This window comes from Sciurus carolinensis, chromosome 16, assembly GCF_902686445.1.
Source record: "Sciurus carolinensis chromosome 16, mSciCar1.2, whole genome shotgun sequence".
In the NCBI taxonomy this organism is placed as follows: domain Eukaryota; kingdom Metazoa; phylum Chordata; class Mammalia; order Rodentia; family Sciuridae; genus Sciurus; species Sciurus carolinensis.
In genome coordinates this window covers 10,106,567-10,394,924 of record NC_062228.1, presented here as the reverse complement: position 1 = coordinate 10,394,924, position 288,358 = coordinate 10,106,567, and the positions used below count along the sequence as shown (strand labels likewise).

The window sequence follows — 288,358 nt, the reverse complement described above, 5'->3', positions numbered from 1 at the left end:
ACTGATGAAAATGATAGCCTGGACCATCTCTATTTACAGGTAGAGCTGTACCCTTCAGGGGAATATTTATAAATTCATTTTTTCCACATAATTACAGTTGCCCTAGATTAGCTCATCAAATTCCAACTCAAGTTTTCTCAGAATAGATGATTTTCCTTTCTTGGGCACTTCTTTCAGACTTTCCACTTAGTTGGCTCCATGTGCCCCATCTTTATTTCTCTCTCTCTCTCTCCTTTTTCCTTTTTATCTCAAGTTTATTATTTAGCTCTACTTCATTTCCTACATTATTTTTGGAACAAGACAAATTATATGTTAACAAAGGACATCAAAGCAAAAATTGGCCTGGACAAACTTCAAGAGGGAAGGAAGACTTTGTGCAGGCTACCAAGGTGAGGCAAAGACTGAGCTCAGCTCCACCAAAACAAAGGTGGGGAATTTGCATTGAGTGGGTAAAAAAATACTGGGGGATGTCAAGGGGGAAGTGGATCAGTAGGTTGTGTGGAGTACATTAAGTTATTCCTGAGTTTGCCAATGCTTTCCTCTGATTATTCTCTGGTCATCAGTGTTTGTTAATTGGTGCTCATCGAAATTAGGCTCCTACTGTCCTACAGAGATTAGGAGTTTGGGCTGCCGTCTCCTTTGATGACGTTTACGTTTCAAAGAGATGTGGTGAATTACGTTTGATTTCCGGATGTTGAACCAACCTTGCATTCCTGGGATGAACCCCACTTGATCATGGTGCACTATCTTTTTAATATGTTCTTGTATGTGACTTGCTAAAATTTTGTTAAGAATTTTTGCATCTATGTTCAAGGGATACTGGTCTGAAATTTTCCTCCATATGTCTTTGTGTGGTTTTGGTATCAGGTTTTGGTATTAGCTTCATAAAATGAGTTTGGAAGGGTTCCCTCCTTTTCTATTTCATGGAATACTTTGAGGAGTATTGGAATGAGTTCTTCTTTGAAGGACTTGTAGAACTTGACTGAGAATCCATCTGGTCCTGGACTTTTCTTGGTTGGTAGGTTTTTGATGATTTTTTTTTCTATTTCATTGCTTGAAATTCATTTTTTAAATTGTGTATGTCCTCCAGATTCAGTTTGGGTGGATCATATGTCTCTAGAAACCTGTTGATGTCTTTGGGATTTTCTATTTTGTTGGAGTGTTGATTTTCAAAATAGCTTCTAATTATGTTTTGTATTTCAATAGTGTCTGTTGTAATATTTCCTTTTTCAACATGAATTTTAGTAATTTGAGTTTTCTCTCTCCTTCATTAGTGTGGCTAAGGGTTTATCAATTTTGTTTATTTTTTCAAAGAACCAACTTCTGTTTTGTCAATTTTTTTTCAAGAACCAAAGAAATATTGAGTACTAGTAGCTATATTGATTTGGGTAGTTTTTAAAAAATTTTACAGACTGAATTTTTATTCATTGTACACAAATGGGGTACATCTTTTTGTTTCTATGGTTTGCACAATATAGATTCACACCATTTGTGTAATCATACATGTACTGAGGGCAATGATGTCTGTCTCATTGTACCATCTTTCATATCCCTGCGCCCTCCTCCCTTTCATAATCTAAAGTTCCTCCATCCTTTGAATTGTTTCTTTGGTTTCAATTTCAATTTCATTGATTTTATCTCTGATTTTAATTATTTCCTATCTACTACTTTTGGTGTTGATCTTTTCTTCTTTTTCTAGGGCTTTGAGATGTAATGTTACATTGTTTATTTGTTGACTTTTCCTTCCTTTATTGAATGTGCTCCATGCAATGAAATTTCCTCTTAGTACTGCTTTCATAGTGTCCCAGAGATTTTGAAATGTTGTGTCATTGTACTTGTTTACCTCTAAGAATAAATGTGCTAAGGAAATGAGCACACTTCACAGAAGATCTATAAGCAATCAACAAATATATGAAAAAATGTTCAACATCTCTAGTAATAAAGAAATGCAAATCAAAACTACCTAAGATTTCATTTCACCCCAATTAGAACATCTATTATCAAGAATACAAGCAACAATAGGTATTGGCGAGGATGTGGGGAAAAAGGTACCCTCATATATTGCGGGTGGGATTGCAAATTGGTGCAGTCATTCTGGAAAGCAGTGTGGAGATTCCTTAGAAAATTCAGAATGGAACCACCATTTGAACCAGCTCCTTGGCCTATACCCAAAGGACTTAAAATCAGCATACTATAGTGACGCAGTCACATCAATGTATATAGCAGCTCAATTTACAATAGCTAGATTGTGGAACCAATCTAGATGCCCTTCAAGAGATGAATGGATAAAGAAACTGTGGTATATATACACAATGGAATATTATTCAGCCATAAAGAAGAATAAAATTATGGCATTTGCAAGTAAATGGGTGGAGTTGTAGAATATCATGCTTAGTGAGATAAGCCAATCTCAAAAAACCAAAGGTCGAATGATTTCTCTGATAAAGTGGTGATGATACATAAGGGGAGTGAGAGGGAGTCAAGAATAGAGGAAGGATGGATTGTATAGAGGAAAATGAGGGGTGGGGAGGGGTGGGAGGAAGGAAAAATAACAGAATGAGACAAACATCATTACCCTATGTACATGTATGATTATGCAAATGGTGTGACTCCACTTTGTATGCAACCAGAGAAACAATAGTTGTACCCCATTTGTGTACAATGAAACAAAAAAAAAAAAAAAAGAGAGAGAGAGAGAGAGAGAGAGAGAGATGATTCCCAGGTCCTTAAGAAAGACGTTTCTTTGGTTTTGAGAAACTGGCTACAGGCTGGGAGAAGATTTACATATATTTCAAAAGGGCAGAGAAAAAATGTACAATTACAAATTTTCAAGAGTGAAAGCTCTAAAAATAGGGAGATCAGGGGCATATGGTGAAGAAGAACCTAAAGTTTAGGTAAGTTGAGGGGAATTCTAAGGCCATCTTGACCAAGTGCATGTTAATTTTCATATATTAACATTTGCATCGATAATGTGTCAGTTGCATATTTGATATTCACACATCAGTTCTGCACACGAACGAGTAAGTACAAATATTTCACACCAACCTTACGTCTCCTGTGTTCTTAATTCCATTTCCTACTGTAAAATTTCATCATCACTATGGAGCCAAAATTAATTAGAGTGCTACTTGTACCAAACAGACAGTCCTTCTTTCCAGGGCCTTTCTCTGCTGACTACAAGAACTTCAGGCCTTTATCTTCTGAATTTCAAGCCTTTAAGTCCAGCCACTAAAGAGAAGAGTGGCCCAGTGTTGCTCACTGCAAGCTGGACAGATGTCCTGATAACATACAAAGCAGTCCTGTCTGCAGAAAGAACCCAGGGCAGAGGCATCAAAGGGACATTTATTTCTCTGGAACCAGGATGTGGTTTACATTCCACCAGTGGCAGAGGAGGTGGGAAATGCATGTGGCTCATCTGTATGATTCAGCTTGTTCCAGCTCCCCATAACCTGAGGATCTTTGTTCAACATGTGGATACTGCACTGTCCAATGCAGTAGCCAACAGACACAAGTGACCATTGGGCACTTGTAATTGATGGGCCAAATCAAGAAGGTTGCTAATTAAAATTAATTTCACCTGGTATTTTTTTACAATATGGCTACTAGAAAATTTAAATCCCACATGTGGTGTGTGTTGTACTGCTGTGGGTCAGTGAGAATCTAGAGAGTCAGATTTCTCCCGTTCCCAGGCCTTGGCATGTTTCTGGCCCTCATTTTGGTCCCTGTTGTAAGGATTATCCCTTCTATTTCTGCCACCTCTCTTGTTAAAATGCCAGCTGAAATGTCAACTCCTCCCTGTGGCACTAGGTTACTCAAGAGTAATTTATCATTTATAATGGCCATACGTGTATCATCTTTTTCCTCACGCTAAAACATGTTCCTTCTTGTGTTCGCCACCCCCATGGAGTTTATTATTAAACACATGGTAAAGCTCAATCACTATCGATTTAATGTTCTACATTCTGGCCAAACATTTAGCTGGAAACTCACTGTCTTCCATTTATCATCTCATTCATTGTTCCACCCGAGGCAGGAAAATGTAAAGAGGACCTGTACATAAGCTGCTGTTCCCAGTTTGAGAACTCCGCCACCTCACCTAGTCATTAGGTCACCGTCAAGAGGCCGGACGGGGTCTGGAGTTCTGCTTCTCTAATGGTGCTCATGGTGAATCCGAAGGCAGGTTGCATCTTGTGTATAAAGAAAGGCAATAATGATGAGAGCTGTTTTTTTTATTGATGCGTAAGTTCTTTTCCTTCACAAAGACTCTTACACAATATTATGATTGTTCCTTTCTTGTAAAAATGATTCCAAGGGCAGGATTCTATCTGTGTAAACTGTCAATAAGCGTTCTTGATAAATGAGTGAAAGAAATCAGAGTATTCGCTGGAAAGAATTTCAACCCCATGCTGACTTCAGGCTAGTGCAATTTAATGGAAACATCAATGACAAAATATTTCTATTGTCAATGTGCAGACCTATAAATTATTAAATTCTCCAAGGCTGTGAAGGAATGGTAAGAGTTGGTTTTCAAAGTGTTTTAGGTAAATAAGTTTTAAAGAGTTGCTGCTTGAGGCACACATGCAGCCTGTGCTTAGTTCTCATTGAGCATCATGAGTTGGTGGTCTCCCTGCTGAGTGGAGAGCACAGTTCCACTTATCACACCATCCATTCTAGAGACACAGGGAGCTGTACTCATTGCTGATGCTGAAGGCGCGCACACCCCCACATAAACATGGGGTGAGGGACAGAGGCAGGCTTCACAGTGGTCTTTGAGGTTAGGCATTCGTTCATGATCAAGCTGACCCCAGAGCTCTGGACGCTGGGTCTTCCCCAGTCTGCACATCATAGAGCCACCTGGGTCTTGGTGTGATGTGAGTGAAGGGCCCAACCCAGTGGCAAACAGAAGCTCACCCCACCTTCCTCCATCTGAAGGATGTCACCCAGCCTAAATGGGTCACAGCAGTTTGAAGGAGCTAAGCATTTCAGTTCTAACAAAAGGAAACAAAACATACCTGCTCTGAATAATGGTGTATGTCACACCTGTTAACTCAAAAATGCATCACACTATTTCTCTATTTAAAAATTTGAGGTCATGAGTGAAGACAGGATTACTTAATCTTGATACTATTAACATGTTGGACTGGATAATTCTGTTTTTGGATTGATGTCGCTGTCCTGTGCATTACAGAGATGTTTAGCAACTTCCTTGACCTCCACCCGCTAGAAGCTACTGCTCCTGTCCTCAGACCTGGTCAACCAAAAATGTCTCCAGATGTTGGCAAATATCCCCTGGGAGTGAGAACCACTGATTTAAATTAATATTTTATGGAGTTTACTTACATGTATGTGTATACCTCTGTTGTGTTTACACAAACACATGCACACTTGATTTTTTTGGTCAGGATGTACAGGTGCATATACTAATATAAAATCATAACTTGACAAAATACCTGAAACAAAACTTAGGTGCAATCAGTTTCTAGGCAAATTAAGCAGGACAATAATGGTTTTCTCAAATTATGTATTCATGCTCCAAGTATTTTTGAAAAGAATTGCCTCAAATATCATTATGTTAATTATAAAAACACTCGTCATTATAATTAAACAAAATAGTATTCTAAAAATGTATGTTGAACAACTTGAATGAGCCAGATGTGATCCCAAGGATTTGGGCTAGAATAGTGAAACAGAGGAATCTGTGTTCCCATGAAGTATAGGGGAGTCATATAATAGTTAAATAACCACATAAATAAATAACAATTGTGCTGTCAGCTCTGAAGACAAGTTTCATGGTAGGGACACTCCCTTATAGAAGCAAATTAGGATATATATCTATATATCTATCTATATCTATATCTATATATCTGTTGCTCTGGACTATAGTCATGGCAGAATATCATGGTGGAAGGGTGTGGTGGAGGAAAGTCACTGGGACCATCGCACCAGAAAGCAGAGAAAGAGACTCCACTCTCCAGGGACCTTAAGCCACACCCACCTCCTCCTGTCACACCCTACCTGCCTACAGCTACCACCAAGTTAATCCCTACTGGTGGATTAATGCAACGAATAGGTTAAGGCTCTCATAACCCAATCACTTTGCCTCTAAACCCTCTTGCCTTGTCTCACACATGAGCTTTTGGGGTCACCTCATATTTAACCCGTAATGTATATATATCTAGTTCATTTCAGTGATGCTCATATGTTCATTTAAACCAATGGTTGGTCTCATGAAATTCAATAGAATTTGGAATAGGTGGTTGGAATCAAGGGAGAAGTGGTCTTAGTTTTCCATGGAGGTGGACCCTCTCTTGGCTTCAGGTGACATGCCAAGAAGGAAAGGATGGTGATCAGGTTAAGGCATCAGTGCACAGAATGGAAAAAACAAGGCATGTATTTAGCAAAGGTAAAAAGAAAATCTAATGCATTGTAGGAAGTATGGTTGAAATTTATGTTAAAGTATGTTTATATGTTTATAATTTTTAATGTCATTAAATTGCTATTTTAAATATATTAATTCATATTAATGCTTATATATTACTAACAATTTATATCTATTTATCTATCTATACATAGAGATATAGATATATTAATTTACTTTAAGTTCCGGACATAAATTTTTCCCATGTAAGGGGAGATGATTTACCTAGTTGTTCATAAATCTACCTTCATGGGGTGCATAATATGGGGCCACAATTATATTTACAAACTGCCTGCCAAGTGAATATTTAAAACCTATGGAACAAATGTCATGAAAAAGGCTAAAACTTTTCTTGAGAACTCACAAGTTGCTTCTCACCCCTGCTAGGAATCAGTGCAGGTTCAGGTCAGGTGATTGAGGGAAGCTTCTGGTTCCCATAGCCAGGCAGATGGAAAGTCCATAATCTGGTAGCTGGACTTTCTGGAATGTTCATGCTCCTGTGTCACCATGGGAGGGCAGGAAAGCCAAGGAGCTCAAGCCAAGGAGCTCAATGAAATGCACTGGTCATTTCATTGAACACAATGATCACATGCTCCTACCTACCCACGGAGGGAAGAAAGCTTAGCATTTGGAGAGTAATACTTGGTCTCTTCTACATATGCCAAGATATATGTTTATAGAAGGATTTGCAATCTTTATGACAGCATTTTAATATAGGACTATAATGTCATAGCAACCATGAAGGTCCTACGTGGTCATCAGAGTGGTCGTGTTAAATGCAACCAAAGGATGGACTGCCGAGGAAGAGCCTTCTGTGCTAAAAGATGTGTAATCAAGGACGAAATAAGACACAGAGAAACATCTATGAGCAAAACCTCTGCTAGTGAGATTGGAGATGGGGGGTGGTAAAGAGGCTGCATATTGTCTTTCATTCAATAGCCTTCTGTACCATTTGGATCACTTGTTTTTTTGAATTTGTCATTTTTACATATGCATTTAAGTGCTAGTGAATTAATATTTTCAGAAAAAAATGGTGCATTTTTGACTATTCAGAAGAAAGACTTGAATGTATAACAATGTCACTAGAGCCCATTCAGAACTCATCGTGCATAATACAAGGAAAGTCTTTAGAAGCAATGCAAGCTTCGAGCAATTTTAAATTGTTTTCTTTCTTGAGCCTAAAATTGTTCAATGAGCTCAAACCCCGACTGGCATTCTGACCATCAATTATCACTGTATATTTATAGTTAATGTTCTTTCCCAGCAATTTCAGAAGGTTAAAGCAAATGTCTGCAATCAGTCTATTATTTGCCAAAAGATAAAGTGCCATCGAGGCTTGTGTGATCAAAGGAAATGGTTCCAAAGATAAATTTGGCCCTGGCTGGTGTTAAAATGTTCAAGACAGAGCTTTTCAGATATAAGATAAATGCATATTTTTACTTTCAAATCTAACCAGATTGGGGCTTAAAAAATACAGCCCTGCATGACGAATATGATTTTATTGATATGCCATTATAGGACTGCAATATTGGAATTATGTTTTGTGGGAGTGATGGATTTGTCCTGAGTTTGTCTTGTGCTGTCTGGCCTACTCGAGTAATTCTTTTTTTTTTTTTTTAATTTATTTTTATTGTAAACAAATGGGATACATGTTGTTTTTGTTTATACATAGAGTAACAGCATACCATTTGCGTAATCATACATTTACATAGGGTAATGATGTTTGATTCATTCTGTTATTTTCCCCCCCTACCCCTCCCACCCCTCCCACCCCTCTTTTCCCTCTATACAGTCCCTCCTTCCTCCATTCTTGCTCCCTCCCCCCATTATGTGTCATCATCTGCTTATCAGTGAGATCATTCGTCCTTTGGATTTTTGAGATTGGCTTATCTCACTTAGCATGATAGTCTCCAATTTCATCCATTTGCCTGCAAATGCCATAATTTTATTATTCTTTATAGCTGAGTAATATTCCATTGTATATATATATACCACAGTTACTTTATCCATTCATCAATTGAAGGACATCTAGGTTGGTTCCACAATCTGGCTATTGTGAATTGAGCAGCTATGAACATTGATGTGGCTGTATCTCTGTAGTATGCTGATTTTAAGTCCTTTGGGTATAGGCTGAGGAGTGGGATAGCTAGGTCAAATGGTGGGTCCATTCCAAGTTTTCTGAGGAATCTCCACACTGCTTTCCAGAGTGGTTGCACTAATTTGCAGCTCCACCAGCAATGTATGAGTGTACCTTTTCCCCCACATCCTCTCCAACACCTATTGTTGTATTCTTGATAATCGCCATTATAATTGGGGTGAGATGGAATCTTAGTGTAGTTTTGATTTGCATTTCTCTTATTACTAGAGATGTTGAACATTTTTTCATATGTTTGTTGATTGCTTGTAGATCTTCTTCTGTGAAGCGTCTGTTCATATCCTTAGCCCATTTGTTGATTGGGTTATTTGTATTCTTCGTGTAGAGTTTTTTCAGTTCTTTATATATTCTGGAAATTAGTGCTCCATCTGAAGTATGAGTGGCAAAGATTTTCTCCCGCTCTGTAGGCTCTCTCTTCGCATTGCTGATAGTTTCCTTTGCTGAGCTACTCGAGCAATTCTAAGCCCTAAGAGAAGCTTTCTCAGTTCAAGTTTTCCTCTTTCACCCAATCAATACTTATGCTTCAGATAGAAGCCCAGAGCCACTTCCTTAGGGACACCTTCTCTGACCTCAAGACTGGGTTAGGTCCTCCAAGTGGGCGATTTTAATATGCTTCACAGTTCTCCTTTACTATGCTTACTACACCTTCTACTTAAAGAGTCCTGTTTGACGTGGCATGTCGCCTTATGGGACTGAACTGCAAGTCTGCTTTTCTCACACGTCTCTGATCACAATGACTGAAGTCTAGAGAGTCTCTGGAAGCAAGGGTGTGTGTGTGTGTGTGTGCGTGCATGTGTACATATGTACATATGTGTGCATGTGTGTGTCCTGGCCAGAGTAGCCCACAAGAAGAGACTGGCAACATTACAGGAAAAATAGTCCTGTGTTTCCCCTTTCACATGCAAAAAGAACTCCAACATGTATGTTGGGAATCTGTTCTGGACCTTCCTGAAGGACTTTGCCCAACTGTGGTGCAGCTTTTGAAATAACATTCTAGGCCTTTGAACATTCGCTCTTACTGAGCTATTGTGTCCACCAGGCTGTCCTGGTGAGGATGGAGATGGGGAAAGATCCTGGGGTTAACTTCTGACAGAGTCACAGTTTTTTTCTAAAGAAGAATGAAGGTATGGAACTTTGGGCCTTCAAAACCATGGTTTTAATCTAAGGTACAGGGGATGGTGAATAACAGGGAGAGAGACCATGAGAGCTCGCAATGGCATGTCCGGTGGACACTGTAGGAAAAACATGGTCTTTTTTTTTTTTTTTTTTTTTTTTCTTCTGAAACTCTCTAAACAGTCACTTAAGATAGATTTGAAGTTTGAGTTTCTGTTTTATAATTTCTTTTACACTTCCCTAAATCGTCCATAAAGTCTCTTCCTGGCACCCAGTCTTCCTCCCAGTGGTGGACTGAGGTTGAGGACAAGGTTATAAAGCAGGGCTGCCAGGCTGCCCTCAGGAAGATCTGTGATCCCAGGGCTCCAGCTGGACCGAGTGGAGGTCCTCAGAGCCGCAAGGCAGACCTGTAGACAGATGGCCTCCAGGTGGGAGCTGGCGGAAGCTGATCCCTGGTGAGGGCAGAGCAGGGTAGACAACAGAAAGCCCTGGGATTCCAGGGATACAGAGCAATGAGTAGAGGCTGTGGAATTTCATGGTGAGAGGGGAGGACCTACTACACTCAGACTGTGTCCTTGGTAAGGGGTTTGAGTTTCATTTTGTAATGAAAAGGGGATCATCTGTCCTTGCCAACCAGCTTCAAATTCAAATCTATGCATGTTCAGAGAGATAACTAAGACTCGGTGTAGAGAGAGGGCAAGCCCAGTACTGAAGTCGTGAAAATGTATGTGCAAGAAAATCTAGTTTCTAAAAAAAAAGGAAGAGTCTGCTTTCTTACTTGGGATTTTTTTTTTTTTTTGTGGGGTTGGTGCAGGGGATTGAACTCAGGTTCTCACATGTGCTTGGCAAGTGCTCCCCACTGAGCTACCTCACCAGCCGTGTCTGACTCCTTATATTTCATTTTTAAAGTTCTTAGAGGTTGTTTGCTTTACTGTTGGAAAAAAAAATGTGAAAATCATCAACTTAGAAGACACGTCAGGGTTGGGAAGGGTTATCTGACATATATCTAGATTTTACTAAAGGATACCTGTTTTGTGACATTAAAACACAGAAAAATAGAAAAACGATCTATATAAACTTTGGGCTGATGGGAAAGAAGTAGTCCTGCCTTCGTCCATCAGTCAACACTGAAGTGTATTTGGGTCAGCTGTGATTGTAAACAGAGCTCGGCCACTGTTTTTAAATAAGGAGGTTTTACTGTACGACCTGAGTGGAATGTATGTGTATTTCATCAACCTTCACCAAATTCATCTTAGGAGATTTTTAAAAAGCTAAATATTGTAGCAATGTTAATTTTATTATCTGACAGAACTTCTTTTCCCAATAATTGCTTTGCGAGAGTTAAATGCTAGGTCAGCAAACTTCTGGAGGATTCAGTCGATCTGCTATTATGCAAGATTATGCAATTTCTGTTAAGTGGTTCCCAGAGGCTTACAAAACAGGTTAACTTTGTCCTCAATGTGGATTAATTTCTTTACTATTTCCCAGCCTCATTTAGCCTCTTTAGTGTGTAACACGATTAGTTCACCTAATACTTTTATTTGATTTAAATATTAAGAAAATTAACTCTCGGAAAATGCTAATTCACTTGATTTATTTTAGAGACTATAGCCATAGGGGTTTCCGTATTGATGTTTATCAAGGTATTTGGGTTAGTTTATTTTAAAATACATTTTCCTGCACACATACCTATTTGTATAGTTGCTGAGGACATTTAGGAAAGATGATTTCATCTTGCTATGGAAGAGTTGCTCCCGTCGATGAGGGATATTTGTTGAAGGAAATAAAATGGCTATGAATCCGGCAGGGACTTCCATTTCGTGTTCCCCGTTAAGTGATATATGTGCTTTATTTGGGCTGAGCTTTCTTGGCATATAGTTCCCTGAGAATAGGCGAAAATAGCAACTTCAGCTAGCCCAGAAGCAATGCTATTATCCTCTCTAGTCAGGGCAGTGGTAGACATTTGTGCAGCAGAGAATCAGTTAGTGGATATTTCTGAAGGGAGAAGGTGCCAAGTGAGTACCTGGGAGTCCCACAACCCAAGTGGACAGCCCCGTGGCTCCTCCACAAGCCCAAAGTCTCTGTCTCTGAGTTATCTCCTTGTCTGGCTCTGTGTACTTTTGTTCCTCCTGTGCCACGTTACTGTGGTCCACTGTTAATTTAGTAAATACATTACTTAAAAAGTGACCAAATTTAACTATAGCATAGAACATGTTTTCAAATTCACAGAAGACAAATGTGTTTAATTTTAAATATATGTTACCTTCATAATTTCTACCGAAGTAAGGTTAGTTTTTATAACATGGTAATGCAGGTTTTTTTTTATTACTTATATAACATTTTATAGTTTTATTTTTTAATATAAGATACCCAAATAAGTAATGGCTTTAAACCTTACCATCTCCACAAATCTGGGAATTGATCACCCTTTCTGGGTGGCATGACTTTAGACTTCCAGGATGTTATAAAACATTTTCAGAAGTACTTTCTGAAGACTGAAAATGGTGCTTCATTGTTCTTTTAATTTGTGTCAGTTTAATCGATCTTCTCCATTATTATATATTGGCCATGTTCAAAAGTACTTGTTTTATTTAACTCGTGGTACCTATATATTACATGCAACTCCCACAATATGGGATTAGCTGCATATATGTACAACAATTAAACTTTCCTGGCTTTTTCTTGAAAATAATTGGTAAAATCTGAGGGAAAACCTAAACCTTATTGGTCATGTGAATTATTCATCAACATGGTTTTAGATTTCCTTTTCAAGCAGGATGACACAGCAAATAGCCTGTCGGTCTATTACACCATAGACTAATGGTTATCAAGTGGAGACCCCAGACCTGGTGGGAGGCCCCACCCAAACTTCAGATCAGAACTTGAGGGCGGGGTCCAGAAATCTGTGCTGTAACAAACCCTACATGTGATTTAATGAACCGTGCTGAATTTTGACAAAACAGTGCTTGACCAACAACGAGAACCCTCATGGGAGAAGCTGCTTGAGTTTGTCCTCATCTGCCTAGCAGGTCACCAGGCACATTTTCTGATAAACCTCTCCCTTTCCTCCTCTTCTCTTTCCTCCTCTATTTCCTTTCTTATTCTTCTCCTCTTCTCTTTCTCTTTCCTTCCCTCTCTCCCTCCCTCCCTCTTGCACAAGTTCTGTGTATTTGTGTCTTTATTCTTGAATCTCTCCCAGATAATAGCTTCACTAATGCATTGCTCCATGTGGAGAATCTATTAACTTTTAAGATAAAAAGTTCATTTGCTAAAATTTCCCCATATGTTCAAACTCATAAAGTGCTTGTTCTGATTGCTATGATGCAAACAAGAAACTTATTACTCAGTTTGGTATAACTTTAGAAATACAACTGTCCTGCATTAGCACAGATTTTTGAGTATGCTTTATTAAAACCTAAAACCTTCCTTACTAGATGTCATCATAGCAGCCATAGTCTATACAAGTTTTTTAGATCAAAAACCTTAAAGCATATTTATTCTTAGTTAGAAAGAGGATTAAAAACATTACTACTATGACTACTACAATTCAATATATTTACATGCTATTATTATTAAAATTGTGCGTGTTCGTATCTTTACATGCATAACCTCCCTTAATAGGGACTGCTGTTATTTCTTTTTGAAACATAAGAAATTCACACTATAAAAAGGATTGGAGAAAACCCTTAAAATTTATTAAATGGTAACTGTTTAATTAAATTCTATTTATCATAACAGATTGTAAGTAGACTATTTGAACCTAAAGTCTTTTAGTGAAGGAAGCTATTCTTTAATTTTTGTGTTTTATATAAAACTCATATGCAATCTCATTATGCCATTTAAAATAAAGTTTCTTTAATAGGAATTTTTAACTTTTAAATGTTCTAAAAGGCTTATTTTCTATCTATTTAGATAATTATTTGGAAGTATTATTTGTGTCCTAATGAATTCTAACAAGGGTGTTGGGAATTTGGGCGTCTTATAGGGTTAGGGTGTTTATGGAGAGTTCATAAACATTTTCTTTTTTTAGTGCATTCTAGCCTAACTCATCATTTTCTAAATGTTGAGAAGCTATAAATTTATAGCTTCAAAGAACAGTACTATACTGAAAGTGCGTGAAGAATAAGAAACTGGAGCCCATATGTCTGAAAATTAATTCACTCGGTCCCATTAAAGCTAATCAGAATTTCAGAATAACGTAGGAGCATAGCGCCTACTTATTAAGTATTACTTATGAGCTACACTTTTAGAACTAAACTTATAAAGAACCATGGTTACTTTTGCTGTGAACACTCAACTATTGAAAAGCAATGTAAGAAAAATTAGAAGTACACATTTTCTCATTTTCAAAAAGGTAAACCAAATGTAATTTTTACAAGAAGACATATTTAGCAAAAACAATTTAGGAAATTGGTATTTTTATGGAATTTAAAAAATTAAGATAGTCTAAACACAAATAATCTAAGAAATCCAGGTTCCAGTAAGCAGTTATAAAAGAGGAAAAGTGAGTCTGTGATTTCATCCCTTATGGAAAATTTAATTTGTAGACTTTAGTAGCATTTTAATGACATAGACGTAGAGGAGATAGGACTCGAGCCAATGGACTTGATCCAGTCATCCTAGACTGATGAGACCTTGCTGTTCCTGGAGGAGAGAGATGTACAATTTTGTTCATAAGAAATACATTGCATTATATTCAGAGGAGCATTCTTTATAAGAAATGTATTGTGGGATAAGGTATGTGTGAGGTTAATGGACAAATTTATGATTTTATGCCCACTCAAAATTTACCCCCACCCTGGTTGGGGTGCATTCTCTGATGAGAAGCAGTGGGTTTCTACCCATAAGACAGCCAGGGCGTGAGGGACATACTTCTTTCCTTGGCTTTCTGACAGCATATGAGCCTGCAGTCTGATATTTCGTCAGTTGCTTGCTTCCCTCTCAGCCCTGGTGGTATGTAGGCAGAGAGGAGGGCACTCCGGAGTTCTGGCTCTTGCCTCCCTCAGGGCTGCCTTGAATTCTGTGCATTTCCTAACCTAATTCTTTGAAATTCCTGTGGAGTTGGCATTATCCATATTTCTTTATTGTGTATGGTGACCAGCATCAGTTTCTTTTATTTGCAACCAACATCTCTTATTTTGAAAAATATTTGCATATATTTCTTGAGGGTTTACTATGGTTTTAGTAATGTGCAGATGTTGCAGTTTTATTTACTAAGGAAAATCATAGTTTATGCCTCCAAAAATTTACAACCTACAGCAGGAGGTGAATCAGTATGGAAAGTGCTACATACATAGTAATAAAATAATCTGAGTGTTAATATGCACATTAAGAAACTAAAAGATTATGCAGAATTTTGAAGCATCTCAGTCAAGTACCAAAGAATTTTTCACATAGTGTGGCTTTATTCTTACTGGGAAAATTTGCAAAACAATTGCCTATGTGTGTGAATAGACATACATTTTTAAGCTTAGACCTGTCTTTCTCAAAGCAACCTAATTCAGAAACTAAAACAAACAAACATAAGCTACTATCTCCAGAGCACAACTGTAACTTGAAAAGAAGCTTTAAGATTAGGATTCAATGACCGATTTCTCTAATAAAAATAAAAATAAAAATCCATCTACTTTTTGTACTGACTTTCATGTATGTAAAAGAGCTTCTCATTTTAAATACTGACAATTCAAGTCTTTGAAGCTGCTGAAATACTGGGAAGTTAATTTTCCAAATGTGTCAATGACCGAGCACAAAGTTAGTCTCCATAATCTATGTTCCTGCTAGAAAAAGTGTAACCTCCTAATGGATAAAAAAAAACAAATAAATAAATAAAGGGCATATTTAAGGAATTTTCTTGTTTTGTAAATTCTGAACTTAAGCCAGGTCCTATGCAGATATAAAAGGAAAACAATTGCTTGTTTCTGCAAACTTCATGTAAAATAGATATTTTAACTTCCAACTTTGAATCCAGGTTCCATAGTGATACCTGTTACCTGTTTACAAGCATGAAGATTTCTGGCATCAAACCTTTCAAAGGGACAACTATTTCACAGTTTCCTGGGGAGCTGAGGAGGAGGAATAATGAAATTTTTCAAATTTGGTAGCATTTAACCTACGACTAAATCTGGAAATATATTGTGGTTGGCCAGAATAACATACCACATCTTATTCTTTAATAGGAATAAAAAAAATCTTAGTCTTAAAAAGTGTTATCTTGGAATAAGTGGATTTAGATCAAGTGGATATAGATGTAAACTATTTTTTTATAATGCCAAAAAAATTGCTGAACTATTGATTGATAAAACTCAAGTTCAAAACTGTTCACCACTGCCAATCACCTGGAATTAATACTTGGTATAAAATTTGTAGTGCAGCCTTGACTGGGGAGGGATGGTGCTCAGGTGAACATTAGGATGTCCTGAACATTAGGTATCTGGGCAGGCAATCAAGTCTAGTGAGATCAAAAATGCACAGCCCAGACTTGGGTACAGATGAAGAATGACTGGGTATCATCTAACAGTAGTGCATCCTTCGTGTGTGAGATAGACCTGGGATTCTCCACCTTTACTCCTCACTTTCCCAAGATTTCCAGGTTTCAGAATCCACCCTGGGCTTCCTGTTGAAATGTTGCATCAATGACTCTGACTTAGTTCCTTCCTCAAACTCCACTACCGTAGTAGAAATGGAATTTTAAAAATCATCAACTCGGGGCTGGGGAGATAGCTCAGTTGGTAGAGTGCTCGCCTCGCAAGCACAAGGCCCTGGTTCAATAAAAAAAAAAAAAAAAAAATCATCAACTCGCAGAGAAAGAAAAAAATTCTGACAGTCCATCACTGATTAAAGACCAGTGAAAACTTTACTGGGAAGGAAAGGTGACCCAGGAATGATAACTAATTTAGAAGGCAGAGTAATTCTGAATCCAGTACCTGATACAGAGGAGCAATAAAACCAATGGCCCTAGAGGAGTCTTGAAAATCCCAGGGCTCAAGATTTCCAACACTCTCGGCGGTAAGGCATCGGGAGGAAAGGTGGCTGAAGGTCTGTCGACAGAGCACTTGTTCAAAGGGAAACTTTCTCCCTGCTGCATGGTCAGGGCGTCTGCTGGTGGTGGAGGGCGTAGACTCTGGAACTCACTCAAGGCTGTGCTTGGAGTCACCCTTTGTTCTGTGTCTTCCTTCCCAGGATGTGGTATATTTGTGAAGCAGGATTTTCAGTGGTTGATATGATTAAAAAAGTACCACATGGATATCCAGGTGGGATAGGAAATGAGGACATTGGTGCTTAATCTGATTTTAAAATTGGAGACCGCAGCGCCCAACAGGCACACATTTCCTTTCATTAAGTAATTGTGGATATTTAAAAATGATTTTTTAACCATTTACGCATAGCATTTAGTTAAATGGCTACTAACTTGTCAGGGATATAAATACATGCTACATTCTTTGGTCCCAGCTACTTATAAAAAGGGGATTGTTTGATATTTCTTTTGCCTAGGGCACAGTGAAAATAATCATGAAAACCCCAGTGGAGCTGTGAACTGAGAAAGTTTGGAACTTTCTGGTCTAAGCCAATTAGGGCAATGTCATTGTTTTGTGTAATATTCTCAAAGCCGCAGCCTGAAGTGGCGTTAGGAGCCGCCATAGGATGCAGTGTTGGTAAATGAGATGCAGGAGAAATTGTACCTGGTAACTTCTTAGAGAGTTATTTTTCCTCCTAATAAGAACAGTCCATAGGAGATGAAAGGATTTTGCCACCCTGGCTGGCCCCTGCTTCCTGCTTTTGAAGGTGGTCCTGTTGCCTGGAGCTACGTCAGCCATCAGACAATGTGATTTGACAGCTGTAAGAATAAAAGGCAAAATACCCGAGAACAGTGGGGAAGAACAGCAACCATCTACCTCCAAAATTCTTGTTAGATAAAAACAAAGCCTCTGCTGGTCTCAGTGACTGTTGCTGGCTTTACTATCACTTGTCTCTGAAATTTGTAATTGATGGAAAGAAAATGTAAAAACCAATGATTCTTGATTTAACCCAAGCTATAAACTAGCAACCTTAAGTTTGTAGATTGAGAGACACTGGAAAGTTGTGCAGATGTACAAAGTCAACATCTATAGGAGGCAAAAGCAAATAAATAATGTGAAAAAGTCGTATATTCTTTTTTTCTTTATTTCCTCTTTTTTTAAATTGGTGCATTATAGTTGGACGTATTGATGGGATTTGTTACTACATATTTGTACGTGCACACAGTATAACAACATAATTTGGCCAATATCACTCTCAGCACTTCCCCCTCCCTCTGTACCTCCTGCCCTTTGGTCCCTTTTCTCTACTGAACTCCCTTTGATTTTTTAGGAGATCCACCTGCACCTTTCTTTTCCTTTTTCCTCTCTAGCTTCCACATATAAGAGAAAATACATGACCCTTGATCTTCTGAGTTTGACTTATTTTACTTAACATGATGTTCTCTAGTTCCATTTTCCTGCAAATGACATAATTTATTTTTTTCTTTATGGCTGAATAAAATTCCATCCTTCCTGTCTGTCTGTCTATCTGTCTCACGTTTTCTTGATACATTCATCCATTGATGGATACCTAGGCCGGGGCCATAGTTTGGCTATTGTGAGTTGTGCTGCTATAAACATGGGTGTGCATGTATCACTGTAGTGTAGCCTTTAATTCTTCAGGATAAACACCAAGAAGTGGTATATACCTGGGTCATATGGTGTTTCCATGCCTAGTCTTTTGATGACCCTCCATACTGATTTCTATAGCAGTTGTGCTAAAATACAGTCCCACCAACAGTGTAAAAGTGTTCATTTTTCTTCATATCCTTTCCAGCATTTATTTTTATTTGTATTCTTGATGACTGCCATTCTGACTGATATAAGGTGAAATCTCAGTGTAGTTTTTTTTTTATTTGTGCAGGAACAAAAATATTTCCATTTATTGTTATGCTTTTATTTATTTATTTATTTATTTATTTTTTTTGCTTTTTTTAATTGGTTCTTTTTAGTTATACATGAGAGTAAGTTTCATTTTGATATAATTATACAAGCATGGAATGTGTCTTATTCTAATTAAGACCACATTCTTGTGGATGCACATGATAGTGAGAGTCACGGTGGTGTATTCATAAATGTACATAGGAAGGTTATGTCAGATTCATTCCACCATCTTTTCTTTTTCCTATCTCCCCTCCCTTCCCTTTAGTAGTAAAGCCTTTTCAAAAAATATGTATGTGAATGCAGATAGTGATTAACCATCATGGGGATCAGGACAAGGAAGGTGGGGCTTATAATACTAAGCATTAACATTTATTTTGTACTTGCTGTGTACAGTCATTAAGCACATCACTTTATACATACCTGTTCATTTGGTTTTCACAATGTTGTAGGGTTATCTCCCTTTCAGAGGTGAAGAAAGTGGAGCAGAAATTTATCAGTTACACAGGTACCAAACAGAGGAGAGGAATGAAGTAGGATACTGCTCTTGTAAACTTTTTAATGAAATTCAACTTTTTCAGTAAGTATCTTTGGTAATGTAATGCATATAAAATCATCTCAAAATTCCACTAAATATTTATACACTTCTATTTTTTGAAAAAAATTTCCTGAATTAATATCCTTGAACAGTTGCATCATAATCTTATGTTCCTGAATTTAACGGTGAGGACGTTATGTCTGAAAGACCTGTGTGGTGCTTGGCACTGATGTGCTCATCATGCCAGGCCATACCTTTGCCCCTTGGAATTGGTCAGAACTCCTGTTGGTGAACACTGTCCAGAAGTGTCAGGCATATTGGCAGAGAATCATGGTGGGGCTTTTGGCAACTCTTTCAGTTAAACATGATTTAGGTAATCGTTTCTATTTAATTGAGTACCACATATCTAAATAGTCCAAAGTAATTTTAAATTAAAGTCAGATCAGATAAAACTGGGAACAATGCAAAATAAATTAACTTCATTTTAACTTTTACCCCAGAGAAATCAATATTATTTCCTATAAGATAATTTATCATCATTTTCTTCAAATGTCATCAAGAACATATATGCTGATGAAGATAAACTTTTATTTTTGTCATAGACCCTTGGATCTGAGTGAGGCTTTAACAATTATTTAGGGTCACTTAGATTAAATCGACAAACCCCCAGAAAATGAATAGATGGTTCCTATAAAATATATCCACTGACAAGGAAATCAAACCTCTGAGGTGATCCTCCACCTATCCAGTGATATGCTGTGGACTCTCACTTTAATGGAATTACCTTTAAGAATTCATATTCTTGATGAATAAAACTCGAAATAACAAGCATCCATTGAACTCACTATGCAAAAATAATTACATAAAAGGTAAAAAAGTCTTTTCTCAGGCTTTTTCTTTTATACTGCAGTTGACTGGAGTCAAAGTGGTTACTAGTCTTCACCAAAAAACAACCCCAAACTAACAAAAATCAACAAAACCAAACCACAGCAAAAATCTGTCTTGGGGGATGGGAAAGAAGCAGTAAACACTCTATTTTTGTTGGTGTTTTCATGTAGGGAAGAAAGTAAATAGATGATCTCTGCCTTTATGGGAATATAAATCTTGATGATTTGTTTTATCTATGGCAACAAACTTCGTTTTTCACCCTTGAAAATTCTGATTACAGAGTCAGCAATGTCTTCTAAATTAGCAATTATTACTCACACTTCCTGTGTGAAGTACTGCATAATTCATAGTATTTTCTTGAAACATAAAATATCTTTCAAAATCATGAAGCTGTCACATCATAACTTTTTTTTTTTTTTGGTGAAACTGGTCATTGAACCCAGGGTCTCGTACATGCCAAGTAAGCACTCTACCACCGAGCTATACCCCAGCTCCTGATTTTGATTCTTGAATATTTCTTTTGCTGTTACTGACTATGTGATATGTGATTATTTAATTTACATTCTACTAATCTAAGTGCAGAGAAGGGAGAAAAGATTATAATTTTTAAAGTTGTATATGGAATGAAAATCCTATCATAGACTTTTGAAAATAGATGTTTATACATAGGAAAGAGTACTCCATTAGTGACTTACATGGACATGTATTTTTTAGAAAATCATGAACTCTGTTGGTTAGAATGAAAATTTAGGAATAGGGGGAAAGACAAAATTTGAATATAAGGATGTCATTCTACATTCATGTTTATTTTTCAAACAATTATTCTTGTCCAATGTAGTCTGATGGTATTTCACTACCATTAAAATATATTTTTAATTTTTCATGTGACGTTTTATTTATTAAGAGTTGTATTTATTTTCATCCCAGAAACAACTCTTACTTGAGGATGGAGATTGGAAATGATCATAGAAATGAGTCAACAGGAAAAAAAAAAAAAAAAGAAATGAGTCAACAGTGAAAAATGAATTTAGTAAGTTGGATTTTTTTTTTTACTGGTTTTTCTTTAAGTAGTTCATTTGATGATTACTTTATGAAAGAAGTAGCAGGCAAAAGACACTGGGTAGTCAGAGGTAGAGATTGCCTCTTATGCATGTGCATCAACAATTTCAGAAGAAGGCATCATTCCAAGCTTACTGAAGCAAGGCCATCCTCAGAAGGGGTCATTCATGTTCTTTTATAAAAATTATTTTTAAACATTTTTTATGTAGTGCAGAGGATTGAACCCAGTGTCTCACGCTTGCTAGGCAAGTGCTCTACCACTGAGCTACCACCCAGTCACATTCATGTTCTTTATTGTGAGTGTTTTCACACAGCTTAGAGAGCATTAGGACTTTATGCACAAATATTGAAAAAGCTTCCTAAGTGTGTACCTTAAAGCATAGTGAGTCATAATCAGTATTTCAATATACTGGATTTTAATAGTATGAACAGCATTTAATCTCAAAATCTTTTTTCTTTCAAGTTGAGATGTGAAATTGTTCTATCACAAATTGGTATTCAAAGTTTGACTATGTTACGTTTTTACACATGAGACTGTGCAAGGTGGACGTACTCATGCCAGTGAACTTCACCATAAACTGCTGTTATCCCCCAGAGCTGGGGAGAGAGGCTGGATAAACCTGTGAGTCAGTGTGTAAAACCATGCATATGTTATTCCTCATTTAATTCTGGACCCGAGGAGTCTTACATTTATCATGGATGAGAGGATGAGAAAAAGGGAAGAACAGGTGGGAGAGAGGGAGAAAATAAGAAATGAAGAAAGGAAGGAAAAATAAAAAGAGATGATGAAGGGAGAAGGGAAATCTTATGGGTCCAAGATAGACCAGGAAATTTAGGTTTTACCAAATACAATGGAGCAGTAGTCAAAAGTCTGAAATAATTCATCATTGATTTTTTTTCCTAAAATGAAATAAGCCTAAACCATCTTATTGTATTCTATTTTTTTATATAAGATATTTAACAATGAGTAAGTCATTCCATTGTGACTGCAGTTCTTAAATATGTCCTCTGTTTTCCTGGCTTGAAAATAAATGTCACGCAACCATATACTTTGTATTTCACTAACCCAATAGTGTCCAATGTTTATGCAACCAGTATGCAAAAATACAACAAAAAAATCAAGGTATTGGTAAAACAAAAAAATTAGATTTAATTCTCTATCACCTTCTCTCTGTATCCCTCTCTCTTATTTTCTATCTTCTTAACAAAGGAAGGGAATGGGATGTGACATTTAGTACATGACTACAAAAATGTTGTGTGTCATCAGTGATTATTTTCTTATTTCATCTCCATAACAACCATGTGTAACAGGTGTTTTGTAGATGGAGATGTTGTGGCTCATGTAAGAGCTTAACAGTGAGGTTGGGCACTGGATCAATATATGAAGTGAATAGTTTTCCATATACCATCAACAGACAATTGAAGACACACATAAAAATGTGTCCATGTATATTTTAAGTATATAATTTACAACTAAAATCAGAATGGATCCAGAAATAACACATTTTGCAAGCTCTGTGCATGGATATTTAACAACTTGGCTGGAATGCTTTAAACAAGATTTTAATACATGGAGATGTATCCTATACCCAGGATAGAAACACTTTTGGAATGCGTCCATTCTCCCTAAATTGAGTTTTAGGCTTGATATTTCTCCAATAAAAATCTGACAGTGTCCCACAAAACTTAACAAGGTGATTCTAAAGTTTATATGGAAGTTCAGTGGTCTTAAGAGACCACTAAATAAAAGGATGGATAGTGATGGGAAACTTGTTGTATTTAGAGATCAAGATTTTAAGAACCATGATAACTAATAGTGTCATTAGTATAATGGTGTATCCATTGACCAGTAGAATTACATAGAAAGTTCAGACATGGTACCTATAAAATTATGGGTAAAATTTGAACTGGTGTTTCTCTGAAAAGAAACCCTATGGAAGCAGTAAACATTTGAAGAAAAGCTCACACTAGTCATCAGAAGCATGCAGAATGACCTACATCCTGCACACACTCCTCTGGCAGAAAGTAAGGAAGAAAATACATAGTGTTGGAGAGGCTGCAGATCAGTGGAATTCATTATTCGTTACTGGCGGCAGTTTAAATCAGCCTAATCATGTTGAAAACTGGTTTCACATTAGCTTATAAATTTGAACATTTACACACCCTTCAATTTCATTCCTGGTTATAGATCTAGTCAAAATTTTACACCTTGCATTAAGAGACGTAAAGAAGACAATTCCTAGCAGCAATTTTTTTTAATTTTAAAAATTCAGAGATGACCTAATTGATTTCAAACTCATCGTAGTATATTCACACCAAAGCCGACAATGAAATAGAATGACCTATATTGCCAAGGGCAACAGGACAACACAGATAAGTAACATTCCATTCAGTGAATAAAGAAAAAAGCCAGGCTAGATGAAGAATGGCTTGTTTTATAACTTCAAGAACAAGCAAAAAATAAATAAATAAAAAAGGAACATGACTGTTCTTACATTCATTATCTTTTTTTTTTTAAATTGAGAAGTAGACTAAAAATAAAAATGAAATTAAAAATATATGCTTCCGGGGATAAGAAACTGTGAACCAAAAATTGTGACTAATGTAATTTCATATATCTGATAAAAAGGGGATTAAAATAAATTAATTTGTGTCCAGTGTCATATAAATACCAAGGTGCAGAGTCTGAATTTAGTCAGTGAGTTTTCTACCCAGCATCCCTCCAACGTGTGAGCATGCTGCAAAGAACAGGCGCAGAAGACAGTCACTCCTCAGGTTTAGTTTTTCACCCGCATTCTAAATTAGAGAAGGTGTTGGTTCCTGGCAACTGTTTAGCATCACAGTTCTCTAAGATCCATAAGTCTAATTTATGGAATAATATCATAGAGCCCCTAATGTTTTTATAGCTTCCATTTGAAAATAATGTAATAAGTAAACAGATATTCCAAAATGCAGAGGCAAGTACTGACATTTTAAATATAATAAACTGAAAGCAAATTTTCTAATGCATTCTCCAATGCACTTCGACTCAAACATCTTTTAAAGCTTTTCCATAATATTTTACCCTTATCAGGGTTGCAAGGAACAGTGGTGATCATCTATTCAAATCTTCTTATTTTACAGATAAAGTTCCCAAGGTTACAGTGTTCATAGCCAACCCTGGGCTCAAGGTCACCTCTCCTGGTATTTAAATCCCATGGTGGTTTCTAGCTCTGATCCAGTGACCTGAGGGATTTCCGTCATTCTGGATAGAATAATGCTTTTAGAAGCAATTTGAGAAAGAGAAAGTGAATGCCAAATATTCTAGCGTATTCCTCACAGGCGAGAGAGCCCTACCACAGATTTATTATGTTTCCACAAAGTGCCATCTCAGTGGAATTTAGCAGCTGCTTCCCATGGAGCCAATCCCCTGATGCTTCAGGTAAACTTGCTTAAAGCTTAGGAGGGAAGTGGGAGGCAAATTAGTGACCACTTAGAGTGTAAAGGGATGAATCTGATAGGGTGACCTGGGGAAATAAGGCTTGGTTCTTGCCTATCCTTAAACAGAGAAAGCTTTGAAATGCTTTGTTGATACACTTTTCCAGAAACCCGAATTCAATTAATCTTCAATCTCTTGCCAGAAAATTCTTGTTTCTCTTAATAAATAGCCCTTCAAATGCTATCCAAGTCAAGAAATAACCCACTTGGGCCTTATCCTAGATCTCACTGCAAGAGAACTGGCTTGAGAGCTCTTTGGACACACGGTCACCCTTGCCTGTGACCCCCAGGGAGGCAGGCCCTGCCTGTTCACTGTGTGTGTTGAGTCGCATTCTTGTCTCGGTGCTCTTCAGTATGTTGAGTTGGGGATCCAGAGACTGCATTTCCTGACCCCTACAGTCTCTCTTTCTGTTTGGTTCAGCTAATGAGAGATAGAAAAGGGGGAGAAGCTCCTCCTTTCTTAGACTTTGTGGTAGGACCGTGGTAAGGCAGAGGCACAGCAGACACAGGTGTGCTGAGCCCCTGCTCCCACCGTGCATCCCGGAGCACAAGCTCTGGGTAACATATAGACCTCTGTGCTTCTCCAAACCCAGGGTGGTCGTGCTTTCTTGCAGTTACTAATCTGTGTGCAATCCTATCTTCTTTTCCTGTGGCCCTTTTCCATCTATGAAAATTCTGTATTAAACTCCCCGTGTTTGAAATTCATGTGATGTTTTTATTTATTCATATTTGGACCTGGGATAAGAGGGCAATGTCGAACACAAATTAAGGGGCAGAAACAAGGATGAGGGAGTGTCCTTACTAACTACATGTGATTTCAGGTCTGCAATTAGAGACTTTGTAGAACACAAATTTTTTCACAGCAAAATAGTCATTAATAAATTGTTTGTTATAAACAGTATAATCAGGTCCCTCTCAGTTGTCATTCTTGTTTAACACTAGCATAGACACCCTCACTCCTAAATGATCTAAATGTGTTAGGTCATTTCTAGATAGGTCGGTCAATCTATTTGTCTGCCTTTATGTATGTATGTATGTACATATGTATGTGTGTATCTATCATCTGTCAATTACTCATCTGTCTGGGCTATGGATTGAACCTAGGGTTTTGCACATATTAAACATGCACTCTACCACTGACCTACACTTCCAGCCCCCAAAGTGAGTTCATTTTTGGTGATGAGATGCTGTCAAAATCATTATATACACAGAAAATTAAATGCAAGTTTATCTCAAACTTTATAAGATAATGATTTGAATGTCAAAATATTAAGAAAAGATCTTGGAAAAATTGATGAAGACAACAAACAGTTATTAAAAAGTTTATCTTTTGTATTTATATGATTAAAACCAGAGGGACAGAGTGTCTTACTCTGCTGTCAAAATTTTTGTTAGTAAACTCATACAAAGATAAAAAGATAGTTTTGTGGCTACAAATTCTTCCATTATAGCCCTCTGGTTGTGAGGTGGCACTGCCACTCTTCCTGTACTGAGGTGGAATCTGCTCTCCACCTTGAGTCTGGGCTGGACTTGTGACTTCCTATGATAAGAATGTGGTGGCATGGTGTGACCTCAGTGATTAGACCTCAAGAACTTGCAATTTACATCTCATCCTCCTTTGATCACTGCCTGAGAATCTCTAGGCAAAGCAGACAATGCAGCTCTGTGCAGGAGAACTAAGCATCCATTGGGCACCCACAACTAACCGTGAAAAAGAAGCCTTCTTGGATTTCTAGCCCAGTTCGCCATTAGAAGTATGAGAAATGAGAAATCACTGTTGTCTTCAGAGGCTAAGCTTTGAAATAGTTTTTATATAGCAAAGTTTGATTGAAACATAACATTGGCTTCATTTTATGATTTTTTATTAACTAGTAAGGAGTTGACATTTTCATAATCATTAACTTAATAGTTTTAAAGATGATGTCATCTCCCTTATAAAACAGCAAATCATTGACTATTATGGGAATCTAAAATAATTTTATAACCAATATTATATGTTGAATGATATTTCATGAATGAATATATCTTTGCCATTTTTGTAAACCTTACTTTCTGAAAGGCAAGAAAATAGGCAGGTTTTCATAAGTTTTTTCATGGGTTCATATCTGTAAGAAAAAATAATCGTTTCATAAGCAGACCAATAATTTTGACAATGTATGAGGCCGTGAGGTGGTTTCAAGAGAATCTTTTGGTTTTTAAATTTTCCCTTATATGTTTTATAAAATTAATAGGGTTTTTGGTTAAAGGTACAATTTTTTTAAGAATGTGAAGCTTTATAATTTATATATATATATCCTTTTGAGGGAAATCTCATATGTTGGAATTTTCTTGAACTAATTCAAGTAAAGAGAATAAAGAGAAGGTCCTATAAAGCTGCATACCTAAGATCTGACATCACTGAAATATTGCTAAATATGTAATTATACATATACATATAGTACATAGATTTAGATATAACACATACATCATAAGCTATGCTTCACAATTTGTAAGAATCAAGAAGCTAAGAAAAAGCACTACCACATAAAAAAGAATTATAAAATCCTAATCTGACAATGGGTCTGAATTCAGGGGCATTTAAATGGAGTTTCTCATGCAAGAAAATTTGACTTTCTTAATTTAACCAGGGCATTCAATGGAGTAAGAGAATTTTGCAAGGACTTTGAACTGAAAGAGGTTCACATCATTTTGTAGGTAATTTTTCCAGAAAAGAGAGCATGAATATATGAACTTCATAAGCTGTAATTTTTTTTCTTAGTGCAAAATGGACATGGGGTAACATCAACCAAGAAGTATAACAGACACCCTACAGGAACTCAGAGGAGCCAAATCTATTGTTCCATCACACTACTCTACCAAGTATCATTCCTGTGATATGTATTCTAAAATCTAACATGTGGTACATTAAACCTTTTGTTTGGCCTAAATACTTGGTGAAAGAAGATATAATTATTAGTGTATCTGAAAATTTTTTAAATGTTTCTTTGTTTATTTCATGTTAATATCTGTGGGATCCATATATCAAACCCTTACTATGTTATAGGAACTGGATTAGATACTTGGCATTAATTAATATCAAACAATATTTATAACCAATCTGGAAGGGAGGTCTGAATACCCAAGCTTAGAACAGAGGACCGGCTCTCATGGATGAAAAGGGATGAAATTCAAAGCTCTTGGCCTCATTTTCTTCTATTTTCTGCAGTATTCTCTAACTCTCACCTATAATCACTTTTGTTCTACTTTTTAAGGCCCTATTTAATTAACATTTTGTGTTTTTCTTTTTTCTTAGGTATGGTTTATCTCTTACATCTAAGTCAGTTTATTTTAAGATTTGAACCAGAGTATATACCCTAATTTGTTTTTTCTCATTTATTTATTTAAATTGACAAATAAAAATCGTATAAATTTTAACACGATGGCTTAAAATATGTGTACATCGTGAAAAGGGTTACTGTAATACATCATATACTTTGTTGTGGTAAGAGCATTTAAAATCTACTCTCAGCAATTTTCAAGAATATAATACATTATTATTAATTATAGTTACAATGATGTGTAACTCATCTCTTAAATTTATTCCTCTTATATAGGTGAAATTTTGTAGGCTTTGACCAACATCTCTCCAACTCCTCATCTCTCCAGTCTCTGGTATCTACCATTCTATTCGCTTCTGTGAATTCAACTCTTAGATTTCACATGTAAGTGAGATCATGTGATGCTTATCTTCTGTGTTTGATTTATTTCTCTTAATATGTCCTCTGGTTCATTCATGTTGTCACAAATGACAGGATTTCCTTCTTCAAGATTGATCTGTCCTCCATCGTCTGTATATACTACATTTTCTTCATCCATTCATCTTTTGACAGGTGTTTAGGTTGATTCTATTTCTTGGCTATTGTACGTTATGCTGCAATTAATACGGAAGTATGTACACTAAGTTGTATTAGAAAACTTTTTATTCTTTTAGCAAGTTAACTCACATGTAATCTTTCACTTTTGCTTATCACCTTGGGAGGTGATAAATACTACTGGTGAGTAGTCTAGAAGGGTTATTTCAATCAAATGATTTCATTCTTTGTTCCAAAAGAGTGAGAACTTTTATTTTGAGACTTGATAATCTAAAATTTTAATGTACACAATTTCAATAAAATTGGAAGGAAAAATTGCTGTTAAATACTTTTCATGGAAAAATTGTATACTGAAATACTGGCATATTAGAAACAATTTTTTTCCACTTTGCAAACATCTAATGTTTGCACTTTCTGCTTTGATGGAGATGTTCAGTATCTGCTTTGTCCTGTATGGTAGTCATTAGACATGGACTATTGAGCACTTGAAATATGGTTAGTAACTGTGTCTATTTTTGACATGGCTAGTGGCTACCATATTGGATAGTGTGTCCAAACAACTTCATGCATTTATCTACCTCATAGGACTGACTTCCAAGTATTGCTCAGACAGCACACAGAAAGTGAGCTCATCTCCTTAAGAAAGCAAGTGAGCCCTGTGGCTACCTTCTTCTTTTTTTTTTTTTTTTGCCACTGTGAAGATGGCACCATTACTGTGTTTGCAAAAGTAATGACCAATTTTATTTGTAGGAGATTAACCCCAGCTATCTTCAGTCTTCTGTAACAGTAGTCTTCTACCTGAGAGTTGGAGAATTGCTCCCTTAAGGCACGTCACTGCTGGGCACAATGCTTGCTCTGTGTTGTGGATCTGAAGATCTAGGTGGTGGGTGGATTTGATTTCCCTGGACCTGCCTGAGGCCAAAACTGTTTCTGCTTCATTATTCTGAGAAATGAAAACCTTTTCATGAAGCAGTCTCAAGTTCTAAAACATAAATGCTGGTAGATACAAAAAATTTTCAAAGTCCTTATCTGTTGAATTCTTTGTTTTGTACAGTAACTGCTCTCTTATGCTTAAAATCAGTTCACTATAAAGACATCACAAACCTAAGTATGATATTTTCAAACACCGCATTCCTACTGGGATAAACTTTTTCTATCAGAGAAGAGAAACTCAATGTTGTAGTCTTAGGTTTGCAATGACTCAGAAACATACGGGAGGAAAACCCATCTGTGACCCCCTTACCAACCTTTGTTGCACAGTCCTCTTTCTTTATTCCCCTTTTTATGTGCCTCTTATATCCAGCCCTCTAGAATCAGGTAGTCTTTCCCCTTCCAAACATCATGATCAGTTCCTAGGAAAATGGCCCAAATTCATGATGATCAGATGAGGGTGACCTAAGACAATGCTAATGAGCTATTTAGTATACTTGAATTTCAAGCATAAGGAATTAAGAGCTTTGATTTATGCTAAATATGTTTTAAACAAGTTTTTAAAATTTATTTATTTTTTCTAATTAACTATACATGACAGTAGAATGCACATGGACAGATCATACATAAATAGAGTATAACTTCTCATTCTTCTGGTTGTACATGATGTAGAATCACACCAGCTGTGTTATACATACCCCTAGGGTAATAATGTCTGATTAATTCTACTATCCTTCCTACTCCCCTCCTCTTTCCCCTCCCTTCACTCCCCTCTGCCTAATCCAAAGTAACTGTTCTTCCCTAGCTCCCCCTGCCCCTTATTGTGAATAAGCATCCACAAATCAGAGAAAACATTCAGGCTTTGGTTTTGTGGGATTGGCTTATTTCACTTAGCATAATATTCTCCAGCTCCATCCATTTACTGGCAAATGCCATCATTCCATTCTTAAGACTGAGTAATATTCCATCCTGTATATATACCACATTTTCTTTATTCATTCATTTATTGAACACAGCTAAGTTGGTTCCATAATTTAGCTATTGTGAATTGAGCTGCTATAAACATTGATGTGGCTGCATTACTGCAGTATGCTGATTTTAAGTCCTTTGGGTATAGGCCAAGGAGTGGGATAGCTGGGTCAAATGGTGGTTCCATTTCAAGTTTTCTGAGGAATTTCCATAGCGCTCTTCATTAAGGTTGCACCAATTTGCAGTCCCACCAGCAATGTATGAGAGTACCTTTTTCTCCACATCCTTGCCAATATTTATTGTTATTTGAATTCTTGATAAGTGCCATTCTGACTGGGGTGAGATGAAATCTTAGAGTAGTTTTGATTTGAATTTCTCCATTTCTAAAGATGTTGAACATATTTTCATATATCTGTTGAGTGTATATTTTCTTCTGTGAAGTGTCCGTTCAGTTCCTCAGCCATTTACTGATTGGGTTATTTGTTTTTTTAGTGTTAAGTTTTTTTGAGTTCTTTATATATCCTGGAGATTAATGCTCTATCTGAGGTGCATGTGGTAAAGATTTTCTCCCATTCTGTAAGCCCTCTCTTCATATTACTGATTGTTTCTTTTACTGAGAGGAAACTTTTCAGTTTGAATTCATCCCATTTATTGATTGATTTTACTTCTTGTGCTTTAGGAATCTTGTTAGGGAAGTTGGATCCTAAGCTGACATGGTGAAGATTTGGGTCTACTTTTTCTTCTGTTAGGCACAGGGTCTCCGTTCCAGTGCCTAAGTCTTTGATCCACTTTGAACTGAGTTTCACACTGGGTGAGAGATAGGGGTTTAATTTCATTTTGTTACATATGAATTTTCAACTTTCCTAACACCATTTGTTGAAGAGGCTATCTTTTCTCCAATGTATGTTTTTGGCATCTTTGTCTAGTATGAGATAACTGTATTTACGGGGTTTGTCTCTGTGTCTTCTATTTTCTATTGTTGTTCTACATGTCTATTTTGTGCCAATACTATGCCATATTTGTTACCATTGCTCTGTAGTATAGTCGAAGGTCTGGTATCGTCATGCCTCTTGCTTCATTCTTCTTGCTAAGGAAGAATGGCTATTCTGGGTCTCTTATTTTTCCAAATGAATTTCATAATTGCCTTTTCTATTTCTGTGAAAAAAATCATTGGACTTTTAATTGGAATTGCATTGAATCTGTATAGCACTTTTGGTAGTATGGCCATTTTGACAATATTAATTCTACCTATCCAAGAACATGGGAAATCTTTCCATCTTCTAAGGTTTTCTTTAATTTCTTTCTTTAGTGTTCTGTAGTTTTCATTGTAGAGGTCTTTCACCTCTTTTGTTAGATTGATTCCCAAGTATTTTATTTTTTGAGGTTATTGAGAATGGTTTAGTTTTCCTAATTTCTCTTTCAGTAGATTCATCACTGATGTATAGGAACATGTTTGATTTATGGTTGTTGATTTTATATCCTGCTACTTTGCTGAATTCAATTATTAGTTCTAGAAGTTTTCATGTGAAAATTTTTTGGATCTTCTAAATATAGAATCACATCATTGGCAAATAGTGATAGTTTGAGTTTCTCTTTTTCTATTCATATCCATTTAATTTCCTTTTCCTCTCTAACTTCTCTGGCTAGAGTTTCAAGGATGATGTAGAATAGAAGTGGTAAAAGAGGGCATCCTTGTCTTGTTCCAGTTTTTAGAGAGAATGCTTTCAATTTTTCTTCATTTAAAATCACGTTGGCCTTGGATTTAGGATATATGACTTTTACAATGTTCAGGTATATTCCTACTATCCCTAGTTTTTCCAGTGTTTTGAACATGAAGGGGTGCTGTATTTTGTCAAATGCTTTTTCTGCATCTATTGAGACGATCATCTGATTCTTATTTTTAAGTCTATTAATGTGATGAATTACGTCGATTTCTTTATGTTGAACCAAACTTTCATCCCTGGGATGGACCCCACTTGATTGTGATGCACTATCTTATAAATATGTTTCTGTATGTGATTTGCCAGAATTTCATTGAGAATTTTTGCATCTGTGTTCATCAGGGATATTGATCTGAAGTTTTCTTTCCTTGATATGCCTTTGTCTGGTTTTGCTATCAGGGTGATATTAGCCTCATAGAATGAGTTTGGAAGGTTTCCCTCCTTTTCTATTTCATGGAATAATTTGAGGAATATTGGTGTTAAATCTTCTTTGAAGGTCTTGTAGAACTCAACTGAGAATCCATCTGGTCCTTGACTTTTCTCGATTGGTAGGCTTTTAATGGCATCTTCAACTTCATTGTGTGAAATTGATCAAGGATTTATTTTATTGTACATGAAACTTCACACTAAATCTATGAAACTTTTGTTATACATAAACTTACCCTTGATTTTTAGAGCTGGACTTATCTTTCTATATCAAAGATGTCTAAGTCAAAAATAGTAACAGTATAAGGTAATTTATCTATCACTGAATGTTAGTATCAGGATACCTTATGATATTAGAGATGAGAGCATTCGCATAGTGGTTTCCTTGAAGAAACATGCATGAAAATATTTTAGGACAGGGATTTTTTAAACACTGTTTCTCTGTTAACCACTCAACTCTTCATAGATAAACTAAGTTTTGTTCAAGAACATAGTTTAGAACAAAGATTCTAATAGTTTTCATGGATAACAGAAATAAGTAACACCACTATTAAAAAACTCTCCATTCGTCAAAATGGTCATACTACCAAAAGTGCTATACAGATTCAATGCAATTCCAATTAAAATCCCAATGATGTACCTTACAGAAATAGAGCAAGCAATTATGAAATTCATCTGGAAGAATAAAAAACCCAGAATAGCTAAAGCAATCCTCAGTAGAAAGAGTGAAGCAGGGGGTATCGCAATACCAGATCTTCAACTCTACTACAAAGCAATAGTAACAAAAACGGCATGGTATTGGTACCAAAATAGAAAGGTGGATCAATGGTACAGAATAGAGGACATGGACACAAACCCAAATAAATACAGTTTTCTCATACTAGACAAAGGGGCCAAAAATATGCAATGGAGAAAAGATAGCCTCTTCAACAAATGGTGCTGGGAGAATTGGAAATCCATATGCAACAGAATGAAACTAAACCCATATCTCTCACCATGCACGAAACTAAACTCAAAATGAATTAAGGATCTCGGAATCAGACCAGAGACCTTGCATCTTATAGAAGAAAAAAGTAGGTCCAGAGCTTCAACATGTCAACTTAGGACCAGACTTCTTCAACAGGACTCCCATAGCACAAGAAATAAAAGCAAGAATCAATAACTGGGATAGAGTCAAACTAAAAAGCTTTCTCTCAGCAAAGGAAACTATCAGCAATGCAAAGAAAGAGCCTACAGAGTGGGAGAAAAATCTTTGCCAATCATACTTCAGATAGAGCACTAATCTCCAGAATCTATAAAGAACTCAAAAAACTCTACACCAAGAATGCAAATAATCCAATCGACAAATGGGCTAAGGAAATGAATAGACACTTCATAGAAGAAGATGTACAAGCAATCAACAAACATATGGAAAAATGTTCAACATCTCTAGTAATAAGAGAATTACCACCCTAAGATTCCATCTCACCCCAATTAGAATGGCGATTATCAAGAATACAAGCAACAACAGGTGTTGGCGAGGATGTGGGGAGAAAGGTACACTCATACATTGCTGGTGGGGCTGCAAATTAGTGCAGCCACTCTGGAAAGCAGTGTGGAGATTCCTTAGAAAACTTGGAATGGAACCACCATTTGACCCAGCTATCCCACTCCTTGGCCTATACCCAAGGGACTTAAAATCAGCATATTACAGAGATACAGCCACATCAATGTTCATTGCTGCTCAATTCACAATAGCCAGATTGTGGAACCAACCTAGATGTCCTTCAATTGATGAATGGATAAAGAAACTGTGGTATATATATACAATGGAATATTACTCAGCCATAAAGAATGATAAATTTATGGCATTTGCAGGCAAATGGATGAAATTGGAGAATATCATGCTAAGTGAAATAAGCCAATCTCAAAAAAACAAAGGACGAATGATATCGCTAATAAGTGGATGATGACACATAATGGGGGGTGGGAGGTGTTAGTGTTAGGGTTAGAGTTAAGGTTAGGGAGGGGGGCAAGGAAGGATTGTATAGAGGGAAAAGAGGGGTGGGAGGGGTGGGGGGAAGGGAAAAAATAACAGAATGAATCAAACAGCATTACTCTATGTAAATTTATGATTACACAAATGGTATGCCTTTACGCCATGTACAAACAGAGAAACAACATGTATCCCATTTGTTTACAATAAAATAAAATAAAAAAAAAAAGAAATACCAAATGTAAAAAAAAAAAAAAACTCTCCACTCAATATAGAGAAATGGGTGTCAGATTTAGTTTCTTAATTGGAACAGTTAAAATAAACAGGAATAATACATAAAATTATGTGGACTTTTTTGGTACTGGGGGTTGAACCCAGACATGCTTTACCACTGAGTTATATTCCCAGTCCTTTTTGTTTTGAGATAGGATCTCACTAAGTCACTGAAGGTTTTGCTGTGCTGCTGAGGCTGACCTTGAACTTACATCTGTCTTGGTTTCCTGAGTCATTGAGATTGTGTGTACCACTGCACCTGACCTCAGATAATGGGTTTTAAGATACCAGATGTGAAGTGACAAAGGACACTGATCCCTGAAAGGTGAGAATCAAGGAAATCACTGTGACTGTCTTAGTTTACTGCTTGTAGAAAGTTTCCAGGCCATAGTAGAAGAAGGGGAACCCACACTGAGTTGGTAGGTTCCCTGAGTTGAGGAAATCCAACTATGAGTTTGGAAAGACAAAGTTACTTATAATTCATAGGATAAAGTGCTACAGAGAAGGGAAGTGTACAGAGAACCACGGGCACTTGTGGAGGATTCCTGTTGAGTGCTCATAGGAATAGTAATCAGCCCACATGAATGAAGACACTATCTGGGAGTGGGAACAAATATTAAAAACTATTATAGGCATTTGTCACTCAGGGCTGGGAATGTTGCTTATGCTTAACAGTCAGTCAAGAACACTCATAATTCACAGGGCATTGGATGGACCACTAAGGACAGTCTTGTCTCAGTAGTGGGGAATAATTAACTCTAAATTAAGAACTACTCTATAGCCACCTAACAAAATCAGGAAAGTAAGACTTGAATGGATCAAATTATTTCCATGTACTTAACTGCATCCTTAAAACAAGAAGATTTAGAGAAGATTTAGAGCTACATAAGAATATACAACAACCAACAATGTAAAATTTGTGCAGTTGTGTGGTGTCCAAAGATTAGTAGACATGCAAAGATATGGGAAATAATAAGCTTTTCATAATGAGAAAACTCATTAATAGTATAATTATTGTTATACAAAATATAGGAATATTGGAATATAAATCAATAAGATAAAATAAAAATCTCTTAGTCCATATTATCTGGTATATATTTGAGAACACACAAATCTGCCATGCAGAAGTTCCATATGATTTATATAACTATATACACTCTCAAATAGGCAGAGTATAATTTCCCATTCTTTAAGAGTGGACTTTGCAAAGTGACTTCCTTTCAAAGAGGAGGTAAGAAAGGAAGAAAAAAGAACTTTGCAGTGGAAAAGCTGACAAACACTACTTCCATCAACTGATCAAGGTCAACATCATCCTTGGTAAGTCATGTTATTAAGTATGTACCCTTGATATGATGTGGTAGAAAGCCACATTCTCCTCCATGAAACTCATAATCTCCATCTAATCATAAGAAAAACAACAACTTCCATTAGGGAAATAACTTACCAGTGTATCTTTAAAGTGTCAAAATAATCCAAAATAAAAGAAGTTGAGAAATTGTCATAGTCAAGGTAATTCTAAGGAGATATGAATATAATGTGAATACTTGAATGGGATCCCAGAGCAGGAAATCTACACGAGGTAAAAATGAAGGGTATCTGAATATGGTATGAACTTTAGTCAATGATAATATACCAATATTGGTTCATTAGTCATAGCAAACAGCAAATTATTATAAAATGTTAATAACAAGAGAAACTGGATGTGGGGCTAAAAAGGAACCTTCTTTACTATCTTTGTAAATTTTCAGCAAATCTAAAACTTTAAAAATTAAGGTTATGTAAAAGTGATGAATTTTAAATGTCATCAGAAACACATTCACTATCTAATTTAAAACATTTAAATCAGAATGATATCTAAAACCTAAATACCCTACAATCTATTAAAATCTGAATATTTCAAATATTGTTGAATTTTGCAAATTGTTTATGCACACAATATGTGCATATGTATAGTAAGTGTACATATTACATATGTCTAATTTCATTAAGCAAGAATTCCAAAATTCTTGTTTTATTGTTGCAATACAACATAAGAAACATGGATTTCTGTTATTATTATTTTGTTTCTGAAGAAAGCATCCAATGTTGCCTATAATTTTTATCTCAATTTGCCAATGAAGTGGAAATTATCATGGAAGGGTTATGTCAGGTGAGATGTTAATAGGAAATGTATACTTCTAGAGCTTTAGGTATTTGTAAAGTTGTAAAACTCAGTATATATGTTATTATTAAGGTCTTCATTTGTACTATTTAACATACTGATTAAAAGAGAAGAAAAACAGTAGCACTTTGGGCAATAAAAAATTGCCAATGAAAAATGCATTTGTGTTACAGAACAAGTCTCTTAATTAAAAATGTGACGAATACCTTTAATAAAATATTAAGCCTATACAAGGTTAATTAAACCCTAGAATGGCAACAACTACTATTTTTGTATATTTGCTGATTATAGCCTAGAAAACATTGTTTATATTTAGTAGAAATATTAGGCAAGAGGGATTCTGGCAAAAATTTTGTTGCCTGTGCTATATTTTAGTTATAAAAGCTATCAATTTCGAAAACTGACATCAGCGAGAAGACAGATTAGAAAGCCTCAGACCCTCCTGCTTCCACAGAGATATCAACTTAACAATAGTACATGCCCAATCATTTTGGTGTGAACTCTAAAAACCAGATAAGAGGTTTGTGCACCCCAGGCCACTGTGAAACCAACCAATGGAAGACTGGTAGGAAAATCATGCTACTCATTCACCAAAGCCCTTCTCCAAGTTCAGTGCATTATGATCAGGAGAAAAATATCAATTTTCAACTTTTCCCTGGGGAGGGAAAAAGGAAAATGAAATGTATGTTCACCGTTCTGACTCTTCATAGGACTGACTGCCTGAGAGACTGGTTTCTGTCTTTCCTGAATCTACGTACTGCCACTGAATCCAACCACTGCCAGGTTAGAGCTCATGATCACAAAGGAGATCAGTTTACCAGAGTGGCAATGTCTCCATGCAGTACTCCATGCAGACACCAGGGGGAACTCCCAAGTAGAAACTAGCAAACTTCTTCAATGAGGTGATATATACAAGCCCAGAAAGGAGGCACTACCAGAAAAGGTTTAATAGGTCTTCAGAATATGAGCCCAGCTGACATGTTAAGGTCTACTTTGTATAAAATCAAATTTCAAAGACTGGGAGAGGTGGTTCATTGTCAAATATTTAAGTCTCAATAGAAGATAATGCATACAAAGAAATATGGAACATGGCCAAATTGAAGGAACACATTAAATCTCCAGAACCAACCCTAAAGAAATGACAATATATGACTTACCAGACAAATAATTCAAACCTCATAAGGATGCTCAGTGAATTAAAATAGTACAGACAACAAAATGAAATCAGGAAATGAACAGATGAACTGATGAGAATGTCAACAAAGAGAGAAACTGCAAAGAAACAAACAGAAGTTCTGAAGTTGAAGAATATGAAAACTGAATTAGAAAATTCACTATAGGGAACATCAGACTTGACCAGGTAGAAGAAAGAATCAGTGAACTTGAAGATGGTATATTCAAAGTTATCAGGTCAGAGGGCCAAAAAGAAAGAAAGAAAAAGAGAATGAAGAAAAGTAAAGATAGTTGAAGGAACATATGGAACATCATCAAGCAGAACAACATGTACATTATGGGAGTTCCAGAAAGAAAAGAAAGAAAGGACTGAAAGTCTATTTACAGAGAGAAGGGCCAAAAAATTCCTCAAATCCAAGGTAAGCAATGGGCACACAAGAAACTCAAAGAACTTCAACTAGTACAACCTAAGGAAACACTATCAAAGGTGTATCATAATCAAACAGTCAAAAGCCACAGGAATAATTTTGAAAGCAGCAAGAGAAAAATAACAAATATGTAAGGAACTCCTATGAGATGACCAACAGAAACTTTGCAGGTTAGAAGGGAATAGAGTGATACAAACAAAGTGCTGAAAGATGAAAACTGACCACCAAGACTACGATATCTAGCTAAACTATCTTTCAAAAATGAAGGTGAAGTGAAGGCTTCCCCAGATAAACAACAACTAAGGGAATTGATCACCACTGGACTTGTCTTTTAAGAAATGCTTCAAGGAGGCCTTCAAGTTGAAGTAAATGGATGATAAATCATAACATGAAAACATACAAAAACATAAAACAACACAGTAAGGGTAAAAATATAGCCAAATAGAATCCTGTAGTATCAGACACAGAAGCATAAAAACAAATATGTTAATAGACACACAACCTAAAGAGGTAATTTGCATCACCTCTAAACTGAGGGAGGCAGAGATGTAAATGAATAAATTTTTATATGTCATTGAAGGTAAGTTGTGATCAGTTTAAAAATGGATTGTCATTTTTCAGATGTTTTCTGTAATCCCAATGAAAAATATCTATACAATGTACACAAAGGGGACTGAGAAGGATATCAAAACGTAGCACTAGAAAAAAAATCAAGTCAATGAAACATAAAAGAAGGCAGCAAGAGAGGCAGGGAGAGCTGGCAAAACTTCAGACATATAGGGAACTATGAACATGATGGGAATAGTGAGTTATTCCCTATCAGTAATTTCTTTAGATGTAACTGGATTAAATTGTCCCCAATTCAAAAACATAGACTGGTTGAATGAAAAAAAATCAAAACAAAATAAAACAAGATCCAACATATGTTGTCTGCAATGCACTCTATTTATTTTAAACAATAGGCATTCCCTTCTTACCGTTTGAGGGACTGGGAAATAACAAGATCAAGGTGCCAGCATATTTGATTCTTCATAAGATCCCTTTCCTGACTTGCAGATGACCACATTCCAGCTGTGTCCTAACATGGCAAAGAGAAGGATCTCTTTCTCACTTCCTCCCCTTGGAAAATCACTGATCTCCTTATAAGGTCCCCACCACAAAATACGTACTTTATTTAGATCCAAGGACCTGCATCACTTGCAAGTGAAAGGATAGAAAAATGCATTTCATGAACAGGAACTTAAGAGAGCAGAGGGGACTGTACTTACATCAAACAGAGTAAACTCTAAGAAAAATTGTTATCAGAGACAAAGGAAATGACAAAAGGGTCCATTCACCTGAAAGTTGCAATACTTAAGAATATATGTACCTAATGTTAGAGCTCCCTCCACGAAGCAGATGTGGCTGTAACTACAGGGAGAAAAAGACAAACTGCACAATAATGGGAGACTTCAATACTGTACTTTCAGTGAAGTTATTCTTTGAGTAGGGGTCTTGCTACCTTCCCAGGCTGACCTTGATTTCCTGGGGTCACGCCAATTCCTGCCTCAGCCTCCTAAGTGCCACTGAGCCAGGCAACCTTCAATTGTTGTTAGAACTAAACTAGGTAGAAGCTCAGGGAGAGAACAGGAAGACCAGAACACTACCACATGGCACTCACACCTAACAAACACACCCACAACCCAAACCAACCAGAGCAGAATACATAGTTTCCTCAAGAGCACACAGAACATTGAAGATGGACCCCAAGTGAGGCCACGAAAATCATGCAGAGACCAAAATCATGCAGAGTAATTTCTCTGATCACAGTGAAATGTAAGTAGCAGAGATAAACAAGCAAAAAAATTCACACATAGGTGGAAATGAACTCGCTTTTTCATAACCAAAGAGTTATAGAAGAATTCACAAGGGAATCTGGAAACTATCTAGAGACAAATGACAACATAAAACGTTGCATACCCCAACTTGTGCAAGACAGTGAAGTAGGACTAAGAAGGGAGAGACAGTGGTAAATGCTACTTTAACATTCAAGTTAACAACTGAATCTCACACCCCAGTGAACTGAAAAGAGAAGAAGAAACTAAAGCAAAAGCTAGATGAAGAAAGGAAATAACTGAGGCTAGAGAAAATGACAAGGAGGAAAGACAACAAACTAATGAAACAAATGTTGTGTTGAAAAATATAAACTATTTTGACAAATGAGAAAAAACGGGAAGAGATTCAAAGGAGTGCAATTAGAAATGAAAGAGGGGATATTGCAACTAATGTCACAGAAGTTAAGAGGGATGAGAGAGCACTGCTCTGAACACCTACCTACCAACACAACTGGATAACCAAGAAGAAGAGGCCTCATGAACTCCTGCCACTCGAGAGCGAGACAACGACCAACCTCAAGAACAAACGAGAAACCACCATTAAAAATGGGCAAAATCATAGTTCTCCAAAGAAGATGCAACTGGCAAACACAAAAAGAGCTTCAGTGTCACTAATGATAAGAGAAAGGCAAATAAAGGCCATAATGCCAGCTTAGTTTATACCCATTAGCACAGCCACTATCAAAGGAACAGAAAATAATAAGTTCTGGCAAAGACGAAAAAAAAACAATTGGAATCCTTGTTCACTGTTGGTGAGAATGTAAAGTGGTGCAGCTGCTATAAAAACCTATGTGAACATTCCTTTAAAAATTAAAAATAGATTGCTGCATGATCCAGCAGTCCTTCTGGGTAATTACCCCAAAGAATTGAAGGCAGAATCTCAGAGACATTTGTACATCCATACTTATTGCAGCATTATAGCCACGAGGTAGAAGTACCCCAAATACCAAATATCCACTGACACATGAATGAATATAGAAAATACATATATACAATGGAATATTATGCAGACCACAAAAAGAAGTAACTCCTGTCACATGCTATAAACATGTATGAACTTTGAGGACATTATGTTATGTGAAGTATTCCTGTCATGACAGATATTTATGATTCCACTCATGTGGAGTATCTAAAATGATCAGAATCATAGGAACAGTAGAAAGGTGTTTGCCAAGGGCTGCTATGTGACAGGGTTAGTATTTAATGGGTACAGTCTTTCCATTTTACAGAATGACAAATTTCTAGAGATCTGTCCCATAATAATGTACATTTACTTAATGCTACTGAGCTGTATACTTCAAAACTGATTAAGATGGTAAGTTTAATGTATACATTGTTTTTAAACCACCACAACAAAAATGACAGTAAAAATAGTATGTCCAAAAATTTAATTTCATTTTGGGGATATAAATATAAATCAAACTTTAGGATACAAAATAAAAGTGATTACTGGTGTTTGAAAGGAAAACATGTTATAATAGAAATATAGGTTGAACAATTATTAGATGCATAATGGAAACAAAGGAGTTGCATTTTAATCTTTCTAGTGTTTTGATGTGACATTGTGCTACTATGCCTAATGGTCCTTTTCTAATCTAGACTACAGTACAGAATTTTCCACAAACCACAATGGTGGGACCTATCGTTCTCTAGTAAATGATACCAAGGGGATGTGGAAAGTCTGAGTTTCAAATTACAAAACTTTGCTATGAGTTACAGTACTTTCTCAGGTAAGACCCGATCCATACCAGAATATACATACACCAGACCCTCAGTCTCCCTGGGGGTGTTTTTTCTTCATTGGTGGAAAATACAAAGTGAGACGTGAATCAAGGAGTCTGAATCAGCAGTGCAAAATCAGAGCTCTAACTTTTCTAATTTTCCCCCTTATTTTTTCTGACATCGGCCACCATCCAGGTGGGGATGGAGAGATGAAGCACAGGTCGGTAGGTCTTAGTCACATCCTACTGACAAGCCATAAATCCTCTGCTCACCAGCGGTCTGTTCAGAGTGAGGTGTGGCAACGCTGATCAGGTGCTCCTGGGGACCTTTGTGTCACAGCTCATCATCTCGGTCATGGCATGGGTGCTGTACCTACCCCTGGTGCACAGAGGAGGCCACCCAGTTTCTGGCTGATAAGCAACTTGCCCCAGTGCAGGCAGCTGGTAGGTGGGGCCCGCGTAAGCCAGGGACAGCTACCAGCTCTGACCCTTTCTGCTGAAGCCACTACCCTGTGCAGTTATTAGGCAGAGATCTAGTGCAGGGAAGTAACTGAGGGCCCCCTCAGTGCTGGCCCTCAGCAGATGGTCCAGTGTTATGTCACCAACGACCAGTGTCATTGAGTCACTTAAAACAACAAGGACAGCGGAATCCATATCTAGGTCTTTCTGTATACCTATCTAAGCTGTCCTCCCCTCTGTGGTCACGGGGCAGGGGCAGATCTGTCAGGCAGGGCTAGCTTTTAACTCCTTCTCTTCGCACGGATCACCCATATGACAATTCCCTTCTTAATGGCTGCTAGGATCTCTTATGATCATTGATACTTTGTCCTAAGTTTTGATTGTCATGAAACATTCAGGGTATCTTTTCATTTTTGTTCTATGTGCTGATCTTTTCAAAATATGTTCTCTCATTGGTTCTCTGGGAAAAATAATACAGTTTGAATAGGAAGATAACACTTTTCTTCTGAAGAGCCCAGCAGTCTGTTCTCACTATGGAGTTATCAAGAGTAACAGTTACACGATGTACCCCATTTGCGTACAGTAAATCAAAATGCAGGCTGTAAAAATAAAAAAAAAATAATTAAAAAAAAAAGGAATAACAGCTTCAGAACTCTATAGACCAGAAAGCCAAGTGCAGGTTCCTCTTCTACCCATGATGGCATGCCGGATGTACTGCTCAATTTCATGGAGGTCTAGTTTCTTGGTCCATTCTGTAGGCACAATGATATTTTCCTCAAAGGATGCCTGGAATAATTAGACAACAGGTGGCAGAGAGTATGTGTTCAATAAATTTAGCCCTCTTCAATAATTATGTAACAAAGTGTCCACTTAACACAGTATGATTTAAAGATTTAACTCAGGAATGTAGGTCTCGGAATGCAGAGCAAACCCATAAGCACTGCTTCTCTTCTCTTCTGTTGTTTTTCTAGGCCTCAGGTTTTTGCTGCCCCTGACTGGAGGCAGGGAGGTGGAGAACACCTGAACTCAGATCTCAGGACAAGTCCTCGGGTGAGACCAGTAAAACCGGAGTCAGAAAAATGAAGTCCAACTTCAGTGCTTACTCACGCTGTGATCTTTTCAAGTCATTTATGTTCTGCGTTCTTGTTTTCTCATTGGCAACACAGGAAAAGCAAAAATCACCACTCTGCTTTGTTTTGCAGCCCAGAGGTAAACACATATGCTTAGCTTTTGTGGATGCTGCTGTCGACCCCCTGGCTTTAATTCATTCCCTAGCAAGCGTGCGGGTGCTAACTTAGGTCTGCTCCAATCTGCAATCACCAAGAGGTGTAAGGACTCCAAGACTCCCATCCTGATAAAATCCAGCACAGTACCAGTGAAACATCTTGACACTTATTTTAAAGAGATTATTTATTTTTTCTGATACCATCAGAAACATGCTCCTCATTATATGATCTTAACTTCCTTGTTTAAATATTTGAATATTCTGTTTAAGAAGTACTATTCATAAAGTAGCCATTAGAAGAGTAATTTCTCTGTAGTCATTGATCTTCTGAAGTCAACTCTAGTCTTCTCTCTTTTAAACCACCTGAGTTACATCTTTGCATTGTTCAGTGTTGGGGTGTGTGTGTTTGTGGGGGTGTCCCTTATTCACTGTTCCATCATGTGCCATTTGGGGCCTCCTGGGAATTGCTGCTAAAGAATCGGATTGTGAGTGTGACTGTGCATTCACAGCAAGATGCTCATATCAAAATAAATCTACCCAGTGCATTTCATTGGTAGATTTGTATTCCTGAAGCACTAACTAAAATAAGAAATGTTAATTTCTTGTAGACTATTACCAGATGATTTGAAATATCTGCCAAGCAGGAGTGTTTGTTCCCATGTGAGGAATTTCCATAATAAATTCCTGGCACCAAAACCGAAGAGGATAGTTTTATAGAAACAGAGAGAAACAAAAGCAAGTATTTTCCCCAAGGACAGTTTTAGCTACAACTTCCCAAGGTTGCTTAGTTATTTCTGCCTTATTTTATGCTTTTGTTTTGAAACATAATGCAGTTTTTACCTGGATGCACTCCCGGATAATCAGGAATAGCTCAGTAGGTTGGCTGGCACCTGTCAAATAGGAGACCTCCAGAAAATCAGAAGGCTCCACCGCCTGGCCTCCTCCTCCACCCCCACCGCCAGTAGGGAAAAAAGGGTTAAGGATTATTGGAGAATAGAGGGGAGGGGAGGGAGCCCCCGAGGAGGCCCACGAGCAGGAGGCCTCTGGGTCCGCTTTCATCACCCGCAGCGCGTGGCTGAGCTCTGAGCGCTGCTGGGTTCCAGGAGGGATGGGAGGAAGGACGCTGCTGCCAATTTCAGGGACCGCTGCTGCCAGGAGTGGGCGTGGCTTCGTTGGTGTGGATGCGTGTTAGAAAAGATGCTGGGTGCTTTTCAGTGAGGAGTCAGGGCTGTGTGTGTGAGGGAGGGAGGCAGGCAGAGAGAGAGAGAGAGAGAGAGAGAGAGAGAGAGGGAGAGAGAGAGAGAGAGAGAGAGAGAGAGAGAGAGAGGAGAAAAGAGGGAGGGAGATAAGAGAGAAGGGAGGGAGGGAGGAGAGAGAGGGAGAGACAGAAAGCGAGACCTGGAGATACGAAGATCCAGTCAGAGCCGGGAGAGGGACTGAGAGCTGGACTCAAGCGCTGGTGGAACCACTCAGGATCTTTTGGGGGAGCTCAGTCAATATGAACATGGGGTCTGCCCCTGGAGCCGTCCTCAAGATGCTGCTTCTGTTATCTACTCACAATTGGAGCAGAGTGGAAGCTGGGAATTCTTGTAAGTAACAGCAAATGATTTAAAACTTGCAGGGGGGCTCCCTGCAAAACTTTGATTCTATTGTTTTTATGACTATGATTTGCTCCTGAGATTGCTGCAGAGCATATTGCTCTCAATGATGAAGCATCATTTAAAAATCCTGCAAATATGACTGGGTTTATGCTCATCTTTCCTCTTGATCTGGTCAGAATATGCAAAGTGTGATCTTTCTTTTTGTCTACGAGCAGGATCTTACTCTCTTGTCTTTGAATATTCATTGAGAATGCTCAAGTTCTAGTAAAACATTAAATTAGCATCTTAACCAGGGAATCGCCTGCGAATGTCTTCATTTCTTCCTTTCTTTAGGATTACTAAATTTTATTGGAATTATGTCTAACATGAAACAACTGGCAGACTTTGCGTTATGCTGCATTAGCTTAGATTTCTGAAGTTTGCAATTTGGCAGACTAGTAGCTGGCTGCATCTTTAAAATGATGCAGGCTAATAACTGAAATGTACTGCAGACTTCGGGAGCAGGCAGGACTGGCGAAGGCAAACCTTGGTATAAGAGCTGTGTCCTCGCTGCTTAGACAAGGAGACTTGGAGCACTCCTGAGACAGGGCTGATCCCTACATTCGGCTGAAAGAAAAAGCATTCAGGTGATTTTTTCAAAAGTAGTGTTCTTTAGTGGTTGGATTTTCTACTTCATAAATTTGTGATTGAATATTCTGATTCTGAGTTAATTGATTCAGGGAAGATTTGTGACAACCTTGTTTCTAATTTAAAATATCACCCCAAATAATTTGGCAGACTCCCTTCATGCATGTGTTATTAGAGATTTAAAAAAAAAGTTTTTAAAAAGTTATATTTGGTTTAAATTCTCGAAATGGGAGGATCTCCCCCTCCACAATGAATGAAAAACAAGTTCAAGAAATTCAACTTTTTATTTCTTGAATTTTAAAGGAAAAGCCCATTTACTGATTTGCTTTTCAATAAAGGGCTATGAGGCCTCTTAAGGAATTTATGGTGCTCCTGTGCCACTACCAATACAGGGTTGGGGTGCTGAAGCCAGCAAGCTGACATTTGGTGGCATGTCATTTGACTTCACTCAGGGCTCTCCTGTGAGGAAAACATTACAAACTCACCATCCCTAGTCAACTGTCCATCTCCACGGCATGGCGACTGTGATCTTGTGTTTCCATTCGTAGAAGCTCATTTAACCTCATGGTGCATCTGTCACTCTCTAAGGAGAGAACTTCACTCCAGGTGCTGCCCTGTGTTCCAGATTCAGTTTTAAATGGGGTTTGCAGGAATCCCATGAAGCCAAGGAAATTCCCATCACTTCTCCTCATCAAAATCTTGGAATCCTGCAATGGTACAGCTGTTGATAAACGTTGCAACCCACCCACCAACAGACAACACAGACACTCACACACAAGTGAAGTTCTGTGGAAAAGGCATGCTGAAGTTCAACCAAAAAGGAAGCACTAGAGGTCACTCTTACAATATGCAGCACATTGCAAGGATCATTCCCTCAAAAGGAGCAGAGCTTAATGCTGGCCTAACACAGCATGCTTTTCCAACATGCTGCCTCTAGTTGGGTTTGCAGTATATTAAGAGGATTAATTGGGTTGCTGGTTGTTTGTTTGTGTTCTAGAAGCCTGTGAAAAGTATAAGGAGCAGATCAGCATTGAAGAGCTTTCTTTTGTAGTGTATCTTCTCAGTAAAGGAAAGGTGGGGTGCTGAGATCTGAGAGCTCAATGTTCCAGTCTGCGTGGCTCTGGCTGGGCCTCTTGCTGACACTTAAAATCTCAATCCTGGTTCTGTATTCATTCAGCCTTGGTTTCTTCAGGCTCTCCTTAACATTGGCTGAACTTAGAGAACCTATACAATTTAAATTCCCAGGAACATTCAAACAATAAAGTTGGAGTTCTTGGTTGGCATATCTGTCAAGAGTTGACTGGACTGTTCTTCAAGTGTCAAAAATGTCATTAAATGCCTTCATGTAATTTTTAAGTTGCATTTTGTAATTTCTTGTTACTATGTGGGTAATGTGATTTGCAGCTGCATATAAAAGAAAATATTTCATTTCCTAATTTCTATTTTATTAATTCAGTATTTGGGAAGGATTTGTTTTGTGGAAGAAGCAAGATCCACTTGTTGCCAGGTCACAGTGGAAAGTAGACCATGTGTTTTATCCTTCTTGGAAGAATAAGTCTGTATGTTTATGAGCAAGTTGGAAGTTGGTGAAAGAATGAGCAACCATCAACTAGCATGTGTTTAAAAATGTTCTAATAGCTCTAATCATTCTTCTGGACCAGACCACGTATTAGTAAAAAGTGAATCCATCATGAACACTAATATTAAAGACAGGACTGAATATAAATAAAGAAAATAAAAGGTCTGTCTCTTAGGCAAATACAGACCTTTTCCTCTTTATTTACAGTTGATTTACCAGGAGAAAAAAATCTGTCATCCACTGAGTCAGGCCAATATGAATGCTTTCACAAGGGACTCTGTAAACATAGGATTAGGTGTACTTTAATTTGAATATTAATTGATCCAATTAATCATCTGGGAAACTTTATATTAGAAAGATTCTATGTAAACACACACCATAATATGCTCTTGTGAGTATATGTAGATCTAAATATGTATAAACTTAGACCCATGTGCTTGTATACTTTTGGTGGCCCTGATAAGTACTCTCATGCGTAAGGATGAAACACAGTGAATGGATCATATTCTTTGCCAACTGGTGTCCCACCAAACATTTCAAAAGCAGTTGAATGAGCCCCAAGATTTTTCTCTCTGTTTGTTTTTATATGAGGTGTCCCTTCCATGATAGGGTAAAGTCAGATCCTGGTAGAAAGGTTTGATCTGTGAGAAGCTACACTGTCTCTAATTTTCTTCACTTCGTACTAAGAGACACACATGAAGAAAGGGAGGCTATCTCTTTATTTTATACTCGCTCTTAAGGATCTGCTGTCTCTGAATATCAAGACTGTGTTGGGGAAGGCGACCCCTCACCATAAAAGAAAGAGCAGGTATAGGTAGTATGGCTAACAGGAGTCCCGCTTTTAGTTTTACCCTTGTAGATTATGTAATGACGGCTCTTTGGCTTTACCTGAGAAGAATTGATGTTCATCAAGTGGCTTACCAATGACTTAATTAGAAGTTAGCTTCTCACTGTGTTCTTTCTTCTAATTGGAATAAAGGATAGAGTTGCTATCTACTCTGAAGGAAGTACTAAAAATGTAATAAAATCAGTAATTGATGAAGGTGATCACCTGAGTAGATCTCTCCTGGGCTTTCTCATGAACCCACATACAACAGGATGGATCCTCAAAGCTAAAACTCAACCTTGAAACTTTCCCTTTCTTCCTCTCCCCCAAATTCATTTCTATGGCCAAAAAATAGCTAGAAAACGATAATGAAGTATGGGCAAAATATAATTCTACGATGCAGTGCCTAAATGGCTAACCTTGGATATAAATGACTAGTGTGCACTGTGGCTCAGTTTTCTACTAGCAATGGTGCTTTATTTTCATCCACGTGGTGTGTTCTCTGCATTTACTGCATCCATCCCAACTTGTGTTTGTTAAAGGCGACTTTTAACTCTGAGGTGACATAGCTCATAAACTAACCCAGGGATCAGACATGACTTCCAATGCTACCTAGTGCTTAAAGTAATAACCATTATGGTTTTCTTCTGAAATTATTTTTTGGAATTTATATCATATACAAACAATTCTTCTCTTGGAGCCAATCTGTATATCCAGATTAAATTGACTTCTTCAATGAAAGCAAATTATTAGAATTATATAACATCAGCTGTAAGTTAATGTGATATTTGGCTCAGACATGGGTAAACTATGGTCCAGGAATCAAATCTGCTCTGATGCCTGTTTTTGTATTGTCTATGAACTAAGAATTTTTCTTTTTACATTTTTAGCCAAATAAATAAATAAATAAATAAATAAATAATAAATGAGAATTGTTCATGGTATAAAATACTATGCACAATTCAAATTTTCATCATCTCTTGATTTGTAGACATGCATGAGAAAAATTTGCATTGGAATATTATTATATTTTGAATTTTATAAATAAAATTTTGTTAAAATTGTTTTAACTCTTGTTCTGTAAGTACCTATGTGATATTCTTTACTATCTGGGCCTTTATAGAAAGTATTCATTGACCTCTGACTTAAATATTACATAATGTAATTTATACATTACACTATGATAACATTTAGTCAATCATTTAGCACAAAAATGCCTTCCACAGAGTTGTGGTCCTGAAGGTAATGATAATATTTCTAGGAGTTATAATAGAAGAAACCTTCAAGCTAATATTTTCCTCATGGTTCTCCTTAAATACTTGGTTGTTCAAAAATCTTGTTTTTCAATGAATATGCATTATTTATATTTATTTGTAAAATATTAGCAGTTTTGGTTGGTCATGGGGCTTTTTAAGTAATCCTTAAAAAGGATTATAGTATAGGATGTTTCAAATAGCATATGAACATTTGCCTCTTAGATATCTAGAATGAAAATTCTATAAATTTACATTTTCATGAGTGTAAAATATTCCACATTATATTAATCAGGAACTTAACTTTTGGAATCAAATAATTCAATGAGGGAAATGTTCGTGTTTGAAGAGTGTTTGTGCTTCTATGATTTTTAAAGGGGTAGCTTCCTAAGAACACTGAAATTGGCAAGATTTCTAGAACAAATTGAAAAATAGATTTTCATTTAAGCACTACCTACTGAGAATTCACAATAATTAAGCAAGTGTCTCTCACCTTCTCATGCTAGTATAATTAATTTGTATGTAAATACCTTATCCATTTGGAGTTGTATTTACTTTTTAAAATGTTTCTATCGATACACTGTATTTAAACATAACAGTAGATTCATTTTGACATACTAATACATGCATGGAATATAATTTGCTCCATTTCAGACCCTGGAACTTCTACTTTATCTCCCTCCCCCTCCCTCTGTGCCCCTTTCTCTACTTTATTGGTCTTCCTTCTACTTATTCATTATTTTTTAAATTGGAGACTTATGTATTTATTTTTGATATCTAAAACCTGATCATTGAATTCATTTTATTTACATTACACTATGTTTTTTTTTTTTAATGTAAGTTAAAATGTGATAGGTTATACTATTGTTAGGGTATTCATTGAAATATCATCTTAGCATTCTTTTCAAAACAAATGGCCATATGTTAAAAGTTTATTTTTTATTATAATACTTCAACAGTTCAGCTCCAAATAAAGATTTCTAAGTCTCATAAAAAGACCAATTTCCAAATCAAAGAAAATCGCAGCCTCATGAAATGTACTAAAATGTGCCTTAGTCTGTGTGTCAATAAGAATCATGATGTGAACAGAGAATTAGGGATAGTGACATAGGCATTGCATGACTTTGAACTTATTTTCCTCTTACAATATCAGTCTGACTTTACAATACCTATTTCTCAATTTGATACTATGCTTAGAATTCAAATCTCTTTTACTTCAGATTAATGAACATTGGGCACTGACTATTGTCAACTAATGTATCACTTGACCTATAGTTTGCCAATTAGTCCTAAGTTATCTAAGAAATCCTTCACTGTCCTTTTAAACACCTTTTCCTTTCCTCCTTACTGATTGAAAGTTTACAGAATGATCCAGCCTCTGAAAACAATGGGAAGAACAAGAAATACGTATCCAACTTTGTTACATAAACCTCAGGTATTTCTGCTACCACATTTATTCTGGTAGCAGAACATTTTTGATGAAATATTAAATAATGCAGACTTCAATTTGATATTTTCCAATGGCTTACAATTACAGTGATTGCTTATGGCTTACTTTTTTTTATTTCATTCTTATTGATTCAAAAATTTTGGCCTCATTAACTTGTTTAGTATTTATCTGGAATATGGCTAGTTTTCAAGTTAACTAATATGATAGAGAAGGGCTGACCCATTATAGAATACATACTTAAAATAGGAGTTTCCTGAATTAACACATTTATGAGGTGAAATGAGCTGAGTGTGTATTGTTGCTGCTGATTGAGGGAACTTGGAACATATGAGTGATTGTTTTAATGGATATGTCAGTTAGAAACCTGTAGAAACTCTTTAGCAAACAGATTTTCAAAAACAGGTTTTGAATTGAAATATCAAACTCTAAGATTAGCTGGATTTTTCTCATTTTAAAAAGAAAAATCTTAGAAATGCCTCAAACTATATGCAGATAAAAATTATGGGATGTTAAGAGATGATATGTTGGTTACTGAAAGTTTTCTTCTAGGAAGAATGAACTTCCCAGTGAACTGAATATTTTGACATGAGAGAATTTACCCTTAAGATGAACAGTGTATTAAGTAGATTTTGAAGGATTTTAAGATCTAAATTTCTTGAGGAATAATAGTTTACCTACAGCTCTAAGTTATGATAAATTGCATTTCTGAATAAAAAGGATGGTTGTTATTTGTTGGATTGGCTTCTTAATAGTTTGGGGGAGAATCTTTGTCAGATTTCATCGTTCAAATTGCTTCAGTGAATTGTAAGAATACCACTGACTATGTGTTTTAACTAAGTATGAATGCATGAACACATGCCCACATATATGTGTTTATATGCACTTGATGTCTGGAACCTGCCTTCCTTGTTCTTAACCTAAGATCTTAGTCTCTGCGAAGTGCTCATCAGTCCAGGGGCTGGTGGCTCTGTGCTGGTTAAGACTGCTTCCAATGTGTTATTGCACCAGGAAAGATACAGTATGTATTTCCCAGTTGACTTTTAAGGACAAAGTTTTTGCCCCAAATTCTTTTATCAAGGTATTCATGTACATGGTACCTACCACTACGAAGTCACGTAATGATAATAAGAATGTACATGCAAACTCCATTGCAAGTTACCATCCATGATTACTTCTGTTGGTATTTGGAAAAGGAAGAATTTGTTTTTCCCCCACTTTCAAAATGCATTTTTGTCATGGTTCATGGGAAAGTGGTACTCTGGTAATAAAATTGGGGAAATAGCATAACAGGAGGTAAAAATGAGCCTGTTTATATTACAGTTAATGAGTCATTCCAATGTAATCATTGGAAAAGTGAGTGAAGCCTGAAGACGTTTGACATTTTAAGTAGTTCAAAATTAGTAACTATAAAATTTTTTAATGCCGTAAGTATTTAATAGAGTAGTGATGAAATCCATCTCTAAGGTTTTTAAATCACAAAGGAAAAATGGTATGATATGTATCATAGCTATAGCTCTAATTACTTTTTTTTTATTAAGTACCTCTCATTACTTAGCAGGGCTCTAAAATAAGGTATTATGTGCTTCTAAATCATAAAAGACATATTTGTTTCTGTAACCATTTCTTCCCTACTGGCAATTATGGTACTTACAAATGGGGTCATAGGTTGATATTAGTTTGGAAGCAGTATTTAAATATATAAATTCACCTGCTTTCCTAAATCACATTTATCATGTAATTTTTAGACAAACTATAACCTGTAATATTATTTCTTGTCTTACTCTACAGGCATAACCTAAAGAGATTGTTTTAAATGTCCTTTGTTAAAGTCAGCTTTTTCCCTGCTGTGACTATAAGACCTGACAAGAACAATTTTAAGGAGGAAAACTTTATTTGGGGGCTCACGGTTTCAGAGGTCTCAGTCCATAGACAGCCATATTTGTTCCTTGGGGCTTGAGGAGAGGCAGAACATCATGGAGGAGGGGTGTGGTGAAGGGAAGTGGCTCACATGATGATCACAAAGCAGAGAGAGAGAGATTCCATGGGCCAGGTACAAAATATATACCCTGAAGTCATGCCCCCAGGGACCCACCTCCTCTAGCCTCACCCTACCCACCTCAGTTACCACTCAGTTAATCCCATCAGGGGATTAATTCAGGGATGGGTTAAGGCTCTCATAATTCAAAATTTCTCCTCTAAACCTTCTTGCACTATCTTATACGTGAGCTGTTGGGGGACATCTCACATCCAAACTCAACATGTTGATAAATTCTTCTAGGAATTGATAATAGCTTTGGAGTTCATTGCCTGGCTGAACTTGAATAGACATTTGAATCTCTTGACCCACAACAGAGAACCCCGTATTTTCCTGTCAGTAGGAACCAATCATCTACTCTATTCAATGGAAGAATTCTTGAAGAATTTGAGAAAGTTAAAATTTTAAGCTTATGACTTTGCTTTAAGGGATTACATATATATATATATACACACACATACACATGCACACATATACATACATATGCATATATACATATACCCATATAGGTGTGTATATGTATATATGCATATGTATGTACATGTATATATAAACATGTAATATATACAAAAATGTATATTTTCTATATTTATTGGATCTTCAAGACTTATCTTTTAAAATCTGTTGATCAGCAGATGACCAGGAAGAAGAAAGAATTAAACCAAAAGTAATCTTTAAGAGAATTGAGTTGCTGTGTATGTGTGTGTGTTCAACATATATCAGAAGCTGTTGGGGGTAAGAATTGGTAGGGGAAATGGGAAAGAGTGTTCCTATGTTGTATACTTTGAATTAAGTAGTGTTGGGATATAGAAGGTTGTTTCCTATTTACCGTTCATACCACAGTTGTCTCTAGTAAGCTTTTACAATGGAGTATGGAGATAGATATGTTTCCCTTGATGTGAGCAACACACAATTCGCACGATTGAAACATCACATGTTACCCATAAACACATACAACTTTTACGTGTAATGTAAAAAAAATAAATATCATAACCCCTCTCCAAACAACAACAGCAAAAAATAATGTGTAGGATTAACAATCAACAAACTGTCCTTTTAGATTCAGTGTAAATTCATCTCAAACACAAGAAATAATATTGCCATTTTGTGATCTCTAAGTTCTTTGTTTGCCAGGGTATAATACGAAGACTGTAGGATCCCTGGTGTTTAACTCAACTCCTTGTCAGTCCCTGAGTGCTGGTCTCTGACCAGATGACTGTAGGCAGAAAATGGTAGCAGAGATATGGGCTTAGAAGCCACTGGGCAACTTGGAACATGATTCAACTCTCCAGGACAATGTGACAAAGTGATGCTGGTACCTAGAGAAGGGCATCATAAACGGAGTTGAACATTTTTCACATCATTCACTTTTATCTCTTAATTTTGACTGATTTTAAACAAAGGGAATCTATCTCCAAGGCAGAAAGTGGCATGAGTGCTTAGTGATCCTCATAATTAAGGATTTATAATACATATTTACATTTACCACGTTTTAGATGTTTAGGACTTAATTAAGAGAACATTGCTAAAATAAAAGCAATTTGATCTAAATTGGTGGTGAGGGAATTCTGTGCAAGGTTATAAAGCTGCTCAATTAGGTGACTCTGGTTCCACAGTGTGTATGATTTCTGTTTTTATTTTAACTGTTGTACTTTAGCACATAGACTGTATTACAATCCTTTTAAGAAAGCTTCATGCACCTCTAAAACGTCATTACGCCACCCTGTAAGTATCACGAGATGTGTAGCCTTTCCCCAAACAAACAAAAAACAGAGATGATTTGGGAAAAGACCTCGGATACAGTTAAGAAGGCAAAGAGTAAATACTGGAGATAGCATTGGGTTTCTTAAACTTGGAGTATTCTTTATCACAAAATGGAATATGATAAGAATAAAAGACTTCATGACCAAAAACAGTATCTGTTAAAGGAGTGGAAAAAGTAGGCTAATAAAAAGATGATGTAGGTTTTTAGGTGCTAAAAATAAAATTACGCTCACAATAATTTGCTCTGTGTAACATGTAAAACTGAGATTAAATTCATTTTTTACTGGTTCCCCTGTAAATGACCACATCCATTTCTCAGGAGCCTTGTTATATGCTTGCCTTTTATGTGTGTGTGTGTGTGTGTGTGTGTGTGTGTGTATAATTGCAACATAAAGTAGATTAGCATGAAGGCAATGTATGTAGCATCCTTAATCGCTGAAAGGTTCTCTGAAGAAGAGGCCAGGAAGTTCTCTGTTTTTCTGAGTTAGCAAAATCGAGCCTCCTGTGATCATTTTCCTCTTTCATTTTCCTGGATATGAGGACGATCTGGCTGTGACATCTGTCACGTTAGCGATTGCCAGGGTTGATTTGGCTCCTACGGCTGGCGAGGCAGCTGTCCCGCCTCCTACCTCGCCACTCCCTGCGATTCCGTTCACTTCATTCCACATCATGCGATATTCTAAAATACTACACCTATTAATGTGTTTTTAGATAAGCCTGACGCAATGCATTGATACGTTTAATCAGTCGGAAGGTTTTAATTTTTATTTTAAAAAGGCTAGCCTTGCCTCGTGCTCTGTTGCGTCGTTGGGCTTTCCGATGTTGAGTTTGGATGTATGAGCACAGCAACCACATCTTGCTGTTCTGTGTATACTCATCTTTCTACTTGGGTCCTTTGTCTCCGATTCCTCTCTTTCATTCCTGGAGTTCCCCATCCTCTGGCCTCCATCTCTTGGCCTTTGCGTCTGTTGCTCTCTTTGCCTGGGTTGTTCTCAGTCACCTCCCTACAAGTCCTCCTGGAACCTGTGAAAGCAGAAATCCACAGCTCCTGAGTGCTCCCCTGTTCCCTCCCCGATATCAAAACGGATTTTATATGTAAAAAGTCTTCTTTACAGAACTGTAAGATCTCTTATCTGTACCACCTAGCCCAGTACCTGGAATAGAGAGGATGATCAGTAAGTATGGAAAAAAAATACGTCCGTGGATGGTTGGTATTCTGATTTTCAGATTGAAGCAACAAAATCCGAGGAGATGAACAGATAGTTTTATTTAGAGGACCATTCGCTTTCGCTCTCCTTTTATTTGACTGTTTTTACCTGTGTTACCTTTCATTTTGTTAGGTCGAGTTCTTCATCCTACTGGTCTGTGAGAACGCTTGTTCTCTGACGGACTCACGGTTCGTCTCTCTCCCCTCCCCTGACAGCAAATGTAATAGGCCACTAGATCAAATCGTTTCAGATTGAGGACTCTCAGTGGATGGGGAGACAACCCTACACCATGAGCCTAAAGTAAAGGCAGAGCAGCCCGCCCCTTCCAAGCCACCCGCAGCGTCTCCATCTCCGTAGTCTCCTGCTGGTGACTTGCAATTCGGGAGGATTCTGCAAAGCACCTGATGTTCTGGGAGGAAGTATTCAGCTCTTCCATCCACCCTGGCTTTCACCTCCTCTGTGTTGGCCTTTACTTTGCATTTTCTGATTTGAAAACCTTTCTCCTTTGTAGAGGGTAGGAAAAACTTTTCTCCTCTGTTTTTTCTTTTCATCACCAGCTTTAAGGAGAGTGCACCACAGCTGCCTCACTCTTGTCTATAAACATATGCAAGGCGTTTCTTTTCATTGCCTTGAGCAAACTTTTGCAGCATGAATGAGTCATGGACTTTTATTTTCCTCTTTTAATTGCACACGTGCCCTTTCTAATGATTTTCCTGTAAAACGCCATCCTTTCTGTTTAGATTGCTCTCATGTTTCTTTCTCCTCATGGTCCACATTTGCGATTTTTACTGCCAGAATATTACATTCCGCAGCCTTCCACGCGCGTGGACCTATGCTGTCATTAATAATGATGGACATTCCTGTTGCGATGGCTCTGTGAACTCTAAGGTGGTGCAGGGTGCATTTTTTTTTTTTTCATTTTATCCTCACACAGACCTGAACATGCTGCAGATGTTGTTCTGACTCGTTTACAAACTGGGAAACAAAGGTAAAAGTTACATCCAGAGGCACCGAGCAAGGAATAACAGGGTTGAGATTTGAACCCAAGTCCAGTGACTCCAAACCCCTGGCTCTTTGAAGCAGAATCTGCCCTCTCCTCTAGGAACATGTCCCTGAATATTAAAGTCATGTCCCTGAATATTAAAACACACATATTTCCATTCTCAGGTTTCCCTCTTTGCCATGATTACATTTTAAAAAACATACTTTAAAAAAATTCTAATCGCCACAATAATTGTACATATTTGTGGGATACAGTGTGACATTTCGACCCATGAATACAATGCACAGTGACCAGATCTGGGAAGTCAATGTCTCTATTTCCTCAAACATTTATCATTTCTTGGTGCTGGGAACATTCACAATCCTTTCTACTATTTAATTTGAAATGTGCAGTCAGTTGTTGTCAGCGATAGTTATCCTACAGTACTAGAGAACACTAGGATTATTCCTCCTATCCAACTCACCCCTGAACCCATCAACTGTCCTCTGTCCATCCCTGAGGCCCATTCCTGACTCTGGTAATGACTATTTTATTCTCTGCCTCTATAAGATCAACTTTTTCCGCTTTCACAGGTATGTGAGAATGTGCGATATTTGTCTTTCGGTCACATGAGAAATTCTAGGATGGTGCTTCTGCTTTCTTCCCAGGATCCCGTCACTTGTATTTTGGTCAGGATGAGGTGCCAGGCACTTGCTCAGGGTAGATAGTTAAAAAATTTTCTCCTATTAAAAATGTCTCTACCAACTCTCCATTCCCATCCCTTCTTTGAGTCAGTGCCTTCTAGAATAGAGGGCATGAAGGCTGAAACAGTCTGAGTAGAAAGTAAGCTGCTTTGTGCCCTGCCTGACCAAGGTGCTCAACTGGTTTTGTTTCTTCCCTCTATTGAAGCCCTTCTCCTTCTGGTGCTCAGGGACACATACCTTTGTTTGCTGTATTGGTTAGTGAGAGCAGCGATAACAAAATACCACAGGTTGAGTGACGCAAAGATATTCACAGTTCTGGAGGCTGGAAGTCCAAGATTGAGGTAGCATCAGGGTTGGTTTCTGGTGAGTTCTTTCTCCCTGACTTACAGATGGCCACCTTCTTACTCGCGTGGCCTTTCTCCTATGTACCTGGGCAGTGGGGAGGGAGAGAGACATGAGTGTCCGGTGTCTCCTCCTCTTACCTGGATGTCATTCCTATCCGATTAGGGTCCTGCCCTTAGAACATTATGAACCATAATTACCTCTTTAAAGGTCCTCTTTCTAAATGCTTTACACTGAGGATTAGAGCATTTGGTGGTGGGGGGGGGGCATCATTCAGTCCATAACAGATATTCTCCTGTGGCAATTGCCTATATAAAGTGACTTTTCTCTTGGTATTTGGGAGACTATTTTGCAAGTTCAGCCAATATGTTGCTTATACTGATTGAAATGTGATGGATGGATAAAGTCATCCTCCTGCTGGACCCTCCTTGGTGGCCTCGCTGGGATCATTCCCTGTGTGCTCATCCATTAGCTGGCTGTCACCATGGATGTCACCACCGCCCTGTCCCTTCTCTTTCTCTTGCCTTTTATCTGCCCTCTCTAGCTGCCTCTACCCAGGAGTTCTGACATCCCTTAGAGGTGGGTCTCTCTATGATACCAAAACTGCCTTTCCATCATTTCACAACAGTTTTATGTCTGCGAAGCAAGTAATTTCCTTTGAGCACATTATTCTATTTCAAATACTCCTTCCAACAGTCTTAGAGATTCATAGGATGATAATTTACTGCCCTTTGTTAAAATCATCTCTTTATTTATCACTAACATTCCCATAGCTGTTATCACAAGTATTATTTTATCCCCTTCAAATTACTTCCTCCTTTATGTTACTGAGCTCCAGTTGGGGTGTGATTTGCTCTGTGTGTTTCTTCCAGGCCCTCCCCAAAAGTTGATCTTGCAGTTTGTTATCTCTGGCACGTTCCCACTTCCTAATCCATAAATCTCAGAGTACATATCTTTTCCTCCTTCTATCTGGGATCCATTCTATGCCCAGGCCCCAAATACACAAAACTTAAATAGAACAAATCAATAATCTTTATTTGGATAACTTTTTAGAAGTCAATTTAAAATCAGCCTGATTTTACATTTGGAAAATGGCCTCCAAAGAGGGGGGGCCGGGACAGATGTTTGCCATACATTATTTCCGTCAGTCTCAACCCAGCATCTGTTCCTACCCAGGCTTCTCCCACATGTGTGTTTTCCTATCCTCTCCAGCGCATTTCTCTTGTGGCTAAATAGTCTTTGTGTTTGTCTTTTTGAAGGGTTTGTAGTAACTCAACCAGTGGATATGCTCTTGTTTAAACATCCCTGTATTTTGAACCAGTTCATTTGGTTCATTGATTTATTTTTTGATTCTCTCCATTACCTGTATCTGCTTGTAGTAGTACCTGGCTCCCTTAGGACTCTTGTACTTCTCTAGTATTGCAGTGTCTTAAGCCATTTACAAATGTCAGTGTCATGAACTGTTCAATGTCATTGTCTCACTCTGTCTTGCAAAAAAATCCAGATTTCTTTTGGAAGGATAAATTTCAGAGCTGGGCGATCTCCTTCCACCCCTCCCGTCTCCACTCCAGAATTTATAACACTTAAAGGTAGTTCTGTGTCTCTTCCAGCGCTATCGTTTGTTCAAACATGAATCAGGGATGGTGGGTAGAGTGTCATGTTTGACAGATCTCAGAAGCGCATCTGTCACCCTCCAGGAAACCCCCACACTCATCAGTTGGTCTTGTCAGTTGCATGGACAGCCATCTCTGCAGCCCCCAGCAGTAACACCAATCTTCTGAGCGTGCGTGTCCTTCTCCAGAGCTGGCGCCTGCGCCCTGGGAGCCTGCCGCGGAGCCTGCTGCAGATGCAGGTGTCCGTCAGCCCAGTCACCACCAGCCATCCCGCAGGCACGAGTGAACTATTTATGGGAAGAACCTCCTCATGGCCGTATTACTCCTCTCTGGGTACTGATTTTGATTTTCTTCTGGCATCTTAGGGTTTTCATCTTCCTTTTTGTAAAAACCAATAGCTTTTATTTTTATTTTATTTTATTTTTTTTGAGAAATATTCCAGTGTTTCAAGAAAACAGACGAGAACCGCTCAGGGAAAACAATGTATATTTAATGAACATCAAACTGAGAAAGAAAACACTTCAGATTAACAATTTTGAAGGAGAACCCTGTTCCATTGCTCACCTGCCACCAGTGCTACTTGGCCGGTCTGTGGGACAGCAGAGATGCAGCTGTGTGACATCTGATGCGTCTCTGAGTGCTGTTCCTCGTTAATTCTAACCCCCTTCTGAAACAGAAAATATCAGAGCCTTTCAGGGCCCTTCGTGCTGCACACTTCCTTTGACTGTCGGCCTCTGTGCTTTTAGCCCTGCTCTTCCCAGCTGTGCCTGAGGCTCTAGGTATCTCTTCCTACCACACTCAAACCATATGCTGCACCCTTAAATATTTGCTTTAGCAAACAATGCAATGAGATTACCATTTTAATAATATTTTCTTTAACAATATTTATGAGCTGCTTCCTGGTTTCCTTCCTATCTTCCTATCTTACTCGTGTACTTACTACATAAGTAAAAAGAAAAAAATTGAGGAGACATGATTACACAGCGAAGTAATGAGCTGGTTCTAAAATGAATTTGTTCATAATTTGTAGAATTGTTTTTCAAGATAGACTCCTAGGACTCTGCACTTAAGGAATTCCTTTACAGAGCATCCCTTCATAGTTCAATAGCTGTTTTTTTTTTTTTTTTCCTGAGATATTGTTGAAAATAAATGTATTTAATCACACATTTCAAATGCTAGGCAAAATACCAGGTGGAACAGTTCAGCAAATGGCTAATCCTAGAGTGGAAAACATTGCATCCTTTAGAAATAACTATATATTTTTTAAACTAAAAGATGCAGTCGATGCCCTGAACCAATGTAGTGTTTTTGGTGGAGTGATTTGAATAGAGAAGTGTGTTTAGTTTTTTTTTTTTTGTGTGTGTGTGTGTCCTGTGGTTATTTCCTGAACCATCCATCCTTCTAGAATCAGGAGATGTGAACAGGGTTAAGTCCAGTTGTGTCTAGCTGGCTGTTATTGCTGGGGATGTTTTATTTTCTCAGTGAGTTTCTGGTGTGATGTACAGAAAAACAAATACTGTATCAGAGGTTTTGGAGAGGGAGCTGGGTGGGTAAAGAAACCATCTATCCATCCATTCAGTCTCCAATGCAGCCACATTTAAGTTTCTTGTTCCAGTCAAGGGAGTGGGGTGAAATCATAAATGTATCCCAGTCCCTGCCACTCAGGGACCCAAACTGGATGAAGAAGACAGGAAGACATACCTTAAAGTAGCTCCAATAAAAGGCAGACTGTGGTGTGCACTACATTTCAGTGTGGACACCTAGGCAATAGTATTCTGATTTATTTGGTAACCTGTGTTTCTTCTCATTTCCCTTAAAAAAACAATAAATGACCAGTAATATCAATAGAGTGGATAGCAGATGAGCTTTTATATTTTTCATCTGACTGTGAAAAGTCTGAAAATTTATCCCCAAGAATTACCCTGGTTGAATATATTCCATGTTAAATGAACCCTGTAATTGCGTGCTTTGGGACTCTGGTTATTTTTCAGTTGGCACTGATAATTCAGAGAATTATACCTAAGAAAGAAAGAAATACTAGCTAAATGTGTTAAAAAAAATTCTTCATGATTTTTTTTTAAACATGTTCTGAATGTATTTGATTTCGTGCAATTATTCCTCACAGGTTTGGCCTACATTGTTTCTTCAGTCTGTTAACGTGTTCCTATCTCTTTTAATTTCTGAGGCTTCTTGGGTTTCACCTTACTCTGCTCATGTTATTCATTTATTCATTCAACAAATATTTAGCAAGACTCCACTGCGGTGCCTATCATTACACATGTCTTCAGCCTCAGTAACTTCTTGATAATAATTGAGAGTGGAAGTTTTGAGTCTTAGATGCATAATGCTGTTGTGATCATATTTTATGCCTCAGGTTTTGTTTTCTTTTAAAACAAAATGTTTGGTATCGCACAAGATGCTGATGGGGTGCTGATAGGGGTCCATTGTAATACAGGCAGTGTGCTCAGTGACTGTGGGAGCTGACTCTCACCCAGCTCATCCTGGGCTCAGGGCTCAGCTTTGCCACTTCCTGATTCTGCAGGAAAACACAGCACAGTGAGAGAGGTGTGAGGAGAGAGAGGAATGCAAAGCGTTTGGGGTGGCCACAGGCAGAGAGCATCAGGTGTGAGACATGGGAGTCCAGGAAACTATTTCTTGAAGGATGAATAAGAAAGCCAGCAGGGGAGGAAAGGGGGAAGACATGCCAATCAGAACAAAGTCCACACAAGCCTGGAGCCTCTGAATGCACCAGGACAGGCCTCAGGTGAGGAAGAGCAGATAGAATTTGCCAGGAGTGGGCCAGGTCATGAGGATGCATATACATAATGCCAAGGACTGAGTATTTTATCCAGATCTCAGGGGGTCATTTTATATTTTAAGTGTTATATGCATTCATGTGTGTGATATCAATTAGATCTGCCTCTCTGAAATGGTAACACTCTTGGCAACGTGAAGAAGGAGAGGGAGGAGGGAAGGGGAGGGGAGTCTAGCGCAGGACCATGGAGTAGTGAGATTGTAGCTTAACTCAAGAAGTAATACCAACCATTGAATACAAGACAGTGACAGTGGCTACAGAGAGTAGGCAATAGATTTGTTCCATATGAACACACAGGACTGACCAAATGTCAGAATTCTGTCAGATTGACAGAAGAGATAGTGGAGAACAAGGAGTGGTCAATTCCAGTTAGTTTTGTTTTTCTTTTTCTTTTTGTTTTATTATAAATGTGCTTTGATCTTCCAAAATATGTAATTTACTTTTGTAGATAGTGGCTTTCCTTCTGAGTAGGGGATTTTAAGTGCATTCATCTCTAAAAATTTTTATTTGAGTTTGTGAGTGATACATATAAATGCAATATTTTAGGGAAAAGTCATTCCATGGTGATGATGAGTAAAATCTTTCAGAAATAAGGCTCACACAAAATATTATCTGGCATCTCATGTTGCATTTTAATTATATCTCTTGCTTTGGGCAGGAACAAGAACTTACTCTGAATTGATAGTTTGATGGAGAATACTTCCCTGTCACAGAGCACTGTGATATTTTTTTGTCTCCTGCTCACCTATCCCATTCGTTTGGTTTAGGTAGTAAAGATTAAATCCTTACCCCTTAGGACAAAATGCGGAATTCCTACTATTGGGTGGTTTAAATGTTTCAGTCCGAATATATTTAGGGTTTGAGAATTGATTACTGGATGCGTACAAACAAGAGACCTTGATGAAAAGGAAAGTAAATGTCAATCATAATTTTACAATGGACTCTTCAAGTTGTATTCAATTTACTTAAACGCACATTTACCAAGTGCCTGCCATGATGAAGTATGTTCTAGAAAGCAGGTCCATAAAGAAGGACAGGCCTGGCTCTCAAAATGGAAAAGGAAGAGGGTGAGGAGAAAGAAATGGTGCAGTATGTCATGATGGTAGTAATCGAAGCATTTTGGGAAATATCTTGTTGGATCAGTTTCTGTTGCTGCGTCTGGGGATTCAACAGCCATTGGTGAATGCTCCTGAATTATTGACCATAACTGATACCCCGAGCATTGAGGAGAGCCGAGGTAATTGCCCCTCCAGAGAGCTTTAATTCTCCAGTGTGCTCTGTAGCATCACATAATCTTTTGAGAGTTAAAACTGTGGCAGAAACATTTGAGACTTCTAGTCACTCTCCAGTGGCAACTGTTACATTTTTAAAGTCTGCCCCTGGACATATCCAGCTGTGGAGAAAAACCTGGAAGGTTTTTTTTTTTTTTCCTTCATCAAAGTTGTAAAGAAATAACCTTTATTGATTTATAAATGAATTCAGAGAATGTATGAAAAATAAGAGGGAAAGCTCCTTTTTTAGTGTTTTAGCATTTTGAATGTCAGAATTTCAAGCATGGAGAATAAAATCAGCAACTGGTCTTTAGAAAGTTATTTTAATTGATAGTGCTATTTTGCTAACTCTTAATGGCCATTTGAATTTTAGTATTTGTAAAACACTCTTATTTAAATTATACACAAACCTGGCAAAAAGTTTACTAAAAATTCTGTTAGCTAGCAATTTGAACCCTAGCAATATAAATTCTCTGTATTCCAAGTATCATGAAGTATTTGAGGTGTCGAATGAATGAAAATAAAAGACAATTACTTACATTTCATTTTATTCAATTATACTATGTCTAACTTATGTTGCTGCACTAAAATATACAGAAGGAGCTATTCTATCAGGTGAGTATATCTGTAAGTCGATTTACAGTGAAAATTAGATGCTTGGTACTGAAGAATGAGTAATTTTGTTTGATTTACTTGATTTCACTTGATTCCAATCTATCTCCTAAATTTCTCCCAAGCTTATTGAAATATGTATTCCCAGGCTATGAAATCACCTGTTATTTTTTAAATTTGTCAACATTCACTATATAAAAAGAAGCCTAAGAGTTTATGATAGGTGATAGCTAGATGACAGATACATGATAGACGAGCTCACTTTGTTACGGGTTGTATGTAAATCTTCCAGCATTCCGTCTTCAGAAGGTTTTATTCAAGAACCTCAAATAACTTACCCTTTTTGATTTTGTTCAACATCTCCAAGACAGAGAAATGTCTTTTAAAAACTTTCCAAAAATATCATCCATACACTAAGACCCTATAAACCAGGTAGGAAGCTTGACTCCAGAGGTCATCTCTGCTCTTCTGACCCCTCCTCCACACCTTTCTGTCAAACGTGGGATCTTTTTTCTGATCAGCCATAGTTAGAAGCCCCAGGAGACTCTTTTATTTCTCTGTAGACTTCACCTATCTAAACGTGTAGTCACAGATCCCTAGTGCTGCTTTTCTCTGAGTCCTACATTTATTCTCCCCTTAGATTTTACTGCCACAGATTTTTGGGTTTGTTTTTTTTGAGACAGAGTCTCACTGTTGCCTGGGCTGGTCTTGAACTCCTGGGTTCAAGTGATCCTCCTGCCTCAGCCTCCCGTGTAGCTGGGACTGTAAGCTGCTGTAGCCTTTTTAACTACACTGTGGGACCGAGAAGCATATGAACACAGTATTTTAATGTACTATTTTAATTACCATGCAGGAATCTCACACAGGATGCTATAAAGACAAGGAGCACACTTAAACCCAAGGAGGTCAGCCAGTGGGTCTTTGTCTGGAGGCTGTTCCAAGCTGATGTTCTCAGCAGTGGTGCAGTGTAATGAACCTGAAGGCGACTGTTAGTTTAATCAGAATGTAATAGTCAAGCTTAAGCAAAATGTAATAATCAGAATGTAATTGTCCTGGAGCATCCATACCAGGGTTGATGGGGTGGGAGGAAGTAGAATTGAGATAGGTGTATAATTAATGCTCCAGATTTTATGGGTGGCACTTAGATTGTTTAGATTAGTTCATTCCTGTGCATGTGAGGTGGAAATGGTACTGGAAAGCAGCCAGAGCCTCAGTTCTAGGGTCCAGACAAATGGATAAATTCAACAGAGTCAGAAGCGAGGGCAGAAAGCCAGTAAGGGGCGTGACCACATTCTGCAGGTAAAGGGGGCCGGGAGCTGCGACCATATAAAGATCCCAAGGGCTCATCTGCCTTAGGAAGGTTAGCCAACAGGACTTTAAGTCATCTCCAGACCACAATCCCACCAAGGGGGACGTTTCTGGAGACCCTCAGTTTCTCCCTCATCAAAATACTATGTGGTGGTGGGGAGGGTAGGTTGTGAAGGGAAGGTAGGACAGTGGTTTGTACCCTAACAATTCCTCTTTACTGATTGTGACTTGTTCTCTAGAACCTGGTAGAGATTTTTGATTTCATTTATTACAATGTCTTGTCTTCAAAGTTGAATCAACTTTTTGTGAGTGATGCCTGTCTTGGAATATCGTTGATGCACATTTAAAGCAATGTCTCTACAGAACTCAGATTTCATTGTTGCCGATGCTGTAGGGCACCTTGCTGATCCCACTCCACGTCCACATGGGACGTGCTCAAATGCTGGCTCAAATAACTCAGTAAGAGTTCAGACAATAAAGTGAGAAAGTTGAGCTGGCAGCATCACTGTCATTAGGGGTGGAGATGTGAAATGAAAAGAAACCTAAAACCTTCAGTAAGAAATTCAAATTCTCTGATTTCTATATCCCAACTGGGATATGGAGATGCCTCCTTCATAGGATTGATGTAAGGATTTAGCTGACTCGGACATAACACGAATACATGTAACTGTCATTGTTATTAGCGTTTTTCTCTAGAAGGCTATAGTTAAAATGTCATTGGGACATTGGCATGGATCAGTTCACCCTATTAATGCCTTCGCTGCTGAACGTGAAGTCACTTTCTGGTATATTAGACACTGTGATGTCTGTCAGGGAAGTTCATGAGTGGTAGGTCAATGGTGGGTAGAAGAGGGGATGTCATTTATAAGGGGGAGCCTGTGGGATGAACAAGTGAACTGCACTTTGTAGGTGTTAACATGGCAACGGTAATGTATAGACATGAAAACGAAGTAAAAAACTATATAACATTCTTTCTAAATTCAGTGAAGTATGAATATGAAAAACAGCAAAAACTCAAAAAGATTTTTGACTGGGACTGTCTTTTCTATGAGAATTTTCTATGAGAGCCTTTTCTGTAAAAATTATCACTTTTTAAACAGTGTCTTGGAAAACTGTAGTACCATTATTATATTAAAGCTCCAAAGTTCATTTTAAATGAATAATTTTAAGTTTTAAAGTTGAATGACAAATATTCAAAGATTTGTGTCTATAAAATTGTGCTTTGAGGCTAATAGTGGATTATGGTGGTTGTGTTAGTCAGTTTTTTTGTTGCTGTGACCAAAAATCCTTGACAAGAACAAATTAGAGGAGGAAAGGTTTATTTGGGGCTAACAGTGTCGGGTTCAGTGTTGGACTGATTCCATTTCTGGGTGTGAGATGAGACAGAACATCATGGTGGAAGGGCATGGAGGAGGAAAGCTATCAGCTCATGGCGCGTGCGTGCGCACACACACACACACACACACACACAGACGAGAATTGGGGAGAGGGAAGGGGAAGGGATAAAAAAGGAGAGAGAAGAGAGGGAAGCCAGGGATAAAACAAGGGCGTGTCCCCAGTGATCCCAGCCATGCCCCACATACCATTCAATAGTCCATTCAGCTATCAGTGGATTAATTCACCAGTGAAGCAGAGCCCTAATCATTCTCTAAAAGCCCCACCCCTGAACATTACTGCATCAGGGATCAGAGTTTCAAAACATGACCTTCTGGGGGGACATTGCACATCTAAACCATAACAGTGGGACAAACAGAATAGAAACACGTGTGTTCTAATTAATCACTTATGATTTAAAAATTCAAGACCTGGTACCAACGGCTAAGATAATATTAGCTATTAATATAGTGGCATTTGCCAATAATTTCAGAACTCATATATACTGGAAGAACTAAAAGTGAATGAGTTACCAGTTACCATTTGGTTTAGTTATAAAAGGATATTAGGATATTAGGAGGGTTTCAAGTTTTAAGAAGAGACGAAGGACCTAGACACATGAAGGGTACGCCCTGTGGTCTCATCTGAGGCTTGGGGTCCTCTCAAGCTTACGTGTTTGTTAGCAGAATTCGCTTTCTGACAGCTGAGACTCTTGTTGCTTGACTGCTATCAGCTGGGGACCTTTCTCAGGTCCTAGAGGAAACCACCCTTTCTTGTCACATGGCCTTCTCCACCGTGTGACAGTTAGCAACTTCAATGCCAGTAGGAGAAATTTCTTTCATGCTTCCTATCTCATGGACTTCTTTGTCTCTGACCTTTAGTCTTTTTGAAGGACTCGCATGATGAAATCAGATTCACCCAGGATGATCTCACTTTTCAATACTCAGAAGTCAACTAAATGAAGGATTTTAATAAGTTAATTCCATCTCCAAAATCACTTTTGCATCTAATACGATAATCATAGGAGTGATAATACATAGAAGTTCTGCACTCAAAGGGAGGGGACTATACACAATATGCAGCTCAAACAGATGGGGGCTTAGAGGTCATTTTAGAATTCTTCCTACTGAGTGGCTCACATACCTGCCTGTCTTTCTAGCAGAACGGAGTTCAGGCCACAATACCACCTATGCTTAGGGAGATCAGGTGTTGGGAAAATCCAAGCACCCTTGAGATAGCAGTGGTTCCCTGGTAGGGGGCATGGACTTATTGGAAGGAGAGTGTTTCAGAGGCCAGAACGGTTCCAGAGCTCTCTGTTCTGTCATTGAGCTAATGTGCCCCCGCTCAGTTGGCCTTTAGCTAAGCTGCCAAAACAGTGGAAATGAAACCTCAAAGCAAGCCATGCTCATACCTTGCTTGATTATGAAATCAAACCCAATAATCTTAGCCAATGAAATGGAAATGACCTCCATCTGATCTCATAGGTTATTGCTCAGAGAAACGTATTTTTCCTAGTTGGCCTGATTCTTTCCTCCTTAGTGAGAAGTAGCTGTTTATTAAAATAGCTTTATGGACTCCCTTATTAAAATATATTTATTTGCAGAAAAAATTCCTTATTGCTGCAAAGCATTTCAGCCTTCATCTTTAAATGTGATATTTGAAGATACAAATAATAACTCTCAAAATAATTTAGTAATAAAATGGAGTTTTTGTTCAGTGATGTCAAAATATCATCTAATATGACTACAATAAGAATTGAATTGAAGCTTACCCAATTTTCTCTCCAGGAATCAAAGTCTAAAACATGGCAATTTCAGGTTGAAAATATCAGTTAATGGAAATAGCACATAGTTAGGAGGACATTGTTGCTGTAGCTTCAAATGCATGAGGTACCGTCGCACAGCGTGAATGCTCAAGATATTCTCACTACATCATCAAAGGTATACAAATAAGAGATACTCATGTTCTCTGAATTTCTTTCCACTTTCCTTATGAATTGAGGTCTCTCCATTTCTGCATCAGATGCAGTCTTAAATTCTGTTTTTCTGGATTAAATGAAACAAATACCTTTAAAGCTCAAGAGGTATGAAGAAAGACACGACCTCTTGGAACATTAAAAATTGTTCCTTAATATGAAAACAATGCATCGTAAGGACAGCTTCACTTGATTTTTAAGTTAATGATTCCGTAAAAACCCTCTGTGAAGAGAAGGATAACAATGCAGTTAGGAACGTTGAACGTGGCCCTCTTCTCCTCAAGGAATTATTCTTATAACATGTTGTAAGAAATACTAGCTAAATTTAATTCAGTTCCATCTCTTGAACTTTTTGAGTTGATAATAATGAGCATTTAAAGTAGCAACTAGGAACACTTATGTACTCCTCACTGTTCCCCAGGTGCCAAGGGCTCCTTCTGCTGACTCATTGAATTTTCAGAAGTCCCTGTGTACCTTAGTGTGGTCATGCTCTGAGCACCATTGAGAGATGGGGGAATTAGTTAAAACAAAATGTCTCAACTCAGGTCATAATTGGCAGAGGTAGGACTTGAACCGAGGGAGGAGGGCTCTAGAAGTGACCCTTGGAATCACTGTATTCTGGCTTTTGTGCAAGGTGTGAGGTAACATGATATGGACCTTCCAGACACTTTCCTCCCAGCAGGCAGAGACTCAGACCACCAGAGAGGTGCTGTAGTAGAAGCCTGCTCAAGTTAAGAATTTGTAGAGGGATGGGAGGAGTGGACGCTCAGGCGAGGTGTCAGAGAAGTGGGTACTAGGACTGAGCTGGGAGCATCCCCAGGTGCTCATAAAAGAGGAAAGAGCATTTCTCAGCTTTGTGTTGAGGAGGGATCAGGATGATCCTCCAAGTGGCCCTGTGAGTGATACCATTGTATCTGTCTCAATATAAAATTTTACATGTGGATTTCATTGCTAACTCCAAAGGCTCACTCAAAATAGATCTTATTATTAAAGCAATACATGTGCACTATGTCTGTCTTCCAAACTATATTTTTTTAACCAATCAGTGGGTAGTATTTTAAGCCACAAGATCTGAGGAAAAATTAATTGCTAGGTCTACACCTGTAGATGGGCAACTGGTAGGCAGAATGATGGACAGCCTCCAAAGAGGCCTACAGCTTCTTCCCTGGGATCTTTGATCATGTTATTGTACAAAGCAGAAGGGACTCTGCATTGTGGCTAAATTAAGAATTTGGGTACGGGGAAATGATGATGGATTATGCAGGTTGGCCCGATGTAATTACAAGAATTGTTGAAGAGTGACAGGAGAATTGGAAAGAAGCTATGATCAGACTGGTGGGGGGCCCTGAGTTGAGGGGTCAGGCAGCCTCTACCTGCTAGACAGGGAAAGAAAGGGATTCTCCCCAGAGCCTCCTGAAGGAATGTTACCCTCCCGACACCTTGATGTTAGCCCATCCACTGATTTTGGACTTCTGACATTCAGGACTATAAGAAAATAAATTTTCTGTGTTTTTAAGATCCTAAGTTTATGGTAACTTGTTATAGAAGCAATAGCAAAGGAATACTATAGCCATTTACATTTTTCTTCTGCCACTGTCTCTGGACTGTGAAAAACAAGAAATTGTAGTAATTTACTCAAGAGTCTTTACATAAACCTACTAAAAAGAAAAATGCTGTGTTTTCTCTCTGGGATGATTTCCTACTTTAAAACTTTTTATCTTTGTACTTTCTCCATTATAACATATAAGTTGGGTTTCTGTTGACATTTTTATAGGATTGATTGCTTTGGCCAGAAAATAACCAGATCTTAGATGTATTTATGTTGTTGTTATTCTGTTTTCTAGTTGACTAGTTTTCATTTTTACTAATTTTTTCCCTTGTGCTTTCTATATGTTCCTTTCATTGTTTTTTTTCTAAGTTGAGTGCTCAGTCATTTGTTTCCATTGCTTATTTTTTAATAAAGAAAGTATTTAAGGCTTTTGAATTTAAGCCTTAGTTGAGCATTATTACTAATTACTAAGGACTGCGGCAGAGCTGACCAATGAAAGCAGTTTCATGTGGCTTAGCAGCGGAATCTGAATGATGGATGTTTGCAGACTGGCAGGCAGGCAAGCCTCACCCTTCTTGACGTGGTTATAGACTTTCATTTTGAAGCAGTTCATCATTTTCTCTCCTTTTGCTGAGGATCTAGGGTTTTTCTTTTAAACCATTTTTTTTAACAATTTTTTTTTGCGCTGAACATCAAAAGTGGGCCCTTAAGTTCCACTCTAGAACTCTGACCCTCCTGCTCTTCAAGAAACAAGCAAACAAAATCCTATACTAACTCAATAAAACATGATGGGCTTCCATGAACTGATATTATGAAGTCTTGAAATGGTAATAGAAGGCATGTGCTGAAAGTATAAAGTTAAGAAATCTAAGTGGGTTCCAGACAAAGGTTTTGAATGTTGAGATGTCAGAGGGCAGATGTCAAGATGACTCTCAGAACTCCAGTGGTAGCATAGCACTCCATGTGAATGCTTTGTTTCCACAAAAAACAAATCCATTTATCACACTAATTTTCAAGGTGGTGCATAAGAGGCAAGCATATTAATAACCCCTCAAGAGAACACATTTTTCTTTACTCACTAGCATTGGGAAGTAGAGGAAAGGAGAGGAATTATTTTGAGTACCTATTCCGAACTTTTCAAATCTTGGGTATTTTAAGTCATGAAATTCTCACAGTTCTACTGTGTAGGGGATATTTTTACTCACATTACAGGTAGTGGTGCATCAAGTTGGAACAGTACATAAACAGACCCTGGAAGAACCCCAGAAGCTGTTTTTATACCGTGTACTGTTTCCAATGCCATTTCTGCTTAAGTAGATCACTTACAAAGAGACAAGTGTTTGATTGTAATAGGTAAGCAAGCCTAACGGAAATGACAAAAATATTTCATTGAGTAATAAGAAAACCTAAACGGAAGTAAAGATGGACATGGCACCAGAAAAAAAGCATTTAAAGTGAGCATGTTTGATCAACAATATATAAAATATTATAATTACTTCAGATTACGTTTCTAAGTGGCAAAATAGAGGATAATGACAGGCAATTTTCATAAATCAAGAACAGACGACAATGTATAAAAACGTTGCTTGACCACTTTAACCAAAGCAGCGATTTCATTCGCCTGTCAAATGAGCAAATCTGACCCAGGCATCGGTGATGGAATGAAGAGTGTATTAATATAATCATTGTGGGAGGAAAACTGTAATATGTTTTGGCATCTTCAGATGCCAAACATATATTTTAAAAAATTAACTTTTGATCCACTAATTCTCCTAAGCATTTATCTTAAATGCATATATATACCACACTACAGAAATGTTTGCTGCAAAATACTGTCCTTTTCACTATTCCTGCTATCAGTTAGATGACATGGAGTTACATGTGGTCAAATTATCTGTCAATAAAGGTCTGTGATGTGTAGAGATTCCTAGAGTTCTCTTGACTTTTAAAAATTATTTCTTCTAACTCTTCACCTTTGGTTGGCTTTGCCTGGTGGATTTGTGGGTCTCTTTGTCCTAATATGTAGAATTTAAATAGTTGCTATTAAAACTAAAATCAATCAGCCTCTGGCTGTGCTGTCATTAAAAGTTAACTGCCTTCCCATTAATCCATTAATTTGTGAAGATTAATTGGGAAAGCTATTTAAAGTAAAGCTATAACTTGGGGCATGTAAGCCAGTGTTTGCCTCCAAATGAAAGCTTACCCCATGAACATCAGAGAGTGTTAACAATTATATATACAATTTGCCCATGGCATATATAAGAGAAAATCCTGGAAACTTACAGGCTGCTGCCTCAAGAATGACTTGAAAACCCTCCCTGTCTTTAGCTTAGCTCTGGGAAAACATGCTGATAAATATTTACTTGTTTGGATTGCAGCAATATGTTACCTTTTCGATTTAAGTCACTGATGGACAGAGTGAGATACTCATGTTTATCTTATTCAATATGTCTAAAACTAGCATCCTCGAGTGAATATTAATTTTCATGTCAAAGTCAAATTAATACCCAAAGAAGCTCAAGAATTTGTAGCAGTCTCCTCTCCGTGGTATTTAAGTGAGTCTAAATGTTATTTTTTTAGGTACTGATGAGCTGAAGCGAGGCTAGCCTCCTATTTTGCTACATGCTCTTAGAGAAATTCTATTTTCTTCAAGCCCACTTTCCCCGAAACCTTACTCTTTTTCTCACTAGAATGTCACTGTGTACCAGCCGCCTCCTGGTGCCATCCGTCCACATGGCTTCACAGGGAGAAAGGGGTGGGGTGTGAGATCCTGACGCTTCTGCAGTCTCAAACAGCCCGGCAGAAGGGAATGAAGAGCAGGAAGACATTTGTGCAAAGAACAAAACTCTCCATTGGAGGAGAATTCATTTGCAAGTCTATTTTAGCGGTTCCCAAGCCAGCCCGGTGCTGGCTGCTGGGTGCTGTCCTAGGAAGTTTTAAATCTCCCTGTGTGATGCCGCCCCACAGCTGGGATGAGACAAGCTGGAGCTGATCCAGAATGTATATGCTTTTTAATTAGGAGGCTGATTGCTTTTCAAACGTACCTGGGTCTTTCATGAGTTTTCAGGACGGACTTTGGTGCCGGGTTTGAGTGTGCAGAGTGACTACCACTGGGACGGCAGAGCAGGGAGGGGCTCCGTGGAGTGGAAATAATGAAGACCTCGCCAGTGGGAACCAGCACAGTCGGATTATTCAGAGTTTGCTCCAGCAAGCAAATTAGCTGCCATCCTTTGAGTCTGGAGAGACTGGGTAGCAGGCAGAGGAGAGGAAAGGTTGACGTGGGGCGGACAGGGGAGTTTCAGTCCTGATTGGAGGTTGTTGGGCGGGGAAGTCTCCTCAAGCTAAGCAGATGCAGGGTCTGCAGTGGGTCAGGAGCAGATGTTTGACTTTCTCTTAGCCACTACTAAATTGGGCATAGGGCCCCAAATTAGGGAAGCTGTAAGTTATCAATCAAGTCCTGACTGGTTTGAGCCAACTGCTGGTGGAGTAATTATTTGGCTTCCTGAACTGGTTACTGGAAGTACTAGGTTGGTTTCGTGGGCTGGATCTACAAATGGACATTGACCATTTGCACATTCTGTCTCTCACTGGGCAGGAAGCAGATGTATCAGGTAGTAGGTCATGGGTTGTGTCAGGTCCAGTGACATTTGTTCCAGTGACGGATTCTACCTGGAATCATGAAACAGCTTGAACATTTGTAGCATGAATTCATACTAGGCTTATGGTTAGAAAACAATATTGTCTAAGTTTCTGGAAATTTAAAACATTTAAATTTCTGAAATCTTGACTTACACATGAGAAATACGATTCATTAGCAGGCATACACCTGATTTGGGCAGGTCTTCAAAAGAACAGAGAAAGTAGTTATTCACTGACAACTAAGCTGACTGTCAATTGAAAATCAGTCCTATCTTTTTGTCAAATAAACTTTTGATGACCAGTGCTTGTCTCAACAATGTCTGGGTTCACACTGGGAGACCTGGCACTGTTCTTCTTGGGTTCAAAGATTATTTCTATCATGTTGTAATAATGGACCCTGGTTTAATTTTTTTTTAGCTATTGTGTCCCATTTTCCCTTGATTGTCCCAGGAGTTAATAGGATAATATAGAGTGTTTGCCAGGACCAAATGAGTTAATAGATGTGAAGCACTGAGAATCTAAGCAGCCAATAATATATACCTATTATCCTGGTGCAGGTAATATCACATACAGCTTAAGAAAATTGAATTACTTTTATTAAAAACCGAACAGCTTTTACTTACTTATGAGAATTATGCATTTAAAGCCTTTTGTAAAATAAAATTAAATTACTTTTTCTATCGAGCTATATTAAAATAACTTCAGTATAGCTTGCATCTTTATTTGTAAGAGGCTATTGAATGTTTCCACACATACAACTTGCCAGAGATCTAATTTGTCATTGTCTTTTTAATAACAGTGGTTTTTCTTTCAAGTGAAGAGTAAATGATGTCTTTCCTGATATTGACCTGAAAGCCATAGCGTTGTGTGTGTGTGTATGTGTGCGTGTGCACGCATAAATTTCTCAACATAAGTTGGTTAATTTTTCCCTGTATTATGTGTACTGTAACAGAATTCAGTAACACTCTTTAAATGCAATCAGTGTATAGATTTTTTTTTTAACCAAAAAGGTTAAGAACTACAGTTTTACTATTTCTGAGATCAAGGTTAAAGTAGAAAATCTAATGTAACTGTGAAAAAAGTTGAATAATATGAAATATAATTTTGAAAAAGTATAGAGTAATGAGAGTATTGTTCATGCTTTAACAGAAGAAAAGAGTAATTACCCCAATGTGCCCTGCTACCATTTTGAATTGTACAAGCTTCCATGAAATGTTTGGTGGCTGTATTACACATTTCACCCCTTGGTGCTGTTTCATGCCCACCTCCTGTCCTGTGCCTCTTTGTGCTGTGCCTGTGGCCCAGTGGTGAAGGCATCAGCTTACTATGATGATTTTATAAGGTACTTAATTTAAAAAATACAATTATGTTTTGAACTAAAATAGCATGCTATTTCAGATTTCAAAAGTTCCTTACATAAGTGCTTATATATTTTTCACACTAAATGATCTTTATTTGCATGTGAAAACTGTAAATTAGAAATAATAATCACTGAAATGTGAGAGGAAACTGGAAAATTCCATCAGAAAGAGTCCTCCAGTTGACTAGTCTTTGGATTGCTTTTACCAGAGTCTAGAACGGTGTTTCTCAACCTGAGCACTGTTGACATTTGGGACCAGATATTTATTTGTGCCCTGTGCATTATGTGACATTTAGTAGTGTTCCTGTCCTCAACCCACTAGATGCCAGTAGTACCCTACTGCTAGTAGTGATGACCAGTATATCAGTAGGTATTGCTAAATGCCACCTGGCAAGTGAAATCATCACTGACTGAGAACCTTGAGCTGAAATGTCATCCTCAGCTTTGCAAGTCCAGAAACTGCATTTATTAGTGCAGTCAGGAAGCATTTATTAGTGCAGTCAGAAAGCCAGTTTTCTGGAATTAAATTCACAGGAGATTGATACTTAATCTAGAATTTCATTTCATTAAGGTCCAGAGGAAAATGTCCCTTGTAATCAGTCCAGATTCATTACTGCTTTCTGAGGTCCACCTCCTCTGGTATAAGACTATTGAAGATCAAGTGGGTGATAAATGAACGGCCTGTCCAACTTCGAGTTGGACGTACACATCTTAAGAGATGTTTTATTCAAGCCATTATGGCATCCAGTGAAATCCCTATGTCCCAAATCATCAGTACAATCATGGTATATGTAGTATGGGTTCTGGATCCCAACTTGCTTCATCAATTTCATGGTTCTACCACAATGAGATGAGCAAATGAACCGAACTCTGAACGCTAATGACCTCATCTGTAGGTTAATACTATTGGGGAATCAATGGGAGAGTCTAGATTAGTTACTACATGTGAAATGATTATAAATTCTTAGCACAGAGTACCCACTAAACATGTGTTAGTTTCATTATATAAGAACAACTAAAATATTTTATTGTTAAATAAACATGTAACAGATTACAGAAGAATGTATATATATGCTCATGGTAAAGAAAAATACTGTGTAATCACCAAAGCCCTTTGGAACTTTAACAAACATCTGCCAACATCTGCCCCTTCAGGATCTGACTTCCACATGACATGTCCCTCTCCCAACAAATGGAAAAAAGGACCCCTTTTAAAATTTTAATTCGATTCTTTCAAAGCTAAAAGTAGGGCAACATTGATTCTCAATTTATAGCTGGCAAAAACAAATGGGCAATAAATATATGCCCTCTAGAGCGACTGCACCAGGGAGGCATTTTACATTCAAAGTATTGATTTGAATCTGCATAATTGATTGTAGAATGCAGTTAAACACCCTTTTCCATCACACACCTGCATACTGATAATGATTTGAAAATTGCTGCACTTCTAATGAACACATACCCACACAGCACCCTCCCCACGCATGTGTCATGGGCTCATTTGTGTGTGCAAACACACACATTGTAGTTTCCACTGTGCAGTAATGTGTTTTGGTTGCTGCTTGTCTGCTGGGGGCTGATTGGAATTTCCTTCAACATGGCGCCGGTGGTTCGTGCTTTTTATGTATATACTCCTTAATACCTGAATTACAGCTAGACTGGCTGGTGTTAGTACTTAAGCCAATCAATAGACATGTGGGAACTGTCTTAGGAGTTAGCTGAAGAATTTAAGGTAGAAAAGAAGAAAAGTGGACTTGAAATGAAAATGAGACAATCTTAAAAATGCTCTCTTTGGCAAAGTCTTGCAAAAGGCATTTGAGAACAAATTGTGTTCAGGCAGAATGAGCTTGGTAAAATCTCAGGTGAATCGAGGTAATTCCTGGATTTATTTAATTTAAATTGCTTACTGCCAGTTAAGACATTTGGGACAATAGCCTTCTATGATTTCTAATTATCAGTATATATATGTTGAATCCTAAATAGGAGAATACTGTTTTCTCGATTTGTACAAAAATAGGGATATTTTAGTAATTGTTAAAAAATCAATGACAAGCTCTTTAAAGCTTAAATATAATGAGAAATTAGCTAAACATATTATGTATGTATGTCATGGTAAATGTGCAATTCTTATACTTCATTGTATTTTATTTTTTAATATTGAAAACAATGTGATACGTAGAAAAGGAGATATGATAAGTAGGCATATTCTTTAATATATACATATTGATATATATGTGTGCATATATACATTTACATTTGTGTGTATATTTATACATGAAGTATCATAATAAAATAGAAAACTCAATGTACCATCTATACCCAGGATTGCCAATTCCATTCATCTGTATGCTTCCCTCTTATCCTGATTCTATCCTCCTCTGGAAGCCAATAAATATTCACTTTCACAATTTTCATTCTTTTTCTCAAAATTGTTTTAACAATTTTTTTAACCCAACAAATTGTTTGGGTTGACTTCTTAGGATTCTCAAAACTAAGACCTCCTTAGAAATTTTGTTTCTAAGATCCAACCCTTTTGTTTGGGGTCACTGTAGTTCATTTCTGGGGTGTATACTATTCTGTTACGAACGGTACTATAATTCATCTATTCTTTGGTCATTGGGTTTATGGACTGTTAATAATTCTGTTGTTATGAACAGTCTTGTACCTGTCTTCTGGTATATGCATGCAAGTTTCTGGAGCACTGTACTTTCCAATTTCTTCTTTTCATGGAATGCTTTTTTTTTTTTTTTTTTTTAAAAAGTTCCTAGTATTTGTATAGCTCCCTTGGGTAAAAGACCAAGCTCCTTTAGACCTGTGCTTCATTGTGGGGAAGCTCTGCTCAGAAGGACCTACCTCTTGATGGAACTGATGGAACCAGGGATATGTGAAAGTTGAAATATACAAGCTCATGACAAATTCTTATTGCCCAAGTGCATGATTCAACAGTAGTGTGTTGGAGCTTCCCTGGGCCCAGGTTCTCTGGATGAGCTGACCATGTCAGACTTCTTCCAGCTGGCTGATTTACTGTGTGTAAAGTAACATTTTACAATTGCAGTCCTAATTTAAGTTTCTTCTGGCCAAGTTTGACAATCAGCTTATATAGTACCAATTTATATCAATTTGTGGTCTCTGATGGAGTCTCCTACCCTATTTTCAGACTGAATTAAAGCTGGTTTGTTTTTCTTTATTTTTTATTTTCTTTATTTGAAATTGTGATTGTATGCTGGTTTATGTGTTTCTTTCACATGCACCTTCTTGTGGTTTTTTCCAAATGTCTTTCTGCCTTTTCTTCACATGTTCTACAAGCTTCCATGTTTCTATGGATCTTCACATTTTCACAAACATTCATGTTTCTTTCGTATGTTCTTCATACATTTTGTAATTTTCTCCTTCGCCTTCTTTTTATGGTATCTTAGGAATCATAGGTTCTTAATTTTAATGTGGTTGAATTTATGAATCTTTCCATTTATAATGAAGAATTTTTACTTCTTATTTAAATAAACCTTTTATACCTTAAGCTATTACATAACTATGTAATTTCTGTGATATTGTCCTTCTGTATTTCCAACTCCTGTCCTGAAGTTCTTTTCTTTCTTTATTGAACTTAGTAGAATACCGTTTAGGAGCTGTGGGCATATTTCTATATATCCTAGATCGTAGTTTTTGATGTTGTGTTTGTTTGTTGGTTGTGTCTATAGACTCTGAGAAAACTGTCAGTACTGTGCTAACCAGAATGTGGCATTTTTCCTGCTGGCAGATGACTGTGACGATCCTCTTGTGTCCGCCTTGCCTCAGGCATCCTTCAGCAGTTCTTCTGAGCTCTCCGGCAGTCATGGTCCTGGATTTGCAAGGCTAAATCGACGAGATGGTGAGTCTGCCCCTTTCCTCTGATTAATTTTCCATTTTCTTTCAGTAAAATCATCCTAAGTGCTTGTCGTAAAAAGAAGTAAAATTTTAAATAAGCCCATGGTTAAAACTCATATGGACATGACATCTAGCTTCCATTCTAGAATAGCAAAAGGATACCTCCTACTTGAAAAGCCAGTGTCATCATTTCAACATCCAGAGAACTTAGTGCCTTTAATCTGGCAAGTTTATTACATATCTTATAAAATAAAGTATCCCACAACAATATGCATGTTTTGAATACAGTCGTGGTGAAAAGTCAATTGACTTTCCATTTCCAGTTAAAGAAGTTTGCAAGAAGTAATTTTAAAAGATGTTAGTTGTTTAAATAAAATAATCCCTCCGTTTGTTTAATTCTCAATGTGGTTGACATGATTTTCTTAGCTGTTGAGGAATAGGAACTTCATAAAGCTTTCATGCTCCTTTAGGAATACTCAGTTTATATTGTTTACTATCTCTTTGGTGGGTTGGGTTTGATGGCTTGAATATGTTTAAAGGAAAGGGGAGATAATTAAATGCCACTTGCTGTAGAAATGAGGAAGAATTTCAAAACACTGTGTACTCAGAGACAGAACATCACTATAATCACTTTTCATAAGATACTGAGGTAAAAATCATCTGCACAGACCTTGGAGGGAAAGGGGCTTGGCGATACCAACATGGAAAACATTTTTAACAATCATAAAGAGCAGACGCTGACATCACGTATTATCAAAACCATGTGTCACTCATGCATTATCCCCCTCTCTCTTCCCCTTATCAGTTAACCACGTGTTAGTTGGCTTTCTGTAGCTGTGACCAAGAAGAAATTTTTTCCAAAGGTTTTTTTTTTTTTCTTGGTGCCGTTACAATGTTGGCAGCCATGGACACATCATGCTATGACTTCTGATGTGCAATTTACAGAAGCAATATTTATTGAGGGATCATAGTTGAAAACTGGCTTCATGAGTCTGTTAGTCATTTTCTGGTTGTTGTGGCCAAAATACCCGAAAAGAACAACCTAGAGGAGAAAAGTTTATTTTGGTTCGTGGTTTCAGAGGTTTGGTCTATGGTCAGCTGACTCTATAGCTCTGGGTCCAATGTGAGGCAGAACAACATGGTGGAAGGGTGTAGAGAAGAGAAGCTGCTCAGTTCATGGCTTCCAGGAAGTAAAGAGAGAGAAGAGCCAGGGGAAAATATAGTTCCTAAGGGCATGTCCCATGTGACCTACTTCCTCCAGATACACCCAATCTGCCTATAGAGCTCCCAGTAATCCATTCAAATTATTAACCTGTCAAATGGATTAATCCACTACTTAGGTTACAGTTCTCACAGTCTGATTATTTCACATCTGAACATTCCTGCATTGTCTCACACATGAACTTTTGGGGGATACCTCATATCCAAACCATAGCACCACTCCTTTTAAGTTGACTCCTTGATGTTATTATCTGTGTTGTTGTTTAATGTTTGAGCACCTTGAATTTTGGACATAACAAATAGATTTTGTGTGCATGTCTGTGTTGTGCCATCTGGAGATACCTATGACCATCTGTCTATCTAGATCTATCTATGTGTAGATAGTTCTATCTATAGATATATAAATATATAGATATCATATATAGTTCTAGTTACAATGTAGATATTTATATAATACCTTAACATGATTTTTTTTTATTGTAAACAGATGGGATATATGTTGTTTCTCTGTTTGTACATGGAGTAAAGGCGTACCATTTGTTAATCATAAATTTACATAGGGTAATGTTGTTTGATTCATTCTGTTATTTTTTCCCTTCCCCCCACCCCTCCCACAACATGGTATTTTTTTAAAAAATTATTTATTTATTTATTTTTTACAGACTGCATTTTGATTCATTGTACACAAATGGGGTACATCATTTCATTTCTATGGTTGTACATGATGTAGATTCATACCATTCATGTAATCATACATGTACATAGGGTAATGATGTCTGTCTCATTCCACCATTTTCCACACCCCACTTTCCTCTCATTTCCTTCTATATAATCTAAAGTTCCTCCATTCTTCTCTCACTCCCCACTCCCACCCCCATTATATATTATCATCAGGGAAAATATTCAGGCTTTAGTTTTTGGGGATTGGCTTATTTCACTTTGCATGATATTCTCCAGTTCCTCCATTTATCTGCAAATGCCATAATATTATTCTTCCTTATGGCTGAATAATATTCCATTGTGTATATATACCACAGTTTCTTTATCCATTCATCTGTTGAAGGGCATCTAGGTTGGTTCCATAATCTAGTTATTATGAATTGAGCTGCTGTAAACATTGATGTGGCTTCGTTACTGTAGTATGCTAATTTTAAGTCCTTTGGGTATAAACCCAATCAATAAATGGGCCAAGGAACTGGACAGACACTTTATAGATGAAGACATACAGGTGATTAATAATATGTGAAAAAGTGTTCAACATCTCTAGTAATTACAGAAATGCAAATTAAAAAAACTCTAAGATTTCATCTTACTCCATTGGTAATGGCTATTATCAAGAACACAAACAATAATAGATGTTGGTGTGGATGTCGGAAAAAGGCATACTTTTATATTGCTGGTGAGCTGCAAATTGGTGCAGCTACTCTGGAAAGCGGTATGGAGATTCCTCAGAAAACTTGGAATGGACCCACCTTTTGACCCAGTTATCCCACTCCTCGGTTTAACATGATCTTAAGGTTAAGTTTATTTTAAATTTTTTTCTCATATTATTTGTGATACCCACTGATGTGTGTTTCTGAGAGTAAAGATATCAATGCAGGGTTAAAAATTGAGATCTTGGTAGGAAGAGAAGAAGGAAATTTGGAGGCACTTGAAGGCATTTGTGTGAATGGTTGTCTGTTCCGTTTAAGTGCCTTGGGTGAGAATCCTGGGCACATGGGACTTTCTCTTTCCATGTGCTACTTGGAGCACTTGACTGACCAGGCAAGCTGAGCCTCATTGCCCTGCTGAGGGCCACTTTGGATCCTGTATCCATGGCGCTCCCCACAGGCTTGCTCTCCTCATAACATGGTTCTGAGAGTTAGGTGTCCATCCTGTGCTCCTGTCTAAAGTAAAGCAGAGTTTGACATTTACCACCACTTCCCTTGAGTCACAAAAGCTTCCACAGAATGTGGCCCACTGAGGAAGAGACAAAATTTAATTTATCAATGTATCTTTATTTCATTTCTTGAGGTCTAATAAATTGCAAAAATATATTTTATTAATTGGATCCAATCATATTTTTTATTAATTTATATACTCATCAGGAGTCTCCATCAGTGGGACTCATTTTCATTCTTAATTTGTTTCTATGGCTCTTGCTGAAACACAATATCAAACTTCATGAATCTCATTTGCATGTTAATGAAACTGAAAAACAAAACAGGATCATTTTAATTATCTTTTGCTGGTTGTCAACCTACTTGATTACATTTTTCCTTTTTATTTAGTTTTTCTTTTTTTCCTATTAATTACGTGAAGTGTTCATAAAGGAATGTCAGATTTTGAGTGATTTATTAAAGCCTATCTATTACTTCTACTATTGAAACATTCCTTATAGTATTTAAATTAGGCTGGGAAGGGTGTCTACCCAACTCAGTGGGTCATGTATAAATAAACAAAATCAGCAAATACAGGTTCCAATAACCCAGATAAATAGAGTGAATCTTTTTTCCTGAGGGATTGGGAAATTTGGCAAAGAATGGCCAGGTAGGAAATGAGAAACAGCCCATTTATTTTCTAGCTGTGGATCAGTGCCACTGTGGGTTACCCTGAGAAAATGACTCAGGTCCCAGGAGTAGTGGACGGGGGATAGGAAATCCTCCTCTTAGGCATTATGATTCCATTTCTGCCAGTGGGGAGGAAGTAAAACTTACTTTTGTTGAAATACTGATTTAATTTTTCCATGTGAGTGCTATTGTGGGTTCAATTGTGTCCTCTAAAGGATATATTGAAGTCCTAACCCTGATACCTTTAAAAGTGACCACTTCTGGACATATGGTCTTATGAGATATGATCAAGTTAAGATGAGGTTGAACCAGATTAGGATGGTTCCTAGAACCAACGATTGGCATCTTTATAGGGAGAGTGAAATTTGAAGATACATAGAGACAAAGGGAAGAAGATATCAGTGGAAATCATTACCATGCAGCTACAAACCAAAACATCAAGGATTGCCAGCTACCACCGTAGAAGCTAGAAAGTGGTCAGGCAGGATTTGTCTCTAAAGCCCACAGAGGGAGATGGCCCTGCTGACCAACACCTGGGTTTCAACATTTTTTGCCTCCAGAACTATCAATCTAGTCAATCTCTGTTTGGTTAAGCTGCCCACTTCCTGATACTTTGTTATGTCTGCTCTAGGAAACTAACAGAAGTACCACAGAGTAAATGACTTCTTTTTTCACTAAATGATGCTCCAGAGGACTGTTAAACTTAAATAATTTTCAAAAACAAATGATGTGCTTCCTTTGCCCTGGGAAAATGCATATCAATTTGAACTTGAAAGATTTCATGGCTCAGAGGAGTACAATCTAAAATTAACTGTAAACAACACAAACAAAAACCAATCACTGCTAATGCTGGAGATATAATGGAATCAAATCTCTCCCTGCATGTATATCATAGTTCTTCCTGATCCATGGCTTTGCTTTCTGAAGTTTCATTCAACCATGACAAGTGTGTTAACTTTTTGTCACTGTGACAAAATACCTGAGAAAAACTTAAAAAGGGAACAATTATTTTGGCTCATGGTTTCAGTCCATGGTCACATGGCTGTTTTGCTTTGGGCCTTAGCAAAGCAGAACATCATGACAGGGAGTGTGTGGTGCAGCAGAGCTGCTCACCTCATGGCTGCCAGGAAGCACAGAGAGAGAAGAGGCCAGGGACAAGATACAGTCCCCAAGGCCATGGCCCCAAGGACCTTCCCCCTTTAGGTAGGTTCCACTGCTTACAATTTCCATTATTTCCCTGGAGTCTATTTAGTTATGACTCCATCAAGAGATTAGTCCATTGATAAAATTAGGACCTTCATGATCCTATCACTTCCCAAAAGCCCCACCTCTGCATTGGAGAACAATCTTTAACCCAAGAGTCATTGAGGGAAATTCCAGATCCGATCCATAACAATAAGAAAATATTAAGTGAAAAATTCCAGAAGTAAGTAACTTCTAAGCTTTAAATTGTGTGTTATTCCAAGTAGCATGATGAAATCTCACATCATCCTACTCTGTCCTACCTGGGGTGGGAATCCTCCCTTTGTCTGGTGTATTCCACACTGTTTACAGCACCTGCTCCTTAGTCGTGTAGTCTAGGAAATCAGGTTGATTGCCATGGTATGTCGGTGGTTGTGTTCAGGCAATCCTTAGGCTGGTTCACAGTGCCTGTGTTTGTCACCTCCATACCATCTCATCATGTAGGTATAGTGCGACCCTCATCATACAGAAGGAAGAAGGCTGAGTACTATGTAATAAGATATTTTGAGAGGGATAAAGAGATCATACTCAAGAAATTTCCATTGCAGTACATTGCTATAATTGTTTTAGTACTAGTTATTGTTGCTAATCTCTTTCTGTGCCTAATTTATAAATGAAACTTTATTATATATCACATGTATATAGAGTTAAAAACTATATGTAGGGTTTGGTATTCTCAGTGGCTTCAGGCATCCACTGGGGTCTTGGAGTGAATCAGAAGAGAATGGGTAGAGACCACTGTATAATTCTTAATTGCTTCATTTTCAGTATTTGAATTTTAGTGAACAATTCAAAGTTAAGCATTCTTTGAACTTTATTATTATCAATTAGAATTCAAACAATTTCCAGTGTACCATTTGATAGTCCATGTGTGTTCTTAGGACAGAATATTAAGAAGCCACATTTTTGTAGACATGCTCTACTCTTCCTAATGTTATAACATAATCTAAATGAAACTATTTTCTTGTACTAGGGGACCTTGGAAATAGTTTACTATGAACTGATAGAATGTTTTCTATTGCCAAAATATGAAATATTTATGGATATTTTCCCTTTGTTTTTTAACCACAAGTGAGTCCTTCTACATAAAGTGCTTATTAAGCTTTGTTTTCCCTATACTATAGAATTTGCTGTTAAAAATCAAGTATCTGGCTTCAAAGAAACTAGCTTACTTTGTTAATTGACAGAGATAACTCCCATTCTTGGATATACCTCTAAAAGGAATCATTAGAACTTTCTTTGTGTAATTGTTTGGTGATCCTTCTTCCCTAAATCATCATGCTTGGTTGTATACAACTATTATGCTTAGATGAAGAACCCAAGGTAAACTTCCAAAGTATGTGTTATGCCTATCAGCACTTGAGAGAACAGAGGACCAGAGGTAGAAGGAATAGCTGTTTCTTTTTTGGCAAAGGTTTCCTGTTGTTGAAGATATCACAGAAAATGATTTATGATTATTTTATTCTAAAAATAATAATATTAATTTATTTAATCACTGTTTTAGTTAGCTTTTTCACTGCTGCAGCCAAAATACCTGACAAGAACAATTCCAGAGGAGGAAAAGTTTATTTGGCACTCAAAGTTTCAGAGGTCTCAGTCCATAGACAACTGGCTCCATTGCTCTGGGCCCCAGATGTGGCAGAACATCTTGTCAGCAGAGTGGTGGAGGAAAGTGGCTCTGGACGTGGCACCAAGAGGCAGAGAGAGAGAGAAAGAGTGTCTTACCAGGAAAAAAAAAAAAAAAAAGTACATATACACCCCAAAGGCATGTCCCCAGTGATCCACCTCCTCCAGTCACACCCTACCTGCTTACGATTAATCCCTATCAGGGGATTAATGCACTGATTAGGTTGACTCTCATAACCCAGTCATTTCACCTCTACACTTCCCTGCATTGTCTCTCACACATGAGCTTTTGGGGGACACCTCATATCTAAATAAAAACATTAACCAATACTTACTTTATCAGAAAAAGTATAGATAATAACTTTGTATAGGATTGAAAAAGTCTTCAGCTGGGCACAGTTGGTATAGGTCTAGAATGTGCCTGAGAGGTCCCTGGAACCAGAGATGCGTCCAGTGAACTTCACCAGTCGAATTAGCTGCACTGGGGTGACCTGTCCCTACACAGTTTGCTGGGGGAACAAAGATGTCTGTGGTTTATTTGCTCCTATGCTAACTGTTTTCCCATCATACCCAGGATCTGATGTGCTGAGAAAGCCCTTGGCAATGAATGACTAAGGACTGGAATCACAAGGATCCCATGCCGTCACGCTGGACCCTGCTGTGACTTCTTAATGGCTGTGCCTAATTTTCTGTCTCATGCCCTATTTTACGGTAGGGCTGGGCCCTGCCCCCTGCCCCCTGCCTTAAGCCCACAGGTGCACAACTCTTAACAATGACACAGGAACACCTAAACCCAAGTAAATTCCTGCACAGTTAGTCCCCCAAGTCAGCTTCAAGTTTCCCAACCCACTTGAACGTCAGCTCCTCCATACTGCTCCTCTCTTTTGGACGCTCTCCTGTAGATAATAAAATTTTAGGTGAAGGACAACTATTTCAGTATTAGCTCTATCTGGGATCAATTCACTATTCTTGTGCTTAAATCACTACTGCCTCTTACTTAAGGATGGGCAAGATATTTTATTTTTTCTTTTTCTTTTTTCATTTGTTCTTTTTAGTTATACATGACAGTAGAATGTGTTTTGATGTATCATATATACGTGGAGTATAACTTCCCATTTTGTGGTTGTATGTGATGTAAAGCTATGCTGTTCATGTATTCATATATGAACATAGGTAAGTTACGTCTGATTCATTCTACTGTCTTTCCCATTCCCATCCCTGCTCCTTCCCCCCACTCCCCCATGTCCAATCTGGTGAACCTTCACTCCACCCCCCCACACCACCTATTGTGAGTCAGCATCCTCATATCAGAGAGAGGGATGAGCATAATATTTTAGGCTCTATAATTTCTTATTGGAAGAGTAGGGTTAATAATGCACTGGTATTAGAGAGTTGGTATTGACCTTTTTGAACATTATGGTGGTACTGTGATGTGGCCACATGAATTTTAAAAACATGGTCATAAGTGAATTTTAACCAACTTCAAAGAGTATCCTGTCAATTAAGTCCATTTTTGCAAATCTTGTAAGACCAAATATATACACTGATGTATAAAAAGCTAATCCCAAGGAATTCAGACTTCTGTACAAGTCTTCCAGAAAAATCAATTTATACTGATTAATTATCAAGAAAACAGAGTCAAAGAATTATAGTTACATTCTTTATGTTCATTATTAAATTGAAATAAAGATAAAACATTCTTATTTATGTTGGGTCAAAGTTGATGAACTAGAATAATCTGACGGTTTAATTTAAAATACTTTTTTTTTTAACCAATCAAAATTGGCTTATGAGTCAAAAAACAAAAACAAAAAACCTTACTAAGAGATTACTATTTTGACAAAGGTCTGGAAAATGAAGTTCCAGATCAATTTTATAGTCAATGGTGTATCACTTGTGTTTATAGATTATATTTTGTATACTGGCCTTGAAAAGGTGAAATGAAAATGAGGGAAGATTTATGTCCTTTATTTCTCTATATTCCTACATCCTCTATTCTTTAAAGCAGAGGGGAGTTGGCTGCCAGTTCTGAGATTAAAATAGAATCACTTCTATTCTTGTGTCGACTCATTTGATTTAGCACCAGAGATGACCGTCCAGCGGAGCGTGTGTTTCCTCTTCACTTCTCTCTTCTGGGTCCCCTTTCTTAAGGACCAGCTCCACCTTCACCTCCTCTTTCTTGACATCTTGGTGTTCCCTGCCTTATCCTGAATTGTCCTTGTCTGCCCTGTGGCACACTTTCTCCAACTCTATATCAATATAATGTCATCTTAGTGAATGTGTCAAGTCACTAATCCTAAGTCCTTCACGGAGATAAAGACTGATGGTTTGCAAACCAAGAAAACTAGATCATAATACTAAACTGTGGGTGGCCTTGGGGAAATGACATCGCCTTTCTTCCTTTTTCCCTTTCCTATAAAATTATGAGGTTGAGTTTGAGTGTGTCTAAATTCTAAGGTAATGTGCTCTTTTTAAATGTAATATTCTATAGGCAGTGTATCTCTCTTTTCTTTCTCACTCATCTCACCATGGAAATCTTCAAAGCATGTAAGAGAAATTGGTGACTATTGAGTAAGAAGGTAAGGGGAGTTCCTGAAAGTGGATTGTCTTTCTAAGTCCCTCATGCTAAGAGACACAGGATGTTCCTGGCTTTGGAATTGTGTTCAACTTTCATAAGATAAGGGAATTTAATGATAAATATTATTCTACTAAAACTGATAAAATGCCTTGAACTTGGCCAAGTGAAATATACCCATGATTCTACAAGCTATCATTAATACATAACTTACTTTCTTTTAGTGTATATCTAATATTTTACGGAGGAGAAATTCAACATGTAGGTGCAATGAATAAACAGAGTTAAGTAATCAGGTGGTTCCCCACTATATGATTGGTGAACCCATTGGACTGGGTTTTCCCAGAACAACTGGAGACAATGAAGGAGGTTTAAGTGCCTTGGTAGGGCATCGCTCCCAGGGGAAGATAGTAGTGGAGGAAGGAGGGAAAGAAAAGAGAAGAAGCCAAAAAATTTCAGGCAAAGTTCCAGGAATAGCCTTGTCTCCCAGGAAATGGTAGATGATAAATTTTACCTAAGACTTTGTCCCACTTCAAAGTAATGGTATTGAGTCTAGAAGGTATCTGGTATTATGAGTGATTAGTTTAGAAAAGTTAATGTTAACTCAGGCTTCCAAAATAAAATACCATAGACTGGTTCGTTGAAACAACAGGTATTTTTTCCCCATGATTCTGGAGACTGGAAAGTCTAAGATCAAGGAGGTGGCAGATTTGGCGTCTTGTGAAGGTCCTCTTCCTTACTTCCTGATGGCTGTCTTCTTGGTTTGTATTCAAATGGCCTTTCATGGGTATAAGTGTGTGGAGAGAGCACTAGCTCCATTTGCTGCTTCTCAAAAGAGCACTAATGCTACTATGAATGTTCTATCCTCCTGACTGCCTCAAACCCAGTCACTTCCCAAAGATTCTGTCTCCAAATACTATCACTGGGGACTTAGGGTTCCAACATATGAATTCTGTGGGCACCCAAGCGTTCAGCCCATATTACTCAACTGCATTTCTAGAAACTAGTAAATCAATCAGAACATATTAACTGCTTGAAGTGTCTGAGAGAAACCAACATAGCCAACCTTCCTGGGCAGAGATACTGTATAGAAAGGAAATACCATGCAGTGGGCCTGACATTTTCTATACCTAATAACACAGCTTCAAAATACACACAGAAAAATGAACAGAAATAATAGCATAACTAGATATTGTAAATAGAAATGGGAAACGTAGCAGGTTCACTGTTAAGGTCCTTCTCTGTATCTCAATCATTAAGTAGCCAAGAAAAAAAAAAATCAGTGGAAACACAGAAGCGTTAAATGGCAAAATTAATAAATTTGACAAAATGGGTAAATATATAATTTATATAATGTCCAGCACATCTTCAACAGCTGCTGAATACACATTCTTATCAAATGTAAGTAGAATAATTACCTAAGTTTATGCTGGGCCATCAAGAGGGTTGCAGCAAATTTCAAAGGATTGAGATCGTACGGAGTAAGTGCCCTGCTATAGTAGAATTAAGCTAGAAATCATTAATTAAAAAATACTTAAAATCCAGAAAGGTATGGAATTTAATTAACATATTACTCAACAGGAAATCTCAATTGAAATAAAAAACATTTTAACTCAATTATAGAAAAATAATATAAATCAAAATTGTGAGGTACAGTTTAGACAAAAATTGAGTCTTATTTGCAAATAATATAAGACAAAGAAGACTAAATATAAATGCTCTATTCAAGTAACCATCTTAAGAAATTAGAGGAAAAACCCCAAAAGATTAAACCACAAGCAATAAAGGGAAAAAAAGTATTGAGTTAGTGAAATAGAAAACATACAACTAAGACAAAAGTATTATAAAAGAGGATATTTTTGCAAATCTAAATGAGTTAAAAGAATTATTTGAGAAACACAACCTACAAAATTGTACTCAAGAAATAAAAAATAAAATATCTCTCTGTTTCTAAAAGATAATTAAAATGTTCCAACAAAGAAAACTCCAGGCTAACATGCCTTCAAATGGGAATTCTTCCAAATGCATTTCGGGAGTATGTGACTCTAATCTCACACATTGTCTCTCAGAGAACAACAACAACAAGAAGTCAAAAGACTCCTAACTTATTCTGTGAGGCCAGCATAACCTTGAGACCAAACTCTGTCAAGGACAAACAAGAAAGGAAAATTAAAAGCCAGTCTCGCTCATGAATATAAATGCAAACTACTCTAAACAAAATATTAGCATACATGTGTGAAGGGACTCAGACTCGGCTCAGAATGAGAATGTCCCTGTGAGGTGGGATGTACATGAGCTCTGGGAGTTCGGTGCATTACAAAGAAACAGGGAGAGCAGGGGCTTTGGCTTTCTTGTCTGATATCCTGTATGTGTATGTGTGTATGGGGAGCATACTTCCCAGCAAGCAAGGGGAGCAGAGGACGCAAGGATGGGGCAAGCTAGCAGTAACAAATCAAAAATGTCCTCATTTTAAAAATATTTTTGGTCTCATTCACTCAGCTCAGAGGCTGTTGAAGATGTACTTCTGTGTATCAGACCCTTCTAGTGTGATAGTTACAGCCTCTGAGCCCCACCTCTTTCTCCAGCCAATGTGGCAATGGCCAAGTCCAGCTTCCTTCAGGTGTCCAACCTTGGGATGTAGCACTCCCTGGAGTTTCCTGGCCCCTGGCTTCTCTGATGCTGAGCAATGGTCTGCCTCTGGGAATCCACCTAGATCATAAATTCTGGTGGTGAGGAATGGAGATCATCTGCCTGTGAGACTGTGACCAATAAGGATGAGGAGGGATGGACAAAGCCTCCCCGTTTGTCCTCAGGATGGAAAGGCAAGATGCACTTCATGAAGCCCTTTGGAAGTGCATGTGCGATTGCACACCAGGAGCCTGATTTTGGTCTGAGTTAAAAGCACAGCTTTCTTTGGGCCTCTGCCCATGTTCTACACCTTCCTGGCCTCCATGCCTGCTGCTGCTGGCATCACTTCTTCCATGTACACACTTGATCCTTTGCCTCAAAGTCACACTTGCGAGGTACACAGGGACTCTCTTCCAGATAATAGATGATAAAAAGAACTTTACAGTGGAGAAACCTGGCAGATGCCAGCTCATCCAGATAGGATCAATGTGAAGGTCATCAGTGGTAAGCTCTATTGATAATATGTACCTGGGATTTGAAACGATGAAAATCACTTTTTACCTTGGTGGTCTTCCTCTCAAAAGCCTATATGAAAAATGACACACATCCCTGAAGTGAAGAACATTCTACCTGCTCTGTCATCCTGAAAGCTGTCAAGGTTATCAAAAGACAAGGAAGTCTGAAAGCTGTCATAACCAAGAGGAGCCTAAGCAACTAGGGTGACTAATGTGATTACCTTAATGGGATCCTAGCACAGCAAAAGGACGTTTTGGTAAAAACTAAGGACATTCAAATAAAATATAGATTTATTTGAATTTTTTTTGCATTTAAATAAAGATACAAATATATATCAATATTGATTCATTAGTTGTGACAAATACACTCAGTAAGGTATTAATTGTAGAGGAACCTGGTGTAGGGCATACTAGAACTCTGTAATATTCTTGCAACTTTTCTGTAATTCTAAAACTATTTAAAGATAAAAAAAATTATTAAAAATGTATGCTAATAGTTTGGCTCTATCAGTATGAACTGCAAAGTAGACTTGAACAATATACTAGGAAGAATGGGTGTTGGTAGCAGAAACATTTAAGAGACAGGAATGAAAAGTGCAATATAAAATTTAAAATGGACCAGGGACCCCTTTTTTGTCTCTGATTATCCCAGTTAGTTGGATTTTTGAAAGTATGATGTCGCTGGAAAAATTGTTGTTTATGACTTTATTATTTATAGTTTTACATATTTGATTTTTAACTACAACTCTTTTGAAGGATGCTCTGAATATGTGATTTCATGGGAAAAGGCATAGAAAAATTGCCTGATTTTATGAGGACTTCACTTTGTTTCTCCTTTAGTAGGACTTAAAATCAAAGATTTTTCTCTTTCAGTGGGAATGTCCTTAAATGTCTATTAATTGAACTAGAAAGCTAGCTTAAAACCAATTTAAGTGGGTTGAGGATTGTTTTGTTATATTTCTGCTATCTTCTTATTTAATCTCTTAAAAATTATCATGTAATTAATATTAACAACATAAAATAAAAAGGAGAATGACTGTAGCTATATAAAATTGTTTCTACAACTGATCATATAAAATACAACCAAATTTAATGGACTATATAGAAATATATGACTGTATTAAGATGAAAAAAAAAAGTCAGAGATTCCATGCCCAAAAGAGAATGCTTAGCTCCCCAAAGCCCCATCATTGACTTTGGATTTGTGCATCGGACCTTTGCCAGAGCCTCAGGAGAAGGCCCGAGCAGACTCTTCCTGCATCTGTGTCTAACAGTCTCATTTCTTATATTTTTTCATGGTCTACTGGAATTTTCCAGTTGCCTGTGAGATCTGTCTGGAAAACATGTACATGCATGCACAGACACACAGACACACAGAGCCTATCAACTTAAGTTAAATTCATCACCTCCAACCAGCTTCTTTTGTCATTGTTTTCCTTTTATTTCTCCCTTGATCCCTCCTTCTGGGAAAGATGACAAATTCCATGTATCCATGGCTAACGATTTCTTTGTCATACTCCTGTATCCACTGATACTATCCTAACGTAGGTCTGTGAATTCCAGTCAAGATTATTTTAGTAGAATTGTAACTGGTCGTGCAGTTGGAGGCTTTCTTCAATGCAAACAGATTTGAAAACCCAGCGGTGACTTGTGTGTCTGCTTAAGACTTTCGATCCCACCTATATTGTCTATATGGGCCTTTATGAATGTGCTTTCTGGAATCTTGTTAATGTTCTGCAGTGGTTGGTAGTTTCAAGGAAAAAGGAATAAAAAATTAACAAGCTTTCAAAAATTAAGCTGCAAGAGAGTTTACTACCATTTCTTAACAGTATAGTTTCTCTTACCCATCTTCACCTAATTTGCCCACTATTCCTTTTATTTATTAGATTTGCTCTTTAGCTGAAGTACTGTACAACATTCATTCTATGATTAGTACAATTACATAAAGAGCTCATTGATGCAGAAAAGCATAAATGAAATAAAAATGGAAGGAGTAAAATTCAGAACAGTGGCATAAATATAAGGAATGACCACAATTCTAGGCCAGATAAAAACTGAAATATATGAGATGCAATATGAGACTATTTGAAATGTGATGATTTTGCACTACCATTTAAATGAGTAAAGTACTAGATTATACTTTCTTAGTATAATCTAACTTAAAAAAAACTTTAAAAAAATTGAGATGAAATTCATATATCATAAAATTAGCCATTGCAAAATGTACAATTTAGTGGCATTAAGTACATTTATAGTGTTGAGAAATCACTACAATTAGTAGATTTTGAAATGCATTTAAAATATTTTTTTTTTTAATTTATTTATTTTTTTTACGTTTACATAGGGTAATGATGTTTATTATATTTTTCCCCTCCCCCCCACCCCTCCCACCCCTCCCACCCCTCCCACCCCTCTTTTCCCTCTACACAGTCCTTCTTTCCTTCATTCTTACTGCTCTCCTTAGCCTAACTCTAAACCTAACCCTAAACCTAATGCTAGCCCCTCCCACCCCCCATTATATGTCCTCATCCGCTTATCAGCGAGATCATTTGTCCTTTAGTTTTTTGAGATTGGCTTATCTCACTTAGCATGATATTCTCCAATTTCGACCATTTGCCTACAAATGCCATAATTTTATCATTCTTCATTGCGGAGTAATATTCCATTGTATAAATATGCCACAGTTTCTTTATCCATTCATCAACTGAAGGGCATCTAGGTTGGTTCCACAATCTGGCTATGGTGAATTGAGCAGCAATGAACATTGATGTGGCTGTATCTCTGTAGTATGCTGATTTTAAGTCCTTTGGGTATAGGCCAAGGAGTGGGATAGCTGGGTCAAATGGTGTTTCCATTCCAAGCTTTCTGAGGAATCTCCACACTGCTTTCCAGAGTGGTTGCACTAATTTGCAACCCCACCAGCAATGTATGAGTGTTCCTTTTTCACCACATCCTCGCCAACACCTATTGTTGCTTGTATTCTTGATAATCGCCATTCTAATTGGGGTGAGATGAAATCTTAGGGTGGTTTTGATTTGCATTTCCCTTATTACTAGGGATGTTGAACATTTTTTCATATATCTGGTGATTACTTGTACATCTTCTTCTGTGAAGTGTCTGTTCATTTCCTTAGCCCATTTGTTGATTGGATTATTTGTATTCTTCGTGTAGAGTTTTTTGAGTTCTTTATAGATTCTGGAAATTAGCGCTCTATCTGAGGTATGGTTGGCAAAGATATTCTCCCACTCTGTAGGTTCTCTCTTCACATTTCTGATAGTTTCCTTTGCTGAGAGAAAGCTTTTTAGTTTGAATCTATCCCAGTTGTTTATTCTTGCTTTTATTTCTTGTGCTATGGGAGTCCTGTTAAGGAAATCTGATCCTGAGCCAACAAGTTGAAGATTTGGACCTACTTTTTCTTCTATAAGATGCAGGGTCTCTGGTCTGATTCCGAGGTCCTTGATCCATTTTGAGTTGAGTTTTGTGTAGGGTGAGAGATAGGGGTTTAGTTTCATTCTATTGCATATAGTTTTCCAGTTTTCCCAGCACCATTTGTTGAAGAGGCTATCTTTTCTCCATTGCATATTGTTGGAACCTTTGTCTAGTATGAGAAAATTGTATTTATTTGGGTTTGTGTCCATGTCCTCTATTCTGTACCATTGATCTACCTGTCTATTTTGGTACCAATACCATGCCGTTTTTGTTACTATTGCTTTGTAGTAGAGTTGAAGATCTGGTATTGCAATACCCCCTGCTTCGCTCTTGCTACTGAGGATTGCTTTAGCTATTCTAGGTTTTTTATTCTTCCAGATGAATTTCATAATTGCTTGCTCTATTTCTGCGAGGTACATCATTGGGATTTTAATTGGAATTGCATTGAATCTGTATAGCACTTTAGGTAGTATAGCCATTTTGACGATATTAATTCTGCCTATCCAGGAACATGGGAGATCTTTCCATCTTCTAAGGTTTTCTTGAATTTCTTTCTTTAGTGTTCTGTAGTTCTCATTGTAGAGGTCTTTCACCTCTTTTGTGAGATTGATTCCCAAGTATTTTATTTTTTTCGATGCTATTGTGAATGGAGTAGTTTTCCTAATTTCTCTTTCTGAAGATTCATCACTTATGTATAAAAATGCATTGGATTTATGAGCATTGATCTTGTAACCTGCTACTTTACTGAATTCACTTATGAGTTCTAAAAGTTTTCTGGTGGAATTTCCAGGTTCCTCTAAATATATAATCATGTCATCAGCGAAAAGGGATAGTTGGAGTTCTTCTTTTCCTATTCGTATCCCTTTAATTTCTTTGGTTTGTCTGATTGCTCTGGCTAGAGTCTCAAGGACGATGTTGAATAGAAGCGGTGAAAGAGGGCATCCCTGCCTTGTTCCAGTTTTTAGGGGGAACGCTTTCAGTTTTTCATCATTTAGAATGATATTAGCCATGGGCTTAGCGTAGATGGCCTTTATAATGTTTAGGAATGTTCCCATTACCCCAATTTTTTCTAGTGTTTTGAGCATGAAGGGATGCTGTATTTTATCAAATGCTTTTTCTGCATCTATTGAAATAATCATGTGATTCTTAACTTTAAGTCTGTTGATATGGTGAATGACATTTATTGATTTCCGAATGTTGAACCAACCTTGCATCCCTGGGATAAAACCCACTTGATCGTGGTGCACTATCTTTTTAATATATATTTGTATGCGATTTGCTAAAATTTTGTTGAGAATTTTTGCATCGATGTTCATTAAGGATATTGGTCTGAAATTTTCTTTCCTTGATGTGTCTCTGTCTGGTTTAGGTATCAGGGTGATATTGGCTTCATAGAACGAGTTTGGTAGGGTTCCCTCCTCTTCTATTTCATGGAATAGTTTGAGGAGTATTGGAATGAGCTCTTCTTTAAAGGTTTTGTAGAACTCGGCTGAGAACCCATCTGGTCCTGGACTTTTCTTTGTTGGTAGGCTTTTGATGACCTCTTCTATTTCATTGCTTGAAATTGGTTTATTTAAGTTGTGTATGTCCTCCTCGTTCAGTTTAGGTAGTTCATATGTCTCTAGAAATTTGTTGATGTCTTCAAGGTTTTCTGTTTTGTTGGAGTATAGATTTTCGAAATAGCTTCTAATTATGTTTTGTATTTCACTCGTGTCTGTTGTGATGTTTCCTTGTTCATTCCGAATTTTAGTAATTTGAGTTTTCTCCCTCTTTCTCTTTGTTAGTGTGGCTAAGGGTTTATCAATTTTATTTATTTTTTCAAAGAACCAACTATTTATTTTATTAATTTTTCCGATTGTTTCTTTTGTTTCGATTTCGTTGATTTCGGCTCTGATTTTAACTATTTCCTGTCTTCTACTACTTTTGGTATTGGTCTGCTCTTCTTTTTCTAGTGCTTTGAGCTGTAGTGTTAACTCGTTTATTTGTTGATTTCTACTTCTTTTTTTGAATGCACCCCATGAAATAAATCTTCCTCTAAGTACTGCTTTCATAGTGTCCCAGAGATTTTGATATGATGTGTCTTTGTTCTCGTTTACTTCTAAGAATTTTTTTATTTCCCTCCTGATGTCTTCTGTTATCCATTCATCATATAATAGTGTATTATTTAGTCTCCAGGTATTGGAGAAGTTTCTGTTTTTTATTCTGTCATTTATTTCTAATTTCAATCCATTATGATCTGATAGAGTACAAGGTAGTATCTCTATCTTCTTGTATTTACTAACAGTAGCTTTGTGGCATAAAATATGGTCTATTTTAGAGAAGGATCCATGTGCTGCTGAGAAGAAAGTGTATTCGTTCTTTGTTGGATGGTATATTCTATATATGTCCGTTAAGTCTAAATTGCTGATTGTGTTGTTGAGATCTATAGTTTCTTTATTCAATTTTTGTTTGGACGATCTATCCAGTGGTGAGAGAGGTGTGTTAAAATCGCCTAGTATTATTGTGTTGTGGTCTATTTGATTTCTGTAATTGAGAAGGATTTGTTTGACGTACGTGGATGAGCCAATGTTCGGGGCATAGATATTTATGATTGTTATGTCTTGCTGATTTATGCTTCCCTTAAGCAGCATGTAATGTCCTTCTTTATCCCTTCTGACTAGTTTTGGTTTGAAGTCCACATTATCTGAGATGAGGATGGATACTCCAGCTTTTTTGCTGTGTCCGTGTGCATGGTATGTTTTTCCCCATCCTTTCACCTTTAGTCTATGGGTGTCTCTTTCTATGAGATGTGTCTCTTGCAGGCAGCATATTGTTGGATTTTTCTTTTTAATCCAATCTGCCAGTCTGTGTCTTTTGATTGATGAATTCAGGCCATTAACATTCAGGGTTATTATTGTGATATGATTTGTATTCCCAGTCAATTGACTCATATTTGTTTTTGACATGATTTGGTTTCTCCTTTATTTGGCTATTCCTTTAGGCTAGCGCCTCCTGTTGCTGATTTGCATCGTTGTTTTTCATCTCTTCCTCATGGAATATTTTGCTGAGAATGTTCTGTAATGCTGGCTTTCTTTTTGTAAATTCCTTTAGCTTTTGTTTATCATGGAAGGATCTTATTTCATCGTCAAATTTGAAGGTAAGTTTTGCTGGGTATAAGATTCTTGGTTGGCATCCATTTTCTTTCAGGGCTTGGTATATGTTGTTCCAGGCCCTTCTAGCTTTTAGGGTCTGGATTGAAAAATCTGCTGATATTCTTATTGGTTTCCCTCTGAATGTAATTTGATTCTTTTCTCTCGCGACCTTTAAAATTCTGTCTTTATTTTGTATGTTAGGTATTTTCATAATAATGTGCCTTGGTGTGGGTCTGTTGTAATTTTGTATGTTTGGAGTTCTATAAGCCTCTTGTACTTGGTTTTCCATTTCGTTCTTCAGATTTGGGAAATTTTCTGTTATTATTTCATTGAATAGATTGTTCATTCCTTTGGTTTGTTTCTCTAAGCCTTCCTCAATCCCAATAATTCTCAAATTTGGCCTTTTCATGATATCCCATAGTTCTTGGAGATTCTGTTCATGATTTCTTACCATCTTCTCTGTTTGTTCCACTTTGTTTTCAAGGTTAAATATTTTGTCTTCAATGTCTGAGGTTCTGTCTTCCAGGTGTTCTATCCTATTGGTTATGCTTTCTATGGAGTTTTTAACTTGGTTTATTGTTTCCTTCATTTCAAGGATTTCAGTTTGTTTTTTTTTCAGTATCTCTAACTCTTTATTGAAATGATCTCTTGCTTCCCGTATTTGGTCTTTTAACTGTTGATTGGTGCGATCATTTAATGCCTGCATTTGCTCTTTCATCTCCTCCTTCAATGCCTGCATTTGCTCTTTCATCTCCTCATTAGCTTCCCTGATCGTTTTAATTACGTACATTCTGAACTCCCTTTCTGACATTTCTTCTGCTCTGCTGTCATTGGGTTTTATTGATGTAGTATCTAGGTTTGTTTGGGACATTTTCTTCCCTTGTTTTCTCATAATGGTCAGTTGTCAGTGGGACCCTGAGATATTGCAGTTTTCCACTATTGGCTTATAGTGTCCCAGTAGATTTCCAGTGTATCACCTCCCAGCCTTCAGTAGCCTGATGTCTTGGAGGAATCTGATAAAGCAGCTCATTCGAAGAATACTGCCCCTAGCCCCCTACTGGTTCCACGTTTTGGAACTGGCTCTGTGCGGAAATGCTCTCACTGTGGGCCTGCACCGTGCAGCTGGCCGTGTGGGAAGAGCCCACTGCCGGAGTGTGGAAGACTACCTTGGGAAGACTCAAGCTGCCCTGCCCGGCTCTGCTAAGCCACCTCTATCTGGGCCTGCCACCCGGGCTGAGCTTTATCCAGTGGGCAGACTCACCCGTGGCTCCACTTCAGTCCGAGTCTCTCAATGCCTCCCCTTCTTAACTCCTGGGTTCTGGAGCGACCGGGGGTGCAGTCTCCCTCTAGGCCGCCATCTTGGATCGCCCCGTGAAGAGAGCCCGCAGCCGGAGTGGGCAGAGCCGCCTGAAGAGGTCTCTGGCTGCCCTGCCCTTATCCCTGAGGCTGACTGCAGATTGAGGCTCTCCGCTGGTTCTTTGCAGGAGTACACTGCACTGCAGGGGCTCCGGGACTCGGAGCGTGCTCTGTTCAGACAGGCTCTCACTAGCGGGCCAGTTCCGTTCCGAGAACCTGGAGAAGCTGGCTGTGTGGGCGGGGCCCACCGCCGGAGTGCGCAGGGCTGCCTGTGGATGACTCTAGCTGCCCTGCCCGGCTCCGATAAGCCACCTCTATCTGGGCCTGCCACCCGGGCCGAGCTTTACCCAGTGGGCAGACTCACCCGTGGCTCCACTTCAGTCCGAGTCTCTCAATGCCTCCCCTTCTTAACTCCTGGGTTGTGGAGCGACCGGAGGTGCAGTCTCCCTCTAGGCCGCCATCTTGGATCGCCCCCTAAAATATTTTTAATTGAATTTTTGTGATTCATCATTTTATATTCTATTCTCGTTTATTTTTCTGTGTTTAAAAAGCATTTTCCCCCTTTCTGGTTTCTCTGGGAATTACAATTAATCTCTTGAACTCATAATGATCTAATTTGAATTAACCTTCCTTACTTCAGTGTTATACATACTATTCCACTATCCAGTGCTCTCTCTTCTTTCATGGATGGTTTTCATGTTTTTATCCATATGAGATCTAAACTTAGATTTACAAGTATTGTTTTGTATATTTGTCTTTTAAATCAGTTAAGGATAAAACAGAGGAGTTACAAATCCCAAATACAATAATTCTTTCATTTATCTGCCTTGCCAGTGTTCTTTATATTTTCATGTGGCTTTACAATTCACATCTAGTGTTCTTTCTTTTCCATGTGGAAGACCCCATTCTTGTCAGGCAGATCTATTAGTGACAAAGCTCCACAGATTTCCCTGGGAACGTCATCATTCCTTCTCCATTAGAAAAGGAGAGTTTGGCTAACTGTAGAATTCTTTGTTGAGTTTTTTTCTTTTTAAAATATTCCTTCAGCAATTTGAATATGTTCCATGGCCCTTTGGCCACCATGCTTGCTGCTGAAAAATTGGATCTCTTGAGGACCCCTTGTACATGACTAGTGAGGTTTGAAGATTCTTTGACTTTGGCTTTCAACAGTTTGCTTGTAACATGTCACGCTGCAGAACTCTTTGTGTTTATTCCACTTGGTGCTTGTTCCATTTCTTGGATATAGTGACATATCATTTAGTAAATTTGAGAAGTTGGTTGCCATTCTTTCTTTAAATAGTTTTTCTGCTCCTTGAAAGTCTCCTGCCCTTCTGTGATTCCCACCTACATGCATGATGTGTTTGAGCTGCCCCACAGATCTCTTGCTCTTTGTTCATGTTTTTTTTTTTTTTTTTTTTTTTTTTTTTCTTTTCTTTTTCTGTCCACGGGGACTGGATAATATCAATTGACCTATCTTCACATTTACTGATTCTTTCAAATCCCCTCTCGAAACCATCTAATGAATTCATTTTGGTCCCTGTAATTCATAGCTCCATAATGTCTGTTCTGTCCCTTTTCGTAATTGTAAACTCTTCACTAATATTTTCCATTCGTTGTGACATTATTCTCTTTATATTTAAATGTTGTTTCCTTTAGATCTCTGAACATATTTAAGAGAGTTGTTTTAAAGTCCTTTCTAGTAGATCCCATGTCTTTGCCTCCTCAGGAACAGTTTGTTTTCTCCTGTGGATGGGCTACACTTTCTTCTTTCTTTGCATGTATTGTATTTTTTTTTTTTTTGGCTGAAAGCTAGACATTTTGAATATTATAATGTTGTAGCTCTAGAAATTAGATTATCGTTTCCCCTTCAAAGAGTTTGCTTTTGTTGTTTGGGTTACGGCTGCCTGTTTTTTGGGTGACTGTTTATTAGTCAGGCGTGGTCTCTAAGGTCCACATTCTTTTAGCTTGAAAGCAGTTTATGTATTGACAGAGATTTCCTTAAACATCTAGGGAAAAATAACAAAATGAAACCAAATGAAATCCTCTCTCAGCCTTTGCATGCTGGTTCTGGGATGGGGACTCCTCAGTCAGGTTGTATAAAACTCTCTTATCTTTCACTCTCTGCTCACAGACAATCCTCCAAATTGTGTTCACTCTTAATCCCCCAAATTATGTGTCATGAAAGAATAGAATAGACCTGCCAAAGCTTTCAACTCTTTTTCAAACAAATGTCTTATAATACAATTGAATTTTTCTGGATAAAGCACAAAATAGTATTTTTAATGTAAATGTTATGAATTTTTTTCTATAACAAAAGAATAGAACTACATATGCATCAAAATTGCCCTCTTATAGCAAAAACACATCTCATTGTTAATGTTATGCTTGGGGAAGAAAGGAGAATATGCATGCTGTTTGCAAACCTTTTCTATCAAAGGACACTGTCAACAAGCATAACTTTTAGTAGTTCTGTATTTGGAGGAGTAAATACTATAAGTCAATGTTAGAAGGCTTCTGCTTTAATCAGTGTAAGAACTATTTTTGCTTTCTGAGTTTTAATCCTGCTCCTGCCTTTATGAGACCAAAACATACAACTCAGATGTCTGGGTAGCCTTGGTGACCTAGCAGAAGATACTTGCTCGTATGCTGGGGCCTCTGGTTCACCATGTTGTTGATTGGAAAGTCTGTGGACCTGGACTGAGCCAATGCTTCATTCACAGAGGTCAGTCCCTTCTGTGTCTCTGTGGCACAGCCTTGTCAAACCGAGCCCTGGGGGGACATGGCATCAGGTGAGTTCTTTTCATTGTATTGTGCAAAGAGGTTAGTAGTTTCTGCTTTTCGATATGAAAGTTGCTGGTTGATGTTGGAGAAGGTGAACACACAATTTCTATAATGAAGGATGAGATAAAATCATTTTTATTGACAATAATGGTTCCCTTAGAGGCTATTTCTGTCTGTGGGATGGTGTGGGGAGTGGAAATGGACGTGGTCTCTCTGCTCTTTTCCTTGCTCAGATAGGCATGAGTCATCCAGGGCTTCTGGGATCACTACACAGCTTAGGAACAAGGGTCAGCTGAAACCCTTGAAGTCTAAAGTATAACAGATTTGAAAAGGTCTGAGGTTGAAGGAATCCCTTGTCCCCTTCTTCTACTGAGAGGAAGATAGGAGAGTTTGGAATGGCAGGAAGAGGGTTAGACATGAGCAAGTGAACAGGTAGACCAGTTGCCCCAAAACCCTGTCCTCAAACTAGTCCATTATAGGAGGCTTTGTGTAGGTACCTGAATGTAATGATGTGCTTGGAGTGGGTGCCTGCCCCAAGAGGAGTCACTATATCATCTTGTTGCTGAAACATAGTGTCCTGTGGAAAAAAACCCACATTAGCTCCAGATGGCAAACGAGAAGAATCAAGAGCTACTGTGGCACCAAGAATGAATGGAGATGGTGGAGGATTGAGCAGTGGTCGTTGGCAAGGTCTCATACCTGGGGTGGGAGTGAAACATTGGGATGTCCCAATCCGGCGTATCCTCACCAACCTGCAGTACATCCACACAGGGCAGAGTGGAAGATGCTTGATCATTGGGATCATTTACAGCTCAGGCAGCATAGTGAGAAGTGGGCTCCATGTCCACTGCTCCTACCAGTAACTCCAGGGTTGATGGGGTGGAGATAAATCCCTGTGGGCATTTTAAAGCTGAAGGTGGCAGAAATATGATCCTTAATTGATAGAGTAATCCATGAACTGGACTGAGTTCCTCTGAAATGATTAGATTGATTTTCTACATGAGATAGAATGAGAGCTTCAGATAGAAAATGAGATTGTTAGAAAAAATGCACTTTTCACACTTGAGGCTATAACAGAGAATTTCATAACTGCAATATGATTCTAGATGCTTTGCATAAGTAGCTTATCTCAGAGATATGGTCAATCGCCTGCCGGCTTGTGAGAGCCTGCTGTGAGCATCTTCTCCCAACTCAGCTGTGCCAAGCTGCTAGTTTGAAATCTGCATGGAAGGAGCATTTACACCACAGGAATTGACAAATGCTGCAAAGCAGGACTTTCCCCCCAACAGAACAAGTTATTAAGCACTTACCAGCATATCAGTGGCCTGAGTTTATTACACATGAGCCAAAATATAATGATGCTGGGGAAAAGATATTAAGATTTCTTCCAAAACTTGGACAGTGACGTAAAGATCTGAACACTATGACCTCTTCTCAGTACTTGATTATTTGGTGCTTCCAAAAAACTATAAATATGTCATTGTGTGTATTCACAAAGCACATCTAAGCTCTTTAGCATAGGTTAAATAACTTGTTTTCAGACCATACCCAGCAAGTAAGTGTTGTAAGAATTTCCATCCCAAGGGGAAACATTCGGCCCTCCAGCTTTCAGGTGGACATGCTGGTTTATTCAATGTTTGTTTTCATGCTTAAAGGAGGATGCTTCTCTAGCCAATATCTATCTTTTTTTCAAAGTATCCAGAAATCTCTGTTAGAGCTACAAAATCTTCTTTCTCAGTGACCTTTAAATATGAATGAAGATTTTTTTCATTTAGTAAATCTCAAGGGTGAAGAGAGACACTGACTTGTTTTGGAAGTCACCCAGGCTGAGCAAACTCTCCACCATTGAGCTGGCAATGGCTTGGTAAGAGGTTGTGGATACTCTCTTCTTGTGAAATAATGCATAACAGTCACAGATATACTAGTGATTTCAAAATATCATGTATTCTGTACTTTTAAACTTGTGATGGTCTTTCTTTTTTATGAGTTTGCCTACACTTGTGGTCCACAAAGTTCTTGGATACTAGAAGTTTGAGAGTTAGACAACCTTAGTTTTGATTAAAGACTCTCTACAATCTGGCTCCACTTTCTTGCTTTAGGGACCACTGACCTCTGCCTGCCTACTCTGCTCCCTTCAGTCCAATTCCTCCCATTCTGGAAACAGTGCCTTGCATGGGTCTGCCCCAATGCCACTTCTCCATGTGGAAGGCTCCAGCCTTTCATTTTGGCCTCTCAGAATCCCACCCTAAAAGCTTCGTGAAATGCGTCTGCTCCCCTGATCACTCAGCCAGCGGGGTTCTCCAGATCCTAACTTCTCAGATCCTAACTTCTCAGGTTCTTGATCCCTTTCAGTTCCGTGGTTAGCATGGATCCCCTCCTGATGTGCCATCTTGTTCTATCATGGAAGATAAACCCCCTCCAGGTGGAACCCATATCTTGTGTGAGGAAGAGCCCGCTCTGAAGTCACACTGTGTTCATGGTTTGCTGGGTTTTACCAGAGCTCTGTGATTGTTCATGAGTGATTTTACATCCCTTGGCCTCAGTATCTTCATGGCTAAGGTGGGAACAATAATAGTTTCTATCACTTAGGCCCACTGCGAAAATTCAGTGAGTTGGGACACAAAGCACTTAGTCTGTTGTAGAATATAGAAAATGGTTGCTATGTATAGCCAGCAAACCAGAATCACGTCTAGAATTTCTTTTGATTATGTATGTGCTGGGGGATTTGGATCACATTTTGGGTCAGGTTTTTAGGATGTGGTATTGGTGACTAGAATGGTATTGATAACTCCTTGGAAACAGTGGTCGTTTTTGTTTGAAATCAAAGGATGTGTTGTAGTTCTGAAAACCATAATCAGTCTGTGATTAGGGAGATAAATTCAATATCCTTTGCTGTGATTTAGGGATCTGAAAAAGGTGGTCTTGTAGAGCTTTCTGGTATCTTGTGTTGCACAGAGGTTACTAAAATTTCATCATTCCTGTTTTAAGAATTAGAAATGCCCTCAACATCGTAGCCACTCCACATATTCTACATATAACATCTAATTTCTGTCTCCTTTGCATTTTAAAAAGGCATGAGGGTAGTTTGTAAACAGTGTTTGCATTATTCAGAAATGTAAACTTAGCCACTTTGTAATCTCTGTACAGGCCACATTAATTTAAATTTTAAGATATTTAATTATGTTAAGACACTTCATCTCATCAATATTCAGGAGATATTCATTTATTCATTGGAATTCAAAACACATTTCAGACACTCCAGAAAAAGATTGATGAGAATTAATCAAATATATTTCTTAGAAAGGAAATGACAAAAAGTGGTTTTAAGATACTTTGAAATATTGGCTTTGCTCATTTCAAAGTCCTATGGCTTTACTTTGTTACAGAGAGGCAAAGCTCTTATAGCCCTTTGACCTTCTGGATTCATCTCAGAATTTGTATAATTTATTTCAATCACTCTGAATTTGGCCATATTAGAACAATTATAGTTCAACTAATGACAAACCTCACTTTTATGTTTGCCCAGTTCACAAAGTTTAAGTAAAGTTGGATTCTAGCATGACAATGGTATTCAAATACGGGATTTGATTTTTATTCATTTAACAAGCATCAGTAAACTCTATTCTTTCATATTGCAACGTTTTTCTGTGTAACGAGTTAGATTATGGGAGGAATGTATTTGAGCTTCAGTTGAAATGTAGAGGAAGGAAAAGTCCTGGTTGAATGAGAAGAATAGGAATGTGTGTGTAATTCAAATGAAATTATGCAGAATGAGAACAGGAAAACGTACCCTTTTCTGAGGCTTAACCACAGGTTGAGGTTGTGTAGAATGCCGTATCAAAAAGGGTGCTTTGGTTACTGGGACTCAACCTGCTTTTGTGGAATAGCCCTGCTGTCATTGGTGGGACTAGATTGGTTATTAGAGAGGCCTAGGACATCAGGTAGCCTTCTTCAAAGCCTGTCCCTGCTTCCTTCAATACTACCCAAAGGGTAGTCCCTCCGTTCCAAGTGGACCACAGCAGTGTTTTGTACTTCCTTGAATTTCCTAGTGCTTCAGTTTTTAGATTTTTCAGATTTCCCTTCTGCTGATTCTTTACTCTGAGCACCACCATTTAGGAAGTTTTCCAAACCATCACCCATGACTTCGCCCTCTCCCTTCCAACATCTCATGTCTGTGGGTTACTCACAGATCCCTGAGTCCTCCCGATTCCACCTTGCCCGTATTCTCAAGTGTTTTCTTGTCTTTTCCTTCTTTCATCCACCTGGTATACTTTTAGGGGGAGTCTCCTATGTGCCCAAGCCTACTTGAGCATGCAAATACCACGAAAGCAGAGACTTCCTCCTATTTTTTTGCTCTCATGGTGTTCTCGAACTAGAATCCAAGCCTCAGATTTCTGATTCTGATTAATTCAATAACTCCCAAAGTATTCTTTCTGTTTGCTACAATTCGACAAAGGAGATCTTCTACACTGCCAGTTGGCAATGTGCTCATTTCTTAGAATCTTCCAGTGGTTCTATTTTTCCTTCCTTTGGTGTTTGGTATATCCTTTATGGCCCTTAAGATCAGCTTCTGTGTACCACACTCGTCCCTGTCTCCCCTTTAAGCTAATTCCTGTGACTTTATACTCCACCTAGTTTAGACATCGTGAAGTCTCCAAGCATGCTGCAATTGCTCTTACTTCCAGAGTTTATCTCTACTCTCTCTTCAGAAAGCCTGTCATTCTCTCTTCTCCTGTGAAGTAATTCCGGCTAGGGAGTCAGTGTAGATGACAGCTTTCCCTGAAAGTCTTCCCAAAATTATCAGTGTGGGTCACATGCCTCTTTTGCTAACTTGAAACCTTATACCTGTCAACCCACCCAGGCGAATACGGTCTCTTCTGGTTTGAAGTGCTGTCTTACTCAAGTTTATACAACCAGTGACTAGCCCATAAATGTATTTTTTCCCCAACGGGGTGTTCGAAATAATAAAGGCTAAAACTAAGATAGGGATAAATAAAAAGGACAGTGAAAATCACTTTGACTAGATTCGGCAACTCTACAATATTATTAGGTGATAATTAGAAAAGACTTTAAGATTTTTAGTCTGCATGAATGGAAGTTTGGAATTATGTGACCATCTTTTTATTTTTTTAAGATTTTTTTGTTGTTGATGGACCTTTATTTTATTTATCTATATGTGGTGCTGAGAATCGAACCCAATGCCTCACATGTGCCAACCAAGCGCTCTACCCCTGAGCCAGAACCCCAGCCCCCAGCCATCTGGTTTTGACAGGAGGGCAAGCATTCATTCTGGAATGTGGAGTTTGAGATATCTGTAGAGGCACTATTCAGTATTGGAGGCATGGATTTCAAAAGCAAATCAGAGCTAGAAAAATAGATTCAGGCCTCATCATCCAAAAAAATGTGATGGTTGCTGTATTCATGAGAAATGTGGTTCCCTGAGAATGTGAAGGGAAGAGGAGAAGAGTCATGCTAGCTTCATGCAAAGGTAAAGAAAGGAAGCGCTACGAAAGATGTTGAAAGAGCTGGACTGGGAGTTAAGAAAAGGGCTGAGATGCTGCAGTGGTAGGTGAAGCTAAAGAAGGAGGAGCTTCCCTAAATGACAGAAGTTTTGTTTCAGCATCTGTCATACAGGTTTCTCTCGGGTCACTGATTGACCCAGATGGAGGTTCTAAAGTTACTGATGTCAGCATAGCAAAAGAAAGAGCTATTATTGTTCTGCTTTGAAAGCATCATCTCTCAAGAATCATGTAAATCATGAATTTCTTATTGACACTCTCCTTGAAGATCATCTGAAAATTCCCCTTAAATGCAACACCCCTCCTGTCATGTCGTCTCTCCCATTTTTATATGAAGGAGCATAAAATGCTAGAAAGATTGCATCTGGATTTGTACGTAATTTTGCAAAAAATGATAGATTAAAAATTTCACAGGGGCAATTATACAACACAATATTCTATTCAGTTATGTATCCGTTGTGTTTCACAAGAAAAACTGGTGCCATTAAATGAAAATATAAAGTTCTTGACATTTATGGTTGACTATTGAGCTTAGCTGACTCTGAAAATACATTCATATTTCCTAAAGCTAGAAATTGCAAATTTTTAAAATTGAAAAAGCAAAGTTCTGGTCTCTGAAAGTACATTCAAAAAACAACAAACTGACCTTTATTTTTTTTTATTCTTGAGTTACTGTGGGTTACAAATATTCAGAAGACAGATATAATAAAAGTAATAACAACTGCAATAGAATAATCCATGCTAGTAATTGATTCTCCATTTTGCTTATCAAAAGTGTTTGCTTTTTGCAATTATTGAAGCTCTCATCATGAACATGCATTAGCTGCTTCTGCTAGAATACTGTGGGTTTTTTTTTTTTTTCTTTCTTTTTTTTTCAGTTACCACATTCTCCTCTCTGGTAACAGTGTGTGTGGGAAAACGCAGGGGTTGTGGATGAGATTCATAGTATTGCCTGAAGCAGTTTGAAATTGGCTAGGCAGACGCACAACCTATTTTTTTTGTGTGTGTGTGTGTTCATCTTTTCTGATCCAGAAAACGTTTGCATTAAGTCTCATTCCCATCTGGAAGCACTGCTTTATTATGACTCAATGGATCAATATATACTAGGAATCATGAACTATGATAGGTGGCCTGACAATCATGTGAAAGGCCTCATTGGTTTGAGTGGAAATAAGGTTGTTTTGTGAGACTTTATTTTTATCAAAAAGGACAATTTAGAACTTTCCATTGTACACTACAAATAGAAAGAAGATGGAGATAAACAGAGCAAAATGATGTGTTTCTCCATCTTTGGCTTTGCGGTCTCATCTTTCACATCCTGACAAACTTGATCATACTCTTTTAAACCACTGTCTAAAGTCTGTCTTGGCAAAATCAGGGAAATATTTGCCTCTTTTTTTCTGATACAGGTATTAGATTAGAATTAGAATATTAGAATTATTAGACAGGTAATTTGAGAAGATATTTATTTTTCAGCTTAGTAGATAGAAAAACAAGACCAAGCACAAGTTTATAATCACAGGTAAACATCAGATGAATGAAGGAAAAGTACCTGCTTTGGAAAAATAATCCAGTCACATTACCTTTGCCTCTGTTCGTAAGTACTCTTCACCATTTTAGCATGATAGAAGATCTAAAAATCAAATATCTTGAAACTTGATTTGTTTTGTCTAACAAGGTGAAGAAGTCACTTCTAACACATGTGATAATTAAAAATGTTGAAATGTAGTGGATCCCTGGAAAAATTCAAGGTAGCAAAAAATTTTGACATAAGCTTTGTAATAGCAAATTTTCTGTGTATTTTTTTTTTTTTTTTTGTAAATTCATAACCCTTGTTTTTCATAGACCAGAAGCCAGATGGAGCTGGCTGGGGCGCCCGGATGTTAGATGAAGCAATTCATTGTGCAGCAAAAAGGTCTGCAATTGAAAGTATTTCTAGAATTGAATGTGTGCTCAGGAGAATATGGTACCTGCTGGCTTCAAACTCTAAATTCTATTTGCATACCATTCCACCATGATACTGTAGAACATTATCTCTATTAATGTCAATAAATTATATATCTAGATAGATTACATATTTGTATATATATGCTTGTTTGTGTAGTTTGAACCCCAAATCATTTTGATGCTCAATAGCTGATGAGTGATTCTGCTCTAAAGTATGAATGTGACTATATCAATGCTACACATATGGTAGAACACTTTTTGCGTTGGATAGATGCATCCATTCTGGTTGACAACCTGTGTGTTTGCAAACAGTATTATTCTTGACAATTCACATACAGTTTTATAAGAACATAATATATAAAATGCATAATTGACAGCTCTTAGAATGTTAGGCACCCAAGAAAAATGCTTATACAGTTACTATGAGCATTTCACAGTACTACCACAGTGCTTTAATTCTTCAAATCTGATATATTGGTTGATAGGATTTTCTCTGGCCAGTTCCAAATCCCTGTGTCTAAAGGTTAGGTCCATATTTGAAGAACAACATTGGAAACATATTTTTCACTGTTGTCAAACCTTCAACAGTTGTACTGTTTTCAGGTGGGGGAGATCCTATTTGAGATTCAGTGCAGACTATTTCCCATTTATGACTACATATCAGAGTCCCTCAAAGCTCTCTGTCTCTGTTGACTAAATTAACCTATTTTGCTTGTGTCAGTCCCTTCAAGGAAATGCTCAGATTTTCTGATTTTCTGACCTTTCTTCTACTCCTTTCCAAAATGGCGGTTGGTGTAAGAGGAATTCAGATGATACCAAGGCATGATGGGTGGGGGCTCCCCTGGCATAGATGTTGGTTGTGTTGGTGAGCACCACAGGATCGCAGGTTGGATCCTTGAGCTCCAGAGCATGGTTTCTGCGGATTGTGGGTGAATTGGTTCTGACACTGGGTGTTTGTGGCTGTGCATGGCCAAGCTTAGCTTAGGGCACATGGATCCTCTTAGTAAAGTTGTCAACTTGTGCTGAGTGAGCCCTATGCTACTTCTTGTTGCTATTCAGATTTTTTTGGCTAATGGAGCAGAAGTGTAGGAGACTTCTGTGTTGCCACTGCTATGAGGAATCCCTCTTCCTAGCTCTTGCTCAGATCCCGCTGGTTCACTGCAAGCCAGTATTCTTCAGCTGCTTCTCTTAGACTGTGATTGTAGAATGGTTGGGTTGCTAGAGAATATGACTTACTAGGAAGAAAAATGAAAAACGCATTGTGCTACCCAACCCAAATAATGATCTCCCATCAAAGAGAATTTGCATGAGTATCTCAATAGGGGTTGAGAGTACTGCAATAGAGGAAGAAGACTGGGCTCCTTCCTTTGAAATAAGCCCATTGAAGCACTGAGCTAGTGGAAATGTACTAGAGGACACTCGGGGGGAAGTTGGCTGAGGAATTAGGCCATCTGTTTGCTAATTGGAGCTTAGGGCAGTTAGGTTCCTACCCTTCCGCAGACTGGAGGACAGGGCCCATCTTTCTTGATGATTGCATTTCAAGGGGGTGTCTCCCAGGTCCTTGAGAAAGACATTCCTGGATGTTAAGACTGCATGAAGATTTACATCTCAAGAGGCAGAGGAAGAATTTATAATCACAAGTTTCATAAAGTGAATGCTGTAAGAAAAGGGAAGCCAGGAGCTTACAGCCAGGGAGAAGCTTGTTTAAACTTTAGTCAAGCTGAGGGGAACATTAAGGCTGTCTTGGTCATATACATCACCAGTAATTTTTCCCATTGCCTGTGAAATAAAAATGACTGCAAGGAAATAATACCTGAAAAGGAATAGATCATTCAGTGAAATAGAGTGTATGGACCTAAGTCTGAATCTCTCCATTTCGTAAGCCCTGAGGTAAATATAGCTCAGTAATTGGAAACCGGATGCTTTATTAGTATATTTGAGCAGTTTTACAAATTGGGAAAGTATTAAATGGCTTAATGGATCAAACACCTGGGATTGTTTTAGCACTTTCTCCCCCTTTGGTATACCAGGCCCTACTGATGCTGACTTTCCAGCCATTATTGTGGAAAAGATGTCGGCTGGATGCCGGAGAGCGACTTCAGTTTGTTGACCCAGAAGGAGTGATATGAGGATATTTGGCTCATGACAGCTTATCATCTCAGTCTGACTGGGGAAGATAAAAAAAAAAAAAGGAAGGTAGAGAAGCAAAAAATGTTCTTTAAACCTCTGGAATATTGCCAGTATGCTCTCTCTGATGCATGATGTCATTTACTGAAATGACCTGTCTCACTGTAATAGATCTAAATGGAAACTTTTAGACAAGTATTATAATGGGCTTAGAAAGCAAAACATGGGCAGGTCCTGATTACCATCTGAATTTCTAGACACCATGTACTAAAACCCATTTTTCCCAAACTACTAATTTGAATGAAATAAAACTTGCTGTGGTAGAAAAAAAAATAGTTAAGGTCCAGAATTAGATGTTTCTGTAACTTTATTGTATCCTTCCAGAGGAAATTTGGCTGTCATAAAATTTGCAAATCAAATATATAAATCAAAATGCTGAACAGAGAAAGGATGTAAATATTTACTTTTCAATCCACTGAATTATTAAAGGTTTCAGAAATGTTTGATCTGGCAAGCCAAGAAGCAGGACTGAAAGTCAGTCTGCCAATTCACTGTAAGGGAGAATTGATCAACGGCAAAGAATCCAAACCTAAGAGAATTTAGGCAGGTATTATTAATTGAGAACCTTGCTGGGGAGGTGAAGTGAAAAAGCATTTCTTTCTCCTTGTATCAAAAATTTCAAAAACCAAGCAATAGATACATCTGTGAAATGTAATTTACAAGAGATTAAACTGTGTAACCGTGAGGGGATTGGTGGTTTGTATGTGCGTATAGGTGTCTCAGACGAATGTCTAGATTTTGTATTTGTGAACACCATTGAAAATAAGTGTTCCAAAGAAAAGCTTTCTATGGTGTTATTTAGTTTAGCTCCAGTTCCACCTTTACTAAATTAGTATGAATTTAGATGCTGTTATCATACGCATATGGCTCTAAGTTTATTTCATTCCCTTATTTAGGAAATGCAGTCATGTGCTACATAACGTTTTGATCAGTGGCAGACCACAGACGCGGTGGCAGCTACATCGGGGAGCCTGGGTGTGTAGTGGACTGTACCATCTAGGTTTGTGTAAGAACCTTTATGATCTTTGCACAGTGATGAAATTGCCTAATGACACATTTCTCAGAACACATCCCTGTCATTAAGTGACATGTGACCATATTTATTTAGCATATATTCTGTCAGGCACTTGGGGTCTGTATGTGAACAAAGCAGGTGAGGATTTCTGGCCTCTTGGAGTTCTATTCTAATGGGAGAAGACAGAGTAAACAATATATATAATAAATGAGAAAGTCATGTGCTGTGGGGAGAGATGACAAATTCTGTCAAAATATGAAAAAGTGGTTCAGGGCAAGACCCATGGGGACAGGACTGCCGAGTAGAAGGAATTTTAAAAAAGGGAGGTCTCGAGTCACAAGCCCGTGAGAGGGTGAGGCTTGAGCAAAGACTTGAAAGTGGCACAGGTGTTCGCCCCGCGTACCTCAGAGGAGAGCCTCACAGGCAGAGCAAATGGCTCAGCAAAGCTCTTGAGATGAGAAAGGACGACGCTCATTCAAAGACCAGCAAGGAGCCCGGGTTAAAGGAGGGGAGCCAGCTGATGTCTCATCCTGTTATTTTTTGTTGGTGTTGTTGTTGATAGAACTGAGCACCACAGACCGGGTCATTTATAAAGAAAAGAGGTTTATTTAGCTTCTTGCTGTATCAGGACACGCTAGAGGGCCTCACAGGGTGAGACAGAGCATGGGTGTTGACTTGGGTCTCTCTCCCTTTTCATAAAAAGCCTAATGCCATTGTGAGGGCTTTGTCCTCCTGACCTCGTCCATTCTTATTTACCTTCTGAAGACCCCACATCCTAACACATGAATTTAGGGATGAAGATGCCAACACATGAGTTTTTCAGGCGCACGTTCAAACCATAGCCACTGGGAAGAAAAGCAGAGAAAGGAGAGATGGATGGCGATGGTATGGGGGATGGAATAGGGTGTGGTAGGACCCTGCAGCTCTATTACGGGGACTTTGTTTTCCACTCCGTGAAATTGAGTCATTGCCATTTTCTGAGCATAAGACTGGTACCTGTTATTAGAGAATAGCATCTCGGTGGACAAAGGTATAAACAGGGAGACTTCTCATTTGGTTATTGCAAGAATCCAGGCTAGCATGTTGGGACTTGAACTAAAGACACTTCCATGAAGATGGGGAAATAGCAGGATTTGTGAGAGTTGATTAGCACCAGCAGTATTTTCTGGTGGTCAGATAGTATGGTGTGAGAGAAAGAAAGGAATCAAGTTTAACTCCATTTTCTTTTCTTTTCTTTTTCTCTCCTGAGAAATTGGAAAGAGAGATTTAGCAAAAACAGGGTTGGGGAAGGTGTGAATACAGTAGGTTTTGTGGAAAGAATAGAATTTTGGTTTTGAAACTATTATCAAGAAGAGAGTTGAATATGTCTAGGGTTCTGGGAGGAGATGTGGGCAGATTATTTTTTCTTTTTTACAGACTGCATTTTGATTCATTATACACAAATGGAGTGCATCATTTCGTTTCTATGGTTGTGCATGATGTAGATTCATACCATTCGTGTAAGCATACATGTACATAGGGGAATGATGTCTGTCTCATTCCACCATTTTTCATACCCCCTCTCCCTCTACATGATCTAAAGTTCCTCCATTCTTCTCTCATCTCTCAACCCCCATCCCCATTATATATCATCATCCACTTATCAGGGAAAATATTTGGTCTTTGGTTTTTTTGGATTAGCTTATTTCACTTAGCATGATATTCTCCAATTCCATTCATTTATCTGCACATACCATAATATTGTTCTTCTTTATGGCTGGATAGTATTCCATCGTGTATCTATACCACAGTTTCTTTATCCATTCATCTATTGAAGGGCATCTAGGTTGGTTCCACAATCTAGCTATTATGAATTGAGCCACTGTAAACATTGATGTGGCTGCGTTACTATAGAATGCTGATTTTAAGTCCTTTGGGTAGAAACCGAGGCAGACATGTTTTGACGCCTAGGTAATGTCTACATCCGTGAGGCTGAGAGAGATGACCAGGGGGTAAAAGCAGAGGGAACAGGAGCAGAGCAAAGGACTGAGACCTGGAGAGTCTCAACTTTAAAAGATAACAGGGGATAAAAAGAACCAGCAGTGGGACTTGAGATGGAGCAACCAATGAGTGAGGAAGGAAATCAAGAGTGTGCTTCAGGGGAGGCCAGAGAGGGGAAGGCAGGGAGGCTGAGTGAGAGGCCTGGAAGGCTGGTAGGTGGTGGCGGGAGGATGACCCCTGGCGGGAGCTGCTTGGAGCTCGCAGTTTCTGCTGAGTGTTAGGGAGGGAACGTCAGACTGGAGTTGACCCAGGAGGACGGTGAAGGCAGTTGGATAGAGTGATATGAATAGCCTACTTGAAGGGTGTTCATATAAAAAGAAACAGCAAAGAAAATGGAGCGAGGTCAAGAGAAGCTTTCTCTTTTCTTTGTAAAATGGGGCAGATGGCAGTGTGCTGATGTGACAGACGCCGATAGGGATGATCCTTCAAGAGGAAAAAGAAAAGAAGCAGGGAGGGAGAAGCGCTAGGTAGGAGCAGCACGGGAGGAGCGGCTGAGGAGGAAAGCACCGGAAGGCGCTGCAGACGCCGCTGCCCCTGGGTCCCCACCATGTCCCCAGAACCCCCACCCCCACCTCTGCTCCTCTCTGGGGCTTCACCCAGGCAGGCTTTGCACAGAGCTCCGCGACCTGAGGCTCACATCTGCTCCCCTGGCCTCCCCAGCGGAGGAGGAGTCCCCACCCGATTCGTTCCAGCAAAGTCCTGAAATGGCTTCACTGACCTGGCTCAAGGTCACCGGGGCCACTCCTGAAACAGGGGGAGGCAATGCCGAGATTCAGGGGCAGACACCAGAAAAGACCGGTTGCAATACAGGAGCATCAGTAGAGTCTTATTTTCTTCCTGCAAAAACAACGACACTGGTAAAATACAAGACGTAAGAGGTTCTAAATGGGGCTTGGTAGGCAACACAGGCCATGTGGTGGAACCAGGCAGATTCTGGGACCATGTTGTTTCCTTTTCCTTGCATTATTGTAATTTAATGTCAAGATCAAAATGATCCAGGCAAACTTAGACTCTTGGGGAAATCTAGATGAAATCACCTATGGAAAAAAAGTAATTATCTTAGAGGGAAACCATCCGATGACAGTTTTAATTAAACCAATTATTTTCTAGAACTTGAGATGTCCTAATGGTGGCTTGGAGTGTCATTCAACTGTGGTCACTTGTGTTTTGTGTCCTTGAACACCTGTGTCCTCTTACACTTTAATCTCTTGCTAGCTACCCAGCTCCTACCTGTATAAGACTGTTTCATTCCCTTCACTGATAACCACCAGGAATGGCCACCATGCTATTCTTAATTTCACTAGGGGAAAGATGTGGTTCTTATCTGTATTTAAGGTTCTAACCAAGAGGATTTTTTTCCCCCTTATGTTTTCTTAAAGCTGTCTCCCTGTCCAGCAGCAAATGTTGGTGATATCTAGAAGGTAGGATATACGAGGTTGAAACATAATTCAGCTAGCCAGCTTATTTATAATTGAATAACACTGAATTTATTACCTGAATGTGTTCTTGGGATAAAATATACCACTATGAGGCAATGATAGTTGTAATTATTCCAGGGGTATAGATGAAAAAGGGGGTAATTTTTAAAATGACATTCTCACATAGATTAAAATAACTTTAAAAATAAGTAATTTCTCACTGACACTAAAATAATTTGCATAATATTGGGAAAATTTACTTATCTTCTCTAAATGTTTTAAAGCTGTATTTGAAGAGATGTGAGAGCATATTTCATCTCACTAGATAATTTTGATAATTAAGTTTAATACAATACATACGACTTCTGGTAAATTGCTTAGCATAAAATAGGCACTGGGTAATTTTTACTTTGCTTCGCTTTTCCTAATAATTCATAGCAACTTATATTCTAGAAACAGGCTCCTTAAAAATCTGATATTTAAAAGTGGTAGGTCACAGATCAAAAAGATGCCATCTTGTGTGGCCGTCTGGTCACTAAATTTTTTTCAAAGCTCAATTTTACTGTGATCACAGCTCCTTTGTTTGGAGCCAACAGCAATTAAAATTGTTTCACAACTCAAAAAGTTACAACCACCATATACTCTTGTGCTTGTTGAATATGGGAGAAATCAATCGGCACGTAATAGGCATTTTGAGTTTAATTTGCAGAGTCGCACAACAGTGTATAAGAGTCTTAGGAAGGGGGAGGATTTTTATTTTTAAGGGTGAATTTTCAGACTATAACGTGAAAGCTAAGGGATGATTCCACCTGCACAGATGGATGGCCCTGTTACGCCAAGTCTCAGGAACAAGGCCAACACGGGAGGAAAAGGAGAACGGGGATGGAGAAAGGAAGCCTGCAAACTGGGAACGGAGGGAATGAACCAGAGGGACTCCAGTTTTTATTTGATGGGTTAAGTATCCATAATTGTGGACTAGCAAGGGGGACATAGAGACGGTCTTTATTTTTCTAGGTATTGGTTCACTGGGTTGTTGAATATATTGACATAATAAAAGCACATTAAGGACAAACAACACTTGACTAGCAGCTGAAAGGTTTAGTTAATAAATAATTCACTGTAGCATTTTATTTATAGTAGTTGAGAGTTTACGATTTGCTGGAGTTGGCGTCACTTTCTCCCTGAAGAAAGTGAAGGTGTTGATAGGGTGTCTCCAGCAGCCTGGATGGTGGCCGTGGCCACACAGCCGGTGGAGTATGACCCCAGCTCTGGGTGTATATGCCTCCTGTGCCACAGTGGTCCCTTCCCGCCATCATGATCTGGCATACCAAAGTCTGTCTGTCTCACATCTTCCATATTGCTCTTCAACGTTCATCTTGAAGTTAGAACAAGCGCGCTCTGTCACGCGCTTACACCAGGTACATCTGCAGAGCCACGCAGCTTAAAACCCCACAGCAATCTCTGGATTCCCTGTGGCTGACTGATCCTGCTGAAATTGCTTGGTAAAGCCTAGGAGCATCTGAATTTCCATTACTTTATCAGTGTACCTTGTTAATGACATGGCTTAATTTGCATACCAGTAGTACCTTTTCACCACAGGTAAGAAATTGAAATGTTCAAGGTCAATTAACTGCAAATGTTTCAAGTGGGCTAGTGGAACCGTGAGCAACACTGGGGAGAGGGAGCGGTCAGTGAGGGGCTCCACTCTCTCCTGATGAGAATTGATGATCCAATTTTAACCCGCAAGAATCATGCTGATTCTTTCTTCCTTGCTGTGTTTCTCTTATGTTTGCGTTTTAAATACTGGTCTATAAAGGTGTGCTGAAATGTCAGAGAAATACTGTGAAATTCCAGATTGGGAAAAAAAAAAAAACACCTCATTACTGATTTTAGATCATTAAAATTAACTAGAAAGAGCAAGAAGCAAACTAATCGGCATTTTTCTCAGAGGTATAAGATGCTACAGGTAAAATTCCAAATGTAGAACATCCAAGTAAAGATGATAGCTGTCTGGGGGCACTTACCTTTTTTAACGTCTCATTATAAAAAAGGATAGAAATTCAGAGAGATAGACAGTGGTAGCAATAAGAGGACCAAGGATGCTTGGTTAACATCAGATCCCAGAAGACGTTCAACTTTGAGGCTTTTGATTGGGGTGAAGTAGTAAGGTTAGGTAGACCAATGGAAGGGACTATTCCTTCACTCACCACCCCGCCACGCCTGCATTTCTAAGACAGGGTCCATTGGTAACCAGAGGGAGGAAGGTTGCTAAACCCTAAGGGTGTCTTATTCCCCTCAGCACTGTTTTTTCTATAGCCATAGGGAAATTCCAGTCCCCACTTAGCTACCTTGGCAATGTAAGAGGTGCTGTTGTGTCCTTGTTAAGAGCCCTGTACCTCTTGCCTGCTCTGTGGGCAAGAACAAGATGTTCAAGCTCTGTATCTGACTCATCTTCTATGAAAAAGGTCGCTTTGAGAATTAAATAACATTGCCGCCCGGAGCGTCTGACAGAAAGTACTCATTACTGCACAAATACTAAGTCCTACCGTAGTAGGTAAGTGGAGGAGGATGGATGCTGTTTCATGGAATCCCAAGAAATGAAGTGTGGAAGAAACCCTGGCTCAGATTTTAAAATAAGGCTATGGAGCAGTTCCCATGGAGGGTTCAAGAACGCCCTGAGCTGCTTGTGGCAGGGTACTATTTAAGGTGCACTTCGGATCCTTCGGGAACGACTTCCATGTGGATTGCAGTTGGCAGGAGTAAGACACAGCTCTCATGGTCTGCAGAGAGCAGTGCTAAACAAACAGCACCAGCACACTCCAGTTCAGCCATCGCCCATGTCTACCCAGCAAGCTCTCTTGCCCAAAATCTGAGAATATTCTACTCCAACCTAAGCAAGGTAGCGGGTATTGGTGACCAAGAGAGCTTCACCCAAGTCACAGGTTCTTCAAGGGCAAAGACTAGAGAAAATTAGAAGTCAACATTTACTAACCAAAAATTTTGCAAAGTGTATAAATATTCTGGATCTAATAAAAGAGGGAGAGAGCTCTGTGTGTGACTTTTTTGGATCGTGATTTAGCTTTAAGAAAGAAGAAAATCTGAAAGAGTAGTCCTAAAGAGTGGTGTCAGTAATACTGGGAATTGTGCCCTAATGCAAGCGGAAGTTAGTGGGTAGCATGGCACCTGTAGAAGATGGTCTATACTGGTCAGTTCCCCTTGAGGAGTTGATTATAGCTATACCCCAACCACGTCCTAAACTGGTCAGTCACCATGTGGGGTCACTATGCATCAGTCCTTATCAAACCGAAGGTAGGTACCGACAATTAGAGGCAGCCCCTATGTCCCAGAGTTTCCTAGAGAAATTATTCAAATTAGTCGGTCCACCAGGAGCCCACAAAACCTGGCTCACCTCACCCCATTTGCCATATATTAACTACCTCTTATAACTGCAGCTTATTATTGTCCTGTCCCCTGGTGTAACCCCTTGTGACCCTGACTGGCAGCCTTCTCTTGTTTGGAGTAGTAAGTAGCAAAGAGCTATGCCTTTCATTTACCAGAGGGTCATTGCGTTGTGTTCCACCATCAAAAAGACTCTTTAAGACTTATAAAATAGTTGTCAACACAGATGTGTCCCTTCGAGTCCTGCAATGGCATGTGCCTCCGCCATAATGGCAAATATTCACTGGGTCTCTTTGAACTGGGGATGTACTCAAGGTTTCATAAAATAGGTCACAGATGTCAAAAATAATGCTCATGTAAAAATTGTAAAGTAAAGTTGATCTCTGCTGAAAATTTCAGACCTCATTACCGGAACCTTGAGGTGGGTGGCAAAAGAGTAGGGAAAAGAAAACAGACACTAATGTTCCCATTTGTGATAATATTATGTAATAGATACTGCATCTTAATAGGTGTTGGATATCAGATAAATATGGATTCCAGAATGTGTCATGCCCTACTTCATGAGTTTTGTGACAATTATGTATTACCTACATAATCATCAATGTCAGTATTTTAAAAAATAAATTCCCAAAGTAATTTCCAAAATTACTATATTAAACTGGAAAAATGAATCCTCTTAACAAGACAGACAGGAATCACAGCTATAATCTGGTGTGTACTGGAAAAAAAAGAGCACAATATATTCTGCTCTACCCAAACCTCCTTTAGTGTACATCAAACTCCTGTTTTCCACTTCTCAGGGCGGAAGCTCAACTTGCTAAGACTTTTTCCCTGGTTCTGCTTCCTCCCACTCCTTCACCTAACTCTTCCCTTTCTAAGAGGGCGTGGTGGTGTGTTGGTAAACTTGTTGGGTGGGTGCTTATTTGTAGAGTTGCCAGTTTCCATACTTGAAGCACTATCGCCATGAGCAACCGCAGAGATGGTCATGTTTAATAACTGACCTGCAAAATGGAAAAGGTAACAATCGTACAAGGTTGCAGGTCGACTACAGTCACCGCTGTACAGAGCTGTCCGTCCTCTTTGGTGTTATTACTTCCTGCACGTTGTCTTGCTATGAGTGTTTTCATGCTGTGTCTTCCACCTGCCTGTCAGTGTCTGTCCTTCCCAGGAGACAAAACAGCCATGGGGGTAGGACTGTTCCTTAGTCATTGTCTACCAAAGTTTAACAATGAACTTTTATTTCCTTGTTTTAAAAGTGTGAATATGACCAAAGTAGTTTTCCAGTTCCTCCAGATCTAGAAGATTTCCTTTATATCCATCCCTGGGTGAACGGATGGCTCAACAGTACCCACTCATGCACGTCAGCAGTAAGCATGCTCCAAGTGTTGACCTGCGAGTTCATCTTTCCAAGGAGGCACCTAAATCATTCAGCAAGAATTGGAGTTCTTCACAGCATGTGGAAATGAACATAACCAACATGGGCTTCAGCCATTTACACTAAATTCTTGCTTTCCTATATTTTTCTACAGTTCGGAGACGCTTCATATTCTGGAAATTTCACTTTCCTAAGTTTCATAGAAGAGAACATTCTGGTTGATGTTTCCACTCACAGATTTTTAACTAATTCTTCTTTCCCAATTTCTCCTGCTTCTGTTTTCATAAAAGGAGCCGGTGGGTGGTCTCCGCTGGTGTCCAACAAATACCAGTGGTTGCAGATCGACCTTGGAGAGAGAATGGAGATCACCTCTGTGGCCACCCAAGGGGGATATGGGAGCTCCAACTGGGTGACCAGCTACCTCCTGATGTTCAGCGACAGTGGCAGGAACTGGAAACAGTACCGACAAGAAGACAGCATGTGGGTATGTTTCTTTAATTAAAGCCAAGGTCTCCTAGGGAAAGAGGTGTGGTCGTAGCTGTAGCTTCTTTGCCCATCTCTTAAACACACACAGAATCTTCAGAATTGCTTCGAAAGTGCTTCTAAGAGAAAACAGGGCAAATATTTAATCTTTTAATAGCGTTCTTGGCAAATTGATGGAAATACTAAAGGTAAATTTATTTCACAGAGTCCTTGGAAATTCAAAACAAGTCCTGATAGTCCCTTTGATAGTGTGAAATCCTAAGAAATAAGCAAGACTTGTACAAAAACAAATTTTGTTCAATAACATGCAGTTTTTCACTGTCTTTAATTAAAATGAATCAAAAGGAATTTATCTATCTCTGATGGCTCCTGTGTCACCTGTCTCTCTAGAAAGGGGAAGCTTGTGTGTGGAGTTATAGATATGTGCATATGTGCATAGGGATGATAGGATTCATATCCAAACCTGTCTGTGGTCTCTTTAAATTGTGCAAATGCTGGGTGCTGTGCAGAGGGACCCTGGGACGCCCCCTCTGTGAGAGGCAGGTTTTGACCAAGTGGGAGAATCTCTGGGAGGCTGACTGAAGATGAGCTCTTGATAGAAGGAAGAGGAAACGTGCTGGATAACAAAGAAAGGAATTCTCAGTGTAGGAAAGCATTTGTTTGGATCCATGTGGGCCTGGGATAGCACACTGCAATCAAAGAACTATTTTCCCCCTCTGGCTGGCTGCTGGAACCAGAGAAAATGAGTAACTTAATGAAGCATTATTCTTAGCACACAGATAATTTGGAAGCCTGTTTGGGCACATAATGATAATTTTCTTTGACCTGTCAATTGCCTCTTTTTTGAAACTTCCTGGAACTCTGTTACACATTATAAACTCATTGAAGAAATGGAGTGCGATTTATTCACCTTTGTATCTCAAAAGCTCTTGGAGGCCATTCAGTCCATGTTTATTGACATACATTGAATTGAGAAGAGGTAGCCATACTCTTCGGAGAGAACAGTGGGCCGGTACAAGTTTCCTACAAGCATCTTTAAGAGAAGGTGGTTTAAAATCCAGAGAAAGTTGAAACTGTGTATAAGACTGAAAAAAAAAAATTAAAAAACAACTGAATATTAAGGTTGAGTTAATTCCATGAGCACCATTCAAACTAGGGATAAAATAAACAGTAATTATGAACCAATAACAATGAAAGCTTAATGAGGTATTTATTTTAACTAGGAGTTTGGGTTATCTTTTACTCTTTTCTTTGTAAATTAAGCATTGGATTTTAAACTGGATGAGGAGTGGCTATGGCCTGGTAATATTTAGCTGTGTTAATTAAAAGGTATGGTTTTGATTTTCTTAAAGGGATAGATCGACCATGAAAATTAATGTGTTCCTGTTCGTCAGGCTGGGGACAGTCAAGCCAAGGCTTTGCCATTTGCCTTTTTTGCTTACTCCTCTTAAAGATGAGGCATTCAGGGTGAAATAGTGGCCTGCATGGTGTCCTTACTAATCCGAGCCAATAAAAGTCAAGGCGTGGCTCCTCTCTAGTCCTGTTCAGGTAACGCTGCCTCTTAGACTGGGCTGTGATTTGTGGGTTTATTCGTTGTCTTCCCTTCTCGAGTGTGAGCTCCCTGTAACTAAAGGCTGCGTCTCCCCGGTTTCATTGCAGCATCCCCGAAGTGTAACAGTGCCTGGCATGTTGCAGACGAATACCAAATGTGGAATGAATGGAAAATAAGGAGACGAATGAATGAATGGCTGAATGAAGTGTGCTTCCTTGTAGGATGCTCATGTCCTACAGTAAGCTTCTGCCCCTCTCAGCTCTTCCTTTTAGTGTGTGTGTGTGTGTGTGTGTGTGTTTTACTGGCTTCATAGTGTTAGGATGATGGTTGTTTTCTTTCACTTACACATTTTGTACTTTTTTATGTTTTTTTCCCCTTCTCATCTATATTAGCATTTCTGTCATCCAAAATTCAGTGTGGTAACATGATGCTTTCGTTGAATGAATTAGCAAAAGAACCAGTAAATAAATGAAGAGCTCTGAAGGTGTCGATCTCCTAATCTGTGCCTATCTTTGTACACATTTCTGGGAGATATTGAAAGAATTCATGTTAATGCAGTGGAAGAGTTAGGGCACCCTAAGCACAAAGCAGGGAAATATTCAGAAGAGCATGCAAATATTAAGTACAGACTCCTAAAGTTTTGGTAGTGGACAGAATATGGAGGGAGGGCAGATTAGACTGAATTTGTCCAAGAAGTAGATTTTTTTTTTTTTTTTTTTTTTTTTTTTTTGTGGTGCTGGGGATTGGACCCAGGGCTTTGTGTTTGCGAGGCAGGTACTCTACCAACTGAGCCATATCCCCAGCCCCAAGAAGTAGATCTTGAGGAAAGCATTATGATTTAGATTTTGGAAGGATTAAGGAAAGTAGTTTATGAAGCAGGAGAAGTATGACCAGAACCATGAGCTTAGGAGATACCCAGAGATGCAATTTTCTGTGTGATGACCACTGAGAGTCCTGGTCAGTTGGGATTGTCAGGTTTGAGAAGGACTGGATAATGATTTTTGGCATGATGAAGAAAGCCAAGGGATAACTTTGAGTGTTAAGATCAAAATTAAGAGAATGCTGCACATAGTGTATCTAAGATTATGGAAAAGGTGGAACAACCCCCAAATCTCTAAATCATACACACACGCTCTCTACATGTTTGTGTAAGTACATATATTTGTATATGAATATTTTACTTACATATTTATGTACATATTTCCTATTATATAGTTCTATATTTATGCAGATTTACATGTATTTATATATTTATGTTTGTATATTTGTGTTTATCTCCTGGTCATCCCTGGGGGCAGAGGTCTAGTCCACTCCATAGTCATTCTGGGCTCACTCTGAGGGAAGCTCCCTCTCTGTGATTCTGCAGTTGCCAACACAGGAAAAGTGAAACCTGGCAAGCTATGTCTGGGGTCTTGACTTTTGACCTGGAAGAACATAGATCACTTCAGTTCAAACTTTTTTTTTTTTTAAACTCAAAGAATAATCTTGAATTGATGTACATATGAAGGAAGTTAACCCTTGGTCACACTTAACAAATACATATTTCCTAACTTGTTTTTGCCCAGCTTTTCTAGACATTATGGGATATATACTGATTATACAAAATATGCCAATTTCCTTTCAGAGGGTCGCAGTGTGCTTCAGAGGATACAAGTAAATCCATGAAAGAGAGTTAGGAAGCACATTAGGCGTTTTACAAGTATGTGATAGAGAAAGAAAAGGCAAGTGTTATCAGTTTAGAAACAAGCTCAGTAGAGACAACGAACTTGGCTGAAGTGCTATAGTGAGGACCCTTCATCTCACATCAGGCACCAGAGAGAACAATGCCATCTCCCCACGTGAAAGAATTCATGAAATGCTCTACTGCTTCTTACAAATAATCCTTAACAGAAAGACAAAGTATTTTATTTATTATCTATGCAGACTGCTTAATGGAAATGTGAACTTGATAGGTATATGATATTTAAAAAAATACATTAAAACTTTTCTTCAGAATAAAATTTATAGCCTAACGTTCATAAAATGTAATTTCTACAAAGTACTCTGCTGGATGGGGAATAAATATTTTATGAAAATTTAGAAAATGAGAGCCACTAAAATTGCTCCTCTGAAATTGAAGACAAAATAAAATTCTTCCACATCTAAGATGAAAAAACTCTTTTCAGCCAGTTTATTGTTAAGTGATTGGAAAAGTAAATGTAAGGTGTAATTTTTGCTCATTTAAGAACAATTGCCGAAATATCATGAAACCAACATCTTAGAAATTATTTTAAGTAGATCGACATGTGCAAGAACTTGCCATCCAAATTCTCTCTGATAAACACTCAAGGTTCTTTTATCCTGTGGACTAGAAAGAGTGGGGCAGTACTGACCTTATAACTTAGTTAAGTTAATATGATTGTTAAACACAACAACACTTTATTTTTTATGAATTTCGGTTGCATCTGTTTTTTAAACAAAAGCTTTTAGTGTATCTCTGAGTACATCTTTGTTTCTGTTTTTGGACCAAAAGTGTCTAATGTCATGGTTCTGGGTTTGACTGGCAAAAGACTTGGAGACCTTGTGACATAGCGTAGTCAATTAGATACAAGTACCACCCGTCACAAAATATTCAGGTCACTGTTATCAAGGAGACTGATTGAGTTGTCAGCTCTGTAAGCCAGACAAGATGGAAGCACTACCTGCAGATTTTTAGCATGCATTTGTTTTAAGTCAAATAACCAAATGCCTAGGGAATCCAGTAGAAAACCTGGGAAGATAGAACTGTATGGGGGATTTGCAATAAGCCAGGTGGATGACCCCTTCTCGCAGGTGACATTTTCCCTAGCTCTCTCCATGTTGTACCTTTATTCTAGTGACCTAAGCCTACAAAACATCTGCAGTGATATAAAGTACAGCAGTACTAACGCCATGTACGTCAACATGTCAGGTTGTCAAGCTTAATGCACTGCACAACGTGGTGTGTGCCCAGGGAGTGCCTTATGCTGCTTCTGTCTTTCAAGACACTAATCCCAAAAAGATATTTTTCATTAAAGTCTACATTATTAGCTTATATCCTCGGGAAGTTTCCTGTTTATATTTGTTCAACCATGAGTTCTCCACCCTTTGAAAATGATTAACTTGTGCATGATTAAAAGATGACTGCATTTTAGCCGGGCATGGAAGCACATGCCTGAAATCCCAGCAGCTCCCAAGATTGAGGCTGGAGAATTGCAGATTTGAGCCAGCCTCAGCAACTTAGCAAGGCTGTAAGCAAGCTAGTGAGACCCTGTTTCAAAGTAAAAAAATATAAAGGGTTGGGGATATGGCTCAGTGATTAAGCACCCTGGGTTCAATTCCTGGTTCCAAAAAACAAAAAACAAAAAACAACAGGACTGCATTTAAGAAAAATCATGGTAAGTAGGCTTAAAATGAAATATATCCTCTTGGGCTGGGGCTGTAGCTCAGTGGCAGAGTGCTTGCCTAGCAGAGTGAGACACTGGGTTTGATCCTCAGCACCACATTAAAAATAAATGAATAAAATAAAGGCATTGTGTCCATCTTCAACAAAAAATATCTTCTAAAAAATATCCTCTTAACAAATTTTTAAGCGTACAAGATAATAGTGTTGATTCTAGGCCTGATGCTGTGCAGCTGTCTCTAGGACTCAATCGCCTGTGTAGCTGGAACGTGATGCACGTTGAATAGTGACCCTGTTTTACTCTCCTACCGTTCGACTCTGTGCTTATGTGAGCTTGACGATTTGAGATTCCTCATATAAGTGGGATCATGCAGTATTTGTCCTTCTATGGCTGGCTTATTTCACTTAAAATAAGCTCCTCAGGGTTTATCCATGTTGTCCCTTACTGGCTCAATTTCTGTCCTTTTTAGAGGCTGAATAACATTCCATATGTTATTCATGTGTGTGTGTGTGTGTATGTGTGTGTGTGTGTGTGTGTGTGTGTGTGTGTGTGTGACATTTTCTTTATTCATCTGTCTAAGCAGTTAAGTTGTTTCCACATCTCAGCTATCTCTGCAATGAACACAGCAGTATAAATGGCTCTTTAAGATCTTGATTTTAGTTTTTTTGGATAAATACCAAAGAGTAGGATTGTTGGATCACATGGTATTTCTGATTTTTCAAGAAACTTGTGTACCACACCCTGTTTTCTATAATTGCTCTTGCTATTTGCTATTTAAAAACCTTAACAGTGTGCAAGGGTTCCAGTAGACAGCTTAACAGGTGTGAGTTGATATCTTTTTGGCTTTGACTTGTATTTCCCTGATGATCAATGGTGTTAAGCACCTATTCATGTACCTGGTTTTTTTTTTTTTTTTTTTTTTGGCTATTGAGTTGAAGGAGTTCTTTATATTTTTATTTTTGTTATGTATTTAGTTTCCATATATCAAATGATGAACTTTATCTAACAAGGAAATTTTTAATCTATTTTTTATTAGTTTCTTTTAGTTTTACATAATATTAGGGTTCATTTTGACATAATTATACAAGTATGGAATAAAATTTGCTCCAGTTCATTTCACAGTACTTTCTCATTCTTTCTTCTCCCTTTTCCTGTTCCAAGAAGGAATTTAAAAAATCTCATTTATAATAGAATCAAAAAGAATAAAATGCTTTGAGGTAAATTTAACCAACAGCTATATACTGAAAGCTACAATATATTGCTGAAAGAAATTAATGAATAGAATTTAATGAATACAAATGAATAATTAGAAGTATTTTCTGTATTCTTGTATTAGAATATTTAGTATTATTAAAATGTCCATACTACCCAGAGCAATCTACCCAAAGTAATCTGTATCAATACCCAAATGAGTATTTTTTAAAGAAGAAGCAATAAACCCTGAAATTCAAATTCAGAGGACCCTGATCAACTAAAACAATTTTAAGAACAAAGTTGGGGGTGTCACACACTCTGATTTCAAAACATATTATAAAGGTCTAGTAATGCAACTAGTGTTTTGCTGGTATGAAATCAGACCAAGGGAATAGAATGGAGGCCAGAAGTGAACCCACACTTTTATGGCCAGTGGATCCCTCACAAGGCTGTCAGGAATGTGTGATGGGGAAATTCTGGACAAGTAGTGCTTGAGAATAGTGGCTATCCATATGCAAAATAATGAAATCGGGTCCTCACCTTGCACCATCTACCAAAATCAAATTGAAATGGATTGGAGACTTACATTTGAGGATCTCTGACTATAAAAATAATTAAAAAAAATAGAGTGGGAAACTTTATGAACTAGCTCTTGGGATTTTTTTTTTTTTTTGACACGACACTAAAAACAAAACACCAAAAAAATAAAAAGATATACTATATTAAAAACCTTCTGCACAGCAATGAAACAATTAATGGAGTGAAATGACATACTTCAGAAAGGGAGAAAATATTTGGACACCATATATCTGGTAAGGTGTTAACATATACCGACATTTGGTTTTTAAGAAGTCATCAATCATGAATCAGAACAGTTAAGTTTGCTAGGCACCTTCTCTATCCAGTATGTCCCTTCTGTTGAGTGTCATATCAGTCCCTTCTCATAAACTTGTACTGGCACATATACGTTGGAGCTTTATATCAATATATTATATCAATATATAATATACAAGAAAATACCTGTGAACTCCCTTGAGTTCACATAGCAATACGTCGCATAGCAATGGAGGATAGATGTAGGTAATACTGTTTTAAGTTCTTAAACTTGATTTGTCTCTAAGCAGGAAAGTAAAACTTGTTGTATTCATTAGAATTAGCAAGAGATCTGATTTGGCGCCTCCTGAAAGTGTTCACCCTCGTCAAGATCATCCTCAAATGGTCGATCAGAGAGCAACGTGTTTTAAACATACATTATGAGCTTCTCTCCCATTCAACTGTGTGACAGTTTAGTGACAATAGCATTGTCCCTTTTCCTCCATGCCCTCTTATCATGGCTGTGATGTGGGGTCTCAGATGCCTGCTTCCAGTGGCTCTCATTCCATAGCCCCAGGAGTCTACATCTGGCATCTCCTCTCTTGGAAGCAATTCTGTCCCTTTGAAGTCTTTCTTCGTGGCTGTATTTGACCCAGATGAAACTAAACCTTAGGCTTGCTTTCCTAATTTTCCATCTTGGATTTTCAAACTTATCAAACATAATTCAATTTTAGAAGAGGATAGAAAAAAATATATGAAGCTGGAAAGGAAGAGCTAAGATTTGGAACTAATATAATTATATTCTTTAAGGATCCAAGAGAATCATCTGATTATTACTTTAAAAGGTAATTCAGTAGTGTGCCTAACAAAAAATTAATTTTTAAAATCCCTAATTTGTTTTCCTACACATAAATAAGTAGATAATATAAAAGGAGTACATATTCTACTTCTAACTGAACCAAAAAAGAGAGAATAAATATCAAGGAAGACTCTTATTAAGAAATGTACAAGATATTAAAAGAAATAGGCAGCATTTTACTAAAGAATGTAGAAGACTTGATTCAATAGGACATATCTGTTTTTGAAGAGATGATAGTACTTATAAAGCTACTCATTCTTCCTAAAATAACCTCCAAAATGAGATCATTCTAAATTTCATAGAGGAAGAAAGAGATGTAAGAAAATAGCTAAGCTAATTAGCAAAAGAATAGTAGTAAGGGGGATTGACATTTTAAGAAATATTATATATACTTTTTTCTTTTTGGTACTGGAGATTGAACCCAAGGACATTTTACCTCTGAGCTATCTCTGCAGCCATATTTATGTTTTGTTTTGAGACAGGGTCTTGCTAAGTTGCTTAAGAGCCTTGCTAAATTGCTGAGACTGAACATGACCTTGCAAACTTCCTACCTCAGCCTCCAGAGCCACTGGGATTACAGGTGTGTGCCTCCAGGCCTGGCTTATTATAAGCATTTCTTAATTAAAACATATTGATATTGGTATATTAAAACATAGTGGAAGAATAAGAAGAACATTAATTACTAAGTCCAAATACACTTAAAAGATTTGGTATGATAGATAAGGCATTAAAAATATATGAGGAATATCTAAGTCACTATGGGCCTTGGTAAATTATAAACCTTTGGAAAAATAAATAACTTGTCTGTATCAATATAAATTCTAGATTAATTGAATATTTAAAACAATTCAGATACAGATGGAAAGTATTAACAGAAAATATAGGACAATGTAAAGCTAAACATACAATATTAGAATGGGCCTTTTCTCATAGTTAACAAGGAACTAAACCAAGAAGAAAAACCAAAAAGAAAAATTAGATAATATTTACAAATTTATGTGAAAAAATTGCATAAAAGACATTGAAAGAAAGAATATGGATTGGGAAATGTTGTTAGTCTATATGCTAGCAATACCACCTCGATTCACCCACAACAGTCAGCAATCATGGGTCAAGATGGATACCCCACTGACTCTGATGGAATAGGCTTCATTTATTTGCAAGTTCACTTAGATTTACAGATGGATTAGGACAGGTGACCACACAGCACACACGGCACAACATGATGGATGTCTAGCATTGCTGAATTGCTTCTGATTATCCCAGTGGCTTCAGTCAGGATAAACATGGTCACAAGGCACATGCCTGGGGGTGTGTGGTCACCTCAGGTGAGAAGAGCTCTAGCTGTCCCTGAACTTCTACCTTGGTCATGGCGTAACTCCTCAAGGACACTTGCCAAGCCAACTTTGTTCTCCAGGGTACCTGCATCTCATTAATCCCCAGTTGCTTGTTAATCCCTGGTTTTGTCTATGGTTCCTAAAATTTTCCATACTTTCAAATTTTGATGCCCTGAGAGACTGTCTAAGGTGGGAACCCAGGTATTGGGAGTTAAAAAATATTCCCAGGTGATTACAATTTGTAGCCAAGTAAAACTTCGAGTTGCTCAACAAACTTGACAAGCAGGTGCAGATTCTTAGTTCAGTGTAAAGCATCAGTAGGATGTTGATCATCTTAGATCCAGTATGCTCCCGTGCGTTCCTTAAATTAATATTACAAGAAGGATTTGGCTAAAGACCAAGACTAGATGAAAAAGCTGTAGACCAAATGTTAACCCTATCCTTCCCATGACAAAGGCTCAATTTCCTTAATATCTAAGGAATATCAGATGCAGTAGCCACTAGCCATATAGGGTTATTTCATTAAGTTAATTAAAGTAAAATAAAATAAAAAATTAAGCTCAGTAGTACAGCATGTGCTTAGCATGTGGAAGGCCTTGGGTTTCATCCCCAGAACTAAATAAATAATAAGCAAATAAACAAAGGAAATAAAGTTCTTCAGTATTTGTAGTACTTCATGTATTTGAAGTACTGAATACATAGTACTTGTGGTTACTATATTAGTGGAGTTATTGCATATTTGTGTCAACACAAAATTTTGTACGACACAGGCACAAAACAGTCTAAAGTTAATGGTAAAAATAAAGCTTTAATTATTTTTTAAAGAGACAAAATGTAAGTGGGCAGTTCATATAAAGGAAAAAATGACAGAAATATACAAAAGTATCTTCATCCTTATTCTAGATACTTCCTCAAAAACAAGAATAAATGAGAGGATTTAAAACTATGGTATTGTTTAAGACATTATTTTCCAAATTGTGCACACAACAAAATAATAGTTATGCATTTACTATAATGCCTTTTCTTTGAATTTCTTTGAACTACTGCATCAAACCCAAGATACTAGTGGTTAATCCAGGAGAAAGCTAAATAAGAGCAAAATAATCTTGCTGCAATCCACCAGCATTAGGTCATTGGCTTAAGTAAATTCCAGTACCTCCAAACAGTGGAATAGTGCCTAGCCATCAGAAGGAGATGGGGTGAGAAGATACGGACCATTCTGGAGTGAATTCCAAAACGAATGCAAAAATTTGAAGTGAGCTGTCATTTGATAATAAAAAATGAATCTTGAGTGAAGAGAAAGAGATGAGGGGACAATGGAAGAAATATAGGTGTTTATTAGAAGAACAGGCAAAGATTGGATTTATATAAGGTTTCAAATGGGATAAAGCAAGATGCAGATGAAAGAAACAAAGGATAATAGAGTAGAATGGATAGGAAGGAAATCGTAAAAGTGTTGGGTAGTTAGGGAAAATGGATTGCATTAGGCAGCTCCAGAAAAACACAACCAAAAAGAGTCTATATAATAATCGTATTGATAAGATTATTTATCAATATATAAAATTGATTATCTTATTAATAAATAATGCTTACTATTTATTAACAAGATTATTTAAATATAATATTATTTTGTGAAGACCATAATACATGTATAATCTTATACATAAATACTGGGAATTGGCTCACGTAATCATGGAGACCAAGCAGTCCTGTAATCTATTGCCTGCCAGCTGGAGAGTCGGGGAAGCCGGTGGTGGTGTCATTGAAACCAGACTCTGACGGCCGGAGGAGCTCAAATGTACAAAGGCAGAGAGGGAAGCAGCTGTTTAAGGAGAGAGAGGACTTGCCATGCTGGGCCTTTTTGCTCTGCCCTCCGTGAGTGGGCTGATCCCTCCTCACACCGGGGAAGGAGAGCTTTTCTGTCTGCAGACACAAATGCCAGTCACTTCTGCAAACACAGATTATACCAGCTTTCTGGGTCCCATTGGTCCAAAATGACACAAAAAATTAAGTTACATAGATAATAGAGATCTCCTACTTGTTATAAGACAATGTCTTGTAACACTTATTGATAGAGGCATTTGGAAGTTAACAGTATGAAGCATTATATATTATTTTTTGGAATTTTGGTGGCAATTTTAGATGCTATGTAATGACTGGGTGGCACTCAATGTACAGCAGTGGCCTCTGATCTTTGACTACATTATGACAGAGTAGGAAAAAAGAAGACCTTAGTTCTGGTTCTGAATTGTTCTCTGAATCAGTGCCCAGTCAGAAAAATCAGAAATTACCTCGGGCATCCGAAACTGGGAAGTCATTAGAGGAAATTGGTCGCAGGTGATGGAAAAGCAGGGCAGCCAAATGTGAGATGAGGCAACTCAGAATTCAGCAGCAGCAGGAAGTTCCTGTGACTCCTAAGCTGAGGGATCCCGAGGAGGGAATCCAGAGCCCAGTGCCTGGCAAGGTCCAGCTGGAACCGGAAGCACGGCAAGCGCTGTCCAGGAGAGGGTTCTGGAAGGCAGGATCCCCTCAGGAGCGGGAGCCTTGTAAAAGACATAGCGGCTGCCCAGGAGCTGCCGGAGGCAGAGGGTGAGTGGGGGGGAAACACCCTGGCCCTCCCCTCCCTTCACCGGAAACCATCCCTCCCACCGGCACTGGAGCCTGGGCTACTCAGTCCACATCACTTAGCTCCCCATGTTTCAGATCCGGGTCAGGAAAGAGTGATCCCGGTTCTGAGTGAAACAGGAAAAGGACCAGGAAAGCCCTAAGAAGGTATTTACTAAAGCCTAATATCTGTGAGCTGCTGCTTCTGCCTCCTCTTTTTCCTCCTCCTCTTCTTCTTCTTCTTGTTAATGTGGAACTTTTTTCACACAAACACAGAAACACACACTTTTATTTTTAAAAATGTGCACATTTTTAACTGACATAATAATTGTATACATTTTTGGGATACAGTGTGACATCTCAATGCATGTGTACAATATATGGGGGTCAGATCAGGTTTGAGCTTCGTTTTCTTTGCTGATAGAATGAGGGTGCAGGGAGAATCTCTCATCCCCCTTCATTTTAGAAATGCGTGTTTCCCCCCAACCCATAGACTAATATTTGAACACCGAGGACATTGGGACTTGAGATCCTAGGTTCCCGCCGTCGTTCTCTCTAACTAGCCTCACACATGCACCATTCTTCTAGTTCTCTTCTCTCCTGCTGAAGTTCGTTTCACAAGAACAGTCTTTTTGTGCCCTGTAAGGAGGGAATCTAGGAAGAAGATTGAACTGTGGGTTTAGGGTTATGTTTTTATACATAATCTACTTTAAGCAAGTAGAATGTTATCCTTGATAAATCATGAGATCAATCCTCTAGTATTTATCAAAACATATTGTAGTTCAAAGCATAAAATTTCAATGTGGGGAAACTGGCATTGCTTTGTTCCTCACCACACATTTTGCAGATGCCTGCCGGGGCTCTCCACTGAGGACCAGGTGGATGAGTGTACATGTGGATTGGCACACATCTGTGGTCATTTCTGGGATGGAGTGTCACATGCACTCCATGTGCAAAGGGCCACATGGAACTGGATTCTATTGAAATGGTTTGCTTGGCGGGTAGACCCCATGGCTCTGTCTTCCTCTAAACCTGGCGGGTTCCGTCCACTGTTTCCTTACTGATGACTCGAATCTCAGATGCTTAATATCTGCTCCTAAGCCACGCGCCAGAGTCCCTGGTACTTCCGTACTTCCTTCCTGGGTCACTGTCTTTCTTTCTCTGTGGCATACTTGCCAGACCAGCTTCCATCATTCCTTCCCACCTCGGGGCCTTCCAACCACCGTCAAGTCCCTTGCTTGTCAAGCTTCCCCCCGCCTCATCACTTTTCCAATAGTCACTAAACTCCCTCTAGGGTCTTATTCATTTCCAGTGACATCTGCCATAGTGTCATTCCCAGGGAGTCTCCCTGGATTATTTTGTAATAATAATCCTGTGTAACCTTAATCAACTGAATTTCAAACTCGTCTTTTTCTTTCTTGTTCTGTTTCCCTCTACCTGTATGTTGACCTTCATTCCCAAAGACACCCTGATACAAGTGAATCTCCAAATGCTACTGGTTAAAATGCATGCTCTGTATCTGTCTTTATTAAAAAAGTATATTCACTTATTAATCAAGACTGCGAATTCCCGGGAGATAGACACTCCATGCTGTTGTTACGGTGTTTGAGAATCGACATGAAGGATGCTATTTTAGCATAAGGAGATGCTCTTGTGATTACTTGAGATCCAAAATACAATAATCCAGTGATGTGTCTGTTCCTTTCCAGTGCAGAGATCTGTGTGTGTACTAGACCCGGCATTCATCTGATATTTTGTATAAATATGTAAAAGAAACACTTGCAGTCGTAAGAACCAGGTCTTGAACTCTATGGCTTTCTCATCTATATTCCCAACTCCCTTTAGGAAACATACCTCGATGTTGGCATTGTCTAAAATGATCTCTTCCTATTATCACAAGTATCTTACAGCTTTCTGAAGTGTTTACAAAGAATAATCCTTTGGGTGGTTTAGAAGAGTCGTGGTTTAGAAAAGATTCAAGTTTTAGGGCATTTGTCCAGAAGTAACTGAGAACATAAAAGAAGGAAAACAGGAAGCACCAATCTTAAGGCATGGCCCACAGAGCCACATCTGTAAATCAGAGAGATGCCGCTCAGGAGAAATCCTATTTGGTTTGTATTCTGCAAATGAAATTTTTATTTGGTTTTGAACCCCCATCTTGCATTTTGTATTTCTTATTGTTATTATTAATCTCTCATACTGGAAGCTTGTCTCCCTTTTAGAGCCTTGAATATTTTAAGTACTTAATAATAGGATTCTTTTTCAATAAGAGACAGAGAAGAGAAAAATTGCTGGAGCAATGAAAAGATATCCTCAGGGAGCAATAGCTTTATTACAATATGTCAGAATCATCATGAGTCAGGGGCAGGCTGGGGAATATCAGTTTCAGGAAGAAAAAAAAAACCTTGTATTTATTTTAACAAGTTTATGGAAAGTTGGGGAAATTATCCTAAGAGCTACAAAGTGGTACTAGCAGTCCCATCTTTACACCTTGAAATAATGAAAGGTTAAAAAAAAATTCAATATGTCACTTTGGAAACAGATTTTTCAATCCTTAGATCAGAATAAACACATGAATTAATTAAGTTCAAAGTGATATTTGTACTGTCTAAAAATTTTTATGTCAGAGATGACAGGTAAATATTGAAATTTCTCCAACTTGGAAAGCAATTGGTCTCTTCAGTTTCCTTGTGCCTGTAAATTCAAACCCTTTGAATGTGTACACACACAACCCTTGAATTTCCATATGAATGTTCTCATTTTCTTACTTCATATTTTGAAAACTCCTGAACCTTTGAGTATGTAATCTATCTGAGCTGAATGAAGTATATATTTGGCTATGGCAAAATTTTATTAAATAAATATTCACCATGAGGAACTTTATTTTGTGTGATTTGAACAGGCATATATTCATGTATTCTTTCTGTCTCATCCTACCTTGGACATTGCATGGAATTTTCCCCTGGAGACTTACGTGGGAAACCTGTGCAACTTTGCATGTTCAACCATAGAATATGGTTGTCCCTTGCCTCTGCTCTAGAGAAAGTCCTTGTGAGTCATCCTCTCTTCCACTGATCTCACCATCCCCAGGCATCTGGTTTGGAAACAGAGTAAGCATGATGATCTGATCATATGGGACCAACATAGCAAAAGTCATTAGTATGTCCTTTGGTTTTCTGCAGGCGAGCTTGCAGGGGCTTTATGGAGGTAGTGAGCCTCCTTCTGATGTCTGAGTCGGGAGAGACTGAATAGTTGAAATGTCAGAGTGAGGCCAGTTCAAAGAATTGGAGCCTCAGCACAAAAAGGAGATGAGGTGGAAGGCTTTGAGTGGCAGTTCAGGAATGTCATCTGTGATCAGATGCTGTCACGAGCAGGCTCCATCTCCTGTAAGATGTGTGGTCTTGGGCAGGTTGCATTCACCTCCTCTGAAGAACAGAGAGTGAACACTAACTGCAAATGAAGAGGAGGAAGGGGAGAGAGAGAGGAAAAGAGAGGACAAGACAGGGAGAGGTGTAGGAAGGAGAGAGCAAGGAGGGAGGGGAGCAAGAAAGAGAGGGAGGAAGAGAGGAAAAAGAGGAAAAGAGAGAAAGGAAAAAAGGGAGAAAAAATCTTTTCAAAATTTAATGCACCCCCCCCAAAAAAAAAAAAAAAAAAAAAAAAAACAACAACTCCATAAAACCAACAAAAACTCCCAAACGTTTCCACTTCATGCAAGACAAATGAGATCTGGGGTTATCAGCAGTTCAGCTAAAAAGTGAGAGTGAAGCCTTGCTGACTGCAGTGTGTGCAGCAGGGAAACCTGGTGAGGGGCGGAGGAGAGGACATGGCCACGCCCAGCCCCCACGGCTGGCCTGCAAAGAAGGGAGAGAAGGGCAAACATTAAAGTGATTCCGAGGCATCGGGTGGGACAGGAGGATCCAGTTCCTACTTAGCTTTGAAGGGAGACAGGTGTTCTTATGGAAGAAGAATAAAGAAAATGAAAGATGGGGTTGAACTTCAGTCTGTAAAAGGGTGTTTTGGGTGCAGACAGGTCACATATTCACTGAGCACAGAGCTGCTAGGAAGACTCCTGACAGTACCTGAGCCAGTGCTCACAGGCTGAGGCCCCCAAGGGACACTCCCAGCTGTGTACAGCTGCCTGTGTGCAGGTGCTGAGGGCACAGGTGCTTCAGTTGACCCAGGGTTTGAATTCAAAGGGATACCATAGTGGGAGGACACTAGGACAAGGACACAGAGGGCTAGCAGGGGTCTGGAGGAAGGGAAGAGTTAGCACCGTGTAGGGAAGGAAGCAAAGTGTGTGTGTGTGTGTTGGGTGGGTTGGTGGGCTATTGCATTGGTCAAAGTTCTTTAGAGAAACAAACCCAGTTGGGGTGTGTGTGCAGTGGTGGGTGGGGTGGGAGGGGATGTGTTTAAAGGAATTGGATGATGCTGTGGTGGAAGCTTAGCAAGTTCACATCTACAGGGTAGGCTTCCAGGCTAGATGCCTGGGGCAGAGCTGAAGCTCTAGTCCAAATATGGTCTATCAGCAGAATTCCCCTTTTCTAGAGAGGTCGGTTTTGTTTTTCTGTTAAGGCTTCCAGTTGATCAGAGGAGGCCCATCTACATAAGGATGTGTAATTTGCTTTACTCATAGTCTACTGATTCAGATGTTAATCTCATTCATTTAAAAATGCCTTCACAGAAGTATCTAGAATGATGTTTGACTAGGTGCGTGGGCATCACGGTCCAGCCAAGTTGATGCATACAATGAATCATCACAGAGATGAAAGGTGTCTTCCACAAAGTGAAAGAGTAGAGGCTAAAAAGCAGCTAAGGGTGTGAAGGAGAAACAGAGTTGGAAAGATCTAATAATCTAAGATCCAAGAGTAGAATATAAACATTTACCATTAAGGACCCCCAGGGTGTGGGCAGAGATGTGTTGAAGAGAAGCTTTGTGAAAGTCATTTAGGTCAGGGTATGTTATGGGTCACCCACCAGGAGACTGAAGTGGAGAGTTGCTGAGAAGACGCAGTGAGTTGAGGAAATGAGAGAGAGGACCCAGCCTGGAGGGGGTCCAGCAGACACTTGTCACTCATAAAATGGGAGAGGAAATGTTTCTCTCTCTCTCTCTCTTTCTCTCCTCTCTCTCTCTTTTATTGTTGACTTATTTTCATGATGAGGAGAGAAACCTTATCTGTCATTGGCAGAAGACCTATTAAAATGCTCACTGACTCCAAGGAAATTAGCAGTGGGAGAAGTTGGCAGATTGCACTTTGTGTCTCCCAAGGTTACTTTGGATTCCAGGTGAGAAGGATTCACTATGGTTGTAGCACCTTGCAAAGACTTCTGTGTGCATTGCCTCATTATCTCCATCTTACAGAAGATGAACCCAAAGTTTCCAGGAGTTGAGCACCTCTCCTGGTTATCAACCAGTAACTGGTGGAGTCTGGATTAACAACCCAGGCTACCCAAATCCAGAGCTCAAACTCTGTTTTCATTTGATGCCCAAACTCCAAAAATCCTCTGATTAAAACCCACTGAGCACCCCAGGTGGATGCAAAATGTGTTAGGAAGGGAGCAGAGCAGTGGAAGAATAGGTAGGGGACTTGGAGGCATTGGGTTTGGGAAAGGATAGATGGCCTGTGTGGGTGTGGGCACAGGAGTGCCATGGTGTCACCATCTCCTTTGGATAGTCCACGTACAAGGCTTTGCTTAGTCCCAGGCTGATCCTGCCCCTGCTTTCAAGATATCCCTCAGACTCCCATACAGGACGTAGCTCCTCAGCGATTTTGCGCTTCCACCAGGTCTGCCTTCCATGCAGGAGAGGAGGTAGGGGGACAGCCAGGCACAGCTGTGCTTAGGTAGGGGTGACCTAGGGGAGACGGATGCTTGAGCTGCCTGTTTGCAAATCCTGGGAAACCTGAGCCATCTGAGTGTGGCTAAAGGAACTTTCTGTGTCAGAGGGCTTCGGTGCAACCTCTAGTCCTACAATTTATTTGGTTTGTGACCTTGACGACTTCAAATATGACTGATCTCCAATTTCCTTAACTATAAACTTACGGCCTCTGGTTATATATAAACTTTAAGGTTACCTGAACTCTAAGATCAACACTTGTAAAATACCTTTCATTCTGGACTATTCTTTGGGTGTTATGGATTCTAATTAAATCTGAGCCCCACTTTCTGGGCCTTAATAAATCACTCCAGTTCCAAGAACCATGAGGGCAATGGGAGAAAAGAACATAAGGGGATCATGGTTGTCGAAGTGACTGTGGTGACAACCCAGGAAGTTCACACATCCTGAGAGAGAATGAGATTGACAGCCACTCTGACACCTCACCTCTCCAACCCAGAGCTTAGTTTTTCTCCGCTAATTATCACTATATTCATACTTTTCTCTTTTGTTAACAATTTAATTTGTAAAATTCATTTTCTCATTTAAATGTTCTTTGGGATTTGAAGTTGGCATCGATTTTACTTTCTGAGCTGAGCTGAGTCACTTCCAAAATATTCCAATTTTGTCTTATTATTGCCACTCTACTTTGTGCATTGCTGCCAGGGGTCACACCCTAATTACTCAAGAGGTGTTTTATCATTTGTCTAAGATGCAGCTATTAATCATGCTTTTCCCTCCCAGTGGAACTGGTGATTAACCAAGCTGTGACACTGTCTTCCGAGTGACTTCCTATTTTCTACTTTTGATTTAGGAGTGACGTGCACACATCAGTTTCAATCACTCCTGACTGATCTTAGCTGGTTCTGACCAGGACAATGCTTCTCATCTTTTCTCTAAATTGATTCACAGATATGTAACACTCTGGTCCCCTGTTCTGTGCTTGGGTTAATGACATGTGAAGGATTTCTCTGTGCTTAAGTTCAGATTTCAAAAGATATGCTTAACTTGTAGATAATGGTGTGCATTTTGATGACCTCAGGGTGTGAAGTCCTTGGCTATGAGTCTATTTGTCTGCCTCATGTAATGACATTCACTCACATTTTATGTAGGGACAGTTCCATATATTTTTTGAGAAATTTATTTTATCAAATCAAACTCAGCTCTACTGTATTATCTCAAGATGTTGCTGGTCGATTATATTATGCTGATAAATGAGTTCAAAATGGCCCATGCATTTAGAACTAGATGACATACACTATAGGTTGTTTTATTTCAAATGATATGATAATGAGAAGGTTTATAGACTCTCATATGGAAATTGTTCAGGCTGAGGATGGTGATAGATCCCTATCCCTGCCCAGGGAATCCTGCTATTTCTGGCGTGGGCATGCAGGATTAGGGCTTGGGTATGTTGATAAAATCTAGCCCTCTGCATTATGGAATCAATCTCAGTTTTACTGATGAAAACAACATTGGAAGCTAGGTTTCCATGCTTTCCTTCAAATTCCAAGTTTCCTTTGAAAACAGTATTTCTATAAAGGGAAATGGTAACTGCACCTTGAATTCTGCATTTTTTATGTTTTTCCATTTTTAAAATGCTTATAATTATGTTAATAGACTCAAGTAAAATACAACAGTAAGATGACTAAGATATAGCTTTAAATGTGATTGGGGTCTTCTTTCTCTCTTGAAAACATTCATCAACCACTTACTGGTAAGTAGCGATTCTACTGCCGTGCTGCTGAAAGCTGCATTCTTACCATGGGGCGTACTTGGAACAGAATGCAGTGAACTTGAGCCACCCATAAATTTCTGAAGGCTGTAATGTCAGCAGTTGCCAAGGATGGAGTCAGTGTATGCTCAGGAAGTTCCACCCGGAGGATGTTTCTCCACACCACAAGCATCGATGTGTGCACCTGAGACTGCTGAGAAGTTACGACCCATCATGTGCTCGGTTTCTTTCTTCTAAATTAAATGCCTACCATTGTCTCATTATTGACCCTCCCTGGACTTGGCCTTCTGTTATTCTCACTGTGCTGTGACTTTCCCAAGTCATTCTTTATATCTTAGGACCTCCTTTCCTCTGCTTCTCATTACCATTTACTGACAATTACTATTTCATAAAGCTTTTTCAGGAAGTTATTGATATGTTCATGCTATTTCCCCCAAACTTTGTTTTCCATCAGCTGAAAAGGACTTTGTGTGTTTGTGAGAGAGAGTTAACATTCTCTCAAATCCAGCAGCCCTTGGCGAATTAATTCAGAGGCCATTCTTGAGTTTTTAAAGCTGGCCCTTTAACCACATACACCATCTTCCCTGTCCCTCCTCCCTGCTAAGTATTTCCACAGAGGAGACTCAGAGATATATAGCCCTCTCCATGAGAAGTTCCAGTAATTTTGAAGTTTTGCTCATGGAAGGAGATGAAGGTGACTTACAGTACCTGAGGAATTCTATTGGAAAGGGCTCCACATTCACAGCCAGGCTTCCAAAGCTCCATTTCCACTTGCTTCCAGGAGTTGGTTTTATTCAGACAACTGCACAAACAAGATGTCCTGTGAGATCACCGTGTGGTTCACCCCGACCCCTCACATTTGTTTAACCACCTTGGTAAAAACAAGGGGAAGAATATGGGTAGGGTATGCCACCATTTATTTAAGTAAAAACAATTGCAATATTCACCTATATTTCATCTTTGCCTATACCATGTAAATGGGAGTATAACCAAGAAAAGGAATTTTTAAAGTTTGCATCCATAATGACCTATTAGGAGAAGGGACAGAACATGGGTAAATGCTAGACTTTTCTGAATAGGTATTATTTTTTAGATTTGACTATGAAGCAATATTCACAATTTTACAATAATACACCACAGTTAGACAAAATGAAAAAAAAAAAAAAACAGGTTTCTAAATATCAAAGGTAAAATGAACAAACCTGTAAAGTTGAACGAAGCACCAGAAAGGAATTACTTTAAGTGTGTAAAATGGTCGTCTGTGTATGTTTCCTGTTTTAGATCCATTGCCAACAAATCTAAGCTCCTTAAGATTGTATTTCATTAGTGAAAGCAGTTTTTATTTAAAATATTGTATTGTGACTCTGAAATTTACTCTGACAAGGCAGTTATGTGACGATGTTAATATGATTAAAACCGTGTAAACAGAGAACAGGGAAGCAAATCCAACGTCACAGAGGTTAATATCCTGCGATGCTGAATTTGAGTTGGACTTATCAGTATAAATTCTGGATACATTTTTTTCTTGAAGAAAATACAGCTGTTTCCTAGTTCCTTCTGACAAGCAGTGATGACCAAGCTGGGAGTTAAACATTTATGAATCCATCACAGTGCTAGCTGTTCTTCCACCATTCCTGGAAGATGCTAGAACACCAACTCATTATTCTGAATACTGGTTCATAGAAGGAAAATCAAGCATACATTTACGCTTTTGCCGATTCACCTGCATCTCAGGGAAACCAAATATTTTTGATGAAAGGAAGTTTCTCTTTATGAAAGTATCTTACATTAAAGACAGGAATTGAAGAAGGGGTGATAAAGTCAGGACACCACCATTTTGTAAACTCAAACAAAATGATGCACTTAGAGAACATTACTGATGACTGACCATCAGAAACAGAGGCAGGCAAGTATCATGGGCCTGTTGATGGAAGGAGGGAATGTATCCTTTGGAGAATTCTGAGGAAAAGTCGAACCTAAATCAAAAGCCAAACCACACTTCAGGATCTCCCGACCAGCTTACGGGAAATAGAGGCTCAGAAGAACATGCCATAGGACGCATCGGGAAGCCATCAGCCTGCCATGGGCAACTATTGGAAAAACATGTAGCTTTTTAGAGACAAATTGAAAGGAAATGAAAGGGAGGGAGATCCATAAGTGAAAGGAGATTTAAGAGAAACAACAGCCACGTGCAACTGGAAATGTTTCACATCCCGATTTGAATAAAATTGCTCTTGTGTGCACACACAGGCACATACATGCTCGAGAGGTAAGTAGTCCACACAGGATGGTAAAGACACTGCAGAACTCTGTCTGAATGTTAGGTGTCATAATGAGATTGTGCTTTTGTTAAAACAACAATCCTTGCCATTGAAAGATAGGCTTTCAGATATTTATGTATGAAATAAAAGAATGTCTGGGGCTGAATTTCAACTTCTCTAGTAGGAAAGGAGATAAACCAGAGGAGACGTGGGCACAAAAGGAATAAAACTGGCCCCAAGGTAACAATCTATGAAGCCAAATATATCTGCCTTTTTTAGTTCTATTTTTCTACTTGAGTATATGATTGAAACATTCATAATAAAAAAAATCAAATGTATGTTTAAATTTTCTGTGGCTAAAGTTTCCCATCAGGCACAATGTGTTTTTACTTGCAATGAATTAAGTAGGGTAGTAATGACGCCAGGAGGTGACAAGTGGAATCGAGGATCAAGGTTAATGTGAAGTAGCTGTCTCCATCGGGGAAGGATCCAAGTGAGGATAGAGAAATAGAGAAAAGGGAGAAAAGACAGATTTCATAGGGAAGAAAATGAAAGAAATGAGGAAAGGAAGAGAAGCCAGGCCTCAGCCTCAGGGACATCTGAGCCCAAGGACTCTTGGTTTGGGCTGTGACCGACCTGCTTTCCCACACCTGGAGTGTGGGATGGAGATGTGATGACCAGTGGATCTGTCCTCTGGCACCCTCCACACGATGGAGTAGATGTCTTCTCTCTTCTTAGACACTCATGGCAGGTGACTGGAAGGGCCATGTGAGGTAATCGTTGTCAGGACCCCTGGATCATCTCGTCTACATCTGTCCAGGTTTTGAAAAATAATTTCATGAGCCACGAGATGATACCTTTTCAAACAGGATTTTATTTTATTATAATTTATCATTATCTAGATTTAAAGCTCTGTTGTCCCCCCCCCCAAAAAAAATATCAAATATCAGACAAAACTAGAAAAAGAAAACATGTCTTCCAAGGCAGGAGCTACAGTTGAAGTGTGTACTTAAAATTTAAAAACAGCAATTATTCAGTCAGCTATAATCTTTTTAAGGAAAATAGTCTAAAGCATAAATATAGTGGATGTGTATACGTGAGTTTATTCTGACACCTGACAGTTGTGACTTGTCAAGTAGAAAACAGCTCACATGTTAGCATCATAATTATAAATCTTTAAAGATCCTTTTTTTAAATCATGTTGTAATGCATTTTCATAATGCATTTTGCTGATCTGCTATGATGGTGCTTATTCTAGATGTTTCCAGATTTTACTTAAAGAATTAAAAGTTAGATGGTAAATATGTCTGATTCTCATTATGCCTTGTAGTTCTGTTTTATAAAGTCTCTGTAAACAATGGTTTATCAAATACTGATAATTGCTGTTGCCTCAAGCAACTGAAAGTTTTCACTGCTTCGGGCCTGTTCACAGTGACCACAAAGCACCTTGAATATTGATTTTGGAGTTACAAATAAATTTTAGCTAGTAGGTGAATTCACACAGAATCTGTGAATAATGAGAATTAGCTGTAATTTTCTATTTGCCTAAAAAATACTATCTGGGTCACTAACTCTGGTACATTCTTTCCACAATTTTTATGATCTTATTTACAGAACTTGCCTTAGGAAAAATAGTAAAGTGAGCAATTTTTTTTTTTTTTTTTAATCTTGGAAACTGCCTTGTTCCTTCTCAGTGGTAAACATTTTTTTAAAAATTCAATTTGAGTTTGTTCTCAGAAATTAATAAGCCTAAACTTTAAAACATGAGCTACCAAATGTTAAGTACCATGTCTGTCTTGTAAATGTTAATTTTCCAGAGCCCAACTTGGTGCTGGAAATACAATAGGTGCTCAGGAAATATTTAAGCATAATACATGGGTCCATATCATTAGGCATATACCTCCACTGTGGTACCCAGAATGGCCCTCCTTGGTCTTGGAACCTGTGAATATACAACTTTCCATGGTGAAGACTGCAGTGGGAATTCAGGTTGCTGGTCACTTGATGCCAAGCAGGAGTGGTGTCCTGGAAGTACAGGGGGGACTGGTGTAACCATAAAGAATTTTAAAAGCCACAAAAGTCTGAAGAGGAAATTCAGAGGGAGACATGGAGAATAGCATTATGCAGCCCAAGACTGTCTTGACCTTGTGTGGTTGGCTTTGAAGACAGAGGAAGTGGCCTGGTGTCAAGGAATCTGGGCACTTTCCTTGCTGGAAAAGGCAAGGAACCCAGCCATTTTCCAGAACCTCTTCAAGAAGCAAGTTCCACTGACATCTCCATTTTAGCCTTGTGAGGCCTGTGTCAGACTTTTGGCCTATCAAACTATAAGGTCATGAATTTGTGTTATTGGAAGCCACAAATTTTTACCAATTTGGTGCCACAGAAAATTAATACACACCAAATGGCATTTATTGCCTAATAAGAGATCTCACAAATTTGAAAATCCATTAAAATACACAGTGATGAATGTTTATTTGTCAGCATCAAACATCATGGTGAGGACTGAAATTGATATTTTCAGGGAAGCTCGTTCCTAGTCATCAAAGTTCACTATATGATTTGGCAGTTACTCATAAAATGGATTGATTGATTTTGTAAATAATTTGGAACCAATAGTCTATCTTGCCTTAGGGCTAAAATAATTGATTTTATCTCACTGTTGTTATTTTTGAGTGTGAGATAAATTAGAACTTCATATATTTACAAATCACGTGCTGAGTAATATTTCTGTATTTCTAAAAGCTTTATAATCGGGCTTTGTGATAAAATATGGTAAGATCAATTTTATAGTACTAAAAAAACTAAAAATTATCCTCTGAAACTTCAGAATTAATGTTCATGAAATCACCTAGCAATGAAATAATGAAAATTAATGTTGTTTTAAAAACCACTGAACATAGACAAAGTCTTGATTGCATTTTGTCAGCTAATGTGATTTAATAGTGGTTTAGATGTAGATGATTGTGTTGTCATAGAATGAAATAAGAGGATATGCAACACTAGGGCACTGTCTAGGCAGTAGGCCATGCTCACTGCAAAGCAACTGTTGCCATTCTTGAAAATGTCATTGTTTTAAAAGTGATTATTTTCAATTAATATTTTTTTGATTGGCATGTGATATATGTACATATGTATAGATATAATGTGATGTTCTAATTCATGTATGCACTGCATGGAGCTATCAACTGATTAGAGGATCCGTCACCTTAAATTTTAACCCTTTCTTAGGGTGAGTATGTTAAACATAGTAGAGAGATATCCCCTTTTCCCTCACTTTCTAGGCGAGTGAAAATATTTCATTTAAAAATGTTTTAATTTTTTGAAATCCAATACTATATGAATATTCATCATTAACAGATGCTTACTAGGCTACATTGCTCCAAAGTCAAGGGTTTTGTGTTTTCTATCAGTCACTACTTGAAAGGACACATACAAATCACCTTTAAATGTAGGTGGGTAGCAATTACTCTACAAGTCTTACCCTAGATTTAGCTAAATCAGCAAGCGTCTTTTGGTGTCAGGAACAAGACTGAGACATTCACCCAGAGAGTTCATTACCATGTTTCTGCTCATTTTATTCATCCTCAGAAAGGCAGCAGCTTCGTGCACTGCCAGGAATTGACTCTCTTAGGAAGTCAGCATTTTCCAAACATTGGTATAATCATCAAAATGCAAAACAAACAAAAAAATCCTCCAACTTTCCTCTGCAGAACAAAATACCATTCTTCCGTATTCGTTCTTATTTGGGGCAGTGATGAAGTGGTTCTGAAACCTTTAGCGGTGTACACTGAGCAGACTATTGACCAAATGGATTTGAAACAAATGAAGTCATATGGATTTCTAGTGTTTTTGCAAACATATCAGTTGGTTCTCACAAGGTGGAATGAACACAAAACAGGCAGGGAAAATCTCAAGGTATCTGTTATCCCATGTATGATGTGACTACTATCTCACTTGGAATAATATCACTCACTTCTTGTGACATACAGATGTGCATCTGTTGATTTTGTTGCCCTTCAGTGCCAGAAAGTATTTTGGAGATTTTACATAATCTACATATTTCTTATTTAAACCTAAATTAACAAGAATATGGCTTATTGACATTTTTATATTCAAGGAAGTAGAAATCAGGGGCTTTTCCAAGTCATACAACTGGGGCAGCATCTAACTCCAAGTTCAAGTCTGTCCCATCAATACTGCCCTGATTTCAGTGTAGAATCACTGACTGTGTGCTTCTTATGATAATATTTAATGAGCAGTTCTATGCTTTTACAGTAATTGTAGGGAAAAAATGGAAAGCAATTCTAAAAACAGGAAAAAACTTATGTGAACATTCATATTTAACATTATGTATGCATACAGAAGCCAAAATGCTTTTGTAATCTATTGAAACTCTCTCTGGTCTGTAATAGAGTGTATGTGTGTCCCTGAAGGAATGAAAGAAAATGAGTATTGCTAGGTACTCGCAAAGCTCAACTGTTAGGAAATCAATACCTGGTCATAATGAGCTGAAGCCATATGTAGGCAACACTGGTGCTGTTGCTGAGGCTGCGCAGACACAAGGTCATCCTGACTCTTGCACACACAAATCCACATGTCCCTGGGCACTCCATCTGCTTTGTGTTGTGTCTACCTCTGCAGATGATCTCACATTGGTGCTGTGGAGTTCATGCTATAGTGTTGCTGTGGTTCTTGTATCCAGCGTGTCAAAGGTGCTATTTATGGGGACCTGGTGACATCAGTGGTGGTGACCTAGTCTTTCCTCAGATATTCCAGTTCTTCCAAATATGCTACCCAAGTACTATGTTTGAGTTTGGTACCCCCAGAAACAGAACTTGAGGCAAGAATCTGAGTACAAGTTATTTGTTAGGAAGGTGATCCCAGGGAGTGGTCAGGGTAGGAGGGAGTGAGACAGAGAAATAGTAGCTGGTAAAGGGTGCAGCATGGATAACTGAGCTCAACCTTGCTGGAGAATTCTAGGAGCGAACATTATCCACCGGAAGCCAAGGGAGATGGGGTTATGCACCAGCTCTGGTTGGCCAGTGGAAGAGGGCTCGGCCTTTCTCCCTGGGGTATAGACAGAGCCTCAGGTAAACTTGCACAGAGCTGGAAGCTGGGATCTAGCAAGACACACCTGGGCATCTGGAAAGGGCAATGGCTTCTCTTGGCTGCAGTGGTTCTAATTTATTTATTGGGGTTAATTTGTCAAAGTCATGAAGTTCTTTGTTTGCCCTTGCACTTGAGGCCTGAGTGGGCTCGTACACGCTGAAGACCGGGATTTGGACTACAAAGGCCCCTGTCAGGTCTCTGGCCTCCTCCTTAAAACCTGTTTGTGTGATTGCCTCCCCTGAGAGAAGCCCAGTCAGTGTTCCTTGGTCATCAGCCTTTCCCACCAGGGGCCTCTACTCTGAACTGCAAAGCCACACTCTGTCTTCTGCCCCATAAAGGAGTACAAAAGCCCTACTTGTTTTCAGCAGGCATGGTTCGTTGCTTGGTCACATTGCGCAGGACAGCCCAAACAGAAAACTTGGGATGTGCCTTGACCGGTAACTTACCCTGTTCCCGTTATTCTGTGCCAACCAGGGTGTTTATTTCCTGCTCGTCCCCCTTAGCTCTCAGTTAACTTGAATTCTTCCTACAGCTTCTGGGACTTTGTCTTTCTCAAGTTTGGAAAGTACAGATTCTGGTATTTCTTTTAATTCTCACTAACTGTTTTTGTATACCGATGTGGACAGAAAATCACACTGACCGTTGGCTAAAGTGTACAGATTCCTCTGTCCCCTTGCACAAGATGAAGTGGTAAACACTTTGGAGGTAAATGAGCTCAAATGGTGTTTAATTCCACACGTCTTCCTATTTTCTGCTAGAACAGTTAACTTGCCTTCCTTCCCACCAGTGGTGGTCTTTCCAATTTATGTCCATCTTATAGAAATTGCTATTTGTAAAAATTTTCTGAAAACATGCTCAATGTCCTGATGTGCCCAAACCTTCTTGGCCTAGTGAGGATCAGGTTGGCATTTCATGGCTCATCCAGATGACACTGTATGGTACTCAAAGTCTGATCTACTCACTTGCAGTATTTGCATTGCTTAGGAGCTTCTTAAATGCAGAACCTAAGACCCCACTCCACACCTACCCAGTTAGAAACTTTGGGGATGAGGTCCAAGAATAGCATCCTGATAAGCCCTCCACATGACATATGATATGAAGCTGTTTGAGTAGCACAGTTCAACAGCTTTGCTACTCAAAGTGTGGTCCTGGGTCCAGTAGCATCAGTATAACTAGAGAACAGAGTTTTTGGAAACAGAACCTCAGGCCCCACTCCAGACCTCCTGAGTCAAAATTTGCATTTTAACAAGATCCCCAGGCAATTTGTGTGCACATTAAACTTTGAATAGCATCATTCCACAGGCTGTGGCTTGTATTTTCAACATCAAAAAACAATATGATGTATCAAATCACTCACTAAAATTAACATTAGAAAAGAATCTACTATATTTTAAATGGAGAGTTATGTTCCTAAGCATAACTCACCCAGAGGGAGTCCCAGTATTAATTTTGAACTCAAAGTTCTCATTGGAAAGCCATACACTAGGACATTGAGCCACTACAATGTGAGTCCTAACAAAGAATCAGCAGCGAAATAAGGGTAGAGAAAGCCAGATTGCAGAGCTACTTTCAACTTCATTATTCTTTAAAGACACCATAAGACTACTCAAAATGATTAGAACACATCCTTGAGGAAAATGGGGGAAAAATGTCTTCCCACAACGTGGAGTGCAGAGATTTATTTTCTAGCAAACACTGCCAGCTCTGCTCAAGCACATATTGTCATTTGGGAAATGTGCCTCAGTCAAACACAAAGAAAAAATAATTTTTTTTTGGAGTGTTGAATCTTTAGGGAGGGTCTCTGATTTGAAATAACAAATGGACACTGAATTTGAATTTTTAAAGCTTGCACATGTTCACAGATACCTGGGCATGGATTTATTTCCTGGGCCCAGATGTCCCTGAGTCTCTCAGCGTGGGGATGGACGGCTGTCACAGAAGGGCAGGCCATTATAGCTGCAGTGCAAGAGGAAGGAATGCCAGGCACTCCCCCAACCTGCTTATCCCTTGCTGTGAAATGAACACTTTTTCTCCTTACCTCACTGGAGAAACAGAGTCTGAGCATAACAGGTTTATCATTTTTTATCACAAAGATTTTAATCTCTATAAGCCTGTAAAATGGCTTTAACAGGCATGATTGTCTCAGTTTCATTCCAACATCACGCTCTTTTTCCTTTTGTTCCTGATGCGTTGCACTCATAGATTCTCCATCAAATTCACTGTCTTCACCAACTATCGGACAACTTTTTCCAATAGGAAAACAAACAAAACAAAGAAAAATCCCTGCAAACTCTAACTTAACCATTGCTCTGATTCTTCTCAACAATGGAGAACCATTTTAATATCCATATGGATGCTCCAGAATATGCCCTCGATGGACATGGGATGAATTGATCACTAAAACTCAGGTGTATTAATTATATCACAAAATGGGGGAGGCCACCAAGTTGAACCTACCTTGCACGGTATCCCTGGTCTCACACTTCTTTTCACCCCAGTGACAATAGGAATAGTCTCTATTGCTGAGGACTGTCATTCAGGACAGACACGTGCAGTCAGTACACGCTAAACTGGGCCTCAATCATGAGCCACACAACAGTCCTGGGTCCTCAGAGTGCTCACAGCCTAGAGGGGCTTGGAGGCCTACAAAAGAATTGAGATCATTATGACACAGTGCAAAGATTGTCCTAACTACCCTCAGGGTATCAGGTGAAGCTTCAACTTGGGTGAAAAGGGGAGGATGGGGACACTCTTGGCAGAGGGAAAGCAAACACAATGTACTTACTGAGGGAAAAAAAAAAAAAAAATGGCGTGTTCACACAGTCATGAGAGGCACCACGTGGGAAAGTGAAAGGCATCCCAGGCTGTATCTCCAGCCTCCCTGCAAAGAGACTTCTGCTTGCTGTGCTGTGTGAATGTCTGCTAAACTCTAGAAGCTCTCAATGCCTCTTCAGAGAACTGTTGGATCTATCAAGTAGCTATAAAATAACTCAAACATTAGGGGCTTAAATGAGTTCAGAGAAAAATATAGTCAATACAATTGCTTTATTTCATTTTTCCCAACAGAAACAAACTCTATTAGACTGTGAGCACTTTAGTGTGTCTAATATTTTCCCTGATTGTTTTTCCTTTGGATATACTTCTTCATGGGGATGAACAGGCATGCCAAAGAAAGAAAAATGAAATGAAGCAGGGAGAAAAGTTATGCCTATTTATTGTGGTGAGCTCTGGCTTCTACAACATCTGAAAATTCATGAGAAAATATGTACCTTTTAAAATTCATCTTTTCATTTGACATTCATCATGAGACATTCTGATCTTGGTGGTGGAATAGAGTTGGTCAGGGATGTTTACTTGTTTTGCAAGTTGACCTTGAGCAAGTTATTTAAATTGTGTCTATTTAAATGGGGCTTATTCTGGAAATCACAGATGCTATGCCCTTTACTTTCACTGAAATTGGAAAGGTTGGCTTTGCAGGTACATACCCACATGCAAATACATCCACATCTCATATCGTTTAGAAGTCTGAAAAGAGCAAATAGGTCCTCCAAATGCTAATTAGCTAAAAAAATGGAGGATGTTACATTTACTGATATTAAATTAAATGGTAAAATGATTTACTACATGGAGCTATAACTTTAAACAAATGGTAAGAGGAAATGGCCCAACTTCCTGCTGATTTCTAGAGTGATGGTTTTGTGAGTAGGCTTTTTTCTTGCCTTCTTTCCCCAAAAATTTTATAACATATTTAACTGCTTTTATAATAAAAGTTTTTATTTATTTAAACATAATTTGTACTTAAAAATAAAACACTTTTAATTGAAAGCTAAATTTAAATATTTTCAACATCTACTTAAATGTTTATTTGGTTCAATTAAAATATTTATTATTACCAAAGAAGTCTTGCCCCAAGTCAACAAATGATTGTGTAAAACATAGAAGGAGTGTGTAAGGAATACCACCTTTCTGAGGAATGATCCGTTTTTCACCTCTTCCTGCTTTGACAAGTGCCCAAAGGTGAATTCATCCCTTGATGTCTTGTCTTTCAATCAGAATAACCTGGGTGTGGGCAGAGCATACTTAGGGCCATGGTTACTCCCCTTTTCCTAAAGTGATGGATAGCTAGTTAATGTGATAAGTAGATTTCTGCTAATGGAGAATTAGTAGAACAACTAGACAGCTCAAACATTCCTCTCTCTCAGAGGAAAGCGTGTGTTTGGTGGGGTTCACCTCTGACGATGACCATCACCCTCTTGGAGGAATGGCCACACTGACCTCAGTGGAAGCAACTGGAAGGTAGCGAGACTGGGCTTCTGGGAGATCATGACCTTTTGAAGTGCCTAAATCTGATTCTTAGAGGGCGTTGGGGGACTTGACATTATTAATTTTATTTTTACTTCACTATTCCTTTTTCAGGCCAAAGTGTCTTAAAATAGGGTGTGAAAAATTATTGTACAGGAAGAGAAATTACATTTTAAAAACATCTTCGGTAAAAACCAGTGTACAAGGAGAACCTTTTGGTGGCTCTATTTTGGTCATACAAACCAGTAACAGTCACCAGCTTAATTGTGCCCCCTGAAAAGCTCTCTGGATGAAAAATGGTAAAAATAAAACAATCTTGATCATGAATGAGGACATACACTCAACATCTAAAAATATGATGTCAAGTTCATAATTTTGGCTTGTTAAGCTTTGATTATTAACTTCCTTGGTTTTTCATGATTCTAAATAAAAAACAGATGACTTTGCTTGAAATGTACATGGACATTAACCATTTAATTCAACAAATAATAACAGACATGCTGATGGCAATAATGGCCGCCACCAGGCAGTCACCACCAGAAACATACCCATGGTCAAAGAAAGTTGTGTACACTACTTGGTCCTCAAGGATGAAAGCATTATTTGAGCATCTTAATTTTTATCTTGGGAGGAATGAGATGGAGCTGTAATTGGTAAAGAAGAGCAAGCAGTCACTCGTGCGGGCCAAAGAGGTGAACACTTGGTCACAGTTGTGGTTTGGACGTTATTTTGGTTTTGTTTTTCATCTGACACGATTACAGAGTGGTCTTGTTTTTGTCTCACTTCGTTTTAGCCGCAAGATGACCTCGTGTGATGTTGGTGTCCTGTGAAATTATTCATGTTCAATACTAAAACACCATCCCGGCTCCAGCTGGCAGCAGTTGGGGGCTGCTTTCATCTCTCTCACTGTCCTTCACCTCCTGCCTCCTGTGTATGGGTCTCTGCTGCCAGACCTGCACACAAATCACTGACCCGTCACAACTACCCTGCATAACTAGAAGGCACCCTTCTTTCCAATCTACACTTGAAACATCCTCATCTCTCAGAAGTGTGGTAGCTTGTCCACGGCCACGAGGAAAGAGCGGAAGCTGTTTATTACAAGAATAATTTGGTAAATAAGCGAATGCACAAGAAACCATGAATGGTTTTAGAGAAAGTCACAACCCTAGTGGTCAGGAAGAGACAAAGTCTTGTGGAACTGGGGCATTAGGGATGGAACTTGAGAAATTCAAAATAAGGTTCCATGGTTGGGTGGCTTCCTGGAGGCCTCTGGGCCCCCTGAAGCAAATGCAGAAGAGGAGAGGTGGGGTGCACAGGAAGTGGTGCAGGTGCAGTGATGGGTAATGAAGAAACAGATGTGAAGTCAGGAGGGAAGACTCCAGATGCAGGCCCCGGTGGGTGTGGAGACGGCTGGGGAGAGGGTGCTGACGTTTTCGCTGAGTGTTTCCCATCATGCCAAACCGGGAGTGGTGAATGCATAAGAGTCAATGTGTATCAAGCTTTTTGCTTCAAATATTCATTCATTTATCCAGTCCGTGCTTCCCTAGGACTGTGGCATCAATAATGATCTGCAGGCAGGGAATTCAACCATGGATTGGGCTCCTTCCCTTTTGGAGAGCCTATCACAAACTGACATGGAAACAGGACCTTCTAGTAACCCAGCATCTGTCATAGTAAATGTGCGAATGGAAACTCAGGAGCCTTCAGGGGAAGGAGAAATAAACCTATCGTGGGCGTGAGGGAAGGCTTTGGCAGTAGGTGATATTTGAGCCAGGAATCCAGAGTGTGGGGAGTAGTTTCCAAGCGGGGAATCTGTGGGTCAGGAAAATGGGGTTGGTGAAGGGTGAACAAATGTGTAGTGAGAAGTGAGGAAAGTTGTTGGAGATGACAGGAGAATGTGGTGATCGCTGAGCTACCCACGTTGGGAGAATTGTGGAGAAGAAGATTAAGTTACAGAGGTTAGTGTAAATGGGGTTGGTATTAGTGAGGCAGTGGTTGGTTGCCCTCCTTTGAAGAAGTGCAGGGCTAGAGACACAGAGGGAGGGGAATGTGGATATAGCACATATCAGATATGGAGTGGGGAGGGTTATGTTCATTATTATTCATTTCCAGGAAAAGAATATATAGCAAGCATTGCATACTTAATGGTAGCAGTAAATAGCCAGAAATAATAAGGCCTGAACCATAAAATACTAGTGTTATAGTCAAGTCATAAACCTGTCATTTCATGAATAAAATTTCATTGCTGTAATGGAAGCATTATTATATGATGGAGAGACAGCAGAGAGAGGAAGAGAGAGAGAGAGAGGAAGGGAGAGAGATAGGGATTTTATGCTGAAAGAAACAGAGTTCATATAGCACAGAGTTTCTCGAACTTCATTTAATATGCAACAGAAGTGTGTTAGTAAGTTTTCCATTGCTGTGACCAAAATACCTGACAAGGACAACTCAGAGGAGGAAAAGTTTATTTGGGGCTCATGGTTTTAGAAGTTCAGGTCATGGTTGACCAACTCCACTGCTCTAGGCCTGAGGTGAGGCAGAACATCATGATGGAAGAGTGTGGGGGAAGAAAACTGCTCAGTTCATAGCATCCAGGAAGGAGAGAGAGAGAGAGGAAACATGAGGAGTCAGAAATAAGATGGAATCCCCAAGGGCGTACCCCCACTAACCTGCTTCCTCTATCCCTGCCATAACTCCCTACAGTTACCATCTAGTAGTCCATTTCAAACTTATTAATCCATCAAATGGATTAACCCACTGATGAGGTGACAGCTGCCGTGATTCAATCATTTCACCTTTGAACATTACTGCCTTGAGGAATGAATCACTGGGGGACATCTCTAGGTCTCAATAATAACAAGCAGCACCCAGAGGGCCTGGTGAGTGTGGCAGGACACTGTGTCCTGTGCGTCCACCTCGCCTTCCCCGTGTGGACACTCATGTTGCGACCGTCTCTCAGTCGTTACGCTACACAGAGCCTCCATGTGTACACCCCTTGTGCACGGGTATGAGAACTACTTTGGGATATGTAACCAAATCCCCTAGATAAAGGGCTTACACATGGTAGATGTGCCACAGAATGCCAGGTTCCCTTTAGAACAGTTGTAGCATTCTACACTCCTGCTAGTAGCACGTGTGTTCCTGTGTCCTACATTGATGCCTACATGTGATATTATAGCTTTTTGACTTTTACCGGCTTTTTACATGCATTGTTCTTTTAAATAATAATATCCGGCCTGTGTAACTTGTTTGTTCTTCCTGTCTCACCTTGATAACCTTGTGGCCTTGGATGAGTCACTAAGCTTTCTCAGTTCCTGGTCCCTCATCTGTAAAATGAAGAAAAATGGACTGTCTCTCCTGGGAAGGTTGTAAAATCAGATGAGGCATCCAGTGATTCCTGCGAGGTCTGCAGAGCAGTGAGCCCTCAAAATGAGTTCTCTGTGTTTGTTGTTATTCTCAGATTTGATAAAACAGACAAACACGATTTCTCAAAAGGCAAAGTTAGAAAGTATTCAGAGAATTGGGTTATAGGGAAATTGCCAATAATCACAATTCGGTTTGGGGATGTTCTTACAAGGTCACTGGAGCCCAGAGTGGAAGGAGATCGAAAGAATCAGCTCATTTGATGGTGTTTGAGAAATCGATATTGTCCTGGACAAGGGAATTTTGGTAAAGAAGAGAGACTAATAGTAAATGAAAAATAAAGAACATATTTTATTTCCCTTTTTGGTTTATATTATTTTGTATAAGTACAGTGCTCACAACTTCATACTAGCAGTAGCTCTATAGAGGATGTTAAAAAATAAATCTAAAATCTCATCAATGAACAAAGCCAATTTTCAAGCTGATATATCATCTTTTTTCTTTTTTTTTTCTGCTTAACTGTAATTAATTTATAAGTATGCTGATCACACAATCATGTGTCATACTTAAGTAATGAAAGGAGCATGCTAATTTTTCAATAGCCTGCAAAAATCAACATTTTAATTGCTTCGTAATATTCCATCAAGTGTACATGCCAGGTTAATTATATTTTAGTGTTCTGGACTTGAAAGTAATTTAGTAACTTTAAAAATGTATAGTATTAATTACAAATTATTTTAATCAAATGGGTTTGGTCATGCTAAGATATCTTAGTGGAAGCCAGGGTGGCTTAGTCAGCCTTCATACAGTATTTGTCCAGTCCCACAGAGAGAAGGCACTTTCAGTAACTATCTTCATGCAGATGTGGGATCTGGACAATCCTGGTGGTACTATAGTGTCACACATGGAAGAGGCAGCCACAGCTGCATGTTTAGGAATTTGCCTTAGATCTGACCTTTGCAAGGGTCTGTACTGGGTACAGTGTGATATTTTGATATGTTTATACATTATGCAATGATCAAATCAGGCTAATCAATGTACCTATCACCTCATATTCTTATTTCTTTGTGGTGAAAACATGTAAAATCCACTCTTATAACAATTTTCAAATATACAATACCTTGTAAGTATATCATACAATAATGATTTGGCAATTAGAAATACAATAAAATTTAAAACATAAAAATAAGACAAGGCTTAACAATTAAAAAACACATCATTATCACTGAGAATAACTTCAAAATACATATTCCAGTGGAGATATAGTATGCAAATCCATAAAGAATAAACTCACCCCAATCAACTCTACTTTGGTGACCTCTTAGATTCAAAGAAACCCACGAAGAACACTGTTTAAAAAATGATTCATGAGTAGGCTTCATTCTCCAGTGTACCTGCCCTAAATATACCTCCTTCACAAATGAATTAGCTTTGGGCAGGGCTGAGGGATTGGCTTGGAATTGCAGTACGTGGGAGTGCTCTAAAAGCTTTATAAATTGCTCGAAAGTTGTTTAATGCATGGCATTTTTGTGTAAGATTCTGTCAAAATTAATGTGAGCATTAAATATGAAATTGCTTAGCACAATGAATGGACATATTAGAAACTTAAGATTTAATATAGGAATTGTGGATTACTTTATATCAGCTCTTGCATGTCGAGATTTTCAGAATTTATGACAATGATATTTTGCCAGAGATTTCATGGTGAATGATGGATAATGATGTATATTCCAAAACTGCTGAAAGAATAGATTTTCGATGTTCTCACCACAAAAGAATGATAATTGGGGAGGTAACAGTTATGTTTAATTAACTTGATTGGATCTTTCTATAATATATACATAGATCAAAAGAGTCATACCATACCTCATAAATATATACAATTATTTGCTAATTAAACAAATAAATTTAAAAAGTAATCTATGATAACATATGACAAAATATGTATTTATTTTAAATCGAGAAAGTATTTTCTTGAACTGAATATAAAATTACATAGAATTAAGAGATTGCTGTGTGCAGGTGTTGATGAACTTCCGTGGACCATGTGGCTCTCTGAACAGTTAATTCTCACTGTCAGACAGCATTGGGTTACTTCCTTCTGGAGACCAGCTTAAAACCACACCAATGTTGTAGTCACTCCTTGCCTGTGTAGGGTTAGGTCTGGCCACTGTGATTGCTAAGCTAAATAAAACGGGGAACTGCAACTTTAAATATCATGAATTTCTAAATAAATTATTTTGGAAACACACGGATGGCGTGGGATTGGGCCCCAGAGTAAACTTGTTTTTTTTTTTTTAACATAGCTAAAGGATGTAACCTATGAAAACTGATAATTTTCTCAAACAAAATCCATCTCGATTAATAAATAAAGTTTTTTTTTAATGTGGTGCCTTCAGAGTATTAGGTTAACTAGATATATCAGAATAAATAAGCTTCTTGACTGTCGGCAGGAAATGTTCTAAATATATGCCTATAGTAAGTAAAGAAATATTTTAAAGGAAAATGTTAGGTTGTAAATGTGCCAGACTCCTTAGGTGTGCCAGTTCAATTAACTTTTTAAAAATTATTTTTTTTTTATTTTTTACAGACTGCATTTTGATTCATTGTACACAAATAGGGTACATCACTCTGTTTCTAGGGTTGTACACGATGTAGATTCACACCATTCGTGTAACATACAAGTACATAGGGTAACCTTTGCAACCACCCTGCCACATTCACTCCCTGCACACAAGTTATAAAATAGCAAAATGACCCCCCATGCACTCTTCCCTGGGGGGACCCAGCATCCAACCACAGCCAGTCCTGTCCTGGCACTTCCCTCATGTGTGGCTCACCCCCTGCATTGTTTTGACACAAATGGCAAAAATTCTACCCTTTCATTCTTAAATATTCCAGTACAAATCTTTGAAAGGTAGGAGGTTTCCTTAAAATAGAACCTAAAAAAAAATGAATCATAATTCACTTCCATTATCACCGACCCGGTGGTTTTTCAAGTTTCCAGTGGTAAAGCTGGAAAACTGCATTTTATTGTACTTAATATACAAATAAAGACTCCAAGTTCCCAGAGACCTCTCTATAATGAGAAACAGTTTCGTAGGAAGAAATGTTGATTTCAGATGTGGTTCTCTGAATGTGCACTGGGTACATTACCTGATTCACCCTCTGCCACTCAATCAAGATGAGAGTCCCTGAGGAATTGCTAAGGTGCACATGTTCCAAGAAGATGTGCATTCCTGTCTTATAGAGTCATGCTTTTCAGACCTGAGGGAGCAAAGCCAGATAGGTCATTGTGTCTGCTGTTCTTTTATTCATTATTATTACATTTGTGGCCTAAAAATTTGTGATTGTTTTGAAAAAATTCAAAGGAAAATTTGAATGTATGGAGCAATAGACTCTATACTGCTTGTGGCATTGAGATAAATATCATTTAAGTATAAAACAATGAGCCCAATATTGTCCCTTTGGGGTGCTGATAGAGTTTGTCCTCAGACTGGTTCATTTTAATTCCTTTGTCTATAGAGAGCAGCCCAGCATTTTAGTTGGTTCTTTATGGAAATACTTACAGCTTCTCTGTATATTATAGGTAAAGTAGTTTCTTAAAATTCAAATAAGCAGACTTTAAGAAGCTAACACAATATCTATTTGCAATATACTTTATAAACTGACTTCAGAAGATGCATATAAATATCTGTAAGTTATCTATCTTTAAATTGACCAAACACCTTTCAAATATGTTGATCAACCAATTTTGGTTGCATTGAAATGGAAACTACGGATATTTCAGAACTACTTCTTGGTGCATGGTGCTATAATTACTCCCACTAAAGTATAATTTTCAAAATTTATTATGTGAAGACAAACCAGTTAAAAAGGAAATAAAACTCCATGTCAAAGAAATTAAAACTATTTTCGTTTAACTTTCCTGGGAAGTATTTTCTTGATATGCTTTGTCTTGGCATTGTCAAGGGAGCCAGGTGTGGTGGTGCATGCCTGTAATCCCAGCAAATCAGGAGGCTGAGGCAGAAGGATCACAAGTTTGAGGCCAACCTGGGCAACTTAGTGAGAACATAAGCAACTTGATGACACCCTGTCTCTAAATAAAAAATTAAAACAGCTGGGGATGGGGCTGGGGAGATAGCTCAGTTGGTAGAGTGCTTGCCTTGCAAGCACAAGGCCATGGGTTCAATCCCCAGCACCGCAGGGGAAAAAAAAAATGGGTTGGGGATGTGGCTCAGTGTTAAAGTGCCCCAGGGTTCCACCTCCAGGATATATATATATATATATATATAAATATATGTGTGTGTATGTGTATAATTTATATATATACATGTATATTGGACACATACAAACACACACACACACATATTCAAAGGACTGGGTGTGTAACTGAGTGATAGAGTGCTTGCCTGCCTAGCATGCACTAGGCTCTGGGTTCAATCCTCAGCACTGCAAAAAAAGAAAAGAGATATAAATTGTCACCTACATTTGAATAAGAAGCTTTATTCAATAATAAGTTGGCTTTATTTCCCAAATAGAATTGTCACTTTGATCAAAGTACTTTTAGAGGAGCTGCTATTTCTCTCTGACTGTCTAGCTGGGTGGCTTGGGTTTTAAGCCCCAATAATGAGATTCAGAATCAGGCTAATAAGGTGCCTGTGAACAGCTGCACTTTATGGAGGCTCATTATGAAACAGGCAGATGTTGATCTCCTTCACTCGATTCCTACTTCAAACTTGTGAAGTTTTTTGATCCTCTGTGTATGTAGGAGGAAATCAGGATTTCTCTAATTCAAGTCTCCCCAGCAGTTCAGTGATAGATCCTCACCTCGTAAGAACCAGGACTGTCTTGTTTTTTGTGGTCACACTCCAGTCTTTGGACCAGAGGTCTGGATAGTTTACCTTAACTTCTGTTTATGGGGAGGGTGTGAAGGCGGTGTTGTTTCAATACTGGAGTAATGAGTTGGCATTTGAAAAAAGTTGTCTGTGCAGATGAAAGAGTTTGTTTGTTTGAACGTGAAATAAATGAGTCTGTGTCATCTATGCCGAGCATCTCCCCAGCCTCAGACACCTTAGCATTAAAAATGGAGCACTTGCATTAAAACGTTTAGGTTTTCTGTGTTCTTTGTTCCATTTATCTATATCAAGTTACCCAGGGGTATGTGAGACATTTACTGGTTTGTTTTTACATCTGGCAGTATTTCAAAACGCAATGCAAGTAGGCAGGTGTTATTATTGATTGAAACAAAATTTTGCGCCAGTCTCTCTAACTCAGTGTCTACAGTATGAATTTATTCACCCTCTGCTCCCAGAGGACAGATGAGTTTGTCTCTTTGGTAGAGAATATGTTAAGAAAGCCTGGATATTTTTTGCTCCTCGATTATGTTATTACCAAGTAAAATAGTCTGTCTTGACTTTCTGTGGAATTAAACCTTAATTGTATGCCCAAATTGTACAGAATATTAAGTTCAAACATCCCCCCAAAACACAGCATTATATTTTTGTCTGTGTAGTCTAAAAATATTCGGTAAAATTTAAAGTCGCCAGCAACTTTAAAAAGAAAACAATGGAGATCATGAATCTTTGTATCTGTTAAATATCAAAGTTGGAATTAGGTGCACATTAGAGTTTACCCAGCATCCACCAATATTTAGCTTCTATGAACATGCATGTGAGTCAGGATCTATGTGATGCAGCAGTCACCAGCTAAAAAATGTGTGTAGTGTTTGACGTATATCACAATATAAACCACATATTAAAGTATGTGTGATGTACATTAATACTATCATTAATAAACATTAACTGACATGTGACTTTAGAGGCTGAAATGAGAGCCACAGATTCTGTGATGTCCATAGGCTGATTAACTCGATCCAAATTTTTGAGCATTCCAATTTTTCAAATTAAGTATAATGAAGTAGGTATTTTATTTTAATCTTCTTGGAAAGATTGGTTGATTTAAAAAATCTTTCTAAGACACATATTTAAATTTCCACTTGGGAAAATGATTAGCGATTCATTTAATAAGTAAATGACATTTTGAAGCCTTCTGAAAGGTAATCAATACATTAGAATGACTGTATAAAAACATTAATAGAATGTAGAGGTGAGTGAGGAATCATTTACTTTAAATTTCATAATGTCCCTAATGGGGAACTCAGTAGTACTCTTTCAGCACTGAACAATAGTTATTTTAATGATAATGGTCATAAGAATGCCATTATTCTTTGCAATATTTAATGGAAAAATGAAAGATGTTAATGGAGCTCTTTATGGTATAATGCATGATAAATTATGATATCTAAAATCTGAAGTTGAAAGGTATTTTTCATGGTGTTCTTAATGATCTATAGAAAAGCACAAAGTGAAAAATATAATTTTAATGAGGTATTCTTCAGTGTCTCTTTTTTTTGTTTCAGATAAATACTTGCAAAAATTTAAATCTTGATCGTCTTCACTGAACTACCTTTTAACGTGTTAAGGATTTATTTCATTTTCATAGTTAGCTCAATTATTTTCACTTAATTTTTTTAGAGTGAAATACAACACACATCAAGAAAAAGATGAAAGCACTTCTGTATGCAATTGATTGAATTATCAAAGAACCAATATGTGAAGGTCACAGGCCAAGAGACTGCAGGTCTCCAACCCTTGGTTCCTGCCCTCTCTGTGCATCCTCCCTCTCCCTCCCCCCAAATAGTCACTGCCATGACCTCACATGCTGTAGATTTGTTTTGCCTGTTTTGAATTAGACACAAAAGAATCCAACAATATCAACCTTTTTACACCTGGCTTCTTGGGATAACATTAGAACTGTGAAATGCACCCATGTTGTTGTGTACAGGTTCACTGATTTGTTTTTATTGCTTCAGAATATTTCATTGTAGAATATATCCCAGTTATTTATCTATTGTACAACCGGACATGCAAATGGGACTTTTATGGATATTACTTTAGGAATGTTCATGGGCATGTCTTTTGGTATCTGGAAAACTGCCTGCTTTTCTGTTGGGCACATTCTTTGCAGAGGAATTGCCAACTCATGAAATATGTGTATGTTTAACTTCAGTAGAAAATGTGAAATAATTTTTATGGAGATTGTATTCATTTACACTCTCAACAGCAGTGTGTCAAAATTCTGTTTGCTCCACGTTCTTTTTGAAAATAAACTGGTTTATTTTTGGTGCAGGGACTTGAAGACAGGCCTCATAGAGGCTTAGGGCTATGCTTAACCACTGAGCTACACACCCGCAGCCCCAACTTGACAATCCTGGCAACACTTGACATTGTTTTCCTTTGTTTTAACTTTTTATAATTTCTCTTGTTTAGTTTTAACTATCTTGATCTGTGCAGAACTCTTACACTGGTTTTAATCTGCAATATCCCAGGACTAATAAGATTGGAAACCATTTCACAGATATGGTACCTACATAGACATTTCTTTTGTCTTTTTCTTATGGTTCTCCCTGTATTCTGGGTACTGAAAAATAGGTCTGGCATTCTGTGGCTTTTCGTACAACATCTTTAGATGAACAGAAATTCTTAGAATATTCTAATTTATAAATTTCCTGTTGTGGTTAGGGCTTTTGTGCCATATTTAAGAAATCTTTGTGATCCTCAAAGTAGTGAATATATTCAGTTACATTGTCAGCTAGTAACTATTTATTGTTTTGCCTTTCACATTTATGTCTAGAATCTTCCTCGAATTCATTTCTGATGTGATTTAAGGTAGCATATGACCTTTTAAAAATTCTCTTTTTTCCAGTGTGGATATCCAATTGACCCATCACCATATATTAAAAATAGTTACTGTCCCCCAACACTGTTCTGTGTTGCAAACATTGTAAAAAAATCCACTGTCCATATGTGCTGAATCTGTTTGGGGTTTCTCTGTTCAGTTCTAATGATCCATTTCAGTAATCTTTTGCCATTATGACATTTTCTTATTTCTTATAATAGTATAAGACTTGGTATACAGTTTTGAAAAATCCCACAAATTTGCTTTTGGTTTTTGGTAGTGGAGACTGAACCCAAGGGTGCTTTACCACTGAGCTACAACCCCAGTCCTTTTTATATTTTATTCTGCTTTGTTTTGGTACTGGGATTGAAGCCAGGGTTACTTAACTTCAAAGCTACATCCCCGGCTATTTAAAAAAAAAAAAATTTTTTTTTAAATTTAAGACAGGGTCTCACCATGTTGCTTAGAGCCTCCCTAAATTGCTGAGGTTGGCCTTGAATTGTGATCCTCCTGCCTCAGTCTCCCAAGCTGCTGGGATTACAGGCATGTGCCACTGTGTCTGGTTTTATATTTTATTTTGAGATGGGATCTTGTTAAATTGCTGAGAGTATTGCTAGGTTGCTGAGATTGGCCTCAAACTTGCCATCCTCCGACCTCAGCCTCCTGAGTCACTGGGACTACAAGCATGTGCCACCAGGCTTGGCTACAAATTTGTTTTTTTTCATGAATATCTTGGTGATTCCTGTCCCTTTATATTTCTACATAAAAATATATACTGGTTTGTAAATTTGTATATCTAAATATAAATACACCCCCTTCTACTTTGATTTTGATTGATTGAATCTAAATATTAGTTTGAAGATTATTAACTTCTCTTCAATATTGAATCTTCTACTTTCTAAATTATTCTCAATGATATTTTATAATTTTCTAGGCGGAGATCCTGAACATATTTCATTAGTTTTCTTCTATGGGTAAATAATGTGGTTTGATGCTAATGTAAATAATGTCATTTAAAAAATTAACTCTATGTATAGACTTTCATTCAGCAGACTTAACAAGTGCACTGTATAGGTTATTCAAAATTTTCTATATACACTATTGTACAAACTATGGATAATGGTAGTGCTATTTATTCCTGTTCAATCTAGATTAGCTGCTAAATACTTTTCTTGCCTAATTCCACAAAATAGTGTATTCACTACATGTTGAATGAAGGAGTTCATACAGAACATACTTGTCTCATTTCTGAACTTAAAGCAGCTCTCAGCATTTCCAATTATGTGTGATGATTGTTGTAAGGTTTTTGTAGAGACCCTTTACAGAGTTGGAAATTCTCTGCTTGCCTGAGAAATTATGTGTGGATACTGGATTTTGTCAAACACTTTCTGCATCTGTTGAGAAGATGGTATTTTCTTTAATGTGATTAATTACATGAAATGATTTTTAAATGTTAATCCTTACATTCTTTGAAGAAACTGATTAAGGCATAATTCACTATCTTTTTTCTATATTTTTGTATTCTAAAATCACTTTGCAACGATTTAAAGATTGTTGGATCTGTGTTCGTGAGTGAGATTGGCTTTTATTTTTCTTCTTGAAAAATCTTGTCAGATTTTGTTATCAAGGTTATCCTGACATCACACAACAAGTTGGAATGCATTCTGTATTTTTCAATTTTTCTCCCCCCCTACCCCGGACTTGGGCTTCTTTGAAAATGTTCTCTTTGTTTTTGGTTTTCTATAGGTTGAATGTGCTTTGACTCAGTGAAGTTCATATTTTGATTTTTTAACTTGAATGATATTATCTGAGCTTCCTGGATCTATAGCTTGGCATATGTCATTAATTTTGGAGCATTATTGACCATTATAACTTCAAATATTTCTTCTGCTTAATTTTCTCATTCTCCACTGGTATTCCAATTATGTGTGTTTTCCAACTTTTCTAATTGTCCTGATTCTTGGGTAGTCTCTTTTATTCATATTTTTCTTTTTGCATTATACTTTGAGAAGTTGCATCTTCTCATCAACTACACTGATGTTTCCATTGTCCGTGCTGAGTTTATTGATGTGTCCATCAAAGGCATTCTTCACTTCTGCTATGGTGTTTTTATTTCTAACATTCCCCTTTGATTCTCTGAGTTTTCATCTTTTTGTTTACATTACCCATCTGTTCTTGCATGTTGACCCCTTTTTTCTGTTAGAACTCTCAACATATGAATCAGTTGTTTTAAACTCATAGTGATAATTCCAACATCTGTAGTATATATGAGTCTGGTTTTGATGATTGTTTTGTCTTTTCCGACTGTTTTTTCTTCCTTTTTGTCATGCTTTGTATTTTTTTTTTTTGCATCAGGACATGTCTTCAGTAAGGTCATTAGTGTGAGGTTTTATATTAATCTGACTAGGAATTAGAATATATTTAATGTTTGCTGCAGGGGTTAGGTGTCAGATACATGGCTTCAGATTCATCTAGTGCTCTTGTTTTTGTTTCTGTCTTCAGAGACAGTCTGTGTTTTTCAGCTCTTTCTGGTGTTACCTGCTAATATCATCATGGGGGTCTTACTGGTGTGGTGGTATAATGTGAGGGAGGGTTAGCAGCTGCACTATTCCTATTAAGCACTGGTGTTTCAGGGGGCCTTTATCTCAGAACTGTGACCTTTCCAAGTGTTGTCCAGTATGTGTTCCTCTACCCCTTCTCCCATTTTGGCTCCTGAGTTTCCAGGCTATTTCTTGGAGTCCTGACTGCTGTTGACTCTTTCTCCCTTGGATGAGACAGAAGGGGTTGGGAGACTGGGGAGGGGGAGGTACCCTCCCCTAACTGGGACAGGTTCTGGAAAAGTCTTTTCCCTGGGACAGTAGGCTTTGGTTATGGAGGATACTCTGGGCACATTTCACACTGATTACTTGTGCCTTCTCTCTGATTGACCAGGAGAAGATCTTTCCCTAATCCTCACAGAAAACATGGAGTGTTCCTAGAGGCAAAACCCACAGAAATGTTAGGGCTTCTCTAAGGCTGTGATTGTGAGGACTTTCTCACTCTTCTGTTAGCCTCTAGCAGTTCACTAAAATTTCCACATATGACTCTTTATTCGCCAGTGTCTTCTGTTCCAGATAGGCAGATCTTGGCTCAGGTTCTTGGTCTGATCTCATCCCTCCAGATTTCAGGGTGGTGGTTTGTCATGTGTATTAGTCAGGTTGGGCCACCATAACAAAATACTATTGACTAGGTAGATTAAATAACAGGCATTTACTTCTCATGGTTCTGGAATTTGGGAAGTGCAAGATCAAGGTACTGGCTGATTTGGTTACTCATTAGGGTATTCTTTTTGGCTTGAAGTATCTGCTTTTCTGATGGTCTCCTTAATGGTATAGAGAGAAAAAAAGAGGTCAGGTGTCTCTTCTTGTTCTTAGAAGGGCACTAATTCCCTTAGGGGGCATCCTCACCATGCATCTAAACCTAGTTATCTCTCAAAGTCTCCATGTTCAAGCGCCATCTCATATGAATTTTGAGAGGATATAATTCATTCCATAGTACCATGAAACCTCAGTTCTCTGAGGGATCTAAGGAAAGTCATTGAATTCTGCTCTGTCTAGTTTTTCTTGAAATCAAATAGAATGATATGTGTGTGTGTGCATGTATGTGTGACACACGTATGCGTCAATATGCATGTATACACGCATATGTCTATATATAGTCAAGACAATAAGTTTCCCTTTGAGAACAGTTTTTTCCTGAAGTTTTATTATTTTCTGTTTTGTGTTGAACATTATATAAGAGAGGTTAAACAGATAACTTGAGGCCTAGAGGGATGCCTTTCTACAAGAGTTTACTTTGAATATTTCTGCAGGCAACAAGGAGCATTGGATTGCACTGACCATCTTGCTACAAGTTCATAGACTGAGAAGATGCAGAGCTGACCTCTGTTCTGTGAGGGCTCATGCATCTCTGCCTTACCCTCTATTCTAAATTGCAGGTCCTCTGAGCTCTGACTTAAACTGTAGAAACGGACAAGGGATCATCCTTCAGGGATCGGGACCAGGGTTTGCTCTCTAATCTAGTGAGGTGGCCAGGCTTCTGTTTGTCCTCTCCAGGAATCCTTGAGTCATCTCTATGGAGAAAAACCCTTGAATGGTGGGAGCACCTCTTTGGGTTTTCTTCCATCAGATCATGGACATTTTGGATTCCATTGTCTTTTTAGCTCCCTCCCCATTTTTCACTCCTGCAGGGGGTTCATCCAGATGTTTCCAATCTAGCACTATCATAATAGTAGCTAACCGTTATTTTCCATCTCAATAAAGATTTCGCCTTCCACACATTTGTCCCTGTAATACCCTAACATAAATGTCATCTATGACCTGTATGTGTATCTCCTTATAACAATTTATTGCTGTATTTCAACAATAGTTAGGGACCACAGCCAAGTTTGTACCTTTCACAAGCTTTTCCTCTGCTTGCCATTTGATCTTTCTGTCTTGAAAATTCAAACCTTTCTATTTTAAAAGGAATATATTTTACAACCTTGTGTCTCCATAGATTCCAATACAATGACTGGCTCTCCTCACTGAACTGTTGCTTATCAGTTGATGCCCCAGGAGGGTGATGTAGCTCAGTGGGAGAGGGCTAACTAGCATACCCCAGGCCCTGGGTCCCATCCTCAGCAATGAAAGCAAAAGATGGTTCTTCAAATAAGTATTTTAAAGATGTTGAATATTTTCTGAAGGGTGATAGAAATTGATTTTATATTAACAGAATTCTACTCTCTTTTATTTTGAAAATTTAGTTTTAAATTTAGATTTTGTGATGATCAAAACATTTTAAGTTGATTGACGTCATTGCAATTTCAACAAAACAGGTACATTCACACTTAAGATGGCGTCATCTCTTAGAGATATGGTTTCATGTCTTGTTCAACATATGTTTAAAGTTATTCTTATCTAGGTTTATGTTTGCAGATTACCCATTTTTTCAGGACTTAGTTTTTCTTTACTTTCCCTTTGCACTTTTCCATGCTAGATAACCTCTGGGGAGACACACTTAGCAAAGATTTATAACTGACATCGTACAATGAAGAAGTGTTTTCAGTTTGACAGCATGTTGCTGTGATTTATTTCATATCTGTATGCTAGCTATGTCAAAATGAGTCATACTTGGGAGCAGGTCATGGGTAGGTTACATGGAGGTCAGGAGACTTGTCATCATAACTGAGACCAGTTATGACAGGAAGATTTTCATGTTTGCCTGTTTGTTGTGTTAAATTTCTACTGAGGCTGCTGTTTGTATTTGCTGGAGTTGGACCAGTTTATATGTAATTGTGGTCTTCTATGTAAGTGTGTGTAACTGATCCCATGTTTCTGATTTATTCTAGAGATGTTTTAGATCTTCTCATAAATTGCCATGTGTGCGTCTTCTTTTATACATCTTAGCAAAAATGCATAAAAAATACCTTTTATACATACATTTATTATTTATATTATATGTTTATATATTGTATAAAATACATTTGTATGCAAAATTTTATAAAAAAAGTAAAAAAAGTACCCAAATACATGAGTTGTTCAATTAACATCTGAAAAAGAAATTAGTGCAATTCATAAACTTTAGAATCACTTAGGAAATACTTAAAATCCTGTGAGAAACTTTAATGCATTAGCTTCATAAATTATCTTGAACAGAATACATTTCTAAATCATCTATGGCCATCTCATTGAGTTTCAAAATTATCAAGTCTAAAGGAAAAGAAAAAATACAATGAAGGCTTTTTGATTTTTATCATGTCTGACATATCACCTTAATTTTACTTCTAGATATTTCACATATTCGATGATACGACACATTCTCTTACATTCTGCACCTATTAGGAAGTTGCTATTTCTATGCAAGAGACTTATTGATTACTGAATATTTTTGTCTTTTATTTTTATCCTACTCTAGTAATTTTGAGAAAATGTAAAGCTTAATAGAATAATCTTTTGTCTGTAAAAGTCAGCTGGTAGAACTGAGTCCCTGTTCAGCAATAATCTAAGTTGCATTATTCTCAAATGTGTAAAAGATTTTAAATATAAAATATGAGAAAAAGGAGAAGAGCCTCAGATAATGTATCACATTTCCTCGGGTAGGTTGTTTTCTTTCATGTTCTGTTGGAGTGAGGCCTGTCGATGACTTAGCTAAATTATGGGCTTTGGAATCAGAAAAGCCTGGAATTAAATTCTTGCTCTGCCACTTTCTAGCTGAGTGACTTCAGGCACATAACCTCTATAATTTTCATTTTCTTCAGTTGTAAAGTGGGTACAAAAATAACCACTTCACAGGATTGTTGCAAATATTCAAGCTCTGTAATACATTTCAGCTGCATCTGACGCTGAGCCACAAACTTTCATGTTGAAGATATTTAAATTGATAACCTAGGATACATTTGCTGCTTATATAGTCTGCACGTGTACCTTCTCCCAAACTTTGGAATCCTAAATTCCAAGGCAGTGGTATTAAGGGGTGGGATCTTTTAGGAGGAGATTAGGTCCAGACAGACTCCTGGGAATGGAATTACCACCTTTATAAAATAGGCACCTTTGCCCCCTCCACCTTGTGTGGAGACCACAAGATGGCAGCTTTCTTTAAACCAGGAAACGGGTCCCCACTAGACACCAAATCTGCCAGAATCTTGAGCTGAGACTTCTCAGTCTTCAGATCTAGAACTATAAGAAATAAATTTCTGTTTTATAAGCTACTCAGATAGTGGTATTTTGTTATAGCATTGTAAATGGGCATTACTTACTTCTCCTTGGAGGTTAACCCTAGTGAACTCTTCTAAAATATTTTCCTTTTTTGAATAGATTTGATGTAAAATAGGGAGGGTGAAAGAACAGGATTTATCGGCAAACCAGAAGAATGTTTTAAAAAGGAGCCAAAGACCAAGACATAAAATGAACTTGGTGTGTATTAGAAATGCAGATTGCAGCCCTCCCCCCCACCTGCAGATGTGATCTGTGAGTTGAGGGACCCTGAAATCTACATTTCTAAAAAGTAACTTAATTATTTCTGGCTTACACTACAATTCAGAATCCTTGAAAGAAGATATAAATGTTCATGCAATAAAATCTTCTAAAGAGAGAGCTGGGATGTCACTCAGTGGTAGTATGTATGAGACCCTGGCTTCAATCTCTAGCACCACATGGGTGCACACAAAGAGAAGGAAATATTTGAATTCATGTATTTCTTTATGAAACAGCAAATTGGGGAAAGTCTCGGTAGGCAAAGGAGATGCACTTGAAACCTGGTAGCATGCCTCAGACTTCCATTTATAAAGTAATGTAGGGTCAATCCCATGCCTCATTCACACACATTCTGAAAAATTTCCCCGTACATATTGAAATCCCAGTCTTGACTATCTTAAGTATTAAAAAAATTCCAAAAAGTGGAGCAAAATAATGCAAATATTATCAATTTAATTTAACAAATAATAATGATTTTTTTCAAATGACATTGACCCTCAAAGGTTATTGAAGGTAGCCAGACTGATGCTAACTGATGCTTCTCCCTGTTGTACCCACTGTACAACCTTCCTATGTCTGTGTATATATTTATTTTACTAATTATTATAAAATTAATACTTGTCCATTTAAAAACTCACATTTGACTGAAATGTGCTTTAAGTCTCATATCCTCAACTTCACAACAGTTCAATATAACTTAAAAATTTTGAACATGCCAATAAAGATGCTTTCATTACTTATACAAAATACGTATTTTATTTGGGCACAAAGGCACATTCCTGTAATCCCAGCAGCTTGGGAGCCTGAGGCAGGAGGATTGCAAGTTCAAAGCCAACCTTGGCAACTTAACAAGACGTGCCTCAAAATAAAAAAAAAAGGGCTGATGTGGATCAGTGGTTAGGCACCTCTGGGTTCAGTACCCAGTGCCAACAAACAAACAAACAAACAAAAAAACCTAAATACATATTTTATAGCTCTTCATGTTTTCAAAATTCAGTTAGCTCATAAATCAATCAGGTCTTACAAAGCCACAGTCGCCATTCATAGACCTCCCATTCTACTTAGGTGCCTATTGTCACTGTTACTCTGCATCTTTTCCCTTGATCTCTTAAGATGCTGAAATCATGTCAGTGACATCTATCTAAATCTATGAACTTAACATTCATTTTGGAAAAAAAAGTGAGATCTTTTGGAGTGTTAGCTAATTAATCATCCAGCTGTAACTTGGCAAGGAATGATAATTAGGGATTGTCTTAGGCAACCAGAAGCACCAGGGAACTGAAATCAAATGTATAAGAGGGTCTGATTAGACAGCATGTTGCTGTGGATTTGAACTGGATGTCTACAGACCAGGTTCTCAACCTAGCTGCCATTACCTTGATATGGAGAGCTTTTGGAGACATGGACACACACACACACACACGCATGCACGCACACATACAACAACAACAACAGTCAAAAATGGTGGTCAGGGTGTGAACACTGGATATTGTATTGGGTTGTCCAAGTTTGGGGAACAGTGCCCCACAGCAAAGAAAAGAAAAATTAGAATAAATGAACATGGAATTTTTAAGGCAAACATTCATGATTTCAACAGAACTGAAGACCATGGTGTTACGGAGGTGGGAGTGAGAGTACAATGTAGAAGAGTGAATCTTTTTTACCAAACCCTCAGTCAGAAATATTGACCAGTAGAACAAGACAACTTTCTAGAAAGGGCTGATTGGCAGAGTTCAAGTATCTTTGGAATTTAACAGTGTTCTATTTATTATGTTCTGGGAAACAATATGCTGTGCAAAACAACAACAAAATCAATAACAATCACAAAATGGGGGGAGGTGTCGTTATTTCTGTGACTAAATATGCTTGAGACATGCTGGATGATTGTCCCCGTCATGGGCAGTCCAGGGCACATTTCACATCGCTGGGTGGCATGCTTGGGGAGGCCCCGTGATTGGGAAACCCTTTGAACTTTGTTTTGTTTTAAGCCCAGTTTTTCCCAAACATAAACATCCAACTAATACGAAGAACCACTTTAAACCAAGCAGCATTCTCAGTAATACAGATGGAAGGACATAAAGTTCCTGCTTTATTAAGCGTGCCTCCTAGGAGAAAATAACAAATAAGAGAAGACCTCCCCGCAGGGAAGGAAATGGAGAAAATGCAACAAGGAGATCTGACTTGGGGTGCCAGGTGCCCTGCTTCAGATCTGGGATGGCAAAGAGCCTGTCCCAGGTGGTTAGATTTTAGCTAAGACTTGAAATGACAGGAAGAGCTGGTTGTGCAAAGATCTGGGGAACCTTTCAGATAGAGCCAACTACTGGTGCACAGATCCTAATAGGATTGAGCTGGGCTTGGTCAGGGAGGTTCAGTGGGGCTAAATCACAATGGAGGTGTTATGTTTGGAAAGAGCTTGAATTTTGTCCAGAAGGTAAAGAAAGCAGTGGGGTAGCATCATTTAATTTACCTTTATAAATCCTACTGACTGTTCATAGGGGAAGAGCTTTGGGGTATGGGTGTTGGTAGGGAACAGAAGAATAAAAAAGATAAAGAAGAGGACTTGGAGGTACTTCTGGTGAGATGATACTTTGTGGAACGGGGTGGTCATACTTGAGATGGAGAGAGATGCCCAGATTTTTTATAATTTGGAGGTATCATCAAAGGTGTGCCTATGGTGTATAAGCCTTAAATCTGAGTATGTGGGGGCACTTAGGGGCAGACAGGAGGTAGAGAATTGATCGCTAAAGGAAATCAAATTGGTTATGAAATGCCTAACTTATTTTTAATGTTGTAGAAAATATTTTGATACATGCTAGTAAAGGGATATTTGTGAAATAGAGAAGTAGACCAAGGAACAGACTCCTTGGGTCTTGGTGCTCCTAAGGTCCTTGCCTCTGCCTTGGGCAATGCACATGAGGTTGCTATTGGGGGTCTTCATATGTAGTAGCATTGGTCTTGGTCATTCCTACACATGCTCAGGTTAAGGTTTTAAAAAGAAAGCAGAAGAGAAAGAACGAAGAGGAGAGGAATGAAAGAGGCAGAGGAGAGGAGAAAAGAACACGGAATGTCTGTGGTGGAGAACGGCTCCTGCTTCCTGCCGACTTCGCCCTGTGTGAAGTCTTACAGTGTGCCTTGTGGGAGGAACAACAGTGGCTTCCAGCTGGGTGCTGCGGGAGGTAAGGTGCCAGGTGAGCTGGGTGGCAGGTGGGGTGTCCTGATCTGTAATGTAGCTCCTGCTCGTTCTCTGTGGTGGTTTTGTGAGGTAGGTAGTCAGCCATGAGCAGGTGAGTAGGGCAGGAAAATAAAGAGCAATGACTTTGAGGGAGGATGTCAAGTTTATAGATCAAAGTGAGCCCAGAAGCGATAGGACTGGGAATCATGAGAAACCTTATCAAAACAGACAAACATAGGGAAAGCGGGAACTGGCATGACAAACCTCCCCTAGCCAGAGTTAATTATAACCCCTTAAGAATCTCTCATGATTCACACATAGCAATCACAAAGCGGGGTATGAGAGAATAAGGCAAGAAAAATGGACCCCAAACTCCAAAAAACCCAGACTCTGGGAAAGATACACCGTTCTCCTTGGAGGTGGTCACTCCGTGCTATACTGTGCATGCTCATTCTCCACCATGTTTAATGAACTCCTGCCTGTCACTCCATACAAACTCCCTTGAAATCTGTGAGCTCACAGGGACCAGTCGCTGTAGACTTCTTGATTGCTTCTGCTCTGTGGGACTGGCTTACTATTGTCTTGCCAACATCAGAGGTATTCTTTACCTTTCTGAACTTTGGTTTCCTCATCTGCAATTTGTGCTGGCTTAGCATCCTTCTAGAGTTCTCTCGAGTTTTTGAATTCTAGAGTCTGTAGGTCTAATCAAGTCTTTACAAATTCTTACTCTCTCCAGTTTCCCTTAACAATTTTGAATGTGTATAACCGGCAGTGTGTTGATAAAGCTTGGCTGCCTGTTAGTCTGTTATCAGGGTGTGGTTCCTACCTGGATGCTTTTGTTATGTTAATGAGTGGGATGAGAAAGTGCAACACCTAAAACACAAAATAACTCCACCCATTCATCAACCTTGCGAGTGACTTTGCTGAATCACTTGATGATTTTCAATCCTGGAAGAATGCTTTTTCCAAAGTTTTGTTTTTTTGCTGTTATGTTAGCTGCCAGGGACAAAAATAAGCTTTTAGATTTAATTTGCAACTTACAGAAGTTTTTATTGAGGCATCATAGTTGTAAGCTGGTTCATGGGAGTATGTTAGTCAGCTTTTGGTCACTCTGACCAAAATATCCCACAAAAACAACTTAGAGGAGGGAAAGTTTATTTTGATTCATTTGACTCATGGTATCGGAGGTTTGGTCCATGGTTGGCTGACTCCTTTGCTCTGACCCTGAGATGAGGTAGAATATCATGCCAGAAGAGTGGGCAGAGGAAAGCTGCTCAGGTTATGGCAGTCAGGAAACAGAGAGAGAGAGAGAGAGAGAGAGAGAGAGAGAGTGGTAGAGGAGAGAGAGAGAGAGAGAGAGAGAGAGAGAGAGAGAGAGAGAGAGAGAGCCCATGAGCAAGCGCAAAGTGCAAGATGTAATCCCCAAGGGTATGCCCCTGGTGAATTCCTTCCACCAGCCACATACTACCTGCCTACAGTTACCAGCTAGTATTCCATTCACATAATGGATTAATCCACTGTTCAGGTTACAGCTCTCATAGTGTAATCATTTTGCCTCTGAACATTCCTGTATTGTCTCACAGAAGCCTTTTAGAGGGATGCCTTACAGCTAAACCATAACAATGGGTATGGTGAAATTTAAACTACTCTTAATAAAGAGAAAAATTGGAGGCATGGTAAATTCTGTGGATGAAGAAATATTATAGCAGAACTCTTCATGTAATTTTCTTAAAGAAGGTGGCACTTTTCATAGAAAAGCAAATTCTACATTGTTCTTAGACATTACAGGTGACAAAGTGAAATGGACATCCAGCAGAGAGATACATTGATTTCCCTCTTTCCCTCTTATTCTAGGGGTTTTCAGGAAATGCAAATGCAGACAGCGTGGTGTACTACAGACTCCAGCCTTCCATCAAAGCTAGGTTTCTGCGCTTCATCCCCCTAGAATGGAACCCCAAGGGCAGAATTGGAATGCGGATCGAGGTGTTTGGATGTGCATACCGTAAGTATTTGTTTATCCAACATTCTGAAATAGATATCAAAGGGGACGTTTTAAAACTCAAGCTGCAGACTGAAATTGACTTCTTAGGTATGTAAAGAGATATAAAGACAGGAAAGATTTTTTTGTGGAAAGCCTTTTTCATGTCAATATTGACTTTAGTGTTCAACTTCACCACTTTAATTCAGGGACCAAAACATTTTATAGCTAGACAAAAACACATATTTGTAGATATATGTGAGTGTATTTTTCCAAATCTAATATTATTGACTAGATTTCAGTTTTCAAATATTAGGGTTTTTCTTCTATGGCTTAGATTGATGATGCTTCATTTGAGCACCCTGAATTTAATAAGAGACAGTAGTCCATTTAGTATAACCAGTCAACTGTTAGGAAACCAAAGAATGCTATTCTCGCTAGCCTAAAAATAATATGCCATCTAATTCATTTTTAAATATGCTATGCCTTCAGCATAAATTAATAGAGAAAGTAAAGATCTCTGCCAGAATATAAAATGTGTTTGAAGTATTTTCACATAAAAAAAGATAGAAACCACAGATTTCACTTAGTCTCCTTTTAATGAGGCATTTTATTATATCTTTTTGTGGGGAAGGGACCTAAGAGTTATTGATAGTCCACCTCAAGCCACACCATCCTGTTAGAAGCTCTTTCATTACAGAACAATGAGTTAGTTAATATGATCTACAATTATCAGATGAGCAGTCTGAGGTTTGGAGAAATTCAGTAATTTGCCCGGCCTCTCACAACTAGTACGCAGAAGAATCCGGACGAGAACCCAGGACTGTTCGATTTCACTGCATTGCTATTCCTCTAGCAAACATTTATTTCTCTTTTTAGTTATAATGCTTTTTCCCCTAAATATTAGCCTGTCACTTTTTGATGTAATCCCAACTAAGTTCCTTTTCTCTTTGTTTACATAAAAGGAAGACCAAGCAAAATGAGGTCAAATGACTTGTGGCAACTGTTGTAGCTGTCTGATGGAGAGACCACACTATAGCGATCACACAGTTCTCCTATATTTATTGCTGTTCCCAGGACCCACCTCGCCATACATAATCAATAAACTTCTGTTCCTTCCAGGATCTATGGAATAATAATAACAGTATTAATACAGAATGACTAATAACAATATTAATGGTATTAATGTTAAGAGCATTAATTCCATAAATCCAGAAATAAAAAGCTTTTCCCGAGTGCTTATTATATACATTGGGCTAAGTAGTTTATGATTCTTCAAAACAGCCAGCTCACTGCCATTTCTCCACTTTGCAAATGAGAAAACTAAAGCTTAGAACTGTCGCTGTGCTCAAGCCTCATAGACAGGAAGTGGCAGAGCTGGGTGAGCAGCCAAGTCTGCCAGAGTCCAGGACTCTAGCTCCTGCTCCCTCCAGCTGTTGGATGGCAGAGATGAGTCAGTGGGCAGCTTGCTTCCCACCATCTGTCCGCCTGAACTGCTGGCTTTCTTGGCTTCCACAGTCCCGCTTGGCTTCTGAATTATGTGTTAGTTCCTCACTTTGCAATTACCACACTCGAAAAAAGAATCATCCTTTAAAAAATTATCATTTCCTGATTAAGATTCTTGAACCTAGGACCTGGAAGTCTTATTCGTCTTTGGTTCACAGAGTTTAGCAGAACTTACGTGCCATGTGATGGACAATCAGTAAAGGAAATTTCAAAATGCTTCCTATTTATAGTGGCATCCTTTACTTATTCAGAGCACCTACCTTGCCAAATATTTATCACAGCAGAATGAGAGCTAACAGTTATGGTACGTGCAATGGTTATTTACGGCTTTTTAGCAATATATTCTAATTTAATCCTTGAACCACTCATTTACTGGAGAGTAAACTGGGTTTTAGAGAAATTAAGCTACTCGCTCAATTTCACAAACTACACTTGTATTCTTGCTGTAAACTTAATGCTGTTTTATTGAAACTTAAGCATGACTCATGGTAGTGACTATAAGGTAGCAGTTCCTTTTTTGGGGAGACCGGGGTAACCAGGAATTGAACTCAGGAGCACTCGACCACTGAGCCACATCCCTAACCTTATTTTGTATTTTACTTAGAGACAGGGTCTCACTGAGTTGCTTAGCACCTCGCTTTTGCTGAGGCTGGCTTTGAACTCGTGATCCTCCTGCCTCAGCCTCCAGAGCCACTGGGATTAGCGGCATGTACCACCATGCTTGGTGGGTACCAGGTCCTTGGAGTTCTCTGCCACCATGTGACTCAGATTCTAACTCAAATCACTCCTTACTCCCATGGACTGAAACTCTGGGGAATGCTCCTGTTGCTGTGACTTCATTTGCTATCTTTGGAGAAAGCCCAACATCCATGTATTTAGTCAGTTTCCTTTGCTCACTGACCTATGGTTAAAGTAGCAATACTGATTTTAAATTAAAATTCAAACACCTATAGTAAAATGATAGGACAGGAGCCATGTAAATTGATGGTTTAATAATTCTAAATTCTTTTTAGAAGATGAAAAGTATTAAGTTTAGTGGAAAAATATTCTCATATATAACCAATTTTAACCCCCAAATGGGTTGAGTGTAGGAACCTCTGGAAATATCCTTGATCAAATTGACTTTAATCTCTAAATTAACCATTATCACATTCACATTCCCCACTGTTTATAGAATCAGCCTTGAAAAAAAGTAATTTATTAAAATACAATACTACAGAGGCATCATTTATGAACCAGCTAATATGTATCAGAGACTACTCTTTATAGACCTTTTCTGATTTGGTTCTGACAACACAGTGAAATGGGTGCATAAGTATCTCTATGTCATGCAGGAGTAAGAGGAGTCCAGCAGAATTTTCTGCTGAGGGAACCATATGGTTTACTCTGGGTCGCCTGTAATAGGAATAGCAGAAACTGGCTTTCTTTATCCTTAGGAAGGGCCCAGGTGCTGTGAGCTCAAGCACCCAGCTGCATAGTTTCATTTGCAGCCCTCTTGAGTAGCACAGATCCGAGACCAGATGGAGTTTTCTCCAGATACACAGATCATTCCCCTGAAATCCCTATAAAGAGGAAAGGTGGTGTTGGGAGTGGGCAGGGTCTCTTCCCTGGGTAACAGCCTCTTTCCATGCAACTCCCATCCGTGCCCCATGAAGCACACCTCTCCTGAGCTTGAGGGAGGCCTGGGGCTTCATGACACTCACCAGCCTCTTCTGCCTGTGCCTTCCCAACTGTGCCAAGTTAATGTGTCTCCTGGTGGGCTCACCAGAGCCATTCACTCTGGAGTGGGACACAGAGTGCTTCCCATCTCCTGACATTGAAGAAGGTGCATGTAGAGGAATGAGGAACTTTGTCCAGGCTCACATTAACCTGCATCAGACCTGAGGTGTAAAATCAGATGTATGACTTTGCAAAACCATACTCTTGTGGGTTATTGTTTTGGGGGAGGGACAGAATGGGTACCAGGGATTGAACTCAGGGGAACTCGACCTCTGAGCCACATCCCTAGGCCTATTTTGTATTTTATTTAGAGACAGGGTCTCACTGAGTTGCTTAGCGCCTTGCCATTGGTGAGGCTGGCTTTGAACTCGTGATCCTCCTGCCTCAGCCTCCCAAGCCACTGGGATTACAGGTGTGCACCACTGTGCCTGGTGAGAAAACCCTATTTTTAGGTATTGAGTATGGAGAAATTCTAAAGTAATATATATATACATATATATGTATATATATATTTAAAAAGATGGATATGAGCAATGACAGAAGAATTATATACACCGAATGTAAAATATTATAGCATGTAAGGTATGAAGGATAAAATGATTGACAAATTGAAATTACTATAGGCAAATTTATAGCAGTGGTTTTGAAATTAGCATGAAGACATATTCACATGGGAGAATAGTCTAGATGGAAGTGGTCCACTCCAGGCAAGCACAGGAAAGAAAGAGGATTGTTGTTGCTGATCAGTTCGTATTTGAGAATAGACTTTCAACCCTCGGCGAAGGGTAAGATTGGAGGCTTAAACCTGGAGGCAGCAGTTCCTCAGGAGGCTTTTGCTCTTATTTGTCTTATAAGACATGGTGAAGCCCCAAACTGGATAGCCATTAGTGCAGAGAGAGGTAGGCAGCTTCAAAATGGCCTGAGGATATTGACTCAAGGGAGCTTGGTCATTGTGTATTAAGGGGACACCGCGTTAGTGCATCTGAACAACCGTCTGGAAGGTGGTATCATTTACTGGAACCGGACACTGGAGAATAAATAGTTTCTGGAAGGGAACAGGAGAGAGAATTAATTCCATGGTTGACTCACCAAGCTCCAGGGCCTGTGAAATATGCAAGGTTGCAACTCCAGGCTTCTGGGTTAAAGATATAGAATTGGAAACTACACAAATAGCTTTACTATTAGTAAATCATCAAGTGTTCCCTTGTATCACTCCTAATAATAAAAGTATAAAGTGCAATGTTTGAACGACAACTTGTGTCTTGAAAAATGGGGATGCATTTTCACCATAATTAAATCGGGTCCTTTATACTATTTTTTGGATAGTAATAAACAATTTTATACCAGGCGCCTCTTGTGCCTAATATGTGTGTTCGCTAAAGTTATGGGGGCAAGCTGGTCCTGTGATTATTGCAGGGAAGATGGCTATTGTGAGAAGCACACATAATTTTACTGCCCTCTACCCCAATGACTTAGAGCAATAACTTGTTATGAAAGGACATCAAGTGAATGGAAAATCCATATCAAAGAGCATGTTCTACTTTTATGTCAGTAAACTCCAAGTTGTTTCCTGAGTAATGAGTGAAGTAGAAGCTAAATTTTATGGGATCAAAGGGAAAGTATAAATTTTAGATGTCTCTGCCGTAGCAGCTGTGAACATGTTTATAGATCCAGAGGAAAGATGTATGGAAGGAAATGACTGATGGAAGAAAGAAAGGAAAAGAAAATCTTCAGTGATAAGAAGTTACTCTCCTACTTCATGTTCCAAAGAAAGATGCACCATGGTAAACAAGGCAGGGAAGGGAAAGAATGTGGAGAAAGTAGTGTCTCTGATGTGCCCGGAAAATGTGAGGATCAAACCACATAAGATAAGGATTTAATTGTGGATGAATCGGAGGAATTGTCCTTACTATAAACTTCGAATTTCTTTTCTCTAATTCCTATGTAAACATCCTCTTTTTGCAACCATGATCTCCTTTTCCAAAGGACAGGAGCATCCAACTGTCCAGCCACACTGAGCTAACTGCAGTTTCTTTGACCCGATTTCATGATTTTTCTAGCCTCAGGGTCCTCAGAGATGCTTAGGGTATTTGCCACAAAGCAGCCTTCTTTCCTCTGCCTAGATAATTCTCTTACTCATTCTCTTTTTTTATTCATTTTTATTGTAAACAAATGGGATACATCTTGTTTCTCTGTTTGTACATGAAGTATAGGCATACCGTTTTGTAATCATACATTTACCTAGGGTAATAGTTTCTGATTCATTCTGTTATTTCCCTCCCCACCCCTCCCACCCCTCTTATCCCTCTATACAGTCCCTCCTTCCTCCATTCTTGCCTCCCTCCCACCCCCCATTATGTGTCATCATCCGCTTATCAGCATAGAAGTCAGCTTCTGACAACTTCCTTGACACCCCCCACCTTCAGATTGAGGGAGCAGTGTTTCCAGCTATCAGAGATCAGTCTTTCTTCTCCTGATCATAGCATGCCAGCATTATACCGGGTTGCAACCAGAGATTCTTTTTGTTATTAATCTTCTGGATACATGAATGAATGAATGAATGAATGAATGAATGCAAGTGAGCCTCAGGAAGGTTTTCCCAATCATCCTAGTGAGATGTAACAAATTTACTGCATTTCATTTTTTTCCCCAAAGATGTGGCATGAGGGATCAGCATCCTGCATACACAGAGGCTATTACCTAGCTCTCTTCAGTGTTTTTTTTTTTTTGTTTTGTTTTGTTTTTTCCCTTTTCCCACTTGGGTGATCATCTGTGCTTGTCTTGATTCTTACATTTTCTACTTATGTTTTCTAAACTGAAAACTACAGATGATGATGATGCTATAGATTGGCTCTTAAGTATCCCCATTTCAGTCATCTCAACCTCCTAAAGATCAGGATTAGGGTTCAGGTGAGAAGTTTGGGTGAGATCGGATGTAAAGAAGTGTTAACCCATTGTGTTTAATTGCTTAAATGCAGACTGAGTAAGAGCAAATGATGGCTTCTATTTAATAGGTGGAACCTAAGTCAGTTATTATAAACCTCATGTTAAGTTTTAAAAAAATAAGAATGCACATTAAGTCATGTGAAAACATGGAAAGTTAGACTTGCGCACTGTTAGTCAGCTTTCCACCATAACAAATACCTGAATTAATCAGCTTATAAAGAGAAAAAGGTTATTTTGACTCAGTTTTGAAGTTCTTAGTCTATAATCAATTGGTCTCATTGCTTTTGGGTCTGTGACAAGGGAGCACATCATGGCAGTAGCCTGTGACAAACTGCTCAGCTCATATCTAGGATGTAAATAAATGGGGTGGGGGGGAGAGATACACAACACACACACACACACACACACACACACACACATCAGGGTCCTGCAATCTCCTTCAAGACTGCATGTGCCTCTACTGTTAAGAAGACCCCCCACCAGGCCCTACATCTTAAAATTTTACCACCTCCCAGGAGCACCACCTTGGGGAATGAGTATTGAACACATGGTCCTTGGGGGACACTGAAGATTCAACCTATGGCATCATCATCTGTAGTTTCAGTTTAGAAAACACAAGTAGAAAATGCAAGAATCAAGACAAGCACAGTTGATCAACCAAGTGAAAAAAAAAACAAAACCAAAAAAAGAATAAAAACCAAACAAACAAAAAACAACTGAAAGAGAGCTAGGTGTCAGCCTCTGTTCAGGATGTGGATCTCTTGTACCACGTGTTTGGCTAGGAAGAAAATGAAATGCAGTAAATTTGTTATGTTTATGAAAAAATTAATTATCATTTGAATGTAATGCCTATTTATTGAGCAATTCCCACGTGCTAATTGTGAAGAGCTTGACCAGGTTCATTGACATGTTTCTTGCTCATCTTGCTCATCTTGGTCATATATTTTTGCTCATCTTGCTCATCTTGGTCGTATATTTGCTAATTTAGAGGCTGAGGAATCCTACTTTATGTCAGAGTTTAAAAAGAAGACAGTTTCTGACCAGCCTGAAACTGAGGATAAATTCTCTCATTCTTTGCAAAGTTAGAGTCTTAAGATTTTAATTAGATGAACAGTAGAGCTCTATTAATATTAAAATGATGTTAGCTATTATAATACTAGAAAATAAGGGAACTATGAAAATCCATCAGAACCGTGTGAAAACCTACTGAGGCGGCTGTCACTGAGTTAACATGGGAATGTTTTAGCAGCTCTAAGAAGAGTAACTGCAAACTTCTGAAGCATAGTAAATATATTTAAGTGAAGGGGTTCATGATAATAACCTTTCAAAAGCCCCATTGCTCACCTTTGAGAAACATTAGGGATCTACTTCCTTATTATGAAAACTAATAAATGAAAGGAAAACGTCATTTATCCTATTTTCCTATGTGATCTGTGCCAAAGAAAGCAAATAGAAGAGTTTCTTTTTTTTAAAGAAAATTCACATAACAAATAAAAAGAAATAATAGAATTCAGATTATATCTATTTTGCAACCCTGGGTAAATGAATGGATCAAGATAACTATAAATGTTCATAAAAAGAGAGATGCTTTGCTTTTGGGCATGTCATGCAGCATATCTTTTGTTGAACTAACCTGCTACCCATAACAAGCATAGTGCTGCATAAAATACACTTTAAAAATTGCTTCAGAGCTCAGAAATTCAACTCAAAATGGAAAATTGAAATCACTTCATTGTTCAAAGAAGGGAAGTCAACCGCAGGATATCTACATTCTCCCAGTTTTACTCTAAGGACAGTCAGATTTTCCTAGGTTAGGGATATAGAGGTCAGAGTTCAAGGTTGCCAGAGGGACTAGAAATTGAGGAAGGAGTAGCCAAAAGAAGGTCAGAGATGGAGAGCTTCAGCTTGAGCCTACACAGTCTCCCATCCTTGGTTGATTCCTGAACTTCACTTGTCAGAGGTGAGATAGATACCAAGGATCCCCAGAGGATGTAGGAACCAGGAGGATACAGGTCTAAAGGTTTTGGCGTCTGCCCAGTGCTGAGAAGATGACTTTGGAGTTCAAATCCTGTCAGTTTAGAGGGATTTGTTAAACACATTTGGCTTTAAACTGAAAAACTCAAAGGGCTTTGCTTTAGGAGTCAAGACCAGGCCTGAGGATTAATAGTTGTATTTGAGGGATAAGGACAACCCCAAAATCGTCTTGTCCTAACCAAACCTGGAGCCAGGCCTCCCCATGGCGGAGGGATCTGCTGGTAATTCCACTCTCTGTGAACTACTTCCATTTACTTCTCCATTGCTACCCAACCAATAGTCCACATCCTTGCCCATCTCCGGCCCTACGCCTGTCCCACTTCCTGACCTCTGTTTACAGTGTTCACCTCTTCTGTTTAAGCATCACTTTTTTAGCGGAGTCTCTGACTGCCAACCTAACTTCAATATCTCAGTTCAGACCTCTCCTGTTACCCATTCTGTCTTTTCACGCATCAACATACAGCTTGAGAATCTGTGAGCACAGGATGAAGTTTCTTCCTTTACACTGGAGGGTACATGAGTACCGCATCTTTCATGGTAGCACACAGCAGAGTCCATGTTCAAAACCAGTTTGTTAAAGGGATGAATTAAAAATGTTTAATCAGCTATGAGATAAACTAAGTAATAAGTAATTTAATAACAAATAATATTATGAATAATATAAATACAAAAAATTCACAAATTTATTATTCTCACAGTAGCAATTGATTAGAGAGAGATTTTTGAGAGAAACACAGGATATGACAAATATTCTTATTATTAAAGGGCTATTAATATCATAGAAAATGATAAGTATTGCAGCATTTTGATACTTCACTTGCCCTCCACAGCAGCTTTATGTGGTATGAGAGGCTGGAGTTAAACTCTATGTGTATCCAAATAAGGAAACCAAGAGTCAGCATTTAAATGACTTTGGTGACATTATAAAAGTTACACACAAGCATTAGAGACAGAAATACAACTTACATCTCCAATGACGCACTGAAGTGTCCTTGACATGGTAGATGTTGCTAATTTCAAATCTGTTTAGAAGGCTGATTTAGATTGATATTTCAGTAGCAGCGATCATGTTTGTCTCCACAACCCCCCAGCTGTGTTATTGCTGACCTTAACTCTGTCTATTTAAAACCAGGATAAGAAAGTCACTTTTTCCTGTGGTTCTGTGTATATTGCTTCTGCGCCTTCTTCCTTTTCAGGGTATTAATTTTAGTTGTTTAAAACTTAAGAGTCCCTTAAATCATTCTGTGTTCTTTTATTCTACTATGCAAAAAATAGTACAGCCTGTTTCCTGTTGATTTCTTGAGGGCTTGGATTCTCTTCTCCACCTCCTAAAAACCTAGTTCAGTAATGCAGATCTCAAGTGCCTATACATCATGCTGTTGTTTTAATATTTCACTGTATAATAGTCTAACAGTGACTCGGTCTGATTTATATTTCTTAGAAGTCAAAATTGGACCTCTGTTTGTTTAGTAATTCATGGGTAATCATTTTCAAATAAAGAAATAGTCTGAGCAGTGTTTAAGGCCGACTTCATGTTTAACCAAGAAGAGTTTGGTCTCCAGCCATTTTCTCCAGCTGATGGATGATCTGTATTATTTTTTTCCCTTTGGTTTTTGAAGGTAGAACTCTTATTCTAGTTGTTTATTTTTCCCTTAATTTTCTCTTTTTCTTATTTTGTTTATATTTGGGGGGCGATTCCTAAAGAATAAATAGAAGACCTTATTACCTTTTTCAAGGAGAATCTTTTCATGACCTTTAAATACAGTTAATTTTCTATGATTGGAGGATTGCCTTTCCAGTTCATGCATTTTCTATTCCAATTTTTCTCTTTTAAGCTTTTAGTCTTCTGACCTCATCAATAAGGTCATAATTCATAGTTTAACCTGTAGAATCAATTTATCTCTGAAACAGCTTTCAGGGACAAATCTTTCCCTCCTCCACAACTTTCTGCAAGAACCAACTATAGTATAAATAAATAAAAATACTCATTTTCCATGGTACCATTCAATAGGTAATGAGGGTATTCAATTTCAGAGAACAGATTTCCGTAACCTACTTATTTTTCCTGTCAAACAACCCCCACGCTGTCATCTGCCTTAGAATCACCCAGGACCCTGTATTCCTGAATTAGATCTGAATTCCTGAGATTCTAACTTGCTAGACACCAAGCGTAACCCAGGATATTGAATGTTTATGGAGCCCACCAGAGACCTTTCTCAGGTGATTCTAATATGACTGGACCATGGAGCCCAATTTAAGAAACCGTGCTCATGGGTATTTTTCTTAGTAATATACTTGGGGGACAGGGAGGACATTGCTTTTTCAAATGACAACCCCTCAAAATTCAAGAAACTTCTAACTTCTAGAGCAGGCATAGGATGAGGGTGTGGGGGAAGCCACTAGGTCCAATAAGGTATATTACAATGGCAAGAGCTTTTGTATGTGAAATATGCAGAGGTGGAAAACAGTTTGCTGCTCAGGGAGGTAAAGCATTTCTGCAATTTAGTTGACATCCTTAGAGGCTAAAGCAGATCGACTTCTCTTGCACATCTTAGAAATCATTTGGGACTTTGTCCTGATGCACAAGCAAAGCTCTGAACAAAGCCATGAATAATTGCATGGCAGGGATGTGTGTCCTCCCCAGTAGATGGTAAGCTCTTTGAAAAAAAAAAAAAAAAAAGTGTTCTTTGTTTTTATGCATTGCCGTGCCTTTCACAGAAAGCACTCCATAAATATGTGCTACCAAAGGGAGGGCAGAGCACATATTTCAGCTACACCCCTTCTGACAACACTCCCTGAAAGAGATTTGAATATTTTCCACTGGGAAGTTTCCAATTCCATGGGACATTGTATTTCTGGATCATGTAAACAAAACAGACAATATCCAGGGTTAACAGAGAGAACTGATCTGGGGGTGGGGCCTCCAGTCCTTGTGAGTTGCTTCCTTCCTTGATTCTTGCTGCAAATGAGAAGACTTGAGATGGAGGTATTCACCCAGGAGGATTCAGGTCGCCCAGGATTGCTGCGGTGTCAGCCCAAGCAGGAGCTGACAGACAGAGGAACAGCCACAGAACCCACAGAGGGCTTTGGCTCACTCTCACTGCCTAACCAGGCCATGACATTGATAATTGAGAGTTTCTTGTGCACTTCAGAAGTCCTTTATTTTATTTTAAAAAGTTACATACACAAAAGGTGTTTTTAAATTTTTTTTCTGTACCTCTTTTCTTGCCCAATATTCTACTAATAAATAATATCTTTATCATTGGTAGTCGTTAACATTTATTGATTGCTCATTAGTTGTCCATTTCTAAAAACTATGCAGATATACATTCAGACACAAATTTATGAAAAATACTTTTATTTTTCTAATTTTACAGATGAGGAAACAAGAAAAAAGAGGTTAAGTAACCTGCTGTGATACAATAATGTCCCACCATTATTGTCTGAAACCTGCAGATATGCTGTTTTTTTCTTTTTCTTCTAACATGCTGCCCCATTTAAAGTCTGTTGTGAATGTCTTTCTAAGTCAATAAATTTACCTGATTAGTTTTAAACTTACCAAACACTACAATGACGTGTGTAAATTTTTCTGATTGTAATTATGTTTAAATTTATTTTTCTAAAGTACATCATACACTCTCCTGCCTTTTTCTTATTCTTTTTTAAAGCAAGAACATACCTCAACGTTTTTTTAATTTAAAAATTTTTTTTTAACTTTTTTTTTTTTGCAGTGCTGGGGATTGAACCCAGGGCCTTGTGCTTATGAGGCAAGCACTCTACCAACTGAGCTATACCCCCAGCCCTTTAACGTATTTTTAGATATGCCTGACAGTTGGGTGTGTTTTGACATATTATACATACATTGGGTACAACCCATTACAATTTTGATCCCATCTTGTGGCTGAACATGATGTGGAGAGGGGAAAGACCCCTACAATGAAAACTACAGAGCACCGAAGAAAGAAATTGAAGAAGATCTTAGAAAATGGAAAGACTTCCCATGTTCTTGGATAGGTAGAATTAATATTGTCAAAATGACCATACTACCAAAAGCATTATATAGATTTAATGCAATTCCCATTAAAATTCCAATGATGTTCTTCATAGAAATAGAAAAGGCAATAATGAAATTCTTTGGAAAATTAAGAGACTCAGACTGTCAAAGCAATCCTCAGCAAGAAAAGTGAAGCGTAGGCATCATAACAGTAGACCTTAAATTATACTATAGAGCTATAGTAACAAAAATGGCATCGTATTTGCACAAAAATAGAATTGAAGACCAGTGGACTAGAATAGAAGACACAGAGACATACCCACATGAAAACAGTTATCTTACACTAAACCAAGTCACCATAAACTTACATTGGAGAAAAGATAGCCTCTTCAACAAATGGTACTGGGAAAACTGGAAATCCATATGTAGTAGATTCAAATTGAACCCCTATATCTCACCTTGCAAAAAACTCAACTCAAAGCGGATCAAGGACCTTGGCATTAGACCAGAAACCCTGTAGACCTAATTCTCCATCATATTGGTTCAGGAACAGACTTTCTCAATAAGACTCCTAAAGCACAAGAAGTAAAATCAAGAATCAATAAATGGGATGGCATTAAATTAAAAAACTCCTTCATAGCAAAGGAAACAATCAAGAACACAGAGAGCCTACCGAATAAGAGAAAATCTTTACCACCTGCAACTCAGATATACAGGATATACAAAGAACTCAAAAAAACTGAACACCAAAAAAACAAATAACCCAGTCAACAAATGGGAAAAGGAACTGAACAGGCACTTCACAGAAGATGAAATATGAATGCTGTTTTATCTTATATGGAAAAGGCACTTTGCAGATGTAATTAAGTTAAGGTTCCTATAGTGGGGAGATTATTCTGGTTTATTCAGGTGGACCCAATGCAATCCCAAGGGTCCTTTTGAGGGGGAGGAAGGTGGTTAGTCAGAGAAGAACAAGTGGCTGATTATGAATACAGAAATAAGAGAGAGAATGTGAGTGAAAGAGATTTGAAATGCCATGAAACTGGTCTAACACCTGGAGGAAGAGGTCATGAGCCAAAGAATGCAGGTCATCTCTAGAAGATGGAAAAGGCCAAGAAAGGGATGATTTCCTAGAGACTTAAAAGAAAGCAGCTTGTGCCCACACCTTGATTTTAGATCTTCTGCATTCCAGAATTATGTTAAAAAAATTTGTGATTTTTAAGTGACAACGTTTCTCATACACTTGCCCAAGATGGAGTGAAATTTCAAACTCACACAGACTGACTACCTGACTAGGTAATATACACTATTACAGATGGCTTACAAGGGGCCGGGCTAAAAAGTGGTGGCTATAGCACAACAATTTGCAACCTGTTACTAGGAAATTAGAGTTCGTCCCCTCTCCATGATGAGCTAGTGCATGACAGTCACGTTATTAATATTGGTAATAATCCAATTAGTAAAAATATGATCTCAGTTAAAAAGCATGCTAATTGACAAATTGACAATTAGAAAAATCATTCTTCCCTTCAATCAGGTAAGAAGTCATCTTCTATATCTTTGTACTACAGGACTTTTATTGTAATAAATTTTTTTAACTTCATATTTCTCATTTTTCTTAATAGTTGATTCATCTACTTTCCCTCCTTATACAACTCAAAAGTTTTTTTCCTCAAAGGTGTTTGACAAAAGATAGTAATAAATATGATAGCCATTGATTATGAGTTGAAATATTAATTTCTCATTAATTCTACAGTCAGATTAGATCTTTTATAGGTGTTTAAATTCAAAATTATAAATCTCCTTAAATTCTTTTGTGAGAAAGTGCTTTCAAAAATTCTTAAATCTGAAAATCTTTGTGGAATAGAAAATAAATTTCCTTGGAATGGTATCCGTGACAGCTACGGCTTCATACTTGGCTTCCTGGTCAATGATATAATGTCCAGATGTGCTTTTTAAATGAGTCATGTTAAAGTAAAATTTCTAAAAGCATGAAACCAACTCTCATTTGATTATAGAATAAATACATATCACCAGTGTTTTTGATTCACTAATGAAAGAATCAGAAGGAGGGTAAGTCTAGTCCAAAAAAAAAAAAAAAAAAAAAAAAAAAGAATGAGCAACTGAGTACATACTTAGGAATACGTAGGAATCCTAGAAAGAATGTTGGAATAATATTAACAGGTAAGTTCATAAGTGACTACTGTCCAACCATCACATATGAGAATATTTTTTTCCTGGCATTTGCATCTCTACTGGGAAAAAAATCTACGACTGAATATGTAACTTTATAGAATCTAGCTTTAGTCAGTAATAAATTATAAAATCAGACAGCCATTAATTTACTTAGAATTAAAGACTCTTTATATTGGTTTGCAGGATTGCTCCAGTACAACATTGGAAAGAAGCAGACTTGTACCTTTGATTTATTTCTAGTTTTTCTGATTTTTCTTAATGGTGGTAAAATCACTTTCAAGACCATGCATCTGTCTCTCCCACCAGCCCTTTGGAGGTGCTGATGGATATATGGAATTCAAATGCTCCCTGCACAAGTCAGAAGAGTAATTTTTCTCTTCAAAGACTTTTTTCAGGTAGTTCCAGATTGCTACATCATGTCAGTGTTTTGGGGTGTTGCTTTAAAATCATATTTACATATCAGATGTGTTTGTGTAAATAACTTTTCCTAAATGTGATACTTTTAAAAGCGAACTGTTATAAGAGACTGTATTGTCTCAATTAATGCTGTTAAGAATCATCCTGAATCTTTTTTATAAGAATTCATATCCATCTATTGCGTGTATGTTACTTGATTTTTTCCTGCTCTCAATTGCAATTAGCTTTTTTCCCTGAAGGGCGTTGTTTGCACGCATGTGAAATCTGTGATGTGATTGTAGCCATGTTTCCACCTCCCTTCTTCTGTATATCTTTCCTTTCCTTTTAGGCCTCTTTGTTGAAAGGGAGTCCACTTCATTCCTACTTCTGAGCCTGTCTGTCTGTGATTTCTGAGCAGTCTTTCAAGTGTCCTTTCATGCTAGTGAATGGGATCGTGTTGGGAGAACATCTAGGCCTCTTAAAATCAAGTGTTTGAAGAGTCATCTAGTTTGGAGGAGGATAAGGTAGATTACTGATGAGGATCTGCCTTAGCCTCAGGTGTCTAGACCTGAGCCTGAAAAAGACCTTTCTCCTTACCTTAACAAGTGGCCCCAGTCTTCTTAATTTGAATGCTAGTTACAATCCACAGTGGTTTTATGAACTTACTTGTTCACTTGCTAAATATTGTCCATCTTCCCTGAGAATAAGCTGCATGAGGTCAGAAGCCATATTGGTGTCGAGTACGCTTTCATCCCAGCTTCAAACATGATGGTGTAAATATTTTTCACTGAAGGAATTCATCCTGGGGTACACCCATGCACCTGCTGAGTAGAAAGCAAGGACATGTCCAGTGACTTCAGTTTCAGAGATGAAGCCGAGCACCATTGCCTTAGGCATCTGTTGCCTGAAATGTTTTCACTACCTTATTTTGCTGATGGAAACATTCAGGCACAAAAGCTTTAGATGCCTTGGAAGATGGATAGGACCATTATAATGTAATAATAACCATAGTGAAAAAGAGAAAAAAAGAAATAGTCGGCTAAAGTAACATAGGCTAAACTTTTTATGGGGAAAAAAAAATTCTCTCCATAGCTAATTCCACAAACAGTCTTTATCTAAAATAAAATCATGACTATGATTGGTTGCCTTTAAGCAATACATTAACTCAGAGATAACTGCCTGGCTCCAAATGTGTGAGCACTTAAAGTCTGTCTTATTGAAAATTTTCTTAATTTATTGTAATCTAATAATTGTGGAACACATTATTTGTATTTGACACAGAATTATGTTTTTACCATGAACATTCATCCAGCTATATAACAAGGAATAATTGTTCAGTTAACATTATTCTTTCTAAAGAATGCAATGTTTATTCATGTGTGCTTGGTGAATGAATTCTTTATAAGCACATTAGCAAGATGAGAAAAAAATCAAATCTCTGAATTTCCAGAAGGTAGCAGCATAAAATAGTGGAAAAATATTTGGGGGTGGGTTGTCCTTATAAACGGTTTTTAAAATATGATGGATAATCAGAATAAAATGCATATTTGGGCCTAAGAGTAGCTGTAATAATTTTGTGATATGAAACAAGATGAGTAAGTTGTAATGTCATTTTGTTGACTGGAAGAAGTCAGCTTACCAGCTGAAAAATAGCTTCATATTTTATTAGGCTTCTCTAATGTCTTCATTTATTACATAAATGTACTCTCAAGGGTCATTGCATTAAAAAAAAAATCTTCGACTTGTGAAATGTAGAAAACACGGCTAGGTTTTTGAGTATTATCCGTTCATTTTTGCGTCTCTTGTCCAGGGTGCAACTGATTTTGACAGATGTACTGTTATGTTACCAGTATAACATGACATCTTTTTTCAGATGGATTGAGTAAGAGTGGTCTTGACAATGAGTAGGTACGACATTGTCAGAAAGCTGAAACAACACATCAGTGTCACAGTTATGACACAAACGCGGCAGAATAAACCACACAATATCATTAAGTTAATGTCTTTCCAACGACACCCTTGAGAAGGCAGAAAATAGCGCTGCTCTTAAATACTTTTGCTTACTCATGAAAAATATGTATAAGAAACACAAAGGTCAGTTTAATATGCGCTTGAAGTGGTGGAAGTGTAGAGTGTGTGCTTGTTTGTATGAGGATCTCTATATGGATAAAAGCATTTTGAGGTATCGAAATTACTTTTTCTAGAGCTAGAAAACCCATCTAATTTCAATACTTAAAAGCATTGTTAAAAGTACTGATCGTGAAAATGCAAAGTGATTTTATGTGTGTCGATTTTAACCTTTTTTTCTGATTTTCTTTTTTAAAAGAGAAAATTAGGTATACATTTAAAATGTATTTCTACATCATGAATTTTGGAAGCAGTAAAGACTAAAAGGGAATGAATCCTGGGTTTCAAGAAGGAATTAGTCATTTGATGGTCATAACTTATGGACACGTACACACACACACATATACACTTAAAAAGCATTAATGGATGGCATATTTGTTCTTACAATGACTTTTGATATCTTTGTCTCTAGGATCAGAGGTGGTTGATCTTGATGGAAAAAGTTCCCTTCTCTACCGATTTGATCAAAAATCCCTGAGCCCAATAAAAGATATTATTTCTTTGAAATTTAAAACCATGCAGAGTGATGGGATTCTACTCCACAGGGCAGGGCCAAGTGGAGATCATATCACGCTGGAGTTAAGAAGAGGAAAACTCTTTTTACTTATTAATTCAGGTAAAACCATTTGGTGCGTTGCTTGAAGATTCAATCCTTTACTTATCATTTAGGTAACTTTATGCTTTTATAGCTTATTTTTTTAACATTTAACGTGCTTTATTTTCCGATTCAAGGGCTTGTCTATCTGCCAATTATTACTCTTTCATGTCAAAATGGTTCATATTTTTGTAAATTGCACAAGATTCTTGCCGAATGATTTTTTTTTATAGTTCTGATAGAGCTACATAACTATTTTCTAGCACCATAAAAGAAAGGGATGGGTCATTGAAAAATATTGCAGTAGTAAAAATAATGAGGTTGTAGCAAAGATAAAATTTACATAGAAAATGAGCATGCAATGAGTAGTAATAATAAAAAGAATGAGCGGCGAAAGAAATTACAAGGTTGGGAGACTGTTGTATTCAAACTTTAGGTAAATCCATACTAGTCTTTGGGGTGGGATGCAGGAAGGACATTGCCATTATTTTGAGAGATGCAGTGTCAAAGGAGGGAAACTTTTTTTTTTTTTTTCATTTAACTGGGAATAATGGTGCTGTTGTCTCTCCCTCTTCTAAGGTGATGCTAAACTTCCCTCCACTCATGCACTGATCAATCTCACCCTGGGCAGCCTGCTGGATGACCAGCATTGGCATTCTGTGGTCATCCAGCGTTTGGGCAAACAGGTCAACTTTACAGTGGACGAGCACAGGCATCGTTTCCATGCACAGGGAGAATTCAATTACCTGGATCTTGATTATGAGGTGTGATGGTTACATTTCAATTAATACAGATTTTATGATCTATGTCTCATTTAGCTTCCCAACAGAAAATGTGCAGTAGAGACCCCCCCCCCCCCGGGACAGTCCGTCACCTGGCTGGTGAAGCACTTCCCATCGTGGCCTAACTCGATGGCAGGCTTGGGGACTTGAGGCTCCACCTTCCTTGCAGTGTGCTAATTTATTATCAGAGTGCAGGGTCACTCTTTTTTTTTTTTTTTTTTTTGTTACCTTAAGGGTCTTGATTCTGTAGGAAATTTTCCATGTGATGAGATCTAATTACCAAAAGCAAATGTGTTGCATGATTTCATTCTGGTTTAGGCTACTCCTGAGCAGTGTGGATCTATGGGGTGTTGGAGGGGTAGACCTGGTACCAAAAGATTAGTTCACTCATTGATCATTGATTCAAATACACAAATGTCAATGTGTACTAGAAATGTATACAAAATAAAATGTCCCTTTTAGTTATATTATTAACAGATCAAGTTTTACTGTGGATATAAAGATGAGATTTTCTTCATCAAGTGATAAATATCAAAACAAGGTGTGATTAACAGTTTGTTGGAATAATCAAGCTCCAGTGTGAATAAGGACTGAATGCATAGAAATTTGCTTTAAAATCTCTATCTTACTATTTTTCGATGTAGGATGATGAAAACTTGATCTGTACATCAGGCTGGCAGCTATAGTTGCTAATCGTAATCATTTAAGCAGATTATCATAAATCACTAAACAATATTATTGATGCTATTTTTCTTTCTAAGATCAGCTTTGGAGGGATTCCAGCACCTGAAAAATCAGTGTCATTCCAATATAAAAATTTTCATGGATGTTTAGAAAATCTCTACTATAATGGAGTTGACATCATTGGTTTGGCCAAACAACAAAACCCGCAGATCATCACCATGGTAAGAGTCTGCATGAAGGAATAAGTGAACGGAATGTCTTTTCAGCAATAAAATTGCTACATTGTAGGTTCCCAGTCAATGTGATATTTTCAAGGTTGCTTTTATTTAATTTTCTTCTCCGGCAATGTGAATATAAGGGATTAATTCTATTTAAAGGACTTATAATTCACAACACATAATTATTTTTATGTGAAGTAAAGCAGTTTTTCTTAACAGTGAATATTTTGATTTAGTTGTGATTTTATTACTCCTAGGAGACTAATTTCTTTTGCTCTGCAATTGCCTTAATAGGATACTCCTTGACCAATTCACTAGATGAGCATATGGAGTTTCTGAAATCAAATAACATCCGTGTATATTAGAGAGACATTGGAAAAAAACTTGTGTTTTTTCATGGTCATCCATAACAAGTAATTTTAAAAAAAACCTAATAGGTGGTTACAGCATTACATCTGCCAATCTTTCCAAACAGTGCTGTTGCTCAGGCTGCATTATATTCTAATTCAGTGGACCTGTAGCAGAATATAAATCTAACTATTGGTCAGGGATTAGTCGGGGAAGCATCTCAAGAGTGAGTATTGTGAACAAAGGATCTGTCTTAGGACTTGGATCTTAGCAATTGTCAGAGGAACTTGGAAGTTGAAGGCCTGGCAGGGGGAGTTGGAAGATCACAGAAGCCACTAATTCTGCCTCCAGTCGCACTGTGTACGGACATGTTGGACTTTGAGAAGAATTTTCGGCCTGTGAGAAGGCTTTCTGAGGGGTCCCTGGCAGTTGTCTCTGGGTAACCACAGGGCCCTGAGGTCCCCAGACAAGCACTAGGGGTGAGCGGGGCTCATGTTGCTCAGTGGAGACCAGCCTTTGGGAGGAAGAGGCAGTACAGGGTGAAGGAGATCCGGAGAGTGGGATGAATCAGCTCTCATCCTTCACGTGTGTGATCACAAAAATCCCCGAATTGGCTGGTGTTTTACTTTTGACTGTCAAATATCACCCAAGACACTTTTCTCATCATGCTTTACCCAGAAGCAGACAGGGAAGGAAATTCTGGGGCAAATGGTTTCCAGCTTTACCAATTTGGTAATAAGTAATTTCTTTTATTACTTAAAATTCAATATATGTAAATTGTAGCTCCTGTCGCTTCAGCAAATCCCAAAGCATATCACAAGAATATTACTGAAAAAAATATTTTATTCCTAACTGAATTTTATTCCTAATTGTCTGTGAATTGGTGGTATTTATATGATCCTAACCTTCAACAAGATTTCAAAGTTTTTTTAATCAAAAAGAAAATAATAATTGCAAAGGGAAATAAAAATATTGTAGATATGTGTTTCAATCAAAAAGTGAGTTTCCAGAAAATGCCCAGGAACCCCACTCCTCACTGGCGAGAGGGTGTGTTTCTTGCAGGCTAATTGAAGCTGGAGCCCAAGTGCAGTGGACAATATTTCCATTTTTCCTGAGTTTGATGGTCTTATAACTGCTTTTACATTATGGATTAGTGTATACATTAGGATCGTTTGCTCTTTAACTTTTGTTATTTCATTCACTGGAACATGATAAATATTCACAAATGGAAGTTAATTCACTCTTAAACAGACTCATAATAGAGTTTAATGTTTTTATTTGACCAAGACCAAATGTTTTCCTTCCAACATGTCAGTTTCATGGACTTTTCAAATCTATTTTAAAGTTAAGAAATGGGGAGAAGACCAGAGAAAGTGGTTGGAGAACCTTAAAGCATATGGAAGGGTCCTGGATTTTCATGGTGTTGGCAATTTGTTGGTTTAAATTGAGGATAAGGTGCAAGTGATAAGCAGTCTTCGCGCATATTTCAAATTCTGTTACTAGTGGAATGTGTAAAGCATGCTGAAAGCTTTTTCTTCTACTTTGTCCTCAGGGAAATGTGTCGTTTTCTTGTTCACAACCACAGTGGATGCCTCTGACTTTTCTGAGCTCCAGGAGTTACTTAGCTCTGCTGGCTTCTCCCAGAGAGGAGGAAATTTCAGCCAGTTTTCAATTTCGAACCTGGAATAAGGCTGGACTTCTGCTCTTCAGTGAACTTCAGCTGGTTTCAGGGGGTCTCCTCCTCTTGCTTAGTGATGGAAAACTTAAGCTGAATCTCCTCCGGCAGGGAAAATTACCCAGTGACATCACAGCAGGTAATAAATGTACTCCCACAGGCCAAGCATATGGATCTGAAAGATTTCATTATCTCTCTGTTCCTTCTCCACAAATTTTATGCATAACCAAAAAATTAATATTTGTTTAATAAATGAATACTGGAGTTAATAAGATTATCAGAACTCTTCCTTAGAGGAAATTGATTCCAATTTCCTTTCAAATATCATTCCAACATTTGCAGTTCTTATTCACCAAAATGATAGAGATGGGGAAATAGAAATTTCCTTCTGTGACTCTTTCTCCCACTTTAGACAAATTATAGAATATCGTGAGAATGTGTGTTTTGAGGATAATGTGAAACACTTTAAAATAGACCAATAAGTTAATTGGATGTCCTTTATAGGAAAACTAGACTTTGCCAAACACGGCTGGTGTCTTATCTTGTCTTTTGGAGAATGGGAGAGGTCTTTCTGGAATCTACACCTCTATCTTTGTATCAATGTGTCCCATGTAAATGCAAAACTTAAATATTTAGCCAAACTAACTTTACTTGTACTTTTTAAAGAATTGGATAGATTTTGGGTAGGACGTAAAGTTTTGTGCAAAGTTTTTCCTTTGGGCACCAATTGGAAATCTCTCTACTTGTAGGCAATACGGTCTTGTTTTAATAATTAGAAGTAATATAATAAAGGTGACTATATGAGCGTCTAGAAAATTAATGTCACTCTAGGTCAGTGCTTTAAGTGAGGAATATTTTTCTTTCTTCATTAAAATTATATAGTTCTCAACAAGGTATCTCCATTTTTACATAAATAGAAGAGCATCTAAGCTCAGAAACTGAAGGTCACATTGAGGTAAATTGCTGCATTAATTTAATAAATGGTCTTTAAAAACAATTTACCAATGACAGCATGCCATTCCTCTATATTAACTATGACCAAAATTCATAGAATTTGACTTGGAGAGGGAGTAAAAGAAGTTGAAATACCTTTGAAAACTCATAAGCAAAACAAACATACAAATGCATACACAAATGACTATTCTTTATAATCTTTCTGCTATTGTTCATATATCATTGCAATTTAAATATGGGAACTAGAAATTCACTATTAATTATGATTTTAAGAGGTGCTGTGCTTGACTTAATGTCATGCTCAAAATGTGGGAGATATGCAGGCTTGACTAAAGGAAATAAATTAATCAGTATCTTATTAACAATTAATAGGCCCCTAAAATGAGGGTCTAAAAATGTAAGCTTGCCATTAATGTGTGGTTTATTGTGATGTATTTGACATTCTCTGAAGTGGTTATATTCATAGCTTAATTTTAAACATCTTAAAGAAATTGCTTCAGTACAATGCTACCGTAGTCAACGCCACAAAGCTAGTTCATTTCTCACCACTTTATAGGAATATAGACTTCATAAATTACTAGGTGTATGTCTGAAGGGTATACCATGAGTGATATAAAAATCTCTAAATGCATGTTTAAATCCATATACAATGTAATCCATTATGATATCATATGACTTCATGTGATTATTTCCATAGCTACTAATAAAGAGCCTAGACTAAATAGAAAGTTAATATAGCAAAATTGTTACACTGCAGGTAACAAAAGTCAGCCTCCACTTACCAACTTTATCCTCATTTTTCCAGTTCTTTCAAAACATTAACTTTTGCTAATTTCAGTGAAGCAAGTAGATTTTGCATGTGCTGTTATGCTACTTAAATGACAGTTGGGTGGGGGCTCAGTTTGTTCTTTCATAAGGAGAGACTTCACCTGTACAAAGTTTGATAATTAAATCAGTTGTATTATGACACTAAAAATACATGCACTTTTTACTGTATTGGTATCATACTATAATGTCTTTCCACTAGAGAAAGGTGGCTTAATTTTGTGTGTGTGGTACTGGGGACTGAACCCAGGGTCACTCTACCACTGGGCTACTTCCCCCGTCCTTTTTCGTTTTTATTTTGAGACAGGGCCTCACTAAGTTGCCGAGGCTGGCCTTGAACTTGCCATTCTCCTGCCTCAGCCTCTTGAGTTGCTAGGATTTCTGGTGTGTACCACCTCACCAGGCAAGGGAAGCTTAATTTTTCTTAGCTATTGAAGATACTAATCTTAAAAGTTCAAAGAACTCAAAATTTTTATCTTTTGCAATGAAAAAATTAAATTCTATTGAGAAAGAACTGAATTGTACATGTTTGAAATTTTAAGCTAAATTTTAATGTCATGTACAGTTTTGCAAATTGTCATTTGGAACTATTCAAAAATATTATGTCAGCCTAAATCATTTTTGAAACATTATATTATCTAAATCATGCAACATATTAGCAATACTCTAAAATCCCTCATGACATACAATATCGTCATCACTTTCATAGAAGTCAAAGCAAAATCCATTCATGTGGCATCAAGGACCCACTGAACAATGCTGTTCTATTTTCCTATTTTAAACAAAAGTCTCTGATGTCAAACTTGAGATTCCTGATGATCTGTAGCATTTCTCTGCAGCTTTTGCCTGATGGTGAAAATGAGGCCTCTTCCTTGTGTGGCGGGTCCTGACTGAGACAGGCTAGCCATGCGTGGGGTGTTTGTGTTTGCTGGGCATGTGTGATTCCTGTGCCCCCGGCAATGGAGCTGCACCCTTGGTTTGCCCCACCCAGGAGAAGCCATGTTTCCACTCCTCCCTGCCTTCCTTTTGTTGCCAGCCTGTTCCCACTCTGCAAACTATAATCCTGTCCTCCCTTAAGCTCCTGCTCTCTACTGAAGGGATGGCTGCCTGTGACCTCCATACTGTCATCTTGACCAAGAGCTATCTAGTGATCTGGATCCTTAATTCCAGTTAGTGACTATAGTTAGTAGATATGGGAATTTCTGGTGCTTTCAGAGCCCTGAAATATATTTGGAGATAGGAACAACCTTTCGGTTGCTCCTTGAGTAATGTTCTCCCTATAATTGCCTTTTGCACCTTTACGGAGAATCTACCCTATATGGCAGGCTTATTTTTTCTTTATACATCTTATCCTCTGGATGCCAGTTATAGTCATATGAGAGAGTGATGTCAGCCGAGCTGTCATAATGTTTCTGTAGCAATTTGGGATAGTACCAGAGGTTATATATGAGGGAGCAGATACAAACTTTCCTCCTGCTGCATTTTGTGTGTTTGTGTGATTTGAGTCAGAGGGGGATGGGAAAAAAGAGAGAAGGCGGGGGAAGGTTTTGGTCCACAATCCTGTCCTACCACCTCAATTGCAAGCACTTCCATTTATTACCCCATTCTTCTATTTGAAGTTGTCAGTTTGCAACCAAAGACTGCAGTAAACATACCTGGAGTTTGAGGAAGTCAGGCTTATTGCTTGTTGCAGCAAGAGGAACACACACCCTAAGAGCCACAGGGACCGACTCGATGCAGAGGTGTTAAGAATGACTTATTATAGGATTTGGGGTTGTGTTCATTGACCAGGGGGAAGTTTCACGGAAGCAAAGATGCTAGAGATTAAATGCTGTCAGGATGTAGGGGTAATTCTATGATTAGGTATCATCGTAAATCTTATCTAGAAGGATAGAGGAAAGCAATAAGGCTAAAGTTTTAATTGGGGAAAAAAAAAAACACAACAAAAACAACCTTGGTCATTCATGTCATCCAGGAGAGGGGGAGTATGGTATTTTTTGTGGTTTGCACAGTGACCTTGTTTTTGTCTGTGCTTACACAAGGTCATGGAGTGGACTTGGTTTTTTCCCCTATTTCATTGTCCAGTGACCTTGTCTGATGTGGGTGTCTTCAGAGGTTACTTGTGTTGGACAGCACACCATCAAGCTGGGCTCTGTGTGTACCATTTTCCTGCATCCTAAGGCCTTCCCTATAGCTCTGGGCCAGCTCCTAGTTTCCTGCTTTTCTCTTTGTCAAAGTTAATTGTTAAACACAATCGAAAAAGATAAATGAGGCTGGGTTTGTGGCTCAGTGGTAGAGCACTTGCCTAGCATGTGTGAGGCACTGGGTTCAATCCTCAGCACCACATAAAAATAAATATAATAAAGATTATTGTGTCTATCTATAGCTAAAAAAAAAAAAAAAAAAAGATAAGGGGGACACTGGCTTTGCAGGCAGAGAAGAATGTGGGTTTTGGAGTTAGTTGGAGTTTCTGTTTGTTCTTCTACTCACCAGTTTATCCTCCCTGAGCCTCATTTTCTCCATACTTAAAATGAGGATTTTAATAGTTGTGGTGAAGATTCAGTGATACCGTGTATAGAGAGCATGCAGTACCTGTTATGACTAATAGCTCGATAAAATTTTCATCATCATCATCATCACCAACAAGAGGTTCCCCACCCAAACTCAGAAGGTGGTAGTAAATAGAATTATTGTTTAGCTACATAATATTATAATGAATAAAAAAAAAAAAAACTACAAATCCTAAGATTCCTGCTTCTCCTTCCCTTCTTTCATAGTAGTGTGATTCTTAAAAGGAGCCCAGGTTCATACCACCCTAAAAGTAGAAAGGAGTCGTACACTTACAAAGAAAAATAGAATCTGATGAAAAATTATGTAGAATTAGTTGCATGAAGTTAAAGAGATCCTTTATGGATTTAATTTGCATAATAAGTCCCACTGACAGGTAATAAGTCTCCTCAACAGGTAAATGATGTCTATTACAAATGATGCTGGGGGACAGTTTTCTGAAGTTTCCTCCTTAACCAAGGCACAAGTACCTACCCTGCCAGTGGATCAGAGGGAGGCATGTAACTGTGTAAAATTGCCAAGTGGGCTGTCACCATTTCTTTTTGTTCTAACTTGGCTTCTGCATTGGCAAGGTTATTTAAAAGGCCTCCCCAAAGCCTTTGATGAATTCTGTTGTGTGCTTCCGCAGAAGTTGCCCACAGCACCTCCAAACAACATGTGCGTTCTCTAGACCAGCACTGGCTCACTGAAATACTTGTTACTGATCCATGACAAGACAAATGTACACATTGAGATGAAGCTTTTAGAAATGGTTACCGCAAGAATAGAGGACTACAGCATCAAAGCACGTAGTCTTTGAAGCAGACTTGTATTTCATGTCTTTTGAATTTTTCATGATTTATTTTGATCACACTTTATACAAGTATCAATCTGCCATGGATCCGGAAATAAGATGTCCGTCACCAAAGGAAGTTTGAGAAGCACTGTCCAAGGCCAAGGGAAAGCCTGACGTGAACTAATGGAAGCAGAGTCATGCACACAGGGCACATCCAAGCTTCACAAACAAGATGGAGACACTCTGGAGATAGGGGTGGAGCGAGAAGTGTCTATCCATTGGGGCATAGTGTACACAGGATTTCCACTCAATGTGCATCCTCCTGTGGGAAGCTCTGAATGACAAGTCAGGAATGTTTGACTTATTTGAGTGTGATCAAGGATTACATAACTCTATTTGGTGTCTACATAGTTCACTCTTAGGAAATATGTCTAAAAGTATCTAACCTACATGCTCCACATCAGCTTTCAAGTCTTTTCCATCATCTTTCACAAACCAAACCAGAGTTGGATCTTGACATTTTTTTTTTCTTCTTCCTGGATGTAATGCAGGACTTATATATCCCAGCTAGAATCGGAGTTAGATAAAATACATCCAGGGCAAAAAGGTGTATTCAATTAAGGGGACATGGATGCATTTTCAGTCTGAAAGCTGTGGTAGAAGCCAGCTAAGTGGAATAAAAGAAATTACATATAATATCAGAAAAGAGGCCCATGTGATATCAGAAAGGAAATTGCATATAATATTAGAAAAGCAGCTCTTTGGGTTTAAAAGAATGTTTTCGTTTAGTGATTTGATCTGCAGAATTATGCCAAGTACTTGGTGGGTGTAAACTTGACTGGTAAGTCCACAAGAGAGATGCTTGGGCTCTGTGCCTCTGCTCAGAACTCAACCACAGAGCTCCTTGTACGTGGCTCCCTGGAACAGGGATGGTGTGCCATCCTGTGGATTCATGTCAGTGGGACTCCTTCGGAAGTATTGGAGATTGATTTTAGAAACAATAAGAACACCTTGACTTTTGATTATGACAACATTATATAAAAATTAAGAACATAATTAGAAGAGTGCATGTGTGTAAATAGATGTATATATGTGCACACACATGTCTGTATACATACATAGAGAGTTGATTCTCATTATTTGTGATAGTTCTGTTCCACAAAGTTCCCATGAACACTGAATTAGGGAATACTGAGCCAGTATGCTTAGGTTCCTATGAGTTGGGTTAGGTTCCTATGAGTCTCTGGTCATAAAATTTCTCTCAATCAACCAATGTATAACCTTCCTAAATGTGTGTTTCTGTTTAAAGACAACCGATTTAGTGTGCGGTGTGTTGTTGATTCGTTAACACTGAACTACAGCACAGCCTGCTAACTACTGACATGGCCAACAGCATCCTAATTCATGCCTGGATTAAGCTTATCTAGCATGCTTGTTTTCTTCAGAAGACTCAGGCACAGCTTTCTCTACACTGAGGAATTCCAGGGCCCTATCCACGAGGGCCAAGACAAACAGCAAAACCCACCAATTCATTTATAAAGCTTCCAAAATTTACAGCCTGAGAGCTAAAACTATAGGGCAGAGGGTTTTCTTGTTGGACTTCAGGAGAACATGTTCATAGGGTAGCTGAAATTCTTGGCTGCTCATATAGTTTGCATAAATTCTACCATATATCATAAAAATGGCTCCATAAAAGTACAAAAAAGTAGGCAAAACATTTTGTTGGATATAATGTAGAAATATCTATGCTCTTCCTAAGCCCCTCCCCCAAGAGTTGAATCATATAGGTGGAAGGTGAAATTCAGTCAATGCCAAATAATGGAGACACTAACCTTTCAGGGATGTCTGGTGCTGGGAATGCTGGAGGTAAGAAAAGGGGTGAGCCCTTCCTCTCTTGGGGGCCCTAAGAAGGGGCAGTGACCACACACACCTCACAGTTGAAGGATGCTGATTTGACACTTAGCTCCCTTTCCTCTCCTCCTTGTGTTATCTTTTTATGAATACGATAGCATTATTTTGCTTTTCCACAGTTCCCTGGTCTGCATTGCAGTTACTTAGGGTTAACTATGGTCCCTGTATGTATTACATGGAAAATTCCAGAAACAAATCATTCATAACTTTTAAATAACTTTTAGAGTATATTGCTGTAGTTATTGTATTTTATGATTAGTTATTTTGTTAATCTCTTATAAATTAAGCCTTATCACAGGTATGTATGTTTAGGAAAAAATAAAAGTGTTCACGGGGTTTCAGGCATCCACTGGGGGCTTTGGAATGTGTTCCCCACAGATAAGGGGGGGCCACTGTGGATGTAATGGTGCGGTGGAGAGAGGGCCATGTTTACAACCATGCTTGGGGTGCTTCTGTTAAGTCATCTCTTTCAACTGAGTTCCCCTCCCCCAGGTGTTGGAATGAACGATGGCCAGTGGCATTCCATCTCTGTGTCTGCTAAAAGGAACCACCTGAGTGTGGTGGTGGACGGCCATGTGACCACTGCTTCTCTTTTGCTTGGGCCTGAGCAGCTTTATTCAGGAGGCACCTATTATTTTGGAGGTAAGAAAAGGTGTGAGGACTTCCGGGTAGTTGGGCCCTATTTGCCTTTACAACTCCTGTGTCTTGAAGTCTTCATGCTTTGACCTCCGTAAATACTGAGGAACAATTTCTCACTTTCCTTAAACGTGGAAATGCTGAGTGGATCACGATGACAAATTATGATCTGAAGTGCGTTGTTAAGTGGACTTACTGATGTTTACAATTTCTGTGATGAGATTTATTTGGAGTAGGCCGCCTTCTTCGGTTCTTACCTTCATAGCTTGTTATATTTTCCTAATGCTAAATGGCCCTTCTATGTCTTCTTCTGCCTTCATGGGTTGATTTTATTGCAGTGTTTTCCTGATCGTGTCCCTCTTAGCTCCTCTCCAGCATCCCTACATCTTTCCCACTGCCCAATGCAGAAGGGCAATATGATGTGGATGGACAAATGATTTAACTTAATTAGCCAGAGCAACCTCTTCTCCTTGCTAAGTAATAGTGCACTGATGCATTTGTTGAAATGGGGACCTCGACTTTCAACACGGGGTCATCTTCCTTAGAGAATAAGAACAAATGAAGCATTTACCTGCCCCATGGATGTTCTAATTAAAAGCCTGGAAAAAAGAAACTGGAGAAATGGAAATGAATTTTTATCACTAAAAAATTAGAACAAAATGTTCTTTGCCATTAGAAATGCAGTTTTAAAACTGTTAGTGGCTAAAACTTCTGTCTAATTATGACAAAGGGTGTTTCTTATATTATCATTGTTTTGGTACCATTACCTTTCATCTGGACAGTTGCTTCTGTCTGACTCATTTTTTAATTTGGGGGAAGTAGCCAAGGCTTCATTATTCACCACGAAAATACAAATTAGTTTGTAAGAATTGACAGTGAGTACATAAGCCCGTGAATCAATTCATCAGAACCTAAAAGCCAATGAAAGAAAAAACATTTAAAAACCTGTCCACGATCCACAAAGACAGCATGGGGCCACAGTCTTAAAAGGTGCAATTGTCTTCTTTACGAAGATGTGTTCATTTCTGAAACAGGTTGTTTCAGAGTATGTGATTGATTTAATGGCAATCCATAGGAACACATTCTTTTAATCGATAGTAAGATGTACAGAACAACTTAACTAAGAGCTTTCATTTCAAAGGAAAAGATTTAGAAGCACTAAAAGAGGTAAGAAAAAAGACATATTGTTAAATGATACAAAATAAAAAAGAGAAGATTGGATAAAAATGTTTATAAATCATGAAAATAGAATAATCATTCTTAAAGTACTTTATATCCCTCATGTTCAGATTTAGCAATATTTTGCCTATTTTGTGTACAAATTTTTTTTCTCTAGTGGTTGCTTTTATTCAGACTGTAATATTTTATAGTGAAATATATCACATAGGCACTCTATGATTTTTCTTTTTACTACTCATGTTACACAGTATAATATTTTAAAACTAGTTTGGATAGTTTTATGAAAAAGTTGCAAAGACCTATAGAGAATCCCTGTATACCCCACATTCAGTTGCCTCTATTCTTTGAATGTTACAATCATGTATGCATTTTAAGGAGTACTAGTAACATTTTGAAGTACGCATCTTCATGCATACCTCTGCTTAAGAAAGAGTAGATCATCAATAATGTCTGTCCCTCTAGAATCATATCTTTTGATCTCCCTGGGTAAGTACTCTTCTGAATTTTGAGTTTGTTCCTCACTTCTTGTTCATTATAATTTTACATCTATTAAGATGTTCTTAAAAGATGTACTGCAGAAGCTTCCACCATAAAATCCCAACTCCAGTCCTTTTTAACATATGCCCTGCAGAATTTAGGCTACCCTAGAATTTCCAGGGCATGTGCTTCTAAAGCCTGATTAAGAAGGTCCATTCTCCTGGAAGTTCATTTAGTGTTTGGGGGCTAGGAATCCTGAATTCTGGGACATTCAGAGGAGAGGGTTCCAAGTGGACTTTTCACCTTTCCCTGTGGGGCTTCTTGGACCATAAGCAAAGTCATGTCTATAACAGGGCTAGGGTAGCATCCCCAAAGTTGGAGGACTGGCACAGAGGCCTGATTGTGTGGATGGTACTGGCCATGAGGTGACAACTTTTCCACATTTTACCTAAAGTCCTGTGTCCTTCCCATCAGTCCTGGGCAAACTGTGTCAGTTAGTCACTATAGAAATCCTTTTGCTTTGTGTGGACTAGAGTCCCTTTCATTGCCAGGATCTGTTTTATCTAAAGGGTGCAAGATGGTTTTTAGGCATGCAGTTCTTTGCCTAGTTGATCTTCAATTTAAAAAAAAAAATCCATGCTGTGTGACACTTACCATCATCCATCAATTCTCCTTTGCTTCTCTCTGAATTTGTCTGTAAATTTCTAGCTGTCTTATCAGAATGCAGTCAGTCTAACCTGACTGCAGTGACTGCAAAGGGTCAGTCTGTCCCAGCAGCCTGGGTTCAGTCTCTGCTCTCTGCCAGTCTAGAGAGTGACTGTAACTTTGGGAAAGAGGACAGTTTCTGGGTCAGTAAGTCTGTGTGTGCCACACAAAACTTTCCCTATTCCTCCATTACTGTGTATTTTGGACTTTTTTTTCCTTCCCCAAACAAGTGCTTTTCAAAAAGTCTGACTGCATTGTGTTGCACTATGCTCAACTTTTATTATTTATAAATACTTTTAAATCTGGGTTCTCCAGATGGAGATGGATGAGTGTCTAATTTCTGTGAATTCCCCTATGGAATCTTCGTGCTGTGCATAACATACCACACAGCATAAGCTGGGGAATTAAACTGTGTGTGAATTCTCACATTTCTCCTCCCTTGTGTAAGGTAAGCGTTATCCATCCAATGACCAGGTGGCACAACCATGAAGTCTAACTTGACATCTCACTTCTGGTATAGTGGCACCTGCCGATAATTTATCTGTCATCCTCAGAGGTGTTTAACATGCTGACTGCCTCTGGTAATGGACCCATCCATTAATTCAGCCTTAAGTGTTCTCCAGAAATCTTCCTATTTTAGAACTTCCATCTCAAATGGGTTCAGTGCTGAACATTATATTAGTTCATGTTTGCCTCTTAGAGACGGCTGAGACTAACCTGGTTGAGCCCTTTGTTCTTAGAATTGCTTGCTTATTGAATGAAGTGCCCCGTGATCTGACTTTGTGCTCTCAGTATGGTTTCATGACCTCTCCTTGTGACTCTTGAGTATGCTCAGTTTTCTTTCCTATAGGCATATTGCACAATTTATGTTATTCTGAAATAGTTTGAGAGGTGTCAGGAATTACCACCTGGGGGAAAGGAGATTAGCAGAGCTGTTTATATTTCTGGCATAGGATAGTTGCCACCAAATATTATTGAACCATTATCCTTTCAGTTTTTATCCTGACATTTTTAATTGGTTAATAATTCATCTGGAAATCATATACAGACTATGGTAACCCAGTCCAATAGTACAGAGGATTTTTAAGTACTAGAAACTTGTTTATTACCACGTATAATAAATTAACACTCCAACAGCTTTGGTTACATTTTTCTGATATATTAAATTTGAAACTTCAAAGTCTCCATTAGGTTAAAATAGACTATTTCAATATGCCTGCTAATAGTTTTAAATAATACTACTGGTTTCTATAAACATATTTTGTTAGGAAAACAAAGCATTAAAGAGAAATACCCTCAGTCAAAACATTTCATTTTAATGGAAATTCCCAGGTAGAGAACTATCACACGTTATATAGGAATTAAGAAGTTATGGGTTTGTTGTTTCTCTTTCTTTGAAATTGCAATAGTGACTGACAGCCATAAAAGCAAAGAAAGATTAATGAAATATATGTAAGTATAATGTATATGTTCATACTCAATAAAATTTTTTATTTCACCTGGGTAAACATTTAGAACATTGTTAAACTTTAGACAATAATGGTTAGTTTATATTTCTTTATTATTTCAATAATCAGAACAAATTTAAATCTTAGAAAAAAAATCAATATAAGGGGAACATTTTAAATGAGGTCAAGGATAAATAAAATCAAACAGTGGAGTGTTTTTGATATTTAACCATTTGCATTTATTAAAATGTACGTTAATATGACTCTTACATGTATAGGAAAGTAAAGTAGTTAATTAAATAAGTAGTTGGTACTTTTATTCCAAGTCAGTATATCTCCTTTTTCAGATAGTTAACTTTAAATAGAGAGGCATTGCATCATTATTGACTTATCTCTTCTTATCTACAGTGCACATTTTCATCCTTTATGCTCTTAGTTTTGCAGTCTAAAAGACTAAGTTCTCATGTTGAAGTTATCCATAATTTAATACTGCAGGCTGGCTTGCTTAGGATTCTGGACCTAACATGTATATTTCTACAATTTGGATTGAGCTAGTCTACTTGCTTATAGTTATAGTGATAGTGTCTTCCTGTGACTCCTATGGAAATCAAGAAAAAATTCCCTGTATAAGTCACAATTTGTAACTCATATCAAACTATGACTGTGATGAGTTTGCTTGCCTCCTTGGTCACAGCACATACTCAAATGTATGTTTCTTCATTTTTTTTTTTTTTCTTTACTATTCTATGATCCTGATCTGGATTCATTCCAGTGCATCTGGGTTATACTCTGATTTGCTTTCCTCAGGTTGTCCTGACAAAAGCTTTGGATCGAAATGTACAAGCCCAGTTGGTGGATTTCAGGGATGCATGAGACTCATTTCTATCAGCAACGAGGTGGTAGATCTGATTTCAGTTCAGCAGGGCTCCCTTGGGAACTTCAGTGACCTTCAGATAGACTCATGTGGCATCTCAGATAGGTAAGAACAGTCTCATTTCTTTATTTTGGCCTATTCAAACTTTTGATAGCAGATTAAAATGTATTTGTAAAATGAACATTTATTCTCTTCCTTTCTTCCACAGGAAATGAATTGTATGTACATTAGAAATTGGAAAAAATAGAACTTTTGCTTTGTATGTTGTATTTCAAATGATCATTTATAGATGTAAGACATGTGACTATGTCAATTCTACATACATGTTACTGATTTACAAAAGATAATGTGGATGCTGCTGTCATTTTAGATGGGTATAATTGTATCAAAGCCATGTCATTCAATTCAATAGATTAGGGCACATGAACAGTAAAATGGATCATCAGGTGCCAATAAATCAGAGACCTGTGTGGTCGATTGTCAAGCTGGCTTTTGCTACCCTGACAGTTGCATATTTTCAGAGGTGGGGGAACTTACTGGTGCCTATGCTAATTTCCACCTTTCACAACCTGTTACCATCTTCTCTTCAGAAACATGAAGGGGAAACCCTCCTCTAGGGGGGCCACAGTGTTTATCAAGATGCAAGGATGGCCCTATAGGTTCACAGGAGCACCAGGAAGGACATGGTCAGGCGGGACAAGCAACTTTTACAGCACTATCTAGCAGTTAATAATGGTTAAAAACTTAGTAGGCATGGGCAACTGTGGCAATGAGATCTTAGTAGCCATACTTTATAATCAGCACTGTTAATTTCAATTATTGAGTTCATTGGAATATCACACACAGTCCAGATTTTTAAAAGCCTGTAGACTTAACATGAATGAGTATTTAAATCATTCCTCATAAAATCTGTAGAACCTGTTTTTAATAGTATTTGTTTTGCATAAGTATGGAAATAGACGACAGAGAAGTGGGCTAAGATGACAGAGCAGGCAGAGTCCAGCCCCAGAGCCAGGAAGGTGTGCCTGAAATGTTTGCCAGCAGCCTCCCCAGTGCACGTTAGCACTTATGGGGGTGAATATTTCATCCGACCGTAATAAACGTATCATTGAATGTTTTAATCAATTATAATAAAAAGCAAGCAGTAACATTAATAGCATATTAAAAATCTGACAGGAACTTAATGCAGTCCTTTTATTTTCTAATGTAACTGACTTTAAGCAGGATGAGACTTGAACATAAAGGAATACAAACAGACGTGCTCATGTTCAAGTGAGTGAACATTCTCTGCACACAGATATGCTGACGTAGGCTTGCTCACAGTCTCTCTCACACATGTACACACTCGTGTGTTCACTCACCTATCCAAAAGGTCCTCGCACACTCACAGATTGTCATTACATGCATTTACACAACTCCTTGTGCACACTCACACCCATGCACACATTCACATACACCTATGCCATCCCACACTCGCACACTTACAAGGTCATTGTCATGCTCCTTAACACACCCATGCCTCTCTCAGACATGGTCACTCAGATGTACTCTGTCATCTAGAAGCTCTCCCCTTGGTCTGTGGACCTCAGGGAGGTCATGCTAAGTCTAGGGACTCTGGGTGACAGAGGGTGAGGACAGAACTGCCTGAGCAGCTGCTGCTCTGGTCCCTGTGACTGGGACAGAAACTCAGATGAGGTTGGGACAGGGTTGACAAGTATTGGGACATAAATACTAAGTTGTTTGCATGCATTAAGTACATTTTTGGATATCAGTTTTAAAATTTTTTTTCCTACGAATTTTATTCTCAGAATCAGAAAAAAATACAGAATGCAATTATAAATGTTATCTAAGTCCTTGTAAATCAATCAAAATATACAATTCTCTGAATTATTTCAGATAATTGACCCTAGATCTACTAGTTTCCATTGGGATGCGTGTTACCATCTTGCTAGGACATGGCTTCTGCTGGTTTTTCCTCCAGCACCAGCTTTTTAAGATATCACTAGGTTGGGAAGGTTACCATCTCAGTTGCCAGCACAGCCTACCCCTCCCTGGGCCAAGAAAGGCTGAGGGTGTAACGTGCATTTGGGTCTCAAATGACACCTAGGCTGCAGAGACCCCTGACAAGTATTAGAAGGCGTCTGTGTGTCAGTGTCCACGCCATGACTGCACAGCCCAGCACCCACCTCCTGGCTTTCCTGGCCTCAGACCCTGGAGCCCCACCTTGCTACCCTTCCAATTCACCTCTGCTGCCCAGTCCTTGGGCTCTGGCCTTGGGCCTCCATCATATTGTCTACCCTTCAGGCTGGAGTCTCTACCTTACAGCCTCTACTCCCTCTCTTGTCTCCACTGAGCCTCAGAAGTCTGGCTTCCTCCTTCCCTGTGTTACTCTAGTTGGTTTAAAGACCATGGTATCATTTTCTCTCCTGTAGCACTGAATGCATGGCTCTTTTGGGAGGTGGCATGAGGAGTAGGTGGGCAGGGGCAATAGGGTTAGTTCTTGCCAGATATAGTTTTGAGGAAGATTATTATAATGGAATTCTGGTGTCAATCATTATTCTAGAATGTATAGATAACTCTCACTATTTAACCTCCATAAGTGTGATAATGTTTTTTAGATTTGACTTTGGTATCATTAATCCCAGCCAAACTTTACAATGAATAAAAATCCATCTAAATCAAAATCTTTCCTGTCACTTTGGGTTTGGGTATGTTGATGTATGCATTGGTTCAATTCACAAGCGATGAAAGTAACGATGGAAATGTCCAGGAGAAAGATTTAGAAGTCTGAGAAAATGGGTTGATGGATTGTCTTACCTTGTATTTGAATGCCTACCAAGAAGAAAAGTGTAAAACACAATTGTTTAGAACATTCACTGCAAATTGCCCTAGGTTACTAGCATGCAGACATTGCCATATAATGAATTTAAATAAAATTCACAATTTAGTCTTTCACAGTGTATTGAAAAACATGAAAAATCTCGTCTGTCTAGCAAGAATCAAAGAAATGTGGATTCAGTCAGTCTTTTGGAAGCAGATCACATCGAAATAGCATATATATTACAATAATTAAAGATTCATTCTTTGGGATTTGAGGCAAAGCTACTTATATCTGCCCCTTTTTCAAACAAGATTAGAGTCTACTAAAGAATGATCTGCTCTATCCTTTTCTGATTTGATTACCAAGTAGGATTATTACCTTTTTAATATTTTAAAGTCTCCTTCTTTTTCTAGATCACCATTGATTTGAAATGCTTAAAAATTAAATAAATCATGATAGTCTTTGAATATACTCCTGCAAATCTATAAATTGCTAAAACATATATAAAATTAATGGGCATGGAAATATACCCATTATTTGTTTTTGGATCTTCAACAAGCATATTGTAAAGTAACATTACTCATGATTTATGTATATATATAAATATGTGTATATATACAAAAATATATATATATTAGTGGTAGTTTCTATATAGTGAGAGTTTAACTGATTTTTCTTCTTATAGTTTCCTGGATTGTTTGCTTTCTGTACAGTGAACTCCTATTTTTTATAATCAGAAAAAAATCAATAATATTATGTTAAGTTAAAACTGAAAAGAATCTTATAAGCAAAACATGAAGTTCCCATCCCTAGTTTTGATAAAGGAAGTGGCAAAAGCCCCACTGTGAATATATTCTTGGCAGGTGTTACAGTTTATTTATTTATAAATCTAAAGTGTATGAGGTAATTGAACGTCTGGGTCTCAACCTATCATTCATTCTAAATTCCAAAGGGCCTCAACTATCTTTCTAGTCATTTCAGGTGACCCGGCTATTTTGGACACAAGAAGTCCCCAAATTCTTTGTCCATGATGTCTTATTTCTCTTTTATAATACCTCTAAGTCAAAAGATATCCCTGATACTTCCATTTAAAAAGTGTTATGGGTCCAAACAACTCAGTGGGTTTATTTCCTAACAGCTGACTAGCAGTATCAAGGCAGTTAGACTGGCTTGTTTTCTAATTGGCGTTTATGGAAATTGGGCCCTTATAGAGGGGCTATGTCCTTCTCGATGTCTGCATTTCAAAGAGGTGACTCCCAGGTCCTCCAAAAAGAGAGTCTTGAGTTGTAAAACTTGCAAAAGAAGATATAAAAGAAGAGATATAAAAGAAGTTTTATATCTCAAAAGGGTGAAGGGCCAGGCAAGGTGGCATACACTTGAAATCCCAGTGGTTGGGGAGACTGAGGCAGGATGATTGCAAATTCAAAGCCAGCCCCAGCAACTTAGTGAGGACCTAAGCAACTTAGTGAGGCCATGTCTCAAAATAAAAAGTACTGAGTGCTGGGGATGTGACTCAGTGGCTAAGTGCCCCTGGGTTCAATCCCTGGTGCCAAAAAGAAAAAAAAAAAAAAAAAAGGCAAAGGGATAATTTACAATGGAAAATTTTCCAAAGTAGATGTTTTAAGGAAAAGGAGGTCAGGGGTAGGGGGACTATTAAAGCTAACCTAGGGCTATTTGAGCTGGTAGCAGCTGTTCCCTAGCTCTTTCTTCCCTGTGCCCTGTGTCTCTATTATTGTTCTCTTTTCCGAAGCCAAAAGATACACCTAATGCTTTGATATAAAAAGTGTTTTAGGTCCAAATGACGCAATAAATATTTTTGTCCTAACCGCATACTAACACTGAAAAAATGATACAAATCTAGAGAACTAATGGACAACATGAGGGGAGTAGATAACAAAGTTGTACTATATTTGGGGTTCATGCTGAATGAGTAGATTTTAACTACTCTTGCCAAAAAAAAAAAAAAAAAAAAAGACAAAAACAAAGAACTGGTCACCATACTGACCTTTTTACTATCTTCCTGTATCCCATAATTCATGTTGTATACCTTAAATATACAGAATAAAAATCAATTTAAAAAGAAAAAGCGATATATATAATCTGCAGAAATTATTTCATTCATAATAAAACACATTTATTTAGTAATTAGGCTGTGCACCTGTTGGGCCCTGCACAACCTTTCAAAGCTTGGAATCAGATCAAATGTTGCTATCCCCATTTTTTTGTTCAATGTCGATTTCACATGGTACTTGCTTTTTAAAATCAATTATTAAAATCCAGCTTCTCAAAGACAGGTTGTGATTAAAAGGAATGTATTATGGAACTGAGCTACTTCATGCCAGTAAGTCACACTGTGCTTGACAGATGTCGAGTGTGCCAGTTATTTCTCTTGAAATTTTAAAATAACCTGGGAGCCCCTGTGAGTTCCATTCAGGCCCTTTGCACAGCTTGGAATCCGCGCGTCCATCCCGCGCATCCTTGCAAGCTCCTGGATCTCAGGCCGAGTGCACACAGATGGTCTCCCTCCCACTTCCTTCTTCCCTCCCCTTTTCTTTACTCCTTCTTCCTTTAAATGTTCGATGTAGTAATTCAGTGTGACAAAATACTATTTCACATAAGCTTTTGATATTCCTGGATGTACAATGAATTCACATTGTGTCACTTAGGGAAAATAAAGGGCGCTGATGTAGTGAGACAAGTGGAAGATTAAGCAGTCACAGTACCTGGGAATGGGCGGGAACCGGCTGAATTTAATGACCTCGGGTTTAGTTCTGTGATTAAATTACCTTCATGCCAGAGCGAATGACCATTGGTCATGTCAACGGTACTCTTCTTGTTGGGCTTGACACCTCTCTTCCACCTGGTCAGGAGTAGATGATCAATACTTTATGATATCAAAAATGACATAGGGTGGTTATTTCTTCACCTTCTCTTAGGTGTTTGCCCAACTACTGCGAGCACGGGGGCGCCTGTTCCCAGTCCTGGAGCACCTTCCACTGTAACTGCACCGACACGGGTTACACGGGAGCCACCTGCCACAGCTGTAAGCCCAGTGCACCCTCCTGATCTTGCCCCTGTGTGACTTCCCACTGCATTTCCCTTTCATTGCTCTGTGTCCACGGGTCTTCATATGTGCAACCTGCTCTTGGAACGGACAGTCCTGGCTTTGAGCACCCAGGGGTTTCTAGTTCATTTTAAACCTGCACCCAATTCCTTAAGTAGTCAAGGTAGTTTATAGAAATATCTAAAAGTGTAGGATGATGCAAATGAAAGTAGGTACAGAAAACAAAAGAGATCTGAGGACAAAAAAGCAAAATAAAATGCAGAGGGTGATCGCCTTGCTCTTCTACTTGAATTTGGCCAGTGTTTGACTCTGTGCTTTCCAGAAGACAGTACGAGTGGACACATGATCATTTACCAGATTCTTACTGCTCATACTAATGGAAGACTCTCAGAAAGCAGTACTGATGGACTAGGACAGGGTGACTTGTGGCACAGGGATGCAGATCTCAAGTAGAGACCCGCTGTTGTGCACTGGGACATTTATACGAGATACCATGGGTTGGGTGGGCGGCTTAGAAATGATAGAAATTCATTTCTTACAGTTTTGGTAGCTGGAGGTCCAAGACCAAGAGGCCACAGATTTGGCGTATGGTGAGGGTCTGCTTCCTGCCATCTTTTCCCCGTGTCTTCCCGTGGAGGAAGGACGAGGAATCTGCCTGGGGTACTAATACTAATCATAAAGGCTCCACCCTGATGACCCAGTCATCTCCCAAAGTCCTCACCACCAGATGCCACCATAATGGGGATTACATTTCAGCATGTGAGTTTTGGGGGAGACACAAATGCCCAGCCTATAGCACCAGGCAATACTTAAATTTTTGTGCCACCCTGTTTAATGAAGATGGTGGAGACAAATAAGGTAATTATTATATGAATCACAGTAGTTACTGTTATGAAATACTTTCTAAATGCTAAGTATCAATCTAGTATTTTTTTAACCCTAACTCATTTAATTCCGGTCTTCACCCTAGTAGGTGGGAACTATTATAATTCCTAGTGGGTCACAGAGATATTAATAAATTTTCCCGAGGCTACTTATGTAAGGGAGGCAGAGTGAGGATGGAGGCACCTGAAATCATGCTGTGGAGCCTGGGATCACAAGCAATACCCTTTTCCTGTGTTATAAACCATGTGTTTTTCTGATGAAATGCTTGCACATGTTGTGACACCTGAGTCATTTTGTTATCGGTTCAGTATATGTAACAGGGCGACAAAATGCCCATTTTCCCCCATTTTTTATTATTGAGTTTATAAGCAACTTAACTCCTAGCACTACCTTTTATAGCCTTGACTCACTGCAGGTGTTAGGTGCAGAGTTAGCCTCACCGCCCTGGGTCTACGATGCTGCACAGTGCTTTGTAATCCTGCCAGGGTGCAGTACTGGATCCGGTGCTCCCAGCCCTGTGCTCTCCACAGAGGACCCCAGAAGCCCTGTTTCAGTGTGGGAAGGGTGTGCTCAGGAGGATCTCCTGGCCCCACCCTGCAGTCAGTCATTAAGGAGCAGAAAGAGTCTATGAAGAATGTTTGCTGGTGATAAGAGCTTCAACTCACCTGTCACCAGAGGCAGGTTCCTTGAGCCACGTCACCCAGCTGGTGAAGGGACAGTGCATTTTAATTTTTCATATCTTCCACCATCCCCATTATAGTGACTAACTCAATACTGAAAGCTATTAAATATATTTAAATTGACTATTCACTTTTAATTTCTATCAATGACTGAATACAATATAAACACAAATTACTCAGAGGGGTAAAATTAAATGATAAATAAAAAGGTATTTTCATCCAGGGCCCACAATTTGATTCAATAAATAATTTATTAGGCTTTTGAGCAGACTGCCCAAATGGAGCTAGCGTTTGTTTTGTTAATAAACATCCTGAGAGATAGGGGCAGAATGACAGACGTGGTTATGGCGGAGAGGCAGAGATGGAGACTTTCAAAAGGTTTTACTAGGAAACAATGCATTAATCATCATCCTATAAGAAGTTAAGCAATGAATGCGAAGCAGAAGTCCTTCAATTACCCTCATCTGGTCACGTGTCCTTTCTGAGAGTCACATGTAATTCTTGCCAACCTGAATCCAGCACCATCAATGCCTTCCTCCAAGCACTGATGAACATTTGTGTCTGTACATAGAAATGTTCAACCAGCCAGGTGCAGTGGTCCACGCCTGTAATCCCAGCAACTCAACTCAAGAGGCTGAGGCAGGAGGATCACAAGTTCAAAGTCAGCATTAGCAATTTAGCAAGACCCTGTCTCAAAATAACAACTAAAAAGGGCTGGGGATGTGCCTCAGTGGTAAAATGCCCTGGGTTCAATCCCTGTTACCGAAAAAAAAAAAAAAGAAATGTTTAACCACTTTTACACACCCACTTTAGTGAACAAAACGCACGTGTAACCAAAACCAAAACCAAAACAATCCATGCTTTTATTTCCACCTATAATAAGGACAAAATAAAGCCTTCAGATTGTAGAGAAACAGGGAAGTAAATTTCTATGATTATTTGAAAATGTTTTTTAACATTGAACAAATCAGCCACAATGTTTCATGTTGCCTAAACACTAATTAATACAATTTTCAGAAACTTAAAATAGGTTCAGGGAAGGATGTCCAGGGGATTGTTTATTTCAAGTTTCACAGGATAAAACGCTTACCAGAAGTTTTTGGTATACTGGGTCAAACATTCAGTAAGAGGTGTGTATCATACAGGAGCTAATACCAAACCTTGTACATGGCAAATATTTGCTTGTAAAATAAAAAATGTTTATGAATCAAACCACATTGAGACCACTGGGAGGCATATTTCACATAAATATTTCTTTGGCTTTGAATTCTAATTATTTTGAATTCTTATTACAGAGCATTAGAGAAGTTTTCTTTAGTCAGTTACTTTTAGAATTATTGATGAGGAATTTGGTGAATCATATTTGTTCTATGAAAAATTGTTTTAACCTGTAGTGAATTCTATGTGAGAATGGAATAGAGTTTCAACATTATTTAAAATGTGTCTGTTGCCTAATTATTGGGTGGCAGTAGATTAACGGAGGTCCCACTGTTATGCTTCAGAAGTGAGGGATGACAAAGTGATACTAGAATTAGGAATTCCAGAATGGGTGGCACATGATATCCCATTATAAAGTTCTTAACACTTAAACACCTGCCTCCTCTTTCCTTGTTCTTCCTAATGTAAAAATCAGCTAACTTTTCATCTCCATGAAATACTTTCATTTTCCTCTTTTTTTTCCTCTTACCACTTTGATCCATTTTCATTTAAAAAGAATAAAAGAATGAATTTTGTTTTAAAGTGAAAGTTTTACCTTTTCTCTTGGCTAGTGTTATGCATGTTAAATTTCAATACTTTGATTATTCGGTGCCCAAATTAAAGTATAAGGTATTCATTTCGTACTATTTCATTTATGATGAAACTTCTTTTTTTACAGCTATCTATGAGCAGTCATGTGAAGCCTATAAACACAAAGGAAACACCTCAGGGTTTTACTATATAGATTCAGATGGAAGTGGTCCACTAGGACCATCTCTTCTCTACTGCAATATGACTGGTGAGTTAACCAACTTTACTGCAATAGTTAAATCTGCATTAATGCCTTCAATACAAAAAATTCAAATGAAATAGAGATTTGATCCAGCTTGCAACTTGATTAAAATGTGTATTGTTTAGTAAAATAACTGAGCATAAATATTTAAAAATCAGTTCAATGGTAATGACTTAAAATATTGTTGTTGTATATGCATGAGGTATTATTTTAGAACATCTAATAATAAATGGTTCCTACTATGTCCCCAAACAAAAAAAGGTAGACTTTGTCAGAGAAAATTGAAAAAAAATTGCTTTTTAAACGTATGTAAACATTGTTTGCTTATATTCTAGCATTCTTTACTTGGATAAATTTACACAGAAATTAGTAGTCATGGAAAATGTGTTTGATTAAATTCAACATGCATTCATGATACGAAATATTTTAATAAATAACCAATAGAAGAAAATTTCTTTAATTTGACCAAAAAATGCCCACAAAGAACTTATAGCATATGTAGCAGTTTATGGTGAAGTACTTAAAGCCCTTCCTCTATCACCAGCATTAATACCACTCCACTCAACATTGTTTTGGAGATCCTTACCAGTGCAATAAAGCAAGAAAAAGAAATAAAACATTTAGGTATTGAAAAGGAAGGCCTACGATTCTCATTATTCACAAGTGACTAGGCTATGTATTAAGAATATTCCAAACATCATAAAGTATTGTAATTCAGGATTATCATTGGATACCAAATTGATATCAAATTAATTTTATTTCTGTATACCAGCAAATGACCCTTTAGAAAATAGCCTCAAATGTCTCAGAAACATGGTAAAAGAAGTAATGAAAAATGTGCAGGGTTTCTGTACAGATAAATATCCTAAATAAATGGAGGAGTGTAAAATTTTCATCCATTAGAAGACTCAACATTGTATAACATCACTGATATTGATTTAGTATAAACCTAAATTGGAATTCCAGGAGGGTGCTTGTTTGTAGGTTGGTATGATTATTTTGGTAAAAATGGGCAGGTATCTCCTATAATTTATAAGCAAATAGGAAGAGACAAGAAGAACCAGGTGAATCTTGAGGAATAGAGTTGAAGGACTCACCTCGATCAGATACAAACATTATGCTAATAGGCTAAGTAAAATAGTGTGTAGTTGGTATCAAGATAAACAGACTAATGAAACAAGATGCAGAATCTCTAAACAGATCCACTTGTATGTGGATAATTTATTTTGAGTCAAGGCGACACTGAGGTACAGTGCAGGAAAGATAATCTTTTCTACCAATGGTGCTGAGTGAAAAATGTATATAAATATTTTTAAAAAGATTATCAATTCCTTCCTTATCAGTCACATGCACACACAAAAAAACAAATTCTAAATGAACTGTATAGTCCTGTATGGTAGCTGCTGGCAACAAGTACTTATGTGGTTTCTAATTAAAACTAATTGTAAGATTAAATAAGCTTCAATACATACACTTTAAAAAGTTTTTAAAACTTAATTATTTAAGTTGAAGTTTAATGTCCCTGGCCACATTTTAGCTGCTCAGTAGCCTTCTGTGGCGGGGAGGAACCTGTTGATCCTCATGGTACAGAACATCTCCATCTCCACACCAGGCAGTGCTGTGCTGTGAAGTCTGAGTTTGATGGAGCCAAAGAAGATAGCAGGCAGTGTTGTAGAGGGTTTGTGTCCCCAGATCTGGGCATGAGTATCTGGAGGAGGAACCATCCGTGCAGAGGCAAGCGCAAGGGCTAAGTCCCCAAACAGGTAGTCTTGGCAGGTGTATTCAAAACACAGCAAAAAATCCAAGGTAACTGGAGGATGGCGGATAAGCAGGGAGTGTGGAGAGTCAGGTAGGGGGATAGTGATGGAAGACCCATGGGGTTCCTACCGCCGCGTGTGAGGTCTTTGGCTTGAGCTCTGAAGACATCAGAGAGTTTTAGGCAATGGTGGGATGCAATCTGGCTTCCTTTAATGGGATCACACTTGCTCCTGTGTTGGGAAGTACCCAGCCAAGAGCAGGGCAGAGAGGAGTTAGATTCTGCACGTGCAGAACAGGAGTTAGGAGACCTGTTAGGAAGCTATTACAAACCGTGCTAGAATCCAGGCTTGCACTGTTGATGGTGGCTTCTTGCTCTGAATATTATCAGTGTAGATGGAGAAGGAGGGTTCCTGGATTCTAATATGTGATTCTGAAATCTTCAGGGTGGTGGTAAGAGCTGAGCTATTGATTTGGTGGGGGTGTGTGGAACATTTCTATATAATGTATTTCAGAGATTTTTCATGTAGCACAACTTAGTGGCTCCTATAACTCTCAAACCATTAACGGAACTGCCCCATAGACCACAGCAACCCAAAGTAGTTGATGAGTCCCGTATGCTGGTCTCCAGATGAAGCTCCCCAGTCTGCATCACACAGATTCACAGTCAGCACCCCAGGCTGGGACTCAGGGGAGCGCAATGGAACCAGTGTCTGAAACAATGATTCCTATGTGTATGCAGTTGGAGTTGCTGTTTTAGACTTACGGTTCTCAACTTTTTGTTTGCACAGTTATGTGATAAGCCTACAAAGAGAAAAGAAAAGCTTGGCCAATGCAAGATATTAATTCAAATGTCCAAAAATTTAAAAAAAAAAAAACAGTTTCTGTAGGTTCAATTATGAGTGAAAGTTAAAAACATATCAGTGCAAACCTGTGACTTCCATGTGGCCATGAACATATCTTTTTTGGTACCAGGGATTGAATTCAGGGGTACTTGACCACTGAGCCACATCCCCAGTCCTATTTTGTATTTTATTTAGAGACAGGTTCTCACTGAGTTGTTTAGCACTTCGCTTTTGCTGAGGCTGGCTCAGCCTCCTGAGCCGCTGGGATTACAGGCATGTGCCACCACGCCCAGTCCGTAGATGTTTCTTGACATCCACATCCACATGTAGTATAAAGCTTTGATTCTGAAAGTTAATCTCTTTAAGTTCATAAATGTCTCTATTCTTTAAAGCTTTAAGAACACAAGCACACACATGCGTGCAGCTGATTCTTACTATTGCAGTAGTCTGTTCCATAAAGTCACCGTGGACACTGAATCAATGAATATTAAACCATTACTCCTAAAGGGAAATCCAGTCAGATCAGGTTCTTGTGAGCTACTGGAGGCGACATTCTCATCAATCAATTAATACTTAGTCTTGTTTTATGTGTGTTTCAGGTTAAAGACACTTTATCTAACATGCATACACATGTGATTCATTGATGTCGAACTCACCGCCGACAGCAACATGACTCACACTTGAACAACACTTACCTAACAGGCTTCCTTTACATTGCACATCACAGCCTCTGTGCTTTGGGGTACAGCCCCTCAGCAGCTTTAGGGAGCCATTTTACACAGTGATATCATTAATCCAAGGCACAAAAATGTGAAAAAATGTGGCACAAAATAGTGTATAAACAGGACATTTGCTTACCAGATAAGAGTGAAAGCTGAGACAGGTGACAGCATCGGCTTGTTCAGTGACAGCCGGGTACCTGCGTATTGGATCCTCCAGGTTTCCCTGCCTGGTACATGTTGGCAAATAACTGCAAAAGTGTTGGGGTCACAAATAACTTTAGCACGTAGGCAAATAATGAGAATCTACCTTAACGAGTATTGACCTCTATCTATCATGTATCTTATGTCTATTACTGATAATAATTTAGTCATGTCTCCAGCATATGTAAATTACTGAATTACTGAATTATATCTGCAAGGTGTTGTGGGCAGAGACACAGATATTGAGGGACAGTTACTGGTCTCTGGAAGCTCTGGAATATTGAAGCTGTCAAACAGATGTGACAACCCCAGAATATGAAACCCCCAGAGAGGAGGACATGTCGAAACTCTCCTCATTAATCTGGTTTTACAAATGAGCAAGACCCAGGAAGGGTCAGTGTAACCGATTGAAGACATGGGATGGATTGGTCAAGAACTAAAACCTCCGTCCCTTTTCTCACAGAGCTTTTCCCTCTAGAAAGGGTCACCTTTGATCAGTGACCCTTCGCTTGTATCCAAATCTGGCATAACAATTATGAAAGCAAAACAAAATGCTGATTTAGCAACTTGCAAATGTATAACTTATAAAAAAATCTAGTTAGTTTAGGATTAGTGTCGCACAAATGACTCTGCAAGCATTGCAAACTAAACAATATAAACAAACAAAATCTCTGTTTTGAATGGGCAATTTCCTAAACCACGTTAAAGACTGAAATTTCCTTGTAAATAGAGTATTCTAAGTATGATTTAGAAATAATTAGTTGGGATGAGATGAATCCCAGTGGTTGTCCCTATTGAGATGCAGGGAACTGTTTTCTCCTACACTAAACTCATTGCTTTTCCTATAATGCAATAGTTTTATGTTCACAAAGTTTCTCATTATTAAACATTGCATTGTAAGGAGGATTGTTTCAGTGGGTAGAAATTGATGAGAGCTGAAGTGGCAGCTTTCAAACTTTGGTGAAAATGGAAATTCTAGGCGTTAAACTCACCACTTTCTACTGCACCATGACCACAAGATTCCTGGGTTTAGTTTCCCTGATACAGTAAGTTTACAAACCAGAGTCTGAGTCTCTGCATCATTAACAAACACCCCATGTGATTTTAGCACGAGATGTATATGCTGTGTCTTATAAAAATAGCATCATCATTATTTTTACTTTAGAGATTTGTTATTAGAGGAGGTTAATAACGAAATGGCATTATCCAGTCACAGCCTCGTTTATGTCCAGGTTTGCTCCAGAACGCTAGCTGTTCTCCCTTCTCCTTCTCTACCTGCTCTTCCAAGCTTTATCACATTTATCACTCTTGGCTATTAAGCAGAAAGCACCTCAGCTTTGCAACTGTGTTGCTTAAACAGCATGTTTTTTTTCTTTGTGCTGTTATCACACTAAAAAATAGTGGTCCGCCTAAGGTAAATCAAGTTCTTAATTACTCTGTAGCTTTATTTACAATTCATATTATTAGAAATCTCTTTGGGGAGAGACACTGGTAAACCCAAATTACCATTCTATTTTTTAAACTTCCTAGATTTTTCTGCCTCTTTCAGCGATCTCTTCTTTTTCATTTCCCTGTCTCTTTGCCTTCCAACTCTTGTTGCATTTAGCAAAGGATAATTTTTGAGAAACTAAAATCATGACTCTCATACGGATGTAAAAATAAATGTTAAAAAACACATTTTAAACATCTTGTTTAATACATTATTAATGAAGAAATTGGTAAGCTGTTAAAACCAGTTCAAAGGAGAATTCTAAGAACAGAAGCATCTACACATCAGGAATATTGAAAGAAATGTGCTCCTAAAAACAGAGGAAACACCAGTTTCCTGAATAGGAGGGAAGGAAGTCAGTGGACCTCTATCAGGTTCAAGTGGCTGGCTCTTGACAAGAATCACTAATGATGTGTCCAAGGATATGATACGGGTCTTGGAGATCAGGAGAGGGTCCTGGTTCTCAGGTGTTGAAGATTAAACACCCAAGAAATGCCAAGGCAAGGGTAGAAAATAAAAATAAATAAATAAAAAAGAAGATACAGAGACAGCAGACTTCTCCAAAGAGAAGGGACCCCAGAGCTGTTTGTCCATGGGAGTGGGTGTGTCTTGCTCTTTTATAAACCAGAGCCCCCCCCCCGCCCCCCCCACACAAACCTTCTTTTTCTTCTCCTTGTCCATGCCTCAGGGTGGAGCCCAGGGGTGGGGGATGTTCGCAACTTGTGCTGGGAAGTCTGATCCCCAGGTTAGTTATCAGTAACCCATTGAGCTGGGAAGGGAGATCCTGGAGGCTAGCTATGTGCAATCCATTGACTTTTCTTTAATAAACAGCCCTCATCCTCTGGATCCCCATTATTCATGACCTACAGACTGCCCCCTGCATTGATGAGGAATGTTACATGTCCTGCTCCCTCAGACCAGGTGGGCCTGCAGGCAGACTGCTTTTTGGCAAAGAAAGCATGTGGGGAGTCAGTAGAATGGGCTCATTTTATAGAATTATTCTCCTAACCTCCTATTCCCACCATCCTCTTCTGTCTGTTCCTTTACATGACAATGCTTTTCTTTCTAAACAAAAACCAAACAAAATAAGGAAGTGAACACAAGTTTTAAAATATCCCAACAACTCAGGTTAAAGGATGATCAACTGTAAATATGTCTTGGAAGTTAAAGATAGCACATTTCTCCGGAGAGCTTCCCAGGTGTGTCTCTTGCAGGTACGCCTTCCAAGAGTAATAAAACCTGAGGATTTGTCCCTTTTCTCCTCAGAGATTTGTCCTGCTTAAGCTCCACTGGACTCCTTCTAGTGGTTTGGTGCCAGGATGCGGAGGAGCAGCTGGAATGTATAGCCTTACCCTGTGGGAAAATGGTGTGTGGGGAGCCCGTGCTGCTAAGATTCTGTTAGTAAATATCTCTGATCCGGGCCCTCTGTGTCTGTTAGGATGGGCGGGTAGGTAGGTAGATGAGCAGAGAGATAGAGTTGGCTATAATCTGTAATAGAATCTTTTATTAATTTGCAAGTAGAGTTTCATCTTAGATACTTCACAGTTTCCAACTTAACATAATTTTATAATCCTATCAGTTATCTATAATTTATAGTTATAAAACAGCTCAAAGGCAATGAAAATTTCACAACCCCCATAGATCAGAACCCATAACTGGGAGGTTGTGCTCTCTGGACTCTGCGTTGTTTTAGATTGTTTACTTGTTTATGCTCTCATTTCTCTAGCACATGTCTTCTGCATGTTGTGTCAAAACCCCGTGCCACATGCAGGGGACACCACAGTGAGCAGCCCAGAAATGATTGCCGATCTCATACGGGGAGAGACAAATAAAATATCACCAAATAGCACATTACAGGTTATGGTGACGTCTGTGACTTTTTCAGTTGTCATTTCCAAACAGGTGTTTGTAGAAACCTTAGCTAACAGCTGTGTCTGGAAGAGTAGGGAAGAGGCTCTAGGTGGGAAGTTTTCTGACTTTCCCCTGTTAATCTAGCACAGGGGATTTGGAGCCTGGCTGTGGAGACCTATTATCTCCATTGCTCAAAATCTATGCTGATTTCATGGTGTCAGCAAAGTCCTGGAAATCTAGATGGTTTATGTCATCTGTTTAATTTTATACTTTGTAGTACTTTTTATTAGATAATAAAATTGCATACAGAAACTATCATAATATTGAAATATTTTAGGATTTCCAAAGAAAACATATATATGAGTTGTCCTTTATTGGTTGCTATGCACCATGGCCGTGAATCTCTTAAACGCTGTAAAAAACCTTTAGAATCATGTGTTAATTGTGATCTAGTGGATGCTAAACTGGTCACACCTCTCAGTGTGACCCCAAAGGCACAGAGACAAAGGCTTCAAGCAGGTTTGTTGTCTTGCTCTTTTGGCAGCTGCCCAGCCAGAGTTAAGTTTCCCAGTGCCCGCCACAGATTGACCACAGGAAAGGGGCTTGGTTCTGCTGAACAATGCAGGCAGAGCCCAGCAGAGGCCAGACAGACAGATTTGCCTTGGCTAATTATAACCCTCAACTTCCAATCCCCATGGTGGAGTTGGCTAAAATTAGAGAATTTCCAACATACTCTATTGCCTTGTTTTGCCAATTTATTTACAGATTTGGAAGTGGAGGCTTAGGCTTTACTTGACTTCCCTAAGGGCACAGATTCCTGCCAGGCCAACTGTCACACCTCCTGGTGGTCTCTGTATTGTATTGCTGGCTTCCCATAATCAGTTTCATTAGCTTATAGATCATGTCCTCTTTGAGAAAAGCATCCCCCTGATAAAGCTCTACGGTGAGCTGCATGCAAGGGGGAAATGAAAGTCTCAGCTATTGTTTTGTGGATCCACACATGGAAGTTGCTAAGGCTACCGGCTTCCTTCCCACTCCCATCACTTCGCTAACCTGACTGTGAGAGGGGTGGGAGGGAGATTTGTCAAAGTCTACCACTTTATCTTGTTTGCACTGTTGATAACTATGAATGGATCACCTAAAAAAATCTGGGGGGAGATTACCATTACCGGTTTCCTCCAATTTTGAATTTGCTTGTGACACAGAAGAGTTAAGCGACTCAACAGCAAATCTGTAAGAAGTTGTGACAGTTTCCAGTGTTTCTCTTACCACTTAGTAAATCAGAGGCCTTTTGATGAATCTCTTCTTGTGCCCACATATATCACAGTGAGTGCACAATGAAAAGGGAAAATTGAAGGATAGGTATAACACGCCCATCTTCTGTTACAGACATTGTGGGATTTATATTCACCTAAGTAATTTTGGTAATCAGTATGATGGAAATGTTTGCAGACATTCGGATAGCAATTGTGAGTGCTCTAGTAGATACTCAAAAATATTTTATTTGTGTGTGTTAGTTGAGATACTGATAGAGTATCAAATGTGTTCCTTCAAAAGAGTAACTTCCTATTGCATTGCCAAACTCTCCTATGATACCAAAACATTGGAAAATTTGATTTGAAAAGAAAAAGATGCACACCGCAGACTGACCACAGAATTAAATCATGACTAAAGAGGGATATATAAAAACTTACTTTTTTTTTCTTTGCTGGTAACATGCATAAAGAATAAAAAAGTCACTGCCTGTATTATGTAATAATAAAACATTTCACTATTTTTTCACATGCATCCTTTTTTTACATTGTAACATCACTGAATTCTGAGTGTGTCAGCAGTTCAATAATGTTTTGCTATTATAGTAGGCAGCATTTTTTCTTTCTAGAAGGAAAATGAAATAATCATGCATCTTTAAAGAGATAGAATATCAGATTTGGTGATCTGAAATATATCAGAAGCATCTCGCAATCATAATTTTCTAATATTTTTCATCATAAATATTGTCTGCCTAAATCATATGGAAAAGTAAAATAAAACCATTGCAAATGTATGGTGATAGTATCCATTTCAGGGAAAAGAGTCACTTTAATTTAAAAATTTTGTGAATCCATTTGTATTGATTCTACCTCACAGGGAGATTTGATGACTAGAAAAATTTGACTCAGATAAAAGGTGATTTTGATTTTCTTTATTTATTTTAACTTTTGCAGACTAGTGATGGTCTCCTCTCTTTCTCCCCCCATTTCCGCATACAAGAAACTGCATGGACCATCATACAGCACAACGGCTCTGACTTAACAAGAGTGAGAAATACCGACCCAGAGAACCCACACACTGGGGTTTTCGAGTATGTGACTGGCATGGAGCAACTCCAGGCCACCATTAACCGCGCGGAGCACTGCGAACAGGAGCTTGCTTACTACTGCAAGAAGTCACGGCTTGTCAATCCACAAGGTGCGTAAACCGAGGCATCTGCCACACTGTCCCCGGCCCCAGTGCACAGTGTCCTTACTTAACCAGATCCCGAGGATTTTAATTCTACCCAGGTGCTGAGGGTCCACATACTTAGCAAACGTGTCACAACCTGGGAGTCACATAGATGCTGTTGCCTGGAGAAAAGAGCAAGGTCAATTTACATTGAGCTTCATTCAAAGCCTTGATTGCTTTCCAGCGCTCCTTCTGGCCTTAATCGGATCATGTACAGTCAAGGCTTCCTTCTAATACTCCATGAATGCACAGTGTTTATCATCATGAAGGGCACGAGACACATAAGGCTTATTTTATCCTGAGCTAATACGAGTATGACTTGGTTGCCTGAAAGTGACTATTCTCTTGGCTCCTTTTTCATGACTTGTTGACAGGCAGCCTCTGGGTATAACTGAAAACTAAAAAACCCTGCTGAGCACCAGATAGGAATCAGAAAGCCTACTTCACTCTTTGTTTTATTCTATCCAGAACGACTTCTATTTTGGGTTTTATATTTTCTCCCTTTGGAATATCTCCTGATGTCAGAATATCAGGTTCCCCACTCCTACCCTGGAGTGGGCCCTGGTGACCTCGTGTGAATATCATGTGTCATTTGGATCATCTACAAAAATGTTAAGCCATTGGTCTGACATTTAACATTTTATTTCCAGTTAAGCTTCTCTCCTATTTGCTCTCCACCCACTTAATAAAAGATTACTGTCTTTAAACCCCAAGTCCCTTGGTATCCCCTGCCCCTTTTCCTCTTTTTCAGAAGGTCTTCATTCAAATTTTATCCCTCCAATACCAACTTGCTGGTCCCAACTCAAATTTTATCTCCCTGCTGAAAATTTAGTTCCCCCTGTAAATGAGGATCAGACAGTTGTGCAAAAATGGTAAGATGTACAGAGGGAAGAGGTATCAGCTCTCCCACTTCCTAGGTAAAAGACTTAGATGAATCTGATTCATCAAATGAACGCATGGATTAATAACAGCTCTCTATTCTCTTCTCTGAATTGGGGCTGGTCCCTCCAAGCTCCCATGGCTGTGGTGCTGTTGAGACAAGGTAACATACACAGAGTGCGTGACGAGAGCCCTCTCGCCGTGGGCTCTCAGGGCACTGAGGTTGCTTACCACTGACGTGCCCAGCTTCGTGTGTAACTCCTTGTCATTGCGCTGAACTGTTGTCTGGTTTCACTTGCCACGGTTCTCTGTGCTCATCCTCATCACACATGGCAGGATGGTCCTCTTTTCTAAAGCTGAATGATACTTCATTATGTATGCATCGCATTTTCTGTATTTATTCGTCTCTCAATGGACACTTAAGGCTCTTCCCCTGTCTTGGCTGTTGTGAATACTGCTGCAACAATTATAGGAATCTCTTTGAGATAGTGGAGGACATCAAAGCCACACACAGAAAGACACAGGCTGCATCCTATCATTTATATGTGGAATCTAAAAAGGTCAAACTCACAGAGAGTAACAGGGTGGCTATGGGGACTGGAGGTGGCAGTGTGAGAAGATGTTGGTCAGACTGCAAACGTATAGATGATACACAGTAATGGGACTGCATGGAAGGTGAAGGAACTCCACCTTTGTGGCCAGGGTTGCCCACAAACCCTCCAAGCTATTTCAGGCAACCTGAGACCACTGGCAAAGACAGCAGGAAATGCCGGAGGCTGTGGAATAGGGGTGATGATAACACAGGTTTCTTCAGGTCCATGACCTTGGAATTGTGTAGAATGGACTGAGGTAGAGGGACTGAAAAGGGAGAGAACAATTCACATTCTGAGGTCACAACAAGAAATGCAAGGAGGGAGCACAGGAAGTAGTGTTAAGTTTACAGCCTCAGATCTCAGTGAATGAGTCAAGAGCTAATGAGGCCTCCCTGTGTATGAATCAAATGGGATATTATAAAAATGTATTCTTAGCAGTGAGGATCTGTGGCTCAGCACATTGACAGGATGTCATCCAGGGAGCACTCAGGTCATTTAGGATTTTAATGGTGCCAGGTGGAATGTTCTGCCTGGATCACCGACATTTTTAATTTTAATTTTTATTTCTCAAGATTTAAAAAATTCATTCATTTTTTTGAAATGTTTTTGCTTCCAAGGATTGAACCCAGGGCACTGAGCCACTGAGCCCAATCCCCAGCCCTTTTTAATTTTTATTCTGAGAGAAAGTCTTGCTAAGTTGCTTAGGGCCTTGCTAAGTTGTTGAGACTGGCTTTGAACTTGCGATCCTCCTGCGTCAGCCTTTGGAGCCACTGGGATTCCAGTTGTGTACCACTACACCTGGCTAAAAACTTCATTCTCATCCTGATTTAAATTGTTTTGTCATCTTTAAAACGTCTTGGGTGGAACCAAAGGTATTTGGTACCTTTAAAACATTCAGCAATTTCTATTTTACAGGGAAAATTAGAAATTTAGATGGGAAAATATGATTTAGCACTTAGGAATAATGATTTATTTTCTCCTCTACCTAAAAACACAGTGTCTTAAGCAGTATGTTAAAATATACCTACTCAATGTTTCAAGTAGGCTTAACCTTTTACTAATGTTCAGATCATTCAAGTTTTCCAGATATTAATACCTTTGTGCATAACATAAGCTTCCAACTTTCCTGTTTTTGTTTTGTTTTGTTTTGTTTTGTTTTGTGTTTTAACCTGACTGGACCAGCATGTAGATCAACCCTGGGGGCAGGTTATCAGCTTCAGCAGAGGGGGCTACCTAGTAGTAAGTTAAATGCCAGTGAGCACTGGCATTTGTTAGTAAGAGAGGAATTAGTAAAAGCCCCAATTCTCACTGGGATGGATTGGTGATGACTTCAAGGTCTGAAAGTCAACAGAAAAATGATCACTCACCTTTGAGGAGCCGACAAATCAGATGGTGCTTACACTTTCCTCCTGCCCCGATTCTCAAATGACGATGATTTTTTCTCTGAACTTCTTCTCCTTCCCCCAAGATGGATTGTCTACATGCCTCACCTCCCTTTCTACAAATCCCTGGCTAAACGTTCTGTCTGTTCTTTGCTTGAGCTCCTTGGCATCATGTTTAGTCTTAACTCAGAAGGAGCTGGTAGCTGAACATTTATTGTAGAAAAAGATGCGTTTGGCTAAGGGAAATTTTGTGTGTGTGTGTGTGTGTGTAATATTTGCTTCAGGCATGGAGATCTTTCTTTGTTATTTCTGTAGTCTCTAAATAAATAGCCAAGTTATTAAATGAAAGAGAAAATACAGACTTCCAAGTAAATCTTAAATCATGGAGAGGGAGTGCCATACCATGCCTACCATTTAATAAATAGCTAGTATGTTTCTAGTCAATAAATGTATTGACATAAATCAGTGCCTTTACATAATAGCCTATAGTGTTTAATGGGAATTTCATGATTCCAAATCAAACTTGCTTTTTTATGTTAATGACTGCAGCTTATAATTTGATGCAAACTTGCTCCAAAAATTATTTTTTAAAGAAATTGCATAGGTGAACTGCTCACAGTATTTTTTTTTTTTTCCTATCATGGTTAAATTAAGTAGGAATCACTCATTTCTTTTCTACCCAAAGGGAAAAAAAATTATGAATCATTTAAGGCTAATAATCATTTTTTAAATAAAGCTTCCTTAAGGAAATGCCATCCATGGTAGTGTGTAAAATATCTTTATATCACATCAATCATTCTCTTTCTCCTTTTATTCTTTTGAACAATTTAGGAAGAAGGGGAATTGTGCTGGGGTGGAAGCAGGTGTCATGGTTCCTGCCTTTGTCTTGCAGACGGAACCCCTCTGAGTTGGTGGGTTGGAAGAACCAATGAAACTCAGACCTACTGGGGAGGCTCTTTGCCTGATCCTCAAAAGTGTGCCTGTGGCTTGGAAGGGAGCTGCACGGATGCCCAGTATCACTGCAACTGTGACGCTGACCGCAGCGAATGGTGATTTCCATGATTCCTTTACTCAAGAAAAAATTAATGAAATGAATCACTCCAAGTGTGTATAGCCAGAAAGATACTGAACGAGGTAGCACAATGATTTAATCAGATAAAGGTGAAATGTGGTACAATCAAGCTAATCCTGAATGTTCAGAGCTTGAGTTTTTCAGCTTCTTTTTGCAATAGACTATTATTACATGAGAGTCAGTTGTCATTCTCTTTAAACCTACCTGTAATTAGACATTCTATTGTTTTCAGAATATATTTTCAGCCAATTACCAAAACATGTTTCATATAAAACTTTAAACATATAAAATATCTCACAGTTATCTTAAATGTGGTTCTTTCATTTTTATTAAAAGGAAAAAAACCATGTCACAAAGAGCTCATGTTCTGTGGGACATATTTTGGAAAAAAAAAAAAAAAAAGGAATCTATAACATTTTAGGAATTTGAAAAATAAAGCATTTTTTAAGCACAAATGAAATCTTGTTCATGTGTTCTCCTTTATCTGAAAAAAAAAAAGTTAAAAAGTATAAATACTTAGAAATTTTAGTATTCACATTTCAGCATCCCATATGTATACTACTATGGGACCTGCATAGACTTACATTTAAAAGTAGTAATAGTTAATCTGACTGTAAATATGATTGAATTCGTTATAGGATTAATTCCAGTGATCAGCGTGTTTTTAATTGAACTCACAACTTGAATTACATGGTATTTTGCTTATTTACTTTCATCAAGATTTTTTTATATAGTCATGATGGACTTTTAGGCTACATGTTTTGTATGAAGAATACTGCCTCTTCTACTCAAACTCTACTTTTTTAAAATTCTACTTCATTTGGAAGATACTCTTTAACTTATTTTTTCTTGCTTCCTTTACAAAAATTGCCTACATGGTAATATTGTGTTTTAAAATGTGTAAAAATGTCAATAGTAATGCTCAACAATAAAAAACAACCCAACCAACCACCAAGAACTCTCTAGTGCCTCCATAACATTGTTAATCAAAATTAATTTTTAAAAATAAAAGTATTTTAAACTTCTCATATTGACTTAGCTTGTGCAGAACTGATCTTTTTCATATGATATTTACAAACCTAGGGAAAATATTATGAAAACAACTACCGAAGTAAGGAGAGAGCAACCAAATATAGGTAGAAATTGCCAGCGTGGCTTGAAAGCAGAGAACCCAAGTGGGTGAGATGTGGATTTAATTGCCCTTCCCCTTGGAACACTGTCCATCTCACATGTCCCTGGGTGCCTAGAACTCCAAGAAAATTTTAGGTTTTGACTTGTTTGGCTTAAGGTATTAGAGGACAGAGTGTGAAGATTCCAGAATGGACTGGAAATGTAGAAAGCCACCTGTGGGATCCACCCTATAAACTCCCCTCAGAGTCTCAGCTGCCTCTTAAACTGCACAGGTGTGGAGGAGATTTTTAGGACCAGGAAGAGAGCTACAGCTGGAAATCTGAACAAGCTGTACAGAGATTTCTGCAATTAATACCAGGGGATAGGCAGAGTTTTAGTTTAAGTCTCCCTAATTGAGAAGGGGCTTATTAATCCTTCAATGTTCCATAGAATTGACAGAAGCACCATGTCTTTACAGCAAGGACCAGGTCCTAGAAATGGAAGGCAGAATTGAAAACTAAGAGCAAAGCAGACTCAGCCCACCCTAGGGAAGTGTACAAATGAAGGAAGTGTCAAACATCCACAATTTATTGTGATAAGGTTGTGATTTAACTACCTGTATAAATAATCACAAATTCCAGAATCTTTATATCACCTATAATATCCAGGATATTATAACACTTACTGAATATTCCAAGGAAGAAGAAACTTATCTGAAGTCAAGAAATTAAAAGAAGCTATCATAAAATTAAATAAATTAAATAAATATTAAATAATTAAATATTAAAAATAAATTAAATAAATTAAATAAAAATTAGCAGAACATGTTTATTATAAACATGTTCCAAGACTTAAAGGTAAAAACAATCACAGTGAGAGAAGAGGAAATTTAATAAATGAGATTTAAGTGAGAAATATATTAAAGGACAAAATGTAAATTTTAAAATAGCAAAGTACAGCATCTGAAGTGAAAAGTTCTAACAAACCTTCTGTAGGCTGAAGAGAAATATTGTTGGATGAAAATTCAGATCTTCAGGAAGAAATAAAGAGCACTGGAAATTATAGATATGTTGATGAATATAAAACCCAGTGTTTAAATTCTTTTCTTAATTACAAAATTAAATTCACTGTTTAATTGTACTGCAAAATTTATAACATGAATTAAAATATACTGCAACAGTAGCAGAAATGTGTGTGTGTGTGAGTCTATGTGTGTCTGTGTGTGTGCACACACCCTACTGAGTGGAGGGGTGTCAAATAAATTATCCCCTAGCAAGCTTCTGACATTTTATATTGTTTTACAGCATAAAATGAAAGTAGACTATGATAAATTAAGGATGCATTTTCTAATGCATAAAGCAAAGATTAAAATACAATAGAGTTTTAGCTAAAAAGTGAAGAGTGAAAATAAAATTGAATACAAAAAACATGCAGTAGGCCAAGCTGAGGCAACAAAGGCGGTACAGAAGCACAAGAAATCATGAGAAAAATCAAAACAACAACCAAATAGCGAAATGCTAGACCGAAAACACAATTGGTCTTTACGCTAAATGTTAATAAATTAACTGTTTCAGTCAAAAAGTAGTACATGGCCCAGTGAACTAAAAAAAAACAAAAACAAAAAAATACATTGCAATTTTAACATATGCTGTATTTTATATTCTATATTTTAATATGTGCAAGAGACATTAAAATGTTACCCTGTTTTTTATGTGCTCAGATGTAGAGTGGGACTTACTCTTTTGTAAATGTGCAAATTCAACTTAGATATCTTGGCTTTGAAATGCAGTGAGGTTTATTGTTTACTTTAGAATTACTTCATTAGAGTAACTTTAAGAATTTTGTTGTTGCCACTTTTTTAGGACCAATGACACAGGATTCCTTTCCTATAAAGAACATCTGCCGGTAACTAAGATAGTGATCACAGACACAGGTCGGCCGCATTCCGAAGCAGCTTATCGACTGGGGCCTCTGCTCTGCCGGGGAGACAGTAAGTGGTCCCCGTGTGTTGTGAACATAGCTGAGGCAAGTGTCATGTGTCCAACACATAATAATTGCTCAGACTTCCATCATGAAAACTCATGAGTAAGGTCAGAAATGTTCTTTTAGTCAGTCAACAAATCAGTACCCCATGAAGCACAAAGTGATGGGAACGCTGCTAGGTTTCTGAGAGAAAGAAACCATTGGGATTGTCAGTTTGGTTCCTAAATGCCTTCCAGCATATTTGAATTTCTCCCTATCATTAGAAGCCTCGATGCTATATGACCTTGTGAAGAATTCATGTGAGTTTCCTTCTGGTAAACCTGGGGTAAACATCAGAACATCAATAGACTCAAATGCTAGTTTGATCCAATATATTTCAACTTTTAATTTCTATTTTTTTCAGTGTCTCTGTGTGTGTGTTGACTTTAAACCAATGGAAGCTTCTAGTTTGTATATTCGGTATATTAAATTTTAAAACTCAAAATTCAAACAGTTTGTAGTTCACCCATGCATGTGTGTGCCTATATGTTTTCAGCAGGGAACGGAACACACATATGTATCCATTCATAGATCATCAGCCTCTGAAATCGGTTCACTTAGAGGAGGGAGCATTCATCATGTATGCTTTTAGCATTTCCCGAACTTCAAATGGAAATAGAAGAAATATTTGTTTACATTAAAAGCATACCCTAAGTTTTATTCTATGAACTCAACAAACGAGAGGATCTGACAACTCAGTAGATATAGGGAGATACATAGCAGAAGTTGCTTACTTAAAAAGCAAAGATGATACTGGCCTATAAAAATTATATATACATTGTATAAAACTGCCTGCCCTTATCCTCACCACCTCTGATGTGTATCATCTCTACTTCCTGTCCTGCCACAATCCCACAGTCACATGAAGATGACATAGGATATTTCACGGAGAGAAAAATTATGTGCAAAGTGATGGGCTTGTAAACTTAGGATGCACCCAGGGGATTGTGATGATTTTTCGTGAACGTAGGGAAGTTGTTCAATACATCACGTGCACCTTTCACTGATATTAACACTGCAGCAACCCAGCCTGGCTTCCTCTGTCTTCCTCATTTCCTTTGCCACTATCCCCTGGTATCAGTCTGTTTTGACTGAGGTCACTTGCCATTTTATCTCTTAGACCTTTTTAACTCCCAGAACTTTCTTCCGTTAACTTAAGCAGGTAAAATCTTTTCCTTGGGCAGTGATTCTCCACCCAAGGCAATCCTACCTCTCTGGGTGAAGTTCAGCAATCTCTGGAGACATTCTTGATTGTGTCATTTGTTGGGAATGGGCTGCTATTGGCATTTCAGGGATGCTGCGGGACATTCTACCATGCTTGAGATAGCCCTCCACAAAAAGAATCATGTGCTCCGAACTGTCAATCATGCTGAGGTTGAGAAACTGGAGCATTGAGCTGTTGTGGCCATGGGGACACAGAAGAGGGTGACAATAGTAGTGATAAGAATTTACACACAGTTTCAAGTATTTATTGGCCTGCTAATAACCTCTCACTTATTAGTGGAACTGTCAATGAGTAACTGGCTTTCTTGTCTCCTACATTTATTTTTTGGGTTGAGGCTCATCTTCACATGATGTTATAAGGACTTTTTTTTTTCAATCAAAGGGCCTTTTTGTAATTTTCTCGCTCAGAAAAGAAAGTAAATACACCTTTTCACTGTGTGGGAAATCTGCACCTCTTGAGGCACAATGCCCTGGGAACACTAATTTTCTTTCCAATTGAGGTACTCTGGGCAGATATGGGACTGACAGGTTCCTGCAGTGGGCCTTACAAGCAGGTATGTGAACATTACCCTGAAGGCATCAGAACTGGACATTGAATAATTTAAAGCTGAAAAATAATTCACATGATTTAATTGAATGCATGAAGATACAGACCTTGAAGACCAATAAAGTAAACTTTGATGGTAAAGAAGAAGAAGCGCTAGAGGCTTGAACTAGCACAGGCTGGCAGGGAGCTGAAGGAGGGGGGTCAACCAGAGAGGCAAATGCAGAGTGATGTAGATGGAAAGGATAGAACTGAAGATTTGGGGATGACATCCGGCTTTCTGATTTGAATAAAACCATTAGTGTCATTCACTGAGACAAGAGATGTTGAAGTTTTCTTTAAATAGAAAATTGGAGAGGTAAGAATAAAAGAAAATAATTCTCTCTTTTGGCCTCCAAACTAGAGATGAGGGAAATTTTAGGTCTACTCATAGTTTTCTAGGGGAGACAGAAGTTTTGAAAAACAAGGATAGATAAATAAAAAATGACTCTGAGACCTACTTGTACCAGATATGAGCTTACCCCTAATTAATTGATGCCACCTTTTCCCCAAAGTCTTTTCATTTTGCTTTTAACATAGGTGGGGCTGCTGTTTTTGTTGATGTTAGAAGTCACAGATAGAAATTGTTAGGTATTTTCTCAAAAGTAGGATGGATAGGAATGTTAAGGTCTTTTAAAGTTGTGCTGCAGACACCAAAACTTAGTAAATATTATCCTTAGTTAATTCATTTATGAATATAAAAATAAATATTTTCAGTAGATAAATGAAAAGTAACAGAATTCACTATTCTATTTATGATATAAGCTAAGCAAACTAAGAACTAGAGAGAAAACCTTCACTGTTATATAGGGCATCTGTGAAAATCCAATGTGTGATGTCACGCTGAATGATCAGAGGCTGAAATGCTTTTCCCTAAGATTATGATCAAGGTGAGAAAGTCTGATCTCACCACTTCTGTTCAACATACCATTGGTGATCCTAGCACATACTGTACATCAAGAAAAGAAACCCAAAGACTGTAGATCAAAAAGGAAGAAAGAAAATACCTCTGGTTCTAGATTACATGATTTTCTAGATAGAAAAATCCCAAAGAACTTATTTGAAAAATGAGTCTAGCAAAGTCCCAGGATTGGAGGTCAGTATGCAAAAGCAATGTTTCTCTATGCTAATAATAGAAAAATTTAAATGAAAATTTAAAAGTAACTTTACAGTAATGTCAACAATATGAAAAAAATTCGTACAAGAAATTGGCATGTTTTTCAAAAAATGTACTTGGAAAAGCAAAGGAACTAAGCTAAAATATTTTGAAAACTAAAAACAAAGCCTGAGACTTAACATTGCATGAGTTTAAGACTTTTTATAATACTACAATATTCAAAGTAATGTAGTATTGACATCAAGATGGACAAGGAGATTCACGGCATAGAATGGCGAGCCCGGAATAAACCTACTCATCCCAGCCTGAGTGCTTTCTGACAAAGCTGCCAGGCGATTCTTTTCAAGATGCAGTACTGGAACAATCAGAATTCACTTGAAAAAGAATACAAAGAAGAAGAAAGAAAAGAATCTCAATTCATACTTCAAAGTGTACCCAAAAAATCAACTCAAGATTCATCATAAACTTAAATATAAAACCACAAACTATAAAAGTTCTCTCAGCAAACATAGGAGGAAATCTGAGTGACCTTGAGTTAGGCTTAGTGTTTTTAGACACACCACTAAAAGCACAATCCATAAAATAAAATTTTAAAAAACATGGGTTTCACCAAAATCCAAAGCGTCTACTTTTAAAATGATACTGTTAAGGAAATTAAAATAAAAAAAAAGGCACTGACTGGAAAAAAAATATTTGCAAAATGCATGTCTTATAAAGGCTAGTATCCAGAATACAACAAGAACCCTACAGTGCAATAATAAAAAATCATATTAACAAATGGGCAAAAGATTTGCACATACTATTCCTAATAGAGGAAATACATGGATTTCAAATAAGCTCATCTGAAATGAAGATCCTGAACCTCATTAGTCATTAGTGGAGTGCAAAAATACTACCTCATTGAGATACCAGTATATAACTTTAAGGATGGCTAAAATTAAAGTAATGATAACAATAAAAAATGATTACAAATACCAAGTGCTAGCGAAGATACAGAGTATCTGGAACCCTCATACATTGAGGCTGTGAATGTAACATGCTACCCCTTCTTTGAAAGCAGTTTGGCATTTTCTTCTACTATTTAACACAGGTAACATGTCATAACTCAGCAATCCCATTCGTAGGATTTTATACAAGAGAAATGAAATGCCTGTATGCAAAGGCTTATATTGGTTTTATTCAGAGTCTCCTAAAGCTAGAAGCCACCCACTTGTATATCAGCTAGTGTTTGGGTATGCATCCCATTTTCCTCTGGTGTGTTCATGACTCTTGGTGGAATACTACTGAACAGAAAGGAATGGAGGCTTGGTTTACATGACCACATGGGTGAATCTTAATTGCATATGCTAGGTGAGAGAATCTGGACTGGGAGCTACATTCTTTGATCCCATATCTAAGATAGTCTGGAAAAGTCAAAACCATAGGAACAGAAAATGAGTCTCCTCTGCAAGGGCTTCAAGGTGAGAGGAATTTTACTAGAAGGCACAAGGGAACTTGCATCAAGTGAAGGAAGGAAATGTTTTATATCTTGAATGTGGTAGTGGTTTTGTGGCTTTATATGTTTGTCAGGATTCCTAGAGCTATACACCAAAAGGCTCAGTTTTACTCTATGCAAAGAGACTAAAAGAAACCCCAAACCAAAAAACAAGTGATAGTATGAATAGTTATGTTTGCCTGATTTTAAAAGTTGGGTCATTGAAAAGTCACTAGGAGTAAACTCCTAAAATAGTAAAAGATTTAACAACATGGTCACTCTCCAATTCTCCAGGACACTTCTGGAATCCTGCTGAAGATGTTTCTAACTCATATTAACTTTAAACACAAAAGAGTCAAAGGAAAGAATCAAGGGAAATCATTTGAGTTTACCAGTTAGCAGGAGGTGATGATAAACAGGGCTTCGGGTGCTGTCGTATCTACTCGGTCTACCAGGAATGGTGGGGCATCTTTATTTCTGAAGTATCATCCAAAGTCCTCTGCATCAACAAATCCCTGCCAGCAGGCATTAAAACACCTGGAGAGCTTGTTCTAACGCTGGTTTCTGCAGCACATCCCCAGAGCTTCTGGTTCAGGAGGTGGGGTGGGAGTGTTCCTAACAAGTTTCCAGATGCCGCTGCTCCTTCTTGTGGCCCACAGGCTGGTGCCCATCTGGCAATTCTGTTTCACCAATGACGAGGTTAGTACAGAAACTCAGAGTACATTTTTAGAATGATTTATGTCAGTCGGACAGAGTAATTTATGTCTGTTGAGCATAGTGGTAGTAAAAAATGGTCTAGGGATGATATTTTTTATGGTTTTGTTTTTCTCGTTCCATTTTTCTAGTAGTTTATTTTTATCCTGTTTTTACAAAAAGCACTGGTTCATGATTGATTAGGGAGATAGAGGAAGAAGCATGTTCTCTAAATATGGTTTGAGTATCACAGCTGTAGCTCAGTGGTTGGTCTGAGCTTGAAGGTGACCAAGTGAGCTGAGGCAGGGCCCAGAGTGTTCCAGTTTTGTCGTATATCACAACTTCCCTCAGATGCTAAGTAGAAGGGGTAGACATGCAGAATTGACACTCAGGGTCAAGTTAGGTTTTTGGCTTACAGCAGGAAGACGTCTATAGGGACTTTCTTCTGTTCCTGCATTTTTGCTGCAGAAAGAAAATTCCTGATGGTATCTAGCTCCAATTTCTTTTCACTCATTTGCCTTTGTCTGCAAAGTCTCCCCAATTCTTTTGTGGTCCCCTTTCAAACTCAGATGAAAACTTTTCCTTAGTGTAGATTTCCACAGATCTCTAGAAGAGAGAGTCCTGCATTTTTGGGGGGAGGGGAGAAAGGTTGAACATATTTCAAGGATATATTTCTCATACTGGTTTTTAATTATTTTTGAACCCCTCAAGAGCAGGGTCCATTACTCATTCACTTTTGTGTTCCTGGTGTCTTGCACATTACCTGTTACATGAAAGGTAATCAATAAAAAGCAGTTTATAAAAGAATAATGATCCATCATATACAGCTAAAGGAACCAATAGCAGTAAGAAACAGGAGTAAGTTATTGATTGCATAAGTAATTAAATGGTAAGCAGATATATACTTTTAGTAGTGAAATGAGTTTAGATATATTGGAAGACCGGTTTTGATTAGAAAAAAATAGTACAAAGAACATCTAGTTCCATCTGAGCCATTTCTGATATATAAATATATATAGGCTGTGGCAATAAAAGTACTTTCAAATGGGAACTTGATTTTACTTGCTATGAAAGTTCACTTTTTCACCCATGTAGTTCCTTTATAAAATTGGAACATGTTTTTACTTCTTGCAGAAAAATATTATTTTATGGTCATTTTACTCTGTTTTCTGTTTTGTTTATTTGACAAAAACATTTACTAGCCAGTTTTTGCTAGTTACATTATTATTTGCATAGTGATTTGTTTTTAAATGTTAACCCCTCATCCTATTATTAGAGCCTCTCTATGCTTGAATTTTTTTTGAATTTGATTTATTTCTTGTTGGATTTTATTGTCAGGTGGTTGATATTTTCCTTTTATTTGCTGTCCTAGAAAGACACATGAGTGATCTATTTCCTGAATTAAGATTCTATAATAAACTTATCTGGCTCACCCCTGCATTGTTTTTGATTTTGGGGAACAACTTTGTTGAGATATAATCCACATGCCCTACAGTTCACCCTTTTAACATGTACTGTTCACTCCTATTTCACAATATGTAATCATTTTAGCATATTACCCAGAGTTGAGTAATAATTCCCATAATCAGTTCCCCAAAATAGATGTGATGTGGTACAAGGCATATGTAGTATGTATTTTGAAGTTGTTGCAAACATGTTCTAAATTTCCGCTCTCCGTGTGTTAATCTGAACATTCAATATTTTAAGTTCTTTGACTTTGAACTTTGAACCCGTTTTACTAGAAGTATTTCTTCTCAGTTAATTCATTGTGTTGAAGTTTTGTGATTAAACAAAGCACCTCTAAAACTTACAAAGTTAGGAAAAATTATTCCAAGTTTCTTGTTCTAAGAAATGCTTGTGTCATTGAAATTAGTTTCTTCATTTTGTCTGCATCGACTAGTACAGCTGTCTGAGAAATCACAGCTGCCCAGAATGCATTAAATAATCAAAGGTGCATGTAGGCAATAAATAACTTTGCAGAAGTTAGGTGTTCAGGCTGGGAAAAGATATTGACCAATGATTTGGTTAATTTCTCTTCCATTTGACAGACTTCTCTTCCATTTGGCAGAGAATATATAAGCCATTAAAAAAAGTAAGGATCAATTCCATTTTAGCAGATAATAAGATAATTTTGTTAGCTCCACTATGCCTGGTAATCCACCTTTGGGAAATTATTTTAATTTTTGTGTTTTATTTTAACTTACTGGGTTTCCTATCTTTAATTTTCCTAAAGTTGCTTTACTTATAATCTCCTCATTTTCATTTTACTTCTTTTTCCTCCTCTGTTTTCCTTGTTCTTTCCATCTGTTCAACAAAGATTCCAGTGGGTATGTTGGGATACATGTTCTATAACTAACCTGGAGTTCTTCTAAGCTATCTGATGGTTACAATACAATGATAAAGAAAATCTTATAATTTTATTCAACAGATATTAATTAATCTCCTGCATTGTGTTATGCACCCCCCCCCACACACACATGCAGAGAGAGAGAGAAAGAGACTACACACAATGAGCAAAACAGACAAAAAAAATCTGTATTATTGGTGCTTTCACTCTCTTGGAGAGAGACAGTAAACAATTATGTAAAATATATGGTATGGTATTGCTAATAGGCGTGAAGAAAGTAAAATTGAGGCACAGGAGGCAATTTTAAATGGAATGACCATTAAAGGCTCACTAAGAAGGTGACATTCAAATAAAGATCTGAAGGAAGTAAGGGAGCTAGAGATGCATATATCTTTGAAAGAGCACTCTACTCAAGATAGAGGCAGCGGCCAGAGGAACCATGCAGAGAAGGGAATGTAGCTGCCATGTTTGGAGCAGCCAAAGGTCCCAGTGTTTGGAGCTTAGTGAGCAAGGGGACGGTGGTGGAGGTCAGAGAGGAACCCAGTGATCAGATCATGGAGGATTTTGAAAAATCTTTATTTTTATCCTTAATGAGCTTGGAAAGTATTAGGAGAGTTCAAGTAGAGGAATGGCCTGATTTAAGTTATGTTTCAGTGGGATTGAACAGAGCACTTGTTCCAACAAGGAGAAAGGAGAGTGCGAAGGAGACCTTATTACTAACCCAGCTGAGAGATCGTGGTGACTTGAATAATGGCCACATTGGTGCATTGTGATATGGGTGTGGTTTAAAAGGAGAACAAATAAAATTTGCTGCTGGGCTGGTGTAGGTAGCAAAAAGAAAAGTCAAGAATGAACCACCATTTGAGCCAGCTATCCCACTCCTTGGCCTATACCCAAAGGACTTAAAATCAGCATACTACAGAGATACAGCCACATCAATGTTCATTGCTGCTCAATTCACCATAGCCAGATTGTGGAACCAACCTAGATGTCCTTCAATTGATGAATGGATAAAAAAATTGTGGCATATATACACAGTGGAATATTACTCTGCCATGAAGAATGATAAAATTATGGCATTTGCAGGCAAATGGATGAAATTGGAGAATATCATGCTAAGTGAGATAAGCCAATCTCAAAAAACTAAAGGACGAATGATCTCGCTGATAAGCAGATGAGGACATATAATGGGGGGTGGGAGGGGTTAGCGTTAGGGTTAGGATTAGGTTTAGGGTTAGGGTTAAGGAGGGTGATAAGAATGGAGGAAGGAAGGACTGTATAGAGGGAAAAGAGGGGTGGGATGGGTGGGGGGAAGGGAAAAAATAACAGAATGAATCAAACAACATCACCCTATGTAAATTTATGATTACACAAATGGTAAACCTTGACTCCATGTACAGAGAAACAACATGGATCCCATTTGTTTACAATTAAAAAAAAAAAAAGAATGATACCCAGGTGTTTGGTCTAATAATCAGAGGGCTAGAACTGACATGGATTGAAATGGGGAAGATTGCTTCTGGGGTGAAGGAGTTGCAATGGAATATAACTTCAGTTTTTGGACTTGTAGAGGCTGAAGTGCCATTAGAGATTCAAATAGAGATGTGCAGTTGTCAGTTTGGGAGTTCCAGGCTTGAGGCTACTATATTTATATAACTATATTTGTATAAAGGCGTGAGACAGACTAGGTGGGATTTTGTGAATGGAGATGGGTAATGAATGACAGGGCCTTGGATCATTCCAATTGTGATAGATGGAGGAGGTGAGGAGGAAGAAAGAAACAAGACTGAGAATCATCCCACTAACAAGTAAGGCAGAAAAGTGTGGGTCATCGTGACCTCCAAGTGAAGAAACGTTTCAAGGAGGAGGGAATATCAACTATGGTACATGTTGCTGAGAGCTGAAGATGAGTACTGAGGTAATTGAATTGAGCAATGTGGAGATCATTGATGACTTTGTTGATGGCAGTTTTGGGTAAGTATTTGGGGATAAAAGTCTGGAATACGTTCAAGAAATAAGAGAACACAAATGGAGGAATGTAATGTTAAGTGCAAAGAAAAGTAGGAACACAAGATCGAGTTTCCTAGATGGGAGAATTAATAGCATGTTTGTGCCAATGGGAGAGGCCCCGTGGAGAAAGAGCGGTTGATCTTGGAGTAAGAGCAGCTGATCCATCGTAATGGGAGTGAATGCAGAACGTAGAGAAGATGCAGGAAGGAGAGTGGGGCTGGGGTGGGAGATTACAGAACATCTCTTCTTCCTTTTCTGCTCTCAGAAGATCACTAGAGAAGTTCAAGGATGAGAAATGGGATGGGGTGTGTTTGGGAAGAGTGTGTGTGAAATCATCCTCCAAGAGCATGGGCCAGAAAACTAGAAGGGAAATACAATGTGATCACAGATTTGTCTTCAGAGCTCACGTTGGGCATTGCTGTATCCAACATATACTTACAGCTGGTGTGCTTTGATTATAATTAAGCCCTATATGCAGGAATCCTTAGGCAATACACACATTATGAATAATTCACTAGTTTTTATTTTTGATGATGGTCTGATAAAATACTTCATCAAATTAACTAGTACATAAAATATAATCTAGGTCTGGAAAAAAAAAATCAGTGTGTCTTTTCACAAATGGCTAAAATGGCCAATGTATATATGTGCCCACCTAAAAAAAAGGTGATGTCTATACTTTGTAGCATGAAGTATATACAAGTACAAAGCCAAAAATTAAGAGCTCTTCCATTTAAAGTCAACTGGAGCATCCAAGTATTTATAGTCAATTGGAGTGTTAAAAATACAACCATCTGAGTACCAAGTTACTTTTGATTTTAACCATGTAAATCAAAGAATCACACTTTCATTAGTGTATGGTCAATGAAAAGTTCACGATTAATTTATCACTTATCTATTTTGCTCAAGCCAAAGTAACTCTGTTTCTGTTGTTTGAATACCTAAATTTGGTTATAACTGACCTTTGGACACTTTCTCCCCTTCCCAAATGGATAACTGGACAGGGATTTTACTGGACAGGGATGGTCACATGTATTAATGAAGGGATTGGATCTTAGGGAGACAAAATTTATCTTGTATTTATAATATGATCTCCCTCGTATTAAAATATTGCTATTTGTTAGTTGAAAATAGGTTGCTTCCTATAGAACAGGGATGCAACACTGGAATGGATCTCTTCTGTTTTCTAACACAGCTCCCACCCTTTCCAACCTTGCTGTGACCTTCATAGGAACAACTGATGGATAAGCAATGACAAACTTAAATGTGCTTCACTCATCTCATTTACTATTTTATATATCCTTTTACACCTAGACCAAAAGTAATTGGATGCTTGCTCCAAAATTCCATCCTTCTAACTCCTTCTAAAACAAAATTGAAAGTGTATGTCTTTGAATAATTTAAGTATATACACATGCATTTGCCTTGGCTATTAATATCCAAACAGTTTTATACAAAACTAACATAAGAATAATGATAAGAAATCTCTTCTTTACCGATGATGCATAGTTATTTAATTACAAATACTTCTTCTCTGCCTTCCTGAGAGGTATTTGCCCTATCAAGTATGTGTCCCGAGGGCAGGAAGGGGTTTCTTACTCTAGGAAACATCTACGAACCACTTTGTTCTCTTTTATACTATCTGCAACCCACAAGCTGTAATCCTCTCCAGCCAGATTTCATTTTCAATTTTATTTTGCTCTGGATTTCTGTGGAGGTTCATAAATTGGTTGAAAACAGGAATAAAAGTGCTAAAGAGGGGAACCAGTGAATTATAAAACCAATACGTAGGTTTCTATGTTCCAATAACGCCATATGTAATTAATCTTAGAATTTTATTTCTGTGAAGAAATCCATATTTTCCAGCTTACTTTTTAAGGATTCATGAATATTTTTAATTTTTGTTGGGTTTTGTTGTAGCATATTCATATTGCATAAAAATGTAATTGATCACTTTCACTCCCCATCCCCTCCCCACCCTCCCTGATTCATAAATATTTAGAAGATGTGTTTGACTACTAAAATATTCCTAACATCAGCATTTCAATATTTTAACATTTCTTTTTTTCTTTTTTTTTATACTTTTAAGAAAGGGCTCTCGTCACTACCCTCCCTCAACTGCCTCCCCAGCTCTGGTAAACCACTAACCTACTTTGTGTCTCTATAGAACTGCTCTTTCTAAAAGTCTAGTCTACAAAGAAGATAAACAAAAGTTGAGCAAAACAATTATTTTTAAAAGTGCATATAATTTTAACACAGTACTAAGTTAATTTTATAAAGGGACTCAAACTAGTACATCTTCTATGTAAATAATTTGTGGATCTTGTTTTTATTTACACACACACACACACACACACACACACACACACACACGCGCGCACACCTATTATGGAAAGATAAAAGGTGGTATTCCCAAAGGAATTTCAAATCTCTAGTACTCTCTGTTGAATTCAAGTGAAAATAGATATTATTAGTTTGTTAATTAAGTATTGTTACTTAGAATAATGGGTCATAGTATGATTTTGTTGGGATAGCACAAGGGCATCTTACTTTTGGAACTGGAAGTCACATAGCATGCAAGAACTTTCAGATCTGCTCCTAGGGCAGCTCAGGGATTTTCCAGCCCTTTGCCCATGGAATCCTCTTTCAAGGATCTCAGCTTCCTGCTGCCTGCCTGCTGAGCTCTGCTCTGGCTCCTCCATGCCTTGCCTTTCTCTGAGGTTGCTCCAATTCTTCTGGGTGCATCTTAGCACACTGTATGCAGAGTTGAGATATCACATGCCATTAACATTATTTGACCATGTAAATATTGGCCTTTACTTTCTTTATAATTGTTTTGAATTAGCAGCCATTTCTTAATCCCATAAACTGTCCTTATTTCATTTTGTACTTATTGTGAATTGTAAAATAAGATTTGCCAACTAAACAAAACATACTATTATGTGTATGAGAGTGTTTTAGCTACCTCACGTAACGAATTGTTTTCATTACTATAAAAGCATCCATTGTACAGACAGCAGCAATTCACAGAATTGCTCCTCTGTTTCGACCAGTTCCCTAAAGCCTTCTATATGATGCTTTATTAGGTTAGTTATGTTACAATATGAAACAAATGAAATGTTATGTTTTATAATAATATTATCTAATTCAAACCTTTAAGTAATTCTGGATGTTCCCTTTCTAATCAGACAAAATAAGATTTAATAACATTCCATAATGTTACAGCTTTATTTTAATTTCCACATACAACATTTCAAGAGAAGGGTGTTGAATTCCTTCTAAAAATAGACCAGGTAAGAACTCTCAAGAACACAAATGTGTTGTTATCTCTGACTTGATATTATATATTTTCTTATATTCCTTCCTAGAGACTAAAGTGTGTAAGCATAGAAATAGCTTGGAAAAGGACACAGGACTAGACTTGACATGACTCAGATAATATATAGTTTCATTTGACTCTGGGGAAGAAAAAATCCTCGAAGTAAGATTATTCTCAGCTGAATAAATTCAATTCTAAAATTGTCCACATACAAAATAAGAATTGACTTTTGAATCAGGTTCGCAAGGAAAAGAGAAAAAATGAAATAGTTGTAAGAACTGTTTAGTCCAGCATTTATAGGAAATAAGTTAAAGTCTAAGGGACATGTAGAAGCAGAGTCAAGTTGGTGACTTTTAAGTAGCAAGGAATAGTTCTTCACTAACATAACTAGCTGTTGTTTTGAAATGGTATTTTGACTCCAGAGGAAGGTCATTTAGATAGGAGAATTCTACCCAGTGTTGGGAGTGCAATGAAGGCAGTTGCCTCAGACTAAAGATGTAAATTCCTAGCTGAGTTCTAGAAACTTGGGGGCAGCTGCACTACATGGTCCTTCTCTGTTGCGTGTATCTGACTGGATACATTGCATTTATTCTGTATTTTCCATATATTCTGCTGTATAACACCTGCAATATCTTTTTTCAAAGGGAAAATTACAGATATAAAGAAAAACCAGGCATGAGAAAGTGAAGATCAAATGTTGTATTTGAATAATTATAATTAACTTTATAGCCTACATGTATTTTTCAGATCTGTTAATTTGTATCTCAAAACTATTAAGCATTTTCTGTCTATTCTGAGCATCTGTAAACTTTCTGAGAATGTTTTACCTCTATTGGTCATCTACCTCACTCTTATAAGCAAAGTAAGAAATGATTTTGAATGAAAAGAGTATTTTTTTATGAAGATCTGTACAGCACAGAGTAAGTTTGCCTTGGTCTTTGTTTGGATGACACTATTTTGAATGCCAGTCTCAGTTGAGGAAATCACAAGGCTCATGAATGGAAATGGTAGAGAATGTAGCTCTGTGAAGTTGTGTGTGTGGGAACAAGAACCAGTGTGAGCTTCTTTAGGAATTGTGTTATTCAAAGCAGGTATGAATAACAATTAACACCCAATAAAAATTAACATTTTCAAGCAATAAAAAAATTAAGCTTTTAATCAAAGTTGGGTGAAGCCTTAGAATGTTCCTTTGGCAGGGGGACATACTGAAGTTGGGATTTTTTTTCTATTTAAACCATTTCAGTACCTATCATGCCCATCCTATTGGAAGGAATTAGTATTTTCCTCTAAAATCTCTAATCATATGAAAAAACAAAAGCAGTTTGTATGACTGAGCAGCACTTTAGTGAAAATGCTTGATATAGAAAATACTATACTATGTATCATTGTGTGTCTTGAATTTTTCTTACTTTTTGAATTTTCTTTTTCTTTTTCTTTTTCTTTTTAAACAGGGTCATTTTGGAATTCAGCTTCTTTCAATACTGAGGCCTCATACCTTCATTTTCCTACTTTCCATGGAGAACTTAGTGCCGATGTGTCTTTTTTTTTTAAGACAACAGCTCTATCGGGGGTGTTTTTAGAAAACCTGGGAATTACTGATTTCATACGAATAGAGCTACGCTGTAAGTCTCTTTGGCAGAGAAGTCTATGGGAATCTATTTTTCAGTAATAAATCCTTTAATTAATTTTTCAAGAACTCATGTTTCTACTTTATCAGCTGAATCTTTTCTTTGTATGTCCCTTTGTCAAAATTCTCTGATATTAACTTATTCTTTTCACAAGAAAATAATTTGATATTAAATTGTGAAATATGGCAAAATTATTGATATTTTCTAGAAACAATTTAAGAAAATCTTAAGTTCAAATAATTAAAATTTTAAAGCCAAAAATTTCAGGTAATTACAAAATTACTTAATTAGACCAACTACTCATATCAATTTGATATACTCATGGTTGCTATTACTATCTTAATATCAAATGCATGCTGCATGCCTGTAAAATTATATAGATTTCAAATTGTGGAAACAATTACTTTTACATAAAATGCCAGATGCTATTTCGTTTTCATCCCCTGGGTAAGAAGCTTTACTCTTTATCAATATAAAATTAACTTAGAGAATGAATTTCTTAAAATCTCTTGTATTTTTTCAAAAAAGTACAAATGTATCTTACCATCTTATCCCACATCCAAAGACCCCTTTCTATAATGATGTTATTGACTTCTTCCATAAAATTCAAGTTGTTTTTCTTATGTCCAGTGATGATATGCAGTTGTTGAACACTACATGTGTTGAACACTCAGCTCTGCTATGTGAACTCATTTAAATAGTCTCATGTCTAACATTTCCAGCTCCAACAACAGTGACCTTTTCATTTGACGTGGGCAATGGGCCTCTGGAAATCTCGGTGCAGTCACCCACCCACTTCAATGACAACCAGTGGCACCATGTTAGAGTGGAAAGGAACATGAAAGAGGCCTCCATTCAGGTGGACCAGCTGTCACCAAAGACTCAGGCTGCTCCAACTGATGGGCATGTCCTGTTACAGCTCAACAGTCAGCTCTTCGTGGGTAAGTTCTCTTTTAAGCCAATGGTCATTTAGTTTTACAGTGTTAGTACAGAGATGGGCCAAAATAAAATAACACTAACTATAAAAATAATGATAATCACAACCAGTGGATATAGTGGATCACCACTTACTAAAAACCCACGCTCCAGGGGCTGGGGATGTAGCTCAGGGGTCGAGCACTTGCCTGGCATGTGCAAGACCTTGGGTTCAATCCCCAGCACTGCAAATAACAGCAAACCAAACCCATGTATCAGTCTGTGCTCGGTGTTTCCTTTCTTCCTTGTATCCAACCTGTGAAGTAAGAACTCTTCCTCCTTTACAGATGGGATAACTAAGGTTCAGGGGCTTGGCTTGTCTTCAAAATCCACCTAGGAAATTAGATTCAAATTTGTATGAAACTAATTCCTAAATCTGCAAACCTGCATTCTTAATATGACAGATTATATGATTTGTTCAAGTTTGTTTATTTCATTAGTGCATCTAGTATGATATTGAAAATGTTTATCTCTGTTCCCAGGATTGAGAAACCCTCCTTGTAATTCTAACCAATGCAAACCAGTCCCCCAACCCCTATCCTAACATATCCACATATCATGCATCATACACAGGCCACAAGCAAGAAGGGGAAAAAAAAAAAGAGTGGAGTATAGAATTCATGGCTTTACCAGTTTCACCAGTTCCTCTGCTAATTTCCCTCATTTTGCACATTTTCATGCCGTTTTTTGATCACTTACTTCATATTGATATTCAGATGTTGTTCCTTTATTTCCCAAATCTGTTGACTTGGCCTTATAGTCTTGCTAGTGGGATTCTTTGGGATGTGTTCATTTTCCTTTTCATTTTTGATAATTATAGAACTTATGGACCATGAAGTTTGAGGAATTATTGATCATTGCTCATATTATGTAAATAAAGATACAGTGTCACTCTAAAACAGGATAAATGATGGATTATCAGAAATTGTATTTTAGTTTCAAGAGTCGTATTTAGAAGGAAATTCATCACCCTCTCCCTGTCCCATTATTCCTCCTGTTGCCTAATGCTCTGGTCTTCTTAGCCCTATTTCATGCCATGGGTGAAGATTGTGATGTATTTTACCAAGATATATTTAGAACTTCTAATGAATTTATGTTATGTTCTCATTATTTTTATTATTTATTCTTTCACTCAAAAGACATTTAATGAATATCTTCTGTGAATAATTTTGACAATGTAATTATAATCTCATGGCCACTTGACTGACTTACTTGGGAGTATGGGAAATACTAAAGAATACTTGAGAAGGGATGTATAACTTTTACTACCATGCTAGAAACTCGGTCAGGAAATTGACATAGATATTTCTTAAATTTAAAAAAAAAAAAATGAGAGATGGCCACAACAAAAGGTATGGCAATTTAAAATCTGTCAGTAGCTTGGAAATAGCCTTACTATTCTTGGAAATTGAGAGGGCTGAAATTGTCCTCGAATTTTTCAGTGAAATATGCTGCCGTTTGCCTGTGGATGACCTTTCATCCTTGGTATGAATTTCAACTTCATAGAAATGGAGTCTCCGTATATTGTGTCTGATAGGAATCCTGGCCTTAATTTGATTTCAGGTGGCTGTAATGAAGGACTAGTATGACATCAGAAAACTGCTTTGGAACAGGCTTGAGTCCTTTGCCATCAATCATGTGCTATAATTTGAATAAGGATCGAAGAGATTTCATCTTTATTGAGGCAATTAGTCAGGCCTTTGACATCTCCATATGTGTTCAGATTTAAGAGTGGCAGTGTCTCTTGAAAGTTTTAAAGATGGAAATCTTGATTATGTTTAAGTCAAAGTCACTGAAAATAAAAAGGAAAGGCAGGAATAAAAGATCTTTGGAAAAGTTACATCTGCTATTAATAAAGATCTGTTTATATGATTTCTTCCTCGCTACTTAGAGGTGACTGGGTACATTGACTTGATGTAGTATAGAGATACTAAGAGAAAGATTCATAAAGAAGGAGTCAGGTGGAGCAGCTCAGGACTGTCAAGAGACCGACTGAGGGGCTTACTTTTATCTTTACCACAGGGTAGACCATCCTCTCAGGAAAGGGTTCAGTCCATTTGCTAAAACCATGCTCAGAAGATAAAGCATGAATTTATCAATGTACAACATTACTATCGAATACATCAGAATTTTTTTTCTAAGTTTGTAGATAAAGATTTTTTTCCCCCTGCAGGTAGACAGTATGAAAAACAAATTATAATTACAAAGGCTACACTGCATTAGACCACAGTGGGTGACAGACTAGTAAAAACTCAGTAGTAATTAGAGCTAATTTAATGAAGCACTTTCTGTGACCAAAAAGTTCTGTTTTCCTAAGTGTATATTTCACTGGAGGAGGCAAGAGACAGCCAATAACAGGAAATGAAAAAGCACTGGATGTAGATATTTATACACATATGTGTACATGCTGTAATGGTTTCAAAGGGAGGTGTCCCCCAAGGCTCATGCTGAGATAATACAAGAAAGTTTAAAGGTGAAATGATTGGGTTGTGAGAGCCTTAACCTAGTCAGTGCATTGATTAATCTCCTCATAGGGATTAACTGGGTGGTCACTGTGGGCAAGTAGGGAGTGACTGGAGGAGGTGGGCTGATGGGGCTGGGACCCTGGGGTTTATATTTTGTCCATGGTGAGAGCAGCTGTCTCCCTCTCTGCTTCTTGGTGCCATGTCCTGAGCCACTTTCCTCCAGCACACTCTTCCAACACGATGATCTGCCTCACCTTGGGCCCTGAGGCATGGAGCCAGCCATCTATGAACTGAGACCTCTGAAACTGTGAGCCCACAAATTGTTCTTGTTAGGGCTTTTAGTTGTAGCAGCAAAAAAGATGACAAAAACACATGTATCAATACCCATATGTATAAATACATTTTTGGATAGCAAGAAGAATTATAAAGTAAAAAAGAAAGTGAAGAGTCAAGCAGTAGTTTGGGCTGGGGTCTTCGGTTTCAAGGAGGGTGGTCAGGACAGTACCCTGTGGACCTTAACATTTGAGCAGAGGCCACAGGAAGCAGAGAGCCCTGTGAACTCTGGAAGAGAATTCCATGTGGATCATGCTCAAAGGGGTGGGGATGGGTTTAAGGATTCAAAGAACAGGAAGTAAATAATGTGACCAGAGAAAATGAGTGTGAGGGGAAGTGAGGGGAAAGTGGCCAAGTTATGTACTGGACTCAGGTGGCCATGACAAGGAGTGGGAGTTTTATTTCAAGCAATCGAGGAAGTGCACAACCTAATTTGCATTTCCCAAGTTCTCTCTCTCCTCCTGCTATGAGGGGCTCAGATGATGGGAATAGGGTGAATGCAGGCTATTGTCCATGTGAGGGACAATGGAGGCATGGACTGAAGAAGAGATGCTGAAATGGAGTTGGGACATTTGACATGGAGACACACACATGATGATGATTTGATAGTTGCCATGAGTTCTTTAGTATTCGGGCCATGATAATATCCTTGGAGCAAGATGCTCCTCCATAGGTCTCTGAATTTCTCGCATCACTTTCTAGTTTTAAATTCCACCTGAAGTTAACTTCTCTTATTTTTTCCCCCTTATCTTAATTTGTAGCAGTGATTAAAGCTGTTTTCTGTTCCTGAAATTCAGATTATATTCCACATGCCATATTCTTGCCCTACTGCAGAAAAATCTGTTCTTCACAGGCTGATGTAAACACTTGCCTCCTTCGGGTCCTCCACTGAAATCCTCCTGCCCCATAACCACAATCTCATCAGGAAATCAGGCTTCTCTGTTCAGAGATTACGTGTCAATACCTGTCATGTGCAGAAGGACCCTTATCTTGGAAGTCAGTTCTTCACATGTCAATAAATAAAGTGAGAGTTAAGTCTTTTTCTGCTCTCAGAGTTGATGATTCCATGGGTGACTGGGAATCTCTGCTTTCATACAATGTAATTGATTTTATGGTTGAAATTTTAAAGGGTAATTTAATTCCCCTTACTTACAAGTTCAAGAGTTTTAATTTGTAGTTCATCTGTCCATTTTAACAATAATTATGACCAATCAGTATTTTCAAGTGTGCATAACAACTATCATTTATATTTGGGTTCAGGGACAAATGAATGAAGTAAACATGATTGTGAAAAATGCATCTATAGTTTTCAGCATGACTTTCATAGAGATGTTTTAAATCTAGAGACCCATGATGATAATAACAATAATGTTCTAAATCATGTAGAAGCACAATCTTCATAAATATAGAACAAAGAAAGGCTCAGTTAGTCTAAGATAGATTAGATTACTATCTAAGTGTTTAGTGAACTTTTACGAACACTTCATCTTTTTGTTTGTCAACAATCTTAGCAGTCAATTATTATAGGATGTTTCAAAGAACAAAGTTGTTTTATGTTCCTACAAATACGAAACATTAGAAATTTCAATAGCAAATATGATTTGCATACCATCTTGAACACTGATGTCTATAAATAATATGTTGTAGATAGTTGAATATATGTTAATTTAGATTTAAATTATACTCTTCACCATACTGACCTGGTCTATATTGATAACATTTACTAACATCTAATTTTTTGACATTAATGTTTTGGTGGTCTCTCAGACATAGTCACTGCAGGGGGGTGACAGGAAGGAGTCCAGGATGTGTCCCCCACTTCTTGCTTTCCCCTCCCTCCTGAGGACCAGTCATAGAGTGAGCTTCCATTGTACAGCAATACTCTGAGGCAAGATGAATAATTTCTGAGGAAAACCAATAAAAATAATAGAAAGTACTTGTGAAAAATGTGAGGCAGCTGGGCAGCAATTATATAAAACAATTGAAATAGGAATAAGGAAATGATAAATGGCATTGCCAAGATGGGTCTTGGGTTAGTCCACATCCAGGAAATAGGGGATGGGAGGCTTTGAATGATCCTGAGAGTTCCAAATACTAGAGCAATTCTCTTCAACTCATCTAAACTGTAGGATGTCATGTGCAGCGAAGGAGGAATAGCCATGAACATAAACCCTTGTATGAACAAGTGGAAAAGTGGTCACCAATGTGAGATGATAGTCAGAAACAGGAACATCTAGGAGGTGGACATCTCTTCTTTAAGTAACTCCCAACGTCACACCGGGTTGCTTTGCATAATAAGACAGCCCATGTTGTTTCATTCTTGTTCTTAATCACGGCATTGGGTCCTTACCATTCTTTTCACATTCTTTCACTTTGTGATCTCTCTCTCTCTCTGTATACAATTTATGACACATCTTCAAAGTCCTATTCAGAGCTGCTACCTATTACTTTGAAAAAACAATTTTTAGTGGCACAATGCTTATTGGTGTATTCCACCTGTACCCTTGACCTTGGCAACATGGAGAACTCAGTGTCCAGAGTCACTGCTGTTATCACGGGCTCACAAACATTCAGCAACCACGGAAATGATGGAGAGAAAAGAATCAATCATTTTGCGAGCTGAAATGTGACAGTGGTCATTTTCTATTTTGGTTTGTCGACTCAGCATTTTTCCTAGAAGCTTCTTAAATTAGCCTTGAATTGATTTTCATTCAACCAACTCTGCAATTTTTGTTTCCTGTCTAAATTCCTTTACTGACAAGTTTTTAAACAAGTTAAACTCCAGTTCAATGTGTTGTGACTAGAAGCCGGGGAGGTAAGGACCACCGACATAGTCAGGTACCATTTGCATTTTGCACTTGAACTGGATCAAACCAACAAATATTTATTGAGTGTCCAGAGTGAACGGTTTCTAGATGCCATACACAGAAGTCGATACTGAACTCTAAGTGTACTGAAGCTCTGAGATCAGTGGTATTCCCTGAGACATTTTTGGAAAACAACAGTTGCCCTAAAAAGATATATTTATTTACTGTCAATGGGTATTTAAGTAGTTTCAAAGATTGGATGTTACAAATATGTCTTTGTACTCTTTTCTTTCTTTCTTTCCTTTCTTTTTTTTGGGGGGGAGGTGGTGAGCATATGACTGTTTTATATTGGGTTTGTATCTGGGAGAGGAATTACTGGGTCGTAGCATTTTCCTACACTGAGCAGGGGATACAGCCAGATCTCTGTGACCATTTGGATATCCTTTTATGAAGTGACTATTCAGATTTGTTGTCCAGTTTCTACAAGGTTGTCTTCTTTAAAACAAAATGTATAAGAATCCTTATGCATTCTGGGTCTTTGCCATCCAAGTTTATGACAAATATCTTCTACCTCTCTGTGAATTGAGTGGGTTTTTATATTGCTAATGGTGTCTTTGATGAACAGAAGTTCTTAATTATAATATATTCCACATTTTTCTTTTTTTTAACTTTCAGTTTTTGATATGCTAAAATATAGTCATGGGAAGAGAATATCAAATAGCCTTATGTTTGAATAATTTTTATTTCAGTCTAATTTTCTTTTGTAGTAAGTGTGTTCCCTTATTACCAATTCAGTACAATAAAGGTCATATTTCTCTTTAATGTAATCATATCATTTGTTTTAATTATGTTCTTCTGCCTTCCTTGAGGTGTCTTTTTCATGATTAGCCTACGAAGCCCTCAGTGCACTTTGCTGGGTCCGGTGGGTAAACCTCAGTGACTGTTGACCGGAGGCAGAATTCAGACGGAGTCTCTTGGGAATGGAGAATGTGACTAAGACGGCCAACAGTTCAGTTCCATAAATAGGCCCTAGCATGATCAAATCAGAGAGCAGTGGTGGCCTCCACAGGGGAGAAGCCCAAAGGAACCCCCTCTTCCCTGAGGTTACCAGCCCCAGGACAGGTTTTCACCACTGAGTTTGGCTCAGGGAAAAGTGTCTGAACTCAACACCCACATCAGCCAGCTGCCTCTTTCCACCTTAATAGTTCTTTGAAAACAGTCTCCCCCCCCCACCTTCCTAGGACTTTGCTTAACGAAGAACATGGCGTGGAAAAAGGAAGCTGGACTTGTGTCGCACAGCCTTCTTCGTTATCTCTCATCTTCATTTCTGCGAGGCCATCTTCCCACAGGATGGCTGAGGAGAGACGGAACTCAAGATCTGCTCTGTGGTGTATGGAAGGCAGTGTTTTCCTTTCGGTCTCCTGACTCGCTCCTGGGCCTAGCCCTCATGCTGGTCACTTTCGTGACCTTTGCTGGGTTGTGGTTGGAGCCTTACTTGTCCTCCTCTGCCACAGTGTCAGGGTCAGGGATAGCCTCCAGACTTTGCAAGGTGATTTCTGTAACCTTGAATTTTAAAGGGCAGCATGAAGATCTTGATTTCTTTCTCTCTCTAAGGCTCCCAGGCCAATTAGGCAATTGTTCCTAATTAATCCTCAGTAATAGTCAAGCACAGCACATGAATAATTTTTTTAAATAAAAAAAATCAAAGTTTATCTCAAAGGTCTTCCTGCCATAAGAATAGGGAAACTAGGACTAGGAAAGAGCCAGCTCCTTCTTGGTGCCTCTAACGCCTGTCACTTAGACTAACTTCCTGAGGATAAGGAACGTGGTGGAAGGATTGGTTTAGCTGGAAAAGGATAGCTGGGTTTCCACCTGGTGTCCACCTGAGTTATTTAGGTGCAAGACCTCAGGACTGCTGTGTGGGTGGACAGAGCCCATTGTGCCCAATCATGCAGAAAGCTGCCTCACAAGATACTCAGTTTCTGTGAAGTTCCAGAATTCATTATGTCTGATATAGCATGGCAAGTAAATTGATAGGAAATTAATTGGAAGATAGTTCTGAACATAATAGCTCAGCAGAAACATCCAGAATCAATTAATCAAACTGTAGCTCATTTTAATTGGACATACTCTAACCCTGAAAAGGCACTGCAATCTTTAATTAAGCTTTCAAGCCCAATCCCATTTACATTAGCCATGTTTTCCAGAAAAGTTACATCTGAAAATAAAAAGTTATTTACCTGAAACCTAATGGTCTCGTGAAAATCCTCAGGACATGTGTGACATGACTATTTATGTCTCATTAGACTTTACCTTTTCTGATCATTTAAAGATGCCATTTCAAACTCTTTGACTAGGTAAACATTACCTCTTTGAAAATATAGAATAAAGATGTTCTATTTACAAGGCTAGATGTTGATTTTCTTCTCATTATTACAAATACCATTGGCGTTTATATTTTATACACAGGCAAGCTTAAACATATACACACACACCTTTTTTTTTCCTGTTAATGACCCCATCTTTTGGCATTCTTGTGCCTATTTCTACCATTAAATCTGTCTAAATTTATTATTAGACTAGGAGCCCTTCCAGAGCCCAGTGTCAGACACAGTGCCCAGCAAAGAGCTACTGTCTAAAGCTTGGAGAAGTTTAATGCCATTCAAACCTAAAATGATCTGAGGTTTAGAAGGAAATGAGTTTCCTTTTCGACCGTATTTTGGAGTGGAGAGAAAGGGGGCTGCCTTGGAATGAAGGTTCCCTGTGGGTTTTAATCAACCTCTGCTTCTAACTAAATGTGTTTATTCTAAATGTTTCCTCAGTTGCCCCTGTGGGCCAATCCTCGGGCGTCTCTGTGCCTCAAGTTCCTCGTCATTCAAAACAAACAAGAAGAGAAAAAAAAAAAAACTGGAATAACTAAGAACGGACTGTATTTAGTTGCCTGATCCCAAGATAGTTAGTTATTGTTATGCTGTTGGCACACTAAGATTAATGCCTGAATTAGAGCACTGTGGATGGTTCAGAGCAGCAAAGGCATAACCAAGTCATTTAATGTGACCATATTCTACAGACTGTATGCCATGATCTAATGTATCATGACCTGAAGTAAATAAAATACGCAAGAGGTACATCTCTAACTTAAACTGCGCAGCACCTGATCCTTTCCAGAATGTTCCCATGCCAAAGATTAAACCAAGGCAGGCTGCCTTTCCCAGGAAAGAAAAATCTAGGCAGAGGCCCAAAGAAGGTTGGCTGAAGACTTTGAGCCCTAGGTGCTTACTGAGTGGAGTGTAGAGAGGTGAAGTCAAGGGTAGCACCTCGGTGGAAAGAAGAGAGGAGTCCTGAGAATAAGGGCTGAAGAGAGACTTCAGGAATGGCAGGAGATGGACTAAATGTAAGAAGAGTGCCAGCTCTTCCAAAACTCTGGGAGGAAATCCAACCCTTCCTTGCCGTGCCCACATAACATTGGAATATGTCTGACCCCCACCACGCCACCTGTGAATTTATAAATAGAAAATATGACCCACACCCTTAAGACCTTTGTATCCTTCATTGAAGAGGCACAGATAACGTAAACTGAGGCAGTTCGAACACAGAAATTTTAATTCAGCAATTTGGATAGGGACCATTGTATCTATGAATCTGGTTTCTAAATAGTGTTAGTTCCTCATAAATCCAAAATTCTCAGGAATTCATTTTTTATGATGTTCCATTATCTACATATGATTCATTTATTCAGAAATGTTCATTGAGTTTGGTCCTCCTTCTCAGTGACAGGGACCCCGGGCATCCCTGCAGGGCAGAAGGTGCTCCCCTCCTGAACCCTGGGAGCTCTGACCCCAACCCCCACTCATGCCGTGCCAGCCAAGGAATGGATGAATGGAGTAGTTAGTTACTGCACAGCTAATAAATCTTTTATAGAAAACAAGTATGCAACAATTTAACCTTAAAAAAAGTAGAATTTATGCTGTGTTCTTTTGAGATCTAGAGTTGGTCAAGAAAATTGTTTCCTAAATTATAATTGATCCTCTAATTTTTTCATTGGTGCCTAATAATTATAAATAATGGTGGGTTTCATTGTGGCATATTCGTTCTTACACATAACACAATTTAATTTCATTCCCCAATATTTCCCTTTACCCTTCCCCTGATGGTCTTCCTCTACCCTGAGAGTCTTCCTTCTGCTTTCATGACATCCTTTTTATTTATTTACTTTTCCTCTAGCTTGAACATATAGGAAAAAACATTCAGTACTTACCTTTCTGAACTTAGCTTGTTTCACTTCAGATTCATGCATTTTTCTTGCAAATGACATGATTTCTTTCCTATGTATGGCCAAAAGTAACTCCATTGTGTATCTATACCATGTTTTCTTTACCCAGTCATCTGTTGATGGACACCTAGGCTGGTTCTGTCACTAGCTGGCTGTGAATGGTGCTGTGATAAACATGGGTACGCATGTATCACTGAAGTATGCTGACTCTTCCTCTTCTGGATCAGTCTAAGGAGTGGGATAGCTGGGTTATATGGTGTTCCTCTAATTTTTGCCATTTTATGTCAAGTCCCAATTTTTATTCTTTTCGGTGAGGCCACAGGTTTTTTGGTATTTAAATCTCGAATAAATCACCTGGGGACATGTTTGCATTTGCAGTGTTTCCCTTCTAGGTGGGACAGCCACCAGACAGAGGGGCTTTCTGGGATGCATCCGGTCTCTGCAGTTGAACGGGATGGCCCTGGATCTGGAAGAAAGGGCCATGGTGACTCCCGGGGTGCAGCCTGGGTGTCGAGGACATTGTGGCAGCTACGGAAAGTTATGTCGCAATGGAGGGAAGTGCAGGGAGAAGCCCAGTGGGTTCTTCTGTGACTGCTCTTCCTCTGCCTACACCGGGCCATTCTGTTCCCACGGTAAGTATGACATTAGACACTCTGACCAGAAAATTTATCCTTTATGAATAAAACGTCCGTTGGTTCTGTTCTGGGTGGCCATTCAAAACAAAAATATTTCCACTTCTGAATTTCTTTTGCAAAGTATCTATTGAATGCTAATCATATTTCATCCCTTAGATATTTGACTTGGTTCTTGAAAAACGAGCCTCTATTACTGATAAATTCACAAATAGTCGCCTCTAGGTATCTTCAAGTGTTAGCTACTCAGTCTGCTATTTTCTTTTTTCTATCTCATTTTGATGCTCTTAAAGAATAAGCCTGTCAGCAACTGGCCCATAGGGCAGTTCTCTGTTCTAAAATCATTAAATGCTGTATTATTATTTATGACCAAGATGTTCAGCAATGCAAGAAAATATAGAAAGCTTTATTTTTATTTTTGTTTGCTTTGGCCAAACAAATACTTTCTGTTACATATTGATGTACAACAAAATAGAGACACTCAGGCATTTTATTGTAAGATATGATGAATATCTGCTGGTAAAATAAAATAACTATATTTTGCATCTTCTGTTATTAACTGATAACTTGTCATGGAAGAAGAAAAGTACCAGCTATCATATTAAGTGTTCTGGATAGACTTCTTTGAATACACAAACATTTATTTTACTTGCATAGTTTGTCATAGAAAACTGACCTCCAATTAATTTAAATTCAATTACTTTGTTTAAGTGTCTCTGGGCTACTGAACATTTTTCTGAAGAAGGCTAACAGAAATTGGCTCCAAATCAAAGCAACTCCTGATTTGCAGAGAAAGCATTGGGATCAGTTAATGAAAGTTGGCAAAAGTACATCTTTCAAGGCATCTGCTTTTATCAAGAATAAGCTGTAATTTAAAAATTGACTTGTGATCATAATGACACAGTGCTGGTATCACTCTAGGAGGCTTTTACATTTAGTGCTCAGCCCCTTCTTCCTAAGAACTGGTCTCCATTTTCTAGATTTAGTTTCCAGTTTGTGTTGCTAGGTGCAATCAGAAATGTTACTTGGCACACACACACACACACACACACACACACACTCTGTATTGAATATGAAAGGTGCCCTGAAATGCCAAAGAAATCAAGGTGCTGCTATAAGACCCAGTCAGCATCATCTACACACATATCCAACAAACAGCCCTGCATAGCGCTAGAAAGAAGCAAGTTCAGGATTCTTTCTCCCAGCATCCTCTTCTTTGGCATGCATATATATTTGTGTGTATGTGTGTGTGTAAATTTGAGACTAGTGTGTCCTAACTACAAAATAATAAATAGGAGTTAAAATTAAAATAAGAAAGTGGATGTTCAAGGAACTGAAGACAGGCAACCCGGTTTCTGTCTGAACTCAGAGGAAGAGACACTAAGCTTTCAGTTCTAAAGTTATGTTAATGAATTAATTATGTGTCATCCTAACATAAAGCCATTTTAAGGGCCATTATGAGAGTCCTGTTCAGTGACTGTGTTATTCTCATTTGATGCTGTTTCTTCTATCTGCAGAATTCATTATTTAAAAATATTAAGATATCAATTAACATAACTAAAACAAGATGCTTGTACTTAAATGCTTTAACATAAAAAACGCATGTCATTTCAGAGATTTCTGCATATTTTGGATCTGGCTCATCTGTGATTTACAATTTTCAAGAAAATTATTCCTTAAGTAAAAACTCCAGCTCCCACGCTGCTTCATTTCATGGTGATATGAAGCTGAGCAGAGAAATGATCAAATTCAGCTTCCGAACAACACGGGCACCCAGCTTACTGCTTTATATGAGCTCCTTCTACAAAGAATACCTTTCAGTTATCATTGCCAAAAATGGTGAGTGCTGTTTAGATGAGAGAAAGAAAATTGAATGAGGACTTGAGGGCAATAATATGAATCATTCCTGGGTTCTTGCTTCTCAAACTACACCCAGAGAACAAAGAGTATACCTATGTTGTATTCTAATGTTGCGTTTTCAGACTACTGGCTTTTTAAAGAAACTTAATCTAAAGGGATTATTTAAAATAATTAAAATGCTTTTTTCTTTTTATAATTTTGATAATTTTACATATGCAATATAAAATATTTAGTTTATTCATATAAAATGTTTATTATATTTCTTTATTGCTAGAAGTTTTTTACTTTTTATAATACTGACATGACTATTGGTATTGGTTTTGCAGTTCATTTGAAAATAAAATATCTCCTTGGACATGACAAATATTTCCTTCTAATCAAAGTAAATAAGTATTAATGGAGTATTAATCAACCAGCATTATGCAGAAGAAAATGCCCACAAGATGACCTGTCGGTTCTAATAATAGGCAATGAAATAGGGGAACCTTGGTGTGTCCATGTAGGGTCATAGTATGTGGATCAGGAAATATGTTTGTAACATAAGCCTTGTCACAGAAAACCACTCACTGTTATTTTTTCTACCTTATATTTGGATTAAAGATGAGAATTTTAGAAATACGTTTTCTTGGTGAGAAAACAAACATATAAATATGTGAATATGTTATTTCAACAAAATCAAATATGACCCAAGAGCACTGAACACCACAGTAAAAATATATTATTGTTCAGTAAGTATATTTACCCTGACTGTATGGTTTTAGCTTGCAGCTTATGTATACATTAGGACATTCTCATTGTTAAATTGGAAGGCATCCTATGAAATAAATTAATTGAAAGCTCTGTAGGCAATTAATATTAAGTCTAATGGTAAATTTAGTTTAAAATCATTCATTTTACCCTAATTCCATTCCAGAGTCTGTGACCATGATCATTTGGAAATATTCTTCATTTTTATTAAAAATATGTTTTCTTGTAATAATTCAGTTAGTTAACTGTCTTTCAGTAGTGTGAGATATATATTTTAAATATAAGATTATATAAAAAGAATGTCATTGTAGTAGTCCATAATAGTTTTACATTTCAGAGAGACTTAGTCTTATTTTCCTTTGCTTAAATTAGAGACTAGTGCTGAAGGGATTTGCATATGCTTAATCTCAAAATTGACTTCTAGGGATGAAAATTAACGATTTGCAGGCAAGAAAAGGCATATGAACAAAATACTGTGGTTTTACTTAGAAACTGACTTTTAGGAATTAACTTTAGAGGGTACACCCAAATGAACGATTGTGAATCTCTCCCTGAATATGAATAAACAGCAGCAATACAAGGATTATGAGTTTTCATAGATTTTTAAATGCAATTTTTACTAAAAATATAACTTTTTTTCTGCTTTAGGAAGTTTGCAGATAAGGTACAAGCTAAATAGATATCAGGAACCTGATGTTGTTAACTTTGATTTTAAAAGCATGGCTGATGGGCAACTTCACCACGTAAAGATTAACAGAGAAGAAGGAGTGGTCTTTGTAGAGGTAATATAGAAAATCCATCAGAAGCCACAGTTGCCATATGAGTCCCCAGCATGGAACACCTGTTGCAGAAATTTGATCATGAATAAAATAAACAATGGTCCTCTACAGATCATAGACAGACCATCAAATGTGGTCAGTTTTTTAAGCAATAAAATTCTGTCCAAAGTATTATTAATATCTGATTCATAAAATTCCCAACTTTCCTACCTGGCTTTACCCAGGCTGGTAGGGAAATGGTGTCTTAGTTTACTGTAGTGTAGGGACATCAGTACTTCAAGGAAACCGTTTACTTACGGGGTGGGTATAAAGCTAATAATCATTCTAAACAGAAAATGAATATAGGACCATAATATATTTTGAAAAAGAATGTGAGTCCCAACAGAGAAACTGGAATTATTCATTTCAACAGATTTTGAAGAAAAGCACTAATTTTTCAGCCCTTGATATAGAAGAAAATGTCTTATATAGGACTCCAGTCAAAATACCAAGCTTTGAGGTGAAAAATATCTTGTCCCTTTTGATTGGTTTCACCAATCTTGGATTCCTCAGACAGTGGAGAAAAAACTAAAGCCATCTAAACAGGGTGGAAGGTGGATACATGGTACCTGAGTGTAGTATAGAAAATCATATCCACCTTTTTAAACAGTTAAGACTTTTAAATATTTTTTCGAAACCTTTAGGGCTGAACTTAGAATTGCTTGTTTCATCATTTTCTTTTCTCTTTCTTTTCTTCCTGTTCTTCTCTCAACAAAACAACATCCATTTGAATATGTGCACCTCATATGACCATTTTGTAGATTGATGAGAATACAAGGAGACAGGTCCTCCTGGCGTCAGGCACAGAATTCAGTGCCATCAAGTCTCTGGTACTGGGCAGGATCTTAGGTAAGTGAGAGAAACAACCTCCTCCTAGTGGTGATCCATGGCCCTGGGTCAGAAGAGTCTCCTCACACCCGCTCAAGCACACACACAGTTCATCATGTCTAAAGAAGACTGGCCTTATTTTAATTATGAATTGAGTGGTGATGATCATGACAGAGTCATATACAATGGTGCATTGGGGATCCCTGTGGGATGGAAAGCATCCTCCTCTGAGAGGAAGGTCCCTTGGTCTCTGTCACTCCAGCAGAAGAAAACACCAATTTTGTTCTCACACGTCAAAAATGTCAAATGAAGGTAGAAATAAGAAAGTCTGTGTCAATCAGCTGCCAAGTGTACAAACCTTCATCTAATGATAAAACTAGGTTAAGGTCTAAGAGAAATGGAAGGAGAAAGCAATGGTTTTCCTTCCAGGGAGCAATAGGTTTTAGGTGGTGCTTGGCTCTTGTTTGCCTAGCTGCAACCTCATTGTTGCCAGTCATTCCCACCTAAACTCAGGCTAAGTGGCTTATCATGCTTGTTCATCACCATTATTACTTCTGATAACATCTCTGGAGTAGAAACATACAATTTCCATTTTAACATTAAAACATGCATGCGTTGTTAATACTTGCCAACAGGAAATGAATTAGAAATAGGGAAATCAACTTTAAAAGAGATTCTATTTTTAGTAATAAATTATAGAGTATTGATATTTCACATAATTTGATAGTGGGGAGTGGCTTCTTATAGATCGGTTTTCATTCCTAGTCTGATACTTGACACTAACTTGGAATATTTTATCCAAGATAGTAAATGAAATCTTTTTATTTTTTGACCTTTTCAGTTATTTGTACCTCTATTATTCATTCCTTATGTTCCCTGTACATAGTTTCAGAGTCTTGAGAATGTTTGATTAAACCTATGGGTGAATGATCAAAATATTGGCCCTCGAGAAGGTTAATAGCTAAGTTTATAAATATTTATAGGCTTTCAAGTAGTATGATAAGTATCAAAATTATGTGCTCTTTTTTCTCCAAACAGGGGAAATATCATGAATTATACGTCTTTGTAGTAGGCCACAGTGGACATAAAAGATATGTGTGTAGAACCACTTAGTTATTTGGAAGCTTAACCGAAAAATTCCAAGTGTCTCACAGTGTTAATTACATAAATCCAACTACTTAAGATTGACATTTATATCATTTGCTCTATGGATGCATGCATAGTCAATAGCACATTTGGCATGAAATGGTGATATTTTGTAGCTTTAAAATTGATTCAAATCCTGGTCCCTGATGTCTAATTAGTGAATAAGACAATATGCACTTTCAGGCTGAGCACATGATTAGTAGTTTGAAACTAAGTTTCACACATATAGAAGCAATGGCTAGGCCCTCAGTTAAAAACAGGAGGGAAAATATTTACTTATTTCATGTTTGGCCTTGGGAAATATTGATATCTATTTCAGGCCACTGTAGAGGTAAGGACACTGGCCTCTATGAATTGGCTATTTAAGTTTGAACATATACCTAAGATGTTTCTAGACATCATTTTTCCCTAATGATAGAGGGTTTTATTCCACTTATAACTTTGGCGTGGCACAGGAGGCAAAAGGGAATTTTAAGAAGAATGAAATCCTGTCATTTGCAGCAAAATGAATAGAACTGGAGGTCATTAAGCTAAGTGACAGATGCTGCATATTCTCTTTTACACATGGAGGCTGGAAAGAGTCAACCTGAAGACAGAACAGACAGTAAGAAGGTGGGCAGCACTGGGGGAGGGGAGGAAGAGGGACGTGGGCGAAGCTTCCAGAGCGCAGTTCATGGAAGGAGTGGGTTCAAGTGTTGCACAGTGGGGTGGGGGATGGGGGGGTTCCATAGTTCTCAATAGCCTGTCGTACATTTCATGAAGAACCAGAAGAGAGATGCTCCCGGACTCCAAACATGGAGAAATGACGAGGAGCTGAAAATGCTAATTAGTCTCATCAGTGCACGTGGTGAACAGGTATTGACATATCACACTGTATGCCATAAATATATACAATTATTACATGTAAATAAAAATACATTTTCTGTTGGAACAACAACAACAAAAAAACCTAAACAGACAAACAAGCAGCAACAACAAACCCCAATAGCCTTAGCTGTGGGGTGTGTCTTCCTCCCTCAGTCTCTCTGCTCTCGGGGAGCTGGCTGGGAAGGAATGAGAGTCCTGGAGGGTCCTAGGATGAGGCAAAGCTGAAGGATCAGAGGCTCCATCCTCTGTCGCAGTCCCTGTCTGAAATCCTCTTTGTTGAGCATCAGGCTCACAGAAGGCTCTGCTTGTGATTCTGTTCTCCATTAAGTCTACGTGCCCATATCTATTGTCATTCATAGAATTAAAAGCATGTGTAACTGGTAGTGTAGAGGGGTCCCCATCCACCAAACTCCACATTACCAGAATGGATGCTATCAATGAGTGGAAGTGTGAGCTGATACTGCATTCACGATATCAAGATGGCACATTAATTAAGTAGGTTTTATGTGCAAAATATACCATGAACTGTGGCAGAAAGTAATGAAAATAACCACATAAATAAAACAACTCCTGATCTCAAGAGCTCTTCAGTCTAGCAGGCACTGAAATGAGGCATGTACCTAACATGTATAATATAGGACAGATGGTTCTAGTAGTTATGGCTCATGTTGACAGATCATGTTTTTATCTTCAAATTTAATGCCAGAGTTACTGATAAATTATTTTTTTTGGAGTAGAAATTTGTTAAATATATTATAAAATAATTATAAAACTGTTCTACATCCTGTGAGGACTGTGTTAGCTAAGTGGTACAATGACATTTAATGTGTTTCCTTTTTTGCCAGTGAATATGGAAGGTTGGTATGGAATCAAAGATGTTAATGTTTTCATTCAAGTTGCATATTATTCAAATGCATATCACTCATGTTGGAAAATAAGATTAAAGTCCAAATTGAGCAATGAAATTTATAGTCTGAATCAATTCATTCTCCCAAAAGTATAAGTGATAATTTATTTAATGTGTGCCTAAGGTGTGGATCATGAGGAAGACTAATCGTTTGTAATTCAAAGGAGACTAATAACTTATGGTCAAATTTTGCCTGTTATATGAATTCATTATCAGTGTTACAGATTATATTATTATATTTTAGTATAACATATTAATTTATAGTAAAATAGATCAACAGGATGGTTAAAAAGTGAAGCTATTAATTTTTCAAAGAACATTACCCTGTTTTGAAGTTACCTGTTGGATCCTCTGAGCATCAACTGCCAAGACGGAGATTATGTGGAGAATTTTATTAAGGGGACACTTACATATGAGAAAACAGGGAGGGAGGTGATTAAGGCTCTCTCTACAGGTAAAGGAGAGAGGGAGGAGGGAGGGTCAGATCAAAGGGTGCTCACCCACTGTGTGGTCTAAAAGAGATTTAGCAAAGTCTTTGGGAGTCCATGTGTCAAAATCAGTCATGTTCCCGAGGAATAAAGATCCCTTAGCATTGCTGCTGAGGTCAGCCATTGTTGGGAACAACTGGGAGTCCAAGCTCCAGTTAAGTTTCAGAGCCTAACAGCTGGGATCTTCTACCTGGAGATCTTTGAGGCATGCTTCTGTGGTCCCACCCTTATCAAGTGTGGTTTTCACTTCTGTAAGGCCATTGGGCTCATAGATTCATCTATTGATTCAGCACATACTTTGTTATCACCGGTGTGTGTTCAGAGACTACCACTAAATAAGGCAAACCTTACCCCTGTTCTTATGGAACTTGTAGTGGGCACTCAATCATTGTATAGCAACATGTTCCTATGTGTCTAATAAACTATAACGTACCCCGATATTGCTTCAGATAACACAATCCAAATTCACCTTCCAAAATTATCATATATTGACTGACATACCTCTATTTTTGAAAAATAATTTTTAGATATTTCTTCTGGGGGCGGGCTGGGGATTGAACTTAGGGGGCCTTGACCACTGAGCCACATCCCCAGCCCTATTTTTATTTTATTTATAGACAGGTCTCACTGAGTTGCTTAGGGCCTCACTCTTGCTGAGAGTGGCTTTAAACTTGCGATCCTCCTGCCTCAGCTTCCTGAGTTGCTGGGATTACAGGTGTGTGCCATTGCATCTGGCTAGATATTTCTTTTAAGGGAGCAGAATATAAGTTGACCTTTTTGGGGGTGGTGAGTTGTACTTTGCTAGACTACATTTTCTTTTTTTAAAAAAATTGGTTCTTTTTAGTTATACATGACAGTAGCATCCATTTTGACATAATAATACAAGCACAGAATATATCTTTTTCTAGTTTAGTCCCCAATAACGCTTCTTCCCCTTCCTTCTTATGACCCCCCCACTCCTTTTCCTCTATTGATCTTTCTGCCATTTACTTGTAGTTGTTTTTAAAAATTAATTTATTGTGTATGTCCATGATAGTGAGATTCACTGTGGAATATTTCATATATATACATAGGAAAATTATGTCAGGTTCCATTCCACTGACTTTCCTTTTCCCATTCCCCCTCCTTTTCTTTCATTTCCCTTTGTCTACTCCACTGAACTTCTATTCTCCCCCCGCCCTCCCCCCTCATTGTGGTTAGCTTCCACATATCAGAAAACATTGGACCTTTAGTTTTAGGGATTTGGCTTATTTCACTTAGCATGATAGTCTCCAGATGCATCCATTTACCAGCAAATAACAAAGTCATTTTTTCTTATGGCTGAGTAATATTCAATTGTGTATATATATACCACATTTTCTTTATCCATTCATCTGTTGAAGGGCACCTAGTTTGGCTGCATAGCTTGGCTATTGTGAATTGAGCTGCTATAAACATTGATGTGGCTGCATCACTGTAGTATGCTGATTTTTGACTCCTTTGGATATGCACTGAGGAGTGGGATAACTGGGTCAAATGGTGGTTCCATTCCTAATTTTTTGAGGAACCTCCATACTGCTTTCAGGAGTGGTTGTACCAGTTTGCAGTCTCCCTAACAATGTATGAGTGTACCTTTTTTGCACATCTGTGCCAACATTTATTGTTACTTGTATTCTTGATGATTGCTATTCTGACTGGAGTGAGATGAAATACATTTTCAACAAAAGCCTTAAAGGTTTGTCCATTCATGTTTTTGCAGGTGGAAACTCCAAAACAAAAGGAAGTACTTGTCTTCCCTTTACTTTCCCTAGTACTCATTTCTTAAACTTAGGAAGAAATATGGGGATAATTTTGGATTATGGTCACTGTTAAACATTACTGGCAGATATCGACCAAGATGAATGAATTTAATAAATCATTATCTAATGGTTTATGATAATATGGTGTTTTGTCAGCATTTTGCAGCTGTGACCAACACACCCGACAAGAACAATTTTAGATGAGGAACAGTTTATGTGGGGCTCATGCTTTTGGAGGTCTCAGTTTATAAATGGCCAACTCTTGCTTTGGGACTGAGGTGAGGCAGAACATTGTGGTGGAAAGGTGTGGAGGAGGAAAGCAGCTCAGGACATGGAACCAAGAAGCAGGGACTGTTCCCTTCACTGTGGGCAAAATATAAACCCAAAGGTATGCCCTCTGAAACCCGCCTCCTCCAGTGCAGCCTACCTGCCTACAGTTACCACCCAGTTAGTACCAATCAGGGGATTAATGGACTCATTGGATTAAGGCTTTCCTAACCCAATCATTTCACCTCTGAGCTGTCTTGCATTGTCTCACACATGAGTTTTTTGGGGACAGCTATTGTCTAAACCATAACAGATGGCAACTATTTCTAACTCCGTATTGCACTTAAAACATAGGACTCAATGACTTTGGTCATAATAGTTTATTGATAGTTCAGAGCTGTGGTGGAAGACCCAGGGTTTAGCCACGCAGCTCACTTCAGGTAATACCATCATTGAGTGACGACATTCACTTTTCACATTTGTAATTCACTGTGAAATTAAGCTCTGAGTTATGTGCCTGGATAATTGTAAATGTTAGAATAGTTGCATGATTTGTTTAAATAAAAACTGGACGATGGCCTCTCCCATTCTGCACTATGGCTTTTGTATATTCAATGTGATGACTCACAGTTATCATTTCTCTTGTCTGAGTCTGAAGAGCCAAGAAGTAACCCAGATTCCTGGAGAGGAGATTTGGGTCAGATCTAAACAGAGTGTACAGTCAGCAAAGAGCACCAGTTTACCAGTGTCCTCTGAAAAGTTTTAAGAGCACCTTCCAGTGAACAGGAATCCTTTATAAGGATTAAAACTTGCTTTAACACCTAGAGCTGAAGAGAAAAGGTGACCCAGATACCTTAAGGATGCTGATTTCGTAAATATATTGTGAAATGACTCCCAGGATAATGGATCAATTATTTTCAAAGCAAATTTTTAATAGAGAAGAAAAACAAGAAATCAATTTTGAAATCTTTTTAAAAGTTAACAGATGCATTGCTTTTGCTTTTTTGATAACTGAACTGTCATAGATGATCTTAAATGCATAGTATAACTTCAAACTTGTGACAACTTTGGTCTATTGCAAAGTGTCATTCATGTCATTTCAGACTGGTCCTAGTTAGAAACTCTCAAAATACCTTTTTTTGTAATCATGATAGATGAACATAGATCAGAAGTGACATCTTCCAAACCCAAAGAACATTCATGATGCCAAAAGAAACATATTACTCAATTTTAATTGCAGAGCAAATGATAAAGTAAAAATTGTGATTTTTTTTTTTTTTTGTCAGAGACACACAGTCCCTCTGGGGTGGCAGGTATCTCCTCTGGTGATGGCACATTCTCTTGCTCTCACTTGGCAGTCAAGCATACTGAAACACGAACTCTGCTCACATTTCAACAAATACCAATGATAAAAGCAAAAGTCATTAATCCCAACTAGCATCTTTCAGGTGCCAAATCTAAAAATCTACATGCAATGATAAAAGGAGAATGATTTTTTAAAATCAAGAGGAGAAAAGGATTGTTGATGAATTATTAACATACTTAAAATGTACCTGCACTAGGAATAAGTAAGAAATAAAACCACAGCGAGGCACTTAGGCTAATGTGTAAGTGAATTTACTAAGGACTAGCGGTGGGTGGAGGAGAGAGGAAGATATTGACTAGGGTGAAGGTGTGGATAACAACCTTTAAGGGGGAGAGCGGGTACCCGATGATTCAGTGTGATGATAATCCCAGACTAGTCAGAATAAGAGCTCTGAGATTAGAATTCTGCCTGTGTTGTCTGTTCAGTGTAATGGAGCCACAGAGATGATTTCCATGTCGTCATAGCACAATTCGACATTGTTACCAAAAAATTACCTCCCACTCCATATCTGTTAGTCCTGCGTGTTAAGTGATTGAAGTTAAAAAATTGTTATAGTTTAAACTCATAGGTAAAACTAAGTCCTAGGGGATGGAGAGGGAGCAATTCTTTGCATTCTCTCTTCCTTGCACAAAGGCAATGAGCCTGATTTCATTTCTTTATTAAGTATGTTCTTCATAATTTCATAAATTCCAATGTCAAAGTGAGTGATTTATCAGCGAATTCCCTTAAGATAAATATTTATGGGAAAATTGTATGAAACACATTTCCCTAAGATGGAATTTGACCAAAGGAAATATGCAAGTATAAATTGTTCTGTTAATTCCTTAGACTTTTATGGGGTTACATTTCTACCACATGAAAAAAAAAATCCTAATTAAGATAATTATGTGATCTTAAAGTGGCATAAAACCTCTCATGGGAAAATGTGCCCATGTTTGGAATAATTCTATCATTTAACCCATTGCGAAAATGAGTGTTCAAAGGCTGAGCGAAGTTCACAGTTGCTGCTTGTTATTTTTTACATCAAGAGCGGGTGCAAGAGTCTTGACCGCAGGAGCCTGTTGGTATTTGGCAGTGGTGGCGGGAAAAACCAGGTCGCATCCAACCAGCGGGATGTCTGGTTCACCAAAATTAACAGGCTGTGTTACACTTGCCTTTTGTATCCAAAACGCATTGTAAAATTAAGTCCTGAGTTCTGTTCAGGGCTTGATATTTATGTGAGAAGGATTTTCGAACAGCCGGAGGACCGTTCTTGCTGGTTCTGAGCAGTAGCTGTGGATACTCAGAAGCGATGACCCATCGGGATCATTTATCTCCTTCGAGCCTGAGGAGCCAGGAAGTGCCCTCAGATTTCTGCAGTGGTCATTTAGGCCAGATGTAAATAAAGTGTGTGGTCTGAGGGAAGAGAATGTCTCCTCCCTCTCCCCAGGAGAGCTTTAGGAACACTCTTCAATCTCAAGGATATTTTAAGAACAACCATCTTCGAAGCCAAGGGGCACATAAGAAAGTTTAATTAGATTTCTTAAGGTCTCTGTGATTTAGCACACACCTTGTCAAATGATACTTAAGATGAGACAGATCGTGCTCAGAGCCAAAGAGAAGTACAGGTGAGTGTGAGATAGTGACCTGAAAATAACTTGTGTATTAATTAGGTTTTCAAGTTTATATCACCAAGCAGTGTGTTTGGCAGACAAATATCTTTTCATGATGGACTTCTCTTTTATCTGCATAGTATTTGTTGTATGCTTTGCCATTTTATTTTCCCGCTAACTCTTTTCTGGTGGAGTCTTGTTGTAATTGCATGCAAGGTAATAGAGCACAGCTAGGTTCCAGCCCTGGCTCTTTCTTTGATTCATTGCACCATTTTCTGGAAAGTCTTCCTTAACTTTATCTTTATGGGTTGAAGACATGGAGAATCTTTTCTAACATGGTTCCTTTTCATAGGTTTGGCATCTTAAATGACTTATCTCTGTTTTCTGAGTTTTTATATTAAAAAAAATTTTTTTTTTGGTTATGGGGGGTGTCCCTAGAAATTTTATAAAGCACTGCTTGTAATTGTTCTTACATTTACTGTCATATCTTTCCAGAAACAGTCCTTGCTCTTTGATAGAAAGGCACTCTATCAAATTCTAATTTCTTGGTACTCCATTTTTCTTGTAGACCTTTTTACACAAGTGCAAGTCTTTTCCTTTGTTGGCATAGACAATTGAGGCTTATTTTTTAATAGGCAAGACCATCCAAGAATCTGAGTCACTTAAGGGGTTAGAAACATTCAAAACACAGTGGTCTTATCAGGATTGCTGGATAGAGATATTTCTCCTTAATGTCTTCCTCTACCTTCTCTTTTCTAGCCCTTTTTACTCCATTTCAGGAGTCAGATAACAGGAAAGATGTATATTTTTGCTCATTAGCTCTGTTAGTATAATTATCAAGCTGATAGATGGTGCTCTGTATTTCTAGGGCCAGCCTTGCTTATGAGCATTTTAGGGGTAGAGCTATTTATTTTGCTTGGATTCAGTTCTGGGAAGAGGGCAGCTAAGTCCCTTACAGTTTTCCTCCACTCTCAGTTCTGTTTCCACCCACCCATGGCCCAGAGGCCAGGAGTCACTGGTCCTGTCCAGCAGGAGGGGTGAGTCTGGAGAGTGCCAGAGAGGGAGCTGTCCTGGGACTCCCTACCTTCTGGGATGGAGTGTCTGGGGACCAGCGTAGAGAAATCTCAAGGAGAGAATTTGAATTGTGGGCATCCTGGGGAATGCTCGTTTTACAGAGATTCCTGGATCCCTTGGTGAAAGTCCAGAATTAGAAGACAGATTTGCCAGTTTCTCTGTTTCCCAAGGAGCTGAGGATGAGCTGAGCTTTGGGTCGGGTTCTTTCCATTCCAGTGTTGGGTGAGGAGAAGAGTCTCCGAGGTCCTCTGGAGCCCTCACACTGCAGTACAGAGGGCCACAGGCTGCTACACTGTCTGTTCTCTGTGTTTCAGCCATCTAATGCAGGAAGTAACTGAGCACCAGCAAATGGGTTTAAAACAAACCTCCTACTTAATGGAGTTCAACGTCAACAAAAGGGGAGGAAAAAGCAAAGCAACCAGAAAGATTCCCTATCAAGGTAGAGGAGAGCATGCCAGCATGAAGGGAATGTAGTAAGAGCAAGTTAAGGACGGTGTAGCAAAGCACCAAAAAGAACCAGAGGAACTAAAAAATAGGATTTCCCCAAACTAAAATATTCAACTGGAAAGAATGCTCTTGATTAACTTCTGAATTCATTACCTGGAAGATCAAAGAAGTGAAAAGCATTTGACCCACACAGAAAGAATCCCTAAATAATAGAAACTTAGAAATAAAATAGATTTGGAGAATGTACAGAGACTTCATATAAATGATTGGCATTCCAGAAGGATCAAAAGGGGAGTGTGCACAATCTAGGAAATGCTCTAGGCTCAGTAAAAACCATGGATGCAGACTGAAAGACCGTACCATGTTCTCTACAGAACAGTGAGAACAAACCCACAACTAGGAGCAATCCAATAAACATGACAAAATCATAAGGAATCTTACGAATTTTGAACAAAGGAATAATAGAGCCAGGAGATGTGGTGGTAATATCCATATAGTACCAGGAAAATAGGACTGTGAAGAGAGTCATCCTTAAAATAAACACACAAAGAAATAACCTAATCCATCAAGATAATTTCCTGTTTCAGGTTCCCTCCATCACTTGGGCCAGTTTATTTTCTTCACAACATTATCGCTCTTGGAAATTCTCAATCTGTTTCTGTTTCTATGCTTATTATCTGTCCTCTCCCCTAAAATGCAAGACACCTGAATTGCAGGGAATTTGTCTCCTGTCTTTAACTCTGAAAATAGTAAATGCTAGCTCACTGTCAAGTTTTAAAAGTTTAAGTTTCAAGTTTTAGGGGTTTAAGTTTTTGCGTGATAATTTCTAAATGGTAAGATGTGTTCAATTTGTAAATATGATGTTTTAAAATAGGCCTCATGTCATATTTTTAGGGAAGTGAATTTTGACTGTTTACATTTTTTTCATCTCAAAAGGTAAGATTATTTTAAAAGCCTACAGAAATATTATTCAACACTTGAGCCTCGTAGAAGAAATGTGGAAAATGTTATCCCGATGATGTTATATTTTCTTTTCATTTTTCGTTAAAGTTAAAAAAATGCCATCTTTCTCTAGAATATGTGTAAGTTTGAATATGCCCTTGTTCTTCCACATTGATGTGTGCTGGTTCCAGGACCCCTGTGGATACCAGGGTCCACAGATACGCAAGTGCCTTTGAAGACAGTGGCTCAGTGTTTTCATATGACCTCCGTCCATCTCCCATGTACTTGAAGTCATCTCTAGGTGACTCGCTACCTAACACAGTGTAAATGCTCTGCAGACAGTCATGATACTCTATTGTTTAGGGAATAGTGACAAGGAACACCAAGGGTCTGTGCGAGTTTAATATAGTCACTGTTTTTTAAACAAGTATTTTTTAATCTGAGGCTGGTTTAGCCTGTGGATGTGGAACCCACAGGCACAGAGGGTTGACTGTGCACCCAATCAAATGAGCAGCTTCCATAAACTGGACTATTATTTCTTTGGTTCTATTCACATGATGCCCCCATGAAATAACATGGATGCTGTGTATGGAGGGCCAATCACAAGCTTCAAAAGCTCACAGTTTTGTATGTGATTCGCAGTGACATTCCCTCAGGGTTATCCTTATTTAGGGAGACAGGAGAGCCAAGGTGGTGGTGGGGGGTCAGACATGACCTCCAGAAGTAGATCACGTGGGCCTATTACCTGTGTTCGCACCTTTCCTTCAGTCTTTATCACAGGAGCTAGATACCTGAAGCCTTTTCACAACTGGTGTTGAGATTTCCCAGGTTAATGAACACACATTTTTTCAGTATGCCTAATTAAGAATGATAGGGCGATCTCTCTGGAAATGATTAAAGCCCCCAACAGGAAAGAGATGCAGTCGCACTAATCTTCAGTTTTCCTTCTACAGAGAACGATTCTCATAATACCAAACATTTCATCAGTGTTTTTGTCATGAGGTATAAAATCTGAATGGAAAATGGTACCAAAAGAAAATGTTCTTCAAAAACCTAGATACAGCAAGAAAAGAAAGTCTCAGTCTGAGTTAGGATGCCCAGGGTTACTTAAAAATTAGCATTAATCCCAGTGACTCGGGAGGCTGAGGCAGGAGGATCGCGAATTCAAAATCAGCCTCAGCAGGTTAGTGAGACCTTAAGCAACCGAATGAGACCCTGTCTCTAAATAAAACATTAGAAAGGGTTGGGGAATGTGGCTCAGTGATTAAGTGTCCCTGGGTTCAATCCCTGGTCCCAGAAACTAACAAAACCCTAAACAAAACAAAACAAAACCAAAAATCCTAGCTTAGTTTCTTTTTGAAGTCAAAAAGAAACCCAAAACGAAAGGAAGTCAGACACTGTGGAAAATACAAGATCAAAAAAGGTATTAGAAAAAAAGAAGAAGAAGAAGAAAAAAAAAAAGGAATTAGCATCTGAACCATAAAGTGGTTCATAAACCAAAGAGGGTGTGGTTTGCTGCCCAACAGTCCTGGGGTTCAGCGCCCAGTGCCAGTGAGTGTTGAAAGACAGACAAATTGTTAACATTCTGGATCCAGGTGTCACATCTGTATGATCAGAATAAAATACTCATGTGGCTACTGTAAAATTAAAATAATAGCATGCAAATCTCCCAGAACAGTGCCCAGCACATAATACATACCCAATAAATACTTACTAAGTGTTACTTACTAAGTAATTGTTATTTTTTTGAAAGAAAGACAAAATGCAAATATTGTCTGTGTTCACATATGTGCAAGGTACGGGAGAGTAATCCTGCTGTTTTATGATCATAGTGGGTGGATGAATGTGTGGTAGTCTGATAACATTTGAATCTTTCCAACTCTGCAATAAATTCCCTTTGTTTAGATTTTATGCTTGCAAAACAGCTGGTATGTATGATACATTGTTAGCTGTCAGATTATGAATTAATATTCCAGCATTTAAGTCAATCTCTGTTCTACAACAGTCCAATATTAAACTTTCATTAATGTGGGAGGAGGGGTTATCTATCTATGGAGGACACAAATGTATTTCTGTCTAAGTAACAGGCTGTCATTAAAACAGAGAAAGGGCAATGAGGTATGAATGTTTTCAGGGCTGCACCTAATTAAGGAGACAGCCCAGTAACTCTGGAGTCTGGCTTCTACCACATGATAGCATCGGTCTCCTGGCATGTTTGGGTGGGATCAGCAAGTATCCAGCTGGACCACACTGGCAGACTGGGCAGCTGGTAAGGGTACTCCCAAGGCCAGCTTTCCCTCTAGCTTCTGCTATGACCATGGGTTAAATCTCGAAAGCTGAAGGGAAGTAATTTCTAAATCCAGGACACCTCTTGGCATTGACTGCAAGTCCTCTCATAAATACATTTTAATGATGTTTTTAAATTTGAAATATTATGACCTCTCATTAATTCATAACCTGACCCCTTCTTATGGAGCCTTTCATAATTTCCAGAGAATTTGCTGGATCATTCTTAATTAGCCAGACTTACAAATTGTTTTTCTCTCCACACTCGTTGTGGGAAGACTTAACAGATCTCATTCTTTTGTTACAGACGGAGGACAAAGACATTTTAGTAGCTGTGTATTTAATGCTATTTCATTAACAGACCCAGAATATTCATCTTCTGTGTCATTGTCCATTTTCCCTGTTCACTGTCGTTAATGTCACGATGTTTCTTTGGTGTTACAGAACACAGTGACATAGACCAGGAGACAGCACTGGCTGGTGCACAGGGCTTCACGGGCTGCCTGTCTGCAGTGCAGCTCAATCACATGGCCCCTCTGAAGGCCGCCCTGCACCCCAGCCACCCGGCCCCCGTCACCGTTACGGGGCACGTGACTGAGTCCAGCTGTGTGGCTCCCGCTGGCACCGATGCCACCTCGAGGGAAAGGACGCACTCATTTGCAGGTGACTTAAGACTCTTCCCCTACCCAGTCACAAGCCCAGCTGTGTCCCTGGGGTTTGGGAAACTTCTGATTTTGTCATTTTGCTTGGTTTTCAAGATGGGCTTCTTGAAAGGCGTTTCGTTTGTTTAATGTTCCATTCTCTGTCGCATTTCTTTTCTGCATTCTTAATTTCTTATTCGTTACAATTGACGTCGTTTAAGTTAAAAATTCACGTAGATCCCACCGCCCCTCTAGCATTCTGACCTGATTTAACACATTTGTGAATTTTTCAAAACTTGTTTCTTGTACTGAGTGATGTCACCCCTGACCCTTTCTGTATTTTAACTGCAGATCATTCTGGAACAAAGGATGACAGAGAACCCCTCACTCATGCAATCAAAAGTGACTCTGCAGTAATTGGAGGTAATGGGACGTACGGATGAGCACTTCCTTGGTTCTTACTGTCATTCCTAATCATGGGGACTACGTAGAAGCTCTCTATGAAGGATCCACACACATCCCAAGCGCCAGGCACTGTCAGGAAGAACATGGGATGGGCACTGTTTGTGCCAGATTGTCTTTTAGATTCTTTCTGAACTCTTGGCTTCCTTGGAAACTTTCAGTCTAAATAATTGACAATTTCATTGAAGTGTCACACTCAAAGAACAGTTGCAAAATGGTAATAATGAATGTTATTGAGCTTGAACGTGGCCGACTGCAAGCCCTCAGGGATTCTGAATATATCTGAGTGTGTCATTTTTCTTTGGCTTTTTAGATATATCACTGTTTCCGCCAAGGTTCGTGTAAAAAGTAGGAAAACCAACGTTAAAAGCACATATCTGGTGTTGCCTTCATTATTAATACTTAGTCCATTTGGATCTAATTTTTACACCCCTGGCTGTCTCAACTTGAGTTTTCTTCTAGTAGTTAGAATTTTATTTAGAAGGGAAAGTACTGGTCAAGTGTTTCAGAGGGGCTGTTTGCATAGTGTAGCTGCTTCTATTGATGGAGATTTCACCTCAGTTGCATTTTTATCACATACTCGCTCAATGGACTAAAAGTGGTTAGCAATTTTAAATTAAAGAATTAACAGAAAAAACTTTTAAAGTATATCTCCCTGGTAATGTGACAGCATATTCTCTGAGATATAATTTATTCAGAACCAACTCCAAAAATAAACCTTTTTTCTTCTTGATTAATGCTCTTAAGAATGTTATTAATCAGATTATTGAAATGTTAAGTGGTTTAGCTTTTCTCCGCAGTCTGAATGTGATATGGACATACAGAAGTAAATATGCCCTTGCATGGCCACATGATGTGATTATTCATATATATGAGCAACTTACCAGGCTTTATTAATACTTAATCCATTTGGATCTAATTTTTACGCCCATAGCTATCTAGACTTGAGTTTTCTTCTAGTAGTTAGGATTTTATTTAGAAGGGAAAGTACTGGTCAAGTGTTTCTGACCATTGCTATTTCTGTTTATTTTTCTTTTTCTAAAATTGATAATGTGTAAATTAAAGATACATAAAGTAGAACTCCCATTTGACCACTTGGCAAGCCAAATTTTTTTTGAATAATAGTTAAAATAATCTGTAGTTAATCATTATAATAGTATGTGTAAGAGAAGTACATTATACAATAAAAACTCACTTAAACCTACGGGATTTACAATGTGCTCAACATTTAAAAACAGGATTCCCCCTAGTCAAATTATCTCAGTCTTATAATAGCACTCTTTCCATACATTTACTTAAAATAGATAGAGGTAACTATAGACACTGCGATAGAAATAAGTGTAGGGCACTGTAGCGTCCAGCCAATGTTAGAACAAGTCCTTAACCTTTAGACTGTCATTATTGCTTTGGGTAAAGGTCATTTATAAGATTTACAGAGTTCAGGAGGAGATGTGCTGTAATTCCTTGTATTGCCATTCAACAACAAAAATAAGTTACAATTCACCTGTGAAATTCTCACTTAGCTCAAACGCATAGGGCAGAGAAAGACAATATGGAAGGGTTGCCCTTCAGTGGTTCGCCAGGGTCCATGGAACCAGTTCTCAACTTTGCAGGGACTGAGCTGCAGAAATAGAGCAACTGGTTGTGGCCATCTAAGCTCAAAGGCCTCATCTGGACCACGTGCAGTTTAGCTGCTAAATCACCGCGTATCCTCCTCCAGGGTGTCACCGCATCTGGAAGCTTTGCTGTACAATTTCTGCCTGTTGTCTAGTTATCATAAATTGCACCCACTCCGTAACTACATTTATCCACTTAAGCATTTTCTAGACTGGCTAATCCCCCCGTGCTCTACATCTTAGATGGTTCTTCTCTTCATTTCCAAAAAATAAAAATAAAAAAAAATAAGAATAAATAAGGTGGGTAGTAGTATAAGATGGGAGAATTGATTATTAAAACATCTAAAGTGGTAACCCAGAAGCTGTGGAGTTTTTTTGGTTAGACTCCCTAGATGTGAATAGACAAGATTTAGAGGGACAGAAAGCTGATGATTCCTCATGAGAACAGTCCCACACAGTGCTTTGGATACAACATCATAGAACATAGCAGTTGGCCATATTTTATAGAGAATATTGTATTTATTTATTTATTTATTTATTGTCCCTTTTAGTATAACAGGTGAGATCAAGGGTTTTTTTGGGTACAGTAAAACCTGACATAAAACTTACCCCAAATTAAAAGAGATAAAACAGTTCAGAGACCATCCGTGATTTCACTGCCTGGATGCCCCATCTGGGCCAATGTAATAGCAACATTTACTCTATAATTGCAGTGGGTTGCTTTCTGCAACACATTCCATTGAAATTATTCAAATCTCTCTCCTTAAGGCAAAGGTTTTTAAATCAGATGAAGAAAGATTTATAGCAACTCCACTGATTGTTTTCCTGAGATGAAAACGATGAATAACAAATTAGTATTATGATTAAAATTATTCTTTATCAATATAATTAGTAATAATGAAAATAACCATACCTATTAGTAAGCTATTCAGATTTCATGTACATAAGTCTGTTACCACATTTGTATTATATTAATTGCAACCTTTCTCAGGTAAGGCTGACCTAGGCAAAAATTGGCTTACTAATATTATGATCGACCATGGAGAATATGGTTAGTAAACCATATGCTTTGGAGTCTACTGTGACTGACAAGAAACTGTGCATCTCTGACTTGAATCTATTATAGTTGCATGCACCTACTTTATATTAGAATGGAGTCTTAATTCTTCAATTTGAGATTTGATATGCATTGCTATTTTCCTATACCTATTTTTGTCTGGAAAAACCTGCATTAGTTGATAACTTCCACTCTTCTGATCTCATCAGAAGAGTCTTTAGATATGAAGAAACTCTGAAACTCATGGTGATGGATAAAAGTTTTCTAAATTCTTGTTTTTTTAATGAAAGTGTGAATTGTATTGTTAGCAATATACACTATCAGTGATAGATCAACTTCATTTTAGAGAAAATTTCCACCAGATATGCATATCTGAACAACCAGAGTTTGTCTGTTGGTTGTTCTTTGAATAAAAGTGGTGCTACATGAAGCAAAGAGCAACTTGTTCAGTTCACAAATCAGCCATCCACACAGTGCAGTGTTTTCTTGGTGATAGCCCATCATCCTCAGAGCACCCCTGAAGAGCATTGTGTATATTTCCCATTTCAAAAAACAAAATGTTGAAAAGACTTGTAGGCAAGGGTGGAGATTCAGCACACTGAGTAGCATTTACTGCTTCATCAATTTCATCCTTGCACACATCTGGCTTTTGATTGGTAGTGCGAAGTCTTCTATATAATAAATTGAATGACTATTATTACATTTGGGCGTCCACACCTTCATTTGCACTAAGTACCAGGGATTTGATCTAGTTTCATTTTATACTGTCAGTGGAAATTTCAACACTGTGAAAAAGTCATCTTAGAATAATCCTGAAATTACCTTTTATACTTTGGACTCCTCCCTCCAAAGTATCCTGGTGTTTTAGTCAGTTTTTTCTCTGCTGTGACTGAAAGGATCTGACCAGCACAATTGTAGAGGAAGAGGAGTTTATTTGAGGGCTCACGGTTTCAGAGGTCTCAATCCATAGACAGCTGACTCCATTCCTCAGGGTTTGAGGTGAGGCAGAACATCATGGTGGAAAAGTGTGGCAGAGGGAAGCAGCTCACATCATCAGGAAGCAAAGAGAGAGAGAGTGTGTCTCCACTCTCCAGATACAAAATATATACCCCAAAGACACACCCCAATGCCCACCTCCTCCAGCCATACCTACTGCTTCAGTTACCACTCAGTTAATCCCTATCAGGGGATTAATTTACTGATTGGGTTAAGACTCTCACAATCCAATCATTTCTCCACTGAACCTTCTTGCATTGTCCCACATGTGAGCTTTTGGGGGACACCTCACATCCAAACCATAATACCTAGGGACCCCCAGGGGTTCACAGATCACACTGTGAGGACTACAGACTTCATGCGATACCAGGTTGATAACCACAAGCATAGTGAAGAATTGTAGTGCTTTAAAGTTTTGTTTAGAATGAGAAGTTTCAAAAAAATCAAGATTCCTTACATAGAAGTAATTTAATATATTTTTTATATTCAAATCTATGTTTATTAGCAGTTCGGGAGGCTGAGGCAGGAGGATCATGAATTCAAAGCCAGCCTCAGCGATGGCAAGGCACTAAGCAACTCAGTGAGACCCTGTCTCTATACTAAAAAGGGCTGGAAATGTGGCTCAGTGGTCAAGTGCCCCTGAGTTCAATCCCTGGTACCTTCCCCCTCAAAGAAAGGATTACTCATATACATAACCTATTCCTTTATCCAACTGTATAACTTCACATATTTAATTATAAAAACTTTGAACTCTCTTACTATTTACTACTATTATATAATTTCAGAATAATTCAAACCTTTCCTTAGGAAGTGGCCACATGGTCTTAGAGTTACTTAGGTAAGACTTTGTGTTAAATACAAATGCACTAAGTGGATCCAACATGATGTGCATTCTGAAGTGGAGGTGAATCCACAAGGTTGGTGGAACTCAGAAGTAAACTCAATCTATTGTGATACTGCTTGAATCAGAAATGCCTGAAAGTTTTCTCGCTTCCAATTTATATGAGCAGAGGCCTGATTTAAGTGGCAAATAATATTCTTAGGACTTATTAAGCAATGACGTCAACAGAGTTTCTTTCCTGACTTTTCACTTCTTTTCCCCTCTCTTTCTAGGTTTGATAGCGGTTGTGATCTTTATCTTGCTCTGCATCGCTGCCATAGCTGTGCGCATTTATCAGCAGAAAAGGTTATACAAGAGAAACGAGGCGAAAAGGTCAGAGAACGTGGAGAGCGCCCAGGACGTGTTGAAAAGCGAGCTTAATATACAAAACACAGTCAATGAAAGTCAGAAAGAGTACTTCTTCTGATGGAATGGCAGCTGCCACCTCCTGATAATTAGGATGGTCTATTCCAATAGCCAGGGGCTCTCGATGGACAAGAACTGTTCTTACATGAATGTACAGGCGATGGATTTGCAGCACTACACTCTGGCCACATCCAGGCTCTGGAGGGCTCCAGGAGACCTCCCCCAGCGACAAGCTTCCCGTAGCCGTCATCCTATGTAGCGAGGACCTAGATCCTGCTGTTAACTTTCAACCGTTTCTGATATGATCTAAAACAAGCTGAACTTGCTTCATGACTACGGTTTTTAAATGGGAAAACCGTAGCCCCGGTCTCTTTCCCTCTGTAATGCATAAGTTTCATTAGAGGTCACAAAGAAATCTGAACTGCCATGACCTTGCTTTGTTTGAGAACATGCTGCGTTTGCTTTTGTCCTCCCGTGATGTTGTTCATAGACCTGGAAATGCTTCTGAGATCCTCTTTGGCTGGTGTTTGCATCTTCAGTGGCCAAAAGTATATAAAGCCCCTTTGCCTTTCTCTGTGTTACATTCACTACATCAATAGTCCTGAGAAAAGTTCTGTTGTCCCGTTGCTTGTCCGTATTGCTTTTTCTATTTGACTCAATGATTTTGAATCCATTTGGTTTTGAGTGTCAGACTTTCTCTCTGAACATACAGTTCATATGTAAAAAGACTCAAAGAACAGTGCTTGTCAGAATGTGGTGCATCACCTTTAGGGGTTTTCTATTTAATTCGTTGTCATTGTTTACTGGTGACAGTAGTTAAGACCCCGATAAATTCCGATTTCCCAAAGAATGTAAACTGTTTTCAATGAAACTTGTTGATAGAAAGAATTATTAACACAGCAAAAAAAAAAAAAAAAAAAAAAAAAAAATTTTTTTAATTGCAACTGTAATACCTCGAAGGAAATCTATGACTATTTTCCCCAGACCTTTTGTCAGTTTTTGGTAGGTTTATCTTTCTTGTTTTTTTTTTTCCTAAAGTTTCTCACCAGTGTTTCTTTAATCTCCCATGACTATATTCCATAAAACATTATTAGAGAGAAATTGAAGCTTAATGCTGCATTCTACTTTCTAACGCATACACCCCTTCAGGCATAAATTTTGCTGTGTGCTGACCTCTAGTATGTAGTTTTTGAAATATGAGCTGTGACTGTGCCCCCTTTTCTGCACAATCAGTAGACTAATTACAGGATGTCCACTCTCATGGGGGGAGAGTGTATTGAATGATCTATGCTAAACTGTTATTCTAGTCCCTTCTTATCTAGGGTGACAGTTAATTTCTCAACAAGAATCCATATAACCCACTGACGAGACCATTCTGACAAGAGAGTATACATGCACTAGGAGATCAAAGAATTACCAATAACCCGAGAGAACTGTTACAGTAGTTAATTTTGAGGCCATGTAACCAAGATGCTAGCCTGGAACTGTCTTTGAATTCCATAAGCCAACTAAATAATAAAGGCACTTTGCTTTCCATGCTCCCACTTTCAAGTGCCTCCCAAGAGAAAATTAGATTCTTTAGTTTGTGTATACCGTACGTTTGGAAATCTGTAAACTCACCGTCACCTTATTTTCCGTGTTTTCTTTGTTAACTCTTCTTGGAAACCTGCGCGTCTTTTCTCATAGCATATATCCATATGGATGTTTCTGTAAATGCCTGACTGAATCTTAAGGACTTGAATCAACATAGTAGTTTGTGAAGGACCTGTATTGGTAAATGGCATACTTATTTTTCCCCTTTAAACTAGAGGTACTGTGGTGGTAAAGGAAGGGTTTAATGTAGCAATGGTGGTATTTGATGCCAAGAAGAATGCAGTCAGCATCAGAGCTTTGAATCTTTTCTGAGTGTTTGTTTTATTTAGTAACAGTATTAACCTTGCCAGGAGCTGGAATGTGGACAGGTTTATAAATGGTGAAGCCACATAGTCCTCTGTGGTCTGCGCTGCTAGCAACTGCAACCTTAAGGCGTTGCTACATTGTATGCCAACAAAATGCATTGATATGTTGTATGCCATGATTTGATTTCCTGATTTGTAATCAATTCCTTCTTTTTTTCTTAATAAAATGCATTTTTGAAATAAAATGCAGAATATATTTTAAGAGATGTTGTATAAAATTTAAAACTAGGGAATTATACTGGATTTTTCCCCTTAAAACAGGAAAAAGAGGTGTAGATGTTTGCTTTCTATTTTAGAGTGTGTGTTTAATCCTTTGATAGATTTTGAGATTATTGTGAATCATTAGCAAATACAGTTATCATGTGTTTTTCCATTTAAATGGACCAAACAAAAAATGAAAGACAAGAAAAATAGATAAAGCTTTCCTAATTAAACAGTGAGTCAAACTACAGTAGATTTCAAGTTTTGCCAGAGAATAATGATTTGGCTGTCAGCAATTGTTTGTGGAAAGGTTACTGTGTATTTAAATTGGATGATGTTCTTTTCCTTATCTTTTCTTCTTCTCCAGGGAGCTTGGCCAATGAACACAGTATAAATATACACATTATATGGAGAAATAGTGTGTACCCTTCTGTAATTTAAAACTAAAAAGAAAACTCTTTTTTTGTGATTTCAAAAGAAAGAATGAAAACAATATATAATTATCACTACCATTTTAGGGAGACATAGATTTTCCAACTTTCACTAAATTCTAATGTACAATATGCAAACAGAATACAATTAGGGTAGCATCAAAGACTTGCCTATATGAAATGGGGACGAGTGGGAAATGACATGTTCATTTTATGGGAACCATGCCATTGAATGGTCCTTTTCCATTCTAGAAAAGAGCTTGGTTTTAATCCATTCCTAAGTGTTGCTCTTTAAATCACATTAAATACATTCTTTAGATGTTGGTTTTAAAAAAATCCCCCAAAACAAAAACACAGCAAGAAGCAACCAGACAACCATCAAAGAGAAGTCAGTCATTTAAAATTATCCTTCATTAGGTGGTATTGTCTTTCAGGGTGACAGACTGACAACATTCCTCATGGGACTGGAAAATACTGACATCCTGTTTAATGTGAACCGCTCAGTTTTACAGATGAGAAGTCTAAGAGGCAGATATGTGAATTGCCGTTCCCAAGAGGACAATAACAGTGTGTATGTTGGGAAGCTGAGACCACAGTGTCCCTTCTACTCCACATGGTATTGATCTTGTGTTTCCAAGAGCTGAAATTTTGACAATTATTTAATGGTATAGAAAAACCTGAAGAATCTTGATAAGCCTTCTTGTCCAGAATGACCTATAGTTCTAGATCTTATCCATTGCCTGTTTTTAATGAACATCAGCCTTTATTTGACAGGCCATTGCCTTGATAGAGTTGACTT

General features: G+C 38.2%; 1 protein-coding gene and 1 non-coding gene across 3 annotated transcripts; one reads left to right on the top strand and one right to left on the bottom strand.

The window, feature by feature from the left end:
- The first annotated feature begins 45,161 nt into the window (after positions 1–45,161).
- On the top strand, positions 45,162–287,121 carry Cntnap4 (contactin associated protein family member 4). 2 transcript variants are annotated; one of them, XM_047529627.1, is made up of 24 exons: positions 45,162–45,359; positions 79,415–79,525; positions 121,765–121,958; positions 176,118–176,265; positions 193,572–193,775; positions 194,334–194,518; positions 195,298–195,441; positions 197,339–197,600; positions 204,987–205,136; positions 209,747–209,918; positions 215,571–215,677; positions 219,140–219,259; positions 228,370–228,567; positions 232,347–232,503; positions 235,499–235,626; positions 249,877–250,047; positions 250,776–250,994; positions 261,299–261,538; positions 263,153–263,377; positions 264,794–264,927; positions 265,725–265,812; positions 279,396–279,614; positions 279,944–280,015; positions 284,837–287,121. In XM_047529627.1, the coding sequence occupies exons 1-24, from the start codon at positions 45,269–45,271 to the stop codon at positions 285,028–285,030; spliced, it is 3,933 nt and encodes a 1,310-aa protein (XP_047385583.1). In that variant the 5' UTR covers positions 45,162–45,268; the 3' UTR covers positions 285,031–287,121. The 2 variants fall into 2 exon arrangements, with proteins under 2 accessions (XP_047385583.1, XP_047385584.1); XM_047529628.1 differs by lacking the exons at positions 45,162–45,359; positions 79,415–79,525; positions 121,765–121,958; positions 176,118–176,265 and having other exon boundaries at positions 193,652–193,775; positions 195,303–195,441.
- On the bottom strand, positions 188,172–188,245 carry Trnam-cau (transfer RNA methionine (anticodon CAU)). The gene has a single exon. It is a non-coding gene; the product is annotated as a tRNA-Met (tRNA).
- Positions 287,122–288,358: the final 1,237 nt, after the last annotated feature.

Excerpts from the sequence above, each read along its gene's own strand:
- Cntnap4 (XM_047529627.1), top strand. The coding sequence starts at position 45,269 with ATGAACATGGGGTCTGCCCCTGGAGCCGTCCTCAAGATGCTGCTTCTG. Across the intron at positions 215,678-219,139 it reads GGGAGCCACCTGCCACAGCT|CTATCTATGAGCAGTCATGT; the intron begins GTAAGCCCAGTG and ends CTTTTTTTACAG. Across the intron at positions 250,995-261,298 it reads CAACAGTCAGCTCTTCGTGG|GTGGGACAGCCACCAGACAG; the intron begins GTAAGTTCTCTT and ends TTTCCCTTCTAG.